Below are 250,511 nucleotides of genomic sequence, written 5' to 3' on the forward strand. Positions count from 1 at the left end.
AGCCGTAGAGTCTCAGGTTCCATTTTCTTGTGTATTGTTCCAGATCATTGAGACGTCTATGGTAGACATTGTTATTCTTTTCCACCCTTTCCACATTTTTTTCAACTTTTGCCACTCTCGTTTTCACATCATTAATTTCACCACATGCAAACTCCACAGTCTTTTTCAAGCCTTCGATAACCATGGTGTTCGCGCCTACCATTTTCTCAATGGCGTCACAGCTGGAGTTGATGAGTAGAGAGGGTAGCCACGATGTCAGAGTTCATGTTGTGTTTTTTGGAGGGTGGAGGTTTGCATGGAGTATCCGGTAAAGAGGGGAATTCGTCATCTTCAGCAATCGAAAGCATGATATTATCCATAGGCCAAGTGTAGTTATGGCAGTTGTCTATAAGAACGTTTCTCTCTTGTTGATTAGCAATAGAACGGCTAAATTTTTCCTTTCTTTTTTTGTCACGACTTTGCATGGACATGCTGAAATAAATGATCCAATTATCATTCCAGTCACAGGAAAGGTCTTATATCTTGAACAAATAAAAATAATAATGACAAAACTTTTTTATTTATTTAATTTTTCACAATCTTTCTGAAGTTTGGTACGGGGCTCGTTAAAAAAGCGTCTGTTCAAGCAGCCATCTTGGCATCCCCTCAAGTCATTTCCTCTCCTTGTTCAGCGGTGTTCGGCGGTCGGCGTCACCGCTCTTCTAGCCATCGTCGATCCACTTTTCGTTTTCCATTTGTTTTGTCTTGTTTTCCTACACACCTGCTTTCCATTTCACTCATTAAGTGTTGTGTATTTAACCCTCTGTTCCCCCCATGTCCTTGTGTGGAATTGTTTGTTTGTAAGTGCTTGTATGTTATTTTACTGGTGCACGTCGGGTTTTTGTACCCATGTAGGATCTTTTTTTATTGCCGTTGGTTTTGAAATTAAACTGCTCCGGCTATTACCTATTTCTGCTCTCCTGCGTCTGACTTCACTGCCACCAGTTCCGGCAACCCTTACAGGCATATGTCCTTGTGAGGGCAGGGTAGTCACATATGACTCTTGAGTGAATATCAACAATTTAGCTGTTTTTTCATGTCTCACTGCTAATGGTATTAAAAACAATGTAGCCTAATTCACAGCTGCATTGGATGACACTGACCTCACTGTTGGGCTCCATCTAATGCACCTATTTACATACTTCATTAACAAACTTCCTACTTGGGTTTCAGGTCAGGTTTCTCTCTTTAAGCCGTGTGGGATCTCAACAGACGTGTGAAAAGAAATACCGGCCTATATTCAGATGCAGTATATGTGAGAACCATATGAGTGTACATATTAAGTGTAATGTAGTGACTTTTTTATTGCTTGCGTTCCTATTAGCATTTTTCTTGAAATGAAGTGAATTGTCACAGGTAAGCGGTAACTCAACCAAAGGTGGCGGAATGACTCTCAAAGCTTAATTCCAATTTCTGTGGTGATGTAATGCCTTTACTTCAAGGTCAACAACAAAGCCCCCTCTATTTTATTCTCAAGGGTTTTTTACGTGACTCACAGTTATCATCATGATGTCAGAGCCCCCCCCCCCCCCCCAGCTTGTGAACTTATGCTCCTGGTTAACGACGGATTCAACCAGTTTCTCTGCATAGGACTTACTCCATCTCATGGGCTTTGTATAAAAGGCTGCAACAATAGATCTGGAATACATGAACTTTAACAAGATGTCAACAGACAAACAAGCAAGAAAAATAAAGCAAAAAAAGCTTTTGTTTTTCACACTGCAAAAGCTCTTTGTTGAGAGAGAGAGAGAGAGAGAGGCGTACTTATATAGCTGTCTTGATGAGTAAGGATACAAATCAAATCAAATCAAATTGTATTTGTCCCATACACATGGTTAGCAGATGTTAATGCGAGTGTAGCAAAATGCTTGTGGTTCTAGTTCTGACAATACAGTAATAACCAACGAGTAATCTAGCTAACAATTCAAAAACTACTACCTTATACACATAAGTGTAAAGGGATAAAGAATATGTACATAAAGATATATGAATGAGTGATGGTACAGAGCGGCATAGGCAAGATGCAGTAGATGGTATCGAGTACAGTATATACATATGAGATGAGTATGTAAACAAAGTGGCATAGTTTAAAGTGGCTAGTGATACATGTATTACATAAAGATGCAGTAGATGATATAGGGTACAGTATATACATATACATATGAGATAAATAATGTAGGGTATGTAAACATATTAGGTAGCATTGTTTAAAGTGGCTAGTCATGTATTTTACATCAATTCCCATCAATACCCATTATTAAAGTGGCTGGAGTTGAGTCAGTGTGTTGGCAGCAGCCACTCAATGTTAGTGGTGGCTGTTTAACAGTCTGATGGCCTTGAGATAGAAGCTGTTTTTCAGGCTCTCGGTACCAGCTTTGATGCACCTGTACTGACTTCGTCTTCTGGACGATAGCGGGGTGAACAGGCAGTGGCTCGGGTGGTTGTTGTCCTTGATGATCTTTATGGCCTTCCTGTGACATCGGGTGGTGTAGGTGTCCTGGAGGGCAGGTAGTTTGCCCCCGGTGATGCGTTGTGCAGACCTCACTACCCCCTGGAGAGCCTACAGAAACATGGGCTGAAAAAGTTCCATAACTGGTGGAAGGGTCACTGATGAATCCATAAGTGATGCGCATCGGAAGATAAAGACTAAAAGCCAGTTAAAAGCTTAACAAATATCAGTTTCTTTTTTTTTTATTGACCTGAGCACTAGCAGCCTTTGCTGCTCTCGTTCTCTCAGACCGTGCTTCCTATGCAAACAAATAGATCACTCTCTTTTCGCCTGACGCAAGTATAGTTTGAGGAGCATTACACCGGGGGATCTTTCCGTTTATCTACTCTCAGATTCGTGGTTAAGGCTAATGAAATTGTTTCCAGGTGTCACTTTGAACACGTTTGAGGTTTTATTGGCGTTCCTGGAATGAGAGAGGGGGAGGAGGGGTCATATAGTGGAGTACAGTGAGCACTATGGCGCAACATCATACCATAAAGCCATGGTTGATACTGCTTTTTCCTCTCTCTGGCTGTTCTGTCCTTGGTTTTTACAACACATAGTCCCTGTTTCCTATGGCTTCCCATTGTCCCCTGAATAGAAGGAAATCTGTGGCATTTGAAGGTACACCTTGATCACAGGAGGTTGGTGGCACCTTAATAGGGGAGGACGGGCTCATGGTAATGGCTGGAGCAGGAATGGTTTCAAATACATCAAACATATGGTTTCCATGTCTTTTATGCCATTCAATTTGTGCAGTTTCAGCCATTATTATGAGTCGTCCTCCCCTCAACAGCCTTCACTGACTGTGATAGTTTATCAGTAAGCTAGGATTGAAAGAATGAAAAAGTATAGTAACTACAGACAGTTGTAAAATGTCTACTGGTGGTGTCTACTGTCTAATCAATGTCTACTGGTGGTGTCTACTGTCTAATCAATGTCTACTGGTGGTGTTTACTGTCTAATCAATGTCTACTGCTGGTGTCTACTGTCTAATCAATGTCTACTGGTGGTGTCTACTGTCTAATCAATGTCTACCGGTGGTGTCTACTGCCTAATCAATGTCTACTGGTGGTGTCTACTGTCTAATCAATGTCTACTGGTGGTGTCTACTGTCTAATCAATGTCTACTGGTGGTGTCTACTGTCTAATCAATGTCTACCGGTGGTGTCTGTCTAATCAATGTCTACTGGTGGTGTCTACTGTCTAATCAATGTCTACTGGTGGTGTCTACTCTCTAATCAATGTCTACTGGTGGTGTTTACTGTCTAATCAATGTCTACTGGTGGTGTCTACTGTCTAATCAATGTCTACTGGTGGTGTCTACTGTCTAATCAATGTCTACTGGTGGTGTCTACTGTCTAATCAATGTCTACTGTCTAATCAATGTCTACTGGTGGTGTCTACTGTCTAATCAATGTCTACTGGTGGTGTCTACTGTCTAATCAATGTCTACTGGTGGTGTTTACTGTCTAATCAATGTCTACGGGTGGTGTCTACTGTCTAATCAATGTCTACTGGTGGTGTCTACTGGTGGTGTCTACTGTCTAATCAATGTCTACTGGTGGTGTCTACTGTCTAATCAATGTCTACTGGTGGTGTTTACTGTCTAATCAATGTCTACCGGTGGTGTCTACTGGCTAATCAATGTCTACTGGTGGTGTCTACTGTCTAATCAATGTCTACCGGTGGTGTCTACTGTCTAATCAATGTCTACTGGTGGTGTCTACTGTCTAATCTATGTCTACTGGTGGTGTCTACTGTCTAATCAATGTCTACTGGTGGTGTCTACTGTCTAATCAATGTCTACTGGTGGTGTCTACTGTCTAATCAATGGCTACTGGTGGTGTCTACTGTCTAATCAATGTATACTGGTGGTGTCTACTGTCTAATCAATGTCTACTGGTGGTGTCTACTGTCTAATCAATGTCTACTGGTGGTGTCTACTGTCTAATCAATGTCTACTGGTGGTGTCTACTGTCTAATCAATGTCTACTGGTGGTGTCTACTGTCTAATCAATGTCTACTGGTGGTGTCTACTGTCTAATCAATGTCTACTGGTGGTGTCTACTGTCTAATCAATGTCTACTGTCTAATCAATGTCTACTGGTGGTGTCTACTGTCTAATCAATGTCTACTGGTGGTGTCTACTGTCTAATCAATGTCTACTGGTGGTGTCTACTGTCTAATCAATGTCTACTGGTGGTGTTTAATGTCTAATCAATGTCTACCGGTGGTGTCTACTGTCTAATCAATGTCTACTGGTGGTGTCTACTGTCTAATCAATGTCTACCGGTGGTGTCTACTGTCTAATCAATGTCTACTGGTGGTGTCTACTGTCTAGTGCATTCGGAAAGTATTCAGACCCCTTGACTTTTTTCACATCTTGTTATGTTACAGGCTTATTTTAAAATGGATTATTAAATGTTTTATCCCCTCATCAATCTACACACAATCCCCTCAATGACGAAGCAAAAACGTTTTTTTTAAATCACATTTACATAAGTATTCAGACCCTTTACTCAGTACTTTGTTAAAACCCCTTTGGCAGCGATTACAGACTTGAGTCTTCTTGGGTATGACTTGGCACACCTGTATTTGAGGAGTTTCTCCCATTCTTCTCTGCAGATCCTCTCAAGTTCTGTCAGGTTGGATGGGGAGCGTCGCTGCACAGCTATTTTCAGGTCTCTCCAGAGATGTTAGATTAGGTTCTGGCTGGGCCACTCAAGGACATTCAGAGACGTGTCCCGAAGCCACTCCTCAAATCAAATTAAATCAAATCAAAGTTTATTCGTCACAGGCTCTAACCAATAGTGCAAAAAAGGTATTAGGCGAACAATAAGTAAGTAAAGAAATTAAACAACAGTAAAAAAACAGTGAAAAATAAAAGTAGCGAGGCTATATACAGTAGCGAGGCTATATACAGTAGCGAGGCTATATACAGTAGCGAGGCTATATACAGTAGCGAGGCTACATACAGTAGCGAGGCTATATACAGTAGCGAGGCTACATACAGTAGCGAGGCTATATACAGTAGCGAGGCTATATACAGTAGCGAGGCTATATACAGTAGCGAGGCTATATACAGTAGCGAGGCTATATACAGTAGCGAGGCTACATACAGTAGCGAGGCTATATACAGTAGCGAGGCTACATACAGTAGCGAGGCTATATACAGTAGCGAGGCTATATACAGTAGCGAGGCTACATACAGTAGCGAGGCTACATACAGTAGCGAGGCTATATACAGTAGCGAGGCTATATACAGTAGCGAGGCTACATACAGTAGCGAGGCTATATACAGTAGCGAGGCTACATACAGTAGCGAGGCTACATACAGTAGCGAGGCTATATACAGTAGCGAGGCTATATACAGTAGCGAGGCTATATAAAGTAGCGAGGCTATATACAGTAGCGAGGCTATATACAGTAGCGAGGCTATATACAGTAGCGAGGCTATATACAGTAGCGAGGCTATATACAGTAGCGAGGCTATATACAGTAGCGAGGCTACATACAGTAGCGAGGCTATATACAGTAGCGAGGCTACATACAGTAGCGAGGCTATATACAGTAGCGAGGCTATATACAGTAGCGAGGCTATATACAGTAGCGAGGCTATATACAGTAGCGAGTCTATATACAGTAGCGAGGCTATATACAGTAGCGAGGCTATATACAGTAACGAGGCTATATACAGTAGCGAGGCTATATACAGTAGCGAGGCTATATACAGTAGCGAGTCTATATACAGTAGCGAGGCTATATACAGTAGCGAGGCTATATACAGTAACGAGGCTATATACAGTAGCGAGGCTATATACAGTAGCGAGGCTATATACAGTAGCGAGACTACATACAGTAGCGAGGCTATATACAGTAGCGAGGCTATATACAGTAGCGAGGCTACATACAGTAGCGAGGCTATATACAGTAGCGAGGCTATATACAGTAGCGAGGCTATATACAGTAGCGAGGCTATATACAGTAGCGAGGCTATATACAGACACCGGTTAGCCAGGCTGATTGAGGTAGTATGTACATGTAGATATGGTTAAAGTGACTATGCATATATGATGAACAGAGAGTAGCAGTAGCGTAAAAGAGGGGTTGGCAGGTGCTGGGTGGCGGGACACAATGCAGATAGCCCAGTTAGCCAATGTGCGGGAGCACTGGTTGTTCGGCCCAATTGAGGTAGTATGTACATTAATATATAGTTAAAGTGACTATGCATATATGATAAACGGAGTAGCAGCAGTGTAAAAGAGGGGTTGGGGGGGCACACAATGCAAATAGTCCAGGTAGCCATTTGATTACATGTTCAGGAGTCTTATGGCTTGGGGGTAAAAACTGTTGAGAAGCCTTTTTGTCCTAGACTTGGCACTCCTGTACCGCTTGCCATGCGGTAGTAGAGAGAACAGTCTACGACTGGGGTGGCTGGGGTCTTTAACAATTTTTAGGGCCTTCCTCTGACATTGCCTGGTTTAGAGGTCCTGGATGGCAGGCAGCTTAGCCCCAGTGATGTACTGGGCCACGTTGTCTTGGCTGTGTGCTAAGGGTTGTTGTCCTGTTGGAAGGTGAACCATTGCCCCATCCTGAGGTCCTGAACGCTCTGGAGCATGTTTTCATCAAGGATCTCTCTGTACTCTGCTCCGTTCATCTTTGCCTCATTCCTGACTAGTCTCCCATTCCCTGCCACTGAAAAACATCTCCACAGCATGATGCTGCCACCACCATGCTTCACCGTAGGGATGGTGCCAGGTATCCTCCAGACGTGACGCTTGGCATTCAGGCCAAAGAGTTGAACCTTGGTTTCATCAGACCAGAGAATCTTGTTTCTCATGGTCTGAGAGTCCTTTAGGTGCCTTTTGGCATCTCCAAGTGGGCTGTCATGTGCTTTTTACTGAGGAGTGGCTTCCATCTGGTCACTCTACCATAAAGGCCTGATTGGTGGAGTGCTGCAGAGATGGTTGTCCTTCTGGAAGGTTCTCCCATCTCCATAGAGGAACTCTGGAACTCTGTCAGAGTCACCATCGGGTTCCCGGATTGCTCAGTTGGGCCGGGCAGTCAGCTCTAGGAAGAGTTTTGCTGGTTCCAAACTTCTTCCATTTAAGAATGATGGAGGCCACTGTGTTCTTGGGGAATTTCAATGCTATAGAAATGTGTTGGTACCCTTCCCCAGATCTCTGCCTCGACACAATCCTGTCTCGGAGCTCTACGGACAATTACTTCAACCTCATGGCTTGTTTTTTTCTCTGACACGTACTGTCAACTGTGGGACCTTATAGACAGGCGTGTGCCTTTCCAATCATGTGCAATCAATTGAATTTACCACAGGTAAATTGTAGATCAAGTTGTAGAAACATCTCAAGGATGATCAATGGAAACATGATCCACTTGAGCTCAATTTCTAGTCACATAGCACAAGGTTTGCCTTATATTTTTAATAAGGCTGAAATGTAACGAAAGGTGGAAAAAGTCAATGGGTCTGAATACTTTCCGAATGCACTGTATATATCAATACTGGTTGTTCGGTCATAAGCATTCCTCTCATCATTTGGTCAACGTTTGGTTTTGAAGGAATGCTTATCTTATTTTTCCAACAGTCTAATTGTACACCCATCGTATGTATTGTGTTCTTGCTCATCTGAGACATTGGAATGTTGGATCACTAGGATAAAGACATATTTGGCTAGAGATGTATCTGAGGGTAAAGAGAGCTGAATATATTGATTAAAGTCACCTTGTCCTAGAGAGATTTACACGGCATTAAAAACGTCACACCGGGGAAGGCTTACATGAAATGGCCTTAAAAGCTGCATCTTGGGTACCCTCTTGTGGTGACTATTGACTATGGTGTGAAGAAGATAGTGGCATGTTTGAGTCTGTGTCGTTCTTATTGGTGAATGTAAATGCTTATTCATAATAGGCCAGTCAGCCCTTGTAAATTTAAGATCAGATTATTGTGCAGGAAAAACAAAAACAAGCATCTGATAGCTTTTCCTATTGTAATGACCTGACTAGATCATAAAGGAACAATTGGAACAGACAGAGGATTGAGTTTACGAATTTACGGTTTATTAACCCAACTTCACACAGGCTAAACCAACCAAGCCAAACCAACCTTCTCTTGTGAAGCCCAGATGTAAGAGAAAGAACAATGGCTAAACCTGGTCTTAACTTCCAGTGCTCTATTCCGCTGCCCAACGCCCCTCCACGCCACTCCGCCAACCACCAGGATGCCCGGCATCCGAACATTCCAGGCATTCCCATGATTGGCAGATAGCAGGTCCCTGACGTCATTTCCGGTCACAACTTGCAGGCTTGTTTTCGAGTTGCTGTGCGTTTTGTTGCCAACCTGTTTTGCTACCTGACAACTTTACGGTTTTCACTTTTTAATTACCGTTCATATATTTATTTATTTTTTCCTCAACTTTTTCACTCCGGACGCTTTATCTGGACACGATTCGTCAGGACCTCCAACAGCCGAAGCTAAGTAGTAACATTAACATGATGCCTTCTAATTGCAGCCGCTGTACTCGCCTTACGGCGAGGATAGCTGTGCTGCAAGCCCAGCTTCAGACGCAATCGTTAGGCAAGGGTAATTTCAGTGTAGGAAAGGATGAAACAGCGTCTGTGGCACCAGTAAGTACAGATAGTAGTGTAAATCCCCTGGCACAGTCCCCGCAGCCGGACAACTTTCTCACGGTTTCTGGAAGGAAATGCTGTAGGAACGCTCAACCGGTGTCGCTCATTCAGCGGACAGAAACTTTCAACCGGTTTTCCCCATTAAGCAGCGGGTCGGAGTCAGAGGCCGATTCTTCTCTGGTCTCTACTCCTCCCGTTACGGGGTCTGAGACGCCGAAGCTTCCCACCATTAGCTCTGACAAATTGAAAACTCTAGTCATTGGCGACTCCATTACCCGCAGTATTAGACTTAAAGCGAATCATCCAGCGATCATACATTGTTTACCCGGGGGCAGGGCTACCGACGTTAAGGCTAATCTGAAGATGGTGCTGGCTAAAGCTAAAACTGGCGAGTGTAGAGAGTATAGAGATATTGTTATCCACGTCGGCACCAACGATGTTAGGATGAAACAGTCAGAAATCACCAAGCGCAACATAGCTTCTGCGTGCATATCAGCTAGAAAGATGTGTCGGCATCGAGTAATTGTCTCTGGCCCCCTCCCAGTTAGGGGGAGTGATGAGCTCTACAGCAGAGTCTCACAACTCAATCGCTGGTTGAAAACTGTTTTCTGCCCCTCCCAAAAGTTAGAATTTGTAGATAATTGGCCCTCTTTCTGGGACTCACCCACAAACAGGACCAAGCCTGACCTGCTGAGGAGTGACGGACTCCATCCTAGCTGGAGGGGTGCTCTCATCTTATCTACCAACATAGACAGGGCTCTAACTCCTCTAGCTCCACAATGAAATAGGGTGCAGGCCAGGCAGCAGGCTGTTAGCCAGCCTGCCAGCATAGTGGAGTCTGCCATTAGCACAGTCAGTGTAGTCAGCTCAGCTATCACCATTGAGACCGTGTCTGTGCCTCGACCTAGGTTGGGCAAAACTAAACATGGCGGTGTTCGCCTTAGCAATCTCACTAGGATAAAGACCACCTCCATTCCTGTCATTACTGAAAGAGATCATGATACCTCACATCTCAAAATAGGGCTACTTAATGTTAGATCCCTTACTTCAAAGGCAATTATAGTCAATGAACTAATCACTGATCATAATCTTGATGTGATTGGCCTGACTGAAACATGGCTTAAGCCTGATGAATTTACTGTTTTAAATGAGGCCTCACCTCCTGGCTACACTAGTGACCATATCCCCCGTGCATCCCGCAAAGGTGGAGGTGTTGCTAACATTTACGATAGCAAATTTCAATTTACCCCAAAAAAATGACATTTTCGTCTTTTGAGCTTCTAGTCATGAAATCTATGCAGCCTACTCAATCACTTTTTATAGCTACTGTTTACAGGCCTCCTGGGCCATATACAGCGTTTCTCACTGAGTTCCCTGAATTCCTATCGGACCTTGTAGTCATAGCAGATAATATTCTAATCTTTGGTGACTTTAATATTCACATGGAAAAGTCCACAGACCCACTCCAAAAGGCTTTCGGAGCCATCATCGACTCAGTGGGTTTTGTCCAACATGTCTCTGGACCCACTCACTGTCACAGTCATACGCTGGACCTAGTTTTGTAATAAATGTGGTGGATCTTAATGTTTTTCCTCATAATCCTGGACTATCGGACCACCATTTTATTACGTTTGCAATTGCAACAAATTATCTGCTTAGACCCCAACCAAGGAACATCAAAAGTCGTGCTATAAATTCACAGACAACACAAAGATTCCTTGATGCCCTTCCAGACTCCCTCTGCCTACCCAAGGACGCCAGAGGACAAAAATCAGTTAACCACCTAACTGAGGATCTCAATTTAACCTTGCGCAATACCCTAGATGCAGTTGCACCCCTAAAAACTAAAAAAAATTCTCATAAGAAACTAGCTCCCTGGTACACAGAAAATACCCGAGCTCTGAAGCAAGCTTCCAGAAAATTGGAACGGAAATGGCGCCACACCAAACTGGAAGTCTTCCGACTAGCTTGGAAGGACGGTACCGTGCAGTACCGTAGAGCCCTTACTGCTGCTCGATCATCCTATTTTTCTAACTTAATTGAGGAAAATAAGAACAATCCGAAATTCCTTTTTAATACTGTCGCAAAGCTAACTAAAAAGCAGCATTCCCCAAGAGAGGATGACTTTCACTTTAGCAGTGATAAATTCATGAACTTCTTTGAGGAAAAGATTATGATTATTAGAAAGCAAATTACGGACTCCTCTTTAAACCTGCGTATTCCTCCAAACCTCAGTTGTCCTGAGTCTGCACAACTCTGCCAGGACCTAGGATCAAGAGAGACGCTCAAGTGTTTTAGTACTATATCTCTTGACACAATGATGAAAATAATCATGGCCTCTAAACCTTCAAGCTGCATACTGGACCCTATTCCAACTAAACTACTGAAAGAGCTGCTTCCTGTGCTTGGCCCTCTTATGTTGAACATAATAAACGGCTCTCTATCCACTGGATGTGTACCAAACTCACTAAAAGTGGCAGTAATAAAGCCTCTCTTGAAAAAGCCAAACCTTGACCCAGAAAATATAAAAAACTATCGGCCTATATCGAATCTTCCATTCCTCTCAAAAATTTTAGAGAAGGCTGTTGCGCAGCAACTCACTGCCTTCCTGAAGACAAACAATGTATACGAAATGCTTCAGTCTGGTTTTAGACCCCATCATAGCACTGAGACGGCACTTGTGAAGGTGGTAAATGACATTTTAATGGCATCGGACCGAGGCTCTGCATCTGTCCTCGTGCTCCTAGACCTTAGTGCTGCTTTTGATACCATCGATCACCACATTCTTTTGGAGAGATTGGAAACCCAAATTGGTCTACACGGACATGTTCTGGCCTGGTTTAGATCTTATCTGTCGGAAAGATATCAGTTTGTCTCTGTGAATGGTTTGTCCTCTGACAAATCAACTGTAAATTTCGGTGTTCCTCAAGGTTCCGTTTTAGGACCACTATTGTTTTCACTATATATTTTACCTCTTGGGGATGTTATTCGAAAACATAATGTAAACTTTCACTGCTATGCGGATGACACACAGTTGTACATTTCAATGAAACATGGTGAAGCCCCAAAATTGCCCTCGCTAGAAGCATGTGTTTCAGACATAAGGAAGTGGATGGCTGCAAACTTTCTACTATTAAACTCGGACAAAACAGAGATGCTTGTTCTAGGTCCCAAGAAACAAAGAGATCTGTTGAATCTGACAATTAATCTTAATGGTTGTACAGTCGTCTCAAATAAAACTGTGAAGGACCTCGGCGTTACTCTGGACCCTGATCTCTCTTTTGAAGAACATATCAAGACCATTTCAAGGACAGCTTTTTTCCATCTACGTAACATTGCAAAAATCTGAAACTTTCTGTCCAAAAATGATGCAGAAAAATTAATCCATGCTTTTGTCACTTCTAGGTTAGACTACTGCAATGCTCTATTTTCCGGCTACCCGGATAAAGCACTAAATCAACTTCAGTTAGTGCTAAATACGGCTGCTAGAATCCTGACTAGAACCAAAAAATTTGATCATATTACTCCAGTGCTAGCCTCTCTACACTGGCTTCCTGTCAAAGCAAGGGCTGATTTCAAGGTTTTACTGCTAACCTACAAAGCATTACATGGGCTTGCTCCTACCTATCTCTCTGATTTGGTCCTGCCGTACATACCTACACGTACGCTACGGTCACAAGACGCAGGCCTCCTAATTGTCCCTAGAATTTCTAAGCAAACAGCTGGAGGCAGGGCTTTCTCCTATAGAGCTCCATGTTTATGGAACCGTCTGCCTACCCATGTCAGAGACGCAAACTCGGTCTCAACCTTTAAGTCTTTACTGAAGACTCATCTCTTCAGTGGGTCATATGATTGAGTGTAGTCTGGCCCAGGTGTGGGAAGGTGAACGGAAAGGCTCTGGAGCAACGAACCGCCCTTGCTGTCTCTGCCTGGCCGGTTCCCCTCTTTCCACTGGGATTCTCTGCCTCTAACCCTATTACAGGGGCTGAGTCACTGGCTTGCTGGGGCTCTCTCATGCCGTCCCTGGAGGGGGTGCGTCACCTGAGTGGGTTGATTCACTGTTGTGGTCATCCTGTCTGGGTTGGCGCCCCCCCCTTGGGTTGTGCCGTGGCGGAGATCTTTGTGGGCTATACTCAGCCTTGTCTCAGGATGGTAAGTTGGTGGTTGAAGATATCCCTCTAGTGGTGTGGGGGCTGTGCTTTGGCAAAGTGGGTGGGGTTATATCCTTCCTGTTTGGCCCTGTCCGGGGGTGTCCTCGGATGGGGCCACAGTGTCTCCTGACCCCTCCTGTCTCAGCCTCCAGTATTTATGCTGCAGTAGTTTATGTGTCGGGGGGCTGGGGTCAGTTTGTTATATCTGGAGTACTTCTCCTGTCCTATTCGGTGTCCTGTGTGAATCTAAGTGTGCGTTCTCTAATTCTCTCCTTCTCTCTTTCTTTCTCTCTCTCGGAGGACCTGAGCCCTAGGACCATGCCCCAGGACTACCTGACATGATGACTCCTTGCTGTCCCCAGTCTACCTGGCCATGCTGCTGTTCCAGTTTCAACTGACCTGAGCCCTAGGACCATGCCCCAGGACTACCTGACATGATGACTCCTTGCTGTCCCCAGTCCACCTGGCCATGCTGCTGCTCCAGTTTCAACTTCCACCTGACTGTGCTGCTGCTCCAGTTTCAACTGTTCTGCCCTATTATTATTTGACCATGCTGGTCATTTATGAACATTTGAACATCTTGGCCATGTTCTGTTATAATCTCCACCCGGCACAGCCAGAAGAGGACTGGCCACCCCACATAGCCTGGTTCCTCTCTAGGTTTCTTCCTAGGTATTGGCCTTTCTAGGGAGTTTTTCCTAGCCACCGTGCTTCTACACCTGCATTGATTGCTGTTTGGGGTTTTAGGCTGGGTTTCTGTACAGCACTTTGAGATATCAGCTGATGTACGAAGGGCTATATAAATAAATTTCATTTGATTTGATTTGATTGGCGTGTCGGACCCCGCGAACACTGGGTACTGGTAAGTACAACACAACCAATAGCCTAACACATAACACACAGCTGTCTGTGCGGGTCGCTACTCAGCCCCCCCTACTCAGCTGTCTGGAGCCTTGTCTGCAGCACCTGGGGGTGGGTGCCTGGAAAATGTCATTGCCAGAGAGGGGAATTGTGGGGGTCCTTGGTGTTTGGGGAGAAGAGGCCCCTCTGTATGGGGCTAACCTGTCCCGGTGCAGTGCTACCTTTCTCCCCCTGGGAGGGAACTGCACCTGGTAAACAACCTCCCCTACCCTCTCCAGAACACTGCAGGGTCCCACCCAGTGACTGTCCAACTTGGGGCATCTACCTTTTTTCCTTAGCAGGCTGTAGACCCAGACCAGCTCCCCAGCCACAAAGTGCCTTCCCCGGGTGTGCTCGTCATAGTTCCTCTTCTGCCGCACACCTGCATTCACCAGCTGCTCTCTGGCGAAGGTGTGGGCTGTCTCCAGGCGGTCCTGGAGTCTCCGGGCATACTCCGGCCCCGGGGGAACATGAGGGCTATCCAGGGGCCGACCAAACACCATCTCTCTCCCCAGCATGAGGAGGGCAGGCGTGCAGGAGGTGGAGTCTTGGACAGCGGAGCGGCATGCCATGAGGACCATAGGCAGGTACTTGTCCCAGTCACGCTGGTGTTTGGCAGAGACGATGGCAAGCTGCTGTCCAAGCATTTTGTTGAAGCGCTCCACAAGGCCATCACTTTAAGGATGGAGAGAAGTAGTGCGGGTCTTGTGCATACCCAGCCTCTCAAACATGGCGAACACACGGGACTCAACGTTTCTGCCTTGGTCGCTGTGGATGGACTCCGCAGCTCCAAACCTGCTGAACATGCCCACATTGCTCGAGTCTGTGTCCAGGATAAAGGGCAAGGTGAGGTCAGGGGGGCGAGCATGGGGGCCTTGATCAGTGCACATTTGATGGTGTTGAAGGCCTCCTGACACTCCACTGTCCAAGTGAAGGCAGCAGGCGGTTCAGGGGAGCAGCGACGCTTGAGAATCCCCGTACAAACCTCGTGTTGTACGAGGCCAGGCCCAGGAAGCTCTTCAGCTGACGCTGGTCGGTGGGGATGGGCCAGTCTCGGACAGCCCCCACCTTGTCCTCCATGGTGCTGATCCCCTCCTTCCCCACTTGGTGGCCCAAGGACACTTCTCTCCTAATGAAGTGGCACGTTTCAGGGTGGAGCTTCAGACCTGCGGCAGCCACCCGCTCCAGCACACGCCGTAGCGCCACCAGGACTGACTGGAAGGAGCTGCCATGGGCCAGGATGTCATCGAGGTATACCAGACACTGCTGTTGGGGGATGCCATCCAGCACCCTGTCCATCAAACGCTCAAAAGTAGCTGGAGCGTTGCACAGGCCGAAGCACAGGACCTTGAACTGCCAGTGTCCTCTGTTAGTGGAGAATGCAGTGTTGACTCTGGCCTCTCGGGAGAGGGGCACCTGCCAGTAGCCACTGCGGAGGTCTAGGGAGGAGAACCAGGAGGACCCCCTAACCAGGTCCAGCAACTCATCGCTACGTGGTATGGGGTATGAGTCCTTCCTGGTTACCTCATTCAGCCACCTGTAGTCCGCACAGAATCTCAGCTTGCCCACCTTCTTAGAAACCACGACGACTGGCACCGCCCAGGTGCTGTCAGAGGGCTCGATGAAGTCTCCCCGCTGCATCTCCAATACAGCCTTGTCTGCCGCCGCCTGGCGTGCCAGCGGGATACGGCGGGGACGCATCTTGATGGGTTGAGCATCATGCTGCACCAGATGAGTCTGACCCACCTCTTCCTCAGCGCAAAGCTGTCTCTGAATTCAAACAGCAACTGCCACAACCGTTCCTGCTGCTCGGGGGCAAGACCAACACAGTTCCTCCCCCATATCTCATCACTGCAGACAATGTCCTCTCCTCTCCCATCTGGGGTAGCTGGGCTGGGGGGGTGCGGCCCGGACTCATGGAGGGATGTGTCATGGAGGTAGCTGGGGGAATGCAACACACAGCCGTAGGAAACAGGGGGCTGGAGAAAAGTCACACACAGATGTGGGGGAGGGGGGGCAGCCATGAGTCTCTGCTGCTTTAACTGTTGCAGTAAAGGGTGTGTTGAGTGAATGTGACATTGCGGGGGGCCATGGTGACTGCCGGCCCTCCCTGGAAGCTCAGTGTGCCACCGTTTAGGTCTAACTGGCAGCCTGTGCTCCTAAGAAAGTCCAACCCCAGGATACAAGGGTCCTGCACAGCCGCCACCCACCCAGGATGACGCACAGTCCTGCCCCCTACTGTTAGAGTCATTATTCCCTTCCTTTTCATGGGTGCCAGCTCACCTGTGACTGTGCGGAGCTGCACAGTTGTGGGCTCAAACTGAGTCCAACCTGGCACAATATCCGGCCTCACCAGGGTTACTGTGGACCCAGTGTCCACCAGGGCAGAGCAAGGCACCCCCTCCACAGTGACATGACCAAAGTTCCCAAAACAGGTTCTGCCTACCACAACAACAGGCCCCATCCGCTTGCCCTTGTCTGCTAATGGGGGAAGTGGAGCCTTGCTTCCCTGTCTGTGCCGGTGAGCTCATCCTGAAGATGATGGTGGTTGGGAAAGAAAGCCAGGGGTCCACACTAGAACATTCCTCTTTGGATTACTTCTGTTCTATTCTGTTCTATTTGAATGGCCAGCAGGCCTATCTTCTCGTCAGCGAAGTACCAAGAATGCTTCTGAAGCTAATTGAATGCTGTGAGCTTCCTCATTGGCTATCTTCACTATCAGTCGATTAGCCAATTCGAGCTTCCGCCTTCTCGCAACACTTTCTTGGAAAAGATGGTTTCCACTAGATAGCACAGCCACAAAGTAAGAGTTTACTATTTCGTAAAAATGTATAAAAATACAAATTAGATTTTTGGTCTTAATTTAAGGTTAGGTTTATGCATAATGTTAGCAATGTGTTTAAGATTAGGGTTAAGATAACGTTTAGGTTTAAAAGCACATTTTAAGAAGAGAAATTGTCGAAATGGGCGGGGTTTACGACATTGTGGCTGGAGTAACTAGTGACGACCGGAAATTATGTACACATGCCGTTGTCGCAGTGTATTTCAAGTAACAGGTTCGGTTTTGCATTGCGTTTACTGACTTTTTTTACATCGAAACATTTCACTGCATCGAATCGTTTTGTGGCAATTCTTTATAGTGTACATATGGCTTATCCAGGATATGGCGGGGTGAGTAAACGCTTCGTGTTTTCTTTTGACTGTGATTTTACAGTAGTCTACATAAGTCAGGAGTTTGGCCCATTTCATTTCCGATAAGGGGAGTGCTCAGATAAGACTCCTAAAATGTATCTTTGTTATGATGAAACATTGTAACACGGTCAGTTGTAAGCACACTCGTTTCAAAGTATCGACATTGAAAGGTTTCGCATCTTTCTAGGCAAGTAACTGTTAGGCTATATCTTGGTTATGAAAAAAGTTGATATTGCCCTCAGTTCAAGCTACTTAGTTTAGTCACTAGTTCCAGTTTTCATATAAATTGTTATTGTCTCCTTCGATGAATTCGGAGGGGATTGTGGATCTGTACGTTCTTTCGTACATTGGTCACACACGATATCTCAGACAGCATTGGGCCGATTTTGATTCAACTTGGTTGAATGAATCGTTTTGTCATTGTGATCCGGAATGTACAAAATTACACAGATTGGCCCAAGGTGGGAGCTAAAGAAATTAACTGAAATGTGTGTGTCACTCGCGATATCTCAATTGGCCCAAGGGTGGCACTGGCTCATTCCTGGGGGACGACATGTTTACTGTTGCCTTGTTTATTTCGAAGTAATGTTAACAATTGAATTTGGCCAGCTGGTATTTTGGCAGTCTTTTAAAAGCACTTAATGCTGTAGTTTAAAATCACCCTATGTAAATACACTAGGGAGGTGGCTAACTAGTTACAGTAGCCTATCTGTAGTTAGTAGCCTAGTCTTGGCTACAGACACTGTTTCAACCCCTCTAGTATGGCCCACAGCTCAACCTCTCCCATTTGTGGAAATGGAGTGCTTGTTATTCTTCTGTCATGGTCACTGCATTACCCTAGGATATGTCCACACTTAGCTCTCGAGAACCCAAGTGGGAGTAAGCTTACACCCAGACCTCGAATTCTCAATTGAACTAATGGGCCTCAGCTGGATCAATAAACTACAATCCCAATGCTCTGTTTTTAACAGTTAGAAACATGAATAATCCTTGCTTGCAATACGGTTTTGGAAACAGGGTTGGTCCTGGTCTTGGTCAGTCCCTGGATGCTGCTGGAAGTGGTGTTGGATGGCCAGTAGGAGGCACTCTTTCCTCTGGTCTAAAAAATATCCCAATGCCCCAGGGCAGTGATTGGGGACACTACCCTGTGTAGGGTGCCGTCTTTCAGATGGGATGTTAAATGGGTGTCCTGACTCTCTGAGGTCATTAAAGATCCCATGGCACTTATCGTAAGAGTAGGGTTGTTAACCCCGGTGTCCTGGCTAAATTCCCAATCTGGCCCTCAAACCATCACAGTCACCTAATAATCCCCAGTTTACAATTGGCTCATTCATCCCCCTCCTCTCCCCTGTAACTATTCCCCAGGTCGTTGCTGTAAGTGAGAATGTGTTCTCAGTCAACTTACCTGGTAAAATAACGAATAAATGAAAAAATATATTGCATTTAGATAGAACATTTGGGCAGCGTCGGAGCATCTTGTCATTTTCCTCACAAAATGAAAAGGGAATGTCCAGTGGCTCAGTGTAATGGAATGGAATGGGAGTCATAGACTAGTCCACACCCTGCTAATATTGTCAGTGAAAATATCCTCGCTACATCTACAAATAGGTCCACAACCTGTTACTTTGCTTATATTGACAGTGAAAATATTTAGAAGTGGGGAAACTGGAAAGAATGCACATGACTCAGTTATAAACAATCACCTGACTACATCATATATGTGTGACTACTCTCTGAGGAAGACGTCATGTGATGTCCAAACGTCAGTAATGGTATACCTGTTTGCTTCCCATCAAGGCATCGAGCCTTAGTGTAAGAACATCTACAGTGCCTTCAGAAGGTATTCATGCCCCTTGACTTATTCCTTATGTTGGTGTTGCAGCCTGAAATTCAAAATGGATTAAATTATACTTTTTTTCAGCCATCTACACACAATAACGACTTAAGTAAAAACCTGTCTATCGACTTATTAGCACATTTATTGAAAATGAAATACAAAAATATCTCATTTGCGTAAGTATTCGCACCCGAGTCAATACTTTGTAGAAGCACATTTGGCAGCGACTACAGCTGTGAGACTTTTGGGGTAATTCTCTAAGAGCTTTGCACATCTGGCTTGAACAATATTTGCCCCTTTATTCTTTAAAAAAGTATTCAAGCTGTCAGGTTGATTGTTGATCATCGCTAGACAGCCATTTTTAAGTCTTGCCATTTTTAAGTCTTGCCATAGATTTTCAAGGCAATTTTATGTCTAAACTGTCAGTAGGCCACTCAGGAATATTCAATGTCATCTTGGTAAGAAACTTCAGTGTAGATTTGGCCTTGTGTTTTAGGTTATTGTCCTGCTGAAAGGTGAATTTGCCTCCCGGTGTCTGTTTTGAAAGCAGATTGATCTAGGTTTTCCTCTAAGATTTACCTGTACTTATAGCTGTTTATTTTTATCCTAAAAAACACACTTGTCAATGACAAGCATACCCATAACCTGATGCAGCCACCACCATGCTTGAAAATATGAAGATGTTGTGTTGGATTTGCCCTATAACACATTGTATTCAGGACAAAAGTTAATTGCTTTGCCAATTTTTTTTACAGTATTACTTTAGGGCCTTGTTGCAAACAGGATGCATTTTTTAGAATATTTTTATTCTCTATAGTCTTCCTTCCTTTCACTCTGTAATTTAGGTTAATATTGTGGAGTAACTACAATGTTGTTAATCCATCTTCAACCATTAAACTCTAACTGCTTTAAAATCACCATTGTCCTCATGGTGAAATCTCGGATCAGTTTCCTTCCTCTCTGGCGATTGAGTTAGGACAGCCACCTGTATATTTGTAGTGACTGAGTGTATTGATACACCATCGAAAGCCTAATTAATTACTTCACCATGCTCAAAGGTATATTCAGCGTCTGCTTTGTTTATTTTTTACACATCTACCAATCGGTGCCCTTTGTGAGTCATTGATAAACCTCCCTGGTCTTTGTTGTTGAATATGTGCTTGAAATTCATTACTTGATTTGAGGGACCTTACAGAAACTTGTATGTGTGGGATGCAGATATGGGGTAGTTAACCACTATTATTGTACACGGAATGAGTCCATGCAACTTATTATGTGATTTTTAAGCACGTTTTTACCTCTGAACTTATTTAGGCTTGCCATAACAAAGGTGTTGAATACCTATTGACTCAAGACATTTCAGCTTCACAATTTTTATTTCAAAATTTTCTACAAACAAAATTATGTGTTGTATCAGTGACACAAAATCTAAATTTAATCGATGTTAAATTCAGACTGTAACACAATTTCTTTGAGAAATAGTCAAGTGGTGTGAGTACTTTCTGAAGGCACTGTATATAGCTGCTTGTTTTTGAGTGCGCCAATCTGTTTTATATTGAATTAGTAATTTTGGGAAGTTTTCCTTAAGCCCAGTTACTTGACTGTACTCTCCTTTTCTTGTCAGTATGGAGGACCAATGCAAGGCATGCAACCCCAGGGTATGCCCATGCAGGGTGGACCCATGGGAGGCCCACCCCAGGCAGGCTACCCCCAGAATGGTGGAGGCTACCCTGGTACCTTTGCCGCTCCTCCTCAGCAGCCTGTTAATGACCCCATGTGGGGGTACTTTACTACCATAGCAGGACAGGTGAGTGATCAATTCTTTCATTTAAATTGATCTTGGGTACAGTAAATATTCCTCTTTGGATAGAATGCAACATTACTGGCTTCCTGAGTGGTGTAGTGGTCTAAGGCACTTCATCGCAGTGCTTGAGGTGTCACTGCATCGCACTGCTTGAGGTGTCACTGCATCGTCCGGGTTAGGCCGGGGGGGCTTTACTTTGCTCATCGCGCTCTAGCAACTCCTTTTGGCGGGCCGGGCAGCTGCAGGCTGACTTCGGTCGTCAGTTGAAAGGTGTTTCCTCCGACACATTGGTGCAGCTGGCGTCCGGGTTAAGCGGACGAGTGTTAAGAAGCGTGGTTTGTCGGGTCATGTTTTGGAGGATGCATGACTCAACCTTTGCCTCTCCTGAGCCCGTTGGGGAGTTGCAGCGGCGAGACAAGATCGCAATTGGATATCATGAAATTGTGGAGAAAAAGTGGGTTAAAATACAACAACAAAAAATGATGCAACATTACTGGTACATGCATGATGTTGATGTGTCATGGTTCCACCACAAAGTGATCTCAAGACATTCAAGTCTCTTTTTATTTTTATATTAAATTCACTGCACAGTAATAAGTTGTTGTTGGAGAGTAATCTTACAGGGATATTCCTCTGCAGGATGGGGAGATTGATGCAGAGGAGCTTCAGAGGTGTCTTACACAGACTGGTATCAGTGGCACCTATACTCGTAAGTTCACACAGAGTCCCACGATCCAAGGTTCACTTTGTGGTCATAAATGATCCAATTATGTGTGTTTTATGATTTGAGTATCCCGCATTAAAATAGTCTTTGTAAAGATTTGTCACTAGTTTTCTGATTGGTATTGTCATTGTATGTTTTTCATTGTGTGATCGTTGTTTCTCTTTTCCAACAGCCTTCAGTTTGGAGACATGTAGAATCATGATTGCAATGCTGGATGTATCCTTTCTATATCAATGCATCTCTTGGACTGGGCCTCTGTCCAGTGTCATGGAAGTTTGTTTGGTATTGCACTTTGCTATGTTGACTTGCTGGTGAAAAATGAACAGAAGTCCTAAATGTTAATTCATTCATAAACCTTCTGTCAGTGCTGAGTTCATCCTTCTATTTGAACAGTTGTAGAGGTGGGAAAGCTTTGAGCAGTAGGTGGCCGGCTGCAGTATATTTGACTCTTTTACAAGGCCTAGTTTACTGGGTCCCATTTTTAGTATTGTATTTGCCAATAAATTTGCAAGACTGAACTTCGCTCATGCTCCATTTGTATCATGCCTGTAGCTCCATTTTCAGAGGTAGAGGAACATTCTAGTCCTGTTTCTCTCTGAATATGTTCATCCTTATGTACAGTAATAGACTTTACAACAAGGATGTACAACAGTCAGCATTTGCAGTTTGGGATGTTCTATAAAATGTATTTCCTTCATATTAAACCCATGATATGTGTGTAAGTGGGCCATATTGAGACAGAGGATTACTTATGGAATTGATTCAGTCGCAGAAAGGTCTGGTTCTCCCACAACATTTACCACAACTCATCATATCCTGTCTGAGACCAGTTCACATGGCCGTTTTTAGTTTCTCTTTACCTAACAAACAGAGTTAACCCTTAACTAACCGCCCACCAGAGAGACATGACCGGAAAGCTGGGCTTCAATGAGTTCAAGGAGCTGTTTGCTGCCTTGAGTGGCTGGAAGCAGAACTTCATGATGTTTGACCAGGACCGGAGTGGCACGGTGGAACCCCATGAGATGACCCAGTCCATCTCCGCTATGGGTGAGTCAGTGCTCGGCCAGGCTAATGGTATGGGATAGTCCATTTTGATAGGATGATGACGTGGGATAGTCCATTCTGCCATCCAAAGAGGGGCAGCATTCCAGAGCCTGGTTCAGATGCAGCATCCGAAAGGGGCTGGGAGGCTTGACTTCTTTAAATGATTTAAACCATTGATGATAGACTCCTACAGTAATCATAATTTTGGTGGAGCTGCAGATAATTTCAAGGTATTGGTCTGAGAGATCCTTCTTGACACAAAGTAGATGGACAATTAGGCAAAGGCTGGTGTTTATGATCATTGTCAACTAAATGCAGTGGTCACTGGATGAATCCTAATACTATGTTGGCTTATGAATAATTTGATGCATATTGTGATCTCTTCCTACAGGCTACAGGATCAGCCCGCAAGCTCTGAACGCTGTCATCAAACGCTACAGCAAGGCTGGCCGGATCTATTTTGACGACTATGTGGCATGTGCTGTGAAGCTTCGCGCCCTCACAGGTAAGATGCTGACTTGGAGGCTGCACGTGATGATGTTTAACCTTTTATTCAACAGCATTTCAAATTTCCTCACAATCCAGAGCTATGGGTTTCGTTATAAAATCTGTCATTCACTAACATTTTACTCATTCAAGTCTTTTGCGGTGTAATCTGTCTTGTTTTGTCCTGGTCTCTTGTGCATGTACATTCGTAGGCTCATTAGCACAGTGTCTCGCTGGGTATTGTAGTCCAATGAATGGCATTCAAATTTCACCTCTACACTGCCATCTTTACTATGTGTCTCCACAGAGAGCTTCAGGAGGAGAGACCAGATGCAGCAGGGGGCTGTCAACTTCCAATACGATGACGTAAGTGTGAAATTCAGGGCCGTGTTCAGTAGGCACACATTGGAAGAAAGTACCTCTTAATTTCAGTGTTATCTGAACATGCCTTTTTTTTTTTAGGTTTCATTTTAAAACATTGTGTCCTGATGAACACAACCCAGTTTTCCTCTCTCTCATTCCCCAGTCTGTCATGGGATTCCCAATAGCCTGTCCTGACATTCAAGTTATAGTAATTACATCAAAATGAGCTAATTTTCTCTTGATTTTCCTCCTGCAGTTTATCCTGTGTACAATGGCCATCTGAGTGGAGTGGAGTGGAGTGGCCTGGCCTGGCCCGGGCCCATCCCGTGCTGGAGTCAGAGGGGCACTTCAACCGGCAGTCTGGGGCTCGCTGACCACTTCCCCTAAATAATGGGAAGGCACCAATCAATATTAGCCAATAATTCTTAGGTCGATTCCCATGACCAACTTAAAATGGGGAAGAAACTGTTTGTTTGCCATAATGTCTGCCTTGTACACAATACAGGAATGTGCAGATTTGCCAGATAACACATGGCGTGTTTCTAAATGTATCTGCTTGTTGTAAATTCTGTTGCTAACTGACAGTGGTAGGTTTAAACAAAGAAAGGGATGGCGAAGCTGTTACTGATTTTTACCATGGTGACGTTTGTGCCATTACAATCTCGGATCGTCGCTTTCCAGATTCATCCCCACCACTGTATAAGTTGTTTTTGTAACCACTATATATAGGTGTGAATTACTTTTACATTAAACACTCCATACATTTTGAAGTATAGATATATAATATTTTTATTACAAATATACAGTTTTTTTTTATTTTTTAAGGATAACTATATGCGTCTCTTGATTTGAATGAAATGTGGCCTAACATAATACACAAATTAAACATTAGGGCGTCCACAAATGTATGAATAACCTGCACTGTGTTGTAAACATGCACTGTAATTCCTTTGCAAAGAAAAGCATGCATTAACTACCACCAACAATTACATGTACAACTTTTTTTTTGTGATAACCTGCATTTTTATAGTTCAGGGTGAAATATTTATCAGACATGTAGTTAAGTGCATTGTGACCATTGGGGCATTCATCAGTGATATAGGTGTTATTCACAACACAATAAACTCAGTTTGTAGGCAGTATGCATTCTGTTTATTAATTTATACAATTACACAAATGGTTTTCATCAATATGTACACAATATATTACATTTCTTTAAATACAGCATATTCAAGGACAAACATTCATATCAGCTGTTAAGTGTTGCATTGTAAAAAATACAGTGGCAAACATTTAAAAAAAATGCATAAAAACAATTGTGAAATTTCTCTAGTAAAGCATACTTTTTTTTGTTTAATTTCTGTGCAAAAGTGGGACCTCTATGAAAAGTTCAGTGGGGCACTCTTCAGGTATTGGACATGTCATGTTTAAGCTACTTGGTATAGCATCTGTGCTCTGGAAAGTTTATACTAGAAGCACCTTAGCTTGTTTTGCCAGGGTTATGTGTGGTGGGTTTTAAAACTGAGATCGAGTAGTCGTGGCTACTCAACTGGCATTACATGGAGCGAAGGACCTGTGCCCTCCGAAAAGGCTTATAGCTGTGTATGGGCACAACTCATATCATAGGGCCGGTACGATCTGAAATTAATGGTAGACTCAGCAATATGTCATATTGCTGAGTCTGCCTTTAATTCAAACTCCACTAAGTACTGCTACAAAGCATGCATAGCTATAGTGTTCCCAATGAATATGACTTCTCTAGATTTCATTTGCCCTGACTACAAAGTTTAGTATATCTGTTAATTGCTACATATGGGAGCATGATATGTGTTTTTCATAATGTATCTCACTCCTTGGGCTGATACACAATTGAACCAAAACACATTAAAAAAATTATGGAAAGTTAAGTGTTCGCTTATAGAAAAAATTGGTGTATTTATTACCATTGTTTATCATTTTATAAGACCAACTTTCCCCTTCATGATAAATCACAAACATGTTTTGAAATCTGTTAAAACAAATTGCCATTTGATGTTGATCCATGCAATACCACACATCTGACTGTTTGTGTAAAATAAGTCCTAAAACTAAAATGACTTAATTTGCGACATGCGGAATCCGTCCATATTCAATACATTTACATTGCTGACTGTTGAATGCATATTATTCAGCTGAATAAATGTGTTCAGGACATTTGTGAAGGCTAATGTAGGTTAGAAAAAGCTAAGGCTAACGAGGGCTAAGCTGCTAGCTCGGCCTGAATCTCTACGTTGTCGGTGTCTGACACCGTCTCAGCATTGATTTTGTCACTTGGTTAGAAACAGTAATAAAATCTGCATTCTTGGAATATAAATGGAAGCCCCTAAACATGCACGGAAAGAAGAGTTGAAGCTTATAAAGATTGTGGGGTACAGTACTTATAAAAGGTATTAATTAAAGTTGACGTCCTGCTTATAGACAACAACAGAATCAAATCTGTCAAACTGCTACTATTGGCTCTTCCTTTGCATGATTGGCAATAGACAATAGTGGCAGATTCCAATGTTGTAGTTGATTTCTGAAAGGAGGATGTTTGTATGATGATATACTGCTATGTCTACTGTACCTTTACATAATTGTTTCCATGTAACTACTCAATAACTAGCAAGGACAATGAAATAGAATTTGGCCTGTTTCCTCTTAGAACAATTCAAAAAAGATACATCTGAGCAATTCAGCTTTAGAGAGTTGCTGTTCATTGTAGTTTTCTACAGCTGAACATGTAATGTTGCGTTCCAACTCCTTTTATACAATGATATGCATTTCGTTAAGTGCAGGCCCTTTCAAGAGAGAAGTGATCCTGCACATCGATTACATATGTGAAAGATAATCGTTAGTCCACCCGGTTCATGCCTCTGTGTGTGTGTGTAGTTACAGTAATAAATAGGTTTTTAATACAATACCAAAAAACATACTTTTGTATAGCTCATAAATATACATACACTTCCCATGAAATCATTTTTGGACAATATTTTCAATAGTAAAACATATTCAGTGATTCGGGGAGGAAAGTAGCTATATTAAATGGATAAGTATTCCTTTTGTAATTCCTTTAGTTTTAGTTCATGCCGTACAAGTTTTAAAGACCAATTTTGACTTTTGGGCATGTACCCGTGCTAATTTCTAGTCATTAATCAAATATGTATATTATTCATGTGTGTAAATGAATGTTTTAATGTTGTCGTTATTGTAGACTTGTGGTGCAAAGTGATCACAAGTAAGGAATACTTTAGCAGTGTAAGGGGTACTTTGTAGAAGAGCTTTCCCAACCATTTATTAAATCATCTTCATTTGCATATCTGTGTATTTATAATCCAATAGAAGATGCAGTTTACATAGTGGTTCTTTGTCTCTTATGATCAGATGACTTTTTGAAAGACAAGTGGACGGTAGGTACTTAGGCACAATATATGATGAAATATTTGTGTGTATATAATGTCGCACGTGGAGATTGTTAACTAGCCAACTACATTACATGGTGTCTGATAAGGTCATTCATGCGACGAGTTTAAAACGGCACACTTATTTTCAGATTGAAAATGCCTTTGAAAGAGAGTTTCACGTGGCTTTGTCCCCATCGATTGGGAATAATTATATAACGGATACTCATCACTCTGAAAGCATGCTGACCTCACACCATGACTGTGCAGTGCATGACGTGTTGTGTTTTGAACATGCAACAGAAAACGCTTCCAAAACATGCATTTTTCTCTCTTGGAAGAACAAACATGTTAGGTGCCTTTGTGTTGCTGGCAGTATGACATCTGACATATGTGCATGGTAGATAATTACAGATATTAGTAATATACAGTATAAATACCTATGTATAAATGTACTTTATAATACATCTAAATCAGAGATCGGCAGAAAATATTGGAAAAGGAATGGAAGGAAGTCGACAGTATTCCTTGCATATACAGTCTCCTTCTAAGACCCTGAGTCAAACTTTGAGAGAAGCCCTAGTTTTCCGTAGTGAGAAAGAGGGGCGCAGGTAGGCGAAAGGGCCTACTTTCCCAGAAGCCCAGGGTCGGATACCGGCCTGTGCAGTCCTGGCGTTTCGGAATTTTCAGGTGATGCGTCGGGGAGCGAGGCTTGTCTGGCGGAGGGGAAGAGGGCTCTAGGTTGTTGTTGTTTCTCCGGAGAGTCAATTTTGGTTTGTATGTGTCTGGGCTCTGTGTCCTTCTCTAGCAGTCCTGCCCCGAGGTCCTCTTCCGGGGCCATTTCCGTGGGAACCTGGCCTGACATGGATTCTTTGGATTTGTTCAGGGGCTTCTCCATGTCAGGATTCTGTGAAGCAGTAAGCACAACCTGGTCTCAGAGCAAAATGTATTATATATATATTTTTAAACTGTGCCACTCCACTTAGTATGATATGTTACTTTACATTGACCGACCAATGTAATATTTGTCGTACAATATAATAAGAATTGTATGACGTATAGTGTCCTTACGTCTGGATCGCATTTAACCCGTTTTGTATGATATATTATGTTTGACTGCTTTAGTATGATATGCTACGTTAGGTTAGGGGTTAAGGTTAGGAGTTAGGTTATAGGGTTAGGGAAGGGTTAGCGAACATGCAAATTAGTGACAAAGTCGCTAAAAAGTAGTAAGTAGTTGCAAAGTTGCTAAAATACTAAAGTTGTCTGTGATGAGATTTTAATATGCAAGACATTCCTTTGTGCCCAGCCATCCACCCCGACCAACCACCCTCCTTTCGTTTTTGTCAGCTACTGTCCGAACCAAACGTAACATATCATGCTAATTTTAGTGTCCCGGATTTACGTTTACTATGTTATGTCTGGTCAATGTAATGTACCTTAACATAAAGTAACATATCACACTAAATGAAGTGGCACGGATTTTTGTAAAATATAATACGTTTTGCTCTGAGACCAGGCTGGTCAGCAAACTGAGAACAAACAACTTCAGGCAGGGATATTGACTTCTGTAGTGTCCAAAACTCACACAGGGAGGATGTAACCATCCGTCAGTATACAGAACAGACAGTGATAATGCACCTATAGACCAGTATATAGACAGGGGAGTGTAATGTGCCTAGCCAGTATATACAGAGCCATTATGTATAACACAGTATATAGCTCTGATGGCTAGTGTAGACCGTATTCGTTCACCTGGGCTGGTTCAGTATACCTGGGCCAGTGGTGAAGCAGGGTTGAGGCTGTGTTGAGGCTCTGTGATCCTGATGGCAGAAACAGGCTGCACCCTGATGGCAGGCCTCTGGTACTTTGGGCTGGAGGTGACGATGCTGTAGGCCGGGGGAACCACGGTGGTCTGCCTCTGCAGCAGCTGGAGGATGGCCTTGATGTCTGACGTCATCTGGGACTCCAGCCTGGATGGTGGGTGGGGAGAGCCAGGGAGACAGCATCAGGGGTGGGTCCTAGCTTCACATTTTTTTAAAAATAAATCCGCCACTGACGTCAATGCAGGATTTATGTAAAAGTCTGAGCACCTTAAAATAGGTCCTCAGTGTATTAGCTATGTATTAGCTTTAGCTACTGTAGGTTTTGTTTTATGCACGTGTCTGGGGTTGTATTGGGAGAGCGCAGTCAGTAATACTCAATGCAAACACTAGAGGGAGCCCCAACCCAAACAATTCAGAGAAGACACTAAGGGCCTGTAGCACATCTTTATCTGTTTTAGACCTTTCCACCCCAAACTAAATGTAATCCCAATTTCTTTTCATGTTTGCTTCTCTATTTTGTGAATTATCATTTCTTGATTTTCCCCCAGTTTTGCATACAACACCTTCAAGGTACGGAAAGCCCATATTGAATAATATCACTTTAATTGATTTATTTCCAATGACAAACACGCAGACCTGTGTACTGTATCTACACACGACACTCCCATACTGCCTTCAGAGCACTGTGGACAGAGAACAAGCCAGTGTTTGTCACAGTTGCTGTTGAGCTGTAAGACAATCTGAGCCGATCAACACCCCCAGCAGGCGTGCTCCAGCTAGATGAGGCAGGGTAGTGTGGCCGCCATGTCTGTTAAGTGGCCAGGCGTCTGCCCATTACCTCCCTAAAGCAGGAGAAATGAGAGCGACTACGCCTGCAAAGAGCCTGAGGTGGCCAGTCTGTAACCACCACTTCCAGTGGACAAAGGGATATGGAGAGGGAAGATACAGTAGAGAGAGAGAAAAAGTGAAGGAGAGCATAGGCTATATATAGACGGAACACACACACACACACACACACACATATTTATATATGAGAGAGAGAGAGAAGAGAAGAGAAGAGAAGAGAAGAGAAGAGAAGAGAAGAGAAGAGAAGAGAAGAGAAGAGAAGAGAAGAGAAGAGAAGAGAAGAGAGAGAGAAATAAATAAAAAGAGAAAGTCGGACTGACTTAGAGGCCTCCTCCCACTTTTTGGCTGATGTGACCCCTCACTCTGTCTGCACTTGCCCCTCACCATCTCCCAACCCTCCCCTCCAAACTTTGCCGTGACGTCTGCTGTCTTTGTGTTGCGATTGCGTCTCACGGGCGTCAGCTAAAAATAGGCGATCCTGTCTGCTGTCTGTAGCAGCTGGATCCCTTCCACGCAGAACGTATGCAGAAGTCAACTCTCTGTGTTATATAGTGAGCCTTACTTTACAAGCAATGATTCAGTGGACTGTGGATGCGTATGGTAAACCCAGTTGTATTCTGATGGATGTTGTACTGGGAAAACCTTGCTTGTGTATCTAGTCTATAGTGCAGTGGGATGTAGTGATAGTTGGGCTTGGGGTTATTTGAAGATGGTGTAGTCCAGTGGTCACCAACTGGTCGGTCGCCACATTTCTGTGAAAAACAACAACAATAAAGTATTGTGTTCCAATTGTTTTATTAGTCTCTGGCTGTTGGTGGTAGGTGTAGCCAATTCAGCTGCCCTGCGCGCTGGAAAAGGAAAACTGTTGCCATTTCATGTTTCTGAAGATATAAATTCTGCCTTCCCGGTGGGCTTGGAGAGGAAATCAAGTGCACTATGCCACCGCTGGCCAATCAGATTGCTCAGATGACTGAGTCTGCAGTAATTTAGCAGGCATAAAAGAAAGCTACGGGAAAAATGATAGTGAGATTTCAAAACGTTGAAAACCATGACTAGAGAGAGACTGTCAACGAATATAGCAAAGAGCTGCTGTTTTATGAGTGAGTTCATGTTTAAGTTCTTACTCAGCACTGTCAACACTTTGTATTCAATATTTTTATAAGCCTTAACAATGCGCGTTCTTCCTATTTCCACTCAGCGCAACAACAAGCAGTGCAGCAGTAATGAATGAGTAGGAAAATGTATCTATAGGCTTGCGTTGTTATTATTAGCGGCTTGGGTCTTTTTTAATGTCGAGGAATGTTTTACTTTCTCTGTTCATAAGGAGTAACAACATGAATTTGTGACAGTAATAATGTGGTGCGACTCGAGTTTCGCCATCAGCTGGAAGACTGTGTCCCTTTTTGGTCAGTGTCAGTGGAGGGAAGGGGAGAGACTGACCATCAGATGCAGGCACCATCAGCCCAGTAAAATAAAAAGCTAATTATTTAAATGTATGCTCACTCAGCTGTGCCTCCCAAGTAATACAACAATGGATCTATTACCGGTGTGATCATATAGCCTACCTCAAATTAGGAAAGATTATAAAAAAATATGTCCCGAAGAACAATGCATTGGCAGGTAAATTCAAGCAAAGCCAGTATGTGGTGATAATGTATTGGGCCTATAGCTTACTGCACAGCCTCATTGCTACAGTACTGTTTTAATTGGTTATTGTCGCATAAGCTTACATTTTTTAAGTCGTGTTAATAAAAAAATCAGAGCGGTAGATCTCAGCATGCATTTTGACTCCGAAAAGGTTGGTGACCACTGGTGTAGTCTGTTTACCACCAGAACGGCTTGGTTAAAGTTGTGCTTTTTCTTATGGCGAATTACTATCAGAATTTCCCCTGGCCCCTTCCAGTCACCTGTTTAGGTGCTCTTGCAGCAGGTCCAGACGTTGCTCCACCTCTCCGTAGGTGATGTCCGGCTCACTGTCCTCCTCTACGACCCCACTTCGGGAGTCCTGGGCCGACTCCTCCAGGACCCCTCTGGGCCGCACGCACCCCCACTCCTCCCCACGCAGGTCTAGGCACACACACATGCAAAAACACATTTATGTACCATTATCAACCTATGAAACAACTAAATCAAAGCACCAATCATTTCCCACAGAACATTGAATCCTTTTTAGTTAGGTATGATTCACAGGCCTTTGACCAACAATATTGTCTGATAACCGTAGTGTTTTGAGAAGGTACAGAGCACTATCCACTAACTAGATAGCGGTCCCTCGTCCACACCAGTCCTGTCAAAGGCTACCATTTTATTGATCAATGGCCACATTTGGCCCCACTATATAACCAGCAGTTATAGCATCAGTCAGTCTCTCACTCACATTGTTCCCTGGCTGTTAGAAACTGTAATAGCAGCACTCTGTCCAGAATCATTTCTCCCTCAGGCACAAAAAAGTTGGTCTTGTCTTTTACTGCTACTGAGTGGGTGTTGATAGGAATAGAACACACCTGACAGATGCCACAGTGTTATATCGCTATAATGCCAACAATGTTCTTCAGTCCTAGTACTGTGGACCCACAGGGGTGTACTGTTTTGTTCTAGCCCAGCACTAGCAAGCCTGATATAGAAATAAATACTGCAATCATCCAGCCCTTGATTCTTAAATCAGGTGTGTTATTGCAGGGCTAGAAGTAAAACCTGCACCTTTGTTGGTTCAAATTCCAGTCCTTGGGTACCCCCAAAAGGTTGCACATGTTTGTTGTAGCCCAGCAGTAAAACAACCAATTCAACTAACCAACAGCTAGATATGTAGATGTGTTACTGCTGGCCTAGAACAAATATGTACTCTAACCTTAACCCAGTGCAAGGCTAGAGAAACACTGGGTTGCCACTAAAGACCTCAGCCACAATGTCAACATTGGCTATGTCGTAATAATTAATGAAAGCAAAAATGAGCTTTTTGGTCTTAATTTAAGGTTAGGGTTAGGCATTTGGTTGAGCAGTGTGGTTAGGGTTAAGGTTAGGTTTTAAAATCAGACTTTAAGTAGAGAAATTGTAGAAATAGCTGCGAGTTTATGAATTTGTGGCTGTGGTAACTAATGACGACCGAAGCACTGCACTAGACTCAGTGATTGAGTCTTGCAAGATACCTTTTACAGTAATGAAAGACGTCAAGAAGAGAAGCCACCATTTATATTGCCTCCGTGCTGGGGTGATTACAGGAATCAATATCCACTGCCTGCCTCCTACTCAAACCAGGAATCACCGTCATCCGCTTAAGAACTGAATTACAGCATATTACTCTCAAATCACCACATGCCGACAGGAATGTTCATTGTGGAGCGCAATACTCTGGAGACGCAAATAGAAACGTGTCATTTAATTTAGCCTATTGTTACAGTGGCTACGGGCATATCGAGGCAGTTTTAATATTTTTTACCATATCATTCATGTTAAAGTAGTTGAGGATTTTACAATGAAAGTAGTTATGTTAGGGATAATTATTTGTAAAAGTCGTGTTTGGGGGAGTAGAGAGAAAGAGGCTGTGTGTGTGTGGGGGGGGGGTGTGGGGGTGTGTGTGTGTGTGCGTGTATGTATCTGTGTGTGTGTCGTAGGTGTGTAGGGCTGATAAACAAAGCATAAACAAACAAGCTAAGCTCATGATCTCTTTCACAAGCTGGTCACCATAGGTCATGCCATCTCTAATGCCAACCAGTCATCAACAAGATAAGAGCTGGCATCTGCTGGCAAATTGGCAAGGGATAAAACAGAGGATTTTCCAACAAACCTGTAAGAGTGCCAGGTCTGAAATTAACCTATGGCCTGTAAGAAGCCAGCCTCACCAGTCCTTCTGTCTTCTTCTTACTCACTGGAAAAAAATGGTCTGGGATCAGTGCTAGGATTGACCATATAGGGCCTGAGGTTTTCCTGACCATGTTTCCTAACCAGGGAAAACTCCTGGCCCCAGGCACTTTATTCTATTTTCATAGCTCGTTTACCTCCTGTTTTGCTTGGTTTTAGATGACGCCTTAACACCGTGCTAGAACAGCACAACAATAGATACTGTGTCAGTCGAGGCACTCTGCTTTAATATTATCATTGATGCATTTTCTACCACTGAATAGCAGCATATACACAGTAAATGAAAACATCTAACAGAGTTTGTTTGAAACCCTGCATTTCCAGACCAATGACCCTGGTTGGTTGTCGGATATAAATAATCCTCTTATAATGGTAGTTGCCGTGGCGATGAGCCCTAATCCTTTTTTGGGGATTTTTAATATGTGTGACATCCTGCTCCAGTGGCCCAGGGTAATTTCCTTTTTTCCAAATTAATTACAGTACAGTTACTCAATATTCTGTAGAAAATGGCTTGAAAGGACATGTCTTGTCGTGTGACCATTGGTTGTTTTGTGCCCTCTGGCTTCCGTGCTGTGCTACCCATACATTGTTATTTTGATCTTTGAATGCGTATGGAGCTCATTTGAATTGGTGGGTCAGCTTTTGGTCTAGCCAAAATGACCTAGTCATTAAAAGCATTGTTGTAGGGATCTTTAGAGGCTTCTAACTGTACCTTTATAAGACTGGCTCCTCTCCACATTGTCTCCTCCCCCCGACGCGTCCGGAACAACGTCCCCCAGCCCAAATCCCAAGGTGTGGTCCCTCACCAAGGGGTAACCCTGCCCCCCCGAGCACAGAGGCCTCTGCTCCTCCCCCTCCCCTCCCTCCTCTTCCCTCTCATCTGAGTCTCTCCTGACCTCCACCACGGTGGCTACAGCCTGGGAGGAGGGGTAGAGCTGCCTCTCCCGCTCACCACCATCGCAGAACACCGACGTCTCTTTGATCTGGGTCCCTGTGGGGAAGGAGGAGGGCAATCAGGGTGTCTGTGCGTGCGTTCGGGTAAGCATGCGTGTGTGTTTAGGATCTTGTGTGTGCGTGTGTGTGGGCAGCCATGCGTGTCTGTGTGTGTGCATGCATGAGCGTGTGTTGGAGGAACACTGGGTTCTTTGTTGCAGACAGCTCCTCTGGGAGGCAGCAGCTCGGCAGATCAAACAATAGGAAGGTGTCGTGCTCTAAACGGTCCCCACCAGATCTGCTGCTGCCTCAGAGCCTTGCTGCCGTAAAGATACTTCATACATTTCATTGTGTGCTTGCTACTTTGCCTTCACAGAAGCAGAGGGAAGGTGAGCGGAGAGGGAAACTGTCAGTAGATGTGAAGGAAAACAGTAAGTACAGGAGAGAACATCCAACGGCTTTGAAGGATATGATATGGCTTAAAATGTACAACATCAATTGCCATACTTTTAATGTGGTATAATCTGTCTGAATTAGACAAAAACACATTTGGACAATCTACAGTACAGGTCAGCATGACATGGTGGGAGCGGGGTTTATTTTAGGAGATGGAACTGTATTCTGAAAAACTGTAACCATGGTAACCAATTTAATTAGTTTGAATGGATACCAAACTGTTGAGTGGTGTGTTGCAACAATGCCTCCCATCTTACAGAGCTATTAGAAGCCAAACTAAAACTATTCCCTGTGTAGGAATACAGTCTTCTCAAACTTGGAGACACTTCCATGAAGGCAGGTATCCTAGCGGTAAATGTTGTGCCAGTAACTGAAAGGTCGCTGGTTCGAATCCCAGAGCCAACAAGGTGTTTTATTATTTTCTTCTCGATGTGCCCTTGAGCAAGGCACTTACCCTTAACCCTATTTAACCCTAATTGCTCCTGTAAGTCACTCTGGATAAGAGTGTCTCCTAAACAACTAAAATGCATGATATTGTATAAAACAGGCTGGCTCAGTTGACATGAACTGTTTTGAAAAGGAATAGCCGTAAAAAACACCTCAACTCACCTGCGGAAGATTTCCTCTTGTTAGTGAGCCTTCTTCTGCATTTGATGTCATCCCCATCAGAATCACTGGGGTAGAGGTAGACTGACTCTGCATTCTGAGGCTGCAAACAAAAAAATACACCCCTTACAACTGTATCTGTACTGCCTACCGATCGCATGGTCCATCCAGCCGTCCATCCACCCACTCATTCATCCATCTTTCCATATGTGTCTGTCTGTCCATCCGTCTGTATTTACCTTGCCGCTCTCGTCTCGGAGGTTAAAGGTCAGCTCCAGATTGCTGAGGAAGTAGTCGGCGAACTCGGGGTACATGTCAAGCACCTCCAGGATCTCCTCCCTGTGGATGGTGTGCAGGTCACAGTAGCTGAGCGCCCGCACATCTGCGTTGGCCTTCCCCGGCTTGGCGTATAGGTGGATCATCTCCCCAAAGATGTCATTCTTCCCTGGAAGAGAGAGAGAGAGAGAGAGAGAGAGAGAGAGGGGAGAATGTGGGAGGAAGAAATGAGGGAGGTAGAGAGATAGGGGGAGTGGGTAGAGAGATAAAGGGGGAGAGGGAGATGGAAGGGAGAGAGGGAGAGAAAGAAATATAACATGCACATAATGACACTATGCAATGACACACATATGCCTTGACCCACAAACAGCTAAATGACCTCTTGTATTTCCCATAATGCAGCTCAGCTGTCTTTTGAGGTTATCTAACAGCGCATTTAGAAAGCATTGAGACCACTTAACTTTTTTCACATTATTTTGTTATGTTATTATAAAATATATATATTTTAAATCACGTTAATCTACACACAATACTCCATAATGGCAAAGAAAAACAGGTTAAGAAATTTTAGCAAATGTATTAAAAATAAAAAACATATACCTTATTTACATAAATATTCAGAGGCTATTAGACTTGAAATTGAGCTCAGTTGCACCCTGTTTCCATTGATCATCCTTGAGATATTTCTACATCTTGATTGGGGTCCACCTGTGGTAAATTCAATTGATTGGACATGATTTGGAAAGGCACACACCTGTCTATATTAGGTTCCACAGTTGACAGTGCATGTCAGAGCCAAAACCAAACAATGTGGTTGAAGGAATTGTCCGTAGAACTCCGAGACAGGATTGTGTCCAGGCACAGATCTGGGGAAGGGTACCAAAACACTTCTGCAGCATTGAAGGTGCCCAAGAAGACAGTGGCCTCCATCATTCTTAAATGGAAGAAGTTTGGAACCACCAAGACTCTTCCTAGAGCTGACTGCCCGGCCAAACTGAGCAATCGGTGGTGAAGGGCCTTGGTCAAGGCGGTGATCAAGAACCCGATGGTCACTGACAGAGCTCCAGAGTTCCTCTGTGGAGATGGAAGAGCCTTCCAGAAGGACAGCCATCTCTGCAACACTCCACCAATCAGGCCTTTATGGTAGAGTGGCCAGATGGAAGCCACTCCTCAGTAAAAAGCACATGACAGCCCACTTTGCCAAAAGGCATCTAAAGGACTTTGGCCTGAATGCCAAGTGTCACGTCTGGAGGAAACCAGGCACCGCTCATCACCTGGCCAATACGTGGAAGCATGGTGGTGGCAATATCATATTTTGGGGATGTTTTTCAGTGGCAGGGACTGGGAGACTAGTCAGGATTGAGGGAAATATTAATGGAGCAATGTACAGAGATCCTTGACGAATACCTGGTCCAGAGCGCTCAGCACCTCAGACTGGGGCGTAGGTTCACCTTCCAACAGGACAACAAACCTAAGCACACAGCCAAGACAATGCAGGACTGGCTTTGGGACAAGGCTTTGAATGTCTTTGAGTTACCCGGACTTGCACCCGATCAAACATTTCTGGAAAGACACAAAAATAGCTGTGCAGTAATGCTCCCCATCCAACCTGACAGAGCTTGAGAGGATCTGCAGAGAAGAATGGGAGACACTCCCCAAATACAGGTGTGCAAGCTTGTAGCGTCATACACAAGACGACTCGAGGCTGTAATCGCTGCCAAAGGTGCTTCAACAAAGTACTGAGTAAAGGGCCTGAATAGTTGTAAATGTAAATGTGATGTTTTGTAACTTGTGCACTGGGAGTGGGGAGCAAGTTCAGGGAGTGAATCATTTAATCAATAAATGAAACATAATACAAAACAAGAAACACACACAATGCACAGAAACAAGGAAATATAACGCCTGGGGAAGGAACCAAAGGGAGTGACATAAATAGGGCAGGTAATCAAGGAGGTGATGGAGTTCAGGTGATTGTTATTAGGCGCTGATGCGCGTGACAGGTGTGCGCAATAGTAAGCAGCCTGGTGGCCTAAAGGCCGAACACGGGACATGTTTCAGTTTTTTATTTTAAATACATTAGCAAACATGTCATTATGGGGTATTTTGTAGATTGATGATGTAAAAAACTATATAATCCATTGTAGACCAAGGTTGTAATGTAACAAAATGCAGAAATAGTGAAGGCGTCTGAATAATTTCCAAATGCACTGCTAAGGTTATACCTGTCCTTCTGCCACTTCCTTATATGACAACCTGGAGGTAGTGTGACTGTCTATAGGGCTGACTAAATGACAACATGGAGGTAGTGTGAATATTTATAGGGCTGTGACTATATGACAACATGGAGGTAGTGTGAATGTTTATAGGGATGACTATATGACAACATGGAGGTAGTGTGAATGTTTATAGGGCTGTGACTATATGACAACATGGAGGTAGTGTGAATGTTTATAGGGCTGTGACTATATGACAACATGGAGGTAGTGTGAATGTTTATAGGGCTGTGACTATATGACAACATGGAGGTAGTGTGAATGTTTATAGGGCTGTGACTATATGACAACATGGAGGTAGTGTGAATGTTTATAGGGCTGTGACTATATGACAACATGGAGGTAGTGTGAATGTCTATAGGGCTGACTATATGACAACATGGAGGTAGTGTGACTGTTTATAGGGCTGTGACTATATGACAACATGGAGGTAGTGTGAATGTCTATAGGGCTGACTATATGACAACATGGAGGTAGTGTGACTGTTTATAGGGCTGTGACTATATGACAACATGGAGGTAGTGTGAATGTCTATAGGGCTGACTATATGACAACATGGAGGTAGTGTGAATGTCTATAGGGCTGACTATATGACAACATGGAGGTAGTGTGAATGTTTATAGGGTTGACTATATGACAACATGGAGGTAGTGTGAATGTTTATAGGGCTGACTATATGACAACATGGAGGTAGTGTGACTGTTTATAGGGCTGACTATATGACAACAGGGAGGTAGTGTGACTGTTTATAGGGCTGTGACTATATGACAACAAGGAGGTAGTGTGACTGTTTATAGGGCTGACTATATGACAACATGGAGGTAGTGTGAATGTCTATAGGGCTGACTATATGACAACATGGAGGTAGTGTGAATGTTTATAGGGTTGACTATATGACAACATGGAGGTAGTGTGAATGTTTATAGGGCTGACTATATGACAACATGGAGGTAGTGTGAATGTCTATAGGGCTGTGACTATATGCCAACAAGGAGGTAGTGTGACTGTTTATAGGGCTGACTATATGACAACATGGAGGTAGTGTGACTGTTTATAGGGCTGACTATATGACAACATGGAGGTAGTGTGAATGTCTATAGAGCTGTGACTATATGACAACATGGAGGTAGTGTGACTGTTTATAGGGCTGACTATATGACAACATGGAGGTAGTGTGAATGTCTATAGGGCTGACTATATGACAACATGGAGGTAGTGTGAATGTTTATAGGGCTGACTATATGACAACATGGAGGTAGTGTGAATGTTTATAGGGCTGACTATATGACAACATGGAGGTAGTGTGACTGTTTATAGGGCTGACTATATGACAACATGGAGGTAGTGTGACTGTTTATAGGGCTGACTATATGACAACAGGGAGGTAGTGTGAATGTCTATAGGGCTGACTATATGACAACATGGAGGTAGTGTGACTGTTTATAGGGCTGACTATATGACAACATGGAGGTAGTGTGAATGTCTATAGGGCTGACTATATGACAACATGGAGGTAGTGTGAATGTCTATAGGGCTGACTATATGACAACATGGAGGTAGTGTGAATGTTTATAGGGCTGACTATATGACAACATGGAGGTAGTGTGAATGTCTATAGGGCTGACTATATGACAACAGGGAGGTAGTGTGACTGTTTATAGGGCTGACTATATGACAACATGGAGGTAGTGTGAATGTCTATAGGGCTGACTAAATGACAACATGGAGGTAGTGTGACTGTTTATAGGGCTGACTATATGACAACAGGGAGGTAGTGTGACTGTTTATAGGGCTGTGACTATATGACAACATGGAGGTAGTGTGACTGTTTATAGGGCTGACTATATGACAACATGGAGGTAGTGTGACTGTTTATAGGGCTGACTATATGACAACATGGAGGTAGTGTGACTGTTTATAGGGCTGTGACTATATGACAACATGGAGGTAGTGTGAATGTCTATAGGGCTGTGACTATATGACAACATGGAGGTAGTGTGACTGTTTATATGGCTGTGACTATATGACAACATGGAGGTAGTGTGAATGTCTATAGGGCTGACTATATGACAACAGGGAGGTAGTGTGAATGTCTATAGGGCTGTGACTATATGACAACATGGAGGTAGTGTGAATGTCTTTAGGGCTGACTATATGACAACATGGAGGTAGTGTGAATGTCTATAGGGCTGTGACTATATGACAACATGGAGTAGTGTGAATGTCTATAGGGCTGTGACTATATGACAACATGGAGGTAGTGTGAATGTCTATAGGGCTGTGACTATATGACAACATGGAGGTAGTGTGAATGTCTATAGGGCTGTGACTATATGACAACATGGAGGTAGTGTGAATGTCTATAGGGCTGTGACTATTTGACAACATGGAGGTAGTGTGACTGTTTATAGGGCTGTGACTATTTGACAACATGGAGGTAGTGTGACTGTTTATAGGGCTGTGACTATATGACAACATGGAGGTAGTGTGAATGTTTATAGGGCTGACTATATGACAACATGGAGGTAGTGTGAATGTTTATAGGGCTGTGACTATATGACAACATGGAGGTAGTGTGACTGTTTATAGGGCTGACTATATGACAACATGGAGGTAGTGTGAATGTATATAGGGCTGACTATATGACAACATGGAGGTAGTGTGAATGTTTATAGGGCTGTGACTATATGACAACATGGAGGTAGTGTGAATGTATATAGGGCTGACTATATGACAACATGGAGGTAGTGTGAATGTTTATAGGGCTGTGACTATATGACAACATGGAGGTAGTGTGAATGTATATAGGGCTGTGACTATATGACAACATGGAGGTAGTGTGAATGTATATAGGGCTGACTATATGACAACATGGAGGTAGTGTGAATGTTTATAGGGCTGTGACTATATGACAACATGGAGGTAGTGTGAATGTTTATAGGGCTGTGACTATATGACAACATGGAGGCAGTGTGAATGTCTATAGGGCTGACTAAATGACAACATGGAGGTAGTGTGACTGTTTATAGGGCTGTGACTATATGACAACATGGAGGCAGTGTGAATGTCTATAGGGCTGACTAAATGACAACATGGAGGTAGTGTGACTGTTTATAGGGCTGTGACTATATGACAACATGGAGGTAGTGTGACTGTTTATAGGGCTGTGACTACATGACAACATGGAGGTAGTGTGAATGTTTATAGGGCTGTGACTATATGACAACATGGAGGTAGTGTGAATGTTGATAGGGCTGACTATATGACAATATGGAGGTAGTGTGAATGTTTATAGGGCTGTGACTATATGACAACATGGAGGTAGTGTGAATGTTTGTAGGGCTGACTATATGACAACATGGAGGTAGTGTGAATGTCTATAGGGCTGACTATATGACAACATGGAGGTAGTGTGAATGTTTATAGGGCTGACTATATGACAACATGGAGGTAGTGTGAATGTCTATAGGGCTGACTATATGACAACAGGGAGGTAGTGTGACTGTTTATAGGGCTGACTATATGACAACATGGAGGTAGTGTGAATGTCTATAGGGCTGACTAAATGACAACATGGAGGTAGTGTGACTGTTTATAGGGCTGACTATATGACAACAGGGAGGTAGTGTGACTGTTTATAGGGCTGTGACTATATGACAACATGGAAGTAATGTGACTGTTTATAGGGCTGACTATATGACAACATGGAGGTAGTGTGACTGTTTATAGGGCTGACTATATGACAACATGGAGGTAGTGTGACTGTTTATAGGGCTGTGACTATATGACAACATGGAGGTAGTGTGAATGTCTATAGGGCTGTGACTATATGACAACATGGAGGTAGTGTGACTGTTTATATGGCTGTGACTATATGACAACATGGAGGTAGTGTGAATGTCTATAGGGCTGACTATATGACAACAGGGAGGTAGTGTGAATGTCTATAGGGCTGTGACTATATGACAACATGGAGGTAGTGTGAATGTCTTTAGGGCTGACTATATGACAACATGGAGGTAGTGTGAATGTCTATAGGGCTGTGACTATATGACAACATGGAGGTAGTGTGAATGTCTATAGGGCTGTGACTATATGACAACATGGAGGTAGTGTGAATGTCTATAGGGCTGTGACTATATGACAACATGGAGGTAGTGTGAATGTCTATAGGGCTGTGACTATATGACAACATGGAGGTAGTGTGAATGTCTATAGGGCTGTGACTATTTGACAACATGGAGGTAGTGTGACTGTTTATAGGGCTGTGACTATTTGACAACATGGAGGTAGTGTGACTGTTTATAGGGCTGTGACTATATGACAACATGGAGGTAGTGTGAATGTTTATAGGGCTGACTATATGACAACATGGAGGTAGTGTGAATGTTTATAGGGCTGTGACTATATGACAACATGGAGGTAGTGTGACTGTTTATAGGGCTGACTATATGACAACATGGAGGTAGTGTGAATGTATATAGGGCTGACTATATGACAACATGGAGGTAGTGTGAATGTTTATAGGGCTGTGACTATATGACAACATGGAGGTAGTGTGAATGTATATAGGGCTGACTATATGACAACATGGAGGTAGTGTGAATGTTTATAGGGCTGTGACTATATGACAACATGGAGGTAGTGTGAATGTATATAGGGCTGTGACTATATGACAACATGGAGGTAGTGTGAATGTATATAGGGCTGACTATATGACAACATGGAGGTAGTGTGAATGTTTATAGGGCTGTGACTATATGACAACATGGAGGTAGTGTGAATGTTTATAGGGCTGTGACTATATGACAACATGGAGGCAGTGTGAATGTCTATAGGGCTGACTAAATGACAACATGGAGGTAGTGTGACTGTTTATAGGGCTGTGACTATATGACAACATGGAGGTAGTGTGACTGTTTATAGGGCTGTGACTACATGACAACATGGAGGTAGTGTGAATGTTTATAGGGCTGACTACATGACAACATGGAGGTAGTGTGAATGTCTATAGGGCTGACTATATGACAACATGGAGGTAGTGTGACTGTTTATAGGGCTGTGACTATATGACAACATGGAGGTAGTGTGAATGTCTATAGGGCTGACTATATGACAACATGGAGGTAGTGTGACTGTTTATAGGGCTGTGACTATATGACAACATGGAGGTAGTGTGAATGTCTATAGGGCTGACTATATGACAACATGGAGGTAGTGTGAATGTCTATAGGGCTGACTATATGACAACATGGAGGTAGTGTGAATGTCTATAGGGCTGACTATATGACAACATGGAGGTAGTGTGAATGTTTATAGGGTTGACTATATGACAACATGGAGGTAGTGTGAATGTTTATAGGGCTGACTATATGACAACATGGAGGTAGTGTGACTGTTTATAGGGCTGACTATATGACAACAGGGAGGTAGTGTGACTGTTTATAGGGCTGTGACTATATGACAACAAGGAGGTAGTGTGACTGTTTATAGGGCTGACTATATGACAACATGGAGGTAGTGTGAATGTCTATAGGGCTGACTATATGACAACATGGAGGTAGTGTGAATGTTTATAGGGTTGACTATATGACAACATGGAGGTAGTGTGAATGTTTATAGGGCTGACTATATGACAACATGGAGGTAGTGTGAATGTCTATAGGGCTGACTATATGACAACATGGAGGTAGTGTGACTGTTTATAGGGCTGACTATATGACAACATGGAGGTAGTGTGAATGTCTATAGGGCTGACTATATGACAACATGGAGGTAGTGTGAATGTCTATAGGGCTGACTATATGACAACATGGAGGTAGTGTGAATGTTTATAGGGCTGACTATATGACAACATGGAGGTAGTGTGAATGTCTATAGGGCTGACTATATGACAACAGGGAGGTAGTGTGACTGTTTATAGGGCTGACTATATGACAACATGGAGGTAGTGTGAATGTCTATAGGGCTGACTAAATGACAACATGGAGGTAGTGTGACTGTTTATAGGGCTGACTATATGACAACAGGGAGGTAGTGTGACTGTTTATAGGGCTGTGACTATATGACAACATGGAGGTAGTGTGACTGTTTATAGGGCTGACTATATGACAACATGGAGGTAGTGTGACTGTTTATAGGGCTGACTATATGACAACATGGAGGTAGTGTGACTGTTTATAGGGCTGTGACTATATGACAACATGGAGGTAGTGTGAATGTCTATAGGGCTGTGACTATATGACAACATGGAGGTAGTGTGACTGTTTATATGGCTGTGACTATATGACAACATGGAGGTAGTGTGAATGTCTATAGGGCTGACTATATGACAACAGGGAGGTAGTGTGAATGTCTATAGGGCTGTGACTATATGACAACATGGAGGTAGTGTGAATGTCTTTAGGGCTGACTATATGACAACATGGAGGTAGTGTGAATGTCTATAGGGCTGTGACTATATGACAACATGGAGGTAGTGTGAATGTCTATAGGGCTGTGACTATATGACAACATGGAGGTAGTGTGAATGTCTATAGGGCTGTGACTATATGACAACATGGAGGTAGTGTGAATGTCTATAGGGCTGTGACTATTTGACAACATGGAGGTAGTGTGACTGTTTATAGGGCTGTGACTATTTGACAACATGGAGGTAGTGTGACTGTTTATAGGGCTGTGACTATATGACAACATGGAGGTAGTGTGAATGTTTATAGGGCTGAATATATGACAACATGGAGGTAGTGTGAATGTTTATAGGGCTGTGACTATATGACAACATGGAGGTAGTGTGACTGTTTATAGGGCTGACTATATGACAACATGGAGGTAGTGTGAATGTATATAGGGCTGACTATATGACAACATGGAGGTAGTGTGACTGTTTATAGGGCTGTGACTATATGACAACATGGAGGTAGTGTGAATGTCTATAGGGCTGTGACTATATGACAACATGGAGGTAGTGTGACTGTTTATATGGCTGTGACTATATGACAACATGGAGGTAGTGTGAATGTCTATAGGGCTGACTATATGACAACAGGGAGGTAGTGTGAATGTCTATAGGGCTGTGACTATATGACAACATGGAGGTAGTGTGAATGTCTTTAGGGCTGACTATATGACAACATGGAGGTAGTGTGAATGTCTATAGGGCTGTGACTATATGACAACATGGAGGTAGTGTGAATGTCTATAGGGCTGTGACTATATGACAACATGGAGGTAGTGTGAATGTCTATAGGGCTGTGACTATTTGACAACATGGAGGTAGTGTGACTGTTTATAGGGCTGTGACTATTTGACAACATGGAGGTAGTGTGACTGTTTATAGGGCTGTGACTATATGACAACATGGAGGTAGTGTGAATGTTTATAGGGCTGAATATATGACAACATGGAGGTAGTGTGAATGTTTATAGGGCTGTGACTATATGACAACATGGAGGTAGTGTGACTGTTTATAGGGCTGACTATATGACAACATGGAGGTAGTGTGAATGTATATAGGGCTGACTATATGACAACATGGAGGTAGTGTGAATGTTTATAGGGCTGTGACTATATGACAACATGGAGGTAGTGTGAATGTATATAGGGCTGACTATATGACAACATGGAGGTAGTGTGAATGTTTATAGGGCTGTGACTATATGACAACATGGAGGTAGTGTGAATGTATATAGGGCTGTGACTATATGACAACATGGAGGTAGTGTGAATGTATATAGGGCTGACTATATGACAACATGGAGGTAGTGTGAATGTTTATAGGGCTGTGACTATATGACAACATGGAGGTAGTGTGAATGTTTATAGGGCTGTGACTATATGACAACATGGAGGCAGTGTGAATGTCTATAGGGCTGACTAAATGACAACATGGAGGTAGTGTGACTGTTTATAGGGCTGTGACTATATGACAACATGGAGGTAGTGTGACTGTTTATAGGGCTGTGACTACATGACAACATGGAGGTAGTGTGAATGTTTATAGGGCTGACTACATGACAACATGGAGGTAGTGTGACTGTTTATATGGCTGTGACTATATGACAACATGGAGGTAGTGTGAATGTCTATAGGGCTGACTATATGACAACATGGAGGTAGTGTGAATGTCTATAGGGCTGTGACTATATGACAACAAGGAGGTAGTGTGAATGTTTATAGGGCTGTGACTATATGACAACAAGGAGGTAGTGTGAATGTCTATAGGGCTGACTATATGACAACATGGAGGTAGTGTGAATGTCTATAGGGCTGACTATATGACAACATGGAGGTAGTGTGAATGTCTATAGGGCTGTGACTATATGACAACATGGAGGTAGTGTGACTGTTTATAGGGCTGTGACTATTTGACAACATGGAGGTAGTGTGACTGTTTATAGGGCTGTGACTATATGACAACATGGAGGTAGTGTGACTGTTTATAGGGCTGTGACTATATGACAACATGGAGGTAGTGTGAATGTTTATAAGGCTGTGACTATATGACAACATGGAGGTAGTGTGACTGTTTATAGGGCTGTGACTATATGACAACATGGAGGTAGTGTGAATGTTTATAAGGCTGACTATATGACAACAGGGAGGTAGTGTGACTGTTTATAGGGCTGTGACTATATGACAACAAGGAGGTAGTGTGAATGTTTATAGGGCTGTGACTATATGACAACAAGGAGGTAGTGTGAATGTTTATAGGGCTGACTATATGACAACATGGATGTAGTGTGACTGTTTATAGGGCTGACTATATGACAACATGGAGGTAGTGTGACTGTTTATAGGGTTGACTATATGACAACATGGAGGTAGTGTGAATGTTTATAGGGCTGTGACTATATGACAACATGGAGGTAGTGTGAATGTTTATAGGGCTGTGACTATATGACAACATGGAGGTAGTGTGAATGTTTATAGGGCTGTGACTATATGACAACATGGAGGTAGTGTGAATGTTTATAGGGCTGTGACTATATGACAACATGGAGGTAGTGTGACTGTTTATAGGGCTGACTATATGACAACATGGAGGTAGTGTGACTGTTTATAGGGCTGACTATATGACAACATGGAGGTAGTGTGACTGTTTATAGGGTTGACTATATGACAACATGGAGGTAGTGTGAATGTTTATAGGGTTGACTATATGACAACATGGAGGTAGTGTGAATGTTTATAGGGCTGACTATATGACAACATGGAGGTAGTGTGACTGTTTATAGGGCTGTGACTATATGACAACATGGAGGTAGTGTGAATGTCTATAGGGCTGACTATATGACAACATGGAGGTAGTGTGACTGTTTATAGGGCTGTGACTATATGACAACATGGAGGTAGTGTGAATGTCTATAGGGCTGACTATATGACAACATGGAGGTAGTGTGAATGTCTATAGGGCTGACTATATGACAACATGGAGGTAGTGTGAATGTCTATAGGGCTGACTATATGACAACATGGAGGTAGTGTGAATGTTTATAGGGTTGACTATATGACAACATGGAGGTAGTGTGAATGTTTATAGGGCTGACTATATGACAACATGGAGGTAGTGTGACTGTTTATAGGGCTGACTATATGACAACAGGGAGGTAGTGTGACTGTTTATAGGGCTGTGACTATATGACAACAAGGAGGTAGTGTGACTGTTTATAGGGCTGACTATATGACAACATGGAGGTAGTGTGAATGTCTATAGGGCTGACTATATGACAACATGGAGGTAGTGTGAATGTTTATAGGGTTGACTATATGACAACATGGAGGTAGTGTGAATGTTTATAGGGCTGACTATATGACAACATGGAGGTAGTGTGAATGTCTATAGGGCTGACTATATGACAACATGGAGGTAGTGTGACTGTTTATAGGGCTGACTATATGACAACATGGAGGTAGTGTGAATGTCTATAGGGCTGACTATATGACAACATGGAGGTAGTGTGAATGTCTATAGGGCTGACTATATGACAACATGGAGGTAGTGTGAATGTTTATAGGGCTGACTATATGACAACATGGAGGTAGTGTGAATGTCTATAGGGCTGACTATATGACAACAGGGAGGTAGTGTGACTGTTTATAGGGCTGACTATATGACAACATGGAGGTAGTGTGAATGTCTATAGGGCTGACTAAATGACAACATGGAGGTAGTGTGACTGTTTATAGGGCTGACTATATGACAACAGGGAGGTAGTGTGACTGTTTATAGGGCTGTGACTATATGACAACATGGAGGTAGTGTGACTGTTTATAGGGCTGACTATATGACAACATGGAGGTAGTGTGACTGTTTATAGGGCTGACTATATGACAACATGGAGGTAGTGTGACTGTTTATAGGGCTGTGACTATATGACAACATGGAGGTAGTGTGAATGTCTATAGGGCTGTGACTATATGACAACATGGAGGTAGTGTGACTGTTTATATGGCTGTGACTATATGACAACATGGAGGTAGTGTGAATGTCTATAGGGCTGACTATATGACAACAGGGAGGTAGTGTGAATGTCTATAGGGCTGTGACTATATGACAACATGGAGGTAGTGTGAATGTCTTTAGGGCTGACTATATGACAACATGGAGGTAGTGTGAATGTCTATAGGGCTGTGACTATATGACAACATGGAGGTAGTGTGAATGTCTATAGGGCTGTGACTATATGACAACATGGAGGTAGTGTGAATGTCTATAGGGCTGTGACTATATGACAACATGGAGGTAGTTTGAATGTCTATAGGGCTGTGACTATTTGACAACATGGAGGTAGTGTGACTGTTTATAGGGCTGTGACTATTTGACAACATGGAGGTAGTGTGACTGTTTATAGGGCTGTGACTATATGACAACATGGAGGTAGTGTGAATGTTTATAGGGCTGACTATATGACAACATGGAGGTAGTGTGAATGTTTATAGGGCTGTGACTATATGACAACATGGAGGTAGTGTGACTGTTTATAGGGCTGACTATATGACAACATGGAGGTAGTGTGAATGTATATAGGGCTGACTATATGACAACATGGAGGTAGTGTGAATGTTTATAGGGCTGTGACTATATGACAACATGGAGGTAGTGTGAATGTATATAGGGCTGACTATATGACAACATGGAGGTAGTGTGAATGTTTATAGGGCTGTGACTATATGACAACATGGAGGTAGTGTGAATGTATATAGGGCTGTGACTATATGACAACATGGAGGTAGTGTGAATGTATATAGGGCTGACTATATGACAACATGGAGGTAGTGTGAATGTTTATAGGGCTGTGACTATATGACAACATGGAGGTAGTGTGAATGTTTATAGGGCTGTGACTATATGACAACATGGAGGCAGTGTGAATGTCTATAGGGCTGACTAAATGACAACATGGAGGTAGTGTGACTGTTTATAGGGCTGTGACTATATGACAACATGGAGGTAGTGTGACTGTTTATAGGGCTGTGACTACATGACAACATGGAGGTAGTGTGAATGTTTATAGGGCTGACTACATGACAACATGGAGGTAGTGTGACTGTTTATATGGCTGTGACTATATGACAACATGGAGGTAGTGTGAATGTCTATAGGGCTGACTATATGACAACATGGAGGTAGTGTGAATGTCTATAGGGCTGTGACTATATGACAACAAGGAGGTAGTGTGAATGTTTATAGGGCTGTGACTATATGACAACAAGGAGGTAGTGTGAATGTCTATAGGGCTGACTATATGACAACATGGAGGTAGTGTGAATGTCTATAGGGCTGACTATATGACAACATGGAGGTAGTGTGAATGTCTATAGGGCTGTGACTATATGACAACATGGAGGTAGTGTGACTGTTTATAGGGCTGTGACTATTTGACAACATGGAGGTAGTGTGACTGTTTATAGGGCTGTGACTATATGACAACATGGAGGTAGTGTGACTGTTTATAGGGCTGTGACTATATGACAACATGGAGGTAGTGTGAATGTTTATAAGGCTGTGACTATATGACAACATGGAGGTAGTGTGACTGTTTATAGGGCTGTGACTATATGACAACATGGAGGTAGTGTGAATGTTTATAAGGCTGACTATATGACAACAGGGAGGTAGTGTGACTGTTTATAGGGCTGTGACTATATGACAACAAGGAGGTAGTGTGAATGTTTATAGGGCTGTGACTATATGACAACAAGGAGGTAGTGTGAATGTTTATAGGGCTGACTATATGACAACATGGATGTAGTGTGACTGTTTATAGGGCTGACTATATGACAACATGGAGGTAGTGTGACTGTTTATAGGGTTGACTATATGACAACATGGAGGTAGTGTGAATGTTTATAGGGCTGTGACTATATGACAACATGGAGGTAGTGTGAATGTTTATAGGGCTGTGACTATATGACAACATGGAGGTAGTGTGAATGTTTATAGGGCTGTGACTATATGACAACATGGAGGTAGTGTGAATGTTTATAGGGCTGTGACTATATGACAACAAGGAGGTAGTGTGACTGTTTATAGGGCTGACTATATGACAACATGGAGGTAGTGTGAATGTTTATAGGGCTGTGACTATATGACAACATGGAGGTAGTGTGACTGTTTATAGGGCTGACTATATGACAACATGGAGGTAGTGTGACTGTTTATAGGGCTGACTATATGACAACATGGAGGTAGTGTGACTGTTTATAGGGTTGACTATATGACAACATGGAGGTAGTGTGACTGTTTATAGGGCTGACTATATGACAACATGGAGGTAGTGTGAATGTTTATAGGGCTGTGACTATATGACAACATGGAGGTAGTGTGAATGTTTATAGGGCTGTGACTATATGACAACATGGAGGTAGTGTGAATGTATATAGGGCTGTGACTATATGACAACATGGAGGTAGTGTGAATGTATATAGGGCTGTGACTATATGACAACATGGAGGCAGTGTGAATGTCTATAGGGCTGTGACTATATGACAACATGGAGGTAGTGTGAATGTCTATAGGGCTGTGACTATTTGACAACATGGAGGTAGTGTGACTGTTTATAGGGCTGTGACTATTTGACAACATGGAGGTAGTGTGACTGTTTATAGGGCTGTGACTATATGACAACATGGAGGTAGTGTGAATGTTTATAGGGCTGACTATATGACAACATGGAGGTAGTGTGAATGTTTATAGGGCTGTGACTATATGACAACATGGAGGTAGTGTGACTGTTTATAGGGCTGACTATATGACAACATGGAGGTAGTGTGAATGTATATAGGGCTGACTATATGACAACATGGAGGTAGTGTGAATGTTTATAGGGCTGTGACTATATGACAACATGGAGGTAGTGTGAATGTATATAGGGCTGACTATATGACAACATGGAGGTAGTGTGAATGTATATAGGGCTGTGACTATATGACAACATGGAGGTAGTGTGAATGTATATAGGGCTGACTATATGACAACATGGAGGTAGTGTGAATGTTTATAGGGCTGTGACTATATGACAACATGGAGGTAGTGTGAATGTTTATAGGGCTGTGACTATATGACAACATGGAGGCAGTGTGAATGTCTATAGGGCTGACTAAATGACAACATGGAGGTAGTGTGACTGTTTATAGGGCTGTGACTATATGACAACATGGAGGTAGTGTGACTGTTTATAGGGCTGTGACTACATGACAACATGGAGGTAGTGTGAATGTTTATAGGGCTGACTACATGACAACATGGAGGTAGTGTGACTGTTTATATGGCTGTGACTATATGACAACATGGAGGTAGTGTGAATGTCTATAGGGCTGACTATATGACAACATGGAGGTAGTGTGAATGTCTATAGGGCTGTGACTATATGACAACAAGGAGGTAGTGTGAATGTTTATAGGGCTGTGACTATATGACAACAAGGAGGTAGTGTGAATGTCTATAGGGCTGACTATATGACAACATGGAGGTAGTGTGAATGTCTATAGGGCTGACTATATGACAACATGGAGGTAGTGTGAATGTCTATAGGGCTGTGACTATATGACAACATGGAGGTAGTGTGACTGTTTATAGGGCTGTGACTATTTGACAACATGGAGGTAGTGTGACTGTTTATAGGGCTGTGACTTATATGACAACATGGAGGTAGTGTGACTGTTTATAGGGCTGTGACTATATGACAACATGGAGGTAGTGTGAATGTTTATAAGGCTGTGACTATATGACAACATGGAGGTAGTGTGACTGTTTATAGGGCTGTGACTATATGACAACATGGAGGTAGTGTGAATGTTTATAAGGCTGACTATATGACAACAGGGAGGTAGTGTGACTGTTTATAGGGCTGGTGACTATATGACAAACAAGGAGGTAGTGTGAATGTTTATAGGGCTGTTGACTATATGACAACAAGGAGGTAGTGTGAAATGTTATCAGGGCTGAACTATAATGACACATGGATGTAGTGTGACTGTTTATAGGGCTGACTACTATGACAACATGGAGGGTAGTGTGACTGTTTATAGGGATTGACTATATGACAACATGGGGTAGTGTGAATGTATATAGGCTGACTATATGACAACATGGAGGTAGTGTGAATGTATATAGGGCTGTGACTATATGACAACATGGAGGTAGTGTGAATGTTTATAGGGCTGTGACTATATGACAACATGGAGGTAGTGGTGAATGTTATAGGGCTGTGACTATATGACAACATGGAGGTAGTGGTGAATGTATATAGGGCTGACTATATGGACAACATGGAGGTAGTGTGAATGTTTATAGGGCTGTGACTATATGACAACATGGAGGTAGTGTGAATGTTTATAGGGCTGTGACTATATGACAACATGGAGGTAGTGTGAATGTATATAGGGCTGTGACTATATGACAACATGGAGGTAGTGTGAATGTATATAGGGCTGTGACTATATGACAACATGGAGGCAGTGTGAATGTCTATAGGGCTGTGACTATATGACACATGGAGGTAGTGTGAATGTCTATAGGGCTGTGACTATTTGACAACATGGAGGTAGTGTGACTGTTTATAGGGCTGTGACTATATGACAACAGGAGTAGTGTAGATGTTTAATAGGGCTGACTATATGACAACACCCCCCCAACCCCTTGGAGGTAGTGTTGAATGTTTCTGGGCTGTGACTATATGACAACATGGAGGTAGTAGTGACTGCTTTATAGGGCTGACTATATGACAAACATGGAGTTAGTGTGAATGTATATATGGCTGACCTATATGACAACATGACGGTAGTGATGAATGTTTATAGGGCTGTGACTATATGACAACATGGAGTAGTGTGAATGTATATAGGGGACTATAGGACAACATGGAGGTAGTGTGAATGTTTTATACGGGGCTGTGGATCATATGACAAACATGGAGGTAGTGTGAATGTATATAGGGCTGTACTATATGACAACATGAGGTAGTGTGAATGTATATAGGGCTGACTATATGACAACATGGAGGTAGTGTGAATGTTTATAGGGCTGTGACTATATGACAACATGGAGGTAGTGTGAATGTTTATAGGGCTGTGACTATATGACAACATGGAGGCAGTGTGAATGTCTATAGGGCTGACTAAATGACAACATGGAGGTAGTGTGACTGTTTATAGGGCTGTGACTATATGACAACATGGAGGTAGTGTGACTGTTTATAGGGCTGTGACTACATGACAACATGGAGGTAGTGTGAATGTTTATAGGGCTGACTACATGACAACATGGAGGTAGTGTGACTGTTTATATGGCTGTGACTATATGACAACATGGAGGTAGTGTGAATGTCTATAGGGCTGACTATATGACAACATGGAGGTAGTGTGAATGTCTATAGGGCTGTGACTATATGACAACAAGGAGGTAGTGTGAATGTTTATAGGGCTGTGACTATATGACAACAAGGAGGTAGTGGTGAATGTCTATAGGGCTGACTATATGACAACATGGAGGTAGTGTGAATGTCTATAGGGCTGACTATATGACAACATGGAGGTAGTGTGAATGTCTATAGGGCTGTGACTATATGACAACATGGAGGTAGTGTGACTGTTTATAGGGCTGTGACTATTTGACAACATGGAGGTAGTGTGACTGTTTATAGGGCTGTGACTATATGACAACATGGAGGTAGTGTGACTGTTTATAGGGCTGTGACTATATGACAACATGGAGGTAGTGTGAATGTTTATAAGGCTGTGACTATATGACAACATGGAGGTAGTGTGACTGTTTATAGGGCTGTGACTATATGACAACATGGAGGTAGTGTGAATGTTTATAAGGCTGACTATATGACAACAGGGAGGTAGTGTGACTGTTTATAGGGCTGTGACTATATGACAACAAGGAGGTAGTGTGAATGTTTATAGGGCTGTGACTATATGACAACAAGGAGGTAGTGTGAATGTTTATAGGGCTGACTATATGACAACATGGATGTAGTGTGACTGTTATAGGGCTGACTATATGACAACATGGAGGTAGTGTGACTGTTTATAGGGTTGACTATATGACAACATGGAGGTAGTGTGAATGTTTATAGGGCTGTGACTATATGACAACATGGAGGTAGTGTGAATGTTTATAGGGCTGTGACTATATGACAACATGGAGGTAGTGTGAATGTTTATAGGGCTGTGACTATATGACAACATGGAGGTAGTGTGAATGTTTATAGGGCTGTGACTATATGACAACAAGGAGGTAGTGTGACTGTTTATAGGGCTGACCATATGACAACATGGAGGTAGTGTGAATGTTTATAGGGCTGTGACTATATGACAACATGGAGGTAGTGTGACTGTTTATAGGGCTGACTATATGACAACATGGAGGTAGTGTGACTGTTTATAGGGTTGACTATATGAAAACATGGAGGTAGTGTGAATGTTTATAGGGCTGTGACTATATGACAACATGGAGGTAGTGTGAATGTTTATAGGGCTGTGACTATATGACAACATGGAGGTAGTGTGAATGTTTATAGGGCTGTGACTATATGACAACATGGAGGTAGTGTGAATGTCTTTAGGGCTGACTATATGACAACATGGAGGTAGTGTGAATGTCTATAGGGCTGTGACTATATGACAACATGGAGGTAGTGTGAATGTCTATAGGGCTGTGACTATATGACAACATGGAGGTAGTGTGAATGTCTATAGGGCTGTGACTATATGACAACATGGAGGTAGTGTGAATGTCTATAGGGCTGTGACTATATGACAACATGGAGGTAGTGTGAATGTCTATAGGGCTGTGACTATTTGACAACATGGAGGTAGTGTGACTGTTTATAGGGCTGTGACTATTTGACAACATGGAGGTAGTGTGACTGTTTATAGGGCTGTGACTATATGACAACATGGAGGTAGTGTGAATGTTTATAGGGCTGACTATATGACAACATGGAGGTAGTGTGAATGTTTATAGGGCTGTGACTATATGACAACATGGAGGTAGTGTGACTGTTTATAGGGCTGACTATATGACAACATGGAGGTAGTGTGAATGTATATAGGGCTGACTATATGACAACATGGAGGTAGTGTGAATGTTTATAGGGCTGTGACTATATGACAACATGGAGGTAGTGTGAATGTATATAGGGCTGACTATATGACAACATGGAGGTAGTGTGAATGTTTATAGGGCTGTGACTATATGACAACATGGAGGTAGTGTGAATGTATATAGGGCTGTGACTATATGACAACATGGAGGTAGTGTGAATGTATATAGGGCTGACTATATGACAACATGGAGGTAGTGTGAATGTTTATAGGGCTGTGACTATATGACAACATGGAGGTAGTGTGAATGTTTATAGGGCTGTGACTATATGACAACATGGAGGCAGTGTGAATGTCTATAGGGCTGACTAAATGACAACATGGAGGTAGTGTGACTGTTTATAGGGCTGTGACTATATGACAACATGGAGGTAGTGTGACTGTTTATAGGGCTGTGACTACATGACAACATGGAGGTAGTGTGAATGTTTATAGGGCTGACTACATGACAACATGGAGGTAGTGTGACTGTTTATATGGCTGTGACTATATGACAACATGGAGGTAGTGTGAATGTCTATAGGGCTGACTATATGACAACATGGAGGTAGTGTGAATGTCTATAGGGCTGTGACTATATGACAACAAGGAGGTAGTGTGAATGTTTATAGGGCTGTGACTATATGACAACAAGGAGGTAGTGTGAATGTCTATAGGGCTGACTATATGACAACATGGAGGTAGTGTGAATGTCTATAGGGCTGACTATATGACAACATGGAGGTAGTGTGAATGTCTATAGGGCTGTGACTATATGACAACATGGAGGTAGTGTGACTGTTTATAGGGCTGTGACTATTTGACAACATGGAGGTAGTGTGACTGTTTATAGGGCTGTGACTATATGACAACATGGAGGTAGTGTGACTGTTTATAGGGCTGTGACTATATGACAACATGGAGGTAGTGTGAATGTTTATAAGGCTGTGACTATATGACAACATGGAGGTAGTGTGACTGTTTATAGGGCTGTGACTATATGACAACATGGAGGTAGTGTGAATGTTTATAAGGCTGACTATATGACAACAGGGAGGTAGTGTGACTGTTTATAGGGCTGTGACTATATGACAACAAGGAGGTAGTGTGAATGTTTATAGGGCTGTGACTATATGACAACAAGGAGGTAGTGTGAATGTTTATAGGGCTGACTATATGACAACATGGATGTAGTGTGACTGTTTATAGGGCTGACTATATGACAACATGGAGGTAGTGTGACTGTTTATAGGGTTGACTATATGACAACATGGAGGTAGTGTGAATGTTTATAGGGCTGTGACTATATGACAACATGGAGGTAGTGTGAATGTTTATAGGGCTGTGACTATATGACAACATGGAGGTAGTGTGAATGTTTATAGGGCTGTGACTATATGACAACATGGAGGTAGTGTGAATGTTTATAGGGCTGTGACTATATGACAACAAGGAGGTAGTGTGACTGTTTATAGGGCTGACTATATGACAACATGGAGGTAGTGTGAATGTTTATAGGGCTGTGACTATATGACAACATGGAGGTAGTGTGACTGTTTATAGGGCTGACTATATGACAACATGGAGGTAGTGTGACTGTTTATAGGGCTGACTATATGACAACATGGAGGTAGTGTGACTGTTTATAGGGTTGACTATATGACAACATGGAGGTAGTGTGACTGTTTATAGGGCTGACTATATGACAACATGGAGGTAGTGTGAATGTTTATAGGGCTGTGACTATATGACAACATGGAGGTAGTGTGAATGTTTATAGGGCTGTGACTATATGACAACATGGAGGTAGTGTGAATGTATATAGGGCTGTGACTATATGACAACATGGAGGTAGTGTGAATGTATATAGGGCTGTGACTATATGACAACATGGAGGCAGTGTGAATGTCTATAGGGCTGTGACTATATGACAACATGGAGGTAGTGTGAATGTCTATAGGGCTGTGACTATTTGACAACATGGAGGTAGTGTGACTGTTTATAGGGCTGTGACTATTTGACAACATGGAGGTAGTGTGACTGTTTATAGGGCTGTGACTATATGACAACATGGAGGTAGTGTGAATGTTTATAGGGCTGACTATATGACAACATGGAGGTAGTGTGAATGTTTATAGGGCTGTGACTATATGACAACATGGAGGTAGTGTGACTGTTTATAGGGCTGACTATATGACAACATGGAGGTAGTGTGAATGTATATAGGGCTGACTATATGACAACATGGAGGTAGTGTGAATGTTTATAGGGCTGTGACTATATGACAACATGGAGGTAGTGTGAATGTATATAGGGCTGACTATATGACAACATGGAGGTAGTGTGAATGTTTATAGGGCTGTGACTATATGACAACATGGAGGTAGTGTGAATGTATATAGGGCTGTGACTATATGACAACATGGAGGTAGTGTGAATGTATATAGGGCTGACTATATGACAACATGGAGGTAGTGTGAATGTTTATAGGGCTGTGACTATATGACAACATGGAGGTAGTGTGAATGTTTATAGGGCTGTGACTATATGACAACATGGAGGCAGTGTGAATGTCTATAGGGCTGACTAAATGACAACATGGAGGTAGTGTGACTGTTTATAGGGCTGTGACTATATGACAACATGGAGGTAGTGTGACTGTTTATAGGGCTGTGACTACATGACAACATGGAGGTAGTGTGAATGTTTATAGGGCTGACTACATGACAACATGGAGGTAGTGTGACTGTTTATATGGCTGTGACTATATGACAACATGGAGGTAGTGTGAATGTCTATAGGGCTGACTATATGACAACATGGAGGTAGTGTGAATGTCTATAGGGCTGTGACTATATGACAACAAGGAGGTAGTGTGAATGTTTATAGGGCTGTGACTATATGACAACAAGGAGGTAGTGTGAATGTCTATAGGGCTGACTATATGACAACATGGAGGTAGTGTGAATGTCTATAGGGCTGACTATATGACAACATGGAGGTAGTGTGAATGTCTATAGGGCTGTGACTATATGACAACATGGAGGTAGTGTGACTGTTTATAGGGCTGTGACTATTTGACAACATGGAGGTAGTGTGACTGTTTATAGGGCTGTGACTATATGACAACATGGAGGTAGTGTGACTGTTTATAGGGCTGTGACTATATGACAACATGGAGGTAGTGTGAATGTTTATAAGGCTGTGACTATATGACAACATGGAGGTAGTGTGACTGTTTATAGGGCTGTGACTATATGACAACATGGAGGTAGTGTGAATGTTTATAAGGCTGACTATATGACAACAGGGAGGTAGTGTGACTGTTTATAGGGCTGTGACTATATGACAACAAGGAGGTAGTGTGAATGTTTATAGGGCTGTGACTATATGACAACAAGGAGGTAGTGTGAATGTTTATAGGGCTGACTATATGACAACATGGATGTAGTGTGACTGTTTATAGGGCTGACTATATGACAACATGGAGGTAGTGTGACTGTTTATAGGGTTGACTATATGACAACATGGAGGTAGTGTGAATGTTTATAGGGCTGTGACTATATGACAACATGGAGGTAGTGTGAATGTTTATAGGGCTGTGACTATATGACAACATGGAGGTAGTGTGAATGTTTATAGGGCTGTGACTATATGACAACATGGAGGTAGTGTGAATGTTTATAGGGCTGTGACTATATGACAACAAGGAGGTAGTGTGACTGTTTATAGGGCTGACTATATGACAACATGGAGGTAGTGTGACTGTTTATAGGGCTGACTATATGACAACATGGAGGTAGTGTGACTGTTTATAGGGCTGACTATATGACAACATGGAGGTAGTGTGACTGTTTATAGGGTTGACTATATGACAACATGGAGGTAGTGTGACTGTTTATAGGGCTGACTATATGACAACATGGAGGTAGTGTGAATGTTTATAGGGCTGTGACTATATGACAACATGGAGGTAGTGTGAATGTTTATAGGGCTGTGACTATATGACAACATGGAGGTAGTGTGAATGTATATAGGGCTGTGACTATATGACAACATGGAGGTAGTGTGAATGTATATAGGGCTGTGACTATATGACAACATGGAGGCAGTGTGAATGTCTATAGGGCTGACTAAATGACAACATGGAGGTAGTGTGACTGTTTATAGGGCTGTGACTATATGACAACATGGAGGTAGTGTGACTGTTTATAGGGCTGTGACTACATGACAACATGGAGGTAGTGTGAATGTTTATAGGGCTGACTACATGACAACATGGAGGTAGTGTGACTGTTTATAGGGCTGTGACTATATGACAACATGGAGGTAGTGTGACTGTTTATATGGCTGTGACTATATGACAACATGGAGGTAGTGTGAATGTCTATAGGGCTGACTATATGACAACATGGAGGTAGTGTGAATGTCTATAGGGCTGTGACTATATGACAACATGGAGGTAGTGTGACTGTTTATAGGGCTGTGACTATTTGACAACATGTAGGTAGTGTGACTGTTTATAGGGCTGTGACTATATGACAACATGGAGGTAGTGTGACTGTTTATAGGGCTGTGACTATATGACAACAGGGAGGTAGTGTGAATGTTTATAGGGCTGTGACTATATGACAACATGGAGGTAGTGTGAATGTTTATAGGGCTGTGACTATATGACAACAGGGAGGTAGTGTGACTGTTTATAGGGCTGACTATATGACAACATGGAGGTAGTGTGAATGTTTATAGGGCTGACTAAATGACAACATGGAGGTAGTGTGAATGTTTATAGGGCTGACTATATGACAACATGGAGGTAGTGTGAATGTTTATAGGGCTGTGACTATATGACAACAGGGAGGTAGTGTGAATGTTTATAGGGCTGACTATATGACAACATGGAGGTAGTGTGAATGTTTATAGGGCTGACTATATGACAACAGGGAGGTAGTGTGAATGTTTATAGGGCTGACTATATGACAACATGGAGGTAGTGTGAATGTTTATAGGGCTGACTATATGACAACATGGAGGTAGTGTGAATGTTTATAGGGCTGACTAAATGACAACATGGAGGTAGTGTGAATGTTTATAGGGCTGACTATATGACAACATGGAGGTAGTGTGAATGTTTATAGGGCTGTGACTATATGACAACAGGGAGGTAGTGTGAATGTTTATAGGGCTGACTATATGACAACATGGAGGTAGTGTGAATGTTTATAGGGCTGACTATATGACAACAGGGAGGTAGTGTGAATGTTTATAGGGCTGTGACTATATGACAACAGGGAGGTAGTGTGAATGTCTATAGGGCTGTGACTATATGACAACAGGGAGGTAGTGTGAATGTTTATAGGGCTGACTATATGACAACATGGAGGTAGTGTGAATGTCTATAGGGCTGTGACTATATGACAACAGGGAGGTAGTGTGAATGTTTATAGGGCTGTGACTATATGACAACAGGGAGGTAGTGTGAATGTCTATAGGGCTGTGACTATATGACAACAGGGAGGTAGTGTGAATGTTTATAGGGCTGACTATATGACAACATGGAGGTAGTGTGAATGTCTATAGGGCTGTGACTATATGACAACAGGGAGGTAGTGTGACTGTTTATAGGGCTGACTATATGACAACATGGAGGTAGTGTGAATGTTTATAGGGCTGACTATATGACAACAGGGAGGTAGTGTGAATGTTTATAGGGCTGACTATATGACAACATGGAGGTAGTGTGAATGTCTATAGGGCTGTGACTATATGCCAACAAGGAGGTAGTGTGACTGTTTATAGGGTTGACTATATGACAACATGGAGGTAGTGTGACTGTTTATAGGGCTGACTATATGACAACATGGAGGTAGTGTGACTGTTTATAGGGCTGACTACATGACAACATGGAGGTAGTGTGAATGTTTGTAGGGCTGACTATATGACAACATGGAGGTAGTGTGAATGTCTATAGGGCTGACTATATGACAACATGGAGGTAGTGTGAATGTTTATAGGGCTGTGACTATATGACAACATGGAGGTAGTGTGAATGTCTATAGGGCTGACTATATGACAACATGGAGGTAGTGTGAATGTTTATAGGGCTGTGACTATATGACAACATGGAGGTAGTGTGAATGTCTATAGGGCTGACTATATGACAACATGGAGGTAGTGTGAATGTTTATAGGGCTGTGACTATATGACAACATGGAGGTAGTGTGAATGTCTATAGGGCTGACTAAATGACAACATGAAGGTAGTGTGAATGTCTATAGGGCTGTGACTATATGACAACATGAAGGTAGTGTGAATGTCTATAGGGCTGTGACTATATGACAACATGAAGGTAGTGTGAATGTCTATAGGGCTGTGACTATATTACAACATGGAGGTAGTGTGAATGTCTATAGGGCTGTGACTATATGACAACATGGAGGTAGTGTGAATGTCTATAGGGCTGTGACTATATGACAACATGGAGGTAGTGTGAATGTTTATAGGGCTGACTATATGACACCATGGAGGTAGTGTGAATGTTTATAGGGCTGACTATATGACAACATGGAGGTAGTGTGACTGTTTATAGGGCTGTGACTATATGACAACATGGAGGTAGTGTGACTGTTTATAGGGCTGACTATATGACAACATGGAGGTAGTGTGAATGTCTATAGGGCTGACTATATGACAACATGGAGGTAGTGTGACTGTTTATAGGGCTGACTATATGACAACATGGAGGTAGTGTGACTGTTTATAGGGCTGACTATATGACAACATGGAGGTAGTGTGAATGTCTATAGGGCTGACTATATGACAACATGGAGGTAGTGTGACTGTTTATAGGGCTGACTATATGACAACATGGAGGTAGTGTGACTGTTTATAGGGCTGACTATATGACAACATGGAGGTAGTGTGAATGTCTATAGGGCTGACTATATGACAACAGGGAGGTAGTGTGAATGTTTATAGGGCTGACTATATGACAACATGGAGGTAGTGTGACTGTTTATAGGGCTGTGACTATATGACAACATGGAGGTAGTGTGAATGTCTATAGGGCTGACTATATGACAACAGGGAGGTAGTGTGACTGTTTATATGGCTGTGACTATATGACAACATGGAGGTAGTGTGAATGTCTATAGGGCTGACTATATGACAACAGGGAGGTAGTGTGACTGTCTATAGGGCTGACTATATGACAACATGGAGGTAGTGTGAATGTCTATAGGGCTGACTATATGACAACATGGAGGTAGTGTGAATGTCTATAGGGCTGACTATATGACAACAGGGAGGTAGTGTGACTGTTTATATGGCTGTGACTATATGACAACATGGAGGTAGTGTGAATGTCTATAGGGCTGACTATATGACAACAGGGAGGTAGTGTGACTGTTTATAGGGCTGACTATGATAACAGGGAGGTAGTGTGACTGTTTATAGGGCTGACTATATGACAACATGGAGGTAGTGTGACTGTTTATAGGGCTGTGACTATATGACAACATGGAGGTAGTGTGACTGTTTATAGGGCTGTGACTATATGACAACATGGAGGTAGTGTGACTGTTTATAGGGCTGTGACTATATGACAACATGGAGGTAGTGTGACTGTTTATAGGGCTGTGACTATATGACAACATGGAGGTAGTGTGACTGTTTATAGGGCTGTGACTATATGACAACATGGAGGTAGTGTGACTGTTTATAGGGCTGACCTGGAGGCTCAGTCATATCATTATTTTACGCCTGACTTCCCTATGCGCAGACCTGTCAGTTTACGGTGTTGGTATGGCAGTGATATCCTGTCCTGTCACCTCCAGAGATACCAACGTGTGTGCGTTTACACGTGCCCCACAGCATGCCCTGGCTCTTGGCCTAGATCTCTATTGTCACATGATCTCAATACGGCTTTGTCCAAACCTGGGCAGGACAAGCACCTAGTCTTTCCTCTTTCCTTGATGCAACATTTTATTTTACAGATACAATTCCTTGTTTATTGCTCTCTCTCTCTCTCTCTCTCTCTCTCTGTTGATTGCACACTAATTGCAATTACTAATTCACAATAGAATTAGTATAGAAATACATGACTGAGATCAATAGAGCAATAAGTGTTTGTGTAACTTTACCGTTGGTGAACGTGCTGAGTCTTTATTAACCCATCTCTTTCAACACACCTGTGGTTTTCCCCTGCTCAGACGTTGGATGCGTCAACCAATGGTTGCCTGCCATGTCAGCAACTGTAACGTCAGGCATCAGATTGCTATAACATACTGTATGATGTGGTTAGCTGACGCGCAAAATACTTATCCAGGCGTTGTAAGATCTGGCATGCATCAGCAATGACTGAGCATGACCCTATTGTGTCACTGTGTTTTGCTGAAGCTCATTGGCTGAGTGAAAAATGAGCCGTTTATACAATGCTTAGCTTGTAACACTTGCTTGGCACTGGGCTCACCCCGAGAGAGAGAGAGAGAGAGAGAGAAAGAGCGAGAGAGAGAGAGAGAGAAAGAGCGAGAGAGAGAGAGAGAGAGAGAGAGAGAGAGAAAGAGCGAGAGAGAGAGAGAGAGAGAGCGAGAGAGAGAAAGAGAGAAAGAGAGAGAGAGAGAAAGAGGGAGAGAGAGAAAGAGGGAGAGAGAGAAAGAGGGAGAGAGAGAAAGAGGGAGAGAGAGAGAGAAAGAGGGAGAGAGAGAGAGAAAGAGGGAGACAGAAAGAGAGAGAGAGAAAGGGAAAGAGAGAAAGAGAGAGATTTACTCTGATTACATCCCATGGACGTCAATATCTCCTGCGAGCAGCGACTGCTAACACCACAAACACTCCATCACCCTCAGCTGGCAATTAGATACCATAATAAATGATCCAATAAACCACCCTCCGTTCCCCTCTCTCCATCTCTCCCTCCATCCACTCTCTCCTCATCTCTCCCCCCACTCTTTATCTTCCCCTCTATCACTCTCTCCTTCATCCTCTTCCTCTCTCTCCCTCTTCTCCAAGCAATAAAACCTTCCTGTACAGCGCTAGTGTCTATCACAGTGTGTTCTTGGAGGGAGCCATGAAAATCTGTGCTCATTAGAGATGTCAGCTTCCCACCCAGGCATTGCAGAATAGTGAGACCAGCCTCTTATAAACAGTACACAGAGGATATACAGACACACACAGAGAGGCAAGAGACACACACACACACACTTTGATGAGAAGTGACACCTGAACTGTACTGTGTTACTATTCATTTCCAGTACCGCTTGAACTGTTTAGAGACAAAAACAGTCTTTGAAAGTGTGCCTGCAGTGCTGCTGTTCTAAGATTATGTTTATCTTCCAAACAGCCTGATTACGCTGACCTTCAGGCAGAGGGAAATCATTAGAGGTGTTTGAGTAGTGTGAAAAATCCTGTAATGAAGTATTCACACAGCCATAGGTAACCAATTGTTCAGGATATCAATTTACTGGAGAACAGCACACCTTCCACAGCCCGACATTAATAAAAAGATGAGTCATTGTTGCAATGACTAGTGTCTAGCGTACATTTTGGTTCGGGACTTTTTCACAAAGCACAAAATACATCTGAAGTGTCAAATGAAGTTTACAATGAAACTTGGTTTTAATTGCAACCTTTCATCAGGTTGTTATTGTGAAATAGTGTATTAAATAACCTACCAGGTTAAATAAAGATAATATTAATAGACAATGTGAAACAATAAACCACAACAATAAACCCCAACATTGTGACGGCCTACAGGGAGGAGGTGAGGGCCCTCGGAGTGTGGTGTCAGGAAAATAACCTCACACTCAACGTCAACAAAACTAAGGAGATGATTGTGGACTTCAGGAAACAGCAGAGGGAACACCCTCCTATCCACATCGATGGAACAGTAGTGGAGAGGGTAGCAAGTTTTAAGTTCCTCGGCATACACATCACAGACAAACTGAATTGGTCCACCCACACAGACAGCATTGTGAAGAAGGCGCAGCAGCGCCTCTTCAACCTCAGGAGGCTGAAGAAATTCGGCTTGTCACCAAAAGCACTCACAAACTTCTACAGATGCACAATCGAGAGCATCCTGGTGAGCTGTATCACCTGGTACAACTGGTACGGCAACTGCTCCGCCCACAACCGTAAGGCTCTCCAGAGGGTAGTGAGGTCTGCACAACGCATCACCGGGGGCAAACTACCTGCCCTCCAGGACACCTACACCACCCGATGTTACAGGAAGGCCATAAAGATCATCAAGGACAACAACCACCCGAGCCACTGCCTGTTCACCCCGCTATCATCCAGAAGGCGAGGTCAGTACAGGTGCATCAAAGCTGCCGAGAGACTGAAAAACAGCTTCTATCTCACGGCCATCAGACTGTTAAACAGCCACCACTAACATTGAGTGGCTGCTGTCAACACACTGACTCATCTCCAGCCACTTTAATAATGGGAATTGATGGGAAATTATGTAAAATATATCACTAGCCACTTTAAACAATGCTACCTAATATAATGTTTACATACCCTACATTATTCATCTCATATGTATACGTATATACTGTACTCTATATCATCTACTGCATCTTTATGTAATACATGTATCACTAGCCACTTTAACTATGCCACTTTGTTTACATACTCATCTCATATGTATATACTGTACTCAATACCATCTACTGCATCTTGCTTATGCCGCTCTGTACCATCACTCATTCATATATCTTTATGTACATATTCTTTATCCCCTTACACTTGTGTGTATAAGACAGTAGTTTTGGAATTGTTAGTTAGATTACTTGTTGGTTATTACTGCATTGTCGGAACTAGAAGAACAAGCATTTCGCTACACTCACATTAACATCTGCTAACCATGTGTATGTGACAAATACAATTGGATTTGATTTTGATTTGAACATTTGAGTAGTGCATACCCAAAATGGCCACCACGATGTCATCCTTGAGGATTTCGATGGACCCTCGTGACAAGAAGTAGAGGGCAGTAAGCACGTCTCCACAGTGGACCAGTGTATCACCCGGTGGGGAGTGTGTGGTCTTGAACCTCATGGCCAGGGCCCTCAGGCAGCCCTTAGTAGCCCCTTGGAATGCCTTGCAGCCCTGGAGCAGACTCGCGTTGAGGTGGAGGCAGATATCAGCCTGGAGACACTCTGGGAAACCCTTTAGGACCTGGGGGCGTGAAAAGACAGGCCACAGCAATAGGAGAATGGTCAGATAGGACTGGATTTGTCTGTGGTGTTATCAGAGGTGTACGGTCAAACTCGAGACGTCTTTGGGTGTGGGTCTGGTTTGAGTTTGCCAGTCAGATATGGTTTGGAATCAAGAGTGGGTTGATACAATTGCCAATTGTGTTTTGGTCTTCTTCTCAAAATCGAAATACTGCATTGTCATATGTGACTGTTTGAGGGGGGTATTTTTATGGCATCTTTCCATAGCCTTTAATGAGAGTACTAGCAGGTGGGGGTAAACAGATGGATATCCAACACTGCTATACAAGACACAACAAACTAGGAAAACATGGAAACAAACATGGAAACACATCTTCCCTTTGATTAAAAAAGAATTAGCACAAGTGTGCTCATGAGGGAGCTTTCTATCTTAGTGGGGTATCATTAGTGTCTGTGATTCAGATTTATCAGAAAAATAAATAGAAATAAAAGACTTACCTCAACTGAATTAACCTGTCATGTCATTTAGAGTTTAAGGATCAGAGTGACAAGTATTTCAACTACTTAAATTACTACATGCTTAAATGCAAATAGTTTCAATGGAAAAAATGTCACCTAAATTATTCAGTATCATGACATTAATGCCCACAATTGGAAAACAAGTAATTTGCCTGGGACTGAACACCACACTTGGTTACAGGTTAAAGGTCATGAGATGACTGTAAATAGAGGAGAAAACCTTGAACTGTGACATCACAGGGGACCAAAGGGCAAGGGAAGGCTTCAAACACACAAAAGGGGGAAATGAAACATTCTTACTCTATATCACATACAAAATCTACATTTCTTGAAAAAGAGAGGCTATTTTTCATTAGTTGGGGGAAAAATCATAGCAGAAGATTTTGGAAAGGAGAGATTGAACAACATTTGGCAAGTGCAGGTGCAATATCACTGGTCATGTATGCCAAGCCTCCCACATTGAGGGAAACCTGGCAGTGCCAAGCTGTCTGTGCCTCTCCCATTGGCAGTATTCACAGCTTGGTAACTACACTATAAAATGATGTGATTGTGTTTGAATACACAGATTTCATGCAAACGGAGACCTTGTGGCAAGCCACATGCAAGTCAGTCTGTGATGGACAATATGGGCTGCTAGAAGCACTGAGGATTATACTACTGGCTGGCATGCAATGGGGAAGTCAGTATGTACACGGAGTGGACAAAACATTAAGAACATCTGCTCTGAGATGACACCTGCTCTTTCCAGGTGAAAGCTGTGATCCCTTATTGATGTCACTTAAATCCACTTCAGTCAGTGTAGATGAAGGGGAGGAGACTTGCTGAAGAAGGATTTTTAAGCCTTAAGACAATTGAGACATGGATTGTGTATGTGTGCCATTCAGAGGGTGAATGGGCAAGTCAAAATATTTAAGTGCCTTTGAACAGAGTATGGCATTAGGTGTCAGGTGCACCGGTTTGAGTGTGACAAGAACTGCAACACTACGGGAAGCTTTGGAGTCAACGTGGGCCGGCACCCCTGTGGAAAGCTTTCGACACCTTGTAGTCCATGTCCCGAAGAATTGAGGCCAAAGGGGGGTTGCAACTCAATATTAGGAAGGTGTTCTTAATGTTTTCTATACTCAGTGTACATGATTTTTTCCCCGTAGACTATAAAGATGAAGTTATGGATTTTAATAAATGTATTCTTTGATTTACATCTTGGTCTACGATTTACTACACTCTGCCATTTTTGAAAACAACACATTTCAGAGGGAAATAAGTTAACACTATTATCTGTGAACATAGTACCTCCTGCTCTTACCAGAGTGATGAAGTCATTCCATTTGACATGACGCAGACATGGAAAAGACACATTTCTATAAGTACAGTTAACATCACCAGGGGAAAAGCCGGTTTACATACAGTATCCATGGCTTTCATTCTAGAGTTTAGAATCCTAATCAAGATCATAATAATGTCATATAACCATGTCGCTAAGAGAACACACTAGGCTTTATGTTAATGGTAAGAACCGTCTTGGAGACAAGGTTGTTTTAAGGTCAGAAAAAACATTGAACAGCTTCACAGAGAAGCTAAGTACTGTAGGAGAAACACAGCAAGGCAGTAACATAACCGCATCGTCAAACTGTGGGGCTAAACATTAAAAACCTACTGAAGGACAACAGCAATCTGAATCAGCAATCTGAGACTTAACCATTATGCATACCCTTATCCCACCATAAGAATAACACAATGTCCCAATATGAGCATTTTTTTGTTAGTCTCACTTGGAAGACTTATTAGCCCCAAACACACACACACACTCACAGACACAAACGCGCACACTCACAGCTTCCCAACCAATTACACCCACCCCCACCCTCCTACCCACACAACCCCACACACACTCCCCCTATTCGCACCATATTCATGTCGATGCCGTTGGTGTAGTTCCAGGCGTGTTGGAAGTACTCTTCCAGGCGTTGCCTCAGTGGGTTGGGGATCTGGTGGAAGCGGATGAATTCTTTGACCCGGAGCATCTGCAGGTGGTACCGCGCCGTACCAGAGTACAACCGCTGGATGATGGCCGACACATTACCAAAGATACTGGCGTACATCAGGGCTGCGAGAGGGAGAATCACACCAGACAGGTGATCACTACTGTTCGCAATATTCTAATTTCCCTTCATTAATCAGTAGCTAGGAATATAGTAGTACAATAACTTATTGGGTAGTACTACTTGCCTTTACAGTAATAGTGATTTATTGTAGAAATGTGTATAATGTATTCATTTGTTTGTTCGTTCATTCCATCTGTTTTCAGTCCTAGTACAGTCGACACACTCACAGCCAATCAGCATGACACAGATGGAGAAGATCTTCTCGGAGTTGGTGTTGGGGGAGACGTTGCCAAAGCCCACGCTGGTCAGACTACTGAAGGTAAAATAGAGGGCCGTGACATATTTGTCCTTGATGGACGGACCAGAGCTGGGGTCACTGTAGTTGTACCTAGGGGGTGAGACGGTACACTCAGTTCATGGTTCGATACATTTCATGGTATTTTTCCTACAGCCTGGAATTGAACCAAGGTGTCTGTAGTGACGCCTCAAGCATTGAGATGCAGTGCCTTAGACCGCTGCGCCACTTGGTTTTACCAATATTTCTTAGTTGAATTAACAAATCATGACGTTCTTTCCTATCATTCAACTGCATCGTTATTAAAGAGTCATGTGATACAGTAAATAGTATTGGGGTACATTGAGGCACAAGTCCATGGTACATATTGTTACGATATTCAGTAATTCAGTATATTTTATCTTGCCTAGTACCTCTTTCCAATGGACACGCCCAGGTTATCCAGCCAGCCAATCTTGTGCTCCAGATAGGGCTTCTCCACATTGCCGATGGCGTACCAGATGCAGGCCAGCCAATGGGCAATGAGGGCAAAGATGCACATGAGGAGCATAAGGACAGCGGCGCCGTACTCTGAATATCGGTCCAGCTTACGGGCCACGCGAACTAGTCGGAGCAACCGGGCGGTCTTCAGCAGGCCAATCAGAGTGGTGGTCTGAGGGGACATAGAAGTAAACAGAGCTGTGATTGGCTGGGGGTTTGAGTGTTGCAGTATAGTGCAGACACGTTATTTGTTAATTGGATGCACCACACCAGGAAGCAATTTGTTGTTATTAGAGGTACCCTTAAGGTCAGATCAAAGGTTAGGAGTTAGGGTTAAGATAGTACTGTTACAATCAAGCTTGCCTGAATGACCACAATCCAGTTTCTTATTCCAGTTTCTAAATCACTGAATATGACAGTGTGTCAATGGAAGTGACCTCTGCAAAAAAAAATAGACTGCTGTCTAAACCAGCAGAGAGCAGTGACAATAATACAAATTATAATATAACATTTCCATCACTCTAAAATGTTGTTATGAGGAGTGAGGAGGATTTATCAAGCCTACATACTGATACTAAGATGACTGCAGAAAAAACAAATGTTTTTAAAGAACAATAAAGAAAATGACAGAGAACGTCCAAGTTTTCCAGCCAGGCAGCATGAAAGCAAACACCACGCCTCTCCTGTCCTCCCACCCCTCCTGCCTTCTGTTCACTTTCCTTTAAACAGTCTCAATCCTGGCATCTCTCCATCTCTGTTCCTACCCAGCTAAATTAACATGGTGACAAAAAAAAAAACGACCACGGCCTGCCATGAGATAAGAGCGGATTTATTAGCGTCGCACAGTCTGCAAACAGCATAAGTCAGTCTGAGGGAAACGCTAATAGTTTGTTCCCCATCTCATCAGGACTGACAATTATAGTAATATCCTGAGGGAAGTCATTACTACTACTGTTTCTCGTCCTCCACAGTCACCCAGGTCTCTGCACCTGTATGCATTTATTTACAGGGGGCTTCTCTCGTTTACACATGAGACTCAATTTGACAGTGACTATGGTTCCTTGTCTCATAGAAGGGGGTCTGATTTATGGCGCAAAACTGACTTGACTCTGTCACAGATGAATGTGCTCTGCTGAGGGACACGGATGCTGCTGCTGAGGCTCTGAAAGCTCCATTACAAACCGCCTGGCCCATCCACCCAAATCTTCCCCCTTAAATCGCTGCAGTCATTTACAGCAGCTTTTGTCTCCTATACTCTTAGAAAAAAAGGTGTTATCTGGAACCTAAAAGGGTTATTTGGTTGTCCCTTAAGGAGAACTCTTTGAAGAACCCCTTTGGTTCCAGGTAGAACATGTTTGGTTCCAGGTAGAACCCTTTTGGGTTCCATGTAGAACCCTGGAACCAAAAAGGGTTGTCTTATGGGGACAGCCAAAGACCCCTTTTGGAACCCTTTTTTCTAAGAGTGTACTTCTCAACCGGGTAGAGAAATCAGTCTCAGACAGACAGGGCATATCCTAAATCAATCAGAAATTCTTTCCATGTTTTTAGAATTTATCGTAACTGTTGATCTTGACTGGAATGTCGGATGTGCAGAGTGACTGAGGGGTTTGTGTGCAAAAAGGGGGGGCTTTAGTAGGGTATATTAGTTGATGGTTGATTAAAATACTTGCTCAAGTCTGCAGTGCTTGTGAGTTGAAGAGTGGAGAGCTAAAGCTTCTCCCTAACAACCCTGGTGGTAATGAAATGTGTCCGGGATGGGGTTGGCTAGTCATCTGTGTTGGCCTGTCCACTCTACACAACCCCTGATAGGCAGACAGCACATGACTGTTTATGTTCAACCACTGTCTGAAATAGAAGACATAATCCCATAGGCTACTGGCTACAACAGGGTTTTCTAGCTTCGCTCATGGGCCCGATCCCGATTTAGGAATTGATGTCTTTCCTACGCACGCCTTTCCTATGCACTCATCACTATTTGGTATACAGACTTAGCATATTTAGTTGCGTAACACGCCCTGCAGGTGTGGCTACCTTGCACACTCTGTATAAATGTAATTCAACCGCTGAAAACCCTCACACTTGCTGGCCAACAGATTATCTCATGGAGTTTTCATTCTATGGGGGTTTTCAGTACATATATCCCTTTACATAAGGTTTTAATGACAATTTTGTCAACAGACTCAACAGAAAACATTTAAGAGAATGGGTTCAGAATATGGGGATCAATGAAAGAAAGCCATCTATGCATCTTGTTCTCCGTTTCAGCACCAACTAGTTTAAAAAATACTCTACATGTTATCATAAAATGTAGCCTCTGCTGCTTATTTCCTGAAAAGTGAGAGACGCTATATTACATGGACACACGCTGTGGCAGGTCACCACTCGTCTGTCTGTTCCACTTCCTCTTCCTGCCATTCACTGACAACCCCCAGACTTGGGGCAACTCTCCAGTACAAGACACCTGATGGTAAATAATGACTCGACAAATCACTGCTCTGACACACCACTGCTCCCTACACATGCTCACTTGTCATCATTTTTTCCCCTGGAACATCATGTACCCTGTCCTGTCCCGCTCTGTGACGTGCCAGCAAGGGACACACTTAGCAGTCGCTGCTCGGCTGAGATATTGACATCCTGTGGGTGTAATCAGAGTAGATAAATCTTCCCTCTCTCTTCCTCTGTCCCTCTCACACGCAGGAACACGTCTCTCCCTCACTGCAGTCCAACAATCGTTAATTTGACCTGCATCTTTCTAGCTCCGTCTTTCCCTCCCTCCTTTTCTAGAGTTGAGAACTTGGAAAGCTACTGTTCCACCCGATGGGCCAACACAGCACAGTACAGCTCGGTTTGACTCCGATTCAGCTCGGCTTAGCAGTGTAAGAAAAGGGTCTAAGCGTTTTCCCTTACTTCATCCGATCCCGAGCCGAAGATGAGCAGATCAAAGGGGATGGCAGCCACCATGTCGATGAGGAACCAGCCCTTAAAATAGTGGATGGCTATCTTCGCCGGGTGGCTGACCACCTCCTCGTTGAGATTCACATAGGTTGTCCTGAAGTTGATCAATATGTCCACGATGAACATGATGTCCACCATGAGGTCGACCACGTTGAGCGGCGAGCACGAGTAGCCGCACTCCCTCCTCTTCTGCTCCTCTAGGTCGTTGAGGAGGAAGGCGGCGGAGTAGGGCGTGAAGATGGCCGTGTAGATGACCAGCAGCAGGATGAGCCAGTCCCACACCGCTTTGAAGGGGCTGTAGTGGAGGATGGTTAACTTGTCCATGCGGGGCGTCTGGAGCTTGTACTCGGGAAGCACATCTGCGCCCAGGGATAGCACCTGCGGAGGAAGGAGGGAGGAGTTAAGAGGACGTAAAGTGAAGACATGAAGAAAATGGTGGCTTGGATCAATGTATTAGAAGAGCGAATGAATCCTATAGAATTCTAAGGAAATACTTTGAAATTCAAGCTGAAGTCAGTGGGATGTAAATATTGTATAGCACTATTTAACACTAATGTATATAACAGCCTATATGTAGGCTATTATGGATGCATACTGTACATGTATATGGTCTGTACTGTATACTGTATATAACATGAATAAGTTCATTCTATGGATGAAAATACACAAAGGTTAACATCATCAGCTTGACCTTTGTGCTTTGGCTGTTGGGAGGATAACTATACATTTATACATTCATATACAGGTCGCTTATCCTCCTCAGGCACACTATTCATTCTTTATGAGTCGATCACTGGACACTAAACACAGCTGAACTCCAAGAGGAAATCAGTCACGTGGGAAATATTGATGCAAGAACAGTGTCTTAACCATCCTTCCAGAACTACAGTACCCATTAGCCACGTATACATACTTAAAGAAGTACATGTTAGTTTAGTATCTTACTGTATTAGCCAGCAAATTGCAAACAAGTAATATGACGGGAATGTCCTTGTAGGGGCTTCTACATAGGAAAACCCCTATTTAAGGAATGTTTAATTGCATCAATATCCCAACTATTCCAGTTAGAGTATGGCCTGTCCCTGGATAACTTTTAAAATCAATATCACAGAGCAGATAATAGTCTCAATGACACTAAGGTGATTATCGCGGTAGGAGGTGGTGGGATATAGTCATTCATTCTGCAGCTTGACACTCCAATGCCAGGGAAGACATTTCTGTCTCTGCTTCTCATGGCTGATTATCACTGTGGCGAGAGGGAGGGAGAGGAGGAGAGAGAAAGGTAAAGTGCTTCACCCAAGGGCATAGAAGTAATTATTGTAGATGGAGAGAAGCGCAAGCTGAAATAGAGCCTTGGAAATGAAATTAGGGCTCCATTTCGGTCGCCTTCGCCATAGAACTAGAATTACTAGAATGGCAATGCCCATTCAAGTCAATGTTCCATGATGGTCCATTCAAGTCATTATTTCCACTATTTCCAATTATTTCCCCCACCGTCTAGGCCTACTCCTAGTCGCACCCTGGCAGGGATCGCCACGGCGACCCCTGTGATTGAGTGGGATGAAGGGCGGCGGGCTTAAGTGATTATAATGAAATTGGTTATTAGATGTCTTCTGTCCCCTCCCCTGTGTGATTTCAGGTCAATAGAACAACCCTCCACTATATGACACCCTTTAAAACAAATCACCAAGTAAAGGGCAGAGAGAGAAAAAGCTTTTTCATTATTCATGTCCAGCTACAGTAGTTATCTTCATTGAAAGTTTTGGTAATTAGGCTACGGGCAGTTTTATTTCTTTCATCAAACTGCCCTTTGCTCTAAGTGGAAAAGAAGCACAAGAAGCAGTGATTGTCAAGAGAAACCTCTTTTTGAATTGAACGTGCTGTTTTGTGACTCTTGATGACATACCACCTAAATCAGGCAGAATCACATACCATGTGGATAGATTAGTCGATGTGGCCTACTGGGCTACTCCTTTTGGTAAAAGGAGTACCCAATCTCTGATCCAGGGTCAGATGTTTCTAGGTCTATATGATCCGGTTAATCAATGTTGGTTCGGTAAATCTAATTCTATATCTGTGGTTAGTGGCAACATCTAATTTGAGCCATATGGTTTACATAGGTAAACTGTCTCTGAGCCTGCTGGCAAGCCCAGGGAGGAGTCAATTTGCAGAATGAGAGCTCAGTTGAGCACGTTGCTCCCCCTGATCTGTTACTAAATAAATTATTCAGACATAATTATTTAATGCACCTAGTGTGGATTCATTTGCTGTTGTGCAAATTAACTCTCTCATCTGGAATAAATGTATGCAAATGAGTGGTCTGTTCATTTCACCCTCTCACGTTATTTGTTTGTATTGTTGGAGGATTTGGAATGCCAGAGTGTCATTTCCTGTCTTGGCCAGTGCTGCTTTGTCACGTGACCCGCAACATGTATTGTTGACAATAAAGAAAAAATTGGTCAAAACTGAAGCAAAGCCATGACATAACGACAGGTAAAACTGAAGCAAAGCCATGACATAACGACAGGTAAAACTGAAGCAAAGCCATGACATAACGACAGGTAAAACTGAAGCAAAGCCATGACATAACGACAGGTAAAACTGAAGCAAAGCCATGACATAACGACAGGTAAAACTGAAGCAAAGCCATGACATAACGACAGGTAAAACTGAAGCAAAGCCATGACATAACGACAGGTAAAACTGAAGCAAAGCCATGACATAACGACAGGTAAAACTGAAGCAAAGCCATGACATAACGACAGGTAAAACTGAAGCAAAGCCATGACATAACGACAGGTAAAACTGAAGCAAAGCCATCCAAACCTGGAGAAATCATACCTCATGGAACGAACATTAAGTGTCAAACAAGTTGTTTTATGTGGAGCATCAACATGCACTGACGCCGCTTATCAATATACGGCACAGACTCAGATCTCCTCATGTCAATCATCCATCTGTTTGGTTGAGTTCTGTGTCGAACCAGCAGACTACAGGACGTGTTTATTCTGCAGCCTAGAGCACGTCTCCCTAAACAAACTCTGGAGAGACTTGGTCTCCAGACATCGGCTGGAACAGTGTGAGCCTCACAGCCAGACCACAGGGGACAAACGGGGAGCAGGAGCTCAGGGCCTCACAGCCAGACCACAGGGGACAAACGGGGAGCAGGAGCTCAGGGCCTCACAGCCAGACCACAGGGGACAAACGGGGAACAGGAGCTCAGGGCCTCACAGCCAGACCACAGGGGACAAACGGGGAGCAGGAGCTCAGGGCCTCACAGCCAGACCACAGGGGACAAACGGGGAGCAGGAGCTCAGGGCCTCACAGCCAGACCACAGGGGACAAACGGGGAACAGGAGCTCAGGGCCTCACAGCCAGACCACAGGGGACAAACGGGGAGCAGGAGCTCAGGGCCTCACAGCCAGACCACAGGGGACAAACGGGGAGCAGGAGCTCAGGGCCTCACAGCCAGACCACAGGGGACAAACGGGGAGCAGGAGCTCAGGGCCTCACAGCCAGACCACAGGGGACAAACGGGGAGCAGGAGCTCAGGGCCTCACAGCCAGACCACAGGGGACAAACGGGGAGCAGGAGCTCAGGGCCTCACAGCCAGACCACAGGGGACAAACGGGGAGCAGGAGCTCAGGGCCTCACAGCCAGACCACAGGGGACAAACGGGGAGCAGGAGCTCAGGGCCTCACAGCCAGACCACAGGGGACAAACGGGGAGCAGGAGCTCAGGGCCTCACAGCCAGACCACAGGGGACAAACGGGGAGCAGGAGCTCAGGGCCTCACAGCCAGACCACAGGGGACAAACGGGGAGCAGGAGCTCAGGGCCTCACACAGCCAGACCACAGGGGACAAACGGGGAGCAGGAGCTCAGGGCCTCACAGCCAGACCACAGGGGACAAACGGGGAGCAGGAGCTCAGGGCCTCACAGCCAGACCACAGGGGACAAACGGGGAGCAGGAGCTCAGGGCCTCACAGCCAGACCACAGGGGACAAACGGGGAGCAGGAGCTCAGGGCCTCACAGCCAGACCACAGGGGACAAACGGGGAGCAGGAGCTCAGGGCCTCACAGCCAGACCACAGGGGACAAACGGGGAGCAGGAGCTCAGGGCCTCACAGCCAGACCACAGGGGACAAACGGGGAGCAGGAGCTCAGGGCCTCACAGCCAGACCACAGGGGACAAACGGGGAGCAGGAGCTCAGGGCCTCACAGCCAGACCACAGGGGACAAACGGGGAGCAGGAGCTCAGGGCCTCACAGCCAGACCACAGGGGACAAACGGGGAGCAGGAGCTCAGGGCCTCACAGCCAGACCACAGGGGACAAACGGGGAGCAGGAGCTCAGGGCCTCACAGCCAGACCACAGGGGACAAACGGGGAGCAGGAGCTCAGGGCCTCACAGCCAGACCACAGGGGACAAACGGGGAGCAGGAGCTCAGGGCCTCACAGCCAGACCACAGGGGACAAACGGGGAGCAGGAGCTCAGGGCCTCACAGCCAGACCACAGGGGACAAACGGGGAGCAGGAGCTCAGGGCCTCACAGCCAGACCACAGGGGACAAACGGGGAGCAGGAGCTCAGGGCCTCACAGCCAGACCACAGGGGACAAACGGGGAGCAGGAGCTCAGGGCCTCACAGCCAGACCACAGGGGACAAACGGGGAGCAGGAGCTCAGGGCCTCACAGCCAGACCACAGGGGACAAACGGGGAGCAGGAGCTCAGGGCCTCACAGCCAGACCACAGGGGACAAACGGGGAGCAGGAGCTCAGGGCCTCACAGCCAGACCACAGGGGACAAACGGGGAGCAGGAGCTCAGGGCCTCACAGCCAGACCACAGGGGACAAACGGGGAGCAGGAGCTCAGGGCCTCACAGCCAGACCACAGGGGACAAACGGGGAGCAGGAGCTCAGGGCCTCACAGCCAGACCACAGGGGACAAACGGGGAGCAGGAGCTCAGGGCCTCACAGCCAGACCACAGGGGACAAACGGGGAGCAGGAGCTCAGGGCCTCACAGCCAGACCACAGGGGACAAACGGGGAGCAGGAGCTCAGGGCCTCACAGCCAGACCACAGGGGACAAACGGGGAGCAGGAGCTCAGGGCCTCACAGCCAGACCACAGGGGACAAACGGGGAGCAGGAGCTCAGGGCCTCACAGCCAGACCACAGGGGACAAACGGGGAGCAGGAGCTCAGGGCCTCACAGCCAGACCACAGGGGACAAACGGGGAGCAGGAGCTCAGGGCCTCACACAGCCAGACCACAGGGGACAAACGGGGAGCAGGAGCTCAGGGCCTCACAGCCAGACCACAGGGGACAAACGGGGAGCAGGAGCTCAGGGCCTCACAGCCAGACCACAGGGGACAAACGGGGAGCAGGAGCTCAGGGCCTCACAGCCAGACCACAGGGGACAAACGGGGAGCAGGAGCACAGGGCGCCACAGTCACAGAAATATGTCAAATACCAAAGAAACAAGCAAATACAATCCAACTGTCTAGTTTGATCAAACGACTGAGAATGAGATGGTGAAAAGAAAAAACGTGTTCAATGTAATCTGTTCAGCAGTAAGCAGCAGATGGTTGCTAACCAAACGTACAAGCAGGAAAGAGAAACAAGAGGCTGAGTCTAGATGATCAACTATAACTCTATCTGACATAGGCCTGCTGTATGACAACAACGTTCCACTGCAGTAGGTATATCCAATATGAACTATGTCAGGGATGGGCAACTCCATTCCTTGGGGGCCTAATTGGTGTAACACTTTTGCCCCAGCCTCAGCTAACACACCTGACTCCAATAGTCAACTAATCATGATCTTCAGTTTAGATTGCAATTAGTTTAATCAGCTGTGTTTGCTAGGGATGGGGAAGAGGTGTGACACCACTCCGGTCCCCAGGACTGGAGTTGCCCATCCCACACACACACACACACACACACACACACACACACACACACACACACACACACACACACACACACCAGCATATGTCCTCTAAACTAGAAGAAGCCCTTAGTGCCAATGACAAACTAAGATCTGCTTTTAAGGAAAACTTGGTGCCAGATACTGTATAGTATATACTGTATACACTAGTGGATGCTCCTCAGAGGGGGAAGGGGAGGACCATCCTCCTCAGTGAATTTCATAAAAATCTATATTGTGAAACATTAAAAAAGTTATCCTTTTTTAGATATAACTATATTCACGTCACCAAATAATTGATTAAGACACACTGTTTTGCAATGAAGGTCTACAGTAGCCTCAGCAGCACTCTGTAGGTGAGCACCATGGTGTAGCCAGAGGACAGCTAGCTTCTGTACTCCTCTGAGTACGTTGAATTCAATACAAAACCTAGGAGGCTCTTGGTTCTCACCCCCTTCCAAAGACTTACACAGTAATTATAACAACTTCTGGAGGATGTCCTCCAACCTATCAGAGCTCTTGCAGCATGAACTGACATGCTGTCCACCCAATCAAAGGATCATAGAATGAATCTAGTATTGAAAGCATAAGCTACAGCTAGCCAGCACTGCAATGTATAAAATGTATTGAGTAGTTTTCTTAAAGAGAAAGACAATAGTCAAACAGTTTTGAACAAATTAATTTCTTCCAAAATTAAGAAGAAGCATGAGAGATAGCTATATTTGTTTATTTTTTTGGAACATTCACTTTCACTTAGCTAACAAATGCAGCTAGCTAGTTTAGCATACTCAAACACCCAGCTCAAACAGAGAGGGATGCTATGTTAGCTAGCTGGCTATAGCTATCCAACACTGGAACTCTTCCAAGTCAAGGTAAGCTTTGGTTTTATTAATGTATTGCCACCGGGGCCCGCCAGTGTAATTGGTAAACTCCTTTCTGATTGTACATTGTACTGCATGATTGTAGCGAGTTTACTAACTTGTTAGTTCTAGTTGACTATGATGTGACAACAATGTAGGCTGTGTGTAGAGGTAAGCAGTCATGATATGAAGGTTTGGCTTGGAAAGGTTCTTTGCCTGGTCACAGAGAGCTGATGTGTTGTGCACTGAAGTCCACAAGCGAAAGGAAAAGGTGAGAGGAGGAGAGCGTGTAGATAGTTGCGAGAAGAAATGATAAACCCAGCAAAAAAAGAAACAGTCCTTTTTCAGGACCCTGTCTTTCAAAGATAATTAGTAAAAATCCAAATAACTTCACAGATATTCATTGTAAAGGGTTTTAACACTGTTTCCCATGCTTGTTCAATGAACCATCAACAATTAATGAACGTGCACCTGTGGAATGGTCGTTAAGACACTAACAGCTTACAGACGGTAGGCAATTAAGGTCACAGTTATGAAAACTTAGTACACCAAAAAAGGCCTTTCTACTGACTCTGAAAAACACCAAAAGAAATATGCCCAGGGTCCCTGCTCATCTGCGTGAACGTGTCTTAGGCATGCAGCAAGGAGGCATGAGGACTGCAGATGTGGCCAGTGCAATAAATTGCGATGTCCGTACTGTGAGATGCCTAAGACAGGGCTACAGGGAGACAGGACGGGCAGCTGATCGTCCTCGCAGTGGCAGACCACGTGTAACAACATCTGCACAGGATCAGTACATCCAAACATCACACCTGCGGGACAGGTAGAGGATGGCAAAAACAACTGCCCAAGTTACACCAGGAAAGCAAAATCCCTCCATCAGTGCTCAGACTGTACGCAATAGGCTGAGAGAGGCTGGACTGAGGTCTTGTAGGCCTGTTGTAAGGCAGGTCCTCACCAGACATCACCGGCAACAATGTCGCCTATGGGCACAAACCCACCGTCGCTGGACCAGACAGGACTGGCAAAAAGCAATCTTCACTGACGAGTCGCGATTTTGTTTCACCAGGGGTGATGGTCGGATTTGCTTTTATTGTCGAAGGAATGAGTGTTACACCGAGGCCTGTACTCTGGAGCGGGATCGATTTAGAGGTGGAGGGTCCGTCATGGTCTGGGGCGGTGTGTCACAGCATCATCAGACTGAGCTTGTTGTCATTGCAGGCAATCTCAACACTGTGCTTGTTCTGTGTGTGATTTCCTGCAAGACAGGAATGTCAGTGTTCTGCCATTGCCAGTGAAGAGCCCGGTTCTCAATCCCATTGAGCACGTCTGAGACCTGTTGGATCAGAGGGTCCCCCCAGAAATGTCCGGGAACTTACAGGTGCCTTGGTGGAAGAGTGGGGTAACATCTCACAGCAAGAACTGGCAAATCTGGTGCAGTCCATGAGTGCAGTCCATGAGGAGATGCATTGCAGTACTTAATGCAGCTGGTGGCCACACCAGATACTGACTGTTACTTTTGATTTTGACCCCCCTTTGTTCAGGGACACATTACTCAATTTCTGCTAGTCACATGTCTGTGGAACTTGTTCAGTTTATGGCTCAGTTGTTGAATCTTGTTTTGTTCATACACATATTTACACGTTAAGTTTGCTGAACATAAACGCAGTTGACAGTGAGAGGACGTTTCTTTTTTTGCTGAGTTTATATACAACGAGCAAAGTGATCATGATGTTTTTATGTGGCTGCTACGAACGTGAACTGTTTGCGTGTGATCCGGTGTGTATTCATTCCGCCGATTCTGTTGAAAAATGTCTCATAAACGAAAACAAAATGGGGATAAACATACCTGAATTTGTCCAACAGAAACTCTCATTTGCATTTGCTGGACTAATGATTACACCCTAGATTAGCTAGCTGTAGGCAAGAGTGTGCAAGGCGGTGTTGAATGTGTCACTGTCTGTCACCTTGATTACTCAAAATTCTCTCGGCCTGTGCACCTACGTTGTGAACTTGAATTCATCGGCTAGGTTGTAGCAACCTCATGATGGGTACAGTATCATGTAGTAGCCTAAACGTATCGATGTTACATTGAACTGGGTGAATGGAATATGAATGACAGTCATCCAATATGCTGTAATAGAAATAAGGCCATGCTCATTAAAAAAATAATCATCCTCCCTCATCTTAAACTGTACCAACCGCCACTGGTATACACATTATCAGTAGAACAGCAACATCCTCGTCTGTTCTGGACAAAGTGGCCCTGACAGATCTTAAAGGTCAACCAGCTCTGCCATAGCGACACACAGACGCACGCACACACAGACAGGCAAGCACGCAGGCAGAAGTGCACACAGGCATCCTGGTTTCCCTCCACCTCCCCCATAGGGACCGACACAAGGAGGCGTTGGTGCACTGCGCACACGCAATCTCCACGGGGAGGACAGACAGACAGGCAGACAGGATGGTGAGGATGACCTCTAACCTGTGTGTAACTAGAGTGTATCTCTGAGCCCTGGTAAGAGAATCTGTCCTGATCCCCGCTACGGGTGATATACACCTTCACCGGTTTACTTATTAAAACAAGCCCCTTGAGTTTCAGCCTAGTGGTAATATCGTTGGGCCAGTAACCGAAAGCTGACAAGGTAACAATCTGTCATTCTGCCCCTGAGCAAGGCAGTTACCCCACTGTTCCCCGGGCGCCGTGGATGTCGATTAAGGCAGCCCCCTGCACCTCTCTGATTCAGAGTGGTTGGGTTAAATGTGGAAGGCACATTTCAGTTGAAGGCATTCAGTTGTACAACTGACTAGGTATCCCCCTTTCCCCTTTCAATGAATTAGGTAACGTCAGACAGTAACGACAGAGCAGCGTGTACAGACACTGTGTTCTGACCTGGTGGTGTTCCGTGTGTGTGTGTGTGTGTGTGTGGGGCAGGGGATAATTACCGCTCTCTAATCTATAACATTGGGACAGATGACTATTCATGTGATTATTCAATGAGGTGATAGTCCATCCAGCTACAGCACAACGATACATCTGTAACTGTCTGTACAGAACAAACACACAGAAAAGACATGTCCTCTGTATGGAACAGATTCTATAGAATGGATTCCAACTCCAACATTATACTTGATTGAGTGAAGCTACAACATCTTGGCTTATGTCAGTGAGCCCCAACTCTACTGAGCACAAAGCACAGGGCCTTTCATGACCTCTTACCTGCGTGACCTTATCGGTGACGTTGTGTGTTCGGTCCTTGACCTTTGGGGCTATGATGGTTTTCTCGGAGGAAGCAGGGGAGGGGCACTTCTTGTCGTTGTTGGCCTCTGAGAAGTTGAGCGTGATGAGGGGGATCTTGTTGATGGTGCTGTATCTGTTGAGGTGGGAGTCAGACGTGGAGCCCAGAAGACTGGATTTGATCTGGTTGAAGGGTCCTGGAGGAGAATTTAATGGAGAGGTTTGGAAATGGCTCGCGCTGTGATGCTAGGCTAGAGCGGCGATGCTATACTAGGCTAGCATGTGTGTCCTGATACAGCTTGACGGTTTGACGGTATGCTAATGGAATAAAAGGAGACCTCAAGTGTGGTTCATGTGGTAGGTGTGTCAATAGGCTGCTGTGTCTGTTTGTTATGCGTGGGAATGTGAGTATGGAACTATTTCTTGCTCTTGAGTGAACTCAATTGCTGCCACAAGACAAGTGAACAACCACAGGACAACAGTAGAAATACAACAGTCAGACAGATCCACCCTAACCCTCTGCTTGATCCTGTTACCTCCCATTCAACAGCTGTAGAAATGACAAACTTGGTGTAATGAACCGTTTTAGTGAAATATTGATGTCCACAAACAAAGTAAATGTATACTCTGTCATGATTTTTTGACTCAATGACACCATATGGATATGGCTTTCATGATTCATACATCCACAAATATTCTACTATGTTACTATGCGAAAATACAGTACAACACTGCCATAAAACCTCACCACGTTGAACAACACTCACACTGCCACACGTAGAACTACTGTGGGCAATATGGAAAAGAGAGGGAACGTGTCAACTGTTGATCCAAAAGGAGAAGATGGAGGGATGACTCATTCTGCCCTTTTCACAAATGAGTGTTGAGAATACAGTGAGTGATACTTACACATACAAAAGACATGCGCAGCTTGAATTCATGCTACAGCAGCATTGTACGTTACAGTATGTGTGCATTACAGACATATAGGAAAAGCTCAAGCCATACCCCCAGCCATCCAGGACCGAGACACTAGCGAATCAGGAGAGAGAGAGGGAGGGAGGTAGAGAGCAGCGTAAAGAGGAAGTGACCTCAGAGAGAAGGGAGGGGTCAAAGGTCAGGGTAATTCTGCAGGCACTTCCTGAGTGTCATGTTACATTTATTTGAGCAACATCAGAGTGATTTCTTTTTAGTAGAGGTAAAGAAATCTGGCCACTATGTTACGGTAATTAAAAATTTCCCGGAAATCGGAGACATAAGGTCTAAAGTTAAGAAAACAAATGATGGCTGATAACATTATCAGATGCTCCTCCAAATCTTTCCATATTCAATGGAGTAGGTATCAGTGGAGGCTGGTGGGAGGAGCTATAGGAGGACGGGCTCATTGTAAATGGAATATTGGAACAGTATCAAACGCATCAAAGATATGGAAACCACATGTCTGACTCCATTTCATTAATTCCATTCCAGCCATTACAATGAGCCCGTGCTTCTACAACTCCTCCCAACAGCCTCCTCTGGTAGGTATTGATCCAGAATGCACTTTGAGGCTAGTAAAGAGATTGATTTCAGAGGAAAGTACAGTCATTTAATTCATTTCTGGAGGTTAAAAGGCTCTCAGACATTTGATAACATTCCAGTGACGTAGAATTCAGTGGAGGATTATGAAGGGAGGACGGAACGGCGGAAATGGAATGGTATCAAACACATGGTTTCACTAATTCCACTCCAGCCATTACAACGAGCCCGTCCTCCTCAATTAAGGTGCCACCAATCTCCTGTGGTAGAGTTACTTACAGTATCATTATGTTTTTTGATCTATAAAAGTAGTATTCCATAACTAGTGATGTCATCATGGATCGGAATACTTTTTTTGGTAAAGCAGAGACAAAACGGAGGACGTTAATTCAAGCAAACAGACAAACCATCCCTCTATTCCCTTCGACTGTCTGACACAGGTCAGAATGCCTTTGGCAAAAGGAACTATTGGCAGCAGGCGAAGACAATTTACTATTATGAGTCAGTGATTATTATAGATTTCCGGTTCTATGGAAACGAGAGGCAAGATTTTTTTTCATGCAGGCGCTCGGCAGGTCAAAAGTCAGCCGGATTTCTTCCCGAAGAAGGGATCTGCAATCTTGCAGGGCACTCACAGGTCACGTCTTACTACAGCATGAATAATGCTACTACTATACCGTGCAAGCCTCTATGGCATTCTCAGAGGAGTTCACAAATGTATCAATCCAGCACTAGCATTCACCACAGACTTATGTTGTTGTTGAGTTGAAAAAACCCATGCAGCAAGCAGTTCAGGCCATATATTCTATACCCGTGCTAGGTTCAAGGAACGTAGGGTTGTTACCTTTGATATTACGACCATTGTCTGCGATGGGATAGTGTTGTGGGAGAGAGAGGGGGATGGGAGGAAGGTGGAGGGGTGAGAGGAGATTCCAGATCTGTACGTAGCTAGCTAGTGATGGAAGACGAACCACATAAAAGCCCTGTCGCCGTCGCACCATTCATTATCGTGAAGTAGACGTATTACAGTCTCAGCCGCAGGGGCCCTTTGAATGAGAAATGCAGAGTCAATGGTGTAGGGAGGGATAGAAATATTAGCTGGGTACAGAGACAGGGAGAGTCTGGGGCTGTACTGTACCCCCCATGTTGACTGTGGGTGGAAAGGTGATCTGTGATTCAGGAGTCAGGATAGATGTGGTAATTCAGGAGTCAGGATAGATGTGGTAATTCAGAAGTCAGGATAGATGTGGTAATTCAGAAGTCAGGATAGGTGTGGTAATTCAGGAGTCAGGATAGATGTGGTAATTCAGGAGTCAGGATAGATGTGGTAATTCAGGAGTCAGGATAGATGTGGTAATTCAGGAGTCAGGATAGATGTGGTAATTCAGGAGTCAGGATAGGTGTGGTGAGTCAGGATAGATGTGGTAATTCAGGAGTCAGGATAGGTGTGGTAATTCAGGAGTCAGGATAGGTGTGGTAATTCAGGAGTCAGGATAGGTGTGGTAATTCAGGAGTCAGGATAGGTGTGGTAATTCAGGAGTCAGGATAGGTGTGGTAATTCAGGAGTCAGGATAGGTGTGGTAATTCAGGAGTCAGGATAGATGTGGTAATTCAGGAGTCAGGATAGGTGTGGTAATTCAGGAGTCAGGATAGGTGTGGTAATTCAGGAGTCAGGATAGATGTGGCGCTGCCTGATGACTAAGTGTAGGTACAGTTGAGGTGGGGGAGTTACCCCCATTCACTGATCCAAGGTCAGATTTGATTTGTACCACATGATAACAATGGTTGGGATTGGGACCAAATCTACTGCGTAAGAACAGCAAGGGCAATTTGATTTAATATAACATAACATCTCAGGGTGAGGCGGATGGATGGGGACAAGCATTTCCGACCATGGAGGTGGTGTTGACTTACATACCTTCACTTGCGTGTCGGTCCCTGAAGGCCATCTTGGAGTTGGAGCCAAAACCCTCCATGTCCTGAGCGGAGGAGGCCCTCCGGATACTACACACACTCTCCCTGGACGCGGTGGGGGTCAGGCCTGAGATGGAGGGGGCCAGAGTGCCCACAGTCTGAGGCTGAGCCTGGGGAACCGCCTGGGGAACCAGCCTGTCCCAGACGGGCCCCTTGGGGGACGAGTGGTCCAGGGGTCCCGACACAGGGGTGGAGCAGTGGCTGGGGCCGATGAGGGCCCGCGTGTCATTGGTGTAGGAGGGGCTGCAGCTCTCCCGGGTGGGCAGTGACCGGAAGTCGCGGGTGGCCACCGACTCTCCGCTGCGGCGGGGTGAGTCGATCATGACGGCGTCAGGGTCCTCCTGTGGGAGGGACTGCTTACTGATGCCCAGGAGGTGTAAGGCTGGGAGCCGGAAACAAAAGAATCTACCTTTCCCTGGAGAAAAAAGAGAGGGCGAGATATAGAGCGTACAATTGTTCAACAGCAATGCTTGGAATATTTTCAACAATAAGAGAAATATTTTTTTGCACAACTCTTCCCCTTTTCAGAGTGGTTCGTCATGACTTCATTCGTTGTGGAGGAATTCTTAACTTGATCGTGACTGGGTAGAAACAAGTAGGGGAGGCTGGCACACTGGATAGATGCTCTGTAGCTCATGCTAATCCAGTTTCCAGCTCACTCCCCAGACATCAAGCAGTGAGTGCCAATATTGTTCAAAAGGACATATGCCTCTCATCCCAACGGCCTATCTTCCCGTCTTCAGCTTCCTTCAATTATTCAGACGTTTGATGAAATAAAGCAACCGCCATTAATATATTAGAGTCCCATTAAAATATCAAATTACAACAGGTTTCCTATGATTGATTTAACACCCTCGGAGAGAGGAGAAAGACATCGTCGTTGTCCAAATGGTGGTACCAGTGAATCTGGCAATGCATTATGAGGGCGACTTTATACCTTGTGGTTATAGTTCCGTTTCTAGGGAGTCTGAAGTGGAGGCATCTTGCATTCAAGGACTTTGGGGGCCTTGTCAGAAGATCTCATTTCCAGTGTATAACGTGTTCCCGGGGTGACCTAACAAACACACAGATATACAGTGGCCCTTACAGAACCCTTACAGAACCCCTACAGAACCCTTACAGAACCCTTACAGAACCTAACACCGAGCAATGGAAAAGGGGAAAAAGGACAACCTATATACTGCTGGAGACGTCGACGTCTTTATTTCTGTAATTAAAACAGTACATTTTAAGTAAAAACGGAAAACATAAATGAAGAATTTCATAAAATAACACCATTTCCAAAAGTCATTTTCCTGATGCAGTAGCACTTTATTCTATAAATCAAAAAGCTTGTAAAAAACAAACACTCTCCACTCCATATCCCTCTGGATTTTTGTGCTTTCGCGCGCTAACGTGCCTTGCTACATCACATTACACATGCCTTCGTCTTGTTCCGTGTGGAACTGTTAACGGCGGCGTGGGGAATAGCAGAGAGATGATTGACGAGGTTCAGCAGTGTTCTTTTGCTGTGCTCACCGCTTGTTTTTCTCTCGTTGGAAACCAATTTGTAGACGCTGTCACGTGTAGTACACTTACTTCGAAGGTGTTACTTTTACACACCAGCTAGATTCCAATAAATAACAAAAATCAACACATATTTCAGTGGGAATGCATCTGGTTCTGGGTATTTTCATTTGTCAATGGTTTAATTGTCTCCGTCCCGATCATCTAAATGAATGAAGAAGTGCATAATCAATATATTAATGGAAGTATAGGAAAGACGCCACGTCTACCTCACCATAAGCATATCCCCTTATTCCCCCCTACCCGCACACAGAAAACATAAATTGCTTTTAAGCAATCAATTTCTTAATTGTTTAGCAAATGAAGCATTTTGTCTGACAATATCCTATTGTATTTGCGGTAAAACAAACGTTTAGATTGGCCTGTTACTATTTGTAAAGGTGACATTGGCGCTGAGTTCTACTGTGGCCCTGCAGTCAAATGACCAAATGGCCCTTTAGTGGCTTCATGGGTGAAATGTTATTCATATTTTTTATTTCATAAATTGTAAACTTTACTTCAAAAAAACTTGTCAAACATCTGGTGTTTCTATGTCAAACAGTTTTGTTATATTTCAGTCTTCTGTGATGTGTAATATTGGGATGCAAACTCAAAATGTAATACATTTCAACTCTATATGTGACATGGTATAGGTGCAAGAAAGCAAAGGTAAGTGAACTAAATGACTATCGCCCCGTAGTACTCATTTCTGTCATCATGAAGTGCTTTGAGAGACGAGTCAAGGATCGTATCACCTCTACCTTACCTGACACCCTAGACTCACTTCAATTTGCTTACCGCCCCAATAGATCCACAGACGATGCAATCGCCATCGCACTGCACACTGCACTATCTCATTTGGAAAAGAGGAATACCTATGTAAGAATGCTGTTCATTGACTATAGCTCAGCATTCAACACCATAGTACCCTCCAAGCTCATCATTAAGCTTGAGGGCCTTGGTCTGAACCCCGCCCTGTGTAACTGGGTCATGGACTTCCTGATGGGCCGCCCCCAGGTGGTGAAGGTAGGAAACAACACCTCCACTTCGCTGATCCTGAACAATGTGGCCCCACAAGGGTGCATGCTCAGCCCCCTTCTGTACTCCCTGTTCACTCATGACTGTTTGGCCAAGCACACCTCCAAACCAATTGTCAAGTTTGCAGACTACACAACAGTAGTAGGCCTGATTTTAGAGACAGCCTACAGGGAGGAGGTGAGGGCCCTCGGAGTGTGGTGCCAGGAAAATAACCTCTCACTCAACGTCAACAAAACAAAGGAGCTGGTCGTGGACTTCAGGAAACAGCTTATGGAGCACCCCCCTATCCACATCGACAGGACTGCAATGGAGAAGGTGGTAGGCTTCAAGTTCCTCGGCGTACACATCACTGACAGACAGTGTGGTGAAGATGGCGCAACAGCTGAAGAAATTTGGCGTGGCACCTAAAACCTTCACAAACATTTGCCGATGCACATTTGAGAACATCCTGTCGGGCTGTATCACCGCCTGGTACGGCAACTGCATCGCCCGCAACCGCAGGGCTCTCCAGAGGGTGGTGCGGTCTGCCCAACGCATCACCGGGGTCAAACTACCTGCCCTCCAAGACACCTACAGCACCCAATGTCACAGGAAGGCCAAAAAGACCATCAAGGACAACAACCACCCGAGCCACTGCCTGTTCACCTCGCTATTATCCAGATGGCGAGGTCAGTACAGGTGCATCAAAGCTGGGACCGAGAGACTGAAAAACAGCTTCTATCTTAAGGCCATCAGACTGTTAAATAGCCATCACTCGCACATTAAAGGCTGCTGCCCTACATACATAGACTTGAAATCACTGGCCACTTTAATAATGGAACATTACTCACTGTAATATAATTTACACATTTTGCTTTACTCATCTCATATGTATATACTGTATGTTGTTCTATTCTACTGTATCTTAGTCTATGCCGCTCTGACATTGCTCGTCCAAATATTTATATATTCTTAATTCCATTCCTTTACTTAGGTGTGTGAATTGTGTTTATTGTTGTGAAATTGTTAGATATTACTTGTTAGATACTACTGCACTGATGGAGCTAGAAACACAAGCATTTCGCTACACCCGCAATAACATCTGATAAACACGTGTATGTGACCAAGACAATTTGATTTGAAGCCCATAACCATGTGTGTGAGGTGTATACTTTTGTTTCAAAGTAGATTTGTTTAAGACTACCAAGAAACACTCTGTGTGACCCTGATTTAGCCCACTGCAGTAAAAGTACACGCAGGGAGCATGGCACTCTCTCTGCAAACACACATAGATAACACTGCACAGCAGCCAGTGCATGCACAAACACCATCCCCCGTTGCTATGATACCAGACAGTAGTAATATTTGCATTGCATATTAAATGGAACTCAGATCCCCCAGTCCTGAAGTGAAATGGTGACTTTATAATTAAATAATAATTTGGATGAAGTAAGAGAGATGGAATTCTAGAGATATGGTTCCAATCGTCACTAAGGCAGAATAGAAAGCATTACATTTTTTTTATTTTTATAATCTCCCTCAAGCTGTGATTTTGCTGAAGATGGATGGTTTAAAGTGGATATGCAGCTGTGCAGTTTAGGTACTTACTGCACTCATTCTGATTTCCATACAGTCTCTCCTTTTGGAGAATGTACACTTGCCCTTTGGATTTCAGACACCTAGATTTCTTCACATTTTGTGTTACAATGTGGGATCAAATGGATTAAATTTTGGTCAACAATCTACACAAAATCCTCTAATGTCAAAGTGGAATCCAAATTCGATTTTTTTTTTAATAGAGTAATAAAAATAAAATATAGTCATTGCATGAGTACTCAGCTCCCTGAGTCCATACACGTTAGAAACACCTTTGGCAGCGATTACAGCTGTGAGTCTTACTTGGTAAGTCTCTAAGAGCTTTACACACCTGGATTGTGCAATACTTGCCTATTATTCTTTTCAAAATTCTTCAAGCTCTGTCAAGATGTTGAGGATCATGGCTAGAAAGCTATTTTTATAAGTCTTGCCATGCTATTTCAAGCAGATTTAAGTCAAAACTGTAACTTGGCAACTTGGGAACATTCATTGTCTTCTTGGTAAGCAACTCCAGTGTTGATTTGGCCTTGTGTTGTAGGTTATTATCCTGCTGAAAGATGCTTAGCCCTATCCATTTATTTTTATCCTGAAAAACTCCCCAGTATTTGCCAATGTCAAGCATACCCATTTAATTTTTAATTTCACCTTTATTTAACCAGGTAGGCTAGTTGAGAACAAGTTCTCATTTGCAACTGCGACCTGGCCAAGATAAAGCATAGCAGTGTGAGCATACAACAAAGAGTTACACATGGAGTAAACAATTAACAAGTCAATAACACAGTAGAAAACAAAGGGAGGGTCTATATACAATGTGTGCAAAAGGCATGAGGAGGTAGGCAAATAATTACAATTTTGCAGATTAACACTGGAGTGATAAATGATCAGATGGTCATGTACGGGTACAGATATTGGTGTGCAGAAGAGCAGAAAAGTAAATAAATAAAAACAGTATGGGGATGAGGTAGGTGAAAAGGGTGGGCTATTTATAGACTATGTACAGTTGTACAGTTGCAGCGATCGGTTAGCTGCTCAGATAGCTGATGTTTGAAGTTGGTGAGGGAGATAAAAGTCTCCAACTTCAGCGATTTTTGCAATTCGTTCCAGTCACAGGCAGCAGAGTACTGGAACGAAAGGCGGCCAAATGAGGTGTTGGCTTTAGGGATGATCAGTGAGATACACCTGCTGGAGCGCGTGCTACGGATGGGTGTTGCCATCGTGACCAGTGAGCTGAGATAAGGCGGAGCTTTACCTAGCATGGACTTGTAGATGACCTGGAGCCAGTGGGTCTGGCGACGAATATGTAGCGAGGGCCAGCCGACTAGAGCATACAAGTCGCAGTGGTGAGTGGTATAAGGTGCTTTAGTGACAAAACGGATGGCACTGTGATAGACTGCATCCAGTTTGCTGAGTAGAGTGTTGGAAGCCATTTTGTAGATGACATCGCCGAAGTCGAGGATCGGTAGGATAGTCAGTTTTACTAGGGTAAGCTTGGCGGCGTGAGTGAAGGAGGCTTTATTGCGGAATAGAAAGCCGACTCTTGATTTGATTTTCGATTGGAGATGTTTGATATGAGTCTGGAAGGAGAGTTTGCAGTCTAGCCAGACACCTAGGTACTTATAGACGTCCACATATTCTAGGTCGGAACCATCCAGGGTGGTGATGCTAGTCGGGCATGCGGGTGCAGGCAGCGACCGGTTGAAAAGCATGCATTTGGTTTTACTAGCGTTTAAGAGCAGTTGGAGGCCACGGAAGGAGTGTTGTATGGCATTGAAGCTTGTTTGGAGGTTAGATAGCACAGTGTCCAAAGACGGGCCGAAAGTATATAGAATGGTGTCGTCTGCGTAGAGGTGGATCAGGGAATCGCCCGCAGCAAGAGCAACATCATTGATATACACAGAGAAAAGAGTCGGCCCGAGAATTGAACCCTGTGGCACCCCCATAGAGACTGCCAGAGGACCGGACAGCATGCCCTCCGATTTGACACACTGAACTCTGTCTGCAAAGTAATTGGTGAACCAGGCAAGGCAGTCATCCGAAAAACCGAGGCTACTGAGTCTGCCGATAAGAATATGGTGATTGACAGAGTCGAAAGCCTTGGCAAGGTCGATGAAGACGGCTGCACAGTACTGTCTTTTATCGATGGCGGTTATGATATCGTTTAGTACCTTGAGTGTGGCTGAGGTGCACCCATGACCGGCTCGGAAACCAGATTGCACAGCGGAGAAGGTACGGTGGGATTCGAGATGGTCAGTGACCTGTTTGTTGACTTGGCTTTCGAAGACCTTAGATAGGCAGGGCAGGATGGATATAGGTCTGTAACAGTTTGGGTCCAGGGTGTCTCCCCCTTTGAAGAGGGGGATGACTGTGGCAGCTTTCCAATCCTTGGGGATCTCAGACGATATGAAAGAGAGGTTGAACAGGCTGGTAATAGGGGTTGCGACAATGGTGGCAGATAGTTTCAGAAATAGAGGGTCCAGATTGTCATACCATGATGCTTCCACCAACATGCTTGAAAATTATGATGGAGTTACTCTGTGATGTGTTGGCCACAAACTTAAGGCTTTGTATTTAAGCCTAAAAGTGTTTTCATTTGTGTATTCCGGACTGTGAACCGTCGCCGGAGACCCCGGACTGTGGGCTGTCGCCGGAGACCCCGGACTGTGAACCGTCGCCGGAGGTTCCGGACTGTGAACCGTCGCCGGAGGTTCCGGACTGGGTACCGTTGCTGGACGCTGTGGACTGCTGAGGCGCACTGTAGGCCTGGTGCGTGGTGCCGGCACTGGTGGTACTGGGCTGGGGACACGCACTTCAGTGCGAGTGTGGGGAGGAGGAACAGGGCATACTGTACCCTGGAGGCGCACAGGAAGCCTGCTGCGTGGTGTTGGCACTGGTGGTACTGGGCTGGTGACACGCACCTCAGTGCGAGTGTGGGGAGGAGGAACAGGGCGTACTGTACCCTGGAGGCGCACAGGAAGCCTGCTGCGTGGTGTTGGCACTGGTGGTACTAGGCTGGTGACACGCACCTCAGTGCGAGTGTGGGGAGGAGGAACAGGGGGTACTGTACCCTGGAGGCGCACAGGAAGCCTGCTGCGTGGTGTTGGTACTGGGCTGGTGACACGCACCTCAGGGCGAGTGCGTGGAGGAGGCACAGGATACACTGGACCATGGAGACGCATTGGAGATCCAGAACATAGTGCTGATTCAATACACTGAGCTGATTCAGAGCACCGGGCTAGAATAGTGCACTGGAGACGCCGTGCGCATCTCTGCATAACACGGTGCCTGACCAATTACACGCTCCCCACGGTAAGCACGAGGAGTTGGCTCAGGTCTCATACCTGACTCAGCCAATCTCCTCGTGTGCCTCCCCCCCCAAAAATCTTGGGGCTGCCTCTCGGGTTTCCGTGCTAGCCGTGTACCCTCAAATCGTCGCCCTTCCCCCTGTGCTTTCTCCACCAGCTTTCATGGCAGGGTCTTGTCCCCCGCCATTACCTCCTCCCAGGTCCAGGATGTCCTCCACTCCTCTTTCTCCCGGGTCCAAGATGTCCACTCCTCTTTGGCATATTCTGTCACAAAAAAAACGAATGTGCCGCTATGCACAACGAGTGCAGACACAGGCAACTACACATAGACAATAACTCACAAACTATCCAAGGCGTATGGCTACCTAAATATGGTCCCCATTCAGAGACAACGATAAACAGCTGCCTCTGATTGAGAACCAATCTAGGCAACCTTATACATAAAAACACCTAGACTGGAAAACCCCATAAACATACCAAAACATATATCACCCTCATCACACCCTGACCTGACCAAAATAATAAAGAAAACAAAGATAACTAAGGTCAGGGCGTGACAATTACTTTAATGGCTTGTTGCATACAAGATGCATGTTTTGGAATATATTTTAACTTTTTATATTTGTGTTCTTCTTTTAACGCTGTCATTTAAGTCATTATTGTGGAGTCACTACAATGTTGATCCATCCTCAGTTTTCTCCCATCACAGCCATTGAACTCTGTATCGGTTTTAAAATCACCAATGTCCTCATGGTAACATCCCTGAGCAGTTTCATTCCTGTCTTGCAGCTCAGTCTTTGTAGTTGAATCTGTGATTGAAATGCAATACTTGACTGAGGGAACTTACAGATTATGTATGTACAGTATGTGGGACAGAGGAAGGGTTCGTCTTTTCAAAATCATGTCAACCCTTATTATTTCACACAGAGTGAGTCCATGTAACTTATTATGTGATTTATTAAGCCAAATTTGACTCCTGAACTCTTGCCTAAACAAAGGGGCTGAATACTTATGCGTCGATAATATTTAATATTTTGTTTCCACTGTGCGGAAGGGTAGAGCTGCTGCTTTCAAGGAGCGGGACTCTAACCCGGACACTTATAAGAAATCCCGCTATGCCCCCCGACAAACCATCAAACAGGTAAAGCGTCCATACAGGACTAAGATTGAATCCTACTACACCGGCTCCGACGCTTGTCAGACTACAAAGGGAAGCACAGCCGCGAGCTGCCCAGTGACACAAGCCTACTAGACGAGCTAAATGACTTCTATGTGCGCTTCGATGCAAGAAACACAGAAGCATGCATGAAAGCACCAGCTGTTCCCGGCGACTGTGTGATCACACTCTCCGTAGCCGATGTGAGTAAAACTTTAATTAAACAGGTCAACATTCACAAGGCCGCGGGGCCAGGTGGATTACCAGGATGTGTACTCTGAGCATGCGCTGACCAACTGGCAAGTGTCTTCACTGACATTTTCAACCTGTCCCTGACCGAGTTTGTTTCAAGCAGACCACCATAGTCCCTGTGCCCAAGAACACCAAGGTAACCTGCTGAAATGACTACCGACCAGTAGCACTCACGTCTGTAGCCATGATGTTTTTTGAAAGGCTGGTCATGGCTCACATCAACACCATTATCCCAGAAATCCTAGACACATTCCAAATTGGAAACCGCCGCAACAGATAATTGGATGATGCAATCACTATTGCACTCCACACTGCCCTTTCCCACCTGGAAAAAGGAACACCTATGTGAGAATGCTATTATTTGACTACAGCTCAGTGTTTAACATCATAGAACCCTATAAGCTCATAACTAAGCTAAGGACCCTGGGACTGAATACCTCCCTCTGCAACTGGATCCTGGACTTCCTGGCGGGCCGCCCCCAGGTGGCAAGGGTAGGTAACAACACATCTGCCACGCTGATTTTCAACACAGGTGATTCTCAGTCCCCTTCTGTACTCCCTGTTCACCCATGACTGCATGGCCAAGCACGATTCCAACAGGCTGGGTTTCTGTATAGCTTTTCTGTAAGAATTTCACTGTAAACGTTTTATTCGATTTTTTGTTCATCTAAAAATATATATATACATAACATTTCTTCCACTTTCATATTACAGAGTATTTTGTGTGTATTGTTGAAGAAAATTTAAAATTAAATCAATTTTAATCCCACTTTGTAACACAATACAATTTGAAGAAATCCAAGGTGTCTGAATACTTTTGCTAATAGCCAGGTCCCTTTTCTCCCACTAATCACCAATCACACCTGTTCAGCAGGTTCACAGTGCAATGATAACCTTGTTACTATCGACACCAGTCTACTGTTATTTATCAATTATGGCTGGTACACTCCTAGAAAAAAAGGTTGTACGTAGAACCGTATAGGGTTTTTCAGCTTGCTTCCACTGGGGAACCCCTTTTGGTGTGGTGTCTTCATAGAACCCTCTGTATATGGTTCTACCTAGAACCCTCAATGAATTGCTCTACCAAGAACACTTTCATCATCTGAATGGTCTCTGATGCAATGCAGAGTTCTGTATTGGACCAGGTCTAATTGTGGTCTTTAATTATGCAAGGACTGCTATGAGTCATAGATGGCCATCATCTATCTGCTAACAGAGGAACAGGAACAATTCCTCTGAAAGAATGAGGTAAAAATGATGTCCTGAAATGTACAAGGGCTAAAAGTTCCAACCTAAAAATCGCCAAAATGCAAAACAATCCTTTCCCTGTACCAGTTTAAAAGAGGCTTTGAGAGAAGGAGAGAGCCAAGGTAGGTGAGCAGAGCAGGATTCACCTTGTAAATTAATCAGTCTGACAGCCGAATTCACACTGCCAGGCTGTTTAGAAATTCAGATAGGCCTGAATTGTATTTTATTCATACCCCATTCAATCATGGGATTGCCCACTCCGCATTTTCGGCAGAGGTGCTTTTGAGGAACTGGGAGTCTGACCCTTATAAGCATAGCCGCTATAAAAAATACTTTTTAGACAAAATTATATTTATCCTGTCTGAACTGACATACAGTTGAAGTGGGAAGTTTACATACACCATAGCAAAATATATTTAAACTCAGTTTTTCACAATTCCTGACATTTAATCCAAATAAAACTTCCCTGTTTTAGGTCAGTTAGGATCACCACTTTATTTTAGAATGTGAAATGTCAGAATAATAGAAGAGAGAATTATTTATTTCAGCTGTTATTTCTTTCATCACATTCCCAGTGGGTCAGAAGTTGACATACACTCAATTAGTATTTGGTAGCATTGCCTTTAAATAGTTTAACTTGGGTCAAACGTTTCGGGTAGCCTTCCACAAGCTTCCCACAATAAGTTGAATGAATTTTGGCCCATTCCCCCTGACAGAGCTGGTGTAACTGAGTCAGGTTTGTAGGCCTCCTTGCTCGCACACACTTTTTCAGTTCTGCCCACAAATTATCTATAGGATTGAGGTCCGGGCTTTGTGATGGCCACTCCACTACCTTGACTTTGTTGTCCTCAAGCCATTTTGCCACAACTTTGGAAGTATGTTTGGGGTCATTGTCCATTTAGAAACCCATTTGTGACCAAGCTTTAACTTCCTGACTGATGTCTTGAGATGTTGCTTCAATATATCCACATCATTTCTTGCCTCATGATGCCATCTATTTTGTGATGTGCACTAGTCCCTCCTGCAGCCAAGCACCCACACAACATGATGCTGCCACTCCCATGCTTCACGGTTGGGATGGTGTTCTTCGGCTTGTAAGCATCCCCTGTTTCCTCCAAACATAACGATGGTCATTATGGCCAAACAGTTAAATTTTTGTTTCATCAGACAAGAGGACATTTCTCCAAAAAGTATGATCTTTGTCCCCATGTGCAGTTGCAAACTGTAGTCTTGCATTTTTATGGTGGTTTTGGAGCAGTGGCTTCTTCCTTGCTGAGCAGCCTTTCAGGTTACGTCAATATAGGACTTTTGTACCTGTTTCCTCCAGCATCTTCACAAGGCCCTTTGCTGTTGTTCTGGAACTGATTTGCACATTTCGCACCAAAGTACATTCATCTCTAGGAGACAGAACGTGTCTCCTTCCTGAGCAGTATGACGGCTGCGTGGTCCCATGGTGTTTGTACTTGCGTACTATTGTTGGTACAGATGAACGTGGTACCTTCAGGCATTTGGAAATTGCTCCCAAGGATGAATCAGACTTGTGGAGGTCAACATTTATTTTTCTGAGGTCTAGGCTGATTTATTTTGATTTTCTCATGATGTCAAGCAAAGAGGCACTGAGTTTGAAGGTAGGCCTTGAAATATATCCACAGGTACACCTCCAATTGACTCAAATTATGTCAATTAGCCTATCAGAAGCTTCTAAAGCCATGACATCATTTTCTGGAATTTTTCAAGCTGTTTAAAGGCACAGTCAACTTAGTGTATGTAAACTTCTGACCCACTGGAATTATGATAGTGAATTATAAGTGAAATAATATGTCTGTAAACAATTGGTTGGAATATTTACTTCTGTCATGCACAAAGTAGATGTCCTAACCGACTTGCCAAAACTACAGATTGTTAACAAGACATTTGTGGAGTGGTTGAAAAACGAATTTTAATGACTGCAACCTAAGTGTATGTAAACTTCCGACTTCAACTGTACATAAAATAAATCAAAATATTAGAGAGCATAACATAGCTACAGAGGATCAACAGCATCTAAAAAATAGCTGGGGATTTACATTTTATCACAAGCACTTACAGCTGGGAAGGCTGAATTTTGGGCTGCACACCAAATAAAGAACAGCTTGTTGCGTTGTGGCCATAGATATAGTTCTTTGTAGGATTTTGGAACCTCTAATCCTGGCACTTGACTGTTAAACTCATGAGTACACAAGCAATGACTGCCAGACCTGACTTGAATGGGAACCGCTATCTATGGAAGATCTTTTTTTGATTGGTTGCAGCTGTCAGTTTGCCTTTTGCAAACTTCAAAATATAAACACGAGAAAAACGCAAGCCAACCATTTCCAAATCAAATGCCTACTGCTGAAAAGAGAAGACTAATCTGAAGCTAACAAAAAAAAACATTTTCAACAAGCAATTCTGAGCAAACAGCCCTGTAAGTAGCTTAACTGAGATATTGGTAAGAGCACATGGGCCATCACAGATGAGTGGCCAATGCTTAATCTTCATCATTGGAGGAGTCAGTGTCACTGGAAAGTTTATTTAGCATCCTATTGTAGCCTATACTATATATACACACTATACAGTACCTTTGGAAAGTATTCAGACTCCTTGACTTTTTCCAAATGTTGTTACATTTCAGCCTTTTTCTAAAATGGATTAAACAAAATCTACACACAATACCCCATAATGACAAAGCAAAAACAGGTTTTTAGAAATTTTTGCAAATGTATTAAAAATAAATAACAGATACCTTTACATAAGTATTCAAACCCTTTTCTATGAGACTCGAAATTGAGCTCAGGTGAATCCTCTTTCCATTGATCCTCCTTGAGATGTTGCTACAACTTGATTGGAGTGCACCTGTGGTAAATTCAATTGATTGGATATTATTTGAAAAGGCACACACCTGTCTATATAAGGTCCCTCAGTTGACAGTGCATGTCAGAGCAAAAACCAAGCCATGAGGTCGAAGGAATTGCCCGTAGAACTCTAAGACAGAATTTTGTCTAGGCAATGATCGGGGGAAGGGTACCAAAACATTTCTGCAGCATTAAAGGTCCCCAAGAACACAGTGGCCTCCATCATTCATAAGTGGAAGAGGTTAGGAACCACCAAGACTCTTCCTAGAGCTGGCCGCCAAACTGAGCAATCTCGGGGGAGAAGGTTCCTGGTCAGGGTAGTGACCAAGAACCCGATGGTCACTCTGACAGAGCTTTAGAATTCCTCTGTGGAGATAATATAACCTTCCAGAAGGACAACCATCTCTGGAGCACTCCACTAATTAGGCCTTTATGGTAAAGTGGCCAGATTGTAGCCACTCCTCAGTAAAAGGCTCATGACAGCTCACTTGGAGTTTGCCAAAAGGCACCTAAAGACTCTCATACCATGAGAAACACGATTCTCTGGTCTGATGAAACCAAGATTGAACTCTCTGGCCTGAATGACAAGCTTCACACATGGAGGAAACCTGTCACCATCCCTACGGTGAAGCATGGTGGTGGTGGCAGCATCATGCTGGGTTGATGTTTTTCAGCAGCAGGGACTGGGAGACTAGTCAGGATCGAGGCAAAGATGAACAGAGCAAAGTACAGATAGAGCCTTAATGCTCAGGACCTCAGACTGGGACGAAGTTTCACCTTCCAATAGGACAATGACCCTAAGCACACAACCAAGACAACACAGGAGGGGCTTCAGGACAAGTCTCTGAATCTCCTTGAGTGGCCCAGCCAGAGCCCGGAATTGAACCCAATCTAACATCTCTTTAGAGACCTGGAAATAGCTGGGCAGCAAAGCTCCCCATCCAACCTGACAGAGCTTGAGAGGATCTGCAGAGAAGAATGGGAGAAACTCCCCAAATACTGGTGTGCCAAGCTTGTAGCATCATACTTAAGAAGACTTGAGGCTGTTATCACTGCCAAAGGTGCTTCAACAAAGTACTTAGTAAAGGGTCTGAATACTTATGTAAATGTGATATTTCTGTTTTTTATTTTGAATAAATTAGCATTCATTTGTTTTTAGAATAAGGCTGTAACCTAACAAAATGTGGAAAAAGTCAAGGTGTCTGAATACTTTCCGAAGGCACTGTATATCAGGGTTTCCGTTAGGAAAATCTGGCGCCGGACAAGTGACTGGGAAGATTTTAACTTATTGGACGTTTGATATATTCACTGGTCAATCATTTGCATTGGGTGCTTGACCGATTAGGGCATCCACCCACTCAGCCAGCACCATCAATAAACAAGGGATATTGGTCAAATGAGCTACATTTACATCAAATCAAATCAAATTCATTTATATAGCCCTTCATACATCAGCTGATATCTCAAAGTGCTGTACAGAAACCCAGCCTAAAACCCCAAACAGCAAGCAATGCAGGTGTAGAAGCACGGTGGCTAGGAAAAACTCCCTAGAAAGGCCAAAACCTAGGAAGAAACCTAGAGAGGAACCAGGCTATGTGGGGTGGCCAGTCCTCTTCTGGCTGTGCCGGGTGGAGATTATAACAGAACATGGCCAAGATGTTCAAATGTTCTTAAATGACCAGCATGTTCGAATAATAAGAAGGCAGAACAGTTGAAACTGGAGCAGCAGCACGGCCAGGTGGACTGGGGACAGCAAGGAGTCATCATGTCAGGTAATCCTGGAGCATGGTCCTAGGGCTCAGGTCCTCCGAGAGAGAGAAGGAGAGAATTAGAGAACGCACACTTAGATTCACATAGGACACCGAATAGGACAGGAGAAGTACTCCAGATATAACAAACTGACCCCAGCCCCCTGACACATAAACTACTGCAGCATAAATACTGGAGGCTGAGACAGGAGGGGTCAGGAGACACTGTGGACCCATCCGAGGACACCCCCGGACAGGGCCAAACAGGAAGGATATAACCCCACCCACTTTGCCAAAGCACAGCCCCCACACCACTAGAGGGATATCTTCAACCACCAACTTACCATCCTGAGACAGGGCCGAGTATAGCCCACAAAGATCTCCGCCATGGCACAACCCAAGGGGGGGCGCCAACCCAGACAGGATGACCACATCAGTGAATCAACCCACTCAGGTGACGCACCCCTTCCAGGGACGGCATGAGAGGGCCCCAGTAAGCCAGTGACTCAGCCCCTGTAATAGGGTTAGAGGCAGAGAATCCCAGTGGAAAGAGGGGAACCGGCCAGGCAGAGACAGCAAGGGCGGTTCATTTCTCCAGAGCCTTTCCGTTCACCTTCCCACTCCTGGGCCAGACTACACTCAATCATATGACCCACTGAAGAGATGAGTCTTCAGTAAAGACTTAAAGGTTGAGACCGAGTTTGCGTCTCTGACATGGGTGGGCAGACCGTTCCATAAAAATGGAGCTCTATAGGAGAAAGCCCTGCCTCCAGCTGTTTGCTTAGAAATTCTAGGGACAATTAGGAGGCCTGCGTCTTGTGACCGTAGCGTACGTGTAGGTATGTATGGCAGGACCAAATCAGAGAGATAGGTAGGAGCAAGCCCATGTAATGCTTTGTAGGTTAGCAGTAAAACCTTGAAATCAGCCCTTGCTTTGACAGGAAGCCAGTGTAGAGAGGCTAGCACTGGAGTAATATGATCACATTTTTTGGTTCTAGTCAGGATTCTAGCAGCCGTAATTAGCACCAACTGAAGTTTATTTAGTGCTTTATCCGGGTAGCCGGAAAGTAGAGCATTGCAGTAGTCTAACCTAGAAGTGACAAAAGCATGGATTAATTTCTGCATCATTTTTGGACAGAAAGTTTCTGATTTTTGCAATGTTACGTAGATGGAAAAAAGCTGTCCTTGAAATGGTCTTGATATGTTCTTCAAAAGAGAGATCAGGGTCCAGAGTAATGCCGAGGTCCTTCAGTTTTATTTGAGACGACTGTACAACCATTAAGATTAATTGTCAGATTCAACAGAAGATCTCTTTGTTTCTTGGGACCTAGAACAAGCATCTCTGTTTTGTCCGAGTTTAAAAGTAGAAAGTTTGCAGCCATCCACTTCCTTATGTCTGAAACACATGCTTCTAGCTTCTACATGTCCCTAAAAACAGCCTATAACATATTACAAAAACACTCTTCCTTGTGTTTCGATGTGTAGCATATGAAAAACATTATAGCCTATTGTTTTATTGGTTTTTACTTTCCTAAACACAACAATTGTCCACCTCACGGTTCAGCTGTCAGAGATTTGAGCACTAATGCATCAGGGCATTGAATGCATAGGTGTAATGGATTTCTTCATCGGAACGAGAGGCGGACCAAAGCGCAGCGTGGTTGTTTTGATTCATGTTTTAATAAATCCCTTCACATGAACAAACTAACAAAAACAAGAAATGTGCAAACTCAAAACAGTCCTATCTGGTGCAAACACAGAGACAGGAACAATCACCCACAAACACACAGTGAAACCCAGGCTACCTAAGTATGATTCTCAATCAGAGACAACTAATGACACCTGCCTCTAATTGAGAACCATACTAGGCCGAAACATAGAAATCCCCAAATCATAGAAAAACAAACATAGACTGCCCACCCAACTCACGCCCTGACCATACTAAATAAATACAAAACAAAGGAAATAAAGGTCAGAACGTGACAATAGGCCTATTGGCATAGGTGTCCACTGTTTGATATTAATATTACACAAATAAATATAAGAGTGAGAGCGAGAGAGATGCAATTCTTTATACTTGTCAGATAGGCTACTGCATCTGCTATACAGATATAGGCATACAGAATAAGGCTAATTTGTTCTGTTTTATTATAAAGATAAGCATTATATTTTTTGGTTATAAGAGTCATTTTGGTAGGCCTAAAATATTCTTCCTAACCTATCATAAACTAAATATGGAGCACACATTTAAAAAGACAGATCGAACTTAATTTAGTCAATGAAAATGTCTCAACAGAAAAATATAGAGTGCAGTGATGTGTCCTATAAGGAGCATTGGTAGGCAAATCTGATGGCCGAATGGTAAAGACCATCTAGCCGCTCGAGAGCACCCTTACGTCTCCGTGATCTAGCATGGGTAGGGTGGTCATCAGAATCAGGGTTAGTTTTCGTAAGGTCTTTTTGCATACTCGCGTACCGGCTTCAGCACCTGGCTTTAAAAGGGGAAACGGTATGAAACTGTACTCATTAAGGGAACCTGAAAGACTAAAGCTCCATTCCATTGTTCAGTTTTCCTCACGATATAATATTGTGTTACTACTGTACAGCCACTAAACTCTGTGTAGAAAACAGAGACATTCAGTCCCTTTTCTAGTAAGGTTTCATTTGAATGTAGGGTTTTAGCCGACTGAGCTAAAGCCTCGGCGTTGACTGACGGGTTACTCACTTGGCTCAGCTTTGGCAGGAGACGTGTGGTTGAGTCCCTCCAGAGAGTCACTGCTGTCCTCCTCTAGGATGTAGTCAAAGTTGAGGATGAACATCATGACCATGCCCTCCTCGTTCTTCACTGGGATGATGTGGGTGTTACACAGGAAGTCAGAGCCTACGGGGCAGGAAACAGGAAAAAGAGAACAGAAGGGAAAGGTCAATATTTCTATACATCTTTATAAAAATGTCCTCATTTGGGAAACGTTGTGTTTTTCCAACCTGAAGGTATTTAGTAAGAAGCCCTATATGAATTCAATCCTTTATTATCAGCAGTGTGCTGAGGCTGAACAAAACATTCTTACTATTAACATTGTACTATCCTAAGAGATTCTCATTGTCAAATGCATTCAGTCTTCCGCCTTAATTCTTAGTCCCTTCCTGTGGATAAGCGATAACTAAAACCCCTCAAAATGGATTGCGTTAATACCAATTATGATTCACTGCAATCAGCCTAATCCCTGTCTAATTAATGACATTCAAGTCATCGACGGGACTCAAATAAACGAGACCACGTCACCCTTTAAAGTGTAATTAACATGTGTTAATGTTCCACATTCATCACAAGGCAGCATCGCCCCCAGAGTTAGCGGTGGTTTGTGATCGAAGCCCAGTGTGCAGGATATGGCCGGCGCATCCCGTATGAAAAAGGAAAACAATGCACTTCAAACACTCTGGGTTATATTGAGATTGAAATAGCAGACAACAACACTAAAATAGTCCCACAGGTGTATTTCAAGCACACTGAAAACTCTGAATGTGCATTGCAAATGATAAGCCATGCAGGACTTGTACGCTTGCATTGGTCACTGTGTCAAAATTAATGAGGGACACTGCGAGATGAGAGTGAAGACAAATAGATTATGTTTAACGTATCCTCTGCCTACAATGGAATCTCTGTCATTACTGTGATGGCCTCTGTCACAGGCGTATGTTTTATATATAGATCACATGGCATCTCTTCTCTTAAAGTGCTTCTCTCTCAAGCCGATCAAAGTCCTGCTGTCACAACCAGCCTATTAATAGCTCGGCATGGTCCCACGGGACAACCAGCCCTGCCAGTTTTACACCATGAAAAACACACATTACCACCAGGAAACACACACATTTACATTACAGCAGACACTCCGAGCGACTTACAGTAGTGAGTGCATACGTTTTAATACTTTTTACGTACTGGTCCCCCATGGGAATCGAACCCACAACCCACGCACACACACACACACACACACACACACACACACACACACGAATGCAAGCAAGCACACACATACACGCACACACTACCAAGAAACACCCGCACACACACATCGCCACCAGTCCCTGTGCTCTCCTGTCTGTATCACCAAACAACAACACCAGCGACCAACCAACCATCCAATTGTTCTCCCCTCACTGGGGCTTCATGATTCTATTTGGGGCCCCAGAATTCTCTAGGCCCTAATAATATATCAGTGCCAGCAATATTGGACAGAGCCATAAATGAAAGGGGAAACACATGCAGGGCTGCACTATATCCACATTAGAATAACCCACCGGAGCAGGGGGACAGAGAGCAAGAGAAGCATTTTGCAATTTAAGCTTAAGGGAAGGATTTACTACACAACCTTTGTGTTATATCGGCGGGTAGCGTTTGTACAGTATAAATGAATCCAGAGGGCCAAAACCAGTCCAGTAAACCCCTACAATATTAGAAATATACAGAGCAAAATCCAAGACTTAAGAGTTGGGTTCTTAGCGACTGAATTCTTCGCCAAACAGTTGAATTTCACAGTGCTCTGACGCTCTGCCACAAACCAGTTAAATAAATTGCTAATCCACCACCACAACAGCGACCCCCCTACTACTACTACTATACCCTACAACCCTTTACCCTATCCTTCTAGCTACTCCCTACACCTCCACAGCGCTCTTCAGCTCTGTCAATGTAAACCTGTGTGTATACCTCAGTGTGTGTGTGTGTGCGCGCATGACAAAATGTATCTGTCTGAATCTATCAACATCAATTATTCAGCAATTACTATGCTGTAGGAAGTAGAATGACTTGTTATGGGTGTGCAGGGCTGTGTATGGAGGCTGTGGTGTTTATGGAGACTGTGGTGTGTATGGAAGCTGGGTGTGTATGGAAACTGGGGTGTGTATGGAAGCTGGGTGTGTATGGAAGCTGGGGTGTGTATGGAGGCTGGGGTGTGTATGGAAGCTGGGGTGTGTATGGAGGCTGTGGTGTTTATTATTATTATACTTTATTTATTTTACTAGGCAAGTCGTTTAAGAACAAATTCTTATTTTCAATGACGGCCTAGGAACAGTGGGTTAACTGCCTGTTCAGGGGCAGAACGACAGATTTGTACCTTGTCAGCTCGGGGATTCGAACTTGCAACCTTTCGGTTACTAGTCCAAGGCTCTAACCACTAGGCTACCCTGCCGCCGTTTATGGAGCCTGGGGTGTGTATGGAGGCTGGGGTGTGTATGGAGGCTGGGGTGTGTGTGGAGGCTGTGGTGTGTATGGAGGCTGTGGTGTGTATGGATGCTGGGGTGTGTATGGAGGCTGGGGTGTGTATGGAGTCTGTGGTGTGTATAGAGGCTGGGGTGTGTATGGAGGCTGGGGTGTGTATGGAGGCTGGGGTGTGTGTGGAAGCTGGGGTGTGTGTGGAATCTGGGGTGTGTGTGGAGGCTGGGGTGTGTATGGAGGCTGGGATGTGTGTGGAGGCTGGGATGTGTGTGGAGGCTGGTACGTATGTGGAGGCTGGGATGTATGTGGTGGATGGGGTGTTATGGAGGCTGGGGTGTATGTGGAGGCTGGGATGTATGTGGAGGATGGGATGTATGTGGAGGCTGGGGTGTATGTGGAGGCTGGGATGTATGTGGTGGATGGGGTGTTATGGAGGCTGGGATGTATGTGGTGGATGGGGTGTTATGGAGGCTGGGATGTATGTGGAGGCTGGGATGTATGTGGAGGCTGGGATGTATGTGGAGGATAAGGTGTTATGGAGGCTGGGATGTATGTGGAGGATAAGGTGTTATGGAGGCTGGGGTGTATGTGGAGGATAAGGTGTTATGGAGCCTGGGATGTATGTGGAGGCTGGGATGTATGTGGAGGATAAGGTGTTATGGAGGCTGGGATGTATGTGGAGGCTGGGATGTTATGGAGGCTGGGATGTATGTGGAGTCTGGGATGTATGTGGAGGATAAGGTGTTATGGAGGCTGGGATGTATGTGGAGGATAAGGTGTTATGGAGGCTGGGGTGTATGTGGAGGATAAGGTGTTATGGAGGCTGGGATGTATGTGGAGGCTGGGATGTATGTGGAGGATAAGGTGTTATGGAGGCTGGGATGTATGTGGAGGCTGGGATGTTATGGAGGCTGGGGTGTTATGGAGGCTGGGATGTATGTGGAGGCTGGGATGTTATGGAGGCTGGGGTGTATGTGGAGGCTGGGATGTTATGGAGGCTGGGGTGTATGTGGAGGCTGGGATGTATGTGGAGGATAAGGTGTTATGGAGGCTGGGATGTATGTGGAGGCTGGGATGTTATGGAGGCTGGGGTGTTATGGAGGCTGGGGTGTATGTGGAGGCTGGGATGTTATGGAGGCTGGGGTGTATGTGGAGGCTGGGATGTTATGGAGGCTGGGGTGTAGCAGTAAGTCGTCCTGTCCTGTCCCTGTATATATCGTTTCTTTTTCGTTTTTTACATATTTTTCTCCGCATATCTCTTTAAAAACATTCTGCTAAACCCTACGCTTCCAAATACTCTCCTGCAACCCGCCTCACCCAATGTAGCTATTTTTCCTAAAGTATTCGTATTTACTTCGGAACCCCTCAACTGAAGTTAGCCAGCTAACCACCAGCTATGCTAGCGGTCTTCAGCTAACCGGTCATCAGCTAACCTGTAGTTCGGAAAGCTCTCGCCAGTTCGAACAACGCGACTCTAACCAGAGCATAACGGACCTATTTATTTTTCGTCCCAGGATTCATCCCCGGATTCCCACCGCAAACGGAACATCTTTCAGCTGGATTTTTCAGCTGGATCTTCACAACTAGCTATCTAGCTAAACCGTAACCCCGGATGATTACTCCTGGCTAGCGTTTCCACCCACTTATCTTGAAGCTAGCCCGGCCGTCGCACCTGTGCTACCACCGTAGCATACTCCTGAGCTACAATACCCGGGCCCACGACCGGTCTATCGATGTCACCGCATGAAGAGGAATAAACAGACTCACCCCATCGCGACGTCCCCCAAAGGCTAACTCTCTAGCCCTCGCTATCTCCCTGCTTGCTAATTCGGCCTGCTAACTGCTAGCTTGTCCAGCTCCGGTCCGCTAGCTGCTACCTTGTCTAGTCCGGGCCTACAAACTGTTAGCTTGTTAGCACAGGCCTGCTAACCGCCTGAATCGCCGCGTCCCAAACGCTCACCGGACCCATACTTACTTTCTATCTCTTTTGACTTTTAATTTGTTTATACCTTCCGGAAACCTGCCTCACCCAATGTGATACGGAATCGCTATTATTTTTATTTATTTTTAGAACACACTCAAGAACCTCCAGAAGCTAACCAGCTAACTAGCTACAAGCTATTTAGTCATTGTTCGTTTTTTAAAACCTGGATAACCGTCGCCAGTCCAGCTTCCCTGCCCCATCCACCGCTGCCCCCTGGACACTGATCTCTTGGCTACATAGCTGATGCACGCTGGACTGTCCATTAATCACGGTACTCCATTCTGCTTGTTTGTTTTATCTGTTGGCCCCGTTGCCTAGTCTACGCCATTTTACCTGCTGTTGTTGTGCTAGCTGATTAGCTGTTGTCTCACCTACTGTTTTAGCTAGCTTTCCCAATTCAACACCTGTGATTACTGTATGCCTCGCTGTATGTCTCTCTCAAATGTCAATATGCCTTGTATACCCTAGTTCCACTCTTCATACCCCTGATAACTCCTTTGTCCCACCTCCCACACATGCGGTGACTTCACCCATTACTACCAGCATGTCCAGAGATACAACCTCTCTCATCATCACCCAGTGCCTGGGCTTACCTCCGCTGTACCCGCACCCCACCATACCCCTGTCTGCGCATTATGCCCTGAATATATTCTACCATGCCCAGAAACCTGCTCCTCTTATTCTCTGTCCCCAACGCTCTAGGCGACCAGTTTTGATAGCCTTTAGCCGCACCCTCATACTACTCCTTCTCTGTTCCGCGGGTGATGTGGAGGTAAACCCAGGCCCTGCATGTCCCCAGGCACCCTCATTTGTTGACTTCTGTGATCGAAAAAGCCTTGGTTTCATGCATGTCAACATCAGAAGCCTCCTCCCTAAGTTTGTTTTACTCACTGCTTTAGCACACTCTGCTAACCCTGATGTCCTTGCTGTGTCTGAATCATGGCTCCGGAAGGCCACCAAAAATTCTGAGATTTCCATACCCAACTATAACATCTTCCGTCAAGATAGAACTGCCAAAGGGGGAGGAGTTGCAGTTTACTGCAGAGATAGCCTGCAAAGTAATGTCATACTTTCCAGGTCCATACCCAAACAGTTCGAACTACTAATTTTGAAAATTACTCTCTCCAGAAATAAGTCTCTCACGGTTGCCGCCTGCTACCGACCCCCCTCAGCTCCCAGCTGTGCCCTGGACACCATTTGTGAACTGATCGCCCCCCATCTAGCTTCAGAGTTTGTTCTGTTAGGTGACCTAAACTGGGATATGCTTAACACCCCGCCAGTCCTACAATCTAAGCTAGATGCCCTCAATCTCACACAAATCATCAAGGAACCCACCAGGTACAACCCTAACTCTGTAAACAAGGGCACCCTCATAGACATCATCCTGACCAACTGGCCCTCCAAATACACCTCCGCTGTCTTCAACCAGGATCTCAGCGATCACTGCCTCATTGCCTGTATCCGCTACGGAGCCGCAGTCAAACGACCACCCCTCATCACTGTCAAACGCTCCCTAAAACACTTCTGTGAGCAGGCCTTTCTAATCGACCTGGCACGGGTATCCTGGAAGGACATTGACCTCATCCCGTCAGTTGAGGATGCCTGGTCATTCTTTAAAAGTAACTTCCTCACCATTTTAGATAAGCATGCTCCGTTCAAAAAATGCAGAACTAAGAACAGATACAGCCCTTGGTTCACCCCAGACCTGACTGCCCTCGACCAGCACAAAAACATCCTGTGGCGGACTGCAATAGCATCGAATAGTCCCCGTGATATGCAACTGCTCAGGGAAGTCCGGAACCAATACACGCAGTCAGTCAGGAAAGCTAAGGCCAGCTTCTTCAGGCAGAAGTTTGCATCCTGTAGCTCCAACTCCAAAAAGTTCTGGGACACTGTGAAGTCCATGGAGAACAAGAGCACCTCCTCCCAGCTGCCCACTGCACTGAGGCTAGGTAACACGGTCACCACTGATAAATCCATGATTATCGAAAACTTCAATAAGCATTTCTCAACGGCTGGCCATGCCTTCCGCCTGGCTACTTCAACCTCGGCCAACAGCTCCGCCCCCCCCGCAGCTCTTCGCCCAAGCCTCTCCAGGTTCTCCTTTACCCAAATCCAGATAGCAGATGTTCTGAAAGAGCTGCAAAACCTGGACCCGTACAAATCAGCTGGGCTTGACAATCTGGACCCTCTATTTCTGAAACTATCTGCCACCATTGTCGCAACCCCTATTACCAGCCTGTTCAACCTCTCTTTCATATCGTCTGAGATCCCCAAGGATTGGAAAGCTGCCGCAGTCATCCCCCTCTTCAAAGGGGGAGACACCCTGGACCCAAACTGTTACAGACCTATATCCATCCTGCCCTGCCTATCTAAGGTCTTCGAAAGCCAAGTCAACAAACAGGTCACTGACCATCTCGAATCCCACCGTACCTTCTCCGCTGTGCAATCTGGTTTCCGAGCCGGTCATGGGTGCACCTCAGCCACACTCAAGGTACTAAACGATATCATAACCGCCATCGATAAAAGACAGTAGTGTGCAGCCGTCTTCATCGACCTTGCCAAGGCTTTCGACTCTGTCAATCACCATATTCTTATCGGCAGACTCAGGAGCCTCGGTTTTTCGGATGACTGCCTTGCCTGGTTCACCAATTACTTTGCAGACAGAGTTCAGTGTGTCAAATCGGAGGGCATGCTGTCTGGTCCTCTGGCAGTCTCTATGGGGGTGCCACAGGGTTCAATTCTCGGGCCGACTCTTTTCTCTGTGTATATCAATGATGTTGCTCTTGCTGCGGGCGATTCCCTGATCCACCTCTACGCAGACGACACCATTCTATATACTTTCGGCCCGTCTTTGGACACTGTGCTATCTAACCTCCAAACAAGCTTCAATGCCATACAACACTCCTTCCGTGGCCTCCAACTGCTCTTAAACGCTAGTAAAACCAAATGCATGCTTTTCAACCGGTCGCTGCCTGCACCCGCATGCCCGACTAGCATCACCACCCTGGATGGTTCCGACCTAGAATATGTGGACGTCTATAAGTACCTAGGTGTCTGGCTAGAATGCAAACTCTCCTTCCAGACTCATATCAAACATCTCCAATCGAAAATCAAATCAAGAGTCGGCTTTCTATTCCGCAACAAAGCCTCCTTCACTCACGCCGCCAAGCTTACCCTAGTAAAACTGACTATCCTACCGATCCTCGACTTCGGCGATGTCATCTACAAAATGGCTTCCAACACTCTACTCAGCAAACTGGATGCAGTCTATCACAGTGCCATCCGTTTTGTCACTAAAGCACCTTATACCACCCACCACTGCGACTTGTATGCTCTAGTCGGCTGGCCCTCGCTACATATTCGTCGCCAGACCCACTGGCTCCAGGTCATCTACAAGTCCATGCTAGGTAAAGCTCCGCCTTATCTCAGTTCACTGGTCACGATGGCAACACCCATCCGTAGCACGCGCTCCAGCAGGTGTATCTCACTGATCATCCCTAAAGCCAACACCTCATTTGGCCGCCTTTCGTTCCAGTACTCTGCTGCCTGTGACTGGAACGAATTGCAAAAATCGCTGAAGTTGGAGACTCTTATCTCCCTCACCAACTTCAAACATCATCTATCTGAGCAGCTAACCAATCGCTGCAGCTGTACATAGTCTATTGGTAAATAGCCCACCCTTTTTCACCTACCTCATCCCCATACTGTTTTTATTTATTTACCTTTCTGCTCTTTTGCACACCAATATCTCTACCTGTACATGGCCATCTGATCATTCATCACTCCAGTGTTAATCTGCAACATTTTAATTATTTGCCTACCTCCTCATGCCTTTTGCACACATTGTATATAGACTCCCCCTTTGTTTTCTACTGTGTTATTGACTTGTTAATTGTTTACTCCATGTGTAACTCTTTGTTGTCTGCTCACACTGCTATGCTTTATCTTGGCCAGGTCGCAGTTGCAAATGAGAACTTGTTCTCAACTAGCCTACCTGGTTAAATAAAGGTGTTCTCAACTGGCCTACCTGGTTAAATAAAGGTGTTCTCAACTGGCCTACCTGGTTAAATAAAGGTGAAATAAAATAAAAATATAAAAAAAAGTATGTGGTGGATGGGGTGTTATGGAGGCTGGGATGTATGTGGAGGCTGGGATGTTATGGAGGCTGGGGTGTTATGGAGGCTGGGATGTATGTGGAGGATAAGGTGTTATGGAGGCTGGGATGTATGTGGAGGCTGGGATGTTATGGAGGCTGGGGTGTTATGGAGGCTGGGATGTATGTGGAGGCTGGGATGTTATGGAGGCTGGGATGTTATGGAGGCTGGGGTGTATGTGGAGGATAAGGTGTTGTGGAGTCTGGGGTGTATGTGGAGGCTGGGATGTTATGGAGGCTGGGATGTATGTGGAGGCTGGCATGTTATGGAGGCTGGGGTGTATGTGGAGGCTGGGATGTTATGGAGGCTGGGATGTATGTGGAGGCTGGGGTGTTATGGAGGCTGGGATGTATGTGGAGGCTGGGATGTTATGGAGGCTGGGGTGTTATGGAGGCTGGGATGTATGTGGAGGATAAGGTGTTATGGAGGCTGGGATGTATGTGGAGGCTGGGATGTTATGGAGGCTGGGGTGTTATGGAGGCTGGGATGTATGTGGAGGCTGGGATGTTATGGAGGCTGGGATGTTATGGAGGCTGGGGTGTATGTGGAGGATAAGGTGTTGTGGAGTCTGGGGTGTATGTGGAGGCTGGGATGTTATGGAGGCTGGGATGTATGTGGAGGCTGGCATGTTATGGAGGCTGGGGTGTATGTGGAGGCTGGGATGTTATGGAGGCTGGGGTGTATGTGGAGGATAAGGTGTTGTGGAGTCTGGGGTGTATGTGGAGGCTGGGGTGTTATGGAGGCTGGGATGTATGTGGAGGCTGGGATGTTATGGAGGCTGGGGTGTATGTGGAGGCTGGGATGTTATGGAGGCTGGGGTGTATGTGGAGGATAAGGTGTTGTGGAGTCTGGGGTGTATGTGGAGGCTGGGATGTTATGGAGGCTGGGGTGTATGTGGAGGATAAGGTGTTATGGAGGCTGGGATGTTATGGAGGCTGGGGTGTATGTGGAGGATAAGGTGTTGTGGAGGCTGGGGTGTATGTGGAGACTGGGATGTTATGGAGGCTGGGGTGTATGTGGAGGATAAGGTGTTATGGAGGCTAGGATGTATGTGGAGGCTGGGATGTATGTGGAGGATAAGGTGTTATGGAGGCTGGGATGTATGTGGAGGCTGGGATGTTATGGAGGCTGGGGTGTTGTGGAGGCTGGGATGTATGTGGAGGCTGGGTTGTTATGGAGACTGGGGTGTATGTGGAGGCTGGGATGTTATGGAGGCTGGGGTGTATGTGGAGGCTGGGATGTTATTGAGGCTGGGATGTATGTGGAGGCTGGGATGTTATGGAGGCTGGGGTGGATGTGGTGGATGGGGTGTATCTGGAGGCTGGGATGTTATGGAGGCTGGGATGTATGTGGAGGCTGGGATGTTATGGAGGCTGGGGTGTATGTGGAGGATAAGGTGTTGTGGAGGCTGGGGTGTATGTGGAGGCTGGGATGTTATGGAGGCTGGGGTGTATGTGGAGGATAAGGTGTTGTGGAGGCTGGGGTGTATGTGGAGGCTGGGATGTTATGGAGGCTGGGATGTATGTGGAGGATGGGATGTATGTGGAGGCTGGGATGTTATGGAGGCTGGGGTGTATGTGGAGGATAAGGTGTTGTGGAGTCTGGGGTGTATGTGGAGGCTGGGATGTTATGGAGGCTGGGGTGTATGTGGAGGATAAGGTGTTGTGGAGGCTGGGGTGTATGTGGAGGCTGGGGTGTATGTGGAGGCTGGGATGTTATGGAGACTGGGGTGTATGTGGAGGATAAGGTGTTGTGGAGTCTGGGGTGTATGTGGAGGCTGGGATGTTATGGAGGCTGGGGTGTATGTGGAGGATAAGGTGTTATGGAGGCTGGGATGTTATGGAGGCTGGGGTGTATGTGGAGGATAAGGTGTTGTGGAGGCTGGGGTGTATGTGGAGGCTGGGATGTTATGGAGGCTGGGGTGTATGTGGAGGATAAGGTGTTATGGAGGCTGGGATGTTATGGAGGCTGGGGTGTATGTGGAGGATAAGGTGTTGTGGAGGCTGGGGTGTATGTGGAGGCTGGGATGTTATGGAGGCTGGGATGTATGTGGAGGATAAGGTGTTATGGAGGCTGGGATGTATGTGGAGGCTGGGATGTTATGGAGGCTGGGGTGTGTGTGTTATGAAGGTGGAGGGATGGTGGAGTTGTGTGTGATGATAATGATGGTGCTTTATAAACATTACATCGTGTTATCTGGACTGACCTTGGTGACACTAGATTTGCATGTCTGCCTTTGCATGTGGGAGTGCTTCTGTGTGTGTCTGAGTGTGATTCTGTGTTGCGGCGTGTGTGGGTTGAATCAATCTCTCTCAAATTCAAATTATTCAAATGAGAGTTATTATCACGAAGGAGTCATGAATGGAGCAATCCCATATGTAGCACTGCAGAAATCCCATATCAATCACGGGGTACAAATCTATCTATCTATCTGTCCGTCTGTCTGTCTGTCTGTCTTGCTCTGTCCCTCTTCCTTTCCCAGCCCTATCTACCTCCCTCTCTGTGATGTGAGAAATGAGATGACTACCTACCCAGCCTCTCTTCAGCAGGACACCTGATGTATTATAAACAGACTGATCAAACGATCCCTGCAGGTGCTGATGCTAATTTCTGCCTGTCCGCCTGCATATTCAGTCTCAACAGCAGATCTGACACACACACACACACACACACACACACACACACACACACACACACACACACACACACACACACACACACACACACACACACACACACACACACACACACACACACACACACACACACACACACACAGACACACACAGGTACACACACACACACAGACACACACAGGTACACACACACACACAGCCTACCAGTGGCATTAATTAGGCAGATGTTCCCTGTCCAGCTAAATGTAATAGGCCATGATGAAGCTGATTTACATGGTGCTATGTAATGGGAGAACACACCTGTAAATACAATACATCACTGAGGAAGACATGGGCCTGTATTCATGAAGCGTCTCAGAGTAGGAGCGCTGATCTACAATCAGGTCCTCTCTGTCTGTCCAATCTTGTTGTGAAAATGGGCGCTGGTCTTTACAGTGTTGTACCTAGTGGGTATTTCACTATACAGCAACATACAACCGCGGTATTGGAAACTTACGATAGTAGAATTCAATCGATCTTGTTTACTTAAAAAAGAACATCAACATATTTTTGGGGATTAAAGTAATGATTTAGCATTTGAATGACTTCACGTTCTTCCTCCCCCTACAATCTCTCTCCTCTACTGAGTCAGAGAAGGGGGCTGAAAGCCTAATAGACGTCCTTCGTTATTTCCTCTCCAAGGTTAGTGATGGCCAAACGCACCGGAACACGCTGACTTACAGTGAGTGATGGCCAAACGCACCGGAACACGTTGACTTACAGTTAGTGATGACCAAACGCACCGGAGAACGCTGACTTACAGTTAGTGATGACCAAACGCACAGGAACACGCTGACTTACAGTTAGTGATGGCCAAACGCACCGGAACACACTGACTTACAGGTAGTGATGCACATTCGAGACCCACATTGGCTACCTGATACTGGTGATAAAAGCATAGCACTCTGGCATACTAACAAATGAGCATAACTGATCTAATCAAATGTAGAGTACCATCTCGAATTACTACTGCATTATTCAATTTGACCTGTGAATGGTTCCATATGACTTATTACTGGCCATAGCTAATTAGGACTAGCCATAGCTTATTTGGACTAGCCATAGCTTATTAGGACTAGCCATAGCTTATTAGGACTAGCCATAGCTTATTAGGACTAGCCATAGCTTATTAGGACTAGCCATAGCTTATTTAGAGAGGGAATTCCCATTAAGCTGAACTGTTTATGTGTTGCCACATGCCAACAACTCTCTATGTTGGAAACAACTAAGTCGGTTTAAAGAAAAATGCATTAGAATATCCAAGTTCATAAGAAACAAAAGAGAAACTATTCATTTGTGGGTCAATACAGGCTCATCCAAACATACACACACACACACACACACACACACACACACACACACACACATACACACACACAAATCATACTGTATAAAAAGCAAATACCTTCTCACACTCAGAACTCAAACAGGCCAATACGTCGCACACATTGCTACTTTGTGTGTGTGTGTGTGTGTGTGTGTGTGTGTGTGTGTGTGTGTGTGTGTGTGTGTGTGTGTGTGTGTGAGAGAGAGAAAGTCTGACCCTAAGCCCCATGAGGATGTGGTGGGTCTGAACTATTTAAACATGTTCCACTCGGCTTCATTTCCTCTCCAGACTAGCTACCTAGATTATCGAGACTACCTGGAAATCCTGAAAATATGCAATCTCACAGAAAGTAGGGAAGGATTCAGCTGGCTGGTGGCATGGCATGTGTTATGGCTATACATGCCACAGCAGGTGTAAATGACTGGAAGAGAGAAAAGACAATTTGTATGTGTTTTTATTCAAATTACACTGACGGTAGTTAATTGAAAAGCAACAATGATCTCACAAATTGAAGATACATTTTGATGTTTGTCCAACTGTAGATACCAGCATTTGTTACATCGAGAAAAGTTAAGGAAAAGGACGACTCCTAATACTTTACGTTATTTCTCCTGTCCCAGTCAAGTCTAGTTGAAATGAGTCAGAAACACTTTCAACTGCTACTGTATAGTGACTGATGCCTTGAAATCCATTTGATGAACAACAGGGGGTTTGGGAGTGTGGTCCATCATTCTGAGTTGAAAGGTGTGTGTGTGTGTGTGTGTGTGTGTGTGTGTGTGTGTGTGTGTGTGTGTGTGTGTGTGTGTGTGTGTGTGTGTGTGTGAATACACAACAAAGTGTCCTATGTGTGCTTACTGCTCATAAATAAATATAGTATTTGGGGAAATTTCCGTTTCAAGATGCTGGAAAATGTCATTAGATTCCATTTCCACTATCAATAATTAAAACAATGGTGTTCATCAAGAGGCTTCATCTCAGCAGCTGAAGCACACAGGCAGTCAGTCCCTGTTCCCTTTAAAAGAGAATCATCAACCCTTTCAAGTCACCTTCTCTCTGTCTCTCTGTCTCTCTGTCTCTCTGTCTCTCTCTCTCTCTGTCTCTCTGTATCTCCCTCTCTCTCTCTCTCTCTCTCCATCTCAGTCTGTCTGTCTGTCTGTATGTCTGTTTGTCTGTCTCTCTGCCCCCCCCCCCCCCTCGCTCCCTCTCCCCCTCCATCTCTGCCAGTTCCACAGCTTCTACCATCTACACTACAGTACAACAACCCACCTAGGAGACAATTGCGTATGGATAGTTCTTGACAGATGGTTCCATAGATAGGTATATACTGTGAACGTCTCTGCAGTGGGAGTCATTTTAGATTGCGCTCTCAGAGGACAGTGGACGGTGGTGGGAAGTTAGAGTAGAGGGACGTAGGGAAGTGACACTGATGAGAGCTGAGGCGTGCAGCAATGAGGGAGCTAGCTGATGGTTGGTACCGTATTGGCCTAAGGGCATAAACCACAGTAGAAGCTAATTCCTGACAGCTGTCAGTGCAGGGGAGAGGGAGAGAGCTGTTTCAGGAGCTGCTCGGGACGAGATTATTTCACCTCCGGAGTGAAAATTGCAGTCCCACTTCTAGTTACAGTACCGCACTTCAATTCCAAGTGGTCGTCGGGTTTAGGCGTTTTTAATTCAATTGACAAGGAAAGGAGGAAGGAGAATCCACATGCTTCTTGGTCCTTTTTTATTTGTGTTATAATTTCCTCCTCCAGCACCCGCGTGCTGGATCTGCATGTTCTCCCTTTCTCTCTTTCAAATTGTCAAAGCTTCCTTAATGGTCGACTAGACGCTTTCCGCCCACCTTCAGAGAGAGAGAGACACTCAAGCAGCCCAGTCTTTTTCTAACAGGCAGCATGGAGGCTCCAGAAATGTAATCCTCCCTCCAGGGGACATTTAAAAACACAAAGAGCGGAGAGCAACTGATCCTGGAGGGAAGGGAAAGCGCTACTCTAACCCAGGGTTTCCCACGTTCTAACTCCATTAGGCGGGCCCCTCCCATGCAGCTCTGTGTCCTTGCTCTGGTTTGTATTTGTTAATGCACAACGGTTCAAGTAGTTGCTCCCTGTTTCAGTCCATTTTGCTTTAATTTGGTGCCTGGTGAATACGACCCTGTCCATGTCCTGAATGGATTGATGAGGTGGTGCTACTTTTGATGTTGTTCGTCTGTTGGATGCATTCAGCACCATACAGTGTCCCTGCGATCACAAATGGCCGACTCGTCAAGAAAACAACGGAGAGTGATTGAAGCCTCAGTGGGTTCTAGAAAGAACCGAGCTCTGAGTGGAGCTAGAAATACACAGTGTATACAAAACATGACATAGACTGACCAGGTGAATCCAGGCGAAAGCCATGATACCTCATTCATGTCACTTGTTAAATCCACTTCAACCAATGGAGATGAAGGGGAGGAGACAGGTTAAAGAAAGACTTTTAAGCCTTGGGACAATTAAGACATGGATTGTGTGTGTGTGCCATTCAGCAGGGGAATAGGTAAGACAAAAGATTGAAGTTCCTTTGAATGGTGTATGGTAGTAGGTAGCCAGGCACACCGGTTTTTGTCAAGAACTGCAACGCTGCTGTGTTTTTCACACTCAACAGTTTCCTGTGTGTATCAAGAATGGTCCACCACCCAAAGGGCATCCAGCCAACTTGACACAATTGTGGGAAGCATTGGAGTCAACATGGGCCAGCAACTCAATATTAGGAAGGTGTTCCCAATGTCTGGGTATGCTCAGTGTATACATCATGACACTCCAGACGAAATCAGACTAGACATATGCTGGCGCTACATAGGCGTTGCATAATCTACCATCGTCTTTCCAAAGAGGCTGATTTACACTTGAGTAGGCTTCAACATACTACATGCTCATTTCAGTATTTTACCGATGTTGAAATGTAGAGGACACCTGCTGAAATGTGTTGGCAGCTAGCTGTTTGTACCTAACACATTCAGCATCTTTTTCATTCAATGTCACTTCTTCACCATTTGCCCAAGTCCAAACTTTCAAGTAGGGAGAGTCTATGGCCGTGTCCGAACACCCGCACTTGTCCATGTCTTTGGTCCACGTTTTGAGTCTCGAGCACCGAAACACGGATATCCTACAGCCCGTAGCCTTCCTTCGGAGAGCAACACTTGACGCAGATTCAAATGGACAGAAGTGAGGAGAAATAGCAAGCAGTAAATGTCTGCGTTTTGCCAATGCAAATGTGCTTTGATAATCTGGGCGTCAACTCTAATTGAGAAGAATGGCAGAAATGATCAAGTAACGAAATAGGTCGGGGTGCCCGGGGCGTTCTCTTATGGCATTGGAGGGTTGGCTGATTCAATCTCCGTCAAAGGCAGTCCTTGGGCTGGGCTAAAGTGTGGATGCCTGCTTGGCATTTAGCATTAGTAATGGGCTGGTGAGTTCCTGGGAGGCAAGCCCAGGGTTGGGTAGGTTACTTTCTAAATGTAATCCGTTACAGTTACCTGTCCAAAATTGTAATCAGCAACGTAACTTTTGGATTACCCAAACTCAGTAACGTGGTCTGATTACATTCAGTTACTTTTAGATTACTTTCCCTTTAAGAGGCATCAGAAGAAGACACAAGTGTATGTTACCAATTGAGCCACATCTATTGCGATAAATCAATGTTAAAGTTTACACAGCTGGCCATATATGGATGTTACATTTTAATTTATGGGTTGGTTATGAGGGCTTCTTCTAACCCATCGCTTTCTACTACATATAATAATATGATTAACATTATATCTTTACATTAAAAACAAAAGTCTATCATTCCAATAAATGTTATACCACTTGATCTTCAATAATAGGACTTGGAAATATGTCAGTATAGATTAGCCACATTTTTTTTAACCTGAGCATAACTCCAAAACTAAGGACTAATTAGCAAAGACTTACTCGGTTTATGATTTTGTTGTCATGGAGGACTGACTGGGCTTATTGATTTGAGTTGAAGAATATATGCTGCGCTCATGGAGTTGCCTGCTTTGAGCACTACTGAGTGCTATTTACATGTGAAAATGAATGCAATGTGCTGCATTTGCTTTAGGTCTGTTGTTGACCTTTTTTTTGGTGACACCTTGATATCTTGATACATACAGCTGTTTAAAGGGCAAATCTACAGATAAAACAATAACCAAATGACTCCCCACCTCTGTTTTGGTAAAAAACTGAGGGATGGGCCTGGAGAAATGTAACCACTCTCAGGTTAATAGACAGAACTATGGGTGCAAGGACTGACCATCCATGATATCAAAAGTATTGTTTTAACCATGTTAAGAGGCTATACAGTGTTTGTTAACATTTACAATATATCTACTTTGTACATGACACAAGTAATTTTTCCAACAATTGTTTACAGACAGATTATTTAACTCATAATTCACTGTATCACAATTCCAGTGGGTCAGCAGTTTACATACACTAAGTTGACTGTGCCTTTAAACAGCTTGGAAAATTCCAGTCAATGCTGTCATGCTGAAGCTTCTGATAGGATAATTGACATCATTTGAGTCAATTGGAGGTATACCTGTGGATGTATTTCAAGGCCTACCTTCAAACTCAGTGCCTCTTTGCTTGAAATTATGGGAAAATCAAAAGAAATCAGCCAAGACCTCAGAAATACAATTGTAGACCTCCACAAGTCTGGTTCATTCTTGAGAGCAATTTCCAAACCCCTGAAGGTACCACGTTCATCTGTACAAACAATAGTATGCAAGTATAAACACCATGGGACTACGCAGCCATCATACCGCTCAGGAAGGAGACGTGTTCTGCCTCCTAGAGATGAACGTACGTTGGTGCGAAAAGTGCAAATCAATCCCAGAACACCAGCAAAGGACCTTGTGAAGATGCTGGAGGAAACAGATACAAAAGTGTCTATATCCACAGTAAAACGAGTCCTATATCGACATAACCTGAAACAAGGAAGAAGCCACTGCTCCAAAACCGCTATAAAAAAGCCGGTTTGCAACAGCACATGGGGACAAAGATTGAACTTTTTGGAGAAATGTCCTCTGGTCTGATGAAACAAAAATAGAACTGTTTGGCCATAATGACCATTGTTATGTTTGGAGGAAAAAGGGGGAGTCTTGCAAGCCGAAGAACACCATCCCAACCTTGAAGCACGGTCGTGGCAGCATCATGTTGTGAGGGTGCTTTGCTGCAGGAGGGACTGGTGCACTTCACAAAATAGGAAGGAAAATGATGTGGATATATTGAAGCAACATCTCAAGACATCAGTCAGGAAGTTAAAACTTGGTCACGAATTGGTCTTCCAAATGGACAATGCCTCTAAGCATACTTCCAAAGTTGTGGCAAAATGGCTTAAGGACAACAAAGTATGTAAACTTCTGACCTACTGGGAATGTGATGAAAGAAATAAAAGCTGGAATAAATCATTCTCTCTACTATTATTCTGACATTTCACATTCTTAAAATGAAGTGGTGATCCTAACTGACCTAAGACAGGAAAGTGTTACTAGGTGTCACGACTTCCGCCGAATTTGGCTCCCCTGCCTGTTCGGGCGGTGCTCGGCGGTCGTTGTCACCGGCCTGCTAGCCGCCACGATCCCTTTTTCGTTGTCTGTTTGTTTTGTCTTATTAGTTTCACCTGTGTCCTGTTGTATGTGCTTAATGAGCTTCCTTATTTAAAGTACATGCACCCGCCCTTGTTTTGTGCGGGATTGTATTTGTGTTACATGTGTGCGTTAGGTAGAGGTGTTTATATTTCTGGACTTGGCACCCTGTGTTTTGGGTAGTCACATTTACTGTCCGCGCCCTGTATTTTGGGCTTGTTTATTTTTGTGCCATATTAAAGAGCACCTTTTCCCAGTGGAACTCTCTGTGCCCGATTCCTTCCTCACCCACCTAGTCCCGCGTGACACTAGAATTAAATGTCAGGAATTGTGAAAAACTGAGTTTAAATGTAGTTGGCTAAGGTATATGTAAACTTCTGACTTCACCTGTATATATACACTACCGTAGATATATACACTACCGTTGAAAAGTTTGGGGTCACTTAGTCATTTCCTTGTTTTCTGAAAGAAAAGCACATTTTTTGTCAATTAAAATAACATCAAATTGATCAGAAATACAGTGTAGACATTGTTAATGTTGTTGTAAATGACAATTGTAGCTGGAAACGGCTGAATTTTATGGAATATCTAGATAGGCGTACAGAGGCCCATTATCAGTAACCCTCACTCCTGTGATCTAATGGCACGTTGCATTAGCTAATCATTTTTGTATAGTTCATCATTTTAAACGGCTAATTGATCATTAGAAAACACTTTTGCAATTATGTTAGCACAGTTGAAAACTGTTGTTCTGATTAAAGAAGCAATATCACTGTCCTCCATTAGACTAGTTGAGTATCAGAAACAAGAAACAAAGAGATCTTCTGTTGAATCTGACAATTAATCTTAATGGTTGTACAGTCGTCTCAAATAAAACTGTGAAGGACCTCGGCGTTACTCTGGACCCTGATCTCTCTTTTGAAGAACATATCAAGACCATTTCAAGGACAGCTTTTTTCCATCTACGTAACATAGCAAAAATGAGAAACTTTCTGTACAAAAATGATGCAGAAAAATTAATCCATGCTTTTGTCACTTCTAGGTTAGACTACTGCAATGCTCTACTTTCTGGCTACCCGGATAAAGCACTAAATAAACTTCAGTTGGTGCTAAATACGGCTGCTAGAATCCTGACTAGAACCCCAAAAAATTATCATATTACTCCAGTGCTAGCCTCCCTAATCTGGCTTCCTGTCAAATCAAGGGCTGATTTCAAGGTTTTACTGTTAACCTACAAAGCATTACATGGGCTTGCTCCTACCTATCTCTCTGATTTGGTCCTGCCGTACATACCTACACATACGCTACGGTCACAAGACGCAGGCCTCCTAATTGTCCCTAGAATTTCTAAGCAAACAGCTGGAGGCAGGGCTTTCTCCTATAGAGCTCCATATTTATGGAACGGTCTGCCTACCCATGTCAGAGACGCAAACTCGGTCTCAACCTTTAAGTCTTTACTGAAGACTTATCTCTTCAGTGGGTCATATGATTGAGTGTAGTCTGGCCCAGGAGTGGGAAGGTGAACGGAAAGGCTCTGGAGCAACGAACCACCCTTGCTGTCTCTGCCTGGCCGGTTCCCCTCTTTCCACTGGGATTCTCTGCCTCTAACCCTATTACAGGGGCTGAGTCACTGGCTTACTGGGGCTCTCTCATGCCGTCCCTGGAAGGGGTGCGTCACCTGAGTGGGTTGATTCACTGATGTGGTCATCCTGTCTGGGTTGGCGCCCCCCATTGGGTTGTGCCATGGCGGAGATCTTTGGGGGCTATACTCAGCCTTGTCTCAGGATGGTAAGTTGGTGGTTGAAGATATCCCTCTAGTGGTGTGGGGGCTGTGCTTTGGCAAAGTGGGTGGGGTTATATCCTTCCTGTTTGGCCCTGTCCGGGGGTGTCCTCGGATGGGGCCACAGTGTCTCCTGACCCCTCCTGTCTCAGCCTCCAGTATTTATGCTGCAGTAGTTTATGTGTCGGGGGGCTGGGGTCAGTTTGTTATATCTGGAGTACTTCTCCTGTCCTAATCGGTGTCCTGTGTGAATCTAAGTCTATTCTTGTTCTGAGAAATGAAGGCTATTCCATGTGAGAAATTGCCAAGAAACTGAAGATCCTGTACAACACTGTGTACTACTCCCTTCACAGAACAGCGCAATCTGGCCCTAACCAGAATGGAAAGAGGAGTGGGTGGCCCCAGTTCACAACTGAGCAAGAGGACAAGTACATTAGTGTCTAGTTTGAGAAACAGTCCTCAACTGGCAGCTTCATTAAATAGTACCCGTAAAACACCAGTCTCAACGTCAACAGTGAAGAGGCAACTCCGGGATACTGGCCTTCTAGGCAGAGTTCCTCTGTCCAGTGTTTGTGTTCTTTTGCCCATCTTAATCTTTTCTTTTTATTGGCCAGTCTGAGATATGGCTTTTTCTTTGCAACTCTGCCAGACTGCCCCGAAGGCCATTTTTATTTGTAATTCCAGCCCCTGTCCCCGCAGGAGGTCTTTTTCCTTTTGGTAGGCCTTCATTGTAAATAAGAATTTGTTCTTAACTGACTTGCCTAGTTCAATAACGGTTTTTCATTTTAAGTCTATTTTCTCTTGAACCATATGGTCTGTCTACTGGAAAATCATGGACAATATGGACACAGATATAGCAAATGAATACTATATGAATACATTCTCAAGTATAAATTACCAAGTTACGATAGATTGCCATATAGTTTCTGTTAATTACCTAAATTACTGAAGATTCCGGTAACTTTGGTAAATTACCGGTAGCTTTGGAGCCCTAAATAGGAGTGAACGGAAAGAAAGAGGGAGTAACCAGAACTAGCTCAGACTCATCCACTATCTTCAATCTTTAAATGCATTGAAAATAACTTTTATATCAAACAATCTCAAGAAACATTTTGTGATTTTGTGATTACTCTCACTTTAATTCAATAAATCTCTCAAACTTGAAACCCATCAAAGGATCCCATCAATTTGTCAAGGAACTGTAGAAGTATCAGCCTCATTGAATACACAATACACAAACAACCATGATTGGACCAACACAATCAACAGTCACCAGCAGTAGCGAATGAAATGGTGAATGACTGTTCATTCACAGATAGACTGTTCACACATGTAAATCCATGAATGATACAAGTGAAGGGATCAGGGGTGAAAGTCTATTACGCCAGATAATAATGGCCACAGAATCACAATTGTATCAATAAAGTGTACACCTACGCCTATATGTGTTGCACTGACAACCCTAAGAGGAGATTTCTAAGCTAATTTGGAAATATTGATTTCCATATGTAGAATATATATCGAAATGGAGAGTTTATAACCTATCAAATATGTTTCTTATCCCTGCCAATATGTCGTTTGGCTGACCTTCTTTGACGGTAACTAGCTGGGCTGGATGTTGTTTTGCAGGGATCTGGTGCACTGCTAGCATCTCGATAAGGTAGCCTCTAGGACTGTAGCCATATGGGGAGAGGATGGAGGGAAAAGAGGGGGGAGGGTGGGAAGAGAGAGTAGGAGAGGGAAGGGTGAATAATACCACCTGCCTGGTTGGCTACTTTGTTTGCTGTTTGGAGGCTGTTGTAATGCCATCAAGTCAGTCAGTCAGTCAGTCAAAGCAATACATAGATTTTGTTCCTGTTCAGAAGTAACACACCTGTTTTACAAATACAACAAATCAACAAGGATCTCATTTGTTGATTCAGCTGTTTTCAAAGCCTGAACACCCTGCTCTACATTCATCCATACTCAACCAGGCATGGCATCCCCTAGGGTAGAGTTCTGCATCAGGTCAGATACCCATGGTTCCCCACGGGTGACATGTGTGGAGATAAAATATAGGAGTGTCTACAGATGTAAGATCTTAATTTGATCACCCTGTTGCAGGATAGCGTTCTTCTAGTGTAATTTTGGTTAAAAAAATACATTTAAAGTTTGTCATTTCCACTTTGAAAACAAAAAAATGTATCAATCCCTACAAAAATGTCCATTCGTTGCAGCTGGATTCTTTTCCTGCTGTAGCAAACAGGCCCAAATTAAGATCCTACATCTGCATATAGTGTCTTATATCGGCATGGCCCTACAGTATGTAGGCTACCCTATGGCTAAGTCTTAGGTATATCCAGTATCACAACTAGGGCACTAATGACAATTAACAGAATGAACTTCCTTTGACAAAACATCTCATTGAACATCTCATAATCCCTTGAACTGCACAAACAGCACGATTCAGCAATCTGCCCATCTCATGAGAATGGAATTGACAATCGTCATGGCTACAGTGAGCTCCAGTGCTTCAGGTGCTGGTGGAGACATGCCATGATAGATTAGAGAAGAGAACAAGATAATACATGTCGGCTGGTTCCATCCTCCATCTGTTGCTATGACAACACTATGCGGTAACTCTGTGACTAAAACAATCTCTGGTTTAGGGGTACATGAGTAGGGGGAGGGGCACAATAGGCAAGAGAGGAGTTCATTGTGAACTGAAACTGATTTCCAAATGGTCATGCGAAGACGCAGCGGAAAATTTTACCAAATGAAGTAGCCTGAAATAAATGATTTTACTGTTTCATTCTACACCCAATGTAGGGAGTGCTTATATTTGTTCTGTTTCACACAATGTATTGTCATACATAACCAACCAATGCAAGAGTTTGCTTATTGCTTCAACATGCAAGCTGCCATCTCTCCGACACACCTACCAACAGGCTAGGACATCATGAACTTTGACAGTAGTGCAAATCGAACTGGTGCACAATGAAAACCTATCCACAACAACACAGCTATTCATCCCTGTCATATTGTATGCAATATATACAAAAGTATGTGGACACCCCTTCAAATTAGTGGATTTGGCTATTTCAGCCACACCCGTTGCTGACAGGTGTATAAATTGAGGACACCGCCATACAATCTCCATAGACAAACATTGGCAGTCAAATGGCCTTACTGAAGAGCTCAGTGACTTTCAACGTGGCACCATCATGGGATGTCACCTTTCCAAAAAGTCAGTTCATCAAATTTCTGCCCTGCTAGAGCTGCCCCAGTAAACTGTAAGTGCTATTATTGTGAAGTGGAAACATCGAGGAGCAACAACGGCTCAGCCACAAAGTGGTAGGCCACACAAGCTCACAGAACAGGACCACCGAGTGCTGAAGTGCACAGCGTGTAAAAATCATCTGTCCTCGGTTGCAACACTCACTACTGAGTTCTAAATTGCCTCTGGAAGCAAAGTCAGCACAATAACTGTTCGTGGGGAGCTTCACCATGTGCAATGCCAAGCGTTGGCTGGAGTGGTGTAAAGCTCATCAGTATTGGACTCTGGAGCAGTGGAAACGCGTTCTCTGGAGTGATGAATCACGCTTCACCATCTGGTAGTCTGACAGACAAATCTGGTTTTGGTGGATGCCAGGAGAACGCTACCTGACCAAATGGATATATGTCAACTGTAAAGTTTGGTGGAGGATGAATAATGGTATGGGGCTGTTTTTCATGGTTCGGGTTAGGGCCCTTAGTTCCAGTGAAGGCAAATCTTAACGCTAAAGTATCACGATTTACTAGGAGTGGTGGGTGGAATCAGGCGCAGAGAGCAGGGTTCAGTAGATTGTCAATTTATTCTCCCGGTGCACAAAAACACTCACGCCAACACACAGGGCGCATACAATAGACCAGCCCAAACACAGGACCAAAATAGTCCGGAGAATAACCACACGAAAAAAACACCATACAACAGAGTAACAAAAACAATCCCGCACAAAACAAGGGCGGGACAACCTACTATATATAAGGACACTAATTAAACTAAAATACACACAGGTGAAACTAATAAGACAAAACCAACAGACAAACGAAAAAGGGATCGGTAGTGGCTAGTAGGACGGTGACGACGACCGCCGAGCACCACCCGAACAGGCAGAGGAGCCAACTTCGGCGGAAGTCGTGACATACAGCATACAATGACATTCTAGATTCTGTGCTTCCAACTTTGTGGCAACGGTTTGGCGAAGGCCCTTTCCTGTTTCAGCATGACAATACGCCCGTGCACAAAGTGAGCTCCATACAGAAATGATTTGTCAAGATTTGTGCAGAAGAACTTGACTGGTCTGCACAGAGCCCTGACCTCAACCCCATCAAACACCTTTGGGATGAATTGGAATGCCGACTGCGAGCCAGGCCTAATTGCCCAACATCAGTGCCCGACCTCACTAATGCTCTTGTGGCTGAATGGAATCAAGTCCCTCAGCAATGTTCCAACATCTAGTGCAAAGCCTTCCCAGAAGAGTGGAGGCTGTTGTAGCAGGAAAGGGGGGACCAACTCCATACTAATGCCCATGATTTTGGAATGAGATGTTCGACAAGCAGGTGTACACATACTTTTGGTCATGTAGTGTATCTATTACCTTTAAAGTTGCAGCGGGGCCCTGTTGTCATCGATACGCATATACTGTACTAAAGTCCCACTGTGAACACACTGCAGTAGAAGAGGATACCTCCAGGGAGAGGGAGAGAGGGGAGAGACAGAGAAAGATGGGGAAAATAGAGGGAGAGACAGACAGAGAGAGAGCGAGAGAGAGTGAGAGCGAGAGAGAGAGACAGACAGATAGCTGGTGCCAGGCTCATCTATAATTGAGACAGGCTGCTCAGATGAGCTTGAATTAAATTCAAGAGGGTGTCCCCGTGATGGAAATATCCAGCACCTGAATTCTCCTCCCTCCCACTCACTGTATCTCTTTCTCCCTATCTCCCTCTCTATTTTGATCCCTCCCTCCCTCTTTCCTTTCTCCATCTCTCTCCTTCTCCCTCCCTTTCTCCTTCTCTGTCCATCTTTCTTCCTCCTCTTTCTTCCCCCTCTTTCTTTCTCTTTCAATCTCTTTTGCCTCAGTAGCATATGCACTGTTGGTGACATTACCTCAGTCTTCTCTCCTGATTCCGTGAGACTGTGGAACCTAATATAGCAGATTTGACTACAGGCCATACTGCAGAGAGATTATCTTGTTTGCACAGCAAATCCACATAAAAATGACATCCCACTCTCTGCTCTCGAAAGTCATTCAGTTCAATAGATGGCTTTATGCACATATCATCACTTTGCATACTACTGCAGGTTGGTGCTTTGTCATTCCAATGGTGACAGAGAGCTTCGCTTCATGCTAGTTAGATGTGTTCAATGCCTATGGCGGAAACCCAGAGTGAATGATAGGGACTTTAATGTGGCCAATGAATGCAAAGTATTGTCTCACTGATATTATAAGTACCTAACAAAACTGAAGAAAGACAATAACTAAACAGATTGGACATAAAAACATGCACACGCGCACACACACACACACACACACACACACACACACACACGCGCGCGCGCGCGTATACGCGCACGGCAACACACACACGCACGTACGCACACACGCACGCACACATACGCGCACGGCAACACACACGCGCACGGCAACACACACTCGCACAAACACACACACACACACACAGGGATAGAGGGACAGAGTTATATTTCTCAAGTGTGAAGGATGAGACTAATGGCAGATTTACTCAGAAATCCAGAAATACTATGTTTCATGGGGTAGTCAATGTAATGTTTTGTTTTTAAAATGCCACTGATTGGAATGAGCCATTATTGTGGCACCTACGTATCTAGACAGACAGCGCAACAGAGAGAGATAGAGAGCGAAAACAAACCCGGTTTTGATTAACTCCCATACACTGTATCTACTGGGTGAAATACCACAGTGTGCCATCACAGGAGAGAGAGAGAGAGAGAGAGAGAGAGAGCATGGTGAGAGAGAAACAGACAGAGAGAGAGAGAGAGAGAGAGCATGGTGAGAGAGAAACAGACAGACAGAGAGGGAGACAGAGAGAGAGAGCATGGTGAGAGAGAGAGACAGAGAGAGAGAGTACAAGTAAGAGTGTGTGTTGAATCAGGTATGCAAAACCCTGAAATTCTACAGTCACCAACTCATCTGTCCTCTCCCTCTCTGTTTACCTAATGTGTTTGTGTTTGGGCATGTCTGACCCTCTGGTCTAGAATGTTGACTTACCCTCATGTGTGTTATCCTCATGACCTCCCCAGCACGTAATAAAAATATGGTCCCAATAAACCCTATGGGCCCTCGTCAAAAGCAGTGCACTAAATGAGGAATAAGGAGTCATTTGGGATGCAGCCCATGATGTTTATGCATGAGAGACGGTGATTGGCCACACAGCATGTATGTGTTTCTCTACTCACCCAATCCCCACAGTCTGCTCTGTGTAATAGAGGTTAAGGCTGTTTGATTATTCCATTTGAATATATGAATACGGTGAGAAATTCAAATTGAGAAATGATGTATTATAGTGGTGCCTCCACACAGACCACACACACACACACAGAACACCGACTACATTCAACTGAACTGGCATTCGATTCAATAGAATAGTCTGCGTGTAATAGGATAGGTTTAGATGAAGCATTTGTAAAACAGGATGTTGTTGTGTGACAGAATTTCACGACTGTCATTACACTACTTCGGCAGAGTGAGAGACAGAGAAGGAGAACAGAAGAGAACTCTACTATGAGCGTTCATCAGACCAATCTGAAACACAGATGAATGTGAGGCATCAAGCTCTGGTTTCCTCTTGATTACATTTTTAAAAAAGGGACTGAATCGGAACGAATGACGTCACCACAGACACACGCACGCACTACATGATGTATAGTGATTACAATAAGATTGTCTTGTTCCGTCTCCAAAGGAACAAGCCACCTGCATGGCCTTAAGTGTTTCTGTTGTTGTAGTATTCAGGACACACAGAGGGACAGCAGCGAACTGAAAGACAACTGAAATAGCCAACTGGAATGTGCCAACTGAAATGTACCACTTTTGATTGAAAGAAGTTGAGGTTGATAGTAGAATACAGATGGCGTTAAGATCATTGCAACATTGCATCACACTCGGCACCTCTATGTTGTAGGACGCGAGGTAAGCAGCCATTTTGGTTCCTTGAATGCACAGCAGTTCCGAGCGAGAGGCATAACTCACTTACTAAAGGACTACGCAATGCCCAATGTCTGATGTAAGCGCAGGAAACGGTTCGAGGAGGAGAGAGACTTTGTGCTGTAACTTTATAGCAGAACCAAGCTAGAAAAGGAACACCAAAGATTCCCCAAAAGGACAAGATGTCAACCCATAATAGATTCATCTGCCTGACAAAATTCTGCTGAGGCAACAAAATCCTTCACAGTTTGTGAAGGACAGAGACTGGTTGTCAGGACCACGGGTCCCGGGATTACTGTAAATTGGAGGAGATTGGCCTACAGGCTCCAAGTGGTCCATGGGAGAATCCAACCAAATGACCAATCACCCACGCCACAATCACATCTCTCTCTGCAACACAATATCAGAGAGAAATCGTATTTCCACCCAGGCCCAACCATGCCTATGCCCCTGATGTGCATTCCAGTCATGTCGTTTTAACACACTCAAACCCACAATATGAGTGTTTTATAATGCAACGCCTATGATCAAATCAATTGTTATAAGGAGGTGAAAATACTGTCTGTGTTATGAGAGGTCCCTCCCTAGACGGCTCATGGTCTGAGTCCCAAATAGCACCATATTCTCTACTTGTGTACTACTTTTCACCACAGCCCTATGGGTCCTGGTCAAAAGGAGTGCACTATATAGGGAAAAGGGTGCCCTTTGGAACGCAACTTACGAAGTCAGGAAGTTTAGACACTGAGGTAATTAGAGCCTTACAGCTCCAGCAACGATAATTAGGACCCCTCTCTCTCTACCCCTCCAATCTTTCTTTACATCCCTTCATCCCATCTCTAGGGGGTGGCCTGGCCAGTGAAAGATAGCAGGACAGACACTATTGATTCATTCTCCCAACACGGCAGGTTTGAAGATCAATGCAACATGAAGGTATTTGTGTCCTCATTAAGCGATCGATGCCTGTGAGGCCTCTCCTATGTTGGAAAAAAACACACTGCAGAGTTGGTCCATTCGGAGGCTTTGGAGCACTGATATGAGTTTGTGGTAATGAGGTGTTTATTGCCATGGCCACATCATAACCCATGTGTTCATCCACACCTCTATACCTAGATCACTTTATCAGACCCCCAGACTATGTCCTGGCTTAGTAACAGTACAAGTCCCTAGTTCCCTCAACGTCGTCCTCTCTTTCTTCACCTTTATACCTCTGTCATCCATCTCTCCAGTACGGTCCTCCACCCTACCTGTCCACATCCCCCTATCCACATGCAAGGTTCTCCCCAGGATTTCTTTAACAAGGTGTAAATGTCATGTCAGCACACAGCAACCCATGTTTCATGACCAGTCACCAACTTTAACCCGGCTTCAACCAGCTCTTATGAAACTGTTCAGCCCTTGTAGGTGGAAATGTCAGCTAGGCCAGTGATTACATACACCTTGACCATTACGCAACCGCTACAAGCTTAGTCATCTGGATCGGAAGGAATCTCATCGTTAGAGGGCACAGCAATGCACCCTGGGTGACCCTGGTTATTGGATATGGGAGAGGTGGTTTAAACTTTCACTCTGCCACTCGCTAAGCATGTGACCCATCAAAACAATAGCAGCTGTCATGCCAACTCATAATCTCCATGGAAAATTCAGAAGCGGCTTAAACTACACGACTCATTCAATTATATGTCACCCTTTTATGTATTTAGCCAAGAGGCAATGGATTTGACCAATTTATTTTTGTTTCTAGGTTTGTGCAATATTCTAATATTCTATTTTCAAGTGTATGGAGATGCAATTGTCTTCACAAATAGATATGGAGTTGTTCTACTTCAAAAGCTCTAGACAGAAACCCCCTCCATCTGAGCGGCAATAAACGAGATGTCAAACATACACCTCTGTCCGTGTTTTTGTTCAACACAAATGACCTACTGACGCGTTTACTTCAGAAAAGTCCCTTGTCAAGCCAAGCCCATTCCATTTCCTGTCTCCCCTGCATTATTCTGTCACCATTCACTGACCCATACTTTGCTTCAATTTGGTCATATAAACAGAAAAGCATGAGCAACGAGCCCCAGCGGGGAGGACTCTGTGGTCCGTACTCACCATCCTTGCGGTGGTAGGTGATCTCCACCTTGCGCTCCTCAGACCCCATCAGAGCCTGGGCTACCTGGGCGATGGCATGCCTGTTGGTGAACTCTCCGTGGAGGAAGTCGCAGGTGCACGGCCTCTGCATCACGTCCGCCCGCGAGAAGCCGGTCATCTCACAGAAGCCATCGTTGCAGTAGATGATGGCGCAGTTCTGAACCCGGGCATTGGCTATAAGGAATTTCTTATCTGTGAAGGTATAGAAGGGTGTAGGATCATAGTGGGGAAGAATGGGTAGGTTAACACATTCATGGTAGCATCAGAGGTATGTGATATAATACCACTCTGCTTTATATACAGAATAAAATATTCACTGTATTATAAATCACTCAAAAATATACAGATGATCCATTAAACATTTTTCTTTCAGTCCTATCATTGCTTCAGTATTTGTTAATATGGAGGTGTGTGCTTCATTCCTCTTGATTAATGTTCATGCCATAGCCATACTATCAAACAGAGAGATCCACATTGAATAACTGGCACATAACCACCTGACCATAACCATTTCAAATGTGGGGGTATTTGAAAAAGGTTATATGTATGTTATCTGGATACTACTTATTGCCATGTAATCTTGTGGAGAAACATAAGTGGTTGCTACTTCGAAGTACCTTAGATAATGCTCAATGATATCCCATATTTAAATTATTTTACCCTCAACTCTCCCACTTCTAAAGTATCACAAGCGCAACAATATTAGCTCTACTCTTACTGATTGTAAAAAAAAAATGTTGTCGAGGTACCAATTGTCAGATCAAAAAATATTAACTTCATTTATTTTGTACGTGTGCAAGCAAGGAAAATACATTTTCCTACCATTATGAATATTATGAATTTAAAGATACATTATTGTGAAAACACAAAGATAATACTCACTTTGTCCCTCAAATTTCTTTATAATTATCCCCAAAAAGGTGTTTTGTGGCGCAACATGACCTCTCCGAACAGGCATGATTATTCCAAAAAATAAGAAAGATTCCGCTGTCCAAGTAGGAACGCACCTTTCTCCTGAGACTCAAGTTCTAGTGGCTCCAACCGCTAAAGCCAGAATGTCTCCCCGTTGTCTATACTCATCCTTAGGAAATCTCCCCCACTTCCGACCTTTCCTTACTTTAACAAAAATATGGTCCGGCTAGGGCGCATTTTGACGCCTTCAAAGTGCACTTCGACAGCATTGACTCTGGAGTAAAAGGTTGTTGTACAACGTAGTTTCTCCAACATTTCAAAATTATCATGTGAGGGACCCTGCCGCCGCTCTATAGCCTTGCGCTCGCTGCTACTGCTGCTGTTGTGGAGAATGGACTGATGCCCGCCGTGCCACCGACAGTGACGTTACCCCGCTCAGTCTGCGCTCAGCTCGTGCACCTCGCGATCAAGGCTGTGGAGGAAATCATATATCCATGCGTTGAGAAGAAGCTATGGGTGACGCCAGACCAGGGCAATAAAGCTGTATCGTCTATTTTTACATAGACCCATGGAAAACACGTGGGTTTATGTCTCACGTTGACTGTGGCATGCCTGTAATTGCCAATGCATATAATGCATACGATGACTGCATGAATTTTAGACATACTGTGGTTGTTTATCAGATACAGAGAAATATACAGTTCCACAAATGAATCAATGGAAACAGGCTACAAGCACTAATGATTCTTTGAAACACAGGCGACGACACTTATGATTCTATCAAGTTTCAAAGAGGGGGAAAACGTTGTAGATGTGGTTCCCTGTCCATGGTGCTGAAGTTGTAACAAAACTCATTTTAGAAGGACACACACGCACAAGCTCCCTCTTAAAACATCTGTCTCAGAATCTCTGCACAACCTCACCATCCATCTGGTCCACTGAGAAAACAATACAATAGCCAGGCGGCAGGGGAAGATACTAAGGCGCACAAAGCAGGCGAAGTCAGGATTGAGAACCTTTGCGTCTCTCAATGATTATCATACGGAGCAGTCATTCCGATTTGTCTCTCTACACTGTAAGACTTGTCTGTCATTTCAACAGCAAAACACTGTAGAATGCACAGTCAAATGCGGCACATGTGTTTTACTGCGTTAATGCTGTAGATTGCACTGCTTTATGGGTAAAATGCAGAAAAATACTGTTATTAACTGTTATTTGAAGCCTCCTGTAAAAATGACTCTAACATACTGTATTTCTTCACAGTAAAAGCTTATAGCTACTGTAGATTCAAAGTTTCAGTTTCAGACGCCAACCTCATACTGTCGGGTGACACACGTGACGCTCAGACTATTTTAGTAAATATCTTCTTAGCAGTGGTGAAGTGGAATAATATTTGTATCACATGCCGGTTTGGTGCTGCACCTTGACTTGTTTATAAGTATCTTTACTGATAGACAACTTTGAAAACTGCATGTTTTCTTAGGTAACCATATGTGTTAACTTTTGCACTGTTGGTTAGAGCCTGTAAGTAAGCATTTCACTGTAAGGTCTACTACACCTGTTGTATTCGGCGAGCGTGACAAATACACGTTGATTTGATTTGTTACTTCTATTGTCAATTGTATTGTTCATTGTTTTTAATGTTGTTACTAATTTGAATAAATGTATTTTATGTGCAAATGTTTGTTTTTTTTACATTTAGATTCCAGGGAGAATTTCACTGTAAATCTACAGCATTATACTGGCACCAGAGTTGCCAGCTTAATACTGTAATTTAGCTTTTTAGAAGCGATGCTGAAATATATTTGACGGAACAATTTTCCCGACTGTAAAACATATTACAGCCTCCCTGCTGTACATTTACTATTCATTTGTAAAAGTATAAATTACTAGTTACAATAGATGACCTGTTAATTACCAAAATTAAGTACAATTCCGGTAACGTTGGTAAATTACGGGTATATTTGCAAACCTACGTTTACTTAACAGAAGTTAATTTGAAAAAGTAGTTCACTACATCCAAACTACTTAGTCATAGGTAACTATATCACACACACACACACACACACACACACACACACACACACACACACACACACACACACACACACACACACACACACACACACACACACACACACACACACACACACACACACACACACACACACACACACACACAAATTGCTGAAAAGGACATGACTTCCCCACAGTCTGAATCACATTAAGGGTCGGTGTGACAGCCTTTTATGAACTGTGCTCATTTCACACACCCAACTCACTGATTAGACTGGCACTGTTTTGGCACCACCACACAATCTGTCACAGCATTCACTGGATCAAACAGGAGACAGAGAACCAGATTGGAGTGTGTATAAGAACAAATTGTCCTTTCCGACAACAATCTGAATGAAACACCATAACATCTGAGCTTCCTGCTATCAGACGCATGCCAAAAACATTGTAAGAAGCAACGAAAACAGACAAAATGTGTCTGAATCCTAGCATTCTACTTCAATGAAATGGCAGTCTGCATACTGTATGTTGTTGATTATTTTTGCTATCTGTTCAGACACGTGGATGTGGGAAATATAGTTCACATCAAGAGGTTATTTCCATGTAATGAAAGCTGCAGTGAACCCTAAGACTATACATGAAGTGGACCAACAAGAATGTGTTCTACTGTCACCTACCCTATATCACCAGCAAGACAATAAGCCTGGGAAAAGTTTCTCTCCATCTTATCTGGATGTGAGAGACCCGTAGGCTGCAGCTGTGACGGCAGATAGTGCTTACTTAAATTACCCACAAAATGATTTCTCTGGGCAAAAGTAAAAGACGTGTAGCTAGCTACAATTCTGAGAGACATTTCCCCCTGACTCATGTCCATGATAGCTGTTACAGTATTTATTAAAAATAAACACAGCTTGGTGTAATCCTTCTCTCAGGAGTCACGTTCGACTCATTCATGAGTGAAATGCAGAGAGAGAGAGAGGGCAGTGGCTGAATATGTTCGAATGAGATAGGGAGGGAGGGAGGGAGGGAGGGAGGGAGGGAGGGAGGGAGGGAGGGAGGGAGGGAGGGAGGGAGGGAAGGAAGGAAGGAAGGAAGGAGGGAGGGAGGGAGGGAGGGAGGGAAGGAAGGAAGGAAGGAAGGAAGGAAGGAAGGAAGGAAGGAAGGAAGGAAGGAAGGAAGGAAGGAAGGAAGGAAGGAAGGAAGGAAGGAAGGAAGGAAGGAAGGAAGGAAGGAAGGAAGGAAGGAAGGAAGGAAGGAAGGAGGGAGGGAGGGTTAAAAGGAGAGATAGAGGCTGTGTTCCATTCACACAAATACCCACAGTGCATTATTTAGGTGGAGAAATAGAATGGGCGACGGAACGGAAAAAAGGGAGGGAGTGGTTAAAAAGAGATGAGTAGAGATCAAGTTTTTCATGATACAGCCTGGCTTGTTTTACACAATGTCACAAAATATTTGTTCAATATTTCCGACATACTAATCATGAGAAGAAAAGGCTTACGCTGCATATACAGATGTAGGATTTTAATTTGACCAGCAAATAATCCTGCAGCAACAGGATTTGAACATTTAGTTCATAATGTTGCTTGATCGGTGATTAGGTTATTAGTTGGCAGTGGTGTAAAGTACTTAAGTAAAAATACTTGAAAGTACTACTTTTGTACTACGCTTTTTGGGGTGTCTGTACTTTACTTTACTATTTATATTTTTGAAAACTTTTACTTTTTCTTCACTAAAGAAAATAATGAATTTTCTATACCATACATTTTCCCTGACACCCAAAAGTACTTGTTACAATTTGAATGCTTATTAGCGAGACAGAATTTTTTCCCAATTCACGCTCTTAACCCTTGTGTGGTGTTCGGGTCTGTGGAACCCATTTTCAATGTTTACAAAAATAAAAAACAATACAATTCATTATTTTTTCAACCTGAGACTTGGTAAATTCAGCCAGCCCCAGGACCAGCCCGTCAGCAACCAGCCCCAGGACCAGCCCGTCAGCAGCCAGCCCCAGGACCAGCCCATCAGCAACCAGCCCCAGGACCAGCCCGTCAACAGCCAGCCCCAGGACCAGCCCATCAGCAACCAGCTCATCAGCAGCCTGCAGGAGGAGAAATATGGATGTTAAAAATGGTTTAAACTGTCTTGCCCAAGGAATGAGTCACCCCGCATGGCTGCCAATGTGATAAGGATGCAACCAGGGTCGACGCAGATGGTGGTTACTCTTGTGCAGGACATAAAGTCTTCTTTTGAATTGTTCATCCCAGACACCATCCAGAAAATCATTATGGACTGCTCTAATATGGAGGCAAGGCGTGTTTTTGGAGAAGAGATGGAAGGAGATGGACCAAACATACATTCTTTGGGGTACTTATCCTGGCTGGTGTTTTCAGATCCAATTGGGAATCCACAGAATCCCTGTGGGATGCAGAAACTGGGAGAGAACTTTTCCTGTGCAACAATGTCTCTGTAAAATGTCCACATTATTTTCAGGGTTATCCTCTTTGATAACCGAGACACCAGACCAGCTCGGCGCAGAGAGACAAGCTAGCTGCAATCAGGTCAGTGTGGGTGGACTGCCTTCCCCTGTTTTTACAACCCTGGGCCCAACGTTACTGCTGATGAGCAGCTTATGCCATTTAGGGGCCGCTGCCCCTTCAGGCAGTACATACTGTCTAAACCCGTCAAATATGGCATCAAGGTCTGGACTGCTTCATCATGTGTGTGGAACATGCAAGTGTATACAGGGAAGCCAGGTGGAGGAGCCACTGAGAAGAACCAAGGGATGCGGGTTGTCCTGGACGTGACACAGGGACTCCGTGGCCACAACATCACATGCAATAACTTTTTTACTTTGCACAAGCGGGGACAGGAGCTCGTCAAGAGGAAGCTGACGATGGTAGGAACAGTACGAAAAAACAAGCCAGAGCTCCCACCTCAGCTGTTGAATACATGGAACAGGCCTATCAATTCCTCTAAGTTTGTGTTCACGGCCGACACGTCCCTAGTGTCTTACGTGCCAAAGAAAGGCAAAAATGTGGTACCCATAAGTACGCTGCATAGGGATGGGAGAATCTGTGGCCAGGAACATCTAAAAGCAGAAATCATAATGGATTACAATGACACACAAGGAGGAGTGGACAATTTAAACAAGCTGGTGACTGGCTACAGCTGCAAAATAAGAACCCTACGCAGGCCACTTGTGATATTCTTCAACATCTTCGACATCTTGGCATTCAACGCGTTTGTCATCTGGATGGCGTTGAACCCAGATTGTAACAGAGGGAAGCTCCAGAGGAGACGGCTCTTTCTCAAGGAGCTTGGCAAGGCATTGGTAAGACCTCAAATCCAGAGCAGGCAACATATCCCAAGGACCCCAGCTTCTGCAGCCATCATGAGGAGGATTCAGGAGGAGGATGCTGGTGCGGTGCCCCATCCGCCCATCCGTCCAACCCACAGAACCAACAACTCCAATACCGAGAGTAAGTGTGAGTGATGCTGTTGCATGTGGGCTTGACTGACTCTCCTACCTTTGCCTGCTCTATTCGGCCCCCTTGAACTTTGCGACCTTTTGCCACATTTCAAGCTTCAAACATAAAGATATAAAACTGTATTTTTTGTGAAGAATCAACAACAAGTGGGACACAATCATGAAGTGGAACGACATTTATTGGATATTTCAAACTTTTTTAACAAATCAAAAACTGAAAAATTGGGCGTGCAAAATTATTCAGCCCCCTTAAATTAATACTTTGTAGCGCCACCTTTTGCTGCGATTACAGCTGTAAGTCGCTTTGGGTATGTCTTTATCAGTTTTGCACATCGAGAGACTGAACATTTTTCCTATTCCTGCAAAACAGCTCGAGCTCAGTGAGGTTGGATGGAGAGCATTTGTGAACAGCAGTTTTCAGTTCTTTCCACAGATTCTCGATTGGATTCAGGTCTGGACTTTGACTTGGCCATTCTAACACCTGGATATGTTTATTTTTGAACCATTCCATTGTAGATTTTGCTTTATGTTTTGGATCATTGTCTTGTTGGAAGACAAATCTCCGTCCCAGTCTCAGGTCTTTTGCAGACTCCATCAGGTTTTCTTCCAGAATGGTCCTGTATTTGGCTGGTGGAATGTATTTATCATCATTAGTCATTTAGGTCAATATTGGATCATTCAGAGATCCTCACTGAACTTCTGGAGAGAGTTTGCTGCACTGAAAGTAAAGGGACTGAATAATTTTGCACGCCCAATTTTTCAGTTTTTGATTTGTTAAAAAAGTTTGAAATATCCAATAAATGTCGTTCCACTTCATGATTGTGTCCCACTTGTTGTTGATTCTTCACAAAAAAATACAGTTTTATATCTTTATGTTTGAAGCCTGAAATGTGGCAAAAGGTCGCAAAGTTCAAGGGGGCCGAATACTTTCGCAAGGCACTGTATGTGAGTGAGTGAGTGAGTGAGTGAGTGAGTGAGTGAGTGAGTGAGTGAGTGAGTGAGTGAGTGAGTGAGTGAATGAGTGAGATGTTAGTAAAATTCCTGAACTAAGTGTTTTCATCATTTCTAGATTGCAGCCGGTAGCAACAAGTAGAAGTGCTGTGATGTGTGTGGACACAAGAAGGACAGGAAGACACAGTACACATGCATCAAGTGCAAGAAATACATTTGCAACACACACACACAGTAAAATTCTGTCCCTCATGTGGTGTATGGACCGGCCTTAATTTGTGTTCAATGGGGCTCATTTACCATTTCCATAAAATACTGTATGTAAAATTTGGCCTTCCAACTTGTTCAGTAAAAGCAATGAACATCAATAGTGATGAAAACCTTGTTTCATTTCAATTTTTTCAAGATAAACATGACTTATTCCACCCATGTCTTGATTATAAAGGATTTTTATTTACAAAAAAAATCACATTTTATCCCAAAAAACAAATAGCGTTTTTATTGATAAATGTGATCTAGCAGAGGTAAATGGCAAATATTAACCATGTATGCTGTTTATATTGCTCGTAATTGATATAAGTCAACATCTAAGTATTAAGTATTAAGTATTTTTATGTAAATTGATATGGCTGTATTGTTTTAAAAACCCAATAATGTTGTTGGTCCATCAGACCAGCGAACATTGGGTGAATAACAAAAACATGAACACCACACAAGGTTTAAAGAGAAAATCCCTTGTCATCCATACTACGTCTGATCTGGCAGACTCACTAAACACAAATGCTTAATTTGTAAATTATGTCTTAGTGTTGGAGTGTGCCGCTGGCTATCTGTAAATAAAAAGAACAAGAAGATTGTGCCATCTGGTTTGCTTAATATAAGACATTTGAAAGGATTTATACTTTTACTACTGACACTTAAGTATATTTGACCAATTACATTTACCTTGATACTTAAGTATATTTAAAATCAAATACTTTTAGACTTTTACTCAATAAATATTTTACTGGGTGAATTTCACTTTTACTTGAGTCATTTTCCAGTACTGTATATTTACTTTTTCTCAAGTATGACAATTGGGTACTTTTTCCACCACTGTTAGTTGGATATAGGCTATATGAAAAATGCAATACTGTTAATTTAACTGTGTGTATGTGTGGTTTTTCAGTGCATTTATTTAACTCATGAAAGCTCATCTGCATTTAACATCCGGGTGTTCGCCGGTTTGTTTTCTGAAACGAGAATATCCAATCATAAGCTTGCATCTGTCTCTCTGTCAGCCCATTCATTTTTAGTGAATCTGTTGTCAGCATGTGGAGCAATTTAGAAACAGCAGCCAAGGCCTTTAATCCACAGATCACACCAGGGCAAATGGCTCGCTGCTCCCAGGAATGACCCATTCCTCCTCTTTTTCTCACTCAATCTATTGCTCTATCTTTCTCTCTGTCCTTCCCTCTCTCTCTCTCCCTCTCTCTCTCTCTCTCTGTGGATATTAAACACATGTGCACATGTTTAGATTTTGGCACATCTTTATATTGGGCTCCAGAGTGGCACAGCGGTCTAAGGCACTGCATCTCAGTGCTAGAGGCGTCACTACAGACCCTGGTTAGATTCCAGGCTGTATCACAACCGGCCGTGATTGGGAGTCCCATAGGGCGGCGCACAATTGGCCCAGAATCGCCCGGGTTTGGCCAGGGTAGGCCGTCATTGCAAATAAGAATTTGTTCTTAACTGACTTGCCAAGTTAATTAAAGGTCAAATAAATAACATAAATATCAATGCTCATATTTAGCCTAGTAACGAGTTTTCAAAGGTCAAATCTACAGGTAACTGCTAAAATAAAGGAAGAACCAACATAAAGTGTCTTAATAGGTCGTTGGGCCAACACAAGCCAGAACAGCTTCAATGAGCATTGGCATGGATTCTACAAGTGTCTGGAACAAGTTGTTGTAACCTTTTTGTGCCCCACACATTTTCCACCGCTTTCTCCACTTTGGGTACAGGGTTGATGGGAAAGGATTGCTGCAGCCCGGGGGCCAAGGTGTTGGAATGGCAGTGATAGCCTGTCCTGTCACCTCCAGAGATACCAACGTGTGTGTGTGTGTGTGTGTGTGTGTGTGTGCATGTACGTGTGTGTGCATCTAAATCCTTGTCTTCTGTCACCATCCAGGCTAACAGGCCTTCCACGGGTCATCACCTTAGCAAGAAGTGTCACCCCCCCATTCCTCAGATGTATCACCCGGAACACTGCACTGTACCTTGTTTCAATCACCACACACCCAACACTCTGGGCCAAACGCTGTGGGTGTATGGCAGGGTGAGAGTGAGGGGATTGTGGAAACATAGGATGTTCTCCTTGTGTCAAAATATGTCGCCTCATAAGATGTTGAAAGGTGCATAGAATTGAATGAACAGGACACGTTTAGGACAATGTGTTAAGTGGGTTTATTAGTTTCCTATTATAAGTATCAGGCACTCAGTGCCTGCCTAATTTCTCAGTAAAAAGCTGTACAAAGTGTTGAGAGGTGGCATGGCTTAGAACCCTAATCATGAACATGTCCTCTAGGGGGGGGGGGAAACATATGTAAGCACTTGGGAAGCCTGCTACTGGTAGAATACTAAACGACCGATACGCCTTACATTATCTAATAGATGTGGACTCACAAAGAGCTATCTAATGAGTAGGTTTATTATACAACACACACAGGTGGTGATGAGAATGTCCTAAAACAACATAATAATGAATTGAAGAACGTCTTGTAATCCACTGAAACGTAATCTTGATCTTAGTTCTTTTGAGCTTGCTGGTTAATTCCATGGCCTTTGTCCAAATCGTTTAGATCTATGTTTAAATACAAAATGTGAACAATATTCATGAATGTCTCTCAAAGACATTCTATCATCACACGCTGACCTCGTGCGTTTGCTGCCATTCTTCAGGTATAGCACACTGCAAAAGTGCCTCTTTGGAACTTCTTCTCAGATCACACAGAAAACTCATAACTGAGAGTGGATGAAGGAATCCAAAGAAATGAAACAGTAATACCAAGTGTATTACATACTGTGGCCATCATCATCCCTAGCCTATTTCTAATGGGCCTTTTTGCGGTATTGAGTCTATAATGGATGTCTCGGACACTCAGATAATGAAAGAGGATACAGATATGGCCCATTCCAACCACATAAATAAATGGATGAACCGCAGGCTGGATGTGAGATGGACAATACTACCGGATTAGTGTAGTCATAAAGCACACTCACATGTGCAAGGTATTTTTTAGATGTTGTTTACATGGTAAATGATTCCATTCCTTGTAATCCCCTGTCTTTTGTCTGGCCGTCGATAGCTAGTAAGAGAACTCAGACAATTAGACAAAGGTACCGTTTATACTGACTCTATAGAAGATTTATAAGATTCATCTTAATCATTTATAAATTGCTTGTTTTGTTCAATGCTACAGTAGCTACAGTGTTTAGAATGCTCATATGTATTTATGTCATCATACATGCTAACTACAGTCCAGTATGGAGATGATGTGCCTGTCCCAAATGGAACCCTATTCCCTTTATAGTACACTTCTTTGACGAGGGCCCATAAAAGTAGCACACTATAAAGGGAATAGGGTGCCATTTGGGACACGAGCGAATCATTTGAAACATTTGCGGCTCCTTCTCATTTATCTAAAAATACACTGTTACTTCTATCTCTCCTGCCTCTTTAAGAGTGCCAAATGTTAAAACAATTGTCTAGTGGTTATTCCAGAAGATTTTGGCTCATTTCAGTGATATGCAAATAAGCCAAAATCTGTGTGGAATTAGTTTTTCTGTTGACAATGATTGATGATGACACGAGAGCTGGGAGCTGCTTGAGAGCTGCGTTCAAGGACATGGGTAGTCCCAATACACAGAGGTGTATAGTGTGTGTGTGTGTGTGTATATGTGTACAATCATCCTTGTCATCACATACAGTTTCAGTTGCCTTGTCTATTGGAGGGTCTCTATGGAGACAGACTCATCACCTCCACCCGTTCCCAAAACCCCCCTTACTCTCCCCCTCCACCCCCCTAGCGTTCATTAGGCCCTGTTTTCTTGTCAAACCTCTGGCAGCTCTCCAACCCACCGAGTCAACCCACTATCTCGTCTCCCTCTGCCTGCTCCAGCCAGTCTGGGTGATCAGAGGTTGCCGTGGCAACACTTCCTGTCCCTGTCTGGATCATACCAAGATCCCCCCTCCTTACTCTCATCCCGTCCTCCCTCCTTCCCTCTATTAGAATAAGAATGTTCCTCTAAGAGACTAATGCTTTCTGATCTCTCTCCCTCTCCCTCCTCCTATCTTGTATGCTTTTTCTCTCTTTCTCTCCCTTTCTCTCTCTTACTCTCTCTCACTCTCTCTGTCTCTCCCCTCCACTCTCTCTTTCACCCCGTCAGTCAGAGTAGGGGCCAGGCCAGATCTGGGATCAGTGTTAAGACAGCTGCTGCTGGCCTCTAGGTGGTTTGTGTGGTCTGTCTGTAGCAGACAGGGAGGGAACCCAAGCCTTTATCAATGGCAGTTAAGACTGGAGCTTTAGGCATAACGCAGCATGGGATTTCCCATCATATGTCCTTTGTACAGACATTAGTTTGAATACATTCCCTGGCACTAGGTCGGAGGGATGGTTGAAGAGGGATTGCCTGTTCTAAACGATGAAGACTGATAGAAAATCTCCTCTCTCTCCTGGTTTGCCTGGTAGTCATAGCTCTCTCTTCAGTATTTCAAGCTTTCATGCACACACACACACTCAAGCCCACGCACACAAAAGACAACCGTCATCAACCATCGTTAAACAAAGGACTGCAGAATGACAGTGCGGTTGGAACGATTTCTAAAAACGATCCATTCAGAGCTTGACAAGGTTTCATTCATTTGGAGACAGAGGAGGCTATTGACCTAGGCCCAACTTGATTTATATCTGTGGACACAGAGGGATGAACACAAATGGCTACTATATAGTTAGCGCTATCAAATGATTAATGGAGGGGGAAACTGGACATCTCGCTCACTCATCTCGCTCACTCATCTCGCTCACTCATCTCGCTCACTCATCTCGCTCACTCATCTCTTATATTAACATATTAGAATTGATTACGGTAGTAAAATTGAGGATGATATTCATTTTTTTATTGATTATTTATATGAACTAGTTGGAAACCAAATGCATGACAGTGTAAAGAACAGTGATACACAAGAACAACATAAGACATTCAATTAAAATTCAAATAAAATAACAGTTATATGTTGGAAAGACACCAATAGACAACAAAAATACAGCACCAGTCAAAGGTTTGGACACACCTACTCATTTAAGGGTTTTTGGTTATTTGTGCTATTTTCTACATTGTAAATACACATATGGAATCATGTAGTAACCAAAAAAGTGTTAAACAAATGTAAAAATTTTTAAACAAATATATATATATTTGTGATTCATTAAATTTGACACCCTTTGCCTCGATGACAGCTTTGCACACTCTTGGCATTCTCTCAACCAGCTTCACCTGGAATGCTTTTTCAATAGTCTTGAGGGGGTTCCCACATATGCTGTGCACTTTTTGGATGCTTTTCATTCACTCTGTGGTCCAACTCTTCCCAGACCATCTCAATTGGGTTGAGGTCGGGTGATTGTGGAGGCAAGGTCACTCGATGCAGCACTCCATCACTCTTCTTCTTGGTCAAATAGCCCTTACACAGCTGTGTTGGGTCATTGCCCTGTTGAAAAACAAATTATAGTCCCACTAAGCGCAAACCAGATGGGATGCTGTGGTAGTCATGCTGGTTAAGTGTGTCTTGAATTCTAAGTAAATCGCTGACAGTGTCACCAGTAATGCACCCCCACACTATCACACATCCTCCTCCATGCTTCTATAAGGGCACAAGGCGAGACCCAGATGCAGACATGGGAGGCAGATGGTTTGAGTCTTGATATTTTTTAAACAATCTAAAATTTGTAGGCAAGAGAATGGTCATGGACAGGCGAAAGGTCAAAACCAGTTCAGAGTCCAGGAGGTACAGAGTGGCAGGCAGGCTCGAGGTCATGGCAGGCAGAATGGTCAGACAGGTGGGTACGGAGTCCATAAAACAGACAATAATCAAAAACTGTGAGGACTAGCAAAAGAGAATAGGAGCAGGAGTATGGGAAAAATGCTGGTTGACATGAAAAACTTAACAGATGAACTGGCACAGAGAGACAGGAAACACAGGGATATATCCACCAGGGATAATAAGCGACACCTGGATGGGGTGGAGACAATCACAAGACAGTAGAAACAGATCAAGGTGTGACAGCTTCACGGTGGGAACCACACATGCAGAGATCATCTGTTCACCTACTCTATGTTTCTACTCTGTGGAACCAAACATCTCAGATTTGGACTCATTTTTTCTTGCCCCAAGCAAGTCTCTTCTTATTATTGGTGTCCTTTAGTAGTGTTTTTTTTGCAGAAATTTGACCATGAAGACCTGATTCATGCAGTCTCCTCTGAACAGTTGATGTTGAGATGTGTCTGTTACTTGAACTCTGTGAAGCATTTATTTGGGCTGCAATTTCTGAGGCTAGTTACTCTAATGAACTTGTCCTCTGCAGCAGAGGTAACTGGGTCTTCCTTTCCTGTGGTGGTCCTCATGAGAGCCAGTTTCATCATAGCGCTTGATCGTTTTTGTGATTGCACTTGAAGAAACTTTCAAAGTTCTTGACGTTTTCCGCAATGACTGACCTTCATGTCTTAAAGTAATGATGGGCTTTCATTTCTCTTTGCTTGTTTGAGCTGGTCTTGCCATAATATGGACTTGGTCTTTTACCAAATAGGTAAATGAACTTTTAAGAAGGCACACCTGTTAATTGAAATGCATTCCAGATGACTACCTCATGAAAATGATTGAGAGAATGCCAAGAGTGTGCAAAGCTGTCATCAAGGCAAAGGGTCGCTACTTTTAAGAATATCAAATATCAAATATATTTAGATTTGTTTAACACTTTTTTGGTTACTACATGATTCCTTGTGTTATTTCATAGTTTCGATGTCTTCACTGTCATTCTACAATCTAGAAAATAGTCCAAATAAAGAAAAACCCTGATATTAGTAGGTGTGTCCAAACTTTTGACTGGTACTGTACATTATAGTTAAATTAGGCATTTTGAAAGAGCAGAGGCGCTGTGATACAAGTTTTGAAGTTAAACTTGCTTTTTGCCTTAGTAACCTCTGGTGGCAGAGCATTCCACGATGACATGGCTCTATACATAACTGAGCAACTCATTAAATCTGTTTTTGTTTTGCGTACCATGAAGAAACCCACAGTGGCGTGCCTAGTGGGATATGTATGTCTGTTTGAAGTGTATGCAAATAGGTTATACAAGTGGTAATGCATTTTCAACACATAAATGTTTGTAAAAAAACTAGAAGAGAAGTAGTATAGTTCTCCTCAACCCACAACCATGAAAGACCATGATGCATGTTGATGATGTCAGTTCTGTATGTGCAGTTAAGGGCAAGGGGTGCTGATCTGTTTTGAGCCAGCTGCAGCTTTGCTTAGTCTTTCTTTGCTGCACTTGACCATATTACCGGACAGTAATCAAGATGGGACAAGATCAGAGCCTGAGTATCTAGTACTGTCATTTTTGTGTCAAAAAACGCAGAATATCTTTTTATAACAGACAGACATCTCCCCATCATCACAACAACAACTTTGTCAATGTGACTTGATCATGATAACTTATCATCCAATCTTACTTCTAGGAGCTCAACGTCTTCAACTTGTTCAATGGTCACACCCTTTATGCACAACTCCAGTTGAGGTTAAGGTCTAAGAGAATGCTTTGAAGCAGATGCAATGCTTTTGGCTTTAGATGTACAGTTGAAGTCGGAAATTAACATACACCTTAGCCAAATACATTTAAACTCAGTTTTTCACAATTCCAATACCTTGTAAAAAATCCCTGTTTTAGGACAATTAGGATCACCACTTTATTTTAAGAATATGAAATGTCAGAATAATAGTAGAGAGAATAATTTTTTTCAGCTGTTATTTCTTTCCTCATATTCCCAGTGGGTCAGAAGTTGACATACACTCAATTAGTATTTGGTAGCATTGCCTTTAAATTGTTTAACTTGGGTCAAACGTTTCGGGTAGCCTTCCACAAGCTTCCCACAATAAGTTGGGTGAACTTTGGCCCATTCCTCCTGACAGAGCTGGTGTAACTGAGTCAGGTTTGTAGGCCTACTTGCTCGCACATGATTTTTCAGTTCTGCCCACAAATTTTCTATAGGATTGAGGTCAGGGCTTTGTGATGGCCACTTCAATACCTTGACTTTGTTGTCCTCAAGCCATTTTGCCACAACTTTAGAAGAATGCTTGGGGTCATTGTCCGTTTGGAAGACCCATTTGCGACCAAGCTTTAACTTCCTGACTAATGTCTTGAGATGTTGCTTCAATATATCTACATAATTTTCCTGCCTCATAATGCCATCTATTTTGTGAAGAGCACCAGTCCCTCCTGCAGCCAAGCACCACCACAACATGATGCTGCCACCCCCGTGCTCCAAGTTTGGGATGGTGTTCTTCAGCTTGCAAGCCTCCCCCTTATTCCTCCAAACATAACAATGGTCATTCTGGCCAAACAATTCTATTTCTGTTTTATCAGACCAGTGGACATTTCGCCAAAAAGTATGATCTTTGTCCCCATGTGCAATTGCAAACCATAGTCTGGCTTTTTTTATGGTGGTTTTGGAGCAGTGTCTTCTTCCTTGCTGAGTGGCCTTTCAGGTTATTTTGAAATAGGACTCGTTTTACTGTGGATATAGATACTTTTGTACCTGTTTCCTCCAGTATCTTCACACGGTCCTTTGCTGTTGTTCTGGGATTGATTTGTACTTTTCGCACCAAGTACGGAGACAGGAGACAGAACACGTCTCCTTCCTGAGCAGTATGACAGCTGCGTGGTCCCATGGTGTTTATACTTGTGTGCTATTGTTTGTACAGATGAATTTGGTACCTTCAGGCATTTGAAATTGCTCCCAGGGATGAACCAGACTTGTGGAGGTCTAGAATTTGATTTCTGAGGTCTTAGCTGATTTCTATGGATTTTCCCATGATGTCAAGCAAAGAGGCACTGAGTTTGAAGGTTGGCCTTGAAATACATCAACAGGTACACCTCCAATTGGCTCAAATTATGTGAATTAACCCATCAGAAGCTTCGAAAGCCATGGAATTTTCCAAGTTGTTTAAAGGCACAGTCAACTTAGTGTATGTAAACTTCTGACCCACTGGAATTGTGATACAGTGAATTATAAGTGAAATAATCTGTCTGTAAACAATTGTTGGAAAAATGACAGTTAGATGTCCTAACTGACTTGCCAAAACTATAGTTTGTTAACAAGAAATTTGTGGAGTGGTTGAAAAAACAGTTTTAATGACCCCAACCTAAGTATGTAAACTTCTGACTTCAACTATATTCAAGACCAGTTTATTGTTGATTACCCATTCTGATTCTGACTGTAACTCCTTGCTAAGAGTCTCAGGGAGGTCACTCGCTGTAGGTGCTGATGTGTAGTGTGCAATCATCACCTTCTTGTAAGAAAAGTTGCAAATCTTTTTTAAATAGAGATGATTAACAGCCCAAGGCAAGTGCCCTGAGGTATACCGCACCATAGATTCTCTTGACGATGCACATTTGAGGCTCATTCTTAGCCTACAAAACAAGGAATACGGAAGAAAAACTGAAGTGTTGCTGGTGGGAGGAGCTATAGGGGAACTGGCACATAGTAATGTCTGGAATTTAATAAATAGAATGGTATCAAATACATTAAACATATGGAAACCATATGTTTGACTACGTTCAATTTATTCCCTTCCAGCCATTATGATGAACCCGTTTTCCTGTAGCTTTTCCCACTAGCTTCCTCTGCATCGTATTGACTGAGCAGGACTGATTGGTAGGGACATTGTGAGTGCACATTTATTGACTCAAATGGATCTATCTATGCCTTTCTATGTGTGTTTTAATTATGACTAATTTGGACATACATTTTGTCTCAATCCCTCAAGGGACAAATATATTGCAAACTGCTCCTTAACCCTTTGTAGCGGGTTCTTCTATGCTTCTATGGTACAACAATGCTACAGTCAAACTCTCTACGGGGATGTCATCAAACAGAATCAATTGGAGCATTCAAACAGGGTACTCCTTAGTTAGACAAGACGAGAGAGCCATGCTAATGAAACCGGAGCCCAGGCCTGTTGGGTACTGAGGGCAGAGGAAATAGAAGTGCCCGATAATCTTACACAATAACTGGTATTGGTGAGAGGGATTCAGTTTCCATTATAGGGCACTCAGCCAAAGTAAGACCATAGGGTAATGTGATATCCTGCCCAGGTGGCAACATGAAACTCATTGAAAAGACCTGTACTATACTGAGATTTTTTTACTTGTTTGACTTGTGGAGCAACTTATTGTATTGCGTACATTGTCCTCACCATAACTAAATGACTTATTCACTCGTTGCTGTACAAGGAAAGGGAGGGAGAAACACTATGGGAACATATGGCATGAAAAGTATCTGGACAACTCAGCAGTCTTCAAATATGAGCTGCAGAAATTTGTGAATGATCATCAATGAATTCTCATTGTGGCCTTGACTTGATATTGAACTCATCAAATTGGGTTTCAATTACTATTTTGGAATAATTCAGTTCCAATAGATTGAGAGATGTCCTAATGCTATCGGACATAAACATATGAAAGTTAGTATCACCCTCTAGTGGGTATTGTGACTAAACACACTTCAACCATGCTACTGTATACATAGAGAGACCTTTCTTCTTTCTCCCTTTGGTCTTATATTGCTCTCAGCGCATTCCAGTAAACAGACTGTCATAAGGACATAAGAGGATCATTAGAGGAACATGTTGTCATCTTATAGCAGTCAACAATCTTCCTCGACCAATCACATCGACTCTCCCTCTGGATTCACAATAAACAAATGGTGTTGGTCCAATCCCCATTTTGCATGTCGCTTGTTGCGTCCCAAACAAGTTCGTTATGTAGTAGCCCTATAGACTCTGGTCAAAATATATATGAAAAAGGGTGTCATTTGGGACCAATGCCACTGTCTTTCTGTCTTTCCACTTTCTACCTGTCCCCCCTTCCCTTCATAAATCTTTAATCTGGGTGTCACTTGATCAATTTTGCCATGGTTACTTTGCCAAAAGCTTTGTGACACCACAACTCATTAGTGTCATAATCATGGCATCTGGAGCGGCCATTAATTTTAAATAAATTCGGACATCTCACAGAATAATTTGACCCGCAAGTAATCCTAAAGAAAGACGGGCCAATAATGGGTTAGTCATCAGTCTGTATTATTACCCAGAGAGCCATTCCAAAAAGACACCCGATATCACCAGAAAGGGGGGTTTAAAACAGTGAAATGAAGCCATGGCTTGGATGTTCATTAAACTAAAGGCTCAAATTTAAAGTTAATTGCGATCATTTACCTGGTTTTGTTTTCAAGAGGAAACACAATAAGCAATTATACAAGTCATTTGAAAAGAGAGCTCCAGCTTGTCCTTTAAATGTCCTTGTTGACTTGTTGAATAAAGATATGGTATGCTAATTGCTAAAAGACAGAGATAAGGAAAGCTGAAGTTGACCATGGCCTTTTCCTCACTGTAGCCACTTGAGAGTTGATATTCAAATGGACATTACAACCATCTATCAATCATTTATCATATCAAATTAACTTGGGATACTGTTTTGTTGACATTCCGTTGTACCTGAGCAGACACTTGGTAAGCATAGATGTCCACCACAAAACCACAAAATGACATGCAACATAAATCAGCTATGCTAGTGCTGGGCTAGAACAAAAACATGCACCTTATGGATTGCCCATGCAAATTACTGCTGAGAATCAATTCTATAGATAATATACGTAAAAACTCCACTCTCTGTTAGAAGCCCTAGGTCGTGTCTCGACTCCTCCTAGGTCAGACTCCTCCTAGGTCGTGTCTCGACTCCTCCTAGGTCAGACTCCTCCTAGGTCGTGTCTCGACTCCTCCTAGGTCAGACTCCTCCTAGGTCGTGTCTCGACTCCTCCTAGGTCAGACTCCTCTAGGTCGTGTCTCGACTCCTCCTAGGTCAGACTCCTCCTAGGTCGTGTCTCGACTCCTCCTAGGTCAGACTCCTCCTAGGTCAGACTCCTCCTAGGTCGTGTCTTGTCCGTTGGATTGGCAACTAAACCACTTAGTGGATGAACAAGAGGCGGAACTCCTCAGACACACAGCCACAGCATTTTCCTGAGCATATAAGAGCCCAGATTCCTCTGTTTGGGTGGAGATAGCAGATAAGTGGCCTGTTAGTTCATCCTATCTCAAACCCCTTCAAACATGGTTCCTATGAGCCTCTTACAGAGGATCCCTTCCTCAAAAGCAGCTGAGCTAAGAGAAACACATTTGTCACGCGGCTAAGCTTTACGTATAATACCGTACCAACGCTGTTACAACGACGTACAGTCCATCCACCACTATGTCCAGTAAAAGGTTCATGGAAGGAGCTCGAGTAAGAAGCTGTACCACAGCTTTTAAGCAAGAATACCTGCCTATCATTTCTCCAAACCATCATCGAAAATAAGTTCACCATAGACTGAGTGAACCCATTATCCTAACATACTGTTGTACATTTGTAACTCACTGTAAGTCATTAAATGCAGTACTCAATTGAAAAGGTCAAAGGTTTTTAGCAGGTCAATGAATAGCTTTCACTTGGAAAAGTGACGCCCCTCTTGCTCCAGTTGGAAGGTGCTTCTGATCCCGAAATGGTCCCATCCCCGTATCATGTGTGAGGAGAGCTCAGCTTTAGATTGGGCTCTAGGCCTACATAGTACGGACACTGATACCACAAGGTCGCCCCAATGTGGCCAAGGGTAAAAGATCTCACAGGGGTGAGGTGCAATATGCATGGAAACGACTCTGTAGTCTGTAGACTGGACAGTCTTCAGGGCGAGAATAGCCAGGTTCCCCTCTCAATTAAAGTCACAGTGACGTTGGTGGAATGGATCTGGGTGCTGGAATAATTGGGATAAGACAGATGAAAGGCAACTCAAGATGCCTATTTGTGCCTGGGTCTCAAACAGACACAGGCTGTTGGTATCATCTCAGCTTCCAGGTAAAAGACATGTCGTCCATATTAGGACTGTTTCCACTGAGACTGAGGATGTCCCCATATGGACACAGTACAGTGTGAGAAATAAATAACGGAATTAGAGAAAAGTCCAATGTACATTACCAATACTTTAGTGACAAATCCTCCCGGCCAATGTTTTTATTAGGTTAAGTAAACATTCATATACATCCCCATGTTTTACTGTGGGCTATACCTAGAAAGCATATTTTAATGGTTTTCCTCTTACTTGGTTCCATTCCATTGCTTTTTAAATATTGATGCAGTCTGCAGATCTTTGGACACCTTATACCAGGAGAAAATGCAATAGTAACTTTTCATCAGTCACCCATTGTCAATTAAACATTCTATTGATCAAATGACAACATTACTTAAACAGAGTGTACAGTGTTCGCAATTATACGCTTAATCAAACCAAGGTTGGAGTGTCTCGGTAACATCAATTCATTTAGCCCATATTGCATGTCACCGCTGTCTACCTTGGAAAGGTGTATCAGGTATTTGGCACATGTGACAAATAAAACATTTGATTTGATTAGATTTTTTTTTTTTTTCATTCACGCATTATCACAACTCATACTAAGCTCACAGTATTTCCTGGTCAGATTACATACCGAGGAAAAACCTCAAGGTAATTTGTACCAGGAGTGACAATGGGGGCAGGCATACTGTCATCATTCATGTTACTCTTTATGCACAGTACACTATGATATTCTGTAGATGTTATTATGAACTTCAGGTTTGGCGTAACAGTGGTCCTAATTATTAGGATTTGGGATCCCCATTAGCTCTATGATTACGTATGATTTGACTAATCATACATAATGCTAATGATACTGTAATACTCATCCTACCAGTGATAGGACAGTCCACTATAGATCCAGCAGAGGGCAGTCGATTAGCACAATACCACCAGGACAGTCTAGTATAGTACACTGTTAGGGAAAAAAGGGTTGTAAAAAGGGTTCTTTTACTGTCCCAATAGGATAACCATTTTTGGTTCCCGGTAGAACCCTCCGTGGAAAGGGGTCTACATGGAACCCGAAAAGGGTTCTGCCTGGAACCAAAAAGGTATTTTGAAAGGATTCTCCTATGGGGACAGCCAAAGAACCCATTTGCGTTCGAGATAGCACCCTTTTTTTCTAAGAGTGTAGTCCACCAACCTGACCACCCACACCAGAACACGACCCATGATAATACCGATGTTCTGATGTCATGTCATATGTAAAACATGTCGAATTTCATAAGTAAAATGTATGCACGCACTGTAAGTCACTTTGGATATAAGTGTCTGCTAGATGGCATATATATATATGTTTCATAATTATGTACAACTCCATACACGAATAACAAATTCATACCACCTGAATGAGAGTATGATGACATAATATATAATAATTATAATTATAATGATAATAATATATATATATATATATTATTATCATTATAATTATAATTATTATATATTATGTCATCATACTCTCATTCAGGTGGTATGAATTTGTTATTCGTGTATGGAGTTGTACATAACTATGGAACAACGCATAAGCAACTTAAAAAATAATATTTGGACTAATATAATACATATATTATAAATATTTCACAGGTTTAGTTTTAGTTAAGATTGGGTTATAATATCTACCAGGCCATAGACATGGATTTTAGAATGCATGTAGCACTGTGTATACAGTATGATAAAGAACTCTAAAATAGTCCTCACTGTATGATCCAGCTGAGAAGTCTTTCTTCACAGACTGAGGTAGAAGTAGACGTTAAGTAACAGATCTAGAACCACCCTCAACCTTAACCATTAGGAGGATGAAGACAGGTCTGATCCTGGACTAGTCGTTTTTTAAACTCACTCACTCGCTTATCACAGGTTCTGAAACGTCACAAATCTCCACTAGTTTCCACTAGATGGCGATACACTTAGAGGAAAAACCAACACACTCAACCTCTGTGAGGTCCAGTTCCTCTCCTGAGGAACATCTTTCTCCCTCTTTTGCAATTAACCGGAGGATGAATTAAAGCGCTCTTAATGCTTCCAGTAAATGATACCTTTTTAACATCTCCTTAAAACACCCTCACTGGTGTGAGTGATAGAGGCGTCTTTAGGAGGGAAATGTCACCAAATCCAACCGTCCCATCATTTGAATTATACATTTGAGGAGAGCACCAGACAATTTTTTTTAGAAGAAGCTAATGAATATTTGAAGAGCAGAGTTTACGGACCAGCGTTTTGACAATAGAGGAATACTAATTCTCCTCTTGGCTCTCTGATAAGAGGTTGAGCAGAAGAACAGCAACGTTAGGCCAGACACTCATTACCATTTCATCTTTCTCACTCGGTGAGTCATTCGGCTTCACCTCCAAAGTGACGTGATTAAATGGAAGCAAAAAATGTATTTTGACAAATCGTTATCGTCATTATCATCATCATCATCAAGTTTTGAAACTAGTCAGTACCTATACGGTCCTTTTTAGATTTTTGTCAATCTTTACTCATAACTAATACCAGTGTTCAAACATGTTACCAGGCTGAGGCAATGATTACATATTTCCCTGAATAGTCAAGCCGATTGCAGTGTACAGGTGATGTGAGAACCAGCTTATCTCTCTGACATGCTGCTGTCCTCCATCAGTGTTAATGTGAAGCCATACAGGTGGATATTCTCTCTCTCTCTCTCTCTCTCCTTCTGGCTCTCTCCCTCTATCTCTCTCTCAGGGCATTGGAGGAGTGCGCTCTAAGGTAGCTAAATCAATATGATGTGAATTATTAAGAGAGTGAACTACTGTCATGCAGGATTGGTTCTCAGAGTCTGGAGGCTATAGCAAGGTACTGTAGATACTGTAGTCAGTCAGTCAGTCAGTCAGTCACACACTCTCTCTCTCTCTCTCTCTCTCTCTCTCTCTCTCTCTCTCTCTCTCTCAGCACACCACATTTTTGAGTGAACACACACCTCATGCACTCTCTTAGTCTTTCTCTCTAACACACGCACACACTGACCGGTCCTACAGCTCACCATTGTCAGAGAGCTCATTAGTCAGTGCAGTGATGCAGAGTAGCCTGTCATTAGCTGAGGGGTTTCTGTCCTCTGTTCTCATCCTTCTTTACCACATATCCTACTTTCTCCATCTCTTTCTCTAGCTTCTCATCCTGCTGTCCAGAGGCATCATAAAGGTCTACATGACAGTGGAGGTCTCGCTTCTCTATAAGGTTTCTTCTTATAAGACCTTGTATTCCTTATCTTATCAACTGATTTGGGATGAGTTTTTCACTACAATTCCCACAATGCACCCATAACAGAGGATGCCGGTTGGTGTTGACATAATATGTGCGGCTGAGCGCCATTCCATTCAACACACAACCCCAGGGAGTCCCCTCCCCCACACACCTCCTCCCATTCAGACAGAAAACAGCATCTCTGGCTCACAAATCAATCCAACAGGGTTGACTTTTACCACTTCCTACCCACTACCACCAGAATGCTCCCCTCTCTCTTAACAGGAATAACGTGACACTGATACATGTTAGTCCTGTTTAACCCAGCCCATTGATGAATCCGTCAGCTGGGGGAGAGAGATCCGTTTCCTCGTCCAGACTCCTCCTCAGGCCTTAATTTGTCTGCTGGGAGAAGAGGCTGACACACTGAGACTGATGGGATAGCCTGTCGTACTCCGCCTCGACCTCAGTCTTCCGGCTACCCGCCTTGTTGTGTTGTCTCATCTATTATAGCTTGTCGAGACGTCCGCCGTTGGCGAAGCAATCAGTAATACACATCCCTGAGCCGGGGTAGAGCGACGCCTAATGAAAGTGTGTGTTGTTGCGCTATCAATCTACATGGCTTGAGAGAAAAGGAACTATCAGTCCACATCGGTTTGAGAGAAAGGGAAGTATTAGTCCACATCGGTTTGAGAGAAAGGGAAGTATCAGTCCACATCGGTTTGAGAGAAAGGGAAGTATCAGTCCACATCGGTTTGAGAGAAAGGGAAGTATCAGTCCACATCGGTTTGAGAGAAAGGGAAGTATTAGTCCACATCGGTTTGAGAGAAAGGGAAGTATCAGTCCACATCGGTTTGAGAGAAAGGGAAGTATCAGTCCACATCGGTTTGAGAGAAAGGGAAGTATTAGTCCACATCGGTTTGAGAGAAAGGGAAGTATCAGTCCACATCGGTTTGAGAGAAAGGGAAGTATCAGTCCACATCGGTTTGAGAGAAAGGGAAGTATCAGTCCACATCGGTTTGAAAGAAAGGGAAGTATCAGTCCACATCATTTTGAGAGAAAGAGAAGTATCAGTCCACATCGGTTTGAGAGAAAGGGAAGTATCAGTCCACATCGGTTTGAGAGAAAGGGAAGTATCAGTCCACATCGGTTTGAGAGAAAGGGAAGTATCAGTCCATGTCAGTTTGAGAGAAAGGGAAGTATCAGTCCACATCGGTTTGAGAGAAAGGGAAGTATCAGTCCATGTCGGTTTGAGAGAAAGGGAAGAATCCGTCCACATCGGTTTGAGAGAAAGGGAAGTATCAGTCCATGTCGGTTTGAGAGAAAGGGAAGTATCAGTCCACATCGGTTTGAGAGAAAGGGAAGTATCAGTCCACATCGGTTTGAGAGAAAGGGAGGTATCAGTCCACATCGGTTTGAGAGAAAGGGAAGTATCAGTCCACATCGGTTTGAGAGAAAGTATGTGGAGTACAGTAAGTGTGTTGGCCAATGTGTCTGTAAGGCTGGTGTGAGAGGCTGGTATGAGAGTTTTCATGAAAGATTTTTGTCAACTTGTACGTCTGAGCCAGTGTGTGTCTCCCTTGTTTCAATTCATGCTCCAGATCTCCTGATTGTTGCCTGATTTTTTTACTCACATTTCATGTCACTAGAGTTAATTGATTGATGTTCTGATGATAACATTTAAATATGCCCATGCCTGCATTACTGAGTCGAACATCACCCACACAGCACATCATTTAGCTAATGTCTCTCTTGCCGCTTTGCACATCCTCCAAATGTACCACCATAATCTTGGTGACAGACGACATTAATTGCAGCTTTCTCCCCACATCATCTCTGATTACAATTTCACACGTTTCAATGGAGCGCTCACTGTGTTGCTATACGGAGCGGCTCTGAGACGCCACCACAGCCCGCCGTCGACCAATGACTTGGGGATTTTGTAATTCCTCAGAGACTCGCAGAAGGAGAAACTGTCGACATGTGATGTGCGACAGCCGAGTCAAAGCCCAAAGTGCTCAAGCAAAATGCTTTAATTGCGGCGCGTAATGGCAATAAATCTCAACGGCATCTTCATTAGGACAGTGTCGTTGGTCCTAAATGAAGGGACAATGAAGTGCTAACTCCTCGCCGGATACACGCATTCACAATTCACATTTGCCAAGTTTAATTAAGCAATAGATGATGTTTTAAAAGGGGCTATCGATGTGATGAAATCCCTTGAGTGGTCGGATAAACACTAGAATAGGCTCAGTACTTCAACGTCGAATCGGTTTGGAAATAACTTTAAATGGTCTAGACTAGCTTATATTGCCATCAGTCTTCGGCACATCATCAAGTTGATAACGATGTTGTACTCTTCCTCACACTATTCACGTTATGATCCTTGTATGCTATAGTTAGCAGAGTTTTCTTTTATGAACAATTACAAGTCTTATAAATTAATATACTGTATTATCTCTACAGCTTATCAGCATACACACAATATGTTCCCCCTGATGATGATGCTTGTTATGCATTATGGTTGAAACAAAGGATTTTTTTATTTTATTTTTTTATTTTACCTTTATTTAACCAGGTAGGCAAGTTGAGAACAAGTTCTCATTTACAATTGCGACCTGGCCAAGATAAAGCAAAGCAGTTCGACAGATAAAACGACACAGAGTTACACATGGAGTAAAAACAAACATACAGTCAATAATGCAGTATAAACAAGTCTATATACAATGTGAGCAAATGAGGTGAGAAGGGAGGTAAAGGCAAAAAAGGCCATGATGGCAAAGTAAATACAATATAGCAAGTAAAATACTGGAATGGTAGTTTTGCAATGGAAGAATGTGCAAAGTAGAAATAAAAAAATAATGGGGTGCAAAGGAGCAAAATAAATAAATAAATTAAAATTAAATACAGTTGGGAAAGAGGTAGTTGTTTGGGCTAAATTATAGGTGGGCTATGTACAGGTGCAGTAATCTGTGAGCTGCTCTGACAGTTGGTGCTTAAAGCTAGTGAGGGAGATAAGTGTTTCCAGTTTCAGAGATTTCAGAGATTTTTGTAGTTCGATTACGTGTAACAAATATTTAATGAAATTGGAAACAATTAAATATATTCAAGGGTTTTTCTTTATTTTTTAAAACTATTTTCTACATTGAAGAAAAATAGTGAAGAGATCAAAACTATGAAATAACGCATATGGAATCATGTGGTAACCAAAAAAGTGTTAACAAATCTAAATATATATATTAGATTTTTCAAAGTAGCCACCCTTTGCCTTGATGACAGCTTTGCACACTCTTGGCATTCTCTCAACCAGCTTCACCTGGAATGCTTTTCCAACATTCTTGAAGGAGTTTCAACATAGACTGAGCACTTGTTGGCTGTTTTTCCTTCACTCTGTGGTCCAACTCATCCCAAAACATCTCAATTGGGTTGAGGTTGGGTGATTGTGGAGGCCAGTTCATCCGATGCATCTCACTCTCCTTCTTGGTGCTTCTACACCTGCATTTCTTGCTGTTTGGGGTTTTAGGCTGGGTTTCTGTACAGCACTTTGAGATATCATCTGATGTAAGAAGGGCTATATAAATGCATTTGATTTGATTTGATTTGATTTTGTCAACTAGACCTTACACAGCCTGGAGGTGTGTTAGGTCATTGTCCTGTTGAAAAACAAATTAGAATCCCACTAAGCGCAAACCAGATGAGAAGGCGAATCGCTGCAGAATGCTGTGGTAGCCATGCTGGTTACATGTGCATTGAATTCTAAATAAATCACAGACAGTGTCAGCAGCAAAGCACCCCCACACTATCACACCTCCTCCTCCATGCTTCCCGGTGGGAACCACACATAACGGTGTCCTACTCTGCATCTCACAAAGACATGGCGGTTGCAACCAAAAATCTCAAATTTGGACTCATCAGACCAAAGGACATACAGTTGAAGTCAGAAGTTTACATACACCAAATACATTTAAACTCAGTTTTTCACAATTCCTGACATTTAATCCTAGTATCCTAGTAGAGAGAATTATTTATTTCAGCTTTTATTTCTTTCATCACATTCCCAGTGGGTCAGAAGTTTATGTACACTCAATTTGTATTTGGTAGCACTGCCTTTAAATTGTTTAACTTGGGTCAAACGTTTCGGGTAGCCTTCACCCACAATAAGTTGGGTGAATTTTGGCCCATTCCTCCTGACAGAGCTGGTTTGTAGGCCTCCTTGTTCGCACACACTTTTTCAGTTCTGCCCACAAATCTTCTACAGGATTGAGGTCAGGGCTTTGTGATGGCCACTCCAATACCTTGACTTTGTTGTCCTCAAGCCATTTTCCACAACTTTGGAAGTATGCTTGGGGTCATTGTCCATTTGGAAGACCCATTTGCGACCAAGCTTTAACTTCCTGACTAATGTCTTGAGATGTTGCTTCAATATATCCACATAATTTTTCCTCCCTCATGATGCCATCTATTTTGTGAAGAGCACCAGTCCCTCCTGCAGCCAAGCACCCCCACAACATGATGCTGCCACCCCCGTGCTTCAAGGTTGGGATGGTGTTCTTCAGCTTGCAAGCCTCCCCCTTTTTCCTCCAAACATAGCGATGGTCATTGAGGCCAAACAGTTCTATTTCTGTTTCCTCAGACCAGAGGACATTTCTCCAAAAAGTACAATCTTTGTCCACATTTGGGCGGTTGCAGTCCGTAGTCTGTTTTTTATGGCAATTTTGGAGCAGTGGCTTCTTCCTTGCTGAGCGGCCTTTCAGGTTGTGTCGATATAGGACTCGTTTTACTGTGGATATAGATACTTTTGTACCCGTTTCCTCCAGAATCTTCACAAGGTCCTTTGCTGTTATTCTGGGATTGATTTGCACTTTTCGCACCAAATACGTTCATCTCTAGGGGACAGAATGCGTCTTCTTCCTGAGCGGTATTTTTACTTTTTATTTTTATTTCACCTTTATTTAAGCAGGTAGGCCAGTTGAGAACAAGTTCTCATTTACAACTGCGACCTGGCCAAGATAGAGCAAAGCAGTGCGACACAAACAACACAGAGTTACACATGGGATGAACAAATGAACAGTCAATAACACAATAGACAAATCTATATACAGAGTGTGCAAATGTAGTAAGATTAGGGAGGTAAGGCAAAAAATAAGTCATCGTGGCGAAATAATTACAATTTAGCAATTAAACACAGGAGTGATAGATGTGCAGAAGATTAATGTGCATGTAGAGATACTGGAGTGCAAAGGAGCAAAAAATAAATAACAATATGGGGATGAGGTAGTTGGGTGGGCTATTTACAAATGGGCTATGTACAGGTCCAATGATCAGTAAGTTGCTCTGACAGCTGATGCTTAAAGTTAGTGAGGGAGATATAGGTCTCCAGCTTCAGTGATTTTTGCAATTTGTTCCAGTCATTGGCAGCAGAGAACTGGAAGAAAAGGCTGCCAAAGGAGGAGTTGGCTTTGGGGGTGACCAGTGAAATTTACCTGCTGGAGCGTGTGCTATTGGTGGGTGTTGCTATGGTGACAAGTGAGCTGAAATAAGGCTGTGCTTTACCTAGCAAAGACATATAGATGACCTGGAGCCAGTGAGTTTGGTGACGAATATGAAGCGAGAGCCAGCCAACGAGAGCATACAGGTCGCAGTGGTGGGTAGTATATTGGGCTTTGGTGACAAAATGGATGGCACTGTGATAGACTACATCCAATTTGCTGAGTGGAGTGTTGGAGGCTATTTTGTAAATGACATTGCCGAAGTCAAGGATCGGTAGGAAAGTCAGTTTCACAAGGTTATGTTTGGCAGCATGAGTGAAGGATGCTTTGTTGCGAAATAGGAAGCCGATTCTAGATTTAATTTTGGATTGGAGATGCTTAATGTGAGTCTGGAAGGAGGATGTACAGTCTAACCAGACAATTAGGCGCCGACAGAGATGGCCGCCTCGCTTCGCGTTCCTAGGAAACTATGCAGTATTTAGTTTTTTTACGTGTTATTTCTTACATTTGTACTCCAGGTAATCTTAAGTTTCATTACATACAGTCGGGAGGAACTACTGAATATAAGAGCAACGTCAACTCACCATCATTACGACCAGGAATACAACTTTCCCGAAGCGGATCCTCTTTTTTGCCCACCACCCAGGACAATGGATTGGATCCCAGCTGGCGAACCAAAACAACGACGCCGTAAAAGGGGCAGACGGAGCGGTTTTCTGGTCAGGCTCGGAGACGGGCACATCGCGTACCACTCCCTAGCAAACTACTTGCCTATGTCCAGTCTCTTGACAACAAGGTTGATGAAATCCGAGAAAGGGTAGCATTCCAGAGAGACATAAGAGACTGTAATGTTCTTTGCTTCACGGAAACATGGCTCACTCGAGACAAGCTATTGGAGTCAATACAGCCACCTGGTTTCTTCATGCATCGCGTCGACAGAGACAAGCATCTTTCTGGTAAGAAGAGGGGCCGGGGGGGTATGCCTTATGATTAACGAGATGTGGTGTGATCATAACAACATACAGGAACTCAAGTCCTTCTGTTCACCTGACTTAGAATTCCTCACAATCAAATGTCGACCGCATTATCTACCAAGAGAATTCTCTTCGATTATAATCACAGCGGCATATATTCCCCCCAAGCAGACACATCGATAGCCCTGATTATTTTTTATTTCACTCTATGTAAACTGGAAACCACATATCCTGAGGCTGCATTCATTGTAGCTGGGGATTTTAACAAGGCTAATCTGAAAACAAGACTCCCTAAATTCTATCAGCATATCGATTGTGCTACCAGGGCTGGTAAAACCCTAGGTCATTGTTATTCTAACTTCCGCAACGCATATAAGGCCCTCCCCCGCCCTCCTTTCGGAAAAGCTGACCACGACTCCATTTTGTTGCTCCCTGCCTATAGATAGAGACTAAAACAGGAAGCTCCCGCGCTCAGGTCTGTTCAACGCTGGTCCAACCAATCTGATTCCACGCTTCAAGATTGCTTCGATCACGTGGATTGGGATATGTTCCGTATTGCGTCAAACAACAACATTGACAAATACGCTGATTCGGTGAGCGAGTTTATTAGCAAGTGCATCAGTGATGTCGTACCCACAGCAACTATTAAAACATTCCCAAACCAGAAACCGTGGATTGATGGCAGCATTCGCGCGAAACTGAAAGTGTGAACCACTGCTTTTAATCAGGGCAAGGTGACCGGAAACATGACCGAATACAAACAGTGTAGCTATTCCCTCTGCAAGGCAATCAAACAAGCTAAGCGTCAGTATAGAGACAAAGTAGAAACACAAGGCTCAGACACAAGAGGTATGTGGCAGGGTCTACAGTCAATCACGGATTACAAAAAGTAAACCAGCCCCGTCGAGGACCAGGATGTCTTGCTCCCAGACAGACTAAACAACTTCTTTGCTCGCTTTGAGGACAATACAGTGCCACTGACACGGCCCGCTACCAAAACCTGCGGACTGTCCTTCACTGCAGCCGACGTGAGTAAAACATTTAAACGTGTTAACCCTCGCAAGGCTGCAGGCCCAGACGGCATCCCCAGCCGCGTCCTCAGAACATGCGCAGACCAGCTGGCTGGTGTGTTTACGGACATATTCAATCAATCCTTATCCCAGTCTGCTGTTCCCACATGCTTCAAGATGGCCACCATTGTTCCTGTTCCCAAGAAAGCTAAGGTAACTGAGCTAAACTCACTTCCGTCATCATGAAGTGCTTTGAGAGACTAGTCAAGGACCATATCACCTCCACCCTACCTGACACCCTAGACCAACTCCAATTTGCTTACCGCCCAAATAGGTCCACAGACGATGCAATCGCAACCACAATGCACACTGCCCTAACCCATCTGGACAAAAGGAATACCTATGTGAGAATGCTGTTCATCGACAACAGCTCAGCATTTAACACCATAGTACCCTCCAAACTCATCATCAAGCTCGAGACCATGGGTCTCGACCCCGCCCTGTGCAACTTGGTACTGTACTTCCTGATGGGCCACCCCCCAGGTGGTGAGGGTAGGTAACAACATCTCCACCCCGCTGATCCTCAACACTGGGGCCCCACAAGGGTACGTTCTGAGCCCTCTCCTGTACTCCCTGTTTACCTACGATGGCGTGGCCATGCACGCCTCCAACTCAATCATCAAGTTTGCAGACGACACTACAGTGGTTGGCTTGTTTACCAACAATGACGAGACGGCCTGCAGGCAGGAGGTGAGAGCCCTCGAAATGTGGTGTCAGGAAAATAACCTCACACTCAAGATGATCGTAGACTTCAGGAAACAGCAGAGGGAGCATGCCCCTATCCACATCGATGGGACAGTAGTGGAGAGGGTAGTAAGTTTTAAGTTCCTCGGCGTACACATCACAGACAAATTGGTCCACCCACACAGACAGCGTGGTGAAGAAGGTGCAGCAGCGCCTTGTCAAGATTGTCCTGACCAGGTCAGGTTACAGGAGACCACAACCCTACAGATTATCTCTCAACCCCAACAGAGGAGGAGAGATCTAGGGGTCTGAAGATATGGGGGGTTTTATGACCCCTCACGCCCCTGATAAATCTCAGGCCACAGACAAATTCCTTTGTCCTGTTACTATGGAGAACCAGCCTCAGAACATTAAACATTAAATAAAGGGACTTTGGAACAATTGTTTCCGTCAGCCACAATGGTGGTCATGACGATAGATGGAATATGAAAATGTATGTCATTTTTGTTTTGTTATTAAAGGTTAGTAGATGACGTTATTACGAAAACATTGTAACATGAAGAGTTTTCCTAGTATATGTTTGATGTTTATACATTGTACGTTGTGTGGATAATGTCCAAATCAAAGGGAATGTTTTGGGGAAGATGAAATGTTAAGATAGTTGTCTAAAATTGGATTTTAGTGAAATCTAGACCTTGCTCTCATTAACTTGGTACGCCCAGAGAATTGCCCTACAGGTGGTTATGCCCACTTCTGACCCAAGGGTATAAAACCTGTGAGTAAAGAATTCACAGACAAGACTACGTGACCCAGAACGCAACGCAAGTTTGAAGAGAAAGAAGTCATTTTCTACCCAAGCTACGGATGAGTAGCTGTGTCTAAGCGGGTGAATTCAAGTCAAACCACCTAGCCTCCATCTCCCATCGAATCGTGGTATCTAAAGGGTTTCATTCCTATGCTGTCAGCTCTGAGCTACAGAGCTGTCTGTCCTCAAAAGACACCTTCCAAAGCAAAGGGTGAGGGAACAGACTCCTAAGCCAAAAGGACACTGACATCGGGTGGACGACCAGAGAGGTGCGCCGGAGTAGTGCGTCATCGAGCAGCCTGAACGGTCCACGCAGAGAATCCTCGGAGATCATCCCCACGTAATTACATAATTATATTCTGACCCATAAGAGCGGCAGTTAGGGTTAGAATAACATAGCTGACAAATTCACCCAAATGTACAGTGCCTTGCGAAAGTATTCGGCCCCCTTGAACTTTGCGACCTTTTGCCACATTTCAGGCTTCAAACATAAAGATATAAACTGTATTTTTTTGTGAAGAATCAACAACAAGTGGGACACAATCATGAAGTGGAACAACATTTATTGGATATTTCAAACTTTTTTAACAAAACAAAAACTGAAAAATTGGGCGTGCAAAATGATTCAGCCCCCTTAAGTTAATACTTTGTAGCGCCACCTTTTGCTGCGATTACAGCTGTAAGTCGCTTGGGGTATGTCTCTATCAGTTTTGCACATCGAGAGACTGAAATTTTTTCCCATTCCTCCTTGCAAAACAGCTCGAGCTCAGTGAGGTTGGATGGAGAGCATTTGTGAACAGCAGTTTTCAGTTCTTTCCACAGATTCTCGATTGGATTCACACCTGGATATGTTTATTTTTGAACCATTCCATTGTAGATTTTGCTTTATGTTTTGGATCATTGTCTTGTTGGAAGACAAATCTCCGTCCCAGTCTCAGGTCTTTTGCTTGTGGCAAACTTTAAACAACACTTTTTATGGATATCTTTAAGAAATGGCTTTCTTCTTGCCACTCTTCCATAAAGGCCAGATTTGTGCAATATACGACTGATTGTTGTCCTATGGACAGAGTCTCCCACCTCAGCTGTAGATCTCTGCAGTTCATCCAGAGTGATCATGGGCCTCTTGGCTGCATCTCTGATCAGTCTTCTCCTTGTATGAGCTGAAAGTTTAGAGGGACGGCCAGGTCTTGGTAGATTTGCAGTGGTCTGATACTCCTTCCATTTCAATATTATCGCTTGCACAGTGCTCCTTGGGATGTTTAAAGCTTGGGAAATCTTTTTGTATCCAAATCCGGCTTTAAACTTCTTCACAACAGTATCTCGGACCTGCCTGGTGTGTTCCTTGTTCTTCATGATGCTCTCTGCGCTTTTAACGGACCTCTGAGACTATCACAGTGCAGGTGCATTTATACGGAGACTTGATTACACACAGGTGGATTGTATTTATCATCATTAGTCATTTATGTCAACATTGGATCATTCAGAGATCCTCACTGAACTTCTGGAGAGAGTTTGCTGCACTGAAAGTAAAGGGGCTGAATAATTCAGTTTTTGATTTGTTAAAAAAGTTTGAAATATCCAATAAATGTCGTTCCACTTCATGATTGTGTCCCACTTGTTGTTGATTCTTCACAAAAAAAATACAGTTTTATATCTTTATGTTTGAAGCCTGAAATGTGGCAAAAGGTCGCAAAGTTCAAGGGGGCCGAATACTTTCGCAAGGCACTGTATATTTCTCTTGTGTACTTTCTTTTTTCTCTCTCTTTTGAAATCCCCATTGTGGGTAACACGCTCCATAGTGTGTTGGCCCGTTATACTAAGTTCTAATCAATAGCCTATAATGTGTTTTGTCTATGTGTATCTTTTATCATCATTTTAGCTTTTTAATAAATAAATATTCAACTAAGATTGGTGTGGTACGAACTCATTGGTGAGACCCGGGTCCGTGCAGATTCACTGGCTATACGATGTTCAGAACGAGATTGGTAGTGGCAACTGGTTACTTAGCGGCTGTTGTAAAATCGATATTCTGATATTCTTTTTAGTTAATTTGGGAAACAGAAACTCAATAAAAACTAGTTTTCCCATGTTGCCCCAGGTTAATGAGTTAATACTTGCTTGATTTAGTTAATCACGCAATTAGAAACTTTAATCATTCGATGAACAACAGTCGTCACATTAACTAATACAACGTCACGACAGCCTCTTCAACCTCAGGAGGCTGAAGAAATTTGGCTTGTCACCAAAAGCACTCAAAAATGTTTACAGATGCACAATCGAGAGCATCCTGTTGGGCTGTATCACCGCCTGGTATGGCAACTGCTCCATCCACAACTGTAAGGCTCTCCAGAGGGTAGTGAGGTCTGTACAACGCATCACCGGGGGCAAACTACCTGCCCTACAACACCCGAAGTCACAGGAAGGCCATAAAGATCATCAAGGACAACAACCAACCGAGCCACTGCCTGTTCCCTCTGCTATCATCCAGAAGGCGAGGTCAGTGCAGGTGCATCAAAGCAGGGACCGAGAGACTGAAAAACATCTCAAGGCCATCAGAATGTTTAACAACATACTGACTCTGCTGTCAACATACTGACTCAACTCCAGCCACTTTAATAATGGAAAAATGTATGTAAAGAATGTATCACTAGCCACTTTAAACAATGCCACTTAATATAATGTTTACATACCCTACATTACTCATCTAATATGTATATACTGTACTCTATACCATCTACTGCATCTTGCCATCTTTATGTAATACATGTATCACTAGCCACTATAAAGTCTTCGAAAGCCAAGTTAACAAACAGATCACCGACCATTTCGAATCCCATCGTACCTTTTCCGCTATGCAATCTGGTTTCGGAGCTTGTCATGGGTGCAACTCAGTCACACTCAAGGTCCTAAACAAAATCATAACCACCATCGATAAAAGACAATACTGTGCAAACGTATTAATCGACCTGGCCAAGGCTTTTGGCTCTGTCAATCACTGCATTCTTGTCGGCAGACTCAACAGCCTTGGTTTCTCAAATGACTGCCTCGCCTGGTTCACCAACTACTTCTCAGATAGAGTTCAGTGTGTCAAAACGGAGGGCCTGTTGTACGGACTTCTGGTAGTCTCTATGGGGGTGTCACAGGGTTCAATTCTCGAGCTGATTCTTTTCACTGTATACATCAATGATGTCGCTTTTGCTGCTGGTGATTCTCTGATCCAACTCTATGCAGACAACACCATTCTGTATACTTCTGGCCCTTCTTAGGACACTGTGTTAAAACTTCTCTAGGATAGGGGGCAGCATTCGAAATTTTTGATGAAAAGCATGTCCAAATTCAAGAAGATAAGATATGCATATTATTAGTAGATGTGGATAGAAAACACTTTGAAGTTTCTAGAACTGTTTGAATCATGTCTCTGAGTAAAACAGAACGTATTTGTTAGGCGAAACCCCGAGGACAAACCATTCAGACAACTTTTTTTGAGGTCACTCTTTTTTCAATTGTTTTTCATTGGGAATCGAGATTTCTAAGGGACCTTCTTGCAATTCCTACCACTTCCACTGGATGTCAACAGTCTTTAGAAATTGGTTGAAGTTTTTCCTTTGTGTAATGAAGAAGTAACACTGTTCAAAATGAGGCTAGAGTGAAGAGGACTCTTTGTTAGAGGCGTGTGACCTGAAAGCTAGCTACAGTTTGTTTTCCTCCTGTATTGAACACAGATCATCCCGTCTTCAATTTTATCGATTATTTACGTTAAAAAATTCCTTGAAGTTTACAAAAGTAGTTTGGAATGTTTTGGCAAAGTTTACAGGTAACCTTTGAGATATTTTGTAGTCACGTTGCGCAAGTTGGAGCCAGTGTTTTTCTGGATCAAACTCCCCAAATAAATGGACATTTTGGATATATATCGACGGAATTTATCGAACAAAAGGACCATTTGTGATGTTTATGGGACATATTGGAGTGCTAACAAAAGAAGCTCGTCAAAGGTAAGGCATGAATTATACCTTTATTTCTGCATTTTGTGTCGGGCCTGGAGGGTTGAAATATGCTTGTCAGTGTTGTTTTACTATGGTGCTATCCTTAGATAATTGCATCGTTTGCTTTCGCCGAAAAGCCTTTTTGAAATCTAACATGTTGGCTGGATTCACAACAAGTGTAGCTTTAATTTGGTATCTTGCATGTGTGATTTCATGAAAGTTTGATTTTGTAGTAATTTATTTGAATTTGGCGCTCTGCATTTTCACTGGCTTTTGGCCAGGTGGGACGCTACCGTCCCGCATATCCCAGAGAGGTTTTTAACAAACCTCCAGACAAACTTCAATGCCATACAACAATCCTTCTGTGGCTTCTAACAGCTCTTAAATGCAAGCAAAACTAAATGCATGCTCTTCAACCTATTCGCTGCCCGCACCCGACCCCCCGAATAGCATCACTACTCTTGGTGGTTCTGACTTGGAATATGTAGACAAATACAAATCAAATCAAATTTTATTTGTCACATTCACATGGTTAGCAGATGTTAATGTGTGTGTAGCGAAATGCTTGTGCCTCTAGTTCCGACAATACAGTAATAACCAACGAGTAATCTAACCTAACAATTTCACGACAACTACCTTATACACACAAGTGTAAAGGGATGATGGTACAGAATGGCATAGGCAAGATGCAGTAGATGGTATCGAGTACAGTATATACATATGAGCAATGTAGGGTATGTAAACAAATAAAAGTGGCATTGTTTAAATTTAAGGATCGGCGTCCCGTCAATGGGACAGACGTAAATCATGCAGCGTGTTATGTCAAGATCGCAGATTTTAGAGAAACAACAAATGTCGGTATATATAAGTGTCTTATATCGTCTGAAAGCTGAAATTCGTGTTAATATAACTGCACTGTCCAATTTACAGTAGCTATTACTGCGAATAAATGCCATGCTATTGTTTGAAGAGAGCTCCTAACAACAAAACTCTTTATTCATTGAGATTGGTTTGAAAAATTAACCTCTGAATTCTGAAATATTGCTCTGATTTATCATCCAAAGGGTCATAGAGTGTAGTCTTGTTAGATAAAATCATTTTAAAATATCCTAAAAAGGTCCATATAGCAAGCACGATCAATTTTGGTTATTTCCACTCATTCAATTTGTAAAGAAAGGAATCTGTCAAAATCTCACCCTAAACATTGTTTCAATGAGTCAAATCACATTTGTATGTATTCCTCAGAGATACTAGAAGGTAACAAGACTCCACTATATCATTAGGGGTGTAGTATATCCTATAGGACACCATATTTGTTCAGAGAGCGACTCCTTCATGGCACGCCGATGACGCGGGCGGCCATCACTTGAACAACTGTCTCTTTGTCAAATAAGCACCAATCGGGGTCAAACGAAGCTAGCTAGATAGCCAATGAGCTGGGCTTTACGGGAGTATCCGGAATCCATGTATATATCGTCAGAGGTTGGCTATTTCTTTGTATTTTCTTCTACCATATCTATTGTGTTATATTCTCCTACATTCAATTCACATTTCCACAAACTTCAAAGTGTTTCCTTTCAAATGGTACCAAGAATATGCATATTCTTGCTTCAGGGCCTGAGCTACAGGCAGTTAGATTTGGGTATGTCATTTAGGCAAAAATGTAAAAACGGGGTGAATTTGTGCTTAAGACCACAACCCTCCAAGGACTCCAGTTGAATTGCGAGAGACAGCTGTTGTGAATCAAATATTGAATAGTATCTGTCTATCAACTAATTTTCAGTATAATTTTATTTGTAAATCATATCCCTGAACAAATTTGGCATAGGAAAAAGCATCAAGTAACACCATTTGGGCTTAATTGAAATCCTCACCACAAAACCACAATACCACAATTTCAAAGTTATCCGTCATTGCGGATTTGACTTTTGTTTTGATTATATTTCTGAGCATAATCAGACACAGCTTTAGTGTTTATAAACAAATGAACTGTAAATGAATGCTTCTCTCTCTCTAAAAAGGGTTTACAGATTTCCGGCAACATTTATTGATGTTGTGTCTGGAATCCTCTTTGACCTTCTCACCCTTATTATGGGCTGCCCGTTGCTAGCCCGTTGCGCAGTTACACCAAGTTGAATGGAGTCCTGGCCCGCCTATTTGCACTAATGCCCTTGTCTGACATTCAGACCAATTCAGGGAGATTCCAGGGAGTATGTGTGCTTTGTTTCATGGTTTGAAGGGTAAATATCCAGCACTATTGGGTAGCATGAGGGCAATGCGTATAGCGATTACCAGGCAGTTAAATGCAGTTAAATCAACTCATTATCCATTACAATATTTCCAATTACGATATTGTAGACCGTAAAGCAACGTGATAACATGAAACGACACGTGATCTCATGTGAAGTGTTCCAAAACATGTTTTCATGTGTTTTTTTTCTCTAAAGGTACAAGTCTGCAACATTTGCCTATCAAGGGCCAACACAAAAATAATGATTCGTCTCTTGCCCCTTTGTTTTGAAATGATACCTTCTTTATCTTGAATAACGACTGAAACAACCTCAGAAACACTAATCATCGGAGACAAACGATGCTGTGCGAGACATTTGGCACTCCACTCCTCTTCTCCCCCACTCCACCACTCCACCTCTCCTACACTCCACCACTCCTCCTGTCCTCTCCTCCACTCCACCACTCCTCTTCTCCCCCACTCCACCACTCCACCTCTCCTCCACTCCACCACTCCTCCTGTCCTCTCCTCCACTCCACCACTCCACTTCTCCCCCACTCCACCACTCCACCTCTCCTCCACTCCACCACTCCTCCTGTCCTCTCCTCCACTCCACCACTCCCCCCTCCTCCTCTCCTCTCCTCCTCTCCCCCCTCCTCCTGTCCTCTCCTCCTCTCCCCCCCTCCTCCTGTCCTCTCCTCCACTCCCCCCCCTCCTCCTGTCCTCTCCTCCACTCCACCACTCCTCCTCTCCCCCCTCCTCCTGCCCTCTCCTTCACTCCAACACTCCTCCTCTCCACCACCCCACCACTCCTCCTCTCCTCCACTCCACCACTCCTCCTCTCCTCCACTCCACCACTCCTCCTCTCCCCCCCTCCTCCTGTCCTCTCCTCCACTCCACCACTCCTCCTGTCCTCTCCTCCACTCCACCACTCCTCCTCTCCCCCCCTCCTCCTGTCCTCTCCTCCACTCCACCACTCCTCCTGTCCTCTCCTCCACTCCGCCTCTCCTCCACTCCACCACTCCTCCTCTCCTCCACTCCACCACTCCTCCTGTCCTCTCCTCCACTCCACCACTCCTCCTCTCCCCCCTCCTCCTGCCCTCTCCTCCACTCCACCACTCCTCCTCTCCCCCCCTCCTCCTGCCCTCTCCTCCACTCCACCACTCCTCCTCTCCCCCCCTCCTCCTGCCCTCTCCTCCACTCCACCACTCCACCTCTCCTCCACTCCACCACTCCTCCTCTCCTCTCCTCCACTCCAACACTCCTCTTCTCCTCCACTCTACCACTCCACCTCTCCTCCACTCCACCACTCCTCCTCTCCTCTCCTCCACTCCACCACTCCTCTTCTCCTCCACTCCACCACTCCACCTCTCCTCCACTCCACTCCACCACTCCTCCTCTCCTCTCCTCCATTCCACCACTCCTCCTCTCCTCCACTCTACCACTCTACCACTCCACCACTCCTCTTCTCCTCCACTCCACCACTCCTCTTCTCCTCCACTCCACCACTCCTCTTCTACTCCACTCCACCACTCCTCTTCTCCTCCACTCTACCACTCCACCTCTCCTCCACTCCACCACTCCTCCTCTCCTCTCCTCCATTCCACCACTCCACCACTCCTCCTCTCCATTCCACCACTCCTTCTCTCCTCTCCTCCACTCCACCACTCCTCCTCTCCTCCACTCTACCACTCTACCACTCCACCACTCCTCCTCTCCTCCACTCCACCACTCCTCCACTCCACTACTCCTCTTCTCCTCCACTCCACCACTCCTCCACTCCACTCCTCCTCACCTCTCCTCCACTCCACCACTCCTCCTCTCCTCCACTCCACCACTCCTCTTCTCCTCCACTCCACCACTCCTCCACTCCACCACTCCTCTTCTCTTCCACTCCACCACTCCTCCACTCCACCACTCCTCCTCTCCTCCACTCCACCACTCCTCCACTCCACCACTCCATCTCTCCTCCACTCCACCACTCCTCCTCTCCTCCACTCCACCACCCCTCCTCTCCCCCACTCCACTCCACTACTCCTCCTCTCCTCCACTCGACCACTCATCCACCACCACTCCTCCTCTCCTCCTCTGCAGTCTCTCTCTGTCTGTTGGATTCACATCAGGAACTTTTCTTTCCGAGTTTCACCTGTGAACCCGGCTGCGTTGAGCAGTTAGATTTTTCGACTATGTGCCTCGGAGCTACGTTGTGAACCTTCAAAGGGCTGGCTCACTTCGTAAAGCCTCTGTGAGACTCAGAGCGGGAGCGGGATCTAAGCCCCCGGCCGTCGAGTGCTCCGGAGCGTTCCGAGGAACTGGAGGATTCAAAAGCTGATGGGGATTGACAAGGCCACTTGGATGAGGAGGGAGAGAGGGAGAGGAGGGGAAGAGAGACACTACCCGGAAGAGGAGGGAGAGAGGGAGAGGAGGAGGAGAGAGACCCCAAACAGGTGGGAGGGGTGAATGGGTTGATGAGGATGACAGTGAGGAGCAGGAGCTGGGACACACACCATTTATTAGACAACACTATCACTATGGTCTATGGTAACCATGAGGGCGACGAACAAGATACAAATAGCATAGACTGGATAGTGCGTCTCTCCCATTCACATCAGGGGACAAATGGTTCTGTATCCCTTAGAAATAGAAGCCCAAGAACAGACATGACAATTTCATTGTTACACTTGACTAGGAATGTCCATTTTAGTAATTACATTTCTATGCTGTACCCTGTCTTTGCTAACCTGTATCCTGAAATTAAGTGACAGTTCAGGGAGACTCCTCTGCAGAGACGTCACATGGCAGAGCGTGTGTGTGTGTGTGTGTGTGTGTGTGTGTGTGTGTGTGTGTGTGTGTGTGTGTGTGTGTGTGTGTGTGTGTGTGTGTGTGTGTGTGTGTGTGTGTGTGTGTGTGTGTGTGTGTGCGTGCGTGCGACAGGAGCTGTCGATAAAGGGGAGGCCGTAGTGATGGAGTGCTGATGGGAAGAAGTGCTGTTGAATCCTCTTTTTAATCTGTCCATCAATGTTATTGAAAGTGCTGTCTTCCTTATTACCAGCCAGCCTTGGTACGTACACGGGCGCAAACGTGTACAAGATCACAAACAACCACATGTAGCCTACGCACACACAGGCACGCGCACACACGCGCACAAACACACACTATAAATATTTTTTTAAGAAAGGAAGAGCATGTTAAAAGGTCCAATGGAGCCGTTTTTATATCAAATCATTTCTGGGTAATAAGTTCGATCAGTACATAAAAACATAATAGAATGTTCAATTGAACAGAAACGGTGTTGTACTGAATGACCAGGTGAATAACGGGGAGGGGTTGAGTACTGGGTTCAACATGTCAACAGCTGACATTTAAATACGTCACTCATGGCTTCAAACCACTTCCCAGGACACCCACAGAACACAGCAAACATACCTCAAAGTCAGTTCAAGAACATAAAAGAACATTTTGGGAAAAATGTGTCTTTCAGTACAAAACCGTTCCTGCAACGTAGCAAACGTTCAAGTGACCTGAATGCACAAATAAAATAACATCTAACGTTATTCCTACAACACATTTCAGACATGGAAGACAACGCAATGTTTTTCACAGGAAAAAAGCAATGAAAAAACAATGAAAATAAGGTTTTAATATTTACTACTAAACAAACATAAGAGGAATGACAAAAAACTGATATAAATATGATATAAAACACAGGAACATTCTTTCTTTTTTTGACTGCATGACTGCACTTGTCCTTGAAACTAAAAAGTACACTTTATTTAGCGAAAGGAAGAACTAGAGGGTTGATTTCATGAGACAGTCCTGTTCTTGGAGAAAAGAAACCTTCCTCTTGACATTTGAATCCCCTATTTTTCAAAGTGAACATATCACCGTCGGAAAAACAAATGTAATAAAGATTGGATAGTGAAGGGGAAGGGGAGGTAAAGGGGAAGGGGAAGAGTAATGATAGCAAGCAGTATGATCTAGATCAAATCTGTAAATGTTACGGGTGAAAGGCCTATTGATCTTATCAACTCATTGTTCCTGCACCGTAAGGATTTATGACGAGGTGTATCAGTGTATTGATGGCCATTCTCCTCAGACCCACTGCTCTCTCTCTCTCTCTCTCTCTCTCTCTCCCTCTCTTCTCTCCTCCCATAGCTTAGACTTAGACTGTAGAGATCCAAAGCTCCACACGCATACAGTACAGCAGATCTGGGTTCAAATACTATTTAGAATCATTTGAAGTAGGTTATCTGGGATTTATTGAGCAAGTCTGGCGCAATTGAACCAATAGAATAGACACAAACCTGCAAACCCCGCCCGTCTGGGGGAAGGCCAACGCTAAAAGTATTTGAACGATTTCAAATACTATTTGAACCCAGGTCCGCGGTACAGGGACTCATTTAAATTGAGACACAACAATGAGTTGTCAATTGAATTCTCATTCGAATTCAGACTCTCGTTTGAATAATGTCGTACGGCTCAATGTAGACGGATGAGAGACGGACAGTTGACAGCTTGTCGGAGTGTGATTTTTAATCAAACGAGGGGGAAATGTCACAGGGATATTGATGTTATGGTCTTTAGCTCCCTCGCTGCGTCTGTGTTGCCGTGGTTCTTCTGCAACATTTGGTTTACAGCTAATCTTGTTATGGATGTGCACGTTCACTTTTGGCTAATGTTGTACTTGTAAAATATGTTCTCAGCTTATCATTCATGTATCATTGCTAACCCACATTCATGTCCATTGCACTTTAGTAAAACATAACGTATCCCTTTAAGTGTGAAATAATGGAGCATTTCTCTCGCAAGCTGCAAGAGCTACACAAACTCCGTAAAAGCACAGCATTTTGAGCTTGTCCACTTGTAACATCCTCCTCTATCTAAATTGCATGATCAACCAAATGGAACTAAATGTAATTAAGCCCGGTACAAGGTTAATTTGGTCAGTAATGGTATTAAGTAAGTATATGGAGATAGTTCTCTTTCTAAATACCAATTCATTAAATCCCTGTTATTAAAATATGAAACTGGGAAATTACACAGAGCATATACACATGAACTGTCATTAGTAATAGATTCATGTGTTTGTCTTAGCAAAAGCCTCGCCAGAGAGTCTCAAGGTGAATATTTATGTTCAATATCATTAATCATCACTTCAGTAACTTTTTATTCCAAATCTAAAATTGTCATTACTTGAACACGCACTCATGTATTCACATCCATTCTATGGTTAAGCTTTGTCAAGGTCCACGCATCAGGAGAGCTATTCAAGTACACAAAATAAACTGGGAGTTTTAAAAATCTTTACAAGCGTAATAATTGGTAAGTGGCTGTATTGATTCAAGTTGAGGTAGCTGAGATATGAAAGGGAAATAGCTTTTTATATTCACATTTAACTGTAATTCAAATTCTGATGTTATTGTCTTGCATTCGTCGTGGTCTTTTGTGTTTGGGCCCAAGGTTGTTCCCTGCAATGACTTTATTCTCACCTTAGTATTCAAACTATACATTTACCTTCACTACCTTATGTTCAAGTTTACTTTGTCAACTTGATGGACCTTTTATTTCTTTACGAGTGCAAAGGCACAGAAATCACTAGTTTGTACTAATATATTCCTGTTTCCTCAAGAAAACAAATAGACATAGAAATTCTACACGTCCAAAGAAAATATCGGTCCTTGAAACTTGTAATGTTGATCACAATGTACCTCAATGACTGTACACAGACGTTCTCTCTTTACCATTAAGCACAGAACCATGTCATTTAAATATCTGTCTTTTATTCCCAAGTTCTCTCCCATATAAAATAGTTGAACCCTTGATGAAATGAATTGGTTTGGTTTATACTATGTTCACTGGGGGTTGGGAGAGATCACCACTGTCCATGATCCTCTATACCCCAGAGACCAGTAGAGATACTGTAGTGTGGGTGTGTGTGTGGCAGTACGAACCATTTCCCCCTAAGACGACTCCACGTGACCCCCCAAATAGCCGTCTCAAATTAGCCAGGCCCAATGTGCTCTACTGGCATTTTAACTGTTATGAGAGCTCACATATACGAGCTGTGGAGAATGGTGGGCTGTCTCCCATAAGGAACCCTATTCCCTATCTAGTGCACTACTTTTGACCAGGGCCCATGGGGTTATATAGGGAATAAAAGGGGACCATTTGGCCATGGTGGGGCAGCTATGAAAAGGACCAGGAGACAATAGCCTCCAACTGATAGGCTAATTAATGGGTCTCCATTGTAAAATTGTCTTTACACAGGTCACCTGAGACCTATAATTAAAACGCATTATAGATTCTTATTTTTTAATTGAGGCAATTAAATAAATCAACTGTAAATATAACCGTCCGAGAGGGTGAAGGTGAGGATGTTGGTCAACAATGTGCATTTGAGAAAAAATGTGGGGGTGTTTAGGTGAGATTTGGAATGCTGCTCACGCATGTTCATGCAGGCACGTGTACCTAGGCTCATACACGGGTTTAGACACATGCACCATACACGTTCCCACACACGCACAGGCGCGCACGCACACACAGGCCTGTGAGGTTTGATAGATGTGTCACATCGGAGCTTTGAATGAAAGCCAATTACATTTATAATGTCAAACGTTGAACAGAAATTAGCTACAGCGTTATTATGGGCAAGCTAATTGCAAGGAAATGCTCAAGTGATTCAAATCACCGGGGCTATTTCAAGACATTAGGCATTTGAAGATAGCTACAACACTAACAATTTGTACCACCCATTTTATAATTACATTTAATAGGTTGTCTTATCAGAGCTCCAAATGTGGATTTGGATTATCACTCCCTTGACTAGATGGACGGGGCCAAATTGTATTTTTCTCCCCGTGACGAGTGTTCACACCCATCGCATAAGAGAAGGGGAAAAAGATAATATTCCGAGGTTAAACTCCGGAATTGCCTCTTGAAAAGGTACAAAAAATGAAGCAGAACACTATTGGCTCACCTGCTTTGTATTTTAAAGCAGGCAACCTGGAAGGTCTACCATTGGCATTCAGGGCCACTTGACATCCAATGCAATAGATTTCCTACAGTATGCAAAGACGTACAGTTCATGGAGAGGCCCCGTCTTCAGCATTGACCCCATCCATGCTATTGACCCCCTGCATTGTGAAGCCTCTCGGAACACAAATGGGATACTAATACGCAGCAGGAGAATAGTCTAGGCTGTTAAGCATATGTAGCACTTGTGTTACTAAGGCTGCCTTATTAGTCTTTTCACGAGGCCCCACATTTCAAAACATTTGAATAACAACACAATTGGTTTCGACCGAGACGCGAATCGCCCTCTCCAACCAAGGTCGGATACTGTGGAAGGTATCTTGGGAATGACGTTAACCTCTTTTTCATGAAGCTTGATGTTTCTGTTTCATCGGCATAAACCAAGCGCTTTATTGGTGCGTCGTGGGTCAGCAAATCGCAGTTTTTCACGAGACATCAGTACGAAGATGCGAGCCCTCGGCGCGACACATCCAACACCGCACCTGTGCTTTACGGTAGTCACGTTGTCTGATGATACCTAAAGAATCTCTGCGTAGTCACGCCCTCACATCTCACGTCGAAGGTGTAGATTGTGTGTGCGCATTCTGGGAGCGCAGGCCGTTGGCGGCTTAGGTTTCTGCTGCTACACCAGGAAGCCGTACCCACGGGTGTACAATCAGCAACATAAGCAATAGGCCCTTTATCCTTAAGTCCAAGTCATCCTGCAGGCTGGCACGGAGACATGGGGCTCCGCTCCGTTGTTAAGGAGAGATTACTGACAGTGTGTCCTCTGAGTTTCTCCCTGTGACGGAAGAGCACTGCTCCTCATAGGGCACATTTCCCGAGTTCATCGGTGGTGTCTGACGCTTTCTGATTGAATTGAATGGGATGTTTGTTAGGTGTTTGTGTAGAGAAACGGAATGGTCTGGAAGCCTATGTAGCGTGTCTCTTTAGAAGGAGGTCAAAAGGAATGGGAATCACTCAGGGTTTATCTATGGGATGACCGTGGTTTTCAGAGCAAGGATGATTCAAACGCATTCAGGCTCTATGGTGTCTGTCTGCAGTTGATGATATTCTGATCCATGACGTTCACACACACGCACACACGCACACACACCCACACGCACACGCACACGCACACCTCATCCATCCCTCCCCAACATCTTGCCGCTTCCCAACATGGGCATGGTGGGGTCTGTGGAGGTCTCTGTGCCTAGCTCTGCCTGACTGTGAGTCATTAGCCATTCCAGACGTAGCGGGGCGATCAGCAGAGCCAGCCTGGCCTGAGACAATTAGAGAGCCCAGAGGTGGCTGCACATCACAATGAGCCCAGCAGTCATGATTAAAACATCAACCGCACTGAATATGCTCTGCCTACCGGGGAAGGGGGGATGAGATAGGAGCTAAGGCATTAGAGGCTACAGTGATGTTATTCTATTACTTGTCGGGTTAACCAGCTTCAAGGGTTTTTGATGTTCTGATGGAGAACTGAGTAAATGATCGATGCTGGATCAATAGTAATACTAGCAGACTGTTTTGCTGAAAAATGTATGTATCAGCTTCCATGAGGAAAATGTTGATTGTTTTGTTATTCTCTTTTTGCCTTCAAATACGCTATTTGCATAAAATGTAAACGGTTGAATTAAACTTTAAGTGTCGGCGTTGTTCTGACATCACTGGAGGATTCTACTGGCTTTCTTCTATTCCCCATGGTGGATTGCCCTGCTTCTCTTCCTGCTCCTCCTTTTCCTCCCTCTCCTCCTTCTCCTCCCTCTCCTCCCCCCACCTCCCTCCTGGGTCTCTCTGTCCCATAATCACCCTCCCTGTCTCCCTGTCTCCCCCAAGATAGCAAACCTCCCAGAGGAGCCTCCCTTCCTCCACTCCTCCCCCTATCCCAGTCCCTCATCCCCCCAGTATGGAGCCCTCTGTGTCCAGCCTCTAGTCTCTCTGTCCCAGTCCAGTCTGGCTCTATGATTCAGCCACCATGGAGGAGTGGAGCCCCAGGGAGCTCCTCTGCTGTGCCAATAGGACTCCCAGGCAGCCAGGAGGTCTGGACAGTGATCAAGAGCCCCTCTGTCCCTCTACCCCCTGTGCCCCAGAGAAATCCCCCTCTCTGGCTGTAGTAATTTACTGTGAGCTGTGGAGTGCACTGAACTAGCAGCCTTAGTGCAATGTGGGTGCATAGTGAACACAAACACTACATTACCCATGATGCTTTTGGGCAGAAGGTGTGAAACCTCAAGGCATTTAGACCTTGGTAGGTGGAATTATTGGCTGGTAGTTGTATTCATTTCATGATGTTATGGATTCCGATGACAGATATATTGGTGTTGAATTAATTCTCATCAATTGTAAATAAGAAATCGCTGGTGATATTGTAGGATGATATAGATATAACAAGAGAGCTTAGCGTAATTAACGTAGATACAAGGTAATTAAGAATAAGGGGAATAGTAATTGTCTAACATGTAATAATCTGCCTTGATGAAGATGTGGCTGTCAACGTGTCTCATTGAATTTGAAGCATCGCAGCACACACTACTTCTCTGACATACGCTATAACACCTAATTAAATGTGACGGTTGGCATTATTCAAATTCAGAAACAGTTGCACCTCAAAGAGCCAAAAAAAAGATCAAATTGATTTGATGATGGTTAAATTGCGAGAGAAGACATGGTCTAACCAGCCCATGCAAATGAGTCCAATTTACAATCTTGTTTTCGGGCTGGGAAGCGGCGTTGCAAAAAATGATCAGGCCAGCCAGTCACAGATATTAAAATGAATTATATCAAATCGGAATTTTAGTCACGCTACATTAACTAATATAACGTTATTAACATTTCAAGAGGGAAAAAAAGCTTTTCCCTGCAAAATTAACAGTGACTGGAGTGACCTGCAGGCATGCTAGTCTGATCAGTCTAATGACAGCATAATGGCATATTTACATTAAAACCTCGCCAGCTAATATGGGATTCAGAATTAGACGTTAAATCAAGGATTATTTATTCTGGCCTACTTGGCCTCTTCTGCGACTATTTCTTCTTTCACTTCAATAGAAACCCCAAAAGTTTTTCATTCGGAGTCTCCAAATTTTGTGGTTCTCTTTCCCTCTTTATTCTCATTCTCATTCTCATTCTCATTCTCTCTCTCTCTCTCTCTCTCTCTCTCTCTCTCTCTCTCTCTCTCTCTCTCTCTGTCTACATCCTAATGGTCTCTTTAGTTACAGCTCCCTTTGTCTTTCATCTACTCCTCTCTTTCTCTCGGTCTGTCTTTCTTTCTCTCTCTCATTTTCTCAGGGGATGAATTCAGTCCTTCACTAGGGTAGAGGGCCACACTCACCGGTTATTTCTTCTCTGGAAACAGAGAGTGAATTTTTTTGGTTTAATTGTTTCACTTTCATTTCGTTTCCCTTTGGTCTTCCCACATTTCCCCGTCTCTTTACTTCATCAGTTGCAATCATTTTAAGTTCAAGGACTGGGGGAAAAAAAAGGATATGCTGACTAACACTTAAAGACAAGCTTTTAAGATAACCATATCTGATGTGCTCTTCTGGTTTCAAAGTACCATCGCAATTTACATAGAACAGCGTAAGCCTTCACTTTAACCACAAAAATGGGGTAAAAAAAAAACTATTCTGGACTAATTTACACAATATCCATAGCCATGAACCCAGTACATGTAGTTTCACAGGTCTTCATTTATATACCCATCAGGGCTAGCAAATGCTTAAAGGGGTGGTCCACTCGAAATAAAACATTATTTTTTTCCACTTCCCTGGCTGTTGTTGATTTCTTCAGACAGTTGGTAGGTAGAAAAAATAATGTTGGTTGTATTTTCAGTGGAATGTCCCTTTAAATATTTTCTCAGTTTGTTTTTCGTACCCTGGCCAGCCAGGTTTGTTTTGGTTCCATAGTTTTTTAGAGGGGGGGGGGGGGGGAGGACAATATACAAGCTGCACAGGCTAAGTTATCGTGTCTGGTTGGTGGAGACCTCGTGCCGCCACATCTAACAACAGACAGCGTCGCTTCTCTCCTCCGCTCTCCTTCTCTCATTTCCACTCCTCCACCCACGTGTCTGCAACCACTCTGCTCATCTGCAGCCAGCAATTGATTTATTTTTGACATATGACAGTCTTCTCCTTTATATTTCAAGGAGAGGAAGCTATCCTTGGGGAGACACAGGAGTATGTTTATGGCAGCATCAGCACCTTGTGTCATTAGACATTTGTATTTCGTGTTCATTAAAAAGGGCTGGTATCCCGTGTATGTGTTTCGTTAGGTTTGAAACCTCTGTAGTTTGCAGTGAGAGTGGACAGACAGAGAGTGTGTGTGCAGTACATACGTTCCTGGGTGAGTAAGTTACTTGTTCATTAGGGACCTGGTTTATTAGAGTGTAGAGAAGGATTGCTTTCCGACCACCATTATTCAACAGCCCTTTAAACCCATGCATGTTGACAATATATTCAGTCAAGGTTGAATCATTAATTGGGCAATCTGCAATTGCTACATCCATTTTTGGACTTCTAAAGTAATAGTATATACCCATAGATTCTTGAAAAATATAAGATGGTTTTACGCCAATGTTTGTAAATTAAATAGCAGTTCATGTAAACACACTGTATAGTATCAAAACCTGGTATCATGGATGGTCAGTCACTGTATAGTATCAAAACCTGGTATCATGGATGGTCAGTCACTGTATAGTATCAAAACCTGGTATCATGGATGGTCAGTCATTGCGTCCAGAGCTCTGTTTATGACTTTGAGAGTGGTTACATTTCTCCTGCCCCATCCCTCAGCGTTTTATCAAAACAGTGGCAGGGTCACCGCTTCGTTATTGTTTCAACAGCAGATTTCTCCTTTAAATGGTATCGTTGCACAATGGCATTTTTGAGAGGAAAGGGCTTGGAGTTGTGTCCCTCTACGTATCAACAGGTTGCCATCCTCTGCTTTTGACATTCTCTATATAGGTGAAGGCACTGCATGTGTATTTAGGAATGCAAAGTGACAACGTGACTGTGCTCGCCCAACAGACCCTGTACACAGTTAGCCATCTGGTCCATCAAGTCACGTCCTCCAGTCATACTAGCAGATGAGTTCAACCCTAAAGTCTGTGGAGATATTTGGCATATTCAGAGTGTGCGCAGGTTTACATGAAATCGAAGACTGCATCATTCTAGAAACATTCAGAAACATTGTGCTGTCTTAATGTACCCAGAGTTCTGTTTATTATTATATATACAGTATATATATTTTAGAAACGTTTTAAAGACAAACAGAAAATGAACAAAAAAAGAGTCACATACACAAAGTACATTACATACAAAACAACATCAGAACATAAAGTACAGTTACTGTAGCATTATAACGTAGTAATACATAGCAGCATGTATCATTTTAAAGTACAGTTACTGTAGCATTATAACGTAGTAATACATAGCAGCATGTATCATTTTAAAGTACAGTTACTGTAGCATTATAACGTAGTAATACATAGCAGCATGTATCATTTTAAAGTACAGTTACTGTAGCATTATAACGTAGTAATACATAGCAGCATGTATCATTTTAAAGTACAGTTACTGTAGCATTATAACGTAGTAATACATAGCAGCATGTATCATTTTAAAGTACAGTTACTGTAGCATTATAACGTAGTAATACATAGCAGCAGGTATCATTTTAAAGTACAGTTACTGTAGCATTATAACGTAGTAATACATAGCAGCATGTATCATTTTAAAGTACAGTTACTGTAGCATTATAACGTAGTAATACATAGCAGCATGTATCATTTTAAAGTACAGTTACTGTAGCATTATAACGTAGTAATACATAGCAGCATGTATATTTTAAAGTACAGTTACTGTAGCATTATAACGTAGTAATACATAGCAGCATGTATATTTTAAAGTACAGTTACTGTAGCATTATAACGTAGTAATACATAGCAGCATGTATCATTTTAAAGTACAGTTACTGTAGCATTATAACGTAGTAATACATAGCAGCATGTATATTTTAAAGTACAGTTACTGTAGCATTATAACGTAGTAATACATAGCAGCATGTATCATTTTAAAGTACAGTTACTGTAGCATTATAACGTAGTAATACATAGCAGCATGTATATTTTAAAGTACAGTTACTGTAGCATTATAACGTAGTAATACATAGCAGCATGTATATTTTAAAGTACAGTTACTGTAGCATTATAACGTAGTAATACATAGCAGCATGTATCATTTTAAAGTACAGTTACTGTAGCATTATAACGTAGTAATACATAGCAGCATGTATCATTTTAAAGTACAGTTACTGTAGCATTATAACGTAGTAATACATAGCAGCATGTATCATTTTAAAGTACAGTTACTGTAGCATTATAACGTAGTAATACATAGCAGCATGTATCATTTTAAAGTACAGTTACTGTAGCATTATAACGTAGTAATACATAGCAGCATGTATAATTTTAAAGTACAGTTACTGTAGCATTATAACGTAGTAATACATAGCAGCATGTATCATTTTAAAGTACAGTTACTGTAGCATTATAACGTAGTAATACATAGCAGCATGTATCATTTTAAAGTACAGTTACTGTAGCATTATAACGTAGTAATACATAGCAGCATGTATCATTTTAAAGTACAGTTACTGTAGCATTATAACGTAGTAATACATAGCAGCATGTATCATTTTAAAGTACAGTTACTGTAGCATTATAACGTAGTAATACAAAGCAGCATGTATCATTTTAAAGTACAGTTACTGTAGCATTATAACGTAGTAATACATAGCAGCAGGTATCATTTTAAAGTACCGTTACTGTAGCATTATAACGTAGTAATACATAGCAGCATGTATCATTTTAAAGTACAGTTACTGTAGCATTATAACGTAGTAATAAATAGCAGCAGGTATATTTTAAAGTACAGTTAGCGTTACAAGGTAGTAATAAATAGCAGCATGTATATTTTAAAGTACAGTTAGCGTTACAAGGTAGTAATAAATAGCAGCAGGTATACATTTAAAGTACAGTTAGAATTATAACGTAGTAATAGATAGCAGTTGTATCATTTTAAAGTACAGTTAGCATTATAACGTAGTAATAGATAGCAGTTGTATCATTTTAAAGTACAGTTAGCATTATAACGTAGTAATAGATAGCAGTTGTATCATTTTAAAGTACAGTTAGAATTATAACGTAGTAATAGATAGCAGTTGTATCATTTTAAAGTACAGTTAGCATTATAACGTAGTAATAGATAGCAGTTGTATCATTTTAAAGTACAGTTAGCATTATAACGTAGTAATAGATAGCAGTTGTATCATTTTAAAGTACAGTTAGCATTATAACGTAGTAATAGATAGCAGTTGTATCATTTTAAAGTACAGTTAGCATTATAACGTAGTAATAGATAGCAGTTGTATCATTTTAAAGTACAGTTAGCATTATAACGTAGTAATAGATAGCAGTTGTATCATTTTAAAGTACAGTTAGCATTATAACGTAGTAATAGATAGCAGTTGTATCATTTTAAAGTACAGTTAGCATTATAACGTAGTGATAAATAGCAGCAGATTTCATTTCATAAAGCAGATATATTTTCAGAGCTTTTCAAGTAGTACCGACAATGTACATGAAATATTACACCTTTGAAGAGCTTTATTCAATAAAGGACAGTAAAGGTGACCATACGTTCAGGAATGTGGGTCCATTGTTCACTTTTCTAATGGCCAAAAAAACAGCTTGTTTTAGCAACAATTGAAAAGTGGATGTGTTTTCATTTTTCCAACACACACAAATACGTTTCTTTGCAAAGTATGACATAATTATCAGCAACCTTGTCTTGCCTGAGTCAAGCGTAGTACTCGGCATGTGATTAGGGAGGGTAAAGGCTTGGGAATTGTACCAATTCTATATCTAAAATAATCTGAGTGGCTGTATGAATAGAGCACCAGAAATCCATTAGTTTATTGCAGTGCCAGAATATATGCAAAAACTTTCCTTTATCTGTCCTGCGTTTCAGGCAATATGGTGAAGTATCTGGGAGCATACTGTTTCATTTAACAGGGGTAAGACAAAACTTCAAAATGAATTTGTTCTGTTTCGTTTTTTAAAACAAAATAGAGAGAACAACAGAAATACCAATATGATGGTGGAGGTTGTAATGAACAGAAACTAAAACAGATGGGGTTGGAGGGTAGGAGACTAGGGGAGGGAGAGAGGTGGGGGTGGCGCTTGGGGTGTAAGGGGGGGGTTAGTGTAGGCTGCTGAAAAAACAGTTTGTCTCCCCCAACGGCGAGCCTCTGCCACTTAACAAATGAAATCACAGTGGAAACGTGGCGTATTAATATCATAATGAAGGCGAGAGTGGCCATTAGAGGGGTGTAATGTGCCTCCAGGGGTCCGTGATGGATGTTCGCCGGCGCTCGGGCCTTATTTGCACACAGTCACCTCTGTGGTGGACAACCATTAGGCCCCGACATAGGAGGTAAGGGATGGGGCGGCTGGGCTGGACAGCACCACAGAGAAGGGATTTTATTAGACAAACTGACAGCAGGTTGTGTAGGGGAGAATGTGTGCGGAGGGATGGTGGTGTGAGTGGGGGGGGGGGGGGGGCAGTGTGTGTGTGTGTGTGTGTGTGTGTGTGTGTGTGTGTGTGTGGCTACTCCTTCTAACAGACAGACTGTGCTCTCATTCCCTGCTCTGTCTAACGTCTCTCTCTGTGGGGTGATTCTGTATACTGCTGTAATTAAGACAAATTGGCCTCAAATGCGGTATTATGTTTACAGCAACATATAGTATGTCTGCAAATATTTCTACTGTAGGATAGAGACATTATCATCATACAGTAGCTTATGATGTATCAAAGTCAGTTTAAAAATATGATTCGAAAAGGTGTCACTTTATTATGTTCTATTTCTCCAGTTCTCACAACGACAAGATATCGTTCCCTCCCTGTCCATCTATCACCCTCTCCCACTTCCTTCCCACTTCTATCTCCCCATTTCTCTCTCCTCCCCATCTCTCTCTCTCTCTCTCCCAGATATCCTTCCCCCCCTGTCCATCTATCATCCTCTCCCACTTCCTTCCCCCTTCTCTCTCCTTCCCATCTCTCTCTCTCTCTCTCTCCCCCTCCCTCCCTCCCTCCCTCCCTCCCTCCCTCCCTCCCTCCCTCCCTCCCTCCCTCCCTCCCTCCCTCCCTCCCTCCCTCCCTCCCTCCCTCCCTCCCTCCCTCCCTCCCTCTCCCCCTCTCTCTCTCCCTCCCTCCCTCTCTTTCTCTTCCTCACTCACTCTCTCTCTCTCATTCCCAGTCTCTCTCTCTCTGCATCTCTCTCTCCCTCCATCCATCCATCCCCCCCTCTCTCTCTCTCTCTCTGCCATATCTCTCTCTCACCCCTCCCTCTCTCTTCCTTCCTTCCTTCCTTCCTTCCTCCCTCTCTCTCTCTCTCTCTCTCTCTCTCTCTCTCGCTGCATCTCTCTCTCCTACCCATCTCTCTCTCTCTCTCCCTCCCTCCATCCCTCACTCTCTCTCTCTCTCTCTCTGCCCTCTCTCTCTCCCCCTCTCTCTCTCTCTCCCTCCCTCCCTCTCTTTCTCTTCCTCACTCACTCTCTCTCTCTTTCCCAGTCTCTCTCTCACTCTGCATCTCTCTCTCCTCCCCATCTCTATCTCTCTCTCTCTCTCCCTCCCTCCATCCATCCCCCCCCCCCCCTCTCTCTCTCTCTCTCTCTCTCTCTCTCTCTCTCTCTCTCTCTCTCTCTCTCTTTCCCAGTCTCTCTCTGCCATATCTCTCTCTCTCTCACTCCCTCTCTCTCACCCCTCTCTGTCTTCCTTCCTTCCTTCCTTCCTTCCTTCCTCCTTCCTTCCTTCCTTCCTTCCTTCCTTCCTTCCTTCCTTCCTTCCTTCCTTCCTTCCTTCCTTCCTTCCTTCCTTCCTTCCTCTCTCTCTCTCTCTCTCTCTCTCTCTCTCTCTCTCTCTCTCTGTTGTTCTCTCTCGCTCTCTCTCTCTCTCGCTCTCTCTCTCTCTCTCTCTATCTTTCCCAGTCTCTCTCTCTGCCATATCTCTCTCTCTCTCTCCCCCTCTCTCTCTCTCTCTCCCCTCCCTCCCTCCCTCCCTCCCTCTCTTTCCCTTCCTCACTCACTCTCTCTCTCTCTTTCCCAGTCTCTCTCTCACTCTGCATCTCTCTCTCCTCCCCATCTCTATCTCTCTCTCTCTTTCCCAGTCTCTCTCTCACTCTGCATCTCTCTCTCCTCCCCATCTCAATCCCTCTCTCTCTCTTCCTCCCTCTCTCTTCCTTCCTTCCTCCCTCTCTCTCTCTCTCTCTCTCTCTCTCTCTCTCTCTCTCTCTCTCTCTCTCTCTCTCACACACACACACACACACACACACACACACACACATGCTCACTTCTCTCTCAGCACATTTCAAAAGAATGAATTACTATCTGCTGTCACTAGGCCCAGGCCAAGAATGTATTTTTGTGGGTCAAGTGTTTCAGAATGTCATCTTTGACAGGAACCATCTCATACAATAAATACAGGGACAGACCTGGACTGTTTTTCCCTTTTATATGCATGCTGAGGGGATCTGCTGCCATTGTTTGAATACAACCAGCCTTCAGAAAAAGAGTGAGAGAAAAAGAAGGAGAAGAGAGAGAGGGGGAAAGAGCGAGAGGTGTAGAGAAATCAATATTGAATTAAAACAACCAAACCACATGTAAAGCTATGTGTGGAGGGAGGGAGGGAGGGAGGGAGGGAGGGAGGGAGGGAGGGAGGGAGGGAGGGAGGGAGGGAGGGAGGGAGGGAGGGAGGGAGGGAGGGAGGGATTGGTGTTTCTGCAATGGTTCACTGTAAGAACGACTAAAGAACATACACAAAAACAACCCGTTTTTAAACACCAACCAGAGCGTGTAACACTGCAAAGTCCAATCAATACCCTTCCTAAATGAACCAATGAGTTAATGAAGCTAATGAAAAGCCTATCTAACACGGCCCTGCCATTCAATACATAGAGCAGAGGGGACCACAGCTACCACAGCGTCTGCCTTCTACTGTGTTTATTTTATCAAGGGACAAGGCTGGGGGTATGCATTGTGTGTGTGTGTTTGTTGGGACTGCGGTGTGATGGAGAGACCAAGAGACGTGGGGGTTTCAATGGCATCGGCATTCTAACAGAGACAATCTATTTAAGGGGTGCTCAGGGGAGCTTCTAAACAAATGTTGAGTAATTCCAGCCAGCAGTAATTACCCTTGTCTCTGACAAGGAGAGTGTGGTAGCGTCTCCTTCACCCTCGGCCCTGGCCAGAAGGCAGCGAGACACAGGCAGCGTTCAGGCTTCCATATCTGGATGCCGCGCTTGTGTACGTGTGGCTGCAGTCCAGCAGTCAATACTACAGTGTACACCAAAAACCTCACCCCCTCCTCCCTCTCTATTTCCCGTTCTCTCTCTCCCTATCTCTCTATCTCTCGCTCGTTCGCGCTCCCTCTCTATTGCACCCTTGCATCTGAAAGAAGGGGGGCTCTGAACATTCCTGGCCCTGCTACAGATTTTATTTGCTACGTTGGCCAAGGAGAAAATGTGTGATATAAATTTATGAGTATGGGCCAATATGACTTGTTAAATGTTATGCCTGAGCTTTATTGGAATAAACAGAAACAGCTTGGGTTTTGAACGGCATTTGATTTATGAGTGAATTCGATCACGGTCCTATCGGTCGTGAAATTCAGTCGGCGTGTGGATAGGCATTGTTTCCAAGAGATGCACTGTCATGTTTAGGATGGAACCCAAGAGAAAGTAAGAATCTCCCAACACTCAACAACACAAGCGTCATGTCTTTGAGTGTAGCCATTTCAATATTAGAAACAACAGATACGGTATCATAAGCCAATGAGGGGAAAACTTATATGGCAAAAAGATGGATTATGGTATAGGCCTGCTGTACTGAGTTACGGTAATACTGTGTATCCCCGTTGATTCACATTGGCATTCATTCTGCAATGTTCTTCCTATCAGATAATGAAGTCGAAACAAACTAACAAGTCATATCACACTGCTTTGTACCTTGCGAATTTGTATCATTCATTAGAGCAAATCATGTGTAAAGTGTATCAAACAAACTAATACATTTTCACCTCAACCTCTGAAAGCCGAGGAGTCCAGAGACGACTTTACTTTATCCCGGCTGATCGATTAGGATCTCGAAGCTGGTCTCCATGCAAATGCACCTCAATCAATCCCTCCACTCGGTCAATCGATACAACAGCTTTGTTTGACATTGGCGGTGTGATTTTATAATTACACGACCAGAGAATAATTCTAGGAGAAATGGGAAACGGATCACAGGGGTTATCTGGATGGAAGGATGGAAGAAAGACAGTAGGGTTAAAAAACAGAAGAAACAGAGTGAAGGCTGGTCTGGTGTGACTGGAGATGGCTCCAGAGAAGGGGGGGGGGGGTGAGCGGGATGTGACAGCCCAGCGTGGGCAGGGGACAGACGGGTACAGCTCTGGACGTCAACCCCCACCCCTCCATTCCCCCCTCTCCCCCGCCTCCTCTTCTCCCCCACTGATGGACAGATGCAGAACTGACAATGACCTCCCTCACCTACCTCTCACTCTGTATGTTGACACTGGCCACTGGGGTGGGTGGGTGGGTGGGTGGAGAGAGAGAGAGAGAGAGAGAGAGAGAGAGAGAGAGAGACACAGAGAGAGAGAGAGAGAGAGAGAGACACAGAGAGACAACACATGTATTTTTCAACCTGCTGTAAAGTCCAACTGGCCACAGTGCTAGACCAGTACCTGTTCACTTCCAATGAGAACGTCCCTCAATCTTGACTCCACCCAAGACTTTTGGCATCCACTTCTCCCAAACAAGTCACTCTGAAACTCATTCTGATTAGAGTAGTGGTGAAAGTCACTGACAAAGACAGTGATGGGAGTGAGAGGGAGGTTGAGAGAGAGAGAAGATTCACCCTACCTGAGGATTCCAAATCAAATGCCACAGCTTAAATGCCACAGCAGAGGCTCTTCTACTCTGTTCCCATTCTATCATTCTCCCCCTCTCTCTCTCTCTCTCTCTCTCTCTCCCTCTCTCTCTCTCGCGCTCTCTCTCTCTATGCTCTTTGATTGGGGGAGATATGACATAGGAGTGGGGGAGAGATGAGAGAGTAGTGGGGGAGAGATGAGAGAGCTGCTTAACCCCGGATCACTGGTGGCTTGGTGTTACTGCGGCAACACTGTAATTAATCGTCAGTGAGGGATGTAGGGGGTGGGGGGGGGGGGTTTCGTGCCTCACGGTCCCCTGGAAAACTGTTTCCCACGTGGCCACACCTGCGGTCGGAAAGCAATGTGCTACATCGAGTGGCCCCGTTTCCACGGTTGCAGCAGTCGCGGCCTGCAGGGAGCTCGGCTTGACTCGGGGCCCGGAGAAGACATGGACACATGCACATGGACTCAACACAGACACACACACACAGAGACACACACACACTTGACACATAGAGCCTTGTCTCTGTACACCTTTCATCTGGGTTGAGATTTGGAGAGGCTTCGCTCCACGAAGGCTTCTTAATTCTCCCTTAATTCACGAGCGTTCCAGATTCACTGAGCTGGGAATAACCTGAGAATGATAATGAAGAGGCCTCAGAGAGGGGGAGAGGTGAAAGATAGAAGACAGAGAGAGAGAGAGAGAGAGAGGCGTAGGGTCCCCATGCCTTTGAATGTGCTCGGAATGGATTGAGGGCTTTTCTGGGAGTATTTCAAGGGAAGACGTATCTTATTAGTGCTGATTGCTAGTCATGCCGTATCCTCCGCCAAGGGTTTACCTGGGTTCACCCTTTCACTGACACGTTGAGAATGAAGGGTTTAGCCATGGTTTGATTAAGTGATAGAAATGCTTACATAGTGATATAATTTGTACCTAGATATGTACAGTACGTTTGTGTGGTGCATAAGTGTTAGTTCTAGTAGGTAAGATAGAACGTTATGTCCTACAGTGAATGTATAGGGAATCAATTCTACATCAATAGTCCCAGTCGCTTTTTTAGATAGAATAGAGAAAAACGTCTGTGGGGAAAACAACCTGTGGTTACCTAGGTTACCCCATTGGCTCACAACAAAAACGTTACATTTTTCAAACACAATTTGCTTGTCTGCTTGTTTTAGTCAATTACAAAACTACATTTAAGAAAGGTACAACATGTCTAAAAATTTATTTTCAACATTGCCTGCTCCCGGGCATTCTCCCTACTTAGAAAAATTTTATATTGTAGGGCTTCCCTCATTCTCCTTTTCATAACGGTGCTAGCGGTGTCAGCTAGCTATCGACCAGAACATTAAGCTATCCAAAACCAACACAAACAAACGGACTATACAGTTTGAAGTAGTGAGTGGAGTTACAGTACAAACAAACTATAGTAAACAAGTTAACTATGTGTAGCCTATGTGTAGCCTAGCGTAGGCCTGAAGCCACAGGGCTCTTCTCGCAAAGTCTATTTCCGTATGTGGGGGCATTGCGAACCGTAGGTGGGGATTTTTGACCTAGTTACATGTACAGTACATTGAACAACACAGCAGTTTTTTGGTTGTTTTGTTCTTTTCTGTATAACAAAAAAAAATGACTGCGATGTTGCCTCGACACTGGGAAAGAATGCTTGTTTTCCCCAATTTGTGGGCGTGGACGAGGGGAAATCCTGATTATTATGTGAATATCGACTCGGACTATATTAATAACGCTCAAAAGAATAGAAGAACAACATATCCTGTGAAATATCATAACATACAATCTTATCAGGTGTTTCCATGTAATAATCCCTTAATCATACAGTATGTGAGGCAGCCTACCAGAATCCACCGGATTGCACGACGACTCATTGTTGGGAAAAAGCCAAAATGCAACTGAAATCTGTTTTTGTGGTTGTTTTCGATACTATAAACGAAACATATTCCATGATTACTCAAGGAAAAATTGTTAATGTGTTTTTCTTTTATTTAGCTATCATGCCCAATTTGAAAACATTAGCTCAAACCTCCCTGACCTGAGAGAGTCGCAGCCGACTTGGCCCATTTAACATAAAATGCTACAAATAAATGAAATCATGCTGGTTTAGACACAGAATAACTAGATAGCTAGTTAGTAATGCAGTAGTTGAAAGTTATCATTTGCAATCAACAATGTAGTTATGAATACAAGTGGGTCAGATTTAGATTTAGTCTACAAGTAGCCGTACGCTAGAGCTAACGAGTAATGTTTATAAAAGAGGTCCACTTGCTGTTTGATCATTTTGATTTTAGAACGCAAAGCAATTGATATCCTATCCTACCTTGTTGGAAGCGAGAGACATCTTGCTGTCATTGGTTAGCTATGTCATTTTGAGCCGCATCCCATTTCTTGTAAGTCCGCCTATCCCTGGCCACTCGCCTTCACTCCCCTCAAAGATGTACAAGCATTGGCTAAGTGTAGATGACTTGTCTACCAATACAGTTACACCAGTCCACTACTTTTAATCTTCGAGTGAATGATGAGTGCACAGGCGAGAAAGGGTGCATGCACACTTATGCTGTCTTCCCGTTTTCTAGTTAGTCATCAATCATTGTTGAAGCTGACAGCTGACTTCTCAGATAAAAAGCCATGTTGCTTGTTGTTTGATTTAGCTAGTTAGTCGTCATTACTTTGAGCAAAGCTATGCTCCGAATTACCGGTAATCGAGGATTGAGGTATTTTAAGGCCAAGCACTAATAGCAATGGTTGGAACCTAAATCATTTTCCAATCCTTTTGTTCTGTTTAAAGAAAATATATATATTCCACTGTTCCGACCAGCAAAATAAAGTTCTCAACTGGTTAGAACCCAACAAAAAGTATAGGTTTATATCGTTCCTTTCTGTCCCTTTTTAACCTGTGAATTCAACAGTTTTTTATATTTATTCATTAAATTACTTCACCAATCAGCGTGGATAGAGCAGGCAAGCTAGTTGTTTACATGCGTGATGAACATACAAGTGTAACCTATGGCGCAAGATGCGGAGGAAGCTTGAAGCGCTAGGGATCTTGTTATGACATGCATTATATGAATTAGGTCCACAGAATTATACCTAAGATAATTATACCTAGGAGGAGAAGCTTCTATAGAGGAACTTTTAATGTCCTTTGAGCTAGCTAGCCAACAATCTTGTGTGTGCAGAGCTGCACCAGAATTAAAAACACGTCTCACGTTTTTGTAGTTAATAAATAAATTGAAAAAGTGTATCAATTTCTTATCTAGCTAATTAAAAATCTCTCTCCCTATCTTTTGAATCACAATTGTAATGTCAGTACAGTAACTTGAGTAAAAGTAAAGATACCTTAATAGAAAATGACTCAAGTAAAAGTCAAGCAGTAAAATTCTACTTGAGAAAAAGTATAAAAGTATTTGGCTTAAAACTTCTTACGGCTAGGGATTCCGCTGAAAAGGCAGAGAGCGAAATTAAAAAATATTTTTTAGAAATATGTAACTTACATACATTCACAAGTGCAATACACCAAATTAAAGCTTAACGTCTTGTTAATCTACCCATCATGTCTGATTCCAAAAAGGCTTTAGAGCAAAAGCACACCATATGATTATGTTAGGTCAGAGCCTAGTCACAAAAACACATACATACATTTTCCAGCCAAAGAGAGGAGTCACAAAAGCAGAAATAGAGATATAATTAATCACTAACCTTTGATGATCTTCATCAGATGGCACTCATAGGACTTCATGTTACACAATAGATGTATGTTTTGTTCGATAAAGTTCATATTTATATCCCAAAATTTTTGTTTACATTTGCGCTTTATGGTCAGTAATGTTGTGCCTCGAAAACATCCGGCGAATTTTCAGAGAGCCACATCAATTTACAGAAATACTCATAATAAACTTTGATAAAAGATACAGGTATTATGCACAGAATTATAGATATACTCCTCCTTAATGCAACCGCTGGGTCAGATAAAAAAAAAAAGAAGCTTTACAGATAAAGCAAACCATGCAATAATCTGAGTACGACGCTCAGACACAAAAACAAGCCATGCAGATACCCGCCATGTTGTGGAGTTAGTAAAAGTCAGAAATAGCATTATAAATATTCACTTACCTTTGATTATCTTCATCAGAATGCACTCCCAGGAATCCCAGTTCCACAATAAATGTTTGTTTTGTTCGATAAAGTCCATAATTTATGTCCAAATACCTCCTTTTGTTAACGCGTTTAGTAAACAAATCCAAACTCACGAGGCATGGGCAAGTCCAGGTGAAAGTTCAGACAAAAAGTTCAAAAAGTTAAATTACAGTTCGTAGAAACATGTCAAACGATGTATAGAATCAATCTGTAGGATTTAACGTAAATCTTCAATAACGCTCCAACCGGAAAATTCCTTTGTCTTTAGAAATTCAATGGAACGCAGGTCGCTCTCACATGTGCACGCGTGATCAGCTCATGCCACTCTGCTAGACCTCTGGTTGAATCAGCTCCCATTCGCCCCCACCTCACAGTAGAAGCCTCAAACAACGTTCTAAAGACTGTTGACATCTAGTGGAAGCCTTAGGAAGTGAAATATGACCCAATAGACACTGTATATTCGATAGACAATGAGTTGAAAAACTACAAACCTCAGATTTCCCACTTCCTGGTTGGATTTTCCTCAGGTTTTCGCCTGCCATATGAGTTCTGTTATACTCACAGACATCATTCAAACTGTTTTAGAAACTTCAGAGGGTTTTCTATCCAATACTACTACTAATATTTATATATTAGCTTCTGAGCCTGAGTAGCAGGAAGTTTACTCTGGGCACGCCTTTCATCCGAACGTGAAAATGCTGCACCCTATCCCAAACAGGTTAAATATGCTTAAGTATCAAAAGTAAAAGTATAAATAATATCAAATTCCTTATATTAAGCAAATCAGATGGCACCCTTTTCACCACAGGCACACTCCAACATTCCAACATAATTTATAAATGAAGCATGTGTGTAGTGAGTCCGCCAGATCAGAGGCTGTAGGGATGACCAGGGACGTTCGGTTGATAAGTGTGTGAATTTGGTTGTTTTCCTTCCCTGCTAACCATTCAAAATGTCATGAGTACTTTTGGTTGTCAAGGAAAATGTGTGGAGTAAAAAGTACAATATTTTCTTAAGGAATGTAGTGAAGTAAAAGTAAAAAGTAAAGTACTGATTCCAAAGTAGTACTTTAAAGTATTTATACTTACATACTTTACACCACTGGGGAGGGGCAGGTCGCCAAAACACAGACAGGCGATATGCAATGATTTTCAGCTTGAAGGCAGACACTGGAATATGTTTCTGAGTGGCAGAATGAGGGCTTTGCATTTGCGCTTTGTTGCATCTTGTTGTGCCTGAAATGTAAAATAATGTTATTAACCTCTCTTGGGTAGGGGGCAGTATTTTGACGTCCGGATGAAAAGTGTGCTTAAAGTAAACTGCCTGTTACTCAGGCCCAGAAGCTAGGATATGCATGTAATTGGTTTAGAAAATTGGTATAGAAAACACATTGGATAGAAAACACTCTACAGTTTCTAAAACTGTTAAAATTATGTCTGTGAGTATAACAGAACTGATATGGCAGGCGAAACCCCGAGGACAACCCCCCCCCCCCCCCAAAAGAAATTCAGCCTATCACTATTTTCAATGCTAATCACTTTTATTATAAGGCCAGATCCTCCCAGATTGCAGTTCCTAGGGCTTCCACTAGATGTCAACAGTCTTTAGAAAGAGTTTCAGGCTTTGTAGTTCAGAAATTGTAGTTTTTCTAGGTGGCTCCCATTTTGGCGGTAGTGTTTCCAAGCGCATGGAAGAGAGCGCGTTCTTTGGTATTTTTTCTCCGGGAAAAGACAATAACGATTCTCTGTCTTAAATTTGATCATTTATTTATGTATTAGGGTACCTAAGGTTTGATTATAAACGTTGTTTGACTGGATTGGAAAAGATTATTAGTAATGTTTGGGATTCATTTAGTATGCATTTTGATGGAGGGAAACTGGGTGGATTATTGACTGAAGAACACCAGCTAAACTGAGTTTTTATGGATATAAAGAAGGACATTATCAAACAAAAGGACCATTTGTGATGTAACTAGGACCTTTTGGAGTGCCAACAGAACAAGATCATCAAAGGTAAGGCATTTTTTATATCGCTATTTCTGACTTTCGTGTCACACCTGCCTGGTTGAAATATGTTTTTCATGTGTTTGTATGCGGGGCGCTGTCCTCAGATAATCGCATGGTGTGCTTTCGCCGTAGAGCCTTTTTGAAATCTGACACAGCCGCTGGATTAACAAGAAATTAAGCCTTATTTTGATTTATTACACTTGGGATTTTATGAAAGTTAAATATTTATAATACTGTAGTTCGAATTTCGCGCTCTGCAATTTCACCGGATGTTGGCCAGTTAGGACGCTACCGTCCCACCTGCCCATAAGAAGTTAACCGGTTCCCATGGTTTTAATATAATGGTTCTGTTCCGGAATAGTATGGATCAATGTTCTGTTTCTGTTCCTTAAAAAATAACATAATTTTCTGTTTTTCTGAAACTGTTCCCTGAACCGGTTCCAACCCCTTCTCTTAATAATGTCACAATCAACTTTTACCAGTTAACATACTAGGATTTCACTACTTCCATCTTCTTTGTATTGTTCAAGGTAGGCTATAGCCAGTGTTGTTGGAGTGACAATTGAAGACAAGTTTGAAGACAAGCTGATATAGCTAACGTTAGCATATATGTTCACAGACTATTTCACCAGCCATGGTATTCTTCATCCCTGTATCCCACAGAACAAGTTAAGTTAGGAGGAAGACAGAGATAAGAGAATAGTTTGAGACAGAGATAAGAGAGAAGGGAGACAGAGATAAGAGAGTAGTTTGAAGAGGAAGAGAGACCCTTCTTTGTGCGTGTGTACAGTATGTGTGTGTATTTAATGTGGACCAAAATAAACAAGACTGATAAGGTACTGAAACATGTTTTTTTCCCCTCTGGGCAAGATGGTGAAGGGAGGCTCTGGTTGCCAGAGCTGGATCCAACGTGGTCGTCACCATGGAGCACTCAGCTAAGTTAAGAATGATGACCTAGTAGTTTGTGTTTGTGTGTCTTAGGGATCTCTTTGTGTACGTTTGTGAGAGAGAGAGAGATAATAACCATGACTCTCAATATGAATGATTATTATCAATATGATTTAAATCCTTCTTGCCCACTGCCACCCGGCCTTCAACAATACCAGGTCGCAGTCAACACACGACAATACACAGTCACTTTCTTGGCTTTTGCACACTAGTACTGTACTATTTTACTTACTTCTCTACAGGTATATTTCTTTATATTGTGGATGATTGTCTTGTAGTGTTGTGAGTATTGTATTTGTTTTAACTTTGCCTGTGTGACAAACTAATTTAATCTCATCTCTCAGCAAATGAGATTGTCCCTCCTGGCCATGGAGATGTTGGCAACTCGTTCTAGTACCCGTTCCTGCCAGCTGAATTTAAATGATTATCATAATTGTTGCCATCTTTCATACCATCCAGTGTTGTAAATAGTCAAATCATACAGATCTTTATATAATGTTTTTATTTGACAATCTCTTTTGAAACAAGTTGAGTGTTGGTGTTTTTCTCTCATGCCTCAGTGGAATTAGAAAAAATCTTTGAATGCTGTTGTCACGCCCTGACCGTAGATAGCTTTGTATGTTTCTATTTTTAGTTTGGTCAGGGTGTGATGTGGGTGGGTATTCTATGTTGTAGGTCTAGGTTTTCTTTTTCTATGTGTTTGGCCTGGTATGGTTCTCAATCAGAGGCAGCTGTTTATCGTTGTTGAGAGCCATACTGAGAGCCATACTTAGGTAGCCTGTTTTCCCATTTTGAGTTGTGGGTGATTATTTTCCATTTCAGTGTTTTCACCATACGGGACTGTTTCGGTTTTCCTTTATTCTGTTGTTCGTTTGTATTCAGTGTTCAGTTTAGGAAAGGCATCATGAACACATACCACGCTGCACTTTGGTCCTCCTCTCCTTCTCCCGACGACAATCGTTACAGCTGTCTTGTCAGTTTTAACTTTTTGGCAGCAGTCAACTTTAAAATCTCATAACTCGGATTCTGATAAAGATATCTCAGTTAAGTCCAAATCTGACGATGTGAAGGTTTTTCCCTCGGGCCGCTACACATATTTTTGCCAAATAAATGTTCAAACAAATCATGTAAAGTACTATGCTACTGTAGCCTACACTGTATCCTCATAGAGCATGCAGCTCAGCCTATAAGAGTCTACTGTACACCAGCCTCTCTTTGTCTGCATCTCTTGATCTGCCACTGGAGTGTCTTGACAGGCACCCAAAATATAAAACAGCATTTCATCCTGTGGAGAACAACTCACCAGAAGCCCTCAAAATAAAAGAGTGGAAGTGGCGCGGTGTCGATCGATAAACGGAGTTGGACACACCGTGACTTATTTACTGGCATTGTATTATGTAGAGAGACGAAGAGCCGGCGATATCGCTACAGGCAGCTAGCGAACATAATGGGGCCCCTCTCAATCTTCCCAGGAGCGGCGTTGGATTGGCTGTGTCAGTTTTCACAAACACTATCCGATCAAGCACCCGGAGACATCGGCAACTAGACAGATGATTAGTCACTGTAAACGGTAGGGGAAAAAAACACAGCGAGAGAGCGGATATTGATGATTCAATACAGTTGGGTGACAGACGATTCTGTTACTGCGTAGACAAAGTGTCAGTGGCCTTGTATCAATCATAATAGGCTTCTTACTGAGCATCAAGAAACATGTTTAATATCATTAAATCTAGATCTGTATCCCCCCTGCTATTTCTCCCTCCTTCCCTCCATTTCACATCTGGCAGTTATCCATGTGTGTAAGAGAGAGAGAGAGGAGAGATGGGGGGTGGTGAGACGGGAAGAAGGTAGGAAGGAGGAAGAGAGAGAGAGCCAGGATGAGAGAGAGGAAAGGGAAAAACTCCAGGGGCAATCATTCTTGGCAGTGCTCTGGCAGCTTGTGCATTTTTGTAATTTCAGACTGTTTCACAGTGGCACCTGCAGCAAGGTGCAATAACGCTTTACGGACTGCCGCTGATGTCATCACATTTTGACAAAATTCTCAATCTGAAATGACCTTGGTCTGTTGACGCTCACCGGCCTCTGTGTTCCTCTCCTCTGTTGTTCGTCACTGTCCTCGCAGGGCGCTGAGAAAGACAGCTGTGTGTGGTTGTCTTTGAACACAGACCACTATTGTATTTCTACTTTTGTCCTATTGAAACAGCACTACTCAGTCTGTTTCCATCTTCTATACTGGGTTTGTACATTTTGGGCTGGGTCTTTTTAAATGTAAATGGAAGGCTATCAAACTACAGAGACAGACAGGCAGTCAGGCAGGCAGACCATCACACAGAGGATAAAACAGGGATTCACATCTCATTCCTCTTCTGCCTATCCCTCCATCCCTCCCTCACTCCCTACTGACCCCCCGTTCCCAGCAACAATTCCAGGGTCTGCTCTGGAATCCTACTGGTCATAATGAAGTAATTCTGTCCACACCTGATTGGGAGAGATTGCCATTCCCTCTCCCCCTTCTTTGTCCATTGCGGTCCTCCATCCACCCATCCCCACTACCCACTGGACTAACACGGGTGACCTCATGTGGGAAATGTAAGATAAGTGGGTCGTGGTGGTGTGGACTCTAAGTTTTCTTAACTAACATAAAACAACCAGACCAGCTACTAATTGGATGTAACCATTGGTCGTCATACATGGTGTGATTTTGTAGCCGAGAGAGTAGTCACACTGTCTAACCTCTATGAACCAGTGGAGGCTCCTCGGAGGAGGAAGGGGAGGACCATCCTTCTCAGTGAAATTTCATTAAAATAAAAAATTGTGAAACATTAAATACATAAAAATACATTAAATACATACAGTGCCTTGCAAAAGTATTAATCCCCCCCCTTCGCGTTTTTTCTATTTTGTTGCATTGCAACCTGTAATTTAAATAGATTTTTATTTGGATTTCGTGTAATGGACATACACAAAATGGTGTAGTGAAAAAAACGTATTAAAAAATAAATAATGGAAAAGTGATGTGTGCATATGAAGCCCCTAAATAAGATCTGGTGCTACCACTTTCAGAAGTCACATAATTAGTTAAATAATTCCACTTGTGTGCAATCTAAGTGTCACATGATCTGTCACATGATCTCAGTATATATATATATACCGGTATACCCAGAGTATGCAACACCACTAAGCAAGGGGGACCACCAAGCAAGTGGCACCCTGAAGACCAAGGAGCTCTCCAAACAGGTCAGGGACAAAGTTGTGGAGAAGTACAGATCAGCGTTGGGTTATAAAAAAATATCAGAAACTTTGAAGATCCCAAGCAGCACCATTAAATCCATTATAAAAAAATGTAAAGAATATGGCAACCCAACAAACCTGCCAAGACTCCAAAACTCATGGACCAGGCAAGGAGGGCATTATACAGAGAGGCAACAAAGAGACCAAAGATAACCCTGAAGGAGCTGCAAAGCTCCTTCAGAGATTGGAGTATCTGTCCATAGGACCACTTTAAGCCATACACTCCACAGAGCTGGACTTGAAGGAAGAGTGACCAGAAAAAAGCCATTGCTTAAAGAAAAAAAATAAGCAAACATGTTTGGTGTTCTCCAAAAGGCATGTGGGAGACTCCCCTAAAATATGGAAGAAGGTACTCTGGTTAGATGAGAATAAAATGGAGCTTTTTGGCCATCAAGGAAAATGCTATGTCTGGCACAAACCCAACACCTCTCATCACCCCGAGAACACCATCCCCACAGTGAAGCATGGTGGTGGCAGCATCATGCTGTGGGAATGTTTTTTTGACAGGGACTGGGAAACTGGTCAGAATTGAAGGAATGATGGATGGTGCTAAATATAGGGATATTCTTGAGGGAAACCTGTTTCAGTCTTCCAGAGATTTGAGACTGGGATGGAGGTTCACCTTCCAGCAGGACAATGACCCTAAACATACTGCTAAAACAACACTCGAGTGGTTTAAGGGGAAACATTTAAATGTCTTGGAATGGCCTAGTCAAAGCCCAGACCTCAATCCAATTGAGAATCTGTGGAATGACTTAAAGATTGCCGTACACCAGCAGAACCCATCCAACTTGAAGGAGCTGGAGCAGTAGCTAAATCCCAGTAGCTAGATGTGCCAAGCTTATAGAGACATACCCCAAGAGACTTGCAGCTGTAAATGCTGCAAAAGGTGGCTCTACAAGGTATTGACTTTGGGGGGGGGGGGGGGGATAGTTATGCACACTCAAGTTTTCAGTATTTTCGTCTAATTGATTGTTTGTTTCACAATATATATTTGTTTGCATTTTCAAAGTGATAGGCATGTTGTGTAAATCAAATGAAACAAACCCCCTCAAAATCTATTTTAATTCCAGGTTGTAAGGACACAAAGTAAGAAAAATGCCAAAGGGGGTGAATACCTTCGCAAATACTTTGCAAATACCGTCCTAAATATATTCATATGTCTCCAAATAATTGATTAAAATACATTGTTTTGCAATGGTCTACAGTAACTTCAACAAAACTGTCTAGGGTAGCACCATGGTGTAGCTGGAGGACAGCTAGGGTCTGTCCTCCTCTGGCTACATTGACTTCAATACAAAACCTAGGAGGCTCGTGGGCCTCACACCCTTCAATAGACATACATGTACATGGCAATTATGACCACTTCCGGAGGACGTCCTTCAACCAATCAAAGCTTTTGCAGTATAAACTGAAATGTTGTCCATCCAATAATAGAATTAGGATCAGAGAAGGAACATGGTGTATTGTATTGGGATTATGCCACAGAACATTATTGGGATTCTATGTATTGAGAAGCTTGGTGACATTGTTGGATAGAGATTAAGAGTGAAGAGTGATAGTTTAGCATTTGAGGGATATTATTCAATTAAAATTAGTTTTTTTCCAAATTACAGGAGATGGAGGAGGTATATTACAAATAGTTTTCTTGGTTTTAGAACTGTATTTCTGTGTCCTGATAGTGCAATTTATTTTAATCTGCCTTACTAACTTAAGTAGCTGAGCTAGCTACCAGCGCGTGTGTGCAGTTTTCTCTGCAAGAATGGTAGAATGGCAACACTGTCAAAAATGTTGTGGACTTTTTGTTGAAGAATTAAATGCAGGGGTTGACCTCTGCCTGAGATCAGTTTCATGAAAAAGGATGAAATGGTGAAGGTGTTCAAAACCAACTGGTATCATAAGTATAGCTGGTTAACAGGGAGCTTTTGATCAAGCTGCCTGTACTTTTTGGAAAGTCAGAGCCTTGGGCGAAAGGTGGGTACATTGACCTGAAGAACATTGATCGTTCAGCCAAATGGCAAAACAAAAGCAAGGAGCATATAAATGCCCACATCAGATTCAAACTTCTGTGAAAAAGCTGCATCGATTAGGACGAAGCTCTGCGTATTCAAACTGCGGAACGCAATGAGAATGTTAGAAGAAACATGTTCTCAAGCGGCTTATCAACACCGCTGTGTTTTGGCATGCAATCATTTGCATGGCCACCAACAAGGGCAACTACAGAGAGCTTGCAGAGGTAATTGCACATTACGATGCTTTACTTGCTGAACATATGGACATTTCTAGTGTCTTTTCTGGGATGTCGAAAACAATTCCAAATGATTTGATAGCTTCCATCGCATCATCCATTATAGGTTAGATTAAAGAGAGTGGTTGACGCAGCGCATTTTTTTCTTGTGCGCTCAAGTAGACTTTCCACTTTCTTCCGGTATTTATTTAGCAAATATGATAACACATAATCACTCTGGAGAGACACAAGGAAAAACTCATGACATACATTTTGCAGCAGCCTTGGCTACACTGTCACGCCTTGGTCTTAGTATTTTGTGTTTTCTTTCTTTATTTGGTCAGGCCAGGGTGTGACATGGGTTATTTTGTGGTGTGTTTTTGTATTGGGGTTTTAGTAGGTATTGGGATTGTGGCTGAGTAGGGTTGTCTAGGAAAGTCTATGGCTGCCTGAGGCGGTTCTCAATCAGAGTCAGGTGATTATCCATATTTAGGTAGCCTGGGTTTCACTGTGTGTTTATGGGTGATTGTTCCTGTCTCTGTGTTTGTTGTCACAAGATAGGCTGTATAGGTTTTCACGGTCCGTTTGTTGTTTTGTAGATTTAAGTTATTTCATGTATCGTTCATTTTCCATTAAAGAACATGAGTAACCACCACGCTGCATTTTGGTCCGACTCTATTTCACCCGAAGAAAGCCGTAACATACACCTAAACATTGGGAATCTGACATACTATATGGCAGTGGTTCCCAAACGTTTTATAGTCCCATACCTGTTCAAACATTCAACCTACAGCTGGTATACCCTCTCTTGCACCAGGGTCAGCACACTCTCAAATGTTGTTTTTTGCCATCATTGTAAGCCTGCCACACAAACACTATACGATCCATTTATTGAACATACTGTAACATACTGTGAGAATGAGTGTGCTTTTTATTGTCACAACCTGGCTTGTGGGAAGTGACAACGAGCTCTTATAGGACCAGGGCACAAATAAGAATAAGATAATAGTAATCTTGCTCTTTATTTAACCATCTTAAATATAACATTTGTTAATCAAAAAGTGTGAATATCTCACCACAGGTTAATGAGAAGGGTGTGCGTGAAAGGATGCACATACCTCGTGTGAAAAACTCATCATCATGCAAGTGGTCAGACATGTGAAAATGATGGTCAGTAAAGAAAACTTTAAGCTCGTCTCTCAATTTAAAAAAACACGTCAATACTTTGCCCCTTAGCAGTAATAGTTTCAAAACATCTCCTGCCATGTCACTGATGCTTCGTGAAGCACTGTTGTTTGATGAAGGCATTGTCTGTATAGTTGTTTTGGCCTTTTCTCCCAGCATTGTCCCAGCCATATTAAGTCCTCCACAATTATATGGGGCTTGCCTGTCCTAGCCACTCGGTAGCTAACCATGTAAGACGCTTCTAGCCCCTTCTTATTAATGGTATCTGTTGCTTTTATACGTCTTACTACTCGAAAGTTGTCTCTATTCTCGCTCAAAAAACTCCTGTGGCTTATTTTTCAAATTGTCATGTTCCGTTTCTAAATGTCTGTGCAAGAGTGAAGGTTTCCTGTGAGAGAGTAACGGTTAATGTGATTGGATGTTCATTATTTGAATAGGTTATCTGTATTTGACATTGTGTTGTTATTTCGCTGAACACTAGATGGTTTAACTTTACTCAGGCGAGAGAAAAAAACTCACCCAAATGTACAGCCCCATTGGAAAATGTAAACCTACTGTTTTTTTGTGTTTAAAAACATTTTTTACCCCCTTTTCGTGGTATCCAATTGTTAGTAGTTACTATCTTATCTTGCTACAACTCCAGTACGGGCTCGGGAGAAACGAAGGTCGAAAGCCGTGCGTCCTCCGAAGCACAACCCAACCAAGCCTTCTTAACACAGCGCGCATCCAACCCGGAAGCCAGCCGCACCAATGTGTTGGAGGAAACACTGTGCACCTGGCGACCTGGTTAGCGTGCACTGCACCTGGCCCACCACAGGAGTCGCTGGTGCGTGATGAGACAAGGATATCCCTACCGACCAAACCCTCCCTAACCCTGACGACGCTAGGCCAATTGTGCATCGCCCCATGGACCTCCCGGGAGGCACATCCCTAGACCACTGCGCCACCCGGGAGGCCCTATAAATGTACTGTTGATTATTTTTGTATTTTAAAAAAAATGCATAATGTGAATAATATTTTTATTTGGCACATCCCAGTTTGGGAATACCTGCAATATGGGATGAAAACGTGACTGTGTTTCAGTTTGATCAACTGTAGGGTCCTAATAAGAGCAGCTGCATACAGCCTTTGCACCCCTCCATCTGGTCAGGGTAAACTAATTGGTAACGTCAGGAGAAAATGTGAATGTGATCAAATTTAGTTTATATTCAAAATTGGGCTGGCTAGGCTGCCTATAAGTTTTTAATAAAAAAAAAAAAAAGATTAACTGGAATTAATTCATCAACATAAAAGTGATGACAGATGTGATTTTTTTTTAATAAGGCCTACAGTTTATGCAAACATGCATAAAGCAAGCTCATCCCTGTGAGTTATATTGTCTATCGGTTATTGTCTATGTGTCTGGGTAGAGGAAATCCTCCTCTTAATCTAGTCTACATATAATGAATATGAACATATATAAGGTAGTTCAACAGGGTTTTCATCCCCCGCGGTGTCAGCATTTTTTCCCAGGAGTTTTTTTAAAACCATGTGACTGGTCACATCATAGCCCATATAAAACCTTTTAACAACTGGTTAATCACTGTCATACACTCTCATAGAGTTGTCCTGGTTATATAAGGAAAAACTCCAGGCCCCAGTGGGTAAAAATTGCCCCACCGCTCTGGGACCTATGGTGCCACCAGTCTGCTTGCAGTTGTCAGTTATCATTTGGTATGTGGATGATCAGGGTCTCTTGTTCAGGAACATTTCTTGGGCTACTTTGATGTGTCAAGTGGGCGAAATACGTAGCCCGTTTATGACTTCATGGATTTTGAGACTTCATAGAGCAACTCACTGTCCAAACCTACGATGGCACAGCTGTAATGGAATGTATCTGCTATTTCTATTTACAGCTAATTCCCCCCCTGTTCCCTGGGTAAGAGGTGGTGTCCACTCCACTCCGCTACCATTGTCAACTTTCTTCTGACATTAACTGAATCCCCTTCTCATGTGCCCGCTCTTACACTGGCACATTGAATACTTCCCCTCCAAGCACTGCGAGTACCCATATCAATTTTCTCACACTACTGTATGTAGACTCAACACAATCACATTATTACACATCAATGATTTTACTCCTTGCTTGGACTAACTCATTCTTAACTCTTTTGTCTAACTGTGTAGTGTGTTGTGTTATTTTTTTTTTGTCTTCCCAGTCAAATCCTGTCCTGCACTGGTCAAGCCTCTGAACACCTCATCTCATGCCTCATACCCTCATTCAATCACTGCTGTGATCCTTTTCTAACACTGTGTGAGTAGCCCTCTCATTCCCATTCCCCATAATATTGTACTAGAAATGTCTTTATTAAAGGCTTTATGTTCAAATAATTAGTCTTTGGCAAATTTTTTAACACTTTTTGTCGTGTCTGTGCATTCCGTGCCTATACCATGGGTCTCCCGTCCTCCTCAATTATTCAAGTCACCAGCCTCCACTGCTATGAACAGAGGTCGTCATAGAAAGTGACACAAAACCGCCTATGTTGACAGCTTAATCTCACGTAACATTGTAAATGTAAATCCGGGATTAACATACAAAATAATAGGAAATGCTCTGAGACCAGGTTGATGTTGAAGGATAAGGAATGTCCTTTGCTTCGGCTTCAATTCCATGTGATACGTTTTTTTTTGTCTTTCTCCCAACAATGATTTACTCCACTGTCTACAGCAAGGAACAAATGATGGAAAGACTATTGTTAAATGATCTGAACAAAGAGCAGTCAAGCAGTCAATCTGACGAACACACACACACACACACACACACACACACACACACACACACACACACACACACACACACACACACACACACACACACACACTAGAATATATCTTTGAGGAGAAACCCACCAAAAATCCCTTCAGAACTTCACAGTCTGTCTTTTGTCAGGCTATCTAGCACTGCTATCACACTATGTGAACGCACACTGATGCCCCTCAGTAGGACTCTGCTGCCTACCTGTCTGCCTGTCCATCTGTCAGCCTCTGCCTGTGTGTCTGAGAACGCTAAAGCACAGTGGAATCTAACAACACAAAGCAGTAGGAGCTCCAAAAAAAACAAACAATGAACGCTCTACTCTATAACCATTGTATTAATAAAGCTCTACTCTATAACCATTGTTTTAATAAAGCCCTACTCTATAACCATTGTTTTAATAAAGCTCTACTCTATAGCCATTGTTTTAATAAAGCTCTACTCTATAGCCATTGTTTTAATAAAGCTCTACTCTATAACCATTGTATTAATAAAGCTCTACTCTATAACCATTGTTTTAATAAAGCCCTACTCTATAACCATTGTTTTAATAAAGCTCTACTCTATAGCCAAATGTTTTTAATAAAGCCCTACTCTATAACCATTGTTTTAATAAAGCCCTACTCTATAACCATTGTTTTAATAAAGCCCTACTCTATAACCATTGTTTTAATAAAGCTCTACTCTATAGCCAATTGTTTTTAATAAAGCTCTAATCTATAACCATTGTTTTAATAAAGCTCTACTCTCCTGTGACGACCGACTCAACTGAGCGTTCCTTTTAAGCTCTGAGGGTGGGAGAAGGGAGATGAAATGAAGACTTCAGCATCTGACTCCCCGTTATTGAGGGGGACTGGACAAAATGGATCTCCGCTTGTTTGAGTCATTAGCGGACGTTTGGGGCTCAGTAATAGACGGAGCGCCGCACTGATAAGGGACGTCAAACCCGCCATATTTTCTATTAGCTCTATCAACTCTAATCTAAAATGTATGGGCAGGGATATGGATAGGCTACATCTCCGATGACTTGTGATGATAGTCAATGAAGATACTGTACATCTATGAATAGCAATGCTAGAGTGAAGAGACAGAACATTTGATCTTGTCTCTATCGGATATGATAAGGCATCATGAACGAAACTGAATAACTGAATGGTGTATTGGCTTGAATTATAAGGGTATCTTCAGTATAATAAATGGCGGTTATCTCTTGGACTGAACAGTTCATGTATTTATTGACAACCTGAAGTAAGTGTCAATTAGCCTGGTTCCTCTCTAGGTTTCTTCCTAGGTTTTGGCCTTTCTAGGGAGTTTTTCCTAGCCACCGTGCTTCTACACCTGCATTGCTTGCTGTTTGGGGTTTTAGGCTGGGTTTCTGTACAGCACTTTGAGATATCAGCTGATGTACGAAGGGCTATATAAATACATTTGATTTGATTTGATTTGAATTAGGCTTACTCCATAAGTTCCAGATGTACAATTTGCATGACAGAATGCAACGTGTTATCAATATCTCAATGTCAATCTCATGCATTTAAGATGTCTCTCATTATCATAATCATGTATTATCATAAAAATAATACTTTATTAATCATTTATAATTTGCATAGGGAAAGGACTAATAAACCAGAGTTACATATTAAGCATCAGCAAAAAATATCCAGTCCTTACAACCTTAAAGGGATTGTTCAGACAAATTACAAAAAAAGCTAATTGTCATTTTGTAATTTGGGTGAACTATCCCTTTAAAAACATTGTAAGATATATATATTTTTTGCGGTGTCTCTATGAAACTTCCAAGCACGTTGTTTTGAAAGGGCACAAATGAATGTCATGTCTTCTGAGAGGCAGGCAGGGAGGCATGAAGGCTGACTAGCTGCCTGAGGAGTGACAGTGTTCGGAAGAGACCAGCACTACGAAAACAGACATTGTTGAGAAAACAAGGTCTGTGCACTGTTCAAGATTATACTTAAGAATTTGTCTCAAGTTTTGTTCTAAAAACCTACATCCCAAAGAATTTGCTTAAAGATATGACCTGTTTGAATACAAACACACAGATGATAGATTAAGTAGTAGAATGTATTTTCTTTGCAAAAATTCTTATTCTAAAATACTGAAATTGAACCATTTGAACCATTAAGTAAGGACAACTTTTAACAACACTTTGCTAAATGAAACACTTTGCTAATAAAACAAATGATAATTTTTAAAACAATAGTACCTTGTGTTCTTTGCTATAAGTCCCTCTCAACATTAATATAATGTTTTTTGCGCATCTGAGGGAAAACAAGTAAGAGGTCACGAATTAGAACAATGCATGTTGATTCCAATTACGGTAAAAAGCAATGAACAAGATGTGCTAATGATGAAAAAAGAAGGTGTTTGTGTGCGCTATCAAGAGCCAGTGTGGAATATTTAATATCAGATTTATTTCCATGATGTGTGTTGTGATGAGACTTCAAATGATTCCCTTCCACACAGTGTCTGCATCAACACAACAAAGCATTGTGGGTATTTATCTCTCTCTTAGCGCAGTGAAACAATCAAGGCTTGTATTATAGTGACTCTTCAAGACGGCACCGATAATGAGATCGTCCCCCACTTCACCGTCAAGGACTGGCGGGAATAAAACAGACAAAATGCTTAATAAATGGATACGGTGTTTTATTTTATCCCCCCCCCCCCCCCCCAAAAAAAGGAAAAAGCCACAATTTTCAATTTATGAAGCTGGAAATTGTGTGCTGTGTCCCTCCAGACTCGCATTAACTATGACTGGAGGGGCCAATCATACTTAGATCCGTGCTGTGGTCTACATTTCCTATGCAGGACATGCCCACTCCTCTCCTCCTCTTCTCTCCTCTTCTCTCCATCCCCCTCTCACACCCTCCACCACCCATGCTGAGGGTTGTCGGTGCAGGACCACTATTAGTGCTGGAGAGATAAAACTGTAAGTGTTGCTCCCAATTAGCGCATCACTGACCAAGCTGTGGGTTCTCTTCACCCGTTAATGCTGGCTGAGAGAGGGGGGAGGGTGATGAGCAGGGAGGGAGAGATAGGGGAGAGAAAGAGGAGAGAAAGGGAGAAGCAATGGGCAGTGAGAGAGACAAAAATGAGCGAGAGGGAGAGAAAGGATAGAGTGGGAAAAAAGAGCGAGGGAGTGAAATGGGGCTTAAGCATTCATTTTGAGTGGAGAGACAGGTCCCATTGACATTTAACAGCGTTTGTGCAACTTGGTGCGGAGGTTATGATGCAAATGAGGAGGAATTAAAAGTGGATAGAGGTTTGTCATTGATGGATTGCAGTCTGGCAGTGCTCACCACTTCCTAGTGTCCATCAGAGGCGATTACTGTGTAATTAAACCTTATTTCTGGACTCTCCGGCGCATAATTACTTGTGGGGGGGGGTTGGAATATGGAACCATCATCTAAAAGCTGTGGCGGCAGAATGCGTTAGCGTCAAGTTCTGTCCGTGGCCTCAGTCCAATGTCAGATCCAGCTGGCTGACAGTGCAGAAGAACAGTCACTTTTAATAAGAGGTGAAAACATATTAAACGACACAGTATGCTGATTATAGAGGATTTAGGCTTTCAAGTGCTTTAGTCCTTTGTGTTATTTGCATAATGTATTCTTTCCATCCACCTCTTCTAGAGCTTTGGGCAATTTCCTCTCACAATTTGAATCGATTGCACATTGAAGGCTACTTAAAGGGAATTATCACTTTGCATATTTTAATTGTTGTGCGGGGAGAGGACTGTTAGGTGTATCCTGTTGAGTCTGGCTCTGGCCAGGTGATTCTAGGTGTGCAGTGATGACCAGAGTAACCCCCCAAGTTCACACATACACAAACACACACGCACACACGCAGGCACCCACACACACCAATATTTGCAATGCAAATGAAGAGCACAGGAGTAAGTGCCTCTTTGATATCAACAAAATGCCAACACATTGATTTAACAGCACTCCACTAATGATCTACCGGTACTCATAAGATTACCATAACAATACATACATATATAACTGTTTCAATGAAACCTGAACTAACATTATGTACTGTATCTTTAAACCCATCCAAGGTTTGTATTCTAATGCGAAGACCTTGGACCTGCAACATATTGTTGCTATGTAGACTCTCAGGGCACGCAGTAAGGATGGGACTGGTTGTAGCTTTTCAAATCACCTTAATATTTCATGTTTTGTTTTAAAAACAAGGTAAGAAAAAAGAACAGCGGCTGAACCTCAAATCTCACAGACCTCATAAAGCAAAGTGCAATGGACAAAGACCAAGCAGAAACTCCATTGCTCAGCAACCTGGAAATCTCAGTCTGCTTTGCACAGCTAATTACACTGTAGCTAGCTTCCTACGCTTACCATCAACCATATAATGATGCTTTCAAAAATGGTAGGGATAAAAGCACCTAATTTACATTCATAGTAGTCATTTTATGTGAATTCTTTGTGTGAGGTAAGGTTTTAGTGTTTTTACTTGACATTTTCCCCCCCAAAATAAATGAATTGTTACATTTTAATGAGAGAAATGTATGACTAAACTTTTGGTGCACTGCAACATACCAGAGATATATTTTAATTGCACACGTTGTAGGTTGAGGTGGCACAAGGTTTGTTATCTACTGTATACTGCATACACAGTGCATCAATCTGTGAAGATAATCCATATTATCTGTGTTTGATATCAAATCATTTGCACTACAGGAAATGTAAATTGTGTAAAAACAACACATTTAAGGTTAAAGTACATTTAAACAAATAAATTCCCCCCCCCCCCCCCCCCCCCCCAAAAAAATATATTACAAAGATCTCGCAGAGCACTGTTTTTTTTCCGAAAGTACGGCCTTGATTTAAATCTAAACTACACCCTTACAAGAAAGGGTTCCAAAAGGGTTCTTTGAGGAGGGATAGGGTTCTACCAAGAACTGTTTTGATCTGAAGGAACCCTTTCTTGAAGACAACGTTTCGTTGTAAGGCAAAGAGTTGTACCCAGAATTTTAACATCCTAAGAACAGTTTTTGGAAGAAAGGTTCTTTGATGATTCTTCAGAAGGCAAGAAGGTTTCTTCGGAAGGCAAGAAGGATTCTTCGGAAGGCAAGAAGGAATCTTCGGAAGGCAAGAAGGAATCTTCGGAAGGCAAGGAGGATTCTTCGGAAGGCAAGAAGGATTCTTCGGAAGGCAAGAGGGATTCTTCGGAGGCAAGAAGGATTCTTCGGAAGGCAAGAAGGAATCTTCGGAAGGCAAGGAAAATTCTTCGGAAGGCAAGAAGGAATCTTCGGAAGGCAAGAAGGAATCTTCGGAAGGCAAGAGGGATTCTTCGGAAGGCAAGAAGGAATCTTCGGAAGGCAAGAAGGAATCTTCGGAAGGCAAGAAGGAATCTTCGGAAGGCAAGGAGGATTCTTCGGAAGGCAAGGAGGATTCTTCGGAAGGCAAGAAGGAATCTTCGGAAGGCAAGGAAAATTCTTCGGAAGGCAAGAAGGAATCTTCGGAAAGCAAGAAGGAATCTTCGGAAGGCAAGAGGGATTCTTCGGAAGGCAAGAAGGAATCTTCGGAAGGCAAGAAGGAATCTTCGGAAGGCAAGAAGGAATCTTCGGAAGGCAAGGAGGATTCTTCGGAAGGCAAGGAGGATTCTTCGGAAGGCAAGAAGGAATCTTCGGAAGGCAAGAAGGAATCTTCGGAAGGCAAGAGGGATTCTTCGGAAGGCAAGAGGGATTTAACATAGAACCATATATCATATTTCCCAGCATGCTCTATTGCAGGGTGATTTTTAGAATTGTTTAAAAATGTTGCATGTACATTGTTTGGTTGACAAATTTTATGTTTCACAAAGATTAATAACATTTTTTTTTTAACTAAACCAATCTGTTAGTAGTTGGACTTATTGCACCTGTTAAAGAGATGGTTATTCCATTGTAGATAATTGGGGTAGTCTCAGTATTCAATCTTCCCTACGCTGGCAATCATTCTGAATGCAGGTTGCGGGTGATACAAATTCCACTTGTTGGATATCCTAACTCTGAGTGTACAAAGCATTAGGAACACCTGCTCTTTCCATGACATAGACTGACCAGGTGAAAGCTATGATCCCTTATTGATGTGAACAGTTGAAACCATTTCAAGGGGAGGGGAATTTTAAGCCTTGAGACAATTGAGACATGGAATGTGTATGTGTGCCATTCAATGCGCTTGAACAGGATATGGTATTAGGTGCCAAGCACACCGGTTTGAGTGTGTCAAGAACTGCAACGCTGCTGGGTTTATCACGCTCAACAGCTTCCTGTGTGTATCAAAAATGGTCCATCACCCAAAGGCCATCCAGCTAACAACTGTGGGAAGCACTGGAATCAACATGGACCAGCATGCCTTTGGAACGCTTCCGTAACCTTGTGGAGTCCATGCCCTGATAAATTAAGGCGCTTCTGGGGGGAGCGGGTACAACTCATTAGTAAGAAGGTGTTCCTTATGTTTTGTACACTCAGCGCATAATGTATTGTTATAATTCATTTAAAGGCCATTCATAGAGGGAAGAACCTTTAGATAGGAAGAACCTTTAGATTATAAAATGGTTATTGGTAGGATCCTTCATAGAGGGTTCTAGGTAGGACCATATACAGGGGGTTCTTTAAAGAACCATACATATAGGGTTTTCGGTGAAGGGTTCTACCTAGCATCAAAAAGGGTTCCCCTATGGGGACAAACTGAAGAACCCTATATGGTTCGACATAGCACCTTATTTTCTCAGAGTGTAAAACTCTGTACTGTTATGTTGGTATTCAACACAGTTAGAGGATGTCATGAAAACAAGCTTTATTTTCAAGGAACACAAAAACCCAATTGAAGACCTTAGATCTTTAAAAAATACAAAAAGAAAATAGAATTTCAAGAAAACATCTTTAATGAATCAGTTGTTGTCTTTTGTACCTCAGACAGATTACATGAAAATACATTTAAGTCGACTGCAAGTATGGCAACATATTCACACATATAAACATGTATGTGGTGCATTTTGTATGTATTTATGTATATAAATATGTACAACAGAAACACGTTACACTCAGTTAAAGTTTTGTGCAAGTGTGTTTTACATCTACTAATTATATATAAAATCCCACACAAACCAAATCATTTTCATGTGTGCCCACGTAATATACACAATCACACAACTACAGCTCACCAAAGATTAAAGCAACGCATTGGATTATGCATCAAGAGAGACCTCGGAGAGGACCTGCAAAGTCCAGCAGTTTCCTCCAGTCCACCAGAAATGTTCCCTTGCGGGTGTTGTGTGTCTATCTGTATGTCGCTCAGAGTCTTGAGTGAGTGTGCATCCGGTTTTGTCAGACACACGTTAGACTGTACCACCATCTCCTCTGCTCAGTGCCTCTGAGGTAGACTCAAGGACCTGTGATTTCCTGCTCTCCACCCACTTGGCTTTTTGTTTTTCTTTTGTTCGATTTGTCAACAAATTGTAGGACATTCAGAAGACATAAATGAAATACTACATGTGTAATATGTAGCCATGAGGTAGAAATGTCTCAAAGAACACTATAATAAAATGATTGAATAGAAAGCGGGGAAAAATAAACAAACACAGAAACCACCAATAACATTGTTTGCCAGTTCTGGTACAAAGAAAAAAGAAGCCGAGAGAAAAGTACATAGCAACACAACAAAGACAAGAAGATTGGTTGGATCGTACAATTCAAGTGATTTGGTTGTTTCAAAAGTACTGTATATGTGAAGGAATGGGCTTTTCGTGCTCTCAAGTACATCAGTAGGTTTCAATTTAGAGAGGGCAGACTGAATTATGGGATAGACCGCGTTGTGGTCAGTTGACAGACTGCACTGCAGTTTCCATGTGCTGTTGACACTGTCACACACACGCACCCGCACGTACGCACGTACACACACACACATACACACACCTCAGCGTGTCCTTTCCTCTCCTCAGTGAGAGTGAGTGGAGAAGTGAGATTCACACGCCTGGGCTGTGGGTCAAGGAGTAGGGAGCGAGACTCCATTTTCTATTTCCAGAACAAGCCTTCTAGTAATGAGCTTCTACACATACAGCACACTCAGGCTGTGAGCATCCGTCTGTTAGCACTGTATCAAGTTTGTGAAACATCTGAACAATCCGACGAATTGAAGTTATGTGAAAGTGCATTCAGGTCAATCTTAAGTAACTCCAGAGGTGAACTAAATCTGAGAAGTTGACGTGGATGTTTTGCGTTCTAAGGTTTGTTCGTGTGTAGTATATCAATAAAACATTGTACATTTCACCCACCTACCATTATTTTATATGAGTGAAGTATAATTTGAGTCAAAGTTTCAAAGGCCATGTAAGCGGTTATATTACGGTCGTGTTACTTCCGTGGATCCACCCTTTTATCTACCCAGGCGAGTTGTTCAATGTTACATAGCCGAGACGTCGTGGTAGACGAGTGCAATGTGCAGTCACAGCAAGTTCCATCTAAATTCCATTGAGTGCTAAAATGGAAAAGGTATGCAAACTAGAATTGGAAATAATACCAATCATAGGAAGAGATAAACGTTACACTGGTCACAAGCTGACAAAACAAACACAAAAAACGTAAAGGCAAGCAACATAGGACTGGCAATCTCAGTGCTCGGGGATTGCAAACCAGTGATTATGAACACCAGAACAAAAAATACACACAAAGGAATGCGATAGTGCAGCTGTTGTACAATAATAATAATACACCTACGGTACATCAACACCGCAACACGCATAGCAACACGCATAGCAACAGTCACGCACAGAGAACAAAAGAAGAGCAACAAAATACATTCAAATGCAACACAATGAGCTATGAATCACTGTTCTGTGGGTCTTTTGGAACTGACCACAGTAGACTGACTGGACGTTTCTTAAAGGTGCAATGCAGCTGTTTTTTTTATCTCAATATCAAATCCTTTCTGGGAAACATTGAAGTACCTCACTGTGATTGCTTTCAATTAAAATGGCAAAAAATAAATAATATAGCTTCTCAGCAAAGGGCAATTTCTAAAGCAAGAATTTTGCTAGGACATTCTGGGAGTGGTCTGAGTGGTGTGCTGTTATTGGCAGAGAGGTTCGGAACTCTCTTTCTTATTGGTCTATTAACTAATTTACCGCATGGTGATATCACCATGAATGGCCAAAACTCCATCCCACCAAAACAGGAAGACATTTCAGGCTTTTCAAACAGCTTGTACACTAAAAGGGCATTATCATCATTTTCATAATTTCCCAGTATTATTCCAACCTCATAGTGTGGAAATATATATAAAACACAGGAAAATCACGTTTTTGACTGTACTGGGCCTTTAAGAGCCAGAATGAGTGTCCAATTAGTGGTATATCCACCGTGACCATGTGCTTGGTTAATGTGTGTACATACTATACAATGAGGATGCGATTGGCCAAATACCTTAAACAATCCCTAGAGCCTACCCGCAAGCCCTTGTTGAGTCTCCTTGCAGATATGACACAACTGGATAGGTGTTAGCAATATGACCGAAAATCTCCAGAGCAATCCAGAGTTCAATCATTATAGCCATAGTGTTGTGAACAGTCTTATCACGTCAGATCTGTACCTGGATAAGCCAATGAGGACCTCTGGTAAGGAACTGAAAACAGGTTTGGAATTGAGCCCCTGGTGCTGAACCTCTGACCTCGGTGATGAATAAAGCTGGCAGCCTTTTCTCATTCAAACCGACTCGACTGGCTGACATATAGCAGTAATTAGCATTTGGCCATTTTGGATCTGAGGCTGTCCCCCCCCGACTGTTCTGCTGCCTCCTAGATGAGTTGAAACCAACTGAGGTAGAAAACAGAAAGTATGTGATCTTAAAGTTGCATTTTATTCTGGGAAATACGGAATCACACACTGTGTCACGGCACCGGTCGCAACTGAAGTTCATCGTTCCATCTAAAGAGTTGTTCGTTGTTGACCACCTTCCCCTAACATTCATATAAGCCACTATACGTGGTCATCAGTGCCCCCTTAAAACATCAGGGGAACAACTCTCTTGATTCAATCAATACATATACTCGGGATCAGAAAAACACACTCGGGCATCGCATTTTCTAAAAACCTTCAAATGGAAACTGAACTCATCGCCAAATTCTTCATTTAAGCACCTCCGGAAAAGAAAAAGAGAAATCTCCATATTGACTTATTTGTCCCGTCGTTCCAGAACTAAATCTGGTTACATTCATTTTCATCTCCTTGACCGTCTCCCCTAGAAGGTTCGAGGTAAACCTAACACTGCTTCTCTAGATATTATATAAATGACAAAAATCTTGGTCTTAATACTCTCAGAGGATTGTAGTGCTTTTGTGTGGTGATGACGTTGAGGTACTGTACAATTCACAAACACTTTCCTGAGTTTTTTTTGCAGACAGAGGATCAGAGATGAAGTGTATGGATCGGGGGTCCAAATTCCTGTCACCCCCTGAGGAATACTGTTGATACTTGGTGAGATGGCAGGAGAAAATGGCAACTCTAATTTTAATTTTGCTGTTGAAGTTTAAAGCTCATAATATCAGCACATGCCATTAATGTAGATTGTGAGGCAAACAAAATCATTATACATAAAAAAAAAAGAAATTATAATTTAGAAAGCACCACTACAGGCACTTGGTTAGCCAACTATATTTTTAGGGGACAACAACAAATGTATATATACACACGGTCCTCCTCTGTCTCTTCTCAAGTTGACCCCTTCTTAACTATGCCTGACTTTAGCAGCGTCAAGCATCCTAATGAAATCTCTGCTCGTTACCTGCAAAACCATCAGGTATCACTCCAACCAAGTCTCTTGATGTTTCTCCACCTCTGGTGTCAAGTCTCACGTGTGGGGGGGTTTACGTCGCCCCTCTTGTGTGCCTTCCTCTCTGGTTAGCACCACAGCCAGGTCAAAGAATTCCCAACGCCTCTTTCTTGAGGACTTTCCCCCCGAGGTTCACTGACCGCACCCAAACATTTTGTTCCACTCGGTGTACGTGTCGATCTCTTTCTGTGATATACTGGGCTGGAATTTGCAAAAAACACTGTCAAAGTCCTGGTAGGTGAGGGGTCGCATCTGGCCCGTGGGCATGATGCTCACCGAGAGGTCCAGGCCTTGGGAGGAGGTGTGCAGCATGCCCACCAGGGCCTCCTGGCACAGCCTTGCCACGTCCAGGCCGGAGAAGCCCTCGGTGCGCTGGACCAGCAGCACCAGCTCCTCCTCACTGAGGCAGTACTTGCGCTGGGACTGGGACAGCAGCTGGCTCAGCATGTGGTGGCGGGACGAACCGTCCGGCAGCGGCACCAGGACCCGCCGGCCAAAGTACCGTCGCAGCCCCTCGTCCATGTCCTGGGGCTTGCTGGTGGAGCAGACTACCAGGACGTGGTTGTTGGAGTCATCGGCCGGCCCCAGGAGCAGCGCATCAAGCTGGGCCAGGAGCTCGGCCTTGAGGCGGTGAACGGGGCTCTCGTTGCTGAGCTGGGCTGACAGCAGCATGTCCACGTCGCTGATGAACAGCACTGAGGGCTGGCGGCAGCGCGCCACCAGGAAGGAGGCCCGCAGGATCTTGTCACCCTCTGCCAGCCACTTGGTGGCCAAGGTGGAGCCTCTGAGCTGCAGGAAGGGTGCCCCCAGCTGGCTTGCCATGCAGCGGCCCAGCAACGTCCGGCCCGTTCCTCTGGGGCCGAACAGTAGAATGCACCTCGGGGCCGAACCTAGGCCGCTGAACATGTCCGGACGTAGCATGGGCCAGAGAACCTCCTCCTTCAGAGTGGCCTTGGCCAGTTCCAGGCCTGCAATGTCACTCCAGTCCACTGGGGGTCCCTGCTGCAGGATCTCAGAGGTCACCATGTCCAGGAGGTGGGGGTCGCTGCTCTTCAGCTGCTCCTCAGCGGGCCGGGAGGATGAGGTCGCCCCCGTCAGGGAGAGGTGGGAGAGGTGCAGGCGGTGCTCGTCCCCTTGGTCGCTCAGAGAGGGAGAGGTGAAGCTGCCCAGGGAGTCGGTTGAGCGCGAGCCACCCCGAGTGGAGGCATAGGACGGAGGGGTGAGGGCTCCACCCGCAGATTGCTCAGAGGCCATGGGCTGCTTTTGGGTATTAAACGGCAAAGATGACTTGCCAGCGTTCCTGTCAAAACCATTCCCTCCGCCGCCCGCATTTGAGATGCTGCTGTCCGGTACCCTGTACATGGGGCTCTCTGCGGTGCTGCGCGCCTGGCCGTAGACAAAATTTCCATAAGTGGAGTCCATCTCTCCTTGCCCTGTCATGTAGAAAGCTTTTCTCTTCAGAGAGTTGGACGAGCTGCCATTCAGAGGCGTGGGCGCGATGGGGCCAAGGTTGTGCGACTGGTAGGGGTACCCGGGGAGCGTGGAGGAGGGGGGCAGGGGGGTGGGAGCGGCGATCCCTGACGGTAGGTAGGAGGATGGAGGGGGGGCTCCCCCAGGGCTGTAGCCTGGCCCCACAGAGCTCTGGGAGGGGTACCCGGCATGTGGGTAATTGTAGCCCGAAAGGTTGGAGGATCCCCCATTGTAGGCCGGGACCAGGGAGGGGTGTGGGGGCGGAGGAGGGGGCTGCAAGAGACCGGAGCTGTGCAGCGGGGAGCTGGTGACCTGGGAGCTGTAGCCCAGGTAGGAGCCACTGTAGCTGGGGCCGTATTCCTGAGAGGAGCCTGCAGAGGAGTGGAGGGCCGTGGCGGTGTGACTACCACAGCTGCTGCTGGAGTAACCAGGCTCTGTCAGGCCGCTGGAGGCCAGGCCCGGGGATGGCGAGCTGCACATACCAGCCACCTCCGCCGCCACCCCTCCTTTCCTCATGGACATCCCCTCAGGGACGCAGTATACCCCCTCCTGCCAGGCCTCGCCCTCCCCCTTTCTGCCGTTCATCCCGGCCTCGGCGTAGGAGTTCAGCAGGGCCCTCTCACTGGGCATCTCCAGGATGCCAGAGTACTTCTCAGCGTACTTCTTGAGCAGGTTGGAGGCGGTGAGTGCAGAGATGTCGTCGTTGGCCCAGGCGTACTGGTAGGTGCTGCCGCCGCGCTGCAGGTGGCCCCGGTAAGCCTCGGCCTTGTGGGCCGGCGAGCGCGTGGTGGAGGTGATGTCAAAGTGCTGCTCCGCCCACTGCGCATGCTCTGGGGTCCACTGCATCTTTAGGCCTGCAACGGCAAGAGCATAGAGACAGACAGGACAGTTAGGTTGGTCTTATTTATAAGACAAAGGTACAGCCACTCAAAATACAGCATCTCTTCACTTAGGCTCTCTGTCAATTGGTCTTCGCTATGCTGTCAACAGATTGATTATAATGGCTGTGATGTGATGACAGTTTATTGGGAGTGATCAAACACTGTCATGCTTATGATAGAACGCACTGTATTTTGCTTAATCATGGAGATTCACTGCTGCCATTTCTTCAATATAAAATTGAGAATACAACTCATGAATATGTATATGAATCTGAGCTCGGAGGTTATACAGTGGGTCATTTATGAGGTTATACAGTGGGTCATTTATGACATGATTCACACATCATGATCAATAATGAACATCCACGATGACTAATGTACTACTGAGCAAGATGTGTTCTAGTTTAATGAAATTTTACATTACGTGCTACTGTATATTGAATAATAATTACTGTGAATAATAATTTTATATTTGACGTCCATCAGTTTCATTTAGTGAATGGCTTAAAGATGCAATATGTCAATTTTTGGGCGACCCGACCAAATTCACATAGAAATGTGTTTTATAGATCTGCCATTCTCATTGAAAGCAAGTCTAAGAAGTGGTAGGCATAGGACGGAGGGGTGAGGGCTCGTTTACTTTTGGTTCGCAAAAGTAAACGATTTCAGCAAGGTGCATCTTTAAATAAATGTAAAATATTATATTCATGAAAATGACTAACTAACGAAAATTCTTCACATTTAAGTCGTCTGATTCTTTTCGCCTCTCGCATTTCTTTTGTTTCTTGGAACACGGATGGTAAATATGACACGAGTAATGACAGATCACATGAAGGACACCGCCTCTCTGCCTTGGGACCGTGCTGGCTGCTACCAGGTTAGGACAAAATAATGCACCCTGCACATAACAATATGACACAGACATGGCAGGTCACTCCATAATCCCTCTCTCATCTCAGGCGGCCGGAGATGGTTTCAGAACGCGCCTCGCCTAGTGCAGCAAGCAATCTCCCCCCGCCGGCAGTGTTCTGCTGCTTTCATCAATACACACACACACACACCAGAGCCACAGCTGGCTATGAATTACAACACCCTGTGTATGAGGCCTCCGCTATACACCGCACAGTGCCGGACTGCACCTCCACCCCGTCACCTCTCTCTCTCTCTCTCTCTCGCTCTGCCTTTCCATCTCCATTCGTCTCCTACCTTTCTCTCTTGCTCCTTTTCCCTGTCCACCCTCTCTCATTACCCCCTCCCATCTTTGTCCTCATCCCTTTTTCTCTCTCCCCCCCGCCTCTGGCTCGTTCGCTCCGTCTCACACACACTTCAGTCACCTAGATCCCTTTGTTGCCTCTGAGGCTCAAGAGCCACTATTTTATATAATCCCCAAAGACTATCTGCAAATACTAACACACGCACGCACACAGGCACACAGGCACACACACACACACACACACACACACACACACACACACACACACACACACACACACACACACACACACACACACACACACACACACACACACACACACACACACACACACACACACAGTCATCTCACTATCAAAGCATGGTGCTATCAAAGGCCAGACCCACATCATCGTAGGAGCCTCCTCTCAGATCGGACTCTGTTTGATTTGATTTAACACACAGCGGATTATGAGGATCATTTATGACCATCCTCTGTCCTTTCTTCAGTCTCAGTAGCATGTCTTATGAATCCACTGTCGGAGGCCCTTTAAGCACTGTATGCCTTACAATTACCATACCACCGACGTTCCACTTGGGTTTTTTTATAAGTGGAACTGGCGTGAACACACACACACACACACACATACACACACACTCACTAACACACATATTCACAAACACACTTCTCCAGTAGGTTCGGCGTGTCAGCGTAGCATGGTGTTTGTTTGGTAATAGAGCCGGGGGAATTCCCCAGACTCCTCTCTGATTCTCTCTCCCAGACGTCTCGCCAGACACCAGCAGCTAATTAGCAGGATGACGATGTGCTAATTGTGTTCATTTACAAGGTTTAAGCCGAGGGGAGTCTTGCCGGGGCTGGCACGCATGTCACACTCCTTTATGTAATGACTATAGGAAACTCGACGGAGAGAAAGGGCGTGGAAATACTTCAACCTGGATCAAATTGTTCAATAAACAGCACTCAGCTAAAAGAATGGAACAGTGTGGTGTGTTTCATTGACATGACGTTTCATTGTCAGTGGTTTCTGAAAAATAACTGCTGCATGATGGGAATAATTGTTGCGATTGATAATTCTTCACATAGCATCTGTATTCTTTTCTTTTCTTGTTTTGTAAAACAATTACATTTCTGCACAGTAAAATGTGTTTGAATATACAACTAGAATGTTTACTCAAAGTATATTTTGGGCTTAGAGGTTAGACACAGAAGTAAACTAACTGCCTACATTTCAAAAACTTTAAGTTTAGGTAAGGATGGGAGTTTACAATAGAAGGGTATTCATTTGCCAATGGAGCTCATTTGAGAACTCTAAAACATAATGCATCCGGATTTAAATACATGTACATTTTAAAAAGCATCAGCAGCAAATATTATTCTAAACTCTGTGATTTTCCTGTTCATAATAATATTTGTCATGGTCAGCTAATGGAGAACGTTATATCTTGTACCCAGTAAGACATTATACCCGATAGCTAAGTGGGTGGTTATTGCAATATTTCTCACATCCTTTACACTCATTGTGAGGTTCATAAACCTCCCTATTGCCCCATTATACGATAGCTGCAATATTTGTCCTAAGTTCTAAAAGACTTCGATGGCATTTCAATTTTGGGGCTAAATGTAATTTATTGGAAGAATTACCATTTCAATTGTAGATAGCAGAGTATTAAGTAGTTCAGAGGTTATGGTAGTAACAGTTTGGGAGAGAAAAATACCCTTCTAAGAGCACGGTCTCTATACTCTCTTAAAAATATAGTATCTCCCTTCAATATTTCAACACAACAGTATATCTTCTTGAATCTTTCTCACAATACCCTGGTCTACCCTAACAACATCTCTCTCTCTCTCTCTCTCTCTCTCTTCACAGCAGCATGCTAGGTAGTCTCTCTCCTCACAGTGTTATTATTAACTAGAAATGCCTCCCTCCCTCCCTCCTCCCTGCCTGTGTTGGAGAATTCATAGTCTGACTCCTAGTACTGTGTACTGGGCCTCGCTCTGGGGACCACGGTTCAGCTGCCAGCATGTCAATGGAGAGAAACACACAGGAGGGAAGGAGGGAAAGAGAGGGGGGATGAGAGAGGGACAAAGGGAGAGAGAGAAGCTATAGGGGAAATAGAGGGTGAAAGAGAGGGTATGCAGTGCCAGTCTGGCAACTTGGCAAGAAAACAACAGAGAAAACACACACACACACATACGCACACACACAACCTTCTACGCGGCAAAAAAACACATCTTCCAAATCTTCCAAATTCCAGCCCACTTAAAACAACCACCTAACCTCCCTTTTATCACTGTAATATTGACATAGAAAACCTCAATCACTCCTATCTTATTTAAATCCATTTAGAAAACATGGAATCTTTATAATTCCATCCTCAATAAAGCCAACACTTCTAAGAGACGTGTCAGGCTCCATCAGTGCCTTCATCTCTCCAATCAGGGGGTTAATGTAAAGCCACAGCATGCGTCTCAATGGTGTCCTATTCCCTACATAGTGCACTACTTTTGACCATAGCCCTATAGGCCCTGGTCCAGAGGTGCAATATATAGGGAATAGGGTCCTATTTGAGACGCATCCACGGTGATTACCTCCACTATGCAAATGAGGGCCAAATGATAACTTGCACTATTTAAATCAGGTAACACTGATTACTCTCCCGTTATTCAGATGAGGGCATATGAGTTTGAACTCAAGGCTTTGAACCTCATGCACTTCCATAAACACATGGAATAAGGCCCTGAGACTGGCACTTTTGAATCGTACATTGTAATCCATGTGATGGTTATAACATGGAATACACACATCTCTAATCTTAGAAAAACTTTTATGCCTCTCGAATTGAAAACATTCTAAATATCAACATCTAATGCAAGATTGAATTTGGATCACCATGAATGACCATGTAGCAAAATTGTCAAGAGCAACTAGACTTTGATCACAAACTATGTGTTTGTGTGTGTGCGCGTGCGTGTGTGTGTGCGCGAGTGCGCTCTCTGAGAGAGAGTGAGATTGTGTGAGTCTGGCCGAGCATTAACGCACTCAGCTGCAACAACATCCAACAACATTTGGATGCATACTAAGAGCATCAAGTCCGTCATATAGAAGGTATAATCAAACTCATTTCTGCTTCTGGACATTGGCATCAACGCGGCTGCATATTAGAAAGGGGTATGTGTGTGTGTGTGTATGTGTGTGTGTATGTGTGTGTGTATGTGTGTGTGTGTGTATGTGTGTGTGTGTGTGTGTGCGTGCGTGTGCGTGCGTGCGTGTGTGTGTGTGTGCGTGCGTGTGGGGGGTAAACAGCTCTTCAGAAAACACTAATAAGCTCTTTGAAGTCCGTCTGCTGTGTGATTCTACACAGAGTGTGTTTGAGCGGGCGACCTATTTCAGCCCTGTCATAATTAAGATCCATGCGTTTACAGGGACAGACATGTGAACAAACACACATCAAAGATCCTTCTCTTGCGACGAGTCGTCTCGCATTATGCCAAAACAAGGTGTGCCGCAATATATTCAGAACATGTTCGGCGGCGGGTTTTTGAAATGAAATGTGGTGAAAGACTGAATTTGTGGCAGCAACTGATTGACAAGTGATCTAACTTCATCAAATGAGAATAAGAGACCAATTCAATTTCACGAGGAAATGGTCCAAGCAATTACTGATATCCTCGTCCGATAGAGCAGAGGGCATAATTTAACCTCGAATTCAGCGAGATATTGCGTGTGTAACGTGCGCGCGCGTGTGTGTGTGCGTGCATGCCGGGGTATGTGTGTCACCTTGTTAATGAGGCTGCCACATTGACACTGTTACTAAGCCAGTGGCGATGGCGTATTGGCACAAGCTACCTGCCGTGTAAAATAATGTGATTAAGCCCTCTAAAATGCAATTAATTAAGTAATTAGTCGTGAATGAGTGTCAGACACTGCAATCAAAATTGCTTCAGTGTTTTGGTTAATTGATTGAACCTCTGCACTTACAAATACTGATTTGTCAGGTCCCTAAGCTAAGAAGTTACAGTTTGACTCTTAGTGTATGACCCAACTATTACATTGCATCAATGTTGTCATCTGGATTCATAAACGTGGTGGCCCACTAATACTCATAGTGCTGTTCAGAAATGTGGGTAGCTGTATACAATAGATTGTCAGGCAAAAAAAACTCCAATTAGAATCAAGCTGCCTGTTATAAAGCTTGAAACGGAAGAGAAAGCGAGGACTTGGGAGTCTGGGGTTCAACCTCAAAGACGATAGAAACAAATGAAGTTATATTTGAAGTATTTGTTTCTCTTCTGTTGGTATGTAAATGCAGATTTAAATAGGTACTTTGTGTCTGAGAAGATGGAGCTGGAACACCTTGCGTGAATATTTAAATTCCAATGTCTGAGGATCAGATCATTTCATCCCCCCGAAAATATGATCTGTCACTCCACAGATCCCTTCCAAAACAGAAATATGTATCAAACTAAATTAAAATAAAATAGCTTGAACCCAAAGCCTGACAAATTAGTTCCGAATCCCCACAGACCAAGCAAAGACCAAGCATCCCCTCATTTCTTCTGAAACTGTAAAGATAAACAAAAACCAAGCATTGCAGTCTTTGAAGCATGCATTTTGAAGCCCAACCGCTGTTCAGTGGCTTACCATGACAACAACTCCACTGAGGGAAAACAACAACAACAAAAACAGAGCAAGTTGAAAGTGCAGACAGCAAGCAGTGACTTTCCACTTTCAATACAGACAGATGACAATACAGACACATGACAATACAGACACATGACAATACAGACACATGACAATACAGACACATGGCAATACAGACACATGACAATACAGACACATGACAATACAGACACATGGCAATACAGACACATGACAATACAGACACATGACAATACAGACACATGACAATACAGACACATGACAATACAGACACATGACAATACAGACACATGACAATACAGACACATGACAATACAGACACATGGCAATACAGACACATGACAATACAGACACATGACAATACAGACACATGGCAATACAGACACATGACAATACAGACACATGACAATACAGACACATGACAATACAGACACATGACAATACAGACACATGACAATACAGACACATGACAATACAGACACATGACAATACAGACTCAAAAGATAAGCTGTCATCAATGAAATTTAGATTTTATATTAAAAAAACATATAAACCAACTGGAATTCAGGAAATTCAGAGTGACAGGTAATATTAGGAAATCCGACAGATATCCTTTAAATATTCCTAGTAATATGGGGATCCCTCATCCCTACTAATAATACTTGGACCACGTGTTCTCCCTCATGTATGGATTTGCTCGACAAACTATAACCTGCCAGCTTTCAGGGATAGTTAAAGTGATAGTTCACTCTCCAGTAAAAATTTGCCAGATGTTTCAGACCTTAAAAGTGATCTAATGTTACGAAAAGTCCATGTCCCATGACAATACAGACACCTGACAATACAGACACATGGCAATACAGACACATGACAATACAGACACATGACAATACAGACACATGACAATACAGACACATGACAATACAGACACTTTTTATTACTCCATTGAGCACAAACAAATCTACCTAGGCAAATATAGTGACACTTTCCCCTGAGCTGCATAATAAATTGACACTGGATAAATTGCCTTTTACTAGACATACTATCGGAGCTCTGGGTTAAACGGAGAGCACAGTTAAACAAATGCTCCGGATCAAGGAAATTGTGCATGGCTTCACGTGTCAGTCAGGGGGGAAATTGAGAGATATTCAGAGTGAGCTCTAAGCCGCCGCCGCGGCGACACGGGGATGCTAACGCCCTAGCGCCTCGCCATTCATCTTTAATGCAGTCGGGCCCGTCCTTCAGACAGTCCATTTCCTGTGACTGGCGCACCGTGCCTAATCACCCGGTTATACCCACGATGGTATTCTCAAAGACACAGCACACACATACATAAACACACACCGAGACAAGACACCAGATCATTTTAACCCAGTGTTAACACAGACAACGCCTTTCACTGCTGTTAGCCAACATAATCTTACTCCTCCCTCATCTCCAACACACACCACACACGGACACACACTAACTGCAATCCTGCAGATTCATCTTAACAGGCATGGACATGTCCTAATACGTCCCCAGTATGTGCTGACATTCCCAGGACGGTAGAAAACAGTAAGCCACTGCTGAGGGACCTCATCTACATATATTCTAAACCTGTTAGAGGTGATGGGATCCTTCTGGTGGCGTAGTCCAGGACTTTGTTCCAAATGGCACCCTATTCCCTATACAGTGCACTACTTTCCACCAGTGCAATATGGGCCCTGGTCAAACATAGTGCACTTTATAGGTAATAAGGTACCATTTGGGAGGGGCCCGAGATCTCCTTTCTTTGGGGGGCCTGTGGGGTTAACACAGGGCTAGGTGGTATTGATACACTCCAGACGCCTGGATCTATACCGGCGGTGCCACCGCGACTTTGTTTACCTGTTGGTTAAGTAATTAAAATAGATTTCAGACTGAAGGCCCTAATCCTTTTAGAAACCACATTGATTGGACAACCGGCAGAGGAGAGTCATTGTGTCATTTAGTTCAACTATTATTTTTTTAACACAAGTGGAGTGTGTGTGTGTGTGTGTGTGTGTCTGTGTGTGTGTGTGTGCGCGCGCGCACATCCGTGCCTACATGTCTATGTGCCTCGTGAAATCGAAACTTGGAAAAGTCCTCGACGAGGAGGACGTCATTAAGGGACTGTGGACTATGAGGGGGTGTAGTTGAAAGACAGAGAGAGAGGCCCACCTACAGATAATGGAGGGGAAGCCTCTCACCTCGTCTAAAGCTGTCTGTCTGCGTAAATAAAATGAGATAATTATTGAGTGAACAAGCGGCGAGGCGCACTCTTTTTTTTACCGTTGCGGTCAGTAAATCAACGCGAACAGGTTGATTTCAGACATTAAGTGCCTGCTAAGCACAGAAGATGCATCATATTTCAAGAGCGCTGCATTTGTGTGGGTGAGGAGGCAGGGAAATGGAGTGTGATAACCATCCATTACCTTATACGGTGTTGGACGATGAGCATTTTCAAGTGACTCATTTCTGGAAGTACCATCTATTGGGTGCTTGGGGAGAGAATACTTTGATAGGTCATCCAAAAAGAACTATTCACGGGGCCGTTACCGCGGCAGCACAAGGAGACACACGAAGAGAAAGGCTCTTTCCCCGCTCATTATTCTAATGTAGTAGTGTATATTAACCAGCGATCAATAATAACAATCCAGTACATTACCCAGTGATCAATAATAACAATGCAGTACATTAACCAGCGATCAATAATAACAATGCAGTACATTAACCAGTGATCAATAATAACAATGCAGTACATTAACCAGTGATCAATAATAACAATGCAGTATATGAACCAGTGATCAATAATAACAATACAGTACATTACCCAGGGATCAATAATAACAATGCCGTACATTAACCAGCGATCAATAATAACAATGCAGTACATTAACCAGTGATCAATAATAACAATGCAGTATATTAACCAGCGATCAATAATAACAATCCAGTACATTACCCAGTGATCAATAATAACAATGCATTACATTACCCAGGGATCAATAATAACAATGCCGTACATTAACCAGCGATCAATAATAACAATGCAGTACATTAACCAGTGATCAATAATAACAATGCAGTATATTAACCAGCGATCAATAATAACAATCCAGTACATTACCCAGTGATCAATAATAACAATGCATTACATTACCCAGGGATCAATAATAACAATGCCGTACATTAACCAGCGATCAATAATAACAATGCAGTACATTAACCAGTGATCAATAATAACAATGCAGTACATTAACCAGCGATCAATAATAACAATGCAGTACATTAACCAGTGATCAATAATAACAATGCAGTACATTAACCAGTGATCAATAATAACAATGCAGTATATGAACCAGTGATCAATAATAACAATGCAGTATATGAACCAGCGATCAATAATAACAATGCAGTACATTAACCAGTGATCAATAATAACAATCCAGTACATTACCCAGTGATCAATAATAACAATGCAGTACATTAACCAGTGATCAATAATAACAATGCAGTACATTACCCAGTGATCAATAATAACAATGCATTACATTACCCAGTGATCAATAATAACAATGCAGTACATTAACCAGTGATCAATAATAACAATGCAGTACATTACCCAGTGATCAATAATAACAATGCAGTACATTAACCAGTGATCAATAATAACAATCCAGTACATTAACCAGTGACAATCAGAAGAGTCCAAAATAGCAGAAGTAATTGAAGAGGTAGTTGCATAATGGAATGGATTTACACTGCATTTACTAATATAAAGTGGGTAGTGAGATCAATAGAATTTAATAGAACAGCAGCGTTGACTGTGTGTGCTAGTGTGTGTGTGTGTGTGTGTGCTTCTGTGTGTATGTTTGGATATGTGGGTAGTCAGTGCAATGTTCCATATATAGTCTCTCCCGTGCAGGTCTGTCCAGGGAGACAGCTAGGTTGAGTTTTTCAGCAGTCTGATGGCCTGGTGGTAGAAGCTGTCTTGGAGCCTGTTGGTTCTGGAACTGATATTCCTATACCGCTTGCCAGATGGTAACAGAGTGAAAAATCTTTGGCTCGGGTGACTGGAGTCCTTGATGATCTTTTGGCCCAGGCACCGCCTGGTGTAGATGTCCTGGAAGGCAGGAAGGTCGCCCCCAGGGATGTAGTAGGTCTTCTGTAGGGCCTTCTGGTTTTCGGCGAATCAGTTGCCGTTCCACGGTGTGGATTGTGCAGCTGTAGAACTTCATTAGGATCTGAGGGCCCATGCCAAATTTCTTCAGGTGCCTATGGTGGTAGTGTAATTGGACCATGTCAGGTTCTCTGAGGAACTTGAAGCTTTTGACCCTCTCCATTGCAGCCCTGTCAATGACAATAGGGGAGTTCTCCTCCCCCTGTTTCCTGTAGTCCACGATCAGCTCCTTGGTTTGGCTGACGCTGAGGGAGAGGCTGTTTCTCTGTCACCACAGTGCCAGGGCTCTAACCTCCTCCCTGTAGGTTTTCACTTCGACGATGAGGCCCACCACCGTTGTGTCGTCGGCAAACTTAATGATGGTGTTGGAGACATGCGTAGTCAAGCAGTTGTGGGTGTACAGGGAGTACAGGAGAGGCCTGAGGATGCACCCGTGGGGGGCCTCCATGTTGAGGATCAGCATGGCAGAGGTGTTGTTGCCTACCCTCACCACATGGGGTCTGCCTGTCAGGAAGTCCAGGATCCAGTTGCAGATGGTCCTCATAGCCAGGGACTTGAACTTAAGTGTCAAGCTTGAAGGGGACTATGGTGTTGAATGCTGAGCTGTAGTCAATGAACAGCATTCTCACATTGGTGTTCCTCTTGTCCAGGTGGGACAGGGTAGTGTGTAGCACAATGGCGATTGCATCTTCTGTGGATCTGAGTGGGTCCAGGGTGTCAGGTAAGGTGGGGCTGATATGGTCCTTGACCAGCCTCTTGAAGCACTTCCTGATGACAGAAGTGAGTGCTACAGGGTTTTAGCTGTTGATGTTATTCTTCAACAACACAGACCCCAAAGCAAATCAGGAGGAGAAAAATACATTTATTCACAGAGAACAAATCATTGTTGTTATGCTTGAAAGTGGATGTTCGATGTTCGTTCAGTCCTCTACAGCAGCGGGGGGCCTTGTAGAAGGATCAGTGTTGATTGCCTCGAAACGAGCATACATTAGAAGTTGTTTAGATTGTCTGGGAGGAAGGCATCTGTGTTTGCAGTGCTGCTAGTTATTCCCTTGTAATCGGTAATGGTTTGTAATCCTTGCCACATGCGTCTAGCATCAGAGCAGGTCGAAATGTAATCCCCGTACTGTCTTTTTTCGTCTTTTGATTTATTTCTGGAGGTCGTAGCTAGTCTTATTGTATTCATCCATATTCCCAGAAATCCAATTTGAATGCGTTGGTCCACACTCTCAGTTTTGCACGGATGTTGCTATTGAACTACAGTTTCTGTTTTGGATATGTGTGAATAGTCATTGATGGGATAACATCCTCTATGCATTTCCTGATGAACCCCGTGACTGAGTCTGTGTACTCGTTGATGTTATTGTCAGAGGCAAACCAGAACATTTCCCAGTCTTGTAGCATAAATTCTGATTGGTCAGACCAGCTTGTAGACTTGCAGGAGCAGGATAAAGGTGTGATCTGATTTTCCGAAGGGGGTTAAAGGAGGGCTTTGTATCCATCTCGGAATGGAGAATAACAATAGTCCAACTTATTTTTCCTGCAAGAGGCAAGAGATGTGTTGGTGGAATTTTGGGAAAACTTTTCTTCAATTTATTTTGTTAAAGTCCCCAGCTACAACGAATGTGGCCTCAAGATATGCTGTTTGCTGTTTCCAATTTCTTCATATTCCTGTGTAATTCCTTGAGAGCCTGTGTGGTGTCGACTTGGGGGTGCACAGCCATGATACAAACAGCAGTGATCTCTAATTAGATAATCCATCAACATCATAAACACTAAAGCTATTGAAAAATATTTTTCATCGAAATCAAATGTCAATTAAAGCCAATTTGGTACATTTAACGGACAAGAAATTTCTACAATTACTATTATCTTTGTTACGTTTTGTCACGTAACTTTTAACCTTCGGACAACAGTGGAACCAGAGTTTCCTCTTGAGTGGTTATTGAACACCAGCCACTGATATCCTCCTGAATGTTAGAAAACGCAAGCAGATTCCCAACAATGTTTCACTTTCTCTGTTGTCACTGGCTTTCTGTCTGTGTGTGTGTGTGTGTGCTGCGGCAGACACGGTGGTGTTAAGCTTTTGACAGACGAGCCAGGCATGGCTGTCAAAGTGACACTGCTTGTGAATGAATGTGTGTGTGTGTGTGCGTGCGTGCATCAAATGCATGCCCTTCTTGATAGTTGTTTGTGTCAGAATAAATTCTCCACTGCCATAGCCAACAGTGCAAACCCCTCCAACACAGACAGGAGTCACCAGTTAAGAGTTCTGCTGCAGCTAATTATCTGACGATAGCCACCCTGACAATCCTCCAAAAGAGGAAAAGGCTGGCGACCGCGTGTTGGTGAGATGGGGGTCAGAGAGGCCCGCTCCAAACAGGAGTTCAGCTCAGATTAAAAACTGCTGTCAGCAGAGCACAGCTTGTCTCTACTACTGAACGGCACCGTTCTGAAATAACCCCAACATCCATATTGAACTGTAAATGCATGGGATCGTCAAAGGTGTCAAGTCATTCACGCTTCACATCAGGCACTGACAGCTCGGGCGGGTTTTTCATCCAACAAAAATCTACATGAAGGGATACAGACACACCAAATAACAGGATATTATTGACCGTTTGCAATTCTTTCATTCACATCTGAAATGATACTGAATAAGAAAAAATTTGTTTGCTTTAATATTGCTCATAATATTTTACAATTTTGTAAAATGTGACGAAGCCATTGGTTAATTCCAGTCTCCTTTGTAGTCTAAAATACCTCTACTTTGAATTCAATGTGGATTTCATTCTGGTGGAATTCACACAGGTTGTCTAAACACTCAAACAGTGGATCAATATGGCCATCGATCTGTGGCATTGAGACTGAGCCAGACGTGTCGGGGGGGCAAGAGATTCTCACTAGCGTTCCCCAGTCTACCGCTGAGGAGCCGCAACACACACACACACACACACACACACACACACACACACACACACACACACACACACACACACACACACACACACACACACACACACACACACACACACTCTCAAAATATAAATAACACCAACCAAACTACAGCACACAAATTTCAGTCTCTTTACTCCCGAGACATTTGTGTCTTTGGAAGTTGGAATGAGCTGTTAGTTTGACTCTATGAGGACATCCATTTCAGTTCTCTGAGTGAATATCAAGCCAGCTAGGCAGTCAGCGTAACATCATCACAGGTCCTGAGACTGAACTGACGCAGTCGATTCCTTTGAATAATTCATTGGGACTGAGTGATAAGATGGCTTCTGATGCAGCTCTGAGACCGAGGGGTAGATTTGGAAAAGTCCAAACTTTAAAAGAACCAGCACGTGACTGACGGATCTATATTTCAGACACTCGTGATATCACACCACAGGAAGAGGAAAGACACAGATACTTGCTTCATTTTAAAACTATTTTCTTAGTGTCAATGTGTCATTAGTCATTATTTCATCTCCTATCCTCTATTTTCCATTTTGTAGGTACACTGACTAATGACATCAAATGAGTTGGAAGGAAATCTAAAAAAAAATCATTATTGTAAGTTTGGAAAAAGTATAATTACAATTGACAAAAAATAATATCAATCATCGCTTATTTCCATTTCACAGAGAGACCAGGCTAGTCAATTCCTCAAACAATTTCCAGACAGGTATTTGGAAGCATCGAACTAAACAGTCAAAACCGCAGCGATTACAAAATGCCTCCTCCTTAATATGGCATCTAGGAGGTTGGAACGTGATGGGGGGTAGCAATAAGCCAGACGGTGTCTCAGAGGAATAAGAGAGAGCAGATTTAATGTAATCATAAGGGAAGCTCATCTTTCAGGGAACAGTAATAATGAGCAATCAATAAGGGCCCTAACAGAGTTAGAGAGAGTGCCTGACAGCAGCTGTAGGCCTGTTAACAGGCAGCGTCTGCTCTCCCATTACTGGGGTTGGGTGCACCGTGACATACACACACACACACACACGCACGAGCACACATAAACACACACACACCTCTGGTGACACCCACCAGCAGTGTGTCAGTCTCTATCGATCTCTGGCTTTAATCACATTCACTGTTAATGTACCCAATAGATGTTAGAGTGGTCTAAGCTGTACTACAGATAAACCAGTATAAAGCAGATATTAGAAACACACTTTTCTTGTGAGCGCCATCAAAAGGTTGACCAGTATCTCACTTCAAAAAACAAGGACATTGATTTGAATGAGAAGGTCTGAAATGGCTTTGCAAGGGTCAAAGTGAAAGAGTGTAATGAACCTTAACGGTGCTGAGGAGATGACATCATTAGCTTTGGTGAAAATAACTGACCCAAAATCAGTTGCTATGGGCAACGTCTACCCCCTTCCTCTGGACAACACAGTACTGCAATAAGTCAGTCATCTTCTACCTTACTGTGATCACACTTTCAGACAATCAGTGAGAGAGAGGGAGAGGGGAGGCTAACAGAAAGAGAGAGCATGAGAGAGGAAAGGAAAATAAAGGAAAGGAAATGCGACACACCACACTGACACGCTCACTTGACTGACCCTTGAAGACAAGGTACACATTAACCCAATTACAACATGCTAGCCCAGCTAGCCTAGCTCTAATCATTAGCCCAATTACAACAGTTTAGCCCAGCTAGCCTAGCTCTACACATTAGCCCAATTAAAACATGCTAGCCTAGCTCTACACATTAACCCAATTACAACATGCTAGCCTAGCTCTACACATTAACCCAATTACAACATGCTAGCCCAGCTAGCCTAGCTCTACACATTAGGCCCAATTGCAACATGATAGCCATGCTAGCCTAGCTCACACCCAATTACAAATCAAATCAAATGTTATTGGTTGCTAGACATATTTTGCAGATGGTATCGCAGGTGCAGCAAAATGCTCATGCTCCGAGAGTGCAATATACGTAACAATACGAAACAATACACAAAAATCCCCCAAATAAAAAGAAAGAAATTAAGAAAAAAAAAGAGCAATGTCAGAGTCGGGAGTATGAATATATATAGTGTATATGTATATAATGTTGTGTATAGACAGTATGGACAGTATATGAATAGCAAAGGTGTGTACGGCAGTAGTTATATAGGATGAGCCTTGACTAGAATACAGTATATAGATATGAAGTGGGTAAAACATTACGTAAACATTATTCAAGTGACCAGTGTTCAATGACCATGTGCATAGGGCATAGGACTCACATGTCAAAGTGCTGAGGGTTGATGAAAGGAGAGATTTTTTACGATTGCAAAGACTTGGGCGCTACGTTTTCGATTGACAGTGCATATATTTGTTAGTTAGTTAGTTAGTTAGCTATACAAACAAATTAAAACTGCACATCTCTGAGAACAAGTAATTTTGACCAGTTTACAGCTAATCAAGGGCGAGGAGGCGCGAGAGAAACATATGCACGAGCTCAGCCACCCACACAGATGCGCTGTGAAAATGTTTACAACATGACTTCACAATCAGAACGATTGGGAACTATTTCACGCTGGGAAGATTTGTACATGACAACCTGTAGTGAATTACAACATCCTAGCCCAGCTAGACTAACTCAGACAGGTACCTGTAGGGAATTACATATAACATTTTGCTATGGGCCTTATTATAGGGGCGGGGGCAATTTTGAACTGTGTATTAAGTTAGCTATCCAAACATAGTCCTAAATTGACTTCAGCCAAGTAAAATGAGGCTATGAGGCCGGGTCCAAATGGGAATCTGTTAAGATTACTTTTGTTTTCTATCCCACAGCAACACACATCACTGAGCCAGTGTGTGTGTGTGTGTGTGTGTGTGTGTGTGTGTGTGTGTGTGTGTGTGTGTGTGTGTGTGTGTGTGTGTGTGTGTGTGTGTGTGTGTGTGTGTGTGCGTGTGCATTAAGCCTGGGTAAACTACGGCCCTCTCTCCCTGGGGAGCACTTACTCACTCCAAGAAAGCAGAGCTGGAGGATGGAGCTAAACAAGGGTTCATTGGCCAAAATATCTCCTCTCTCTCCACACACACACACACACACACACACACACACACACACACACACACACACACACACACACACACACACACACACACACAAACACTTTCCAGTAAGCAATATCCCCTGAAGCACTCATCCACTGAGAATAGCCAAACAGTGGCGGAGCGAAGAAAAGACAGAGAGAATGAATGGAAAAAGAGATAAGCGAGTCTAGTAGCTGGACTAAGTCCAGGGGAGCAGGGGAACAAACCACAGCCTGCCTCTACGACCACTTCTTACTGCGTCCGTAACATGTCGACCTAATGGCATGGACATGCAGCCAATTGATTTGTAAACCAATGGGCCTGTCCCTCTTGCACATTCAGATTACTTAGTTCACTGGTTCAGCACGAAATGAATAGTCTTCTCCAACACTCACTCTGACCACAGAGATGGTACTGGTACTCATTTTTCTTTTAATCAAAATAATGATTTGACTGCTCTCCATATAGCAATCTATATGATATTTAATGGAAGCTAGGGATATTTGAACGATATGTTGTGTTCCTCAATGTGAAAATGGTGGAAAACAACAACCCCAGGACTGAAGTAATGATCATCTCAGGTTATTTACAAGTGATGGAGTGTGGTTGATGACTGATGTGGCCCCACACAGACACTAAGCTCTAAATCTAATATCTAGTAAATACAACCGCAAAAGATGCCTGACCAGCAGCACAGTACACAGGACTTCAACTATAGTTGCGAGAGGTGAGAATAATTCCATATTATCCACAGTCCTAGCACATTTCACTCATGTCTGTGTTCAAGTGAATCGCCATGAAAATCCCTTTATCTACGAAGGCACTGTAGTCCATATTGGACAATGCTGCTATTATGGTCTGTCGAGGTCTGTCTCCCCCACACTACGCAGTCCTCTCTTTTTTTCACTAACATCTCCACACTGACTCCTCTGTCTCACTGTTAAGTGGGGAAACATTCATTTGAAATGCTTGAAGATATGAGAGAGACTAAGATTGATTTGCCTTAGGTGACCTATAAATTTACTCTCCAATGATTTCACCAGTGAACCCCAAATTACAGAATTAAGGATTATCGAGTTATTCAGGTGTGGCCTAAAAATCAAGAGGTCGCAAAACAGATATTGGGTACTGTCATTTCACGTGTGTGCGCATGCACGCGCACACAATGGAACACCTACTTAAAGATAGCACTCAACTACTATAATCTAATACACATACATTTTCCCTCGTGTTAGGATGATTTCACACCCCTGTAATCGTTCGGGGGAGGGCTGGGAGAAATACGGCGTTGTGAGCGTTGTGCCTGGGAGACCACAATGGGCATACAGATTACAGAAACAAGCCGTTTAGCAGGTAGACGTCTCAGAGTTGAACTCTATCTCAGCTCGGCAATAGCAAGTCAACGGAGAGTCTTGATTGTGCTGACAGAACACCACATAACCATATTGATAATGATTCTATTGAAATCTACACGTTTAAGGTACTGTTAACTGTTTGTCTTGTCTAGACCCTGATCTTACCAATCTTATGTCTGAACCAACTCGGCATGTAATGTGCTACTAATGAACGAGCAGGACCATTGGCAGGCAGGCGGGCAGCTCTAATTCTCCTTCACAGGCGATCATGTTGCAGCGGAGAGCCAGATCAATACCATTTGCTCGATACACGGGAGGACTGGAATCCATAAAAGCGCTTTTATTGAGTAATTAAACACCCATTACAGTCCCGGGCAGCCAAACAATAAATTTGATAATCCTCTAAGACGTAGATCCACAGTGGTGATTAATACCCGGGTGAATGCATGGCCAGGGTGACATAAAGGCCCTAGACTAGATGACATTATGCTAAGGCCTATAGCCTAGCGAGCTAATACCGTACTGTAAACAGGACTGGACTGCCTTCCAAGGGAGCAGGGATTCTAGTGCTTACAGAACAAATTCAAAGGTGTGGTACTGTACCCAGCTAGCACCGAACATTCCCGTAACATTCCCTAAGGGTTCTCCTTTGGTTTTCCTACAACGTTCTTGGAACCAAAATGTGTTAGCTGGGTAGTACCTTCTAAAGGTTGTTAAGAAAATTCTGCTATTCGAATTATCAGTGGAGAATGCTGGGGGAAAGGTGTTCTGTAGCAAATAACTGGGTTACATTGTAAAATTCATGGAAAGAAAGGGATAACTGACATTGGCACAGGACAAATATGGGTCAGTTGAAATGTTGCTGTATCACTAGCTTCAGTAAAACCCATTTTGGAGCAGCAAACAGTAAGTGAACCTTTGCTTACTTAACAATACATTGCGAATTTAATGTGGTGATTTTAAGATAAACCATAAAATGATCATCTGTAGCCATCTCTAAAATGACAAATATGTTTGACCCTAAGATAAATCTACAGTTACCAGTTAGTGATGGGGCAAAAAATCAATAGTTACTGTAGATATCGGTATATTATTTTTGACGATATTTCGTGTCGAATCGTTTTGATATCTGTACCTTAACTAAAACTACATTTTTCCAATATAGCTTGTTCTCCATCTTCTTTCCATCTTCCAATCGCAATACATATTGTATCGACACCTAAGTATGGTGATAATATTGTACCGTGAGGTCCCTGCCAATTACCAGTCCTATTACTACCACTTTAAAAATACTCACACTCCTTTTTCATAATATTGCAAAAATTATTTTATTCCGTTCATACGGCCCACCGCAGTTCTTTTTAAAACTTTTTTAAGGACCCTTTTACACTTTCACAACTCGCCAAAATACCCACAATGTCGTCCTTATTGGAGAGCGTTTAGCCTTGTTGCGCCAACAATATGGCGTCTGGGTAATTCTTCCTAAATATGAATGGTCCATTCAGTCTGCTCAATGGACTCTTCTGGCAAACCCCCCCCCCCTTTTCTTTCCTGACAACAATATTCAGCGCAGCGCTCTTGGCAGTTTCCCGGCCAAAGTAACAAAAGAGGAACTCGAATACGTCGCTGACGGTTTCAAAAGCATTAAGCCCTCAGTGAAATGCCTAGTTCCTGGCGAAAGCAAAGTGATTTGACAACAATGGACAAATCATACAGTGGTTTATGAGCTTTGCAGAACACAACGGCAGTCTTTTTTCCCAAAGCACACATTAGTAATCATGTCATTGAGACCCCCCAGGGTTCTCATTGGCCCGGAGGAGTGTGGAGAACAGGATGAATGTGTCGACCGGGTGGAGGGTGGAAGTTGGCCAAGTCTCTCAATTCAACACTCTGTCTAAATGTGATGAGGTTCTTTTGCCATACACACTCTAAGAACAGAAAGACATACAAGAAGAACACACACTGATTTTATGCATGTTTTCCATCTAATAAGACTGAAACAAGCGAGTGGTGAGTTAAAAGTATAAGAGGACATATTTCCTACATGTCAAACAAAACCTTTTTAAAATAATGGAAGCAATTGAATCGGTTGTCTTAAAAAAAGATTCTGCCTCTTTGACGCAAAACAACTCCCACGACTAATGCACACCCACTGAAAAGTCAATACCACACGTGTATTTGCCTATATGGATAATGTATGAAACCAGGTTGAGGAGCTCGGAGCTACATCTCATTACCCAGCGCATACAGTACCATCCTACATTAGCCAAACCATTAGCCATCCATGCAGCCAAACCCTGCACCCGACACAAAACACACAAATAGGCACGCACACCCACAAAGATACAAGCATGCTTTCATACGCATTGCCACACACAGACACACGCCCTTCTCCACAGGTCCCCCGCAGATCAACCTGATTATGCACACGCTTCTGCTGGACGCGGCACTTTACAAAACACTTTTCTCCTCCGTCCTCGCTGTCTGATTCTCACCCTTCCCTCCCGGAGACAGGCCACAGGCTGCCGTGCTGGCCGTGCCGCACACACACAACACACCCAGCCTAGCCACTCAAGGTCCTTTGTGCCACCCCCTGGCAACCTGCCAAGCTGTCAGACACACACACACACACATACACACATACACACATACACAGCTCTGCGGAGAGGGGCTGGGTGAATGAAAATGCCAGACAGGGACTTACTTGACCGTGGCTGACAAGAGAGAGAGAGAGAGATTGCGCGATTCTCCAATGATCGTCTGCCTAATCAAGCTGTACACCAGCCGAGACACACAGAGTAAGACATAAGATCAGATCACAGGCAGAAGAGAGATGAGAGATGACTCAATTCCCTCTCTCTCTCTCTCTCTCTCTCGCTCTCTCTGCCGCTGTCTTTTTCTCTCTCCCCAGCAGCCCTGAAAAAAGCAGTCATCGTTTAATAACTGGTTCCCTCATCAGGCAAATGAACGCGAGGCCGCTTCGCATATCAATGCACCGTTTAACTCAGATGTCCATATCAATAACTTAATTAGAATTGCAGAAGGTCTCATTTGAAAATACAATGTACAGGATAAGCCGTGGTCTATTGTGGATCTAACGAAGCCGAATATCCGGTAGCGGGACGTTAGCTTTAATAGGTCTTTAGCATATTTAACTTTTCCCATCATCTCGGTAGAATGTGTTAATATCTAAGAGAGAATCTTAGCCATGGGTAGTATGGAGAGATTGAGCAGGAGAGAAGCCACGCGGGGTGAGAAATTACTGATTCAAATTCCAAATGGGCAGTGAAAAAAAGAGGAGAAAAAAATCCATAGCTTCGATTTGATTAAACCTATGAAAATGGTGCATGACATCAAAAAACAGGTGAACTTCAAACACTTTGAGCACTTGCCAAGCACAGGGAAGATATTCTCTTAATTCCTGTATTCACACCAAGGTGAATTTAGCTGAACTCTGGATGAAGAAACAGTGCGATGTTCCCGAGATGTGTGCTGTCTGCCTCTGTGTTCACAGATGAGTATAGTTGCATGATGGGTAAAAGTGTTTTAAACGGTAGATGGTCACTAGTGGACTGTTGTCTGACACTGCTTCCCTTCTAGGCCACACGCTGATTCCTTTACTTGTCTACTAATTTACGACCACAAATCTCAACACACACCTGAGCTCTCACACTTGTCTTTCTGCACCAATTACAACGTCAGAAAAAAACCTCCCTGAAACCCACTTGTAATGGATCCATCACTATGCGAACATGTTGAATGTATTTTACGTTAAAAAAAAATATATATATATATATAATAGATTTGACAATAATGGGGCCCACTCAAAATAGCATACTCAAAATACTATATGAATACAAAGTGCTGACTATCGTCACCATAATGAAAACATCCACACATACAAAAAAGACATCCCTCCCCTTATTACTGGGTATATGGTGATACCTAAAGTGCTGTGCCTTCAGAAAGTATTCACACCTCTTGACTTATTCCACATTCCGTTGTGTAACAGCCTGAATTCAAAATGTATTACATTTATTTATTTTCATTTATACACAATACCCCATAATGACAAAGTGAAAACATGTTTTTAGACATTTTTTGCAAATGTATTGAAAATTAAATAAAAGAAATGTCTGATTTACATACATATTCACACCCCTGAGTCAATACTTTGTAGACGCACCTGCAAAGATTACAGTTGTGAATATTTATAGTGTAAGTCTAAGAGCTTTGCACACCTGGATTGTGCAGCATTTGCCCATTATTATTTTCTAAATTATTCAAGCTCTGTCAAATTGGTTATTGGTCATTGCTAGCCAACCATTTTTAGGTCTCGCTATTGATTGTCAAGTAGATTTAAGTCAGAACTCTAACTTGGGCACTCAAGAATATCCACTGTTATCTTGGTAAGCAACTCCAGTGTAGATTTGGCCTTGAGTTTTAGGTTGTTGTCCTTCTGAAAGGTGAATTCATCTCTCAATGTCTGGTGGAAACCAGACTGAACCACGTTTTCCTATAGGATTTTGCCTGTGCTTAGTTCCATTCCATTTATTTTTTATCCTGAAAAACTCCCCAGTCCTTAACGATTACAAGCATACACCTAACATGATGCAGCCACCACTATGCTTGAAAATATGGAGAGTGTACTCAGTAATGTGTTGTATTAATACAAAAAAATGAATTGCTTTGCCACATTTTTTGCAGCATTACTTTAGAGCCTTATTGCAAACAGGATGCATGTTTTGGAATATTTTTATTTTGCACACGCTTCCTTCTTTCCACTCTGTCAATTAGGTTGGGGTTGTTGAGTAAATACAATGTTTTTGATCCATCCTTAGTTCTCCTAAAACAGTCATTCAACTCTGTAACTATTTTAAAATCACCATTGGCCTCATGGTAAAATTCCTGAGCAGTTTCCTTCCTCTCCGGCACCTGAGATTGGAAGGACAGCTGTATCTTTGTAGTGAGTGGGTATATTGATAAGAGGTAAACCGATTAATCGGAATGGACGATTAATTAGGGCCGATTTCAGGTTTTCATAACAATCAGTAATCAGCATTTTTGGATGACGATTATGGCCGATTATATTGCAATCCACGAGGAGACTGCGTGGCAGGCTGACCACCTGTTACACGAGTGCAGGCAGCAAGGAGCCATGGTAAGTTGCTAGCTAGCATTAAAGTTATTTTATAAAAACAATCAATCTTAACATAATCCCTAGTTAACTACACATGGTTGATGATATTACTAGTTTAACTAGCTTGTCCTGCCTTGCATATAATCAATGCGGTGCCTGAAATTGTGTCACTTCTCTTGCGCTCAGTGTAAGCAGAGTCAGGGTATATGGAGCAGTTTGGGTCGCCTGGCTCGTTGCAAACTGTGTGAAGACCATTTCTTCCTAACAAAGACCGCAATTAATTAGCCAGGATTTTACATAATTATGACATCAAATTTAAGGTTGTGCAATGTAACAGCAATATTTAGACTTAGAGTTGCCACCCATTCGATGAAATACGGAACGGTTTTGTATTTCACTGAAAAGATAAACGTTTTGTTTTCGAAATGATAGTTTCCGGATTTGACCATATTAATGACCTAAGGCTCGGATTTCTGTGTTTATTATATTATAATTAAATCCATGATTTGACATTTGATGGAGCAGTCTGACTGAGCGGTGGTAGGCAGTAGCAGCCTCGTAAGTATTCATTCAAACCACACTTTCCTCCGTTTGCCAGCAGCTTTTCGCAATGCTTATGACTTCAAGCCTATCAGCTCCCGAGATTAGGCTGGCAATAGTATAGTGCCTATTAGAATATCCAATAGTCAAAGGTCTATGAAATACAAATTGTATAGAGAGAACTAGTCCTATAATTCCTACAATAACTACAACCTAAAACGGGGAATATTGGAGACTCGTGTTAAAAGGAACCACCAGCTTTCATATGTTCTCATGTTCTGAGCAAGGAACTTAAACGTTAGCTTTTTTACATGGAACACATTGCACTATTACTTTCTTCTCCAACACTGTGTTTTTGCATTATTTAAACCAAATTGAACATGTTTCGTTATTCATTTGAGACTAAATTGATTTTATTTATGTATTATATTAAGTTAAAAAATAAAAGTGTTCAGTGTTCATTCAGTATTGTTGTAATTGTCATTATTACAAATATATATTTTTTGGTCCTCCAATAACCAGTATCGGCGTTGAAAAATCATAATCAGTCAACCTCTAATATTAACACACCATCCAAAGTGTGTATCAAATGTCTGCTTGTTTTATTATGTGACTTCTTAAGCACATGTTTACCCCTGGACTTATTTAGGCTTGCCACAGCAAAGGGGTCGAATACTTATTGACTCAAGGCATTTCAGCTTTTCATTTTGTACTAATTTGTGAAAATGTCAGAAAACATCATTCCCCTTTGACATTATGGGGAGAAAAAGTAAAGGGGTATGAATTATTTCTGAAGGCAATGCATATCTGCTCTTAGCCCAGATACAGTGAAAGTTGTACTGTGCTAAACCAGATACTGTACATCAGGAGACCTCCTTCTCTCCTAAAACCCCCACAAGACACAGGGCTGTCAGCACTCAGAATGATAACAGCATGATGACAGTCTGAGGGAGGGGAAGAACAAACAGATCACTGTTCAAATGGCTAGAGGAAGGATTTAGGCGTTTGTCTCTGGGACTATCATACTTTCCAAAAGAATGCCTTTGCCCATACACTGTCAGTCAGAGGAAGACCAAACACACACACAAAAAAACATCTAAACAGACAGCCAGAGCTGACAGACTGATCCAAAAGAAATGAAGGAGGAGGAAGAGGAGGAGGGGGTGGAGGAGGAGAGCGAGGAGGGACAGGCTGGATGTCAAGGATTTACGGATTGGCGGCCGTTCATCTTTGCAGCAGCAGTACGAACGCTCCTTCGTCTCACAGACAGTGTAGCAACAGACAGCTGCCTCCCGTTTCCAGCGCTGTGTGCCTCTCTAACTTAGATCACTGAGAGGGTTGTCAGCACACACAGAGAGACACGCACAAAGACAACATAGCCAGCTGCCACAAGTCCAGGGACTAGTTTTTGGGGACAGAGAGAGAGAGAGAGAGAGAGAGAGAGAGACTCAGAGAGGGATTTGCATGAGCCAGGCTCCCTTGGGGTCATTCCTCGCTCGCTAAGACGGGGAGAGCACAAAAGACAACACTTAACATATTTGCTAAAAGATGACATCCCTTTCTAGATCTCATTTGAAGCCGGCCTTTGTTAGGAGCGGCAGACGAGAGAAGTCCACGGATATTTGCGAGAGAGAGAGAGAGAGAGAGAGAGAGAGAGAGAGAGAGAGCGTCTGACAAGTGTCTCTTTCTTTAACATTACAAGGAATCCATCTACATACATCTTCCACAGCAGTAATTCCCCAGGGTTCAGTATATGCAAGGGAGTCATTTTGGAAGAGAGGGGGCTTCTTTAATGGTAAACATTACAGACGTTTTGAAACTGTCAGGCTAATTCCTGTCTTTAGTCCCACAGGGAATAGTCCAGCTAGCCTTAACGCCAAACCACTCTCTGTATTCACTCTGAGTCAGAGGGAAAATCACTAGCTAGATAAACAAAGTAATCGCGAGAAGACTGTTGTATATTAGTGTCTCTGTTTGCAAAGACCGTTTTCTTTAACCCTCTTTAATATCTCTACTATCCCCTTAATTATCTCTTTGAGCAACTATTACTACGCTTCTGACAAAGACATAAAATGAGACATAAAATACGTACACAATGAGGGGAATCATTTGTGCTGTCAGTTCAGTTTCTAATATAGTAGGGATGTGTAGTGGATAAGTGAACTTTCGTGTTTAGATCTTTAGTACAACATTATAATACTATGTGAGAGTGAATGCACACACAAACACACACACACACACACACACAAACACACACACACACACACAAACACACATACATCCAACACACCTACACACACACACTCCACCCCCCGTCCCACATTCACACACACAGACACACACACACACAGAAACACAACTCTCATTACATCAGCAACAGCCAGTATAAATGACACAGGGTATAAGTCACTCTCTGTGCCTGTAGCCTCCACAACTTCCCTCACTCTATCAATTTATCAGGAGAACCACCAGGTAGAAACACACCGTTAGAGGACTGCTCACTGCATACCAACTATCCATCACTACACTAAACAGCGTAGAATGTCAACTTCCTTATTTAGGAAATAACCAAATGAAATCCAGTATATATCAGTACAGATGGGCTGATTTTTAAAAAAAGGAACAAATAGTGTTTAATGTTCACACAGGCTTTTGTCTTGACTTATGCGACAAGAGACCACCCCTCTGTAGGGGCCCACACTGAGATATTTGGATTTGCCAACAGGCTCCATGATGTGCGTAATAGAATCGAAAACAGAATACAGATGTGCTGCATATATCGAGCAAAATACATTTGAGAACAAATCAAGCAACTGCATTACAGCAAGGGACATTTTTACAATGCAGCGGAATATCTTGATCTGAAACAGTCTTCATCTTTATTCCAGAGAAGTTCTTGGCTGTATTAGCCTACACTATAACAAGTTGCATTATGTGGGCTAATCTAATGAAAACAAATCTATTCTATCATTCAGCAAATATACAGTGGATTTACATGAAATGAATGAATTAGTAAAGTAAGGGGGTGGAAAAGGATAGTCAACCAACATATGTGACTAACTACACCCCGAACTGTGATGCGTTTCTAAGAGAGAGCGAGAGAGAGAGAGAGAGAGACAGAGAGAGAGAGAGACAGAGAGAGAGACAGAGAGAGAGAGAGAGAGAGAGAGAGAGAGAGAGAGAGAGAGAGAGAGAGAGAGAGAGAGACAGACAGACAGACAGACAGACAGACAGACAGACAGACAGACAGACAGACAGACAGACAGACAGACAGACAGACAGACAGACAGACAGACAGACAGACAGACAGACAGACAGACAGACAGACAGACAGACAGACAGACAGACAGACAGACAGACAGACAGACAGACAGACAGACAGACAGACAGACAGACAGAGAGACAGAGAGAGAGAGAGAGAGAGAGACAGAGAGACAGAGAGAGAGAGGCTAATATTAACATTATTCTCTATACTACGTATAAAACAACAAGTGAAAACATAGTGGCAAATTAACATGACAAATGAACAACATGTTGATGTTGAAGACAGTAGGCTAAGTCCTATTTGTTATTTCTAGGTAGCTTAACTTGAACATACAGGGAAATACAAATGAGAGTTGATGCATAACCTTCTATCTGGCCTACCTTGCGATGAATGTTATACTACATTACCTAAACAACAAACATAATTTTTTTGTGACTCACTTGAAAGTTAATTCATGTCCCTTTTGAATCGCACACCTCACATAACAGTTTGTACGATGCATACGGATCAATGTCAAAATCTTCTATGTTCAAATATTCAGGATGAAGTCGAATTATTGTCATGCTCATTCAAGATATTTAGGTTTTGATGCAAAATATCTCAATATTCTTTTATCAATTTTAAATATGTGTCTAATAGCCTAACTAGGCTATATATTTCAGTGTTCCGTGTTGATAAAGGCCTAATGGTGACAAAGATGGCCTCTTAATGTGCTATTAATAGCTGCTTAATTACTGCTGTTTGCCATTTCTGATGAGGTTAATAATCAATTACTATCTATAATTCTTATTTGTAGGGTAGGCTTCTGGTATAAGATAAACATTATCTTAAAACAAAGTACTGATCAATGATTGATATATTTGGATTACATTACAGTTTGTTTGCCACACCTGAGACTAACAAAAGCTAACCTTTCAGTCTATTCTTCTAATAATTTGATAATACTCTAGTAGTATATCCGTAATAACAACGTTTGAAGATTAGTATAACACGTTTACCGGTATATTAGTCATAATTTAAGCAGACTAATATATTCTGAATATAGCCTACATAACAAGTGGACCTGGGAGACATTCCTGTTAGCCTACTATTGCCCAAGCTCTGCGCTTGAAAGGGGTTCTGGGTGCAGCAATTTCCGAAAACATATCGGTATGATAATGATGTGCATTCAAAGCAAGCACAGACAGACAAACGCCAAAGGTCCGTTTGCATTCACTGCGACCATCTGATGAGAGGAATATTCCATTATGTATACTATAGTAATACTTTGTTTTCCCGAGAGTGGCAACAATTCGGCCTAGATAGAGTATGATACTTGTATTTTATTGTTTTAATTTGGACACAAGCTTGAGGATGATAGCATGGAAAAATCAACATGTAGGCCTTCATTGCTAAACTCTCACAAAACAATGTGCACGCGTGCAACATATCTCATCTGTCATTATTTTAACGAAACTGACACAAAACGCATGCTTGGAAACGAGCACGGTCAAAACAAACACCATTTTAAAAATAACAACAGTTCATCAAATGAAAGATTGGAAAAAAGAACCTACCATAGACGCTGCTGCTACTGATCATTTCTCGCTGCGAATAACGGGGAAGAAGAGGAGAGAGCATTGGAATTGGAATTTGGACGAGGAGGAATTCCAA

At 43.4% G+C, this 250,511-nt stretch overlaps 3 protein-coding genes across 4 annotated transcripts; 1 reads left to right on the plus strand and 2 right to left on the minus strand.

Annotated features, from left to right (window-relative positions):
• Positions 1-16,248: 16,248 nt before the first annotated feature.
• Positions 16,249-25,004, plus strand: LOC109880511 (grancalcin). 2 transcript variants are annotated; one of them, XM_020472718.2, is made up of 8 exons: positions 17,206-17,397; positions 20,880-21,062; positions 21,699-21,768; positions 21,956-21,999; positions 22,683-22,830; positions 23,219-23,332; positions 23,621-23,679; positions 23,933-25,004. In XM_020472718.2, exons 1-8 carry the CDS (start codon positions 17,251-17,253, stop codon positions 23,957-23,959), a joined length of 792 nt encoding a protein of 263 aa, XP_020328307.1. In that variant the 5' UTR covers positions 17,206-17,250; the 3' UTR covers positions 23,960-25,004. The 2 variants fall into 2 exon arrangements, 1 of the variants encoding a protein (XP_020328307.1); XR_004203453.1 differs by having other exon boundaries at positions 16,249-17,397; positions 23,219-23,679.
• Positions 24,937-134,944, minus strand: kcnh7 (potassium channel, voltage gated eag related subfamily H, member 7). The gene is made up of 17 exons (XM_031792507.1): positions 134,527-134,944; positions 133,606-133,836; positions 104,268-104,423; positions 86,750-87,220; positions 83,296-83,510; positions 73,242-73,667; positions 70,265-70,503; positions 69,784-69,944; positions 69,359-69,558; positions 68,745-68,747; positions 66,684-66,936; positions 35,860-36,065; positions 35,624-35,723; positions 34,338-34,616; positions 31,675-31,834; positions 28,870-29,068; positions 24,937-28,002 (listed from the first exon to the last, which is right to left on the minus strand). Exons 1-17 carry the CDS (start codon positions 134,600-134,602, stop codon positions 27,721-27,723), a joined length of 3,657 nt encoding a protein of 1,218 aa, XP_031648367.1. The 5' UTR covers positions 134,603-134,944; the 3' UTR covers positions 24,937-27,720.
• An 81,226-nt stretch (positions 134,945-216,170) lies between these two features.
• On the minus strand, positions 216,171-222,458 carry LOC116353996 (fidgetin-like). Its single transcript, XM_031792508.1, has one exon. It carries the CDS (start codon positions 222,444-222,446, stop codon positions 220,263-220,265), a length of 2,184 nt encoding a protein of 727 aa, XP_031648368.1. The 5' UTR covers positions 222,447-222,458; the 3' UTR covers positions 216,171-220,262.
• Positions 222,459-250,511: the final 28,053 nt, after the last annotated feature.

The sequence above is a fragment of the Oncorhynchus kisutch genome, linkage group LG16 (genome assembly GCF_002021735.2).
Source record: "Oncorhynchus kisutch isolate 150728-3 linkage group LG16, Okis_V2, whole genome shotgun sequence".
NCBI lineage: Eukaryota > Metazoa > Chordata > Actinopteri > Salmoniformes > Salmonidae > Oncorhynchus > Oncorhynchus kisutch.

Bases quoted from the DNA above. Each gene is read 5' to 3' on its own strand.
- LOC109880511 (XM_020472718.2), top strand. From the start codon at position 17,251: ATGCCGTTGTCGCAGTGTATTTCAAGTAACAGGTTCGGTTTTGCATTG. The intron at 21,063-21,698 runs GTGAGTGATCAA...ATTCCTCTGCAG, and splicing joins TTACTACCATAGCAGGACAG to GATGGGGAGATTGATGCAGA. The intron at 23,333-23,620 runs GTAAGATGCTGA...GTGTCTCCACAG, and splicing joins GAAGCTTCGCGCCCTCACAG to AGAGCTTCAGGAGGAGAGAC.
- kcnh7 (XM_031792507.1), bottom strand. From the start codon at position 134,602: ATGCCTGTTCGGAGAGGTCATGTTGCGCCACAAAACACCTTTTTGGGG. The intron at 29,069-31,674 runs GTGACTGGAAGG...CCCACCATCCAG, and splicing joins CTGCAAGAGCACCTAAACAG to GCTGGAGTCCCAGATGACGT. The intron at 28,003-28,869 runs GTATACTGAACC...ACTGCTTCACAG, and splicing joins CTGCTTCACCACTGGCCCAG to AATCCTGACATGGAGAAGCC.
- LOC116353996 (XM_031792508.1), bottom strand. From the start codon at position 222,446: ATGCAGTGGACCCCAGAGCATGCGCAGTGGGCGGAGCAGCACTTTGAC.